At 46.7% G+C, this 232,636-nt stretch overlaps 5 protein-coding genes, 1 long non-coding RNA gene and 6 other non-coding genes across 18 annotated transcripts; 4 read left to right on the top strand and 8 right to left on the bottom strand.

The window, feature by feature from the left end:
• The first annotated feature begins 9,106 nt into the window (after window positions 1–9,106).
• MAP2K1 (mitogen-activated protein kinase kinase 1) lies at window positions 9,107–77,052 on the top strand. Its single transcript, XM_072962200.1, has 11 exons — window positions 9,107–9,611; window positions 42,837–43,047; window positions 44,301–44,447; window positions 50,738–50,815; window positions 51,370–51,421; window positions 67,919–68,043; window positions 70,705–70,906; window positions 72,175–72,239; window positions 74,889–74,950; window positions 75,348–75,393; window positions 76,026–77,052. Exons 1-11 carry the CDS (start codon window positions 9,532–9,534, stop codon window positions 76,137–76,139), a joined length of 1,182 nt encoding a protein of 393 aa, XP_072818301.1. The 5' UTR covers window positions 9,107–9,531; the 3' UTR covers window positions 76,140–77,052.
• SNAPC5 (small nuclear RNA activating complex polypeptide 5) lies at window positions 62,809–81,974 on the bottom strand. Of its 4 annotated transcripts, none has more exons than XM_072962201.1 (4): window positions 81,835–81,974; window positions 80,528–80,617; window positions 79,605–79,738; window positions 62,809–62,878 (listed from the first exon to the last, which is right to left on the bottom strand). In XM_072962201.1, the coding sequence occupies exons 1-3, from the start codon at window positions 81,922–81,924 to the stop codon at window positions 79,622–79,624; spliced, it is 297 nt and encodes a 98-aa protein (XP_072818302.1). In that variant the 5' UTR covers window positions 81,925–81,974; the 3' UTR covers window positions 62,809–62,878; window positions 79,605–79,621. The 4 variants fall into 4 exon arrangements, with proteins under 4 accessions (XP_072818302.1, XP_015099361.1, XP_015099360.1 ...); XM_015243875.3 differs by lacking the exon at window positions 62,809–62,878 and adding an exon at window positions 72,438–72,696; XM_015243874.3 differs by lacking the exon at window positions 62,809–62,878 and adding an exon at window positions 76,088–76,226.
• Window positions 81,975–83,118: 1,144 nt separating this feature from the next.
• RPL4 (ribosomal protein L4) lies at window positions 83,119–87,897 on the bottom strand. Its single transcript, XM_031679533.2, has 10 exons — window positions 87,821–87,897; window positions 86,265–86,436; window positions 85,963–86,069; window positions 85,556–85,694; window positions 85,011–85,135; window positions 84,631–84,760; window positions 84,194–84,350; window positions 83,854–83,937; window positions 83,623–83,743; window positions 83,119–83,529 (listed from the first exon to the last, which is right to left on the bottom strand). The coding sequence occupies exons 1-10, from the start codon at window positions 87,821–87,823 to the stop codon at window positions 83,209–83,211; spliced, it is 1,359 nt and encodes a 452-aa protein (XP_031535393.1). The 5' UTR covers window positions 87,824–87,897; the 3' UTR covers window positions 83,119–83,208.
• On the bottom strand, window positions 84,495–84,565 carry LOC116281240 (small nucleolar RNA SNORD18). The gene has a single exon (XR_004190661.1). It is a non-coding gene; the product is annotated as a small nucleolar RNA SNORD18 (small nucleolar RNA).
• LOC116281239 (small nucleolar RNA SNORD18) lies at window positions 85,226–85,297 on the bottom strand. Its single transcript, XR_004190660.1, has one exon. It is a non-coding gene; the product is annotated as a small nucleolar RNA SNORD18 (small nucleolar RNA).
• On the bottom strand, window positions 85,756–85,854 carry LOC116281242 (small nucleolar RNA SNORD16). The gene has a single exon (XR_004190663.1). It is a non-coding gene; the product is annotated as a small nucleolar RNA SNORD16 (small nucleolar RNA).
• Window positions 86,146–86,216, bottom strand: LOC116281241 (small nucleolar RNA SNORD18). The gene has a single exon (XR_004190662.1). It is a non-coding gene; the product is annotated as a small nucleolar RNA SNORD18 (small nucleolar RNA).
• A 243-nt stretch (window positions 87,898–88,140) lies between the features above and the next one.
• ZWILCH (zwilch kinetochore protein) lies at window positions 88,141–123,299 on the top strand. 2 transcript variants are annotated; one of them, XM_015243876.3, is made up of 19 exons: window positions 88,141–88,420; window positions 91,457–91,508; window positions 94,444–94,539; window positions 97,448–97,566; window positions 100,347–100,546; window positions 101,054–101,124; window positions 101,626–101,781; window positions 103,093–103,164; window positions 106,327–106,420; window positions 107,093–107,142; window positions 107,793–107,898; window positions 108,617–108,696; window positions 110,419–110,575; window positions 111,077–111,105; window positions 114,488–114,624; window positions 115,787–115,882; window positions 118,508–118,620; window positions 121,612–121,726; window positions 122,804–123,299. In XM_015243876.3, the coding sequence occupies exons 1-18, from the start codon at window positions 88,290–88,292 to the stop codon at window positions 121,698–121,700; spliced, it is 1,848 nt and encodes a 615-aa protein (XP_015099362.1). In that variant the 5' UTR covers window positions 88,141–88,289; the 3' UTR covers window positions 121,701–121,726; window positions 122,804–123,299. The 2 variants fall into 2 exon arrangements, with proteins under 2 accessions (XP_015099362.1, XP_072818300.1); XM_072962199.1 differs by lacking the exons at window positions 88,141–88,420; window positions 91,457–91,508; window positions 94,444–94,539 and having other exon boundaries at window positions 97,447–97,566; window positions 100,351–100,546.
• Window positions 92,056–92,127, bottom strand: TRNAT-AGU (transfer RNA threonine (anticodon AGU)). The gene has a single exon. It is a non-coding gene; the product is annotated as a tRNA-Thr (tRNA).
• LCTL (lactase like) lies at window positions 120,385–137,090 on the bottom strand. 3 transcript variants are annotated; one of them, XM_031679535.2, is made up of 13 exons: window positions 136,973–137,090; window positions 136,407–136,570; window positions 135,918–136,005; window positions 135,507–135,616; window positions 133,897–134,025; window positions 133,700–133,795; window positions 132,293–132,347; window positions 132,038–132,199; window positions 128,427–128,701; window positions 127,887–128,013; window positions 127,536–127,735; window positions 126,639–126,702; window positions 122,968–123,083 (listed from the first exon to the last, which is right to left on the bottom strand). In XM_031679535.2, exons 1-13 carry the CDS (start codon window positions 137,088–137,090, stop codon window positions 122,968–122,970), a joined length of 1,704 nt encoding a protein of 567 aa, XP_031535395.2. The 3 variants fall into 3 exon arrangements, 1 of the variants encoding a protein (XP_031535395.2); XR_012073237.1 differs by lacking the exons at window positions 135,918–136,005; window positions 136,407–136,570; window positions 136,973–137,090 and adding exons at window positions 120,385–121,018; window positions 121,864–121,932 and having other exon boundaries at window positions 122,869–123,083; window positions 135,507–135,760; XR_012073236.1 differs by lacking the exons at window positions 135,918–136,005; window positions 136,407–136,570; window positions 136,973–137,090 and adding exons at window positions 120,385–120,527; window positions 121,864–121,932 and having other exon boundaries at window positions 122,869–123,083; window positions 135,507–135,760.
• Window positions 135,886–141,520, top strand: LOC140696759 (uncharacterized). Its single transcript, XR_012073238.1, has 4 exons — window positions 135,886–136,576; window positions 136,870–137,139; window positions 140,615–140,769; window positions 141,129–141,520. It is a non-coding gene; the product is annotated as an uncharacterized lncRNA (long non-coding RNA).
• Window positions 141,521–156,812: 15,292 nt separating this feature from the next.
• Window positions 156,813–156,885, top strand: TRNAV-AAC (transfer RNA valine (anticodon AAC)). The gene has a single exon. It is a non-coding gene; the product is annotated as a tRNA-Val (tRNA).
• The last annotated feature ends 75,751 nt before the right edge of the window (window positions 156,886–232,636 follow it).

Below are 232,636 nucleotides of genomic sequence, written 5' to 3'. Positions count from 1 at the left end.
AAACCACAATGAGATGCCACTACGCTTCCACTAGAATGGCTAACATCTTAAAAGACTGATCATACCAGATAATGGCAAAGATGCAGAACACCAGAACTCTCCTGCACTGCTGACGGGGATATAAAATAGTTAAAACACTTTGGAAAATAGTTTGGAAGTTCCTTTAAAAGTTAAATATGCACCTACTATATGACCCAGCCATTTTACTCTTGGGTGTCCTGAGAGAAATGAAAACATACCCATCTAAACACTTGTACACAGACGTTTGTAGCAGCCTTATTTGTAATAGCCAAAAACAAACAAACAAACAAAAAACTAGAAATAACACAAATATTCATCAAAAGGTGAATAAATAAATTGCGGTATATCCATAAAATGGCACAGTGGTTAGCAGCAATCAATGGACTTTTGACACACACAGCAACACAGGTGAACCTCAGTAATTATGCTCAGTGAAAGAAGCCAGGCCCCTCCCCCCAAAAAAAGGACATTAAAGAGGACATACCATATAATTCCATTTATATAAAGTTCTAGAACAGGCAAACTGTAGTGGGGGCAATGGGCAGATGAGGGAGGAATTCTAAAGGAAACTTGGGGGATGTGTTTATTATCTTGATTGTGGTGATGGTTTCTCCATATATGATCAAAACCATTCAATTTTTATTCTTTCAATGTATGCCATCTGTCTTATGTGATTATGCCTCAATAGATCTGTTCAAAAAAGATTCAAAGTATGAGAGATGTTTTTAAAATACAGAAGAAAATTCCCCCAGTAGTATTTAAACTAATTTAAATATATTTATTGTGTTTCCAGTTCTCAGGGGTATTTAGCACTGAATTTGGGGCCTGTTCCCCTATAGAAGTTGAATAAATAGTCACTTTTTCTTCTTCTTTTTAATGTTTTTGTGTTAAAAACCAAACAAAACCAGACAAAAATCAAACAAATAAAAGAAGTACCACCATTATCAGAGGGGGAAGAAGAAGGGCCATGTGAATTAACTGATTATTTCATTTTATACTTATTCTCTCTGACAGTCTTAACCCTTTGAGGTGAGAGTGCTTCTTTTCTATGTTTACATTGCAAACTGGCTACATGGCTTGAAGTAAGACAAAATAATTTCATGTGAAAAGAAATCATATTTTTTTTATTGCCAATGAGGAAAGAAAAGTTACGACAAAAAAGTTTTAAGTAAAAGCCTAGGAACATTTCTTTTTCATAAGAAAGCATTGCGATGCCGTTACAGATGGAGGTTGTTAGAAACTAAGGAGCGGGGAGGCTCTAGCTCGGTGGTAGAATGCATGCTTATTACGCACAAGGTCCTGGGTTCAATCCCCAGTATCTCCATCAATAAGTAAATTAAACCTAATAACCAGCACGCTCAAAAAACCAACAAAACTTGCTAAGGATTTTTCCTTCTCTAAAATAGTACAATTCAATAAGTGTTTTTTACAGAAAGGATAGAAACACACATTAGAAGGATGGAACTTTCGTTTCAGTGAGCTCTCAGGCAGTGCCTGGGCGGGTGAGATGCTAGACCTGGGTTCTATCTGATATTTGCCACTGATTTACAGTGTAATCCAAACTTTTCTGGCTATCAATATCTTCTATAAAACAGAGATCAAATGAAAAAATATAGATAAGAAAAAAATAAATTAAAAAAAACCCCGAAAAACCAGATCACACTGGATCATGCTACTTGATTTACATGCCCTGAGACATTGTTTCCAGGAGCTGGTCAGAAAGAGAAGAGAGATTTATCCACTCAACTAATATTTATTTTCTATAAGCCAGGTATGGTTCTCAGAGCCAGCGATGCAATGGAGAGCAAGACAGATGACGTCCCTCTCTTCCAACAGGGAACCAGAAAATAAAAAAGTAAATAAATAAAGAAGATAGTTAAAGGAGAAAAGAAAATGGTCACATGACAGAGAGTGACTAGAGGGACAATGTAGTAAGGATGAGGAAGTGGCATCTAGGCAGATTCTACAGCAAGAAGCAGGCAGCCAAGCAAAGAGCCAAGGGAAGACTGCTCCCCACTGAGTAAACAAGAACAAGCAGGTGTGCTCAGAAGGAGGAAAGAAGGTCACGGTGGCCAGAGTTCAGCGACTAAGAGGGAAAGTAGGATGAGGTGAGTTCTGGTGGAGGCAGAGCTGGGAAGTTCTAAACATAGTTTTGGAGATGGATATACTGGTGGGCCTTAAGCAGGCGACTAACGTTGCTTTGTTTATTTTTTAAGATCCTCCAGCTGCTCTATGGAGAATGGACTATTAGGAGGCCAGAGGGAAAGCAGAGGGCCAGTTTGGGAGATAGAACTTAAAGGCAGGCTCACTCCTGATGTTTCCGGGGCCCCGAGAAGGGAATAAATGGAGGCCTAATACCAGCGCTTACATATGCAAAAGTTACCAGTTAAGCTGAGGTCCATGTAATAAAATATGTTCTATCTTCCTCTCTTGAAAAATACATTTTCATAACAGTGTGGAAGTCCAGGTTGGAATTTAGATTTCTCAGATTCCTTGGAATATCATAATGCAACATGGGTAGAGCTGGCCCCCAGACATTTTCCCTCTGTCTGCTCCCCCTTCTCTTCTCCCCTCCAACTCCTACCCACACCACAAGGGCCTTCACCAACACGTGCGTGGACATCTAGTCCATGAGCCAAGCTCTGTCCACACCTCCTTCAAATAGGTCCCTGGCCACCCCTCGAGCCTGGGGGAGCCCACACCTGAGTGCAGTGTGCCGTTATGTTCTTAGAAGGATGGACCAAGGAGAGAGGCCCCTGCAAGCCCTGGGAGCAAGCTCTGCACTGTTTGGCCAGGGAATTCTGGAGTCTTGGGTGACCAGATGGTGGTCTAGAAGCAGAGGCGCAGGTTCTGTGCCAGTGTGACCCTTTGGCCCTGCTGACTCCTCACAGTGTGGTGAGGGGTGTGGCCAGACAAGGGCCGGAGTGGAGCTCCTGAAGCCCAGGGCCAGAGCAGGGCTATTCAGTTTTCTCACAGTTTGGATCGGGGTGGTGTTAGAAAGAGAAGAATCAAGCTGGTTATAGTGGAATTCAGTGCTCCAGTTTAGCTGTTTTGAGTGTGAGATGCCCATTGAGACAACCAAGTAGAAATTCCAAAGAAGCAGTTGGCTGTGTGTCTGAAACTCAGGAGGGAGGGCTAGACCAGCAGTAACGACACTGGGAGCTCATCAACATATAGGCGATGGAGGTCACCTAAACAGAGAATGTAGACCAAAAAAGGACCGGATCTGAGGCACTATTAGCTAATAAATGCTCACCCACAAAACCTGGAAAATACTGAAAAGCACAAAATAAAAAATAAAATAGTCTCGCTCATACTTTCATCTCCTAGAAATAAACACTTAACATTTTGAGATTATTTCTTTTGTTTTCTCTCTCTCAGTCTCTCTCTCCCTCTCATATACATTTACACTGTGTTTTAATAATAAAATGGTGCTCCTATGTACATAATTTTTATGAGTACTTTTTTCACTTACTATTTTTGCGATACTTTCCCATGCCATTACATTACTCTTTTAAAGAGATATTTTTAAACTGATGCCTTGAATCTCATCAGGTAGATGTATCATAAAATCCTCTATTTTTGGACATTACTTTTTTAAGGTAATATAATTTATTACTTTTTTAGCATAGGGAAATTCAAAGAAGGAAACCAAAACTTGCTCATAATCTTCTCACCTAGGAAATATCAGTTGATGAAGAAAATAAAACAAAATAAAGCAGTACATTTATATGGATAGAAAAATCTAACAATACACAAAAACTTACAAAATGAAAAGTGAGAGCTTTTCTTCCCAGTCTTTCTTTCTAAGAGTTATTACTGTTAACAAGTTCTTGTAGTTTCTTCCAAGAAAAGAATAACAGTGAATTCAGTAAAAGCACAAAAGTTGAATATAAAAGAAAAATTAATTTGTCTACACCTTGTCATTATGAGTAATGCTGAAATACACATCTCTGTTGTATATACATCTCAATGCACATCTCTGATTATTTCCTCAAAATAAACCTGAACTGTATGCAGTATGGACATTACATGAAATTGCTTTCTTTCCCCAACAGTTTATAAACTAAATTTGAATGACATCTAGATTTGTCAGTTTCTAAGTTTGGCCCCAAATTCATAGAACTCAAAAGAAGTGTGGATTCTGATCTATTCAAATCTATGGGGCTTATGCCGAATATGGTTTGATAAGACTTGAAATTGAAGATAAGTATCAAAATTAGAGAAAGAGGTGATAGGTAAAGGAAAAACAATCACATTATTGTGATTTATGGCATGACCAAGCTTTTTAGTGTCATTATAATTGGAGATACTTGAAAATGCCACAGCCAGAACAACTTACCTGATGACCATCAAGCAAAACTAATTCTACCTACCTACTATTTGGCAAGGTACCAGGACTTTTTACAGGATCATTGGCCTGGGAATCAGGAGACATGTTCCTGTTCTACCCCGATCTAGCTGTGACCTCAAAGGATACCACTAAACTCTCTGAGGCTCAGTTTTGCTATTTATAAGACAGGGTGATGGGACCCCAATGACCTCTATGGTCTAGCTCTAAAATTCTAAAATGAACTCAGTGTCCTATTCTCTGTATGCAGAAGCCCCAGTCTAGGATCTAGTTATAAATATCTATCTATTCAGAGAAAGCACATGCAGGAGCAAGAATAAATAGCTGTATGGTTCAGTAGTAATTATAATGACACAGCAATGCTATCTTTATAATGACAGTATCAATTTATTTTATGAGGCTGTACAATTAAAATAATCTGGCACATCACACAAGAGATTCACTTGCTCCCTGGGAATATATAAAACTAAAAAACGTATTGATGTATCAGTAATAGTAATTGACAATATCTTGAAATATACATAAACCCAGGACTGCATGTCATGCATAGTTCGTTGTTGGAAATGAAACCCTTTTTAGGCAAATGCCAAACTCTCTGTGAGGTGACCTGGTCTCTGAGCAAGAGTGTGAATTATAAAAAGATTAATAGTCAGATGTTTGATGGCTCTGCCTGTGTAGACTGTATATGCTCTTATCACAGCTTCCAAATCTCTGTAGATTAAATGGTAACTCTCATATTAAATTTCCTGCTTGTAATCTTTGCAAAGCACTTGGCAGGAAAAGGATGATGCAGGGGTTTTCCACTGAGCAGAAGAAAGCATGGGGGCAAAAAAAAAAAAAAAAAAAAGACCATGACGACAAGCATTCAAATTAATGTCCTGGGAAAGATCTGTTTCATCTCCGACCAGATTAGAGATTAAGAACATCCAGGATCCTGGACTGTGACTGTAAAGGAAGTTAAGACTTCCTTCTCCACAGCTGCCCTCTAGGAAGCTGGTATGTCCCAAGTGTATCTTCTTTCACTGTGCTCCACAAGGGCGAAAAGCAAAATACCTCTCACGGATGCCAAGCCAGGGTGGGGTCCCTACCCCCACTCCCCTCCAGAAAAAGGTGCCAGATCTGACATCCTGTCTGGCTGAAGCCACATCCTTAGAGAGCAATTGAAATTGCATCCACCCTCACTTTGTTGAGGCACCTTTTCCTTTAAATGAAGGGCAAGCGACCATTAAAAGTGGCTCCCAAAATAACCCAGTGGTTTCAGTGCTTTCGGAATGTCTGACATCCAGAGCCAGGGAAGCGGATGTAGGTCCTCTGAAGAGAGAGGGGTAGTGTTACCCTTCACACTGTGACCCTTCACTCAGTTACTCAATGGGAACAGCTGCCAAACTCAGAGGAGCTTAAAAATCTAGACAATGGATTATACTCCTTAGCTATTTATTTAACCATTTAAAAAATCAGACCCACCCAGAACAGAATAAATTGTAGACAAAGGGAGATAATGATAGTAAAAGCCTTTAATAATGAGCGTTCTCTCATAACTTGAGAGTAGGAAAATGTGGTATTAAAATGAGGGTCAAATATAAGGTGGAATGTCTTTATGTGGATTAACTTCAGGTTGCAAGAACTTGACATTTTTTTTTTATTTTGAATTTCCCAACTGAATTTTCCATAGTAAGAGAATAAAATATCTTAATTTGTAAGAAGCAAATATGGACTTGCCTCTAAAATAAAATTCACACATTGATAATATAAAGTTCACTGATCCTGTGATATCAACTGCTTGACTATGGCTAAGGTGAACACAGGAATCCATGATGAAAACAGAAATTATCATTGAATAGTGTGTCATGAACGATTCTTATTATCTTTTTTATACTATTCTAGTCCCCCCCCCCGAGTAATAAGCTGGTATTAATTACACAATTTTTAAAAAATCCACAGGATGTGACATAAAAAACCCCAAAATACTCAGAGGACGTAACTGTTTTAATTGAAGAAGACAGATGTTATTCTTTCAACCTAAAAAATGAAACAGAACAAATAAAAATACATTTTGATTGGTCTGACCTATTTTCTGAGAAAAAGAAAAGTTTTCTCATGATTACTTATATCCTCCAGCTTTACTGAGCTATAATTGACATATAACATTGTGTAAGTTTAAGATGCATATGTTGATATGATACAGATATATATTATAAAATGATTACCACCATAGCATTAGTTAAGCCTCCCATATTGTCACATAATTGCCATTTCTGTTCTGTGGTGAGAACATTTAAGATCTACTCTTAGCAATGTTCAAGTATATAAGACAGGATTGTAGTCAGTCATCATGCTGTACCCTACATCTCTAGAACCTGTTAATCTTATAAATGGAGGTTTGTACCGTTTGACCAATATCTCCTTGTTTCCTCCACCACAGCCCCTGGTAACCTCCACTCTACTCTCTGTTTCTCTAAGTTTGGCTTTTTCAGATTCCACGTACAAGTGAGATCATATAGTATTTGTTTTTTTCTGTCTGACTTATCTCAGTTAGCATAAGGTCTATCTACGTTGTTGCAAATGGTAGGATTTCCTTCTGTCTCATGGCTGAGTAATATTCTATTGTATATATACACCAGGTCTTCTTTGTGTATTCATCTGTTGACAGACACTTAGGGCTGTTTGCATATCTTGGCTATTGTGAATAATGCCGCAATTAACATGGGAGAGCAGATATGTCTATGAGATCCTGATCTCAATTCCTTTGGATCTATACCCAGAAGTGGAACTGCTAGATCATTTAGTAGATCTATTTTTAATTTTTATGTTATTTTGAGGAACCTCCATACTTTTTTTCATAGTGGATGTATCAATTTGCGCTTCCATTAACAATGCACAAGGGTTCCCTTTTCTCCACACCCTGCCAACACTTATCTCTTGTGCTTTTGGTAATAGCCATTCTGATAGGTGTGAGGTGATCTCATTGTGGTTTTGATTTCCATTTCACTGATGATGAGTGATGTTGAGTAAATTTCTTTTTGTCTCTAGTAATTATTTTATGGAAGGGTAACATAGATCCAGAACATAGATTGTTTTATTAAAAGATAATATAAATTAAACTGAAACACATGTTTGTGTGATCTCCACCCAGATCAAGAAAGCAAACATTACCAGCACCCTAAAAGCCTCCTTCAACTCAGCTTCCTTTTGCTCTCCTCCTCAAGGATAACCACTACCCCAACTTCTACCACCATGGATTAGATTTTCCAGTTTTGAGCATATATATATATATATATATACACACACACGTAAACTTCTTGTGTCTAGCTTCTTCTCAACAGGATGTTAGTGAGATTCATATTGTTGCAAGTAGTGGCAGTCTATTTTCACAGTGCTGTAGAGCATTCCATTGCATGAATTTACCACAATGCATCCATTTACTGTTGATGGACACGGGTTGTTTCCCTAATAACTACTACAGATAGTGTTGTTATGAATATTCTTGTATATGTTTTCTGATGAATATATATGTTGATTTCTGTAGATATATGCCCAGGATCAGACTCTTTAGGTCATAGGATAGATGTAAGTTTAACCTTAGTATACACAACGAAACAATTTATCAAACTAATTGCACAAATTTATACCCCCACCATCAGTGTAAGAGAGTCCTAGTTGCTCCACATCTTACCAACATTTGATACTACTTATCCTCTTCAATTCAGCCAGGTTAGTGAGCATAGTATCATAGTATTTATTATTGTGGTAAAGTGTACCTAAAATTTTTACCATTTTGACCATTTTCAATACTTTAGTGGCATTAGGTACTCACACTGTGGTTTTAAGTTGCATTTTCTTGATAACTAAAGAAGTTCAGCATCTTTTCATGTTTTTCTTGTCAACGTGTAGAATTCTTTATACATTATGAATCTGAGTTACTTTTCCAATATGTGTCGCAAATGTCTTCTTTTTACCCTTTTTGAAGGTCAAAAGGAATTAACATTAATGTATTCCAGTTTATCATATTTTTCTTCAGGGTTTGTTTTTTTCGCATGTGTGTCTTGTTTAAGGAATCTTTGCCTACCCTAATGTCACGAAGATATTCCCTAACATTTTCTTCTAAAAATTTTTTTGTTATGTATGGTTTATGAAAGGTTTTTTAAAAAGGCTTTAAAAATATATTCCCAGCCTGCTCTCAAAACCGGTTCCCCCAATTTATAGTCTCATCAGCACTGAGTACCTATCTCCCTGTACCCTGGTCAGTAGATCAGTAGTGTGTATTACTGATTCATATGTATCTGTATCTCTGTTTGTCAGTTTGTTAGGCGCAAGGAGGCTCTTGACAAGTTGTCTATTCCCCGACGCTGCTTCTCTAAGTGAGAAGGGGTTCTTTTCTTTACTCATTTTATCACTTCGTCTCCTTCAACGGGAGTCGGTCCACGGGCCACAGTCACCGCAGTGAAGGAGACCGCGTGACAACCAGCGGGGTCAAGCTAACCTCCTCACTAGCTGTGGGAACCAGGACCTCCCTTCCCGGTGGGCTCACCTGGTTGCCTCTGGGCGGCAGAGGGCGCAGTGGAGCCAGAGTCGGCCCCCGCCCCCAGGGCAGCGGGCCGCGCCCCCGTGACGTATTTCCGCGTCATCTGCCGCCGAGGCGTGCTCCCATTGGCTGCCGGCGAAGCAATAGGGGCGGGGCCGAGTGGGTGTGTGGAAAACGCAGCCGCCTGGGGTGGGGGGGCGAGGCCTCCCCCGTCCCCGCCCCTCCCCCTCCCCCGTCTCTGTCTGGGACGGCTGCGCGGAGCCGCTTGGAACGCGACGGCGGCGGCGGCGGCGCACTTTCCCGGGCTGGAGCTGGAGCAGCGCTGTGGTGCGCGCGCGGCGGGGCCGGTCGAGCCCGAGGGACCGCTTGACTGAGGGGAAGCAGGAGGGGATCCCGGGCTGCGGAGCTGCGCCGGCGGGGAAGCCCTTTGGTTCCCGGTGCGCCGGGAGTGGGGCAGGGGTCCCTCGGAGCCCGCCACCGGCCCCCTCGGCCCTGAGCGGGGCGCGCCCCCCGAAGGCAGCCCCCGGGCCCGCGGCCCTGACGTGGCCCCGCGCAGCGGGCGCGGGGCAGCTCAGAGAGAGGAAACAAGAGGGGCCGCCCTCCCCTCGGAGTTGGAAGCGCCTTTCCCGGGTCCAAAATGCCCAAAAAGAAGCCGACGCCCATCCAGCTGAACCCGGCTCCCGACGGCTCCGCGGTTAACGGGACCAGCTCGGCAGAGTAAGTGTGGGGAGGGGGGCGAGCGCCGGGGCCGCGCTGGGGGGGCCCGCGCGGAGGCGCAGGAGCGGAGCCGGGTGTGCGCGGCTCGCGGGGCTCCGCTTGGGTCGTCACGTACGTCGCGGGCCGCCGGGCGCGAGGAACTCCCGGCCGCCGAGGTGTCGGTGACTAAGCACTGATTGTGTTCCTGACTCAAGACCAGTCGGTGGACCCAGCGAGTCTCGATCCCCCCACCCCCACCCATTTCCCGACCCTTTCAGTCACCCCCGACCTCTGCCACTTTCCTTCTTCTTAAAAAATAAAAAGTGGTTCATCGCCTGCCCCTCCCCAGCTGTTTCCCCTAGGTCCTCTGGGATTCTGGCCTGTAACAGGGAGAAGGGAGCACATGTTTTGGAAAAATTAAGATCACATCTGCGTTTTCGAGACCAGCTCAGGGTGTGAAGTTGGGGCCAGCGGGCGGTCCTCACCTTCGTACCTGTCACCTGTGGGCTGGGAGTGCCTCGTTGAGGCCGCTTCCTGGCCAGCGGGGGATGTGTACACCGACATCCCCGTGGCTTTTCCCTTGTCGACTTTGGGGGCTCCCATTCCTTGGCCTTCTTCCTGGAAACTATCTGACTCCAAGGGAGCGGCTTTTCTTCATCTGACTCTTCATTCATTCACTCAGTCAAGAAATCTTTTCTCATCAGTCTCTCCTGGGGTTCCTTAGGTGACCATAAGCCCTAAACTTATGACCTGAGATGTGAACACCAAGGCCTTGGAAATCACACACAAGGTCCTCCATCTCTGCAGCTTCCAGTGTTGCTCACAAACCAGCACTTTATGTCATTAAACAGTGATAAGGTTGTTTAATGAGTGTTTCTGAGTTCCCACAGCTCTTTTGTGTCCTGTGAGGGGGAGAGAGTCGGCTAGCTGGACAAATAACTGGCAAAGATTTAGTTCTTAATCTTTTTACCCTCACACTGGAGGCTTTAAGAAACTGGCTGTTGAAATGAATAGATTAGGCCCAGACCTTCTGCCCTTTGGTGACTTCTGTAACCTTCCTTTGCCTCTCTTGATTTTAATAGTTGGGGGTCCTGTTGACTTGGTGACTCTGTCCATCCCTATAATGATCACAAGGCCAGTGGTGGAGGGACCTGTGATGTGAGCTCAACCACATTCCATAGACGTGTTCTCAACAAACTCCCTTCAGTACTGTAGTGTCTGTTTTGCAGGGTGACTTGAACAGGTTAGTGGATTACTTTGCAAACATTCATTCAGTTTTTGTGTACAGAATTTTATCCCCTTAAAATAGTCTGAAAGTCCCTCCAGGGCAGGGCAGGGCAGGGCAGGATAGGACAGGTTTTGACCACAGTGGATTGTGGCTGAATGTTGCGGCCTGATCATCCTGCTCCCATTTGATTTGAGTGGAAGTGCCTGTAGCCCTTCTGTTGTTAATTTGACACCACAGCTGTGTTCTTGAAAAGGGGAGGAATTTCTTTAAAAGAAAACAATACAGGGAGGAAGAGAGGAAACAGCCTTGGAGTTGGTGGCAGAAACATTTGGGTAGGACTGGGAGATTTTAAACAGTGGTTAAGAGATTGGAGTTTGGAGTCAGGCTAAATTTGAAGCCTTGGCTCTGTTATCTGTGGTTTTGTGACCTGGGACGAGTCTCTCCATCTCTCTGAGGCTTAGGGTTTTTTCATCTGCGAAAATAGGTCTAATGATAGAACTTATTTAGAGTAGTTGTGAAGATTAAGTGAGCTGATAATAGTAAACCTTCCATGAATGTTAGCTGATGGTACTTTGCTGCTGGGAAAATATTGAGAAGGCTGAAGGAAACCAGAAGGTAATTTACAATCGTGATGGTAAATGTGTGTGTTAAGGTGCCTTAGCTTACGGATAGACAACTCTCCGTTGCTCAATTTTCTGTGCCATCTGCCATCTACCTCCCTGACTCATTGGTTGTTACAATAGGAGGCATCTTTGTGTAGACAGTCTCAGACAAACAGGGACTGTTCCCCTACATTTCCTGTCACTAAAGGGGAAAGCTGAACACATCTTCATCTTTCACCTTTCTCAAACAAGGCTGCTGTACTCAGGATTTCTGTGATTGGACCAGAGCATGATTTTGAACATTAGCATACAATGTAAATTAAAGAAGAAAAAAAAATGCATTGACATTAAAGAACTCTTGGTGCTAAATTGGCAAGGTTACTTCCCTGTAGCTCCTGGCCACTAACGTAGTACTTGGGACTGGCTTGTAACATAGCACTTCTTTCATTCAGACTGAGCTGAGCCATGTGGGACCTCAAGTCTATGCAAGTTTTGAGGGTCCATGAAAAATAATGCAGAAATAGTACTTTTGCAAGTTTTTGCGAAAATATATGGGCATATTGCAAGGGTGCTATGTGTTAGAATGAAATAAATTGGAAATAAGATCGTTATCAGTCCCCTGTTTAAAGTGTTTTCATGGTTTCATTGCAGTTAGAATAAAATCCAAACTCTTTATATTGGGCTGAGCCTGCTGTATCTCACCCGCACCCCTGCCCGCCAGCCCCCCTTAACCACATTTCCTGCCTCTCCTTTCTTCCGTTACACTGGTCCTCTTTCACTTCCTCCATAGGATGGTCCCTACTCCCTCCAGGTCCTTGCACATGCTGTTCCCTTTGCCTGGAATGAATCATCCCTTCCTCTTCCCAAGCTAGGAAGGAAGCAGTCTTCACCTTTCTCATAAATGTCATTTCCTCAAAGATGTTCCCAGACCACCTAATCTAAAGTAGGTCCCTCTTTCGCATGTCACCTGATTTTTTTTTTAATGACACTCATTCACTCCATAGTTTTTTATTAGGGTATTTTAAATGTTTCTCTCATCTGTACATCATAAACTATAAGCATAGGACTGCCTTTTTTGATTTGTTGCTCTGTAAGTAGTACCTAGAATAGTGCTTGTGCACGAATGTTTGTGGAGTGAATCAGTGAGTGAATGAAATTTCTGATATTTGCACAATGTGTTTAGCAAACCTTTTAATACCTTTTCATTTCTTCTTTAATTTTCCCCTTTACTCTCATTCCCCCCTCCCTATTTCCCTTTTTTTCACAGGCACCCTAGATATTTAATATATGGTGTTATAAGTCCACCCATTTGTTGGGGATGTGTGCCTTTGGGAGGTAGCTAGTATTGTTCTGTGTATTTCTGTGCTTAACGTGCTGAATGCTGTTGTGCTATTATTCAGCCTTAAAAGAGAAGGAAATCCTGCCATTTGTGACACCACGGATGGACCTGGAGGATGTTATGCTAAATAAGCCAGACACAGAAAGAAAAATACTGCATCATCTCACTTATTTTATATGTGGAATCTAAAAAAGTGGGATACATAGAAGCAGAGAGTAGATAACTGGTTACCAGGGGACAGGGGGTGGGGGAAATGGGAGGATGTTGGTCACAGGATACAAAGTTATAGTTACATAGGATGAAGTCTAGAGCTGTAATGCACAGCGTGATAACTGTAGTTAATATACTGTTTTGAATACTGGACATTTGCTAAAAGTCGATTTCAGGTACTCTTCTTACAGACAAAAAGTGATAACTTTCAGGAAATGTGTACATTAATTAGCATGATGATAGTAATCATTTCGCTATGTGTGTAGATTGTTATGTTGTACACCTTAAATATATTCAGTTTTTATTAAATGCTGTTTTGCTGTAAATCTGCATCACGTGGGGTACACTGGAACATCTCAATAGTTTAACAGTACTTGCGGGTCAGTGGGGGGCTCTGATTGGATTCCATTAGGGACCCAGACTGATGGAGGCACCATATCTGAAATATGCTTAATGAGAAGGGACTCCTGTGAACCACATTCTGGCTTGTAAAATTTCTGCCCAGAAGTGACAGATACCACTTTTGCTCTCATTTTTGCAAAGCCAGTCACGTCGCCATGCTGACCTTTGAAGGGGGCAGGGGCCTTCTTGGAAGGAGGAGAATTGGGAATATTTGAACAGAGCAACGACAATCCTAAACTTTTGTATTTCTTTTTTTTGTTTGTTTTAACCAAATACCATGTTTCTGAGTTCTGTTCATGATGTTATATGTATACCTTGTTCATTATTTATTTTGGCTGCAGAGCAGTCAGTCATGTGCATGGACTACATTTTATTTATTATTCCACTAGAATAACACATTTTTGCCATTTCCAACCCCTTGCTGCCTCAAACAGTGCGGCCATCACCATCGTATGTCTTTTGGACTCCTGTAAGAGTTCCCTGTGGAAAGTACTCAGAAATGGGATTGCTGGCTTTTAGGGTACCTTGTGTCTCCTTCCGTGATTAGGCACATCCTTAATCCCTTTGTGTTTTAAGGGACACTTTTAATCTCTTTGAGGAGAAATTTGAGCCCTGAGTAGAAATCACAGTAGCGATGCAGGGTACTTCCCAAGACCTCACTTTTTCTTTGACCTTAGTTAGGCAAGTCCTTTGTACTTTCCTTATCTATAGAGTGAGGATGAGAACGGTTCACAAAGTCTTTGCCTTAGTGGCCGACAGGGCCCTCCTTTCAGGTGCTTGGTTTTCCTCCACTGTCCCCTTCACTCGTGCACTCCAGCCACACTGCTCCCTGTGCTGCTCCTCGGCAGGTTGGGCACATTACCTTCACAGAGCTTTGGCTTTGGCCATTCCCTCTCCCTGGAATTCTCTTCTCTCACATACCCCTGTGACGTGCGCCTTACTTCCTTTAGACCTCTGCTCAAATACCTCTTCACAGAGGCCATCCTTGATCCCTCTGCTTACAGCAGTCCTTGTCATGCTCTGCTTCTTCATTTTGCCCTGTTTCTCTTTATAGCATCAACATTGCAGTGTCTATAAGTATTTGCCCCTCTGCCTGTACCCTCTAAAATGTATGCTTCATGAAGGTGGGGGCTTGGTTTGTTCCTTGCTCAGTGAATAGAGCATTATCAGGCCCATAGCAAGTAGATCTCTGTTGGTTAATGATTGAACGGTTCCTACCCTGAAGGAGTACCTTGAAGATGAAGCAAGATAACACATACAGAAATGCTTTGAAGGCCATAAGGTGCTGAATAAACAAGAAGGTGGCAATCACAGCTTTTGGATTTTGGGCTGTTTCAGTGTAACCCTGAAACCCTCAGACCTACTTAATTATTGCATTCAGAGTCCAGTTCATAGCATCAGCAGTTCTGCTAGGTTTGTAAGGGACACACATCTGTTAGAATGTGATGGTCCTTAAGGAAGGGGACAGAAAGGTTGAAAAAGGTTGATGTGCTTTTGAGGGCTCTCTTATGGCCTTGCCGTGATAACTAGAAGCTTCTGAAGTGGTTTTAACTGATTTTGTAGTTCTGAACTTGGATGCTTCTGCTCGTTTGTTGCTGCAATATCTACTGCTGGTGCCATCTTTTGAGAACAGCTTCAGGTGAAAAGCAGGGCTAATTGGAGCCTATGTCCTTGGGAACAATGTCTCTACTGTTGTTGCAGAAGATACAGAAATAGCAAAAAGATTCATAAAGATGACTTATGACTCCCATGGCAAGGAGATGTGTGGGGTTCTTGCTGGAACGTAAACACTTAAAACATTATGCTTTCACTCATTTATGCATCTTTGAAAGAAGGGGAGAGAATACTTGAGTAGGTGTTGCCCCTGCCTTACCCATCTAGTTTGATGTGTCTCTGGCCCGTTGCCCCAGCACACTGCTTACCTCTGTTTGGTCTTGCTCACGTGGTTTCCGTTGTCTGGAATGCCCTCCTCCACTTTCCTGTGTGATTTTATTTTTGTTCTGTATTTGCCACCACACTTTAGATGAGGAGAAGGATCCTGACTGTCTTGTGTACTGATATTTCCCCAGGGTCTACTACTTGGAATGAATGAATGTGCCCATCTTTCAAGACCTAGCATAAAGCTCATCTCTCACGTAGCCTTTTCTCAGTAACTCCATGCTATTCGAGAACCTGAGTTCAAGACTTAGTTATGCCTCTTAATTGTGACCTTTGGCATGTCATTTAATTTCAGTGAGCCTCAGTTTTCCTCATTAGTAACATAAGGGCGAAAACACAACATACCTGTAGGGGAAGGAGGGCAGGTGCGTGTCATCCCAAATAACATATATGAAAGCACTTTATGATTGTGGGAATGCCTTCCAAATGGGAAGTGTAGTTAGTGATGCCAGCTTTGATTTCTTCCCTCTCAGCTGACTGTTCTTTTATCCTTAACACCAAATTGCAAATGTGTTGATAAACCATGTTGACTTGGACACTTTACATGCTGCCTGTCCTTTAAAATTTAACCCAAACCTGCATCTAATCAAGCCTTGAGATCTGACTTCTTGTCTACAGCAAATGCAGGGACCAAGGAGCAAGATAAATGACACCAGGGGGAAACAATCAGACAAATTCAGGATGTGGAACATTCTCTAAGACAACTGACACAGTCTCTTTAAAAAGTCAGTGTCATAGGGGAAAAGAGGGGACTGGTGCTGTTCGAGAATGAGAGTAAGGAGACATGCCAACCAAGTGGAATGCGTGATCCTCGATTGGGTACCGAATGAAAAAATGAAACAGCTGTAAAATGAATTCTTGGGACAATTAGGGAAATTTGAATAGAGAATTATGGTTGATTTTTTAGGTGCAATAATCGTATGATTATGTAGGAGAATGTTATAGGTGATGCATGAAACTTTCAAATGGTTCGGAAAAAAATATGCACACAAAGTAGATAAAGCCTGTGGGGCAAAATTGTTCACAGTTGTTTGGTTTGTTAGTTTGTGGGTCTCACTGTTCTATTCTTTCCATATTTCTGTATGTTTGGAAAAATTTATAATAAATTTTTAAAAAGTACCCAGAGAATAAAATTCTTCCTAAGTCTTACACCCTTTTTAATGTTAACTCACATTTTCTCTTTTCCCTTTTGTACTCTGGTCTATGTTGTGTAATAAACATCATGTTAAATGCAGTATAATTTTAGAGTCGTATGCTTTCTTACTCACTAAATGTTCCTTATGTGTCTTTTTTTCATTAATTTGATTATTAGGGACCATGCGTTTTTGGACCCCTGGGCCTACAGCACTATTCTTTTAATACAGTAAATCATTATTGGTAGATTGGACAAAACTAAAATAATGTTTAAACAAACAAACTACTGCTAACAACCCAAAAAACCCTTCCTTGCTAGCTTCCCTCAGTATGCGTTGGTAGTTATTTCTACCACACCCGTAGGTCAAGTAATAGTGAATCTGTCTGACATGTTGAGAAAACCTGGAGAACCCACAGGCTGGAAAGAAGATGAGGTGAGCCCGAAAAGAAAGCTTAGGATCCCACTTTTGTTTCCCTTGTTCCCTTCTAGAAGCTGCCAATTTTGAAAAATCATCCTAGTCTTTTACTGTTACTTGATTGTGCTTTTCCCTCTCATCCTGTGTTTTAGTTCTGTTGCCTGAAAGCCCATGAGAGCTGTTTGGAGGCTGACAGACCTGTTTGCTAAGTTAACACTTTGCAAGATGAATTGTATTTTGTTTAAAAAAAAAAAAACCAAAAAAAACCAAAACAGATGTTCTCTGAATCCTGGTGCAGGGCTACTGCTAAAATTGCTGATCCTGCCTCTGATTTCTCGGTGAAGCTCCCAGGGGCATCCTGCTTTGATGTCAGCAAGGGTATCAGATTAAGAAGAGATTACAGAGTGTTGAAAAATCGGACAAAGGTAGAGTGACTTCCTTTCCCCCCAGCTCTTTTTTTGAACATTTTTCTGCTTAAGCCCAACTTAAAAAAAAATTTTTTTTTAATATATCAACATCCTTTAAAGAAAGAACTTCCAGATGTTAAATTTTCCAGTTTAACTTTTGGTTATTCCATTATATACATATATAAATAGTCGTGACCAGTTGATGGGTGTCCCCCTCCTCCCACCCTCCAATTTGTATGTATGGACAAGATTCTCATGCTTGTCATCTATTTTTGGCTGAAGAGTAGAATTTAATAGGATTAGGCTTCACAAATGACACTGTTGATTATTTAGGTGGCTTTCAGAATTTTATTGATACTCTTATGAATGTTTTGAACTAATTTGTTTTGTTCTTTTAGATTAATTCATACACTGAATCAGAGGCAACGAACCATGTTACTGCTGTAGTTAAATATTAACTGAATATGTTCCATAAAAAGACAGAACCAATTTACAGTGTATGTATGTTTCAGCTGATTCCTCAAGCTTCAGGAAGTTTTTGGGGTTTTTTTGGTAAGTTTAGTGAGTTTTGATCTTTTAATAGGACTCCTTTAAGGTCAGTATGTTTTACTTTGTTAGCTAGGCTGTATTTTTGAAATGGAATTTTCTGTATTTCATCGATTCAGTCTAAACTAATACTTAATGAATGCTAACTGAATGTAATTTGCTATGCTGGATGCTAAAGGTAGGTGAGTAAGATTGTCTTTGCCGCCAAGGATCTTAAAATCTCACAAAGGAGGGGAAGGGGAAGTTGCAGGCACACAGGAAGAAGGAAACAAATGGCTGCAGAGTAGGAAAAGGGCCCCAAGAGAAGAGGTACAAAGAAAGTACTGTCAGAGCTCATTGAGAGGAGGAAGAAGGCACGTCCATGGGGAGATTAGCAGAGCCTTCACAGAGGAGATGACATTTGAGCTGGGTCTTGAAGGATGGCTAGGATTTCCACAGGAATGGCGGGGAGGGGGCACGGCAGGAAGAGAGCTCAGGACTTCGCACATGTGGGAAAGCTTGGGATATGTGGAGGAGCCGGCAAGTGGTTTAGTGCACTGGGTGCATGGCTGCAGGTCGCAGGGGATGAAGCTGGAGCGGTAGGTGGGATGGTTTTGTGGTACCAGCTGAACATTTTTTAAAGTCTCATGCAAACTTTTCTTCTCCTCTGACCATTTTTTAATAGATACGTCTACTTAGCTTTTATGTACTTTGTATTTTATTCATTTTTTTGTGAGTTCATTTCTTTTATTAACAAGCACACAATTAACTTGTTTTCTGGTTTGTTGAAGCAGTAGGTCGCTGTGCTTTATATTTTTAAATTTTATAAAATGTATGGCTACTACATCATCTCGTTGGAATGTTTTCCTTTTATGTTGTATTACTTAAGAAAAAAACATTTATTTTCAAAAAAATCTTCCAAAGCATGTCTTTTGTGTGTGATAGCCTCCTTTTCTTTGTATTTAGACATCTGTCATCATTTCATCACTAGCAGGACTATATGGCTTCATTTTCTTTTAGCCTTTTTTCTCCCTTATGTGGTCCCATCTGGAATTAATTAATGTGTTTGATGTGAAGTGTGGGTCTAAGATAGTTTTTTTCCACAATGAATTCTAGTGTCTTAATGGAGTTTATTAAATATGATTTTTATCCATCTGTTGTATTTTCAGGTTTACTTTTATTTGGTCTTTGTGGTATTTTTACCTATTTCTGAAATTTCTTTTAAACTCATATGTGGTTTTGATAGTTTTATTTTCTTTTTTTAAATTGGGTAGGGTTAAAGAAAACTTTAAAAATTGTCATGGTGTACCTTACCTTTTCATTTATTAGTGTCTCCTCTTTTCCTGTTATGGTGTTATTTTTTCTTGGATAATACGGTGTTATTGTTTCTTCTGAATAGTTCTCTTGTGTCCTGAGTTCATATTTCAGAGACTTTAACATTTTGATGCTGTTGTGATTGAACATTTTTAAATTTGTGTTTTCCATCTGCACTGTGGTTTGATTTGTACAAATTATTTAAAAACCACTTTTTCTGTCTAGTAATTTTTTGTTTGAATATCAGTGTTTCTGGATTTACTAGTGTCATCTGCAAAACATGACTTAATTTCCCACCTCAACGCCGTTTCTGTTTCATCTCCATCTCAGCTGGCGTTGCTCTCAATAGCAGTTCTCATGTCCCAGGGGAACACTTAAAGTATAACCAGGCTTCCCAGGGACCTTCTGGACCAGGGACTTTTCTGCTTTTTCCAAGGAGTCATGAAAATAGGAAGCAGCTGCCCGGCTATAGAGAAGCAGAGCCTGTTAGGGCTGTGTGGGACCTTACAGATCCTCTAGCCCTGTGTCTCCTTTTGCAAGATGAGGAAACCAGATCCAGAGAGGGGGAGGAGCTTGCTGGGAGTTCGCACAGCTGGAGTGGAAGAAGGTGGCTGAACTTTTATCCCGACTCATATTTTCTTATGGTGTATATATTACATGTTTTCATTTGGAACACTTACTTGGTTTGAAAATTTTCCAGGTTTACCCAGCACTGAACTTTGGTAACTTTACCTAATATTCTTAATTTAGAGAAATTGTTTTCAAGTAATAATCTAAAACTCTGGTAAAGGGTACCCCTCTATATCTCCACTCCCCTAAGGTGTTTGAGGGATAAGGGAATGAGGAAATAGAGGGAAGAAAGGGTATTTTATTTTAGTCCAGGATCCTTAGTTGAAGGGTCTATTTTTAAGCTTCATAATGTCAGTTTTTTAAGCGGTGGTTTTCAAAATAGCCACAGACAAAAGTCCCTGCTAAATGAATGCCTTTCTGGAGTTGACCTATTTTGGGTTTAACTGTTACCAAGAATGGTTCAGAATTTGGAATGCTCTTAAGTGCATTTACTTTTCAGACAAAGTGCAACAATTGAGTTGAGTGAGTTATCCACTTGGTTTCCAGATTCAGATTAAATCTTGAAATTTGGGGAGTTATGAGGAGAAGACATGACTGGATTGTCATACAGGTTTGTCTGAATCCAGATTAATTATGTTTCTTTACTGAGTTATAACTTACATACTCAGGTTATTTTTTAAAAATTAAACTCACCAAGCGTGAGAGTTCAGAGTCGAAATTATTTTGCCCTATTTGATTTCATACCATCCTTCAATAAATAATCCTTCAAGAATGTCCTTGTTGGAGGAGAAGCCTCAGAAGTTAGCTGCAATTCCAAGCTAACTGTAAACCTTTTGTCTAATGGCTTACTCAAATCCAGATTGAAATCCTACCAAAATGTTAGCTTGTATTTCAGTTCCTCTCTGTCTCTCTCCCCCTCTCTCTCCAAGTCTGTAGAATGCTGGAGAAACAAGAAGAGGGTAGTTTAACATTCCAATAATTATTAACAGTGGAAAATACATCCTTCTTATCTTAGGCATCCATTTGTGTCCACTGATAAAACTTGGACATTGGAGCCTCAGAAAGATTCTATTCACTGAAGGAAGGACCAGCAGAACATTTGGACCTGGCTCATAACATATTATATTAATTTAAATAGACAGTGCAACACTTTTTTTATTTTACTGGAACACTCCTTTTAAAAGATAGTCTCCTTTGCCTTGTTTTATTTTGGTAACTAAACTAATGCTGGGTTAGCATTAAATGTAGCTTGCTGCATTTCTGTTTCTGAGTATTCTAAATCACTGAGCAATTATCAAAAAAAAAAGTCACAAAGCATTTCCAAATAAAAAAGAAGCAATAAAATATTTATTAGGGGAAGTCAAGGGGAGAGTTAGTGAGGAAAGTACCAGAAACCACCAACAGGTGTTTTGGTTGCACTGAACACAGTTTCAGCTTGGTCTGCAGTCACAGGGAAGAGTTTTGTGAATTCCTGAAATGTGAGGTGGAGGGGACACAGGGGAAGCGGAAATCAGCCGTTCCGGAGCCACACAGGTCTTGGGTTACTGGAGGCTCACCCACAGCTGAGGATCTGGAACATTCTGAGCAGGTTGCTTTCTTGAAAGATAAGAGCTGCATCTGTAGCACCCAGTTGTGGGGTAATAAAGTATGGGTCCTAGGTCAGGAAGTATAATAAAGTCAAAAGACGTTAAACTTTTATCCCTGGAGGACATCGTAACTGGAGAAATAGCTACCATTTATTGAGGGCCTGTCTGGTCTATTTTCATCCATTATCTTGAATGTGCACTAAAATTCTGCAAGAAAGGTCGTAATATTCTATTGCACAGATAAGGAAAATGAAGTTCAGAGAAGTTAAGTAATTTGCACAAGGTTGCACAACAGTGATGGAAAACTAGGTTTAGAACCCAAGTCTGTCGTGCTCTCACACCCATGCTTTTCCCACACAGCCCTTCAAAGATTGCTTAAAATGCTAGCAGTCCTCTTAGAGCTACACTCTCCAAAACTGTAGCCACTAGCCATATGTAGCTATTTAAATTTTAATGAATTAAAATTAAATAAAGCTAAAAATCAGTTCCTAATGTGCACTGGCCATACTTTAAGGACTCAGTGGCCCCATATGGCTAGTGGCTACTGTATTGATGGACAGCACAGATTATGGCATTCTCATCATTGCAGAGAATTCCATCCAATTTTACCATTTTTATTTTTGCCCCTTTATTTTTCGAAGGAGAAAATGAAGGACGAAGGAAGTAATTTGTTTAGTGTCATACATCTAATTGAGGCCTTTGGACTGGTTGCCTGGTGGCTTTTCTTATGTGCCACCCTCTTCCTTAAAACATATTAACAGAGATGTGTGAAAGGAGTGACTCCCACTCTCCCAGCTTTGCCTGGCCTTCAACCTAGATTCTTCCTCCCAAAGTACAGTCCTGAGTTTTCCCAAATTCAGAGGGCTTAATGTGAGTAGTTTGCCCCAGGGAAACGAAAGATGTTTGTTGGAAAGACATTCCATGCTCAGTGTATGAAATAGCACCTTGATTCACTCTGGTTCTTTCTCTGCCTTCCTACCAAGCACTTTGTGATTGAACTCGCAGCTGCCAACCATTTGTCTTCCAAACAAGGCTAACTTCAAAACAGTTCAAATAACAGAGGTATATATACTTTGAATGCCAGCAGCTGCTTGTGACTTGCTGTTTATTCCAGTGGCATTTGTCTTAGGGTCAAATAGATTTAGATTATGACCAGAATTACAGCAATAGATTTCTGACTTGGGTGTTTAGAAGATTAAGATGCGTTAACATTCATTTAAGTGATATTTAGTACATACCTGATACCAGGCACCGGGCTGAGAAATGGACAAGAAGGACTTCTGCTGAAAATTGAATAAGATGCCAATGTTATGACTGAGTTGAATGCATTTTAAAATCTCTGCATCTTATTGTCGGTATTCGCCATCCACATATCTACCTGTTTAGTCCTGAAATTTAATAAAAGCTCCAGTTTGGATCATAGCTTTGAAGTGAAGAATCACATGGAAATGTCCTTTTAGTAGATGGCATTAAAGACATTGAAATTATACACGCCAGTGTTTAAATGACATTCTTAAGTGTGTGTGTGCGTTTGGGGAATGGGCATGTGGGAACAAAAATGAGGCATTGTGCTGAGGTAATATTTTTAGGAAGCCTAAATGTGATGTTTGATTTCAGTCTAACAGACTCATGGTTTAGAAAATTGTCTTTCAGAAACTGAGAAATTGAAGTTTTAGCTTTTTTCCCTAAGGAAATGTTAAAGTCATGGGCATGAGTATGTTCAGAGAGACTAAAAACAAATTTGACTGATGGCACAGTGTGCAGGGAAGTGCCTGTCTTCCCTGAAAGCCACAAAGGCAGGGAGGGAGAGGACCTTAAAGACGGTGGGACAGCTGGAAGGGATCTCAGGGAGCTCTGACATCTGGTCTTCCTGACTGCCTGAGATCACGGGGGCTGGCGGGGGAGGCAGAATGTCCAGAGGACTTCCTATATTGTTTTTTAGAGTAGGGTCTGCTTTCTAGAAAGTTGAAGATACGATGATGAGAATTTTGGAGTCAGCAGGCCCACTGCATAATGGTCTCAGAAGGACGTACTGATCACCTCTGAATGTTACTTGTATTTTGGTGTCAGTGCCGTGAAGAGCCCAGCTCCCTGATCAGATTTTGACTTGATGTTTCTGCCCCACCCCACCTACAAGTGTTTCATTTGAATGCAGAGTCTCACTCCTCTTTCAAAGGGGTCCGAAAGTCTTCAGAATTTTCAGCCTGCAGTGCTTTTGAATAACACTACATTATGCAGAGCAAAAGTGTGAGATCTGAACTCCTTTTCTACTGTTAACTTGCCACATGGCCATTCTGTGCCTGCTTCTGTTCTGTGAAGGTGGGCATGATGGTAATGCCTCCCTGCCTTCCAGGGTTTATGTAATGAGCTCTGCAGGGCCGTGTAAATCCCCACTGAGTACACTTGCAAACTTTTAGTAGATATTAAGTAGATTACATTTTATTGTTGAAAGGGGTCTTGGAGATCTTTGTTGCAGTCCTATCTCAGGGCAGGTAGAGAACCTAGGACTGCAAAGAAACCTTAACAGAAGTTGACCTTGTTACACAGCAGATTCTATTTTGACCTGTGAGTGTGACTTTTGAGTAAGTGTAGCCTGGAGACAGTGAGACACAGTGGAAAGGCTACCAGCAGCCATAGGTTTGAATCCTGACCCTACCTCTTATTAATTTTTAGTGATCTGGTGCAAGTTTTTTCATATCCTTGGGTCTGTTTCCATGTCTGTAAAATGGAAACAACCCACTCAGCAGAAAGGGTTCATGGACACTTTGTATGTGTAAGCTGCTTTTGATGATACTAGAACTAGGTTCCCAGCCCAAGGTGCCTTATTTTCTGTCAGGTGAGAAGGAGAGAAAATTCTCGCTTCCCAAAGAACTTCCAGTGACGATGCTCTTCAGCTGTTCTTTATCCACACAGACTTAGAATAGAGACAACACCGGGCATACTTGCAATTTTTGGGGATATGCAGGAAGCAGAATTATTTTCAGTGAAACGGGAGGCTGCAAAAGGTGCTCGGAAACAACTGCCACAGTACAGCCTGATATAGACTCCTTCCGGCTTCTCGGCCTGCCATCTGCCGGACAGACACCGCCCGGGAAGCTTGGCTTACTTCTCCCAGAGTTCAAGGAGGATTTCCTAGGCTGTGTGTGTGTGTGTGTGTGTGTGTGTGTGTGTGTGTGTAGGAATAGGGAAGGGTAGCAAAAGGACATAAAGGGAAGGCAACACTCCCTTCCTGTGGCTCAGATCAGATGTTGAGGGTCAGTTCCAGGTAGATCTTGGGTTCAAATTCTCCTTCATCATTCTTCCAAACGTCTTCCCCAGTGGGCCCTGGCCTCTGCTCAGACTGTGTCTTCTACGGGGGCTTCCCTTCTCCACCTTCATATTGAGATCCTTGGCTTGTGCAAGTTCCATTGATAGGTCAGTTCTTCTGTAAATCCATCACAGACTTGTCCTCTACCCCACTCCAGGCAGTGGACATCTGTCCACCTTCCAGAGCACTCTGTGCATATGCCATCACACGTTAGTTGTTTGTGTAACGCTGTCCAGTTGGACTGGACTTGAGGAAGCCTGCGACTGGGTCTTACTCCTCATTATCTCCAGTGCATATCATGTTCCATCTGGTTTGGTAAAATTTTGTTGAATGACTTAAGCCTTGAGGTGGCAGTAAAGTCAGAGGGCAGGAGATGCTCCCCCTCCCACGGACAAGAGTGACAATCCCTGTGAGGTCTGACTTGACTTAATTAGTGGTTGATTATTTTTAGTTTATAGTATCTTGGCACAAGACGGCCACAGTTTGTGGTAATCGTAGCATTTGTTCTGCAAGCCTGTATACTCTTTGTGTTTACATCCATTTATTTCTTCATTCAACCGCAGGAAGCAGACAGGGTGTGTGTTATCTCTACCCGACAGATGAAGAAACTGATACTGGTTAAGGGCCATGTGTGTGTGTCACACAGGGAGACAGGGAGCTAAGTGCCTATAGGCCTTTGTACTGCTTTTTCAGCCAACAGTCCCTTCCTAGCCCAGTGGGGAAATTGGCAGTGACATTCCCTAGTGTTCCCTCAGCCCCCATGCCTGGCACAGAGGAATGCTCAGGGAACATTTGGGGCTTGACGGGCTGGCAAGCCTCTTTTGCATGCTGAGCTGAACACTTATCCCTTATCCTTGGGCTTGATGGATGTGTGACATCGGTGTCTGAATATACACGGCACCTGTGGCTTTTCACACTCTCCCCCTACGCCTCCCCAGGGACAGGGATAGGACAGATGGCCATAGACAGGATTCTCAGCTCTGCATCCTCTCTGCAAATCACATTTGGGGAAAAGTTAAGTTTGTGCAATAACACAATTTTGGTAACGTGGTTTCATACTGCTGGTAAGTTCTGTAACACTCTGGATAAATCACACTTCAGAACTCATTTGGGAGAAGAGTTTAATTTCACTGTGGGTGGCTGTGATTCTTTTCCACCAGCCCTCTTGCCCTCCCCTAATAAATCTAGGCTGATAAGGTGAATGCAGCACTAACTAGGCTATTTCTGGATCCAGGATAGCATTCTGTTATATTATTCATCCTGTTTACCACCAGCACCTTTCCTTCCTTCTCCCTGGAGTGTAGCCACTTGTCTGTCCTTAAATCTTAGAGGTGGAAAAGATTTTGATAGTTTAGTCTCCTGGATATGTTGTGAAAAGATTGAGGTCCAGAGAGGCTGGGCAGCTTACTTGGTGTTATATGGCTGGTGCAGACCTGAATTGAGATCCAGGGCCCCTGACTGCTCTTTAGAGCAGGGCTGTTTTCTGCCCTGTCCCAATGCCTGCCCTTCAACCTGTCTTACAAGTAGGGGAAAGTCTCTAAGTTCAGTTATAAATGAAGTAAGGTGACCAGTTGCTTGTTGTTGAAGGCCCCCCAGCACAGAGTGAGTTCATTTCCTGTCAACCCTCACAGCCTCTCTTGGCGTATCTTTGGTAACAGCCATTAAAGGCTTGATAGATTTCTGTAGAGTCAGCTGCAGCCTACAGGTAACCCTGTATGGTTTGACTGTTAGGATTGAACTTTTAGGGAAAAAAAGAAAAAGAGGGAAGAGTGATAACTGTATGTGAAGGGAGAGAAAAAACTATTGTTAATTTTTCCCTTCATGGTATATACCCTTTGGCTCTTTGACTCTAGAAATCATCAGATTTTGATGTTTTAAATATGGTGGATAGATACATAATCCAAAGTCAGGTGTTCGGATTGCTGAAGACTGGTAAAAGGTAACAATAGGTCCAAGTCTGGAGCTTGAAAAAAATGATACTTCTCAATTGTCATAGAAGCTCCGGTGTTTGGCATTCTCCTACTGGTGGACTTGGGGATATTTGGGAGTTCAGCAACAGGTGTGCCATCGACAGGTCTCTGGTCCTCCCTGGCAGAGGTGGGCCTGTTCCTTGTTTGGGAACTTTTGGGCGGGACACACATGCCTGGCCAGCCAGAGGGGCCAGTCGACCTGTACCGGCTGGTGTGTAGAGCAGGAAGCCCAGCTGTAACACATCAGAAGATGACAGTTCTCTCCATAGGATCCATAGGTAGCTAATGATGCCCTGCTCCTCTCCTAATACCATGACCATCCCCTTCCACACGTGCAGACTCTGCTCGTGCTTTGCATGGTGGGAGTGATCTGTGCAGGCAGGTGGCTGAGGTTGGCGTCCCGGCTCCACACCTAAACAGTTGTTTTGATCGGGTTTATTACTTAGCCTCTCTCATCCACATTTACTGCCAGTGTTTGGGAGCCTATCCCTCCTTGTAGGCTGGAGTCAGATATTATCTTGACCATGAAACTTCGTGTGGTCTCCCTTGGAAAAGCCCCAGCTGTCCTGTCCATGAACTACTCGAGACAACCCACTTGGGGAGGGTGTGTGTGTGTGTGGTGATCTTCACACATACCTGTTGTGTTTCCCACCTGCACTGTGAACATCTGGAGATCAAGAGTTCAGTTTCGATGCCCCATCGTTAGCCCAGGCCTGGCACGTGGTAGCTAGTCTGTAAACATGGAGTGAACGAATGTCCGTGTTAGCTTACTGAACTCCCGTGGGACAGGAGGTTGACTCCATTGGATTTTCACTGGTGTCAACTGCACTGTTACGTGCACTGAGATTCTTGATAACTGTGCTTGAATCATTTCTATTTTTTGTCCTTTTTTACTGATTAAGCAAAGCTGAGCTAGTTGGAGCCCCCCAATGGGACCAAGAGATGTGGCTCCAGCCTGACTCTGTTGTAGGTAAAGTGCTTAATTCTGAGCCTGGCATGGAGGAGGTTAGGAATATTAGCTGATCAAGTAGAGAGAGTCTAGTTACTAACTAGACTGCAAACGATGGTGATGGGCAGGGATGCCATAAATGTACTAGTGTCTAGGAGCCTGAAGGAGTTAAAGCTCCTCTCAAAATAGGCCAAGCAGCTCCCAGGAAGTAGCTTCCGAGGCAGGATGTGGCAAACCAGTGAGTAAATGAGAGCCGTACTCCTTTGGAAGAAAAGGAAGTGGGTGGGGAGAAGTGAAGAAGAAGGGCCTAGTGGACAGATCATTTTTATCTGCTGAAGCTTGAAGAGCATTGCTTCTCTTTTGAATGCCGAGCAGAGCCTGCAAAATTTTAACCCAAAGCGACCAAGGTCCAAAGAATGCTTAATAAGGCTGGTTTTGCAGTTGTCCTATTTTTCTCCACAGCTGGTAACTCAAGTTCAATGTGCAGTGGAGTATTGTCTTGGTAGATTTTGTTTTCTAATCTTGGTTTTTGGTGTACTCTTTGATGTTCTTTGCGGATTCACAATGTGAGGCATCATCCAGTCACTCTTTTTTTTAACCAAGAGTGAGTTAGAAGAAAGATATTTTTGTTTGCTTGTTTGTTTGGTTTAGAAAAGTGTCTCTTTAATGTGTTTAGCTTTTTGTTTCAGAACACATTCTCACCCATTCTCTGTCCAGGTGCTCGTAACAGTTTTTTGTAATACAGGACAAGAGTATGCTTCCATCTTACTGTAGATGAAGAGATCTCGTTCAAGGTTAGATGACCAATTACCAGCACAGTTGATGGAGGGCTCCAGACCTCCTGATTTCACGTTCAGGGTTATTTCCAGTCTTGTTATCTTTTGTTAAGAGCATGGTTATGTATTTGAGTGAGGCAAATTGACAGAGGGTGCAATTTTGCTGTAAAAATAGCCCTCAGGGATTCAGTAATGCATATATGAAATGAAATAGGTGAACTGAATTTAGTGAGCTTCAACATCACTGGAAGAGCAACTATCATTTATAAACGTGTTGCATAGATAGCAATAATGTAAATCAGTGTTGGGTTTAGGAATTGGCTCCAGGACTATGGTTTGATATGAGAGAAACACTTCTGTCCTAACAATGAGCTGGTATGCATGATGAACTGGATTTGACTCTACTGTCAAAGGCTTCTTTGAGCCAGTCTTTGGAACAGGTAGTGAGAGGTTCATTATCTAAAAAAGAAGTACCCAGTGGGCCTCCAAGGACCTGGAAAGCTAACTCAACAGTTTTTTGACGTCAGATTTCTACTTATGCTTTCTCTCAAGGAAGCCACTATCTCCTGAGTTATGCAGCCCTTCACTCTAATTCTATGAAGGTTTCAAACTAGAGATTTTTTAAAAATTGAAGTATAGTTGGTTTACAATATTGTGTTTTAGGTGCACAACATAGTGATTCAGTTTTTTTTTTTTGCTTTTATATTTCATTATAAGTTATTACAAGATACTGGGTATAATTCCCTGTGCTATACAGTAAACCCTTGTTACTTATCTATTTTATGTATAGTAGTTTGAATCTGTTAATCCCATACTCCTAATTTGTCCGCTCCCCCTTTTTGGCAATCATAAATTTGTTTTCTATGTTTGTGAATCTGCTTCTGTTTTGTGTATAGACTCATTTGTATTTTTTAAATTGCACATATAAGTGATATCATATAGTGTTTGTCTTTATCTGACTTATTTCACTAAGCATTATATTCTCTTGGTTCATTCATGTTACTGCAGATGGCAATATTATTTTTTATGGCTGAATAGTATTCCATTGTTTTATATACACATATTTACATACACACACACAAACAGCTTCTTTAATCATTCATCTGTTGATGGACACTTAAGTTGCACCCATATCTTAGCTATTGTAAATAGTGCTGCTATGAATATTGGGGGCATGTATCTTCTTGAATTAGAGTTTTCAGTTTTTTCCAGATATATACCCAGGAGTGGAATTGCTGGATCATATGGTAACTCTATTTTTAGTTTTTAAAGAAATCTGCATACTGTTTTCCATAGTGAATGCGCCAATTAACATTCCCACCAGCAATGCACAAGGGTCCACTTTTCTCCACATCCTCTCCAGCATTTATTTGTAGATTTGATGATAGCCATTCTGACGGGTGTGAGGTGACACCGAATTGTAGTTTTGATTTGCATTTCTCTAAAATTAGTGATGTTGAATGTCTTTTCATGTGCTCTTAGTCATGTGTATGTCTTACTTGGAAAAATGTCTGTTTAGGTCTTCTGCCCATTTTTTGATTGGGCACTTTTGTATGAGCTGTTTGTTTATTTTGAATATTAGCCCCTTGGCGGTCCCATCCCCAAACTAGAATTTTTGCACTTATCCAGAAGTCTGCTTTGCATGCATGAACACATTATTGGTATATATGACCCCAAAACTGCATACTTAAATTGCATTCTGGTCAAATTGTGATATTCTGCATATATTTTAGATGTTTAAATATTAAAACAGATATTCTTATGGCATGTTTTAGAAGCTGAGATGTCTGGCTGCTGTTATTTGCTGAACCCGAAACAGCATCCTGTGTCATTGTAGGCTGGCGAGCTAGGACCATTTTTTTTTTACTTATTTTTAATTGAGATGTAATTGACATATAATGTTGTGTACGTTTAAGGTATACAGTGTGCTGATTTGATACGTTTATGTATTGCAGTATGATTACCACTTTAGCATTAGCTAATGCCTCTATCGTGTTGCATAATGATCATTTTTTTTGTGTGTGATGAGAACCTTAAGATCTAGTCTCTTAGCAACTTTGAAGCATGTAACACAATATTGTTGACCATAATCACTATGGCTGTGCATTCTATCTGCAGAACTCATTCATCTTCTAACTGCAAGTTTAAACCCTGACCAACATCTCCCCATTTTCTCCCCAAACCTGATTCCTTAGCGTAGTGCGCTGTGCCCTTCATGATCCAGCCCCAGCTTACCCTCCAGCCTCATCTGGGTGCCCTCCTGGATGTACCCATTCTGTGGCTGTTTGGAACGACCTGTAACTTTCAGTGCCCTTTTGTTCATGTCCATGCCCAAGTCTGGGTGGAGAGCTTTTCCCTGTGTTGCAGAAATACCCTTCAGGACTAAACTTGGGCATTACGTTTTCTGACCTTCACTTTTGCTTCCTTGTCGTAGATGGAATTGTCTTTTTTCTGTTCCCATAGCTCCCTGTGCCTGCCTCACTTCCAGCATTGTGGTCGATCTTACCCTGTAGTCCTTGCTGTGCTTGTTGGTACCCTTTCCTGTGTTTGGCTTGCACCATGGCATCTCTCCCTGTGTCTGTCTCCCCCTGTCATCTCAATACCCCTGTCTCCCTGACTCTTACACACACACACACACACACACACACACACAGATTGCCAGGTGAGGGGGCAGGGACCTTGCCTTCCTCATCTGCACCTCCCTAGCCTCTAGCCTAGATAGTGCCTGTCACACAGTGGATGCTCCATAATGAATCTGCATTGCATCTTCACAGCTGTGGACATAAATGGGTGTAAGCTAGATGTCTGCTCCAGTTCCCTATGCCCTGCCCTCCTCTAGATTGGCCCAGTCCTGGGGGTTTACATTCTCATGGTCACTTTTGCTTCTTTGAGACTCACATTTCCCTTCCTGTGATTTCTTTCTTTTTGCTCTGTGTTGAACCAGCTTGGAATTTGGCCCCCTTTCCCTGGTTTCCATCAAACAGCAGTAAGAACAAAACATACACAAAGCTGTTTGTGTGAATGACAGACTGGGCTGAAGGTCTGGGGTAGGGAGTGTGTATTACAGCAAAAAGACAGCTTAGAATCCAGTGGTATTAGGTATCTTTGGTCCTAAATGACCTTTGCCACTCTGCCATGGTGCATCCTTTTCTTCCTCTCTTGCTACTTCACAGCCACTCCCAAAAGAAGTTTCTCCTGTTTTATTGTGCAACATATTTCAGCTCTCCAGCTCCACCTCTGCGTGTTGTTTTAGGACTGCTTCTGCCTATGCCAAGGCTCAGGAGCAGGCCTTTCTAAACTGTGGGCCAGCCTTCTGGTCCTCCATGTATTCTCCACTCTGGGGGAGTTTGTTAGCACAGTTATTTCCCCATTCTCTACCTTCTTTCAGAAGACAAGCACTATCAGTTTTGGTTTTAATTAAATTTCATTCGGTCTGGTCCATGATATTACTTATACTAACTAGGTTTTAACCCTACTGGGCCAGCTGCTCTTTTCTTATTTTAATTGAATTATAATTGGCTTGCAATGTTGTGTTAGTTTCTGGTGTACAGCAAACTGGTTTAGTTATATACATATATTTTTTCCTTTTTCAGATTCATTTCCATAATAGCTTATTGCAATGTATTGAATATAGTTTGCTGTGCTATACAGTAGGACCTTGTTGTTTATCTGTTTTATATACAGTAGTTTGTATCTGCTAATCCCAAACTCTTAATTTATCCCTTCCCCTCCCCTTTCTCTTTTGATAACCATAAGTTTGTTTTCTGTCTATAAGTCTATTTCTAGTTTGTAAATACATTCCTTTGTGTCATTTTTTAGATTCCACATATAAGTGAAATCATATGATATTTGTCCTTCTCTGACTTCACTTAATATGATAATTTTTTGGTCCATCCATGTTGCTGCAAATGGCATTATTTCATTCTTTTTTATGGCTGAGTGATATTCCATTGTATGTGTATACCATGTCTTCTTTATCCAACTGTCAGTGGACATGAGGGAGTGTTCTAACTTCATTGATTTACATGTGGCTGTTCAACTTTCCCAACACCACTTGCCAAAGAGACTGTCTTTTTTCCATTATATATTCTTGCCTGCTTTGTCGAAGATTAATTGACCATAGATGTGTAAGTTTATTTCTGGACTCTGTTCTGTTCCATTGATCCATATGTCTGTTTTTGTGCCAATACCATTCTGTCATGATTACTGTATCTTTGTAGTATTATCTGAAGTCTTGGGAGGGTTATGCCTCCTGCTTTGTTCTTTTTCCTCAGGATTGCTTTAGCAGTTTTGAGCCTTTTATTTATTTGTTTATTTGTTTTTGTTTTTTTGGGTGGAGGTAATTATGTTTATTTATTTTATCTATTTATTTTTTAATGAAGGTACTCGAAATTGAACCCAGGACCTTGTGCATGCTAGGCATGTACTCTACCACTGAGCTATACCCTCCCCCCATTTTTGAGTCTTTTATGGTTCCATATAAATTTTACGATTATTTGTTCTAGTTCTATTAAAAAAAAGTCATGGGTAATTTGGTAGGGATCACATTAAATCTGCAGATTGCTTTGGGTAGTATGACCAGGCCAACCGCTCTTAACTGGAGAGCCTGACTAGTAGCTTTTCACACCCTAGTCTAGGAGGTTGAATGCCTAAGTGAGCACTTGTATGGGCTGCTAGCCCTGATCCTGAGATAATGATTCCCTGAGAGTCGCTAGAGAGTTCTCCAGAGGTGAACTCAGAGGTGAGATTTCCTGACCCCTCTTGTGTGTACTTTGGGCAAGGAGAAGGGTCTAGCTGTCACAAACATGTTGTTTGTGTATTTAAGGGGGTAAACAGGTTTGTAGAACTGAAGATTTCTCTATGTGGATTAGAATTGGAGACGTGTTTTGAGTGTTGTGTTTCTTCTGACTGAGTCTTCCTGCTGTTGTGCTTCTGGGCACAGGCAGCTGATCTTCTTGCCCTGGGGACTCAGCTGTCCTCATGATTCTGGGTTATTAGGTCTTAGATTATGGTCACATTGGGTCCTTTCTTTGAAGAGCAACCTGCTCCTCTGATTCACAGAGCAGCAGACCATTATTACTCAGGGAGTTTCTTAAAGGTCTTTCTCTAGAACATGGAATGAGTGGGGTCAAATACATCATCTTAATAAGGCCTCAGTACACCAGCTTGTCCTTCCAGGAAGTCAGCCACTCCTCTTCTGTGGCCACCACCAGACCCAGGGCTAACTTTGTTTTTCTGATGATGACCGCACATTTATTGGGTTTTCTCTCTGGGTTGTCTTTGGTGCTTTCTTCCTTTCAACACTTCCTGCCCGCTTCTCTCCACCCTTCACTCCCTTAGTAGTGCCCTGGCTCTTTTATGGCCCCCAGAGTATTTATTGCTTCTACAGTGTGCTTCATGTGGGCAGTGTCCTATCCCTTCACTTCCCTCCCTAATTGAAATGTATCAGCCATGGATATTCCTCTGAAAGGAGTGTCTTTTTGGGTCGGTTTAATTTACTGTCCTCCCAGGGATTTTACCTTCCAGCAGAACATGATTCTTACCTCAAAGGAATAAGTCACTACGGGGTAAATGCCTGGTATTCAGGATGAGCTAGTGGGAAGTTTGTTTGAAGGACAGGAGCTCTTTGGCATGGTGTGGAGAAAAGATCAAGCTTTGGAATTCCAACCCTAACCTTGAGTAAGTTACTTAACTACTGGCCTCCCTTTCCATATCTGTAAAATGGGAACAACATACCTATTTTAAAATGTTGTGAGGATTAAATGAGGTAATGAGTGTACTATGGCTAGCAATTAGGAAGCTCGTATCTTAACTGCATCTAAATTTTCATTCTTTATCAGACTGTCATATCCCTCTTTTGTCCCTGTTAAGTAAAGATGATACATTCCTTTTTGTCCTCTGTTTTCTGATCTTTTTTTTTCTCTTCCTCCAAACTCCTTTACTTTTTTCTTTCTTTTTTGTACTTCTACAGAAGACTGATCCTTTAGGACTAATACGAAACAGATTTTGTCCACTGAGATAGGAGGAACCATAGGCTGTCAGTTCTTTCAAGCAACAATGTGACACCCCCTCTCTGATTCAGGATATTGTTCAATATTTAAGAAAAGTCTATGTGAGTGGGTGGTCCTACCACTCCAGAGGTTCCTCTGTGTGTGTGTGTGTTCTTCAGCGTGTCTGTCTGTAGAAACATGCTGTGGGAAGGTAATTTATATGATTTCAGAGGGCTCTTTGATACAAGGTGTGAGTTGGGGTTTTTTGGTTTTTGTTTTTTTAAAGGATAGGAGTATGTGATTCTTATTTGTCTCTTTAATTAAACCTATCCTCTTGACTTTTAAAAACATTTGTTTATTGGCTTGGAAGCTACTTGATTTAAAATGAAATTAAAGACAAACACTTGTTGCAATTCTCATTTACTAATTTTTTTTAACTTTTATGTTGTATTTCCCAATACTCTTTGCTTTTAATATTCTTAATCCCAGTTCTATAGCATTGTCCACAGAGTAGACCCTACTAGAATGCTCTTCCTCCTTTCTTGCTATCTAAATTTTATATATTGTTTTCTAGACCAATTCAGGTCTCAAAATCCTGCAGATCTTACTCTGATTGACTCCAGCATATCCTGAACTACAGAGCCATCTGCGTCCTAGGCCCCTTGTGAGAATTAGGGGACCTGTGATCTTTGCTTCAGTCTTTTTAGGAAGTAGGAGTGAAACCAATTAAAGGCAATAAAGGTAGTGTTTTACTTCACTGTGCATTTTTTCTAGATAACTTATTTATTGCATGAAAACATGAAAATGCAGGAATTTTCATCAGTAAAATGGGGCTAACCGTGGAAATTACATCATGGTGGTTTTAGGAGATTAAAGGAGCCCGTCTGTATTTAGCCAGAGTACCTGGTACACAGCAGGTATTCAGTGAATCAGTAGCAAGTACTGTCAAATTAAATGTTATTCTTACTGACCCATAATTATTCTACAACATAATAATATTAAATACTTGTTTATCACTTTTGGTGATTCCAACTTTTTTTTTCACATTGTGCTGTCATTTAATCTCCACAGTCATCTGTTATTTGCTTAAATTACATCACTGTCTTAAACTGCCCTTAGCTGTCTGTATTCCTTTCACTATTTCTCTAAGAGCCTTGTAAGTGTCAAAATGCATGGATTCTCAGAGAAGAGCTAGGAAGATGAAACGATTTAGTTCCAAAGGAAAAAGCAATGAGGATGAGATAACTGTCAGTGGGGTTTATATGTGGACAGGAAGTAATGACTAGGCTCTCTAGCCACGTAGCATGGGGAGCCAACCACGGTGCTTGCAGACATTTATGGCACTGGTACTTAGCTGCAGAGTTCTAGCCTTAGAATACTACAGGAAGAATCGGATATCAGAATCAGAGACTTTTAGCCCTGAAAAGTACTTCAAAGACCACTTAGCTTAACTCCTGTGTTTTATTTATGAGAAAATTTGATGGGAAGTTATTTGCACAAGTTCACAGACTGCGTAACAGAGTTGAACCCAGCGTTTCTGACTCCCAAAGCCTTCACACCTGTTGCTCAAGCACAGAGTATCTGGCAGCCACGTGCATGTTTTTCTTCTTTCTAGTAGTTGCATGTGGCGTTGTCAAAGACCAGTTCTTTGCTGACCCAGAAGCAGCAGATTTCCTGTGTATGTCTCTCATCCTGGAAGTGGGTCTGGGGGCTGCTTTCAAGAACAATAACTGAATTTCTTACCTACGCATCTGTCAGCAAGCAGAGACAAGATGTGAGCAGCCAGCATCAAGGAAAAGAAAAAAAATTCCTCTGCTAAATTCAGTGAAGCATATTGTGAACCACGTAAGAATGGCTGTACTGAAGCATGGCTTTCCATAGCTGCTTAAAAATTTAAGCCCAAAACTGGGCTCAATACCAGCAAGGAGAGGTCTACAGAGGTCTGCTGTTGCTGGAGGAGGTAGAGGAAACTCTTCTGCCCACGAACTGCCACAGATACGAGGTAGAGCTTGGCTGCCATGGAGAGGAGGGGAAGTACGTGCTCACAGGGCTGCTTAAGGCTGAGGCTGAGCAAGAGCTAGCTTCTTTACCCTCACCACAAGCCTGGCGCTAAATAGAAAACAATTGCAGTCTGCCCCTGGAGGGAGGGGCATGAGCATGGAGAAGGACTCCATTCTGTGGCCAGGCATTAAGGGATAGTTAAAAACTGGGGGAGGAGTAGGAACACTGAGAAGAAAACCTATGCAGCTCAAGCTTCACACTGAGCATGTGTTATGACCCTTTTCTGGAGAAATTTGTAGCCTGTGGCTTTAATATTAGCAAGAAAACCCAACTCAGCTCAACTTCTGACTAATAGCCTAATGCACACTAACGCTGTGACAGAAGAATGTGTCCATTGCCAAGCATACAGACAGTTTACCTCAGTCTCTTCTTCTGTCATAATGTCCAGCACTTTATCAAAAATTACAAGACACAAAAATCAAGAGAGAGAAAAAACAACCTGTTAGCAAGAGAGAAGATAATCAACAGAGCCAGACTTAAGATGACCCAGATGTTGGGATTATCAGACAGGGGCTTTAAATAACCATGATTTATGTCTTAAAGGTATGCAGCATACACAAACAAATGAGGAACTGCAGAGGAGATGGAAACTAAAAATAGGTTCAAGTAGAAATGTTGGCAGTTTCAAAGAATGTGACATCACAGGTCAGCAGGCTCATCAGACTGGACAGAACGGAGGAAAGAATCAGTGACCCTGAAGAGTAGGTTAGTAGAAATTATCCCAGCTGAAACTTAAAGGGAAAAAAAAGAATAAAAGGAAATCAGAAATACAACAATAAATAAATTTTAAAAATGCATTTAAAAAAAAAAAAGGAAATCAGAACCCAGCTTCCAAGATTGATTGATCAATTTGTCTGTTTGTCAAGAGATATTGAGACTGACGGAGAAAGAGGAGACAGACACCTACTGGGACTTTTTAAGGAACTGGCTTATGCGGTTGTGGAAGCCTGTTAAATTCATAATCTCCAGGGTATGCTGGCAGGCTGGAGACCCATGGAGGAGTTGCACTTTGAGTCCAAAGACAGTCTGCCAGAAGAATTCCTCCTTCTTTAGGGAAGTCAGCTTTGTTCTAGTAAGGCCTTCAGCTGATTAGGTAAGGCCCACTCATATCATGGAGAATAATCTGCTTTTCTCAAAGTCTGCCAATTTAAATGTTAATCTCATTCCCCCTCCCCTCAAAAAGAACATTTTCATAGAAACATCCAGAATAATGTTTGACCATATATCATGGCAGTGTGGCCCAGTCAAGTTGACATATAAAATTAACCATCATATGCCCCCTTTTAGTACCCTCCCCCACCAAAGGGTGATGATCACTTTTTAACAGCATAGGTTAGTTTTGAATTTTATATAAATGGAATGACACAGTATGTATTCTTTTGCATCTGGTCTCTTTCACAGAGCCTGTGTACAGAATCCTAGAATTTTATTGCCTAGTTAACCAGCCCTTCTCAGCCTATAGGATTCAGCTGTGGGAGGGTCTAAGCCCCTCTTCATCATGTTGTCTGAGTCTGGCCCTAGTTGGCACATCTAAACTCTTAACAGATGGGCTGGTCTAAGTTGGAGTCCGGAAGTTGGTAAACTGTGCCTTTGGCCCCTTGCCTTCCTCATTCAGGCCCATTCTCCTTTCCTCTCTTACTGCTCTTTGTCACCCCTCCCATCCCCTGCTGTCCATGGTTTGACCCCTGATGCTAGTTCTCTTTTTCCTCACACCCCTCCACCCCAGTTGAAGCTCCTCAGCCCCTCAACCTGAACACACCCTCAGCCTTACTCTGCACCTCCTCAGCTGGCCGGCACACTGACAAACTTCCTTACACATCTAGGCAACTCACCCCTGCCTCCTCCCTGTATACTTCTTTTGTAGTTGTGGAAACTGAGGACCAGGAGGGGAGGTAACTCCCAAGATCTCTCAGCTGGGGAATGGTATAGGGTGCAGATAGCAAGGGGTTGCGGCCTTAGTCTCTGGGTGCTGTTCCCTCTTAGCTTGCGTCTTTCCCTTTCCTTCTCTCTCCCTTCCCTGACCTACTTGCCAAATGCCACAAGGAAGGGAGAACTTCACAACGCCTCGGCTCTCTGGTGAGGACACCGACCTTCCAGCACAGTGATTGGTTATCATCCTCTGCTCATCCCTCTGTGCCTTCTCCTGGAGGAAGAGGGCCTGCCACCTACAGCAGCCTTGCTCAGGTTGGCAACGGACAGCTGGCTGATGTTTGACATGCATTTGTGTCCATTTCTATTTGGTGAATGGCAGTTTGAAGACCCCATTCCTTGGTCTGGACGTCACCTCCCTGACCCTTCAGTCATTCCTTTGGGTCAGCTTCCCATTGCAGTGACCACCCGGGTTGGAAGTGGCAACATGGGGCCTTGAAAGGAGCTCTGTTTCAGGAGTTGGGAGATCTGCCACCAGTAAGCTGTGTGACCTTGTCCTCTCTGGACCTCCGTTGCTTCACTTGTAAAATGGGTTGGGTCAGGTGGTCTTTGAGGTCCCGCCCTGTGCTACATGTTATACTGCTTCTTGACTTGAACCACTGAGCCACAAATGAAAGAGTCCAGCTGTGGGAGTGCAGTTAGGCTTAGCAGATGGCTGAGATGAGAGGGAAGGAGATGTTCTTGCCCACAGCATCATCCTTTCCCCACCCACTTCATTGTGCCTTCCTGGTGTTTTCAGAACACAAATGACAACCCTTGTTTTTCTCCAAGTTCCTTCTTTTTCCTCTCTGTTCCTATTTCAAGCCTATTATCTGCTTGTATCTGGATGAACTTGTGTTTACTGTGAGACAGCCCTGGTGCAGAATTCACGTTACAGTGTGTCGTTCCCTCTGTGCCGTGGGGAGTGTGGCGGGAGTCAGAGCCATCACAGCTGGTCCCTGGAGAGGGCCGTGTGTGTCAGAGATGTATTGTGCTGGGCTCTTTTCTTTTCTCTAGTTTCTTTTCTCAGTCCCTAGATCTGATTTTTCTGATTTCAGTTAAAACCAAAGAGTGTGAAGGAGGCCAGTTCTTGCCCTCTGAGTTTTGGAGATCAGTGGTGTGGTTGAGAGGAGGGGCCCCTCCTCTCTCCTGTGTGTGAAGCGTTTCGCCTTGGGAGGGTGGAAGTGAGCCTCGCTGGACACCACCCACTCCCTGTGCAGGAGGAAGCAGTACTGAATACTGATATGTTGATTGATTTTTTTTAATGAGTCATGAAAGTCGTTTTGATGCCATGATTTTCCTTTCACCTTCAGATAGAAATCTTTGCCTTTCATTTTCTGAAACAGTGTTTTGAAAACTGTTAGAGGCTTTTAATACTTATTAAATTACAGGAAAGACAGTAATTCCTGCATCCTGCTGTTGTTGCTCTGGCTCTTCCTTGTCCAGCCCGCTCCCACTCACCCTAATGTTTGTGTAGAAATGTGTTAAAATTCCAGTGTTTCTTCCCATAAATTTTCTGTTTGATCTTCTCCTGGTGAAGTAAGCATCTTGTTACTCAATTTTACCAAACAGAAAACTGGGATGCGTCAAGTGAAGTGACTTGTCCACGGCCCCACAGCTAGCTGACGACTAATTCGGTGGAAGAATCCTGGGTTCCTGATTACTAACAACTTGTCAATTTGGCAGCACTGTTTCACCCCCAGTCTTTTGGAAAGTGTCGCCACTGCAGCTTATAGTGCTTGCCATGTCTCTTCTCTCCCTGGCTCCACCTTCTGAAAGCACAAATCAGAAGCCGGTTCCTTAGCCAGTGGGGTAGGCGGTTAGACCACAGAGCATAGGATGGAAAGGTGGGAGGAAGGTGGCACAGAGCCCAGACTTGGTTTTCCTTCCTGAAGGTGGGAGAATTCCTTATTTCTGCAGGGAGTCAAAAAATGAGCAGAGTCAGCATCCCTCCCCCCTTCCCCCCCGCCCTCCGAGGGTGTGGTTTCCTGTGGCCAGTGTTACCTGCAAGGCAGTGTTCAGACTGATTGATACACAGGAGAGACAGGATCGCATCTGGGGCAGAAAACTTCATGTAGGTACACCATCTTCATGGCTGAGCCCTGGTGTGTTGCATGCCCCACACTTGGATCTTACCCATGTTTGCAAGTTGCCTCCCTTGAAAGTATTGAACTCTTTGAAGAGGTAATACAGCATTGTCATTAAGGTTAGACTTTCTCTCTGCCCAGGTTTGAATCCTTGCTCTACCACTATGTGATCTTAGACAAATTACTTCACCTGTCTGTGCTTGAAGTTGCTGTCTGTTGTATTTGTAAGGTTGTGAATTAAATGCATTAATATGTATAAAACACTGAAAAGAGTTCACAGTGTTGTGAGGAGAGTAATTGCCACTCCATCTAACCCCCTTCCCTCTCTTCCTCATACATGCTCAGTGTGTGTGTGGGGGGTGTGTGTGTGTGAGTGTGACAGGATCTTTCGGAGTCTCATTTCCAGCCAGACTGCTGAACCCTCCAGGCAACTGTAACCTCGTCCAAGTTTTAGCTGTGGGGTCTGTCTGCATTTGACATGTGTTTCTAAATGTTGTCATCATGGGCTCCTTTGTGGAGAGACTTCAGAGAAAGGAAACCAGCAGGTGTGCACTGTGCACTCACACCACACTTGTTCCGGTCCCCATGCTTGAGGGACTGGGGGCCGCAGGGAGATTGAGTCGAGCCTTTTAGCAGAATGAGAATGTTGACCAGCTGTCTTAGTCTGCTTGGGCTTCATAACAAAACACCAGGGACTGGGTGGTTTAAACAACTGAAATTAATTTGCTCCTCGTTCTGGGGGCTTCTGTTCTAAGCTGGGGGTGCCAGCGTGGTTGGGTTTGGGTGAGGCCTCTCCTCCTGGCTTGCAGCCAGCTACCTTCTTGCCGTGTCCTCACATGGAATGTGGGGAGGGAAGACCACCTCTCTCACAAGGCCAACAGTCCTGTCTGATTAGGACTCTACCCATATGACCTTACTTCACCTTAATTACCTCCTAAAAATCCTATCTCTAAGCATAGTCACAGTGGGGGTTACATTCATAGTTACATGTGAATTGGGGGAGGGGCACAGTTTAGTCCATGGCATCAGCCTTCTTCTCCCGAGCGCTCCCCAGGGAGGAGAGGTGGGGAAGTCAGCCTTGTGTCCTCTTAGCCCCACGTGCTGTGTCATTTGTAAGGCAGCACTGGATCTCCCCATGCGCGGGGGAGGCGTTAGGTCTCCATCTTCTTGCCTCCTTGGGGTTTGGGATAGAGTGTGAATGAAGAGTGGAAGGCCATGCTTGCTCCTGCCCTCCAGGCTCAGAATTGGTGTGTATGTTGAGGGGAGGGGGCACCACCACTCTGATGTGTAATGACGACCTGTCTTGTCACCTGTGTTGTTGTTTAGACTAGGGACAAAAATCAAATGAAACACAGTGGAAGCTCTCTTTGCCACCCTCCTCTTAACAAGCTCCCAGGAGCAATGAACACTTCATTTCTTTATGTAAAACACACTAGCAGGCCGCTCTCTGCCATACCCACTCAGTCCGGCGCCCACTGGTTGAATTATGTGCTTACCAAGAGCCGGTTCGTTCCCCAACCCATTTGTACAGTTGTAGCTAGTGTTGAAATGTAAGTAATGTACATCTTTAAATATCAGATACACCGACAAATACGACTGCAAATGAAGTGGTTTTCTCCTCCCCTCCCCCACGAACACTATGAACACTAGTTAAAAGCCTTGGAAAGACTCAAGACCAAGCCACTAAGAAATATTACTGTCAGATTAGATGAACATTAAAACTCGGGGAAATCATCAAACTCTTAAAATTTTATTCAGAGATTATTTTTTAAGTGTCTACGTTTTTACTACACTTTAGAGAATCAGGATTTAGAAATGATAGGAAACGATAGACATTGTATTATATTCTGGTTCATGTAATAAAAATGAGGTGAGGCTCTTATCAGTGGATCCTTACTCAAAGGCCTTGCCCTATTTTAGAAGGTGAGTGAATGAATGTATGTTTGTGTATATATTATTGCAAAAATAAAAATTTCAGGTGTACCTTGTTGCTCTGTTTCGATTGGCCTGATTCCTGACCTGATCACATTGGAGTGTTTCTATTGTTGATTCAGTTTAGAGCCTGGTGATTTTGGTGATTTGCTTTGGTTTCAGTTTAGTGGTTTTAAGAACCAGATTTTATTTTGTATATGGTGATGTTAAAACCAACACTAGTGGGACTTTTGAAACTGAAGTTTTAAAGTGGATTAAGGTGGCTCACTCTAGATTTTAGTAGATTCTTTGGTTCTTCTTGTAGACTCGGAGCACACTGAGGGAGAACTAATTCCCTTTTACAAATGAGGAGACCAGGCCTGGAGAGGTGCGGTGTGTCAGTGGTGCGTTGTGTGGGGTGGCAGGGACCAGGCCTGGAGAGTTGCGGTGTGGGTGGCGGGGTGCAGGGGCAAAGCCACGGCAGACGGAGCCTTCCCCTGAGCCTCCTCCATCAGCGCTCTCTGGCCCCAGAGCTGGAGCTCTCCACAGCAGCCGTGCTACTCGAGGTGGACTTCTCTGATGATAGTATTGACTTGTGCTCCCCGCTTTGGGACAGGACCAATCTGGAGGCCTTGCAGAAGAAGCTGGAGGAGCTGGAGCTGGATGAACAGCAGCGGAAGCGCCTCGAGGCCTTTCTTACCCAGAAGCAGAAGGTGGGGGAACTGAAGGATGACGACTTTGAGAAGATCAGTGAGCTGGGCGCCGGCAATGGTGGTGTGGTGTTCAAGGTCTCCCACAAGCCATCCGGCCTCGTCATGGCCAGAAAGGTGAGGCCACTTTAAAAAAAAAAAAAGACTGGATCAAGCTTGCCTTGGTAAATAAGTAATTGGATTATCTCCTAGAAGACCTGGGGGCCTAGGGAAAAGGATGGAACGAAGACTTACTTTTCATTCAATACCCTTTTGTGCTGTTTGGATTTTTTGAACTCAAGTTATCTGTCAGATTATAGATAAATATTCATGATGTGTTAGTGATATATTCCTCTCCCCAGACTGGAAAACACAGCAAATGACCCTTCATTAGCTGTGTGCTCTGGAAAGAAAGCTGGGATGCCATTCGTTTGCCATTTCTCAAGAGCAGGAGTAGCTGTTTTCTTTCACTTGGCCCCAGGGACACACAAAACATGGATTTCATGTTTCTCTGAGCTCCACCCCTGCCAGTGGTTCCCCTTCATCTCCCTGCAGTGTAGCAGCTCAGCTCCCCAACACAGCAGGCAGTCTTTGAGCTGAACATCCCTTCCTGGTGACCCTGGGTCCTTCCTGAACAGCGAGGCTGGGCTCTTCCATGTTTTGGAGCACTCCATGTTCATTCCTGTCCACATAGTTTTGCTCATGCAATGCCTTCCATCTTTTCAGTCAGTGCCCGTCTTCAAGGGCCACCTCCTGTCTAGCTTTCACTAGCCGTCCCAGCCCACACTGATAACCACTGCTTCCATGTTCTCTGACACTCATTGTCCATGGTTCTTTTTAGACACTCAGCCTTATTTGGTCATGATTTCATGTGTCTTTCACCTGTCTCCCCAGCTGAAACAAGGCACTGCATTGGGGGAAACGTAGGAGCCCTGAGGCTTGGCTAAATCAGGCTCCTGAGGTCAAGGAGAAATCTCCTAGGCAGCTTGGGTCTGCTGACCCAGTTCCTCAAACCCTTCTAGTCCCACAAACCTTAAGTATCAACTAAGTCTTCAAGGCCACTCTCCCCTAATCTCTCAGCTCCCAGGTCCTTTGTTTCTTGGGAAGGGTGAATGAACCCCTACTTCCTCAGTCTCAGCCCCCAGGAGCAGAGGGCCAGCTGGCCCTCCCCTGGTTACAGCTCTTCCAATGCCAACACCTGCCCTGGTATGTTGGCACTCAGTGCTCTGGTTGGGCAGAATCTTGTTTGTTAAAATTTGCCTGTTTCCTCTATTTCTACCTTTAAGAGCTTAAGCATTTAAGAAAGCTTCTACCCACCCACCCAGCAAACCATCCATCCATCCATCCAAATGTTTCTAAAGCTTCTCTTCCTCCCACCTTTCTTTCCCCAGCTAATTCACCTGGAGATCAAGCCTGCAATCCGGAACCAGATCATAAGGGAGCTTCAGGTTCTGCATGAGTGCAACTCCCCGTACATCGTGGGCTTTTATGGTGCGTTCTACAGCGACGGCGAGATCAGCATCTGCATGGAGCACATGGTATGTGGCCGCCTGGCAGCCTCAGGAGCCGCGGGCTGGTAGTTGGGTGGCTTTGGGCTAATCTTTGGCTTGGAATGTGACCAGCACTTCCTTGTTCCTCCCTGGATCCCCATCACTGTCCTGGGCATCTGTGAAGCCTCCATGTAGAACTTGGAATAGCCAAAAAGATGACCGGTTTCCTTCTTAGGTCCCTGCCTCTTCAAAGAGAGGTGGCAGCGGCCAAGTCTCCCTGGCTAGTGTGCTTAGAGCACATCTCCCAGTTTTCTTGATCCCAAGATTTTGATGGAGGTAAAATCTGGTTAGTATAGTTTAAATCCATTTATTACATGTGATATTGTGTGCTGGGTACACAGTTCTGGGGTTATGAAGGTGAGTGAGACAATTCCTGCCTTCAGAGAGTTTATAATCTGCTTTAAGAGCTGGGTTAGCAAAACTAGTAATGATAAACTAATATTTATCAAGTGTGTATCGTATTGAGCACTGCCCTAAGCAAATTAATATTCTATTGCATTTTTCCAGCAACCTTATTGAGTTGGATGCATTATCTGCATTTTATAAATAAGGAAACTGAGGCTCAGAGAAATGGAATAACTTACCCAAGGTCAAGGAGCTAGGAAGTGGAATTGGTAGAATTTAAACCAAGGCTGTCTGACCCCAGTGCACTTTGTGGAATCTACTAGATAGTGGTTGAGCCTTGTTTCCATCCTTGTTGGCCAGAATTTCAGAGAGAGGCTGGCTTCATGGTTGCTGTTTTTTCTGTCCCCAGTGGGCAGCGTGGCACAGGGACTTTGGAATCTGAGACGTTTACTCATATCTCTCTTCTCCACAAAAATCCAGGTGGACACTTTATCTTGTTTGCCACTCTGTCTCCAAAACCGTAGCAGGTGTTCAATGATTATTTGTTTACAGGTTGTCACCTTCTCATCATGACCTTGGACAAGTTTCTTTATCTTTCTGATTCTCAGTTTTCTCATCTGTAAAATAGCCGTTATAGTATCTGCTTCATTGTGGTAAGGATTAATTAAAATAAGAGATGTAGGTCTATCAGCACGCTGTCTGACTCAGCACACAACTGCAAACATTAGCTTTTGCTTTATTCTCACGGAGGCTGACTGTTCAGAGACAAGGGCTAACGTGATTGAGTCCACATACTTCGTGGTTTCTCCGCTTTCAGTCCAGCCTAGTGTCCCTCAACAACTTTCTCATTTCCTTCCTGCCTCTCTAGACCTACCCTCACCTCTGGAATGAGAGTCCCAGTGCCTGGTCTTAATGAACTCCAGGAGAGCCCTCTTAGGAGGTTCGTCCCTTGCTGGTGCCCCCAGTGTTTTGAACATCTCTTCTATTTTTTTTGAGGGTGGAGGTAATTAGGTTTATTCATCTATTTGTTTTTAGAGGAGGTACTGGGGATTGAACCCAGAACACCTCTGCATACTAAACATGCACTCTACCACTTGAGTTATACCCTCCCGCCTTCTTTCTTCATCCTGGATACATAGATACTGATCACAACCTTATGCGCCTTGCCCTTGTCCAGCCTTTCCCTCCTGGAGGAGGAGGTGAAACAGGAGGTGACAAGGGTTGGTTCCCATCCTCGTGGCCCATTTGTGGTACCTGCAGATCAGTTGTTTCCCCCCATGGATTTGGCTTTTTGAGGTCCTTCCCCATAAGCCCCAAAGCAGAAGATGCTTCTGGAATTACCCTAGGGAGCCTGAGCCTGCTGGAAAACTGGCTGTCAGAGGTTGGGAGGGTCAAATTATTTTGAGGGCCATGTACAGTGTCTGGCATCTATTAGGTGATATGCGTTGAATGACTGAATGAAGGAGACGAGGGTCAGGGAGGGCGGAGTCAGGCCTGGGACTCAAGAGAGATTTAGGGCCTTCTGTCCCTCGGTGCCCACAGGCCCAGAGGGCAACTGGGACTGTCTGCTAGTGCTAGTGGAGAGAGGAGAGGCTCGGGGCTGGTGAAGATGTGGCCCTGTAAGGAAACAGTTATGGCCTGAAGTCCAAGCAGCCTTGTCCAGAGCAGCTTTCTGCTCTGGGCCTGGGCACTCTCTGCTCTTCCTCGGTCCCTGAGCAGGTCCTCCTGTAGGAGCCCCCACACCTGCCTGTGACAGGAAGGCTCTGACCACTGGCTGCCACTTCTCTTTGGGGATTTCTGCTCTGCCTCAGCTTCCACATTTCAAAGGTGTTCTCATGTGGAGCTGTGCTTATTAGCCACATCCCAGCTTCTGAGGTTCTTGGGCCCTCTCTGTGTCACAGTCTTTGCATGATGTTCCTCGTCATTAACATTTTCCCCCAACACTTCATTATGGAAAATTTCAAAAGCACAAGGAGTTGAAGGACTTGTGTGATGTACACTCTAAACCCACCACCTGGATTCTGCAGTTGTCCCATATTTGCTTTACCACACGCTGTCCACCTGTCCATTGCTCAGATCATATTTTTGGATGCGTTTTAAAGTAAATTTGTCATCAGCGTGCATTGAGCCCCATCTTCTAAAGCGCTTGGTCAGGGGCTGACCTTTCCTAGAAGTAAGCTGTGTGTGCATTGCCCAGTCTGGATTTTGAGACCTAAGGGGTGAATGGATGCTGCCTGATCAGAACAGGAATGTTCTTGTCTTTGGAAGTAAGTTCCTGCTCAGGTGGCAGCTGAGCAACTGGAGAACAGGAGACTCAGGGTTGGTGTTTGTTATGCAGAAGTAAAAGTTTCTGAGCATTCTCTCTGATTTTTTTTTTCCATGAAGCATTTGTCTCTCCTATAGAAAACCTTCACAAAAGCACCACTGACTTAGTTAATAATTGGCTTCTAAAAATAAGCACATTTCCAGCAGCTTTAGTCAGTGAAGGCAGGTCCTTGGCAACAGTGAGGTAGACTTGAGGGGTTGTGAGGTGAGTCTCCAGCAGCGCTGGGCGAGCCTGGCTGCGGTTCATGCTTCTTAAAACCTGCTAATCTCGTTATTCACAGTGTAACTCTTCTTGTCGCTCAGGAGGAGGATAAAGGGGGACAGCCAGGGTTTCTTCGCGTTTAACAGAAGTGTTTACCGCAGCCCCCAGGGAAAGGGTAAACCAAGACAGTTGTCCTGGCCGGGGAACCTGAGAACCGCAGACTAGCTCTTCTACCTCGTTTGCGTCAGATTTTGATGGAGTTGCTCTGTTACTCAGTTTTAAATGTACAGTCCATCCTGGTAATCAGGCCAAGTCTTTCAAACAGAAAGTCTGAAACCTCATTCAGTTGGAAGCAAAATAGAAAGGGCCTGGGAGATGTGCGCTGGAGTGTCTGTTCCCACTAGGAAGGGAAACTGAGAGGTGTTGTGGCGTTCCTGGGGGCCTGCTGACTTGGGTGCGGTTCCTTGGGCTGTGGTGCTGTCCTGATTTGGCCACCAGGGGCCTGTGGCATTGTGAAGGCAACCAGGCTCAAAGGATGACGCAGCCCTAGGCCCGGGTCACAGACTGGGTAGGGCTTTTCCAAGGGCTCTTGGAAAATAAGTGTGTTCACAGGGGAGTTCTGTTGGGGTCTAGATTAATAATCCCACTCTCCTATCTGTGTGGAGTTAATGGCATATTTGAATTTTAGGTTGAATTTTGAAATCCTCCCCTGTGCTCCTTGGTTGCCCGACTCACCATTAGGTAGTCGTGTTAGGGAGTTTATCATGCTGGAAAGGCTAATGTATTCAGGGGTGTTAGTGTACGTTTGAGCACATACCTGAACTGCTTTCTTTTTCCATCAGCATCCACGATCCAAAGTTGATCAGGATAAAAAGGCATTGGTCCAAACTATGTTTTTATAAGCATAGAATTTTTAAGTTGATAATCTATCTTTAGCATTGTTTCAGGTAACATTTCCCAAAAGGTCTGCATCCCTGAATGAGTCTAACTTACTTTCTCACCTCCTTTAGAAAGAAAGCAGTGTTATATCTACCTAAATGTGCCTTTGCACAAAACAGGTGCTCACAGAGTATCTGTTAGTTGATTTATAGATTTAATTCTCCACTTTCATAAGTGAGTTCAGTAATTTATTTATTTGTGTATTTATTTTTAATGGAGGTAACTGGGGATTTAACCCAGGACCTCATGCATGCTAAACATGTGCTCTACCCCTGAGCTATACCCACCCTGCTGAGTTCAGTAATTTAAAAAGGTAAAAAACCTTTATTCATTGTAGAAAATTTATAAACCATAGAAAAGCACGAAGGAGAAACTATCATACAACAAAAAATCCCTGACAATCTTATTATCTAGGCTGGAAATAACCATTGGGAACATTTTTGATAGTCTGGTCTTCTGTGAGTATATACACACTTATAAATTTTTATAAAAATGGGATTATTCTCGGTTCTTCTTTTGTTTGTCATATTATTGCTCTATGACCTTGTATTCCATGGCTGCATCGTAGCGGCTGGGCAATTTTGGTGGCAGGATGTCTGTGGGAACAGCTTCCTGCTTATCCTACCCAGATCTCGCCCACCTCCAAGGCTCAGCTTCCATGTCATTCTTGCCGTGAGTCCTTCCCTTGGCCGCTGTGTCCAGGAATCACTTCCTCTCTGAGGACCTGTAGCAATGTCTGTCCTCTTCATTCAGCTGTTTGTTCCCTGCTTTGTTTCAGAGGAGGATTTAAGGTGCCTAGCCTCTATGAATATGTTCTCTCTCCTTAAGCAGAGTGTATTTTATTCTGTACTTACAGTTTTTTCCTTTCCTAGTTCCTCACATGTACTTGTGCCTTACACAGAGGTGATTAATAGATGATAGCTGATGACAGTAATTGCCCAGTGTACACAGGACACTTTAGAAACCCAGTCTGAGTTTGTAGGAATTCTCTCTGCTTCTAGGGTACTTTTATTTTGCAGCTGGTAGTTGGTTACACCCAAAGCCATAGAGGCGTGAACCTATTTCTGTCTCAGTGCATAAAGGTTCCTTGAGTGAGCATTTTTTCAAGATCTCAGGTTGAATTGTGGACTCCATGAGTGGGAAGGCCCTTAGATGTGAGCCCTGCGGAGGCTGGTTTCACACCACACGCATATCCTCTCCTGTGTGCTCCCTTCCCCACCTCTGCCCCAGGCGTGTCATCTCCCCTGATCAGCTCCTTGCTGATCTCCTTTCTCTCAGCTGCTCTGGTTTGGATACCTTTCCTTCTGCCTCTGTAAAGTCCAGTCTCAGTTCTTTGGTGGGGGTCCACGATCTGGCTGCAAATGGCCATTTCCAGCCTGACCCATCACTGCATTTCTTCAAACACCTGCAGTGAACAAAGCACATGTCATCCCAGGAGTACTAAACACTTGAATGCTTCTCTACTTTTGATCATATTGAAATACCCTGTTCTTTTCTCCCCTTCCTCCTCCCCTTTTCTGGGTGTAGAAATCATACTCATTCTTTGAGCAAGATTTCTGCTCAAATGCTATCTTCTAAGTGAAGTCAGAATTCTTCCTTCCTTGTTGTGTCTGTTGCACTTTTATTATACATTTATTTGATTTGTTATATTTTATAAAGAGTTGTATATTGCCTCTAGTAGTTTATAATAAAGTTATTAATGACAAGAACTAGGTCTTTTTTGGTATCTCTATCCCCCAAAGAACCTAACACTGTGCATGTCACTTTGTAGGGTTTATGGAATTAATTATTGCTTTTTTTTTTGACATTTCCTTTGGATTTTATGAAATATAATTTGTTAGGATAACACCCAATGCAAGTTGTGACTTATGTGATGGTGATAAAATGGCAAACACTTACTGAGCACTTACTATGGGCTAGACATTGTTCTAAGTGCTTTATATGTATCAGTTTAATGCTTATAGTAGTCCTATGATTATTGTAACAGCCTTATGAGTATCATCTCCGTCTTACAAGTTGAGTAATGTGGTCAAAGTCCACAAGATAGTGACAGAGTTGGGGTGGGGATTTAGACAGTTTGCTGCTAGAGTGTGCATTCCTGCCTGCTACACTGTTCTGTTATTTCAGGATAGTGAACCATTGAATTAGTCATTTGATCACTAAATTAGTCACTTTTGACCACTGAACTAGTAATTTGACCTCTGAATTAGTTATTTGACCACTGAACAAGTAATTTTTGACCACTGAATTTATAATTTGTTTCATGATTATTTGTGGAATTTAAGTTGTTAGTCATTTGGTAGCTCCCACAAGGTTTTGTATTCATATCTTATTTGATGTGCGGAACCAACCAAAGGGTTCCCTTCTCGGAGGATGCGTCATGTGTGAGATTCACTTTCCTGCTGAAGTTTAACCCTTGAGAGAATAGGAACATTGTCACTAAATGGGCTGGTATTCTTGTTCTTAGGATGGGGGTTCCTTGGATCAAGTCCTGAAGAAAGCTGGAAGAATTCCTGAACAAATTTTAGGAAAAGTTAGCATTGCTGTGAGTATATTGATAAGTTTTCTTCCAGGTCACTTCATTGACAAGTTTATGAGTCAGTAGGAAATGGACAAAGAGGAAGGTAGGAAGTCAGCAAAGTTTGTAAGAAAAGTGGGGTTCTCGCTAGAGTTTTCCCTATTTCTGGATACAGTATTCCCCCCTGCCTCTCACTCACTAGAACTAGAAAAGTATTAAAATCTGTGTCTAGAAAAACAGGACAGGGTATCCAAAAGAATTCTCAATTTGTAGCATCAGAAAGCCTCTTTTTCGATTGCCAGTTCAGAAAAAATTAATTCAAGCAAAGTATTTTTTTAAAGTTGTCTAAACTTGCAATAGTCAATTTTGCTTCAAAATAGTGTTTAAATACCACGTTAAAAAAAATGGTTTCTTGATAAGGTTAAAAAATCAAACAAAAGAAAGAATAAAAAGCAAGGGAAGAAGACAGATTTGTGATGTTAGATGAAGTATATTCTAGGTCATTTTAAAGTAGAAAAGTTGAGTATTTTCTAAACACCATTCTTTCAGTTTCCACCTTTTTTACCTCTCCTTTCCCCTAGGTAATAAAAGGCCTGACGTACCTGAGAGAGAAGCACAAGATTATGCACAGAGGTAAGACATTACTTGCTCATTATGTTTTGAATTTTAGCTGAAATCTAAAGATTGTTGCATTCTCTTTTGTGGTTTGTTTTGGTATAAAAGCCACTTAATAGTATTTTTAATTTTTACTGCAACTCTTTGACTTCTTAGTTTGATGTCTGGAGCATCAAGAACCACCCTCTCTTTGGTCTGTGGTACACCAGTTACCTGAGGCTGTGGCAGTCATAGTCACCCTGTAAGCACAGGCCAGATCCCCAGCTAGAACTTAGTTACCCAACCCCCAGTGTCACCGTCTGCCCACTGGACTAGACTGTGCACGGGGCCAAAGCCATGACTGGATCTGGGTTTGACTATAAAACTTTGGCTTCTTTTAATCAAGGTATATACACACTTACCTTACAACCACGCCACTATTAGCTGTTTATTCAAGATAAACAGAAACGTTTGTCCATTACAGACTCATCTACAAGTATTTAAAGCAGCTATATTCATAGTAGAAACAACTAAAATAGTCTTCAACAGGCAGAGAGACAAATTCCAGTATATCCATACAATAGGAAATTACTCAGCAATAAAAATGAACAGGCCGCTGACACATGTAATTTTGATGAATGTCAAAAATACTGATGTTGGATGAAAGAAGCCTGGACAAAGAATAGGACAGACTGTTTCCATGTATATAAAATGACAGAGAAAACAACACTGATCTGTAGTGACAGAAAGTAGAGCGTGGTTGCCTGAGGGTTTAGGGAGAGATTAACATCAAAGAAGCATGATGGAACTTTCTGCGGTGATGAAATGTTGTATCTTGATTGTGGTGGCAGATACATGGGTATATGCATTTATCAAAAGTCAAACTTTCCATTAAAGTGGTTGTATTTTACAGTTTATCTCAATAAAGTTGATTTTAAAAAAAGATGTGGGAAGAGGGTAATAGTTCAGTAGTAGAGTACTTAGCATGGACAAGGTCCTGTGTTCTATCCTCGGTATCTCCATTAAAAAAAACAAAACGATGAAGCCAGAGGAAAGACAAATGGAAAACAGTGCTCTCGGCCATGGCCCTTCAGCCGCGATGTGCTAATAGTAACAGGTCTAAGGAGGGAGGGCTGAGGAGGAGAGGAATTAACTGGTGAAATTGACTGGCCAGCTTATGAGCCACTACATATTAGGTGATACAGTCTAAATTTTAAAATAGATACTGTTCTTTTAATTTTAAAAAGTTCAAAAAATTATTTTGTTTTGTTTTGGGGGGAGGTAATTAGGTTACTTATTTATTATTATTATTTTTAACTTAACAGAGGTACTGGGGATTGAACCCATGACCGTGTGCATGCACTCTACCACTGAGCTACACCTTCCCCCCTCATTTTTTTTTAAATTGTAAAAAATATATAACATAAAATGTATCATTTTAACTATTTTTAAATGTGCAGTTCAGTGGCATTGAGTACATTCATATTGTTAGGCAACTGCTACCATGATCAGTGTTGTTAAGATGTTAGTTTTGCTTTAATTCCTCTGTAGATTTAAGGCAACCCACTGAAAATCCCAGTAGGCTTTGTAGAGTTGACAAATTGTGTCTGAAATTTATATGGAAATGCAAAGGACCTAGAATAGCCAAAACAACTTTAAAAAGGAAAAACAAAGTTGTGGGATTTAGACTACCTGATTTCAAGGTTTATTATAAAACCACAGTAATCAATAGAATGTTGTATTGGTGTGAAGCTAAGCATAATAGCGCAAATGGAACAGAATGATTAGTTCGGATATAGACGCATACATATATAGTCAACTTAAGTTTTGGCAAATATTCCAGGGTAGTTCGATAGGGAAAGAAGAATCTTTTCAATAAATGATGCTGGAACAATTGTGTATCCATATGCACAAAAGTGGACCTCTACCATTACCTCATACCATATAATAAATTAACTCACAGTGGATTATAGGTCTAATTGTATGAGTTAAAACTGTAAAACTTCTAAAAGAAACAAAGGAGACTATTTTAGTGACCTGTGTTTTAGCAAAGAGTTTTACTATGGGACACAAAAAGCACAAAGTATAAAGCAAAAATCAATAAGTTGAACCTCATCTAAATTAAGAACATTTGCTTTTCCAGAGACTCTGTGACAAAAATGAAAAGGCAAGCCACAGACTGAGAAAATATTGGCAAAACATATAAAGTCAAAGGACTTTATCTAGAATATATAAAGATCTCTTACAACTTAACTCACAATGCAGTTTAAAAAATGGGTAGGAGATTTGAACAGACACTAAAGAAGATGTGCCAGTGGCTTATAAATAAGCACATGAGGAGATATTTAACATCATTAGCCATTAGGGAAATGTAAGCTAAAGCCACAGTGAGATATGCTACATGTCCACCAGAGTGTCTGCAGAGACAGACCGTATGTTATTGAGGACACGGAGTGACTGGAACTCTCAGACGCTGCTGATAGGAATGTGAAATGGTATAGTCATGTTGCAAAACAGCTTATTGTTTCATGATTTGGTAAGCCTGTATCTACTATACATTCAACCATTTGACTCCTAGGAGTTTCCCAAAAGAAAAAAATGAAAGCATAGGTCCAGTCAGGCCCTTGTACCTGAATGTTTATAGTAGTTTTTTTTTTTTTTTTTGGTAATAGCGAAAAACTAGCCACAACCCAAATATCCATCAACAGTTGAATGCATAAGCAAATTGTGGTATATCCATTCAGTAGTATACTACTTAGCAATAATAAGAATAAACGATTGATAAAAGCAACAATATGGGTGAATCTGAAAAGAATGATGCTGACTAAAAGAGTCAGACAAAAAAGAGCACATACTGTGTGATTCTATTTATATAAATGTGGACATTGCAAACTAATCTGTAGTGACAGAATACAAATCAGTGGTTGCCTGGGGAATGAAGGAAGGGGAGGAAGGGAAGAGTTAAAAAGGAGTGTGAGGGAACTTTGGGGGGGTAATATGTTTGTAATCTGAATTGTGGGTATGGTCATATATATACTCATCAAATGATACACTGTAAGTATATGGAGTTTATTGTATGAAAATTATATACCAATAAAATATATAAAATCGAAAAAAAAAGTTGCTGAAAACTATTGACAAAGAGGGATTCTTAAAAGCATCCATGGAAAGAAACAATCACTTTGGAAAACAGTTTGGTAGTTTCTTTTAAAATGAAACCATACAACCCACCAACTCCGCTTCTCAGTATTGACCTAAGAAAAATGAAAACATTTGTTTGCACGAAGACTTGTGCACAAATGTTCCTAAGCATCTTTATTCATGATAGCCTCAAACTAGAAACAACCGAAGTTATTTGTCACCAGGTAAGTAAACAAATTTTTGATATGTTCAAACAATGGAATACAGCTCAACAATAAAAATAAATGGTTGATACATACAACTTGGATGAATCTCAGAAACATTATACTGAGGGAAAGAAGCCCTGCAGAAGAGTCCATACTGTACGATCCCATTAGAACAGACAGAATTAATCCACAGTAACACAGTAACACAGTAGATCAGCGGTTACCTGAAAGTCTGGGGGGCTGGAGTGAGTGTGAACTTCACAGGGGCATGATGGAACTTTCTGGAGTAACCGGAGTGTTAAATCTTGATTTTAGTGGTGGGTTCACAGGTTTATACGTTTTTCAAAATGCATCAAACTGTACACTTAAAATGCAAAACTCTAGAAAGCCTTCTGCTTTCTAACTGCACTGGCTACATTTTGTCCTCTTTCCACTGACAGTTAAAGTGTCAACAGGAGGTATGGTATGGCTTTCCAGTCCCCGCCCCACTCCCTCACACTCATACCTTTGCTAGACTAAGGAAGTCTGCTCATGTTTATTTTAAGTGCCACGGCACACAGACAGGGTATGTACACTGAGTTCTTTATTCATCTGTAAGACAAGGATAATTCATGCCCAAGAGCAATAATTACAAATTACATACTTATTTCATGTAAGTGTGAAAATTAGTTTTTCTCAAGTCAGTAAATGTTGGCCAGTAGTAACAGTGTTACTGTTTAGCTCAGACATCTCTTTCCAAGAAGCTGTTGGAGGAACCAACCCCTTTGCAAAATGGATTAACCTCTGTATTCCTTTGGCACAGCCTCCATCCCTTTCTTGTAATAAATAACGATCACTCGTTGAGGACCTGTTATGTGCCAAGTGCTGTATTATGAGCTTTATGCAACTTACCTCATTTATTGTTCCCCACAGCCTTATGAAACAGGTGTGTTTTTCCTGTTTTATAGAAACCAAAGCTCAGAGGTTTAGAGTTTATATGCCTCTCTCTTACCAGTCTGTGAATTTCTTCACATCAGGGAACATGTCTAATACAACTTTTTATCCCCGTCTCCAACGTAATAACAGACTAGCTTCTCCTAAGAAGTCTAAATGGGTGGAGGCGTGGTTAACTTGTGCCGAACACACAGGAATCAACAGTAAACCTGGGCCGAGAACCCATGTCTCCTGCTCACAGCAGTCATGAATCTAGTCCTGGTTTTTTTTCTTCCCCCAACCGTGTGCCTTCTATGTACCATGCTCTGTGTTGTCGAGGGAGAGTTCTAACTTTATTTCTGTTCCAAAGAGTGGAAGGTTTCGGCTCATTCCTGGAATAACCAGCTTACTCTCCCCTTCCTTCCAATGCTGCCCCCACTTACCCAGGAATTTCTTTTCTGTGCTCCACCATTTATTGCTCTTTGGCATAAAGAGCTGCTTTGTGAGCCAGACAGGCCCCTGGACAGAGTCTTGGTGAAGAGCTTGCTACTTGCCCAGCTGAGAAGGGGGGAGTCAGTGGAAGGACTTCTGCTCCATTGAGCAGTGTGTGTGTTGGCGGGCCTGGCCTGGCCGCTCAGCTGTTCAGATTCCTGCTGTTGGTGGGTCTTCTCCAGAAAGAATCCTGAAAGAATGCACCGTAAGGCCTGGCCTGGGGAGAGGTACTCTTGCACAACCTGATTCCTGAGCAAGAAGCACAATGAGTAGATGATTCCTGGAACCTGAATTAGGGTGAGGGTGGGAGAGTCTCCCTGCCTCTGTCCTTAGGCTTCCTCGCTGCCAGTAAGTTCTTCCTCTGCTCTAAATATACTCTTTCCTGATGAAACTTAAACTCCGTTTCTTCTCATTCTGTCCTTGAGAAAAAGTGTGGAAGAATAAAGAGGCTTTTCCTCTGCCTCACATTTAAAAAAATTTTCTCCTAGCTGATACTGATTTGTTGGCAACAGCTTAGTGATTATTTCAATTATCTTTCGCTGTGTAATAAACCACACCAACACTTTGTGGTTTTAAAACAATAGTTTATTGCTTTCTATGTTTTTATGGGTTGGCAGGGCCTCCCTCCCCATGTCTTCAGTCATCCTCTGGGAGGTAAACCCTTGGCTTCATCCCATGATGGTCTTAGGGTTCCATCAGCAAGAGGGGGTAACCCCAATATTCAGGCATCACTTAAGCCTCTGCTTTTTAAAAGTCCTATTGGCTAAAGCAAGTCGTGGTCAAGCCAAGATTCACAAAGTGGAGGGACACACTCTTTCTCTTGTTGGGAGGAGCTGCAAGATATGGCCAGTTTTCCCTGTGACATGTGATAAAAAGTTCAGCATTTGAATCCTGACTGTGCTACTCGCTGTGTAACCTCGGGCAAGTTAACTTCTACAAACCTCAGGAAAATGTAGAAAATAGAGCCTCCCTAAAGGTTGTGAGGACTGAGATCATGCCTAAAAAGCACTTAAAACAGTGCTTGACACACAGTAACCCTTAATGTTAGCCACTGCTTAGCAGGCGAATGAGCAGGTTTTTATGATTGCCAGCAGCGGAAGCCAGCCTGCCTTGGTTTAAGCTTCTCAGAAGGTATTCATTAGGAGGAGCCTGGGAAAGTATAGAGAAGCCTCTGAAAAGCTGAACCCACAAACTTCCGTGGGGCAGGGACCAGGGAGGGCTGCTCTGGTTGGGAGGCCGGAGCGCTCAGGCAGACGAGAAGCTGCCCGAGCCCACAGCTCCCACAAGGTTGCCACTGCTGGGCCAGCTGGCCCTTCTTAGCGTCACTGGGGGGTGGGCTGCAGGCTCGGTCACCTCCCAGAGGGGTCCACGGTCAGTGTTTCTGAAGTATACACTCCCATGACAGTCATGCAGGTATCAAGGGACACCATCCCTCCCGCTGCGTGTGGGGGGCGGGTTGGCACATCCGTATGCAGAGGTGACAGTGTTTTAAATTATTACGTTGAAAGTGATTTCTAGGTGTGCCCTGCTTTAAGTAAAAGTAGTGTACAAAACTAACTCTGCAAAAATTGCTCTGGGGGCACTTCTTTGCTTTTTCAAGACATTTGCTACGGGCTTTTTCAAATATAACTTCTCACAGAATCTTCAAAGAGGCAAGCGAATTACATCAATTTAATTCAGACTTTTTTTTTTTAAAGAAATATGCTGGGGATACAAATTTATGCATACCTGCATTTACAAGTTACTTTTTAAATGAGAGGAAGTACAGTAGTGGTATTTGTAGGGAGACCACTGTTTCCAGGTGCCATTTAGGTACTGTTTTTCCAGCTAGGGAGTGGCCTCTTGAACGTTTCTCAGTGTCCTTCCCTCGCCTGGGTGGGTGTGCCCTGGTCCCAGCGAGCTCCTCTGCTGTGGCTGCGCGTGTGGCCAGCTCTCCTGCATTTCCAGCATGTCCACGCTGACTGGGAGCCTAGAGGGGAGCAGGTCCTCACCCTCATTCCTGAAGCGATCGGTCTCTGCCCTTGAGGAGCAGGACTTCTCGGGTGAGACAAGTACAGCTGATATTCCCACTGTCTGAAGTTCTGGGAGCTGTTCTGGGTTTGATCCACAGTGAACTGACCCACTGGGATCTGTTCTTGGTGCTGTGCAGACGTTGCATTCTGTTTCCCCTGGGTGTCCAAAGGGGGTGGCAGTCGTGTGGCTCAGCCTGGTGTATGTGGGTGTGGGGCGTTGATTCAGGAGGTAGATGTTAGACCTGAGATCCCTCTGAAAGTGTAGGCTTTCTGTAAAGTCTCTGGGTGACATCCTGGTGGACGGTCATGGGTAGGGACATGCACATGTCCCTCGTGTTTCTTTTCCCTTCTCCTCATAGTCACTTCCCCCAACCAAGTAAAATAATTTAAATTGTAAAATACTCATTGTGTACCTACCAAGTTCAGGGTACTGGGTGAGTCAGCATGGAGGGGATAAAGATGGGTCATAAATGAAATGTGTCCTCCAGGAGCTCAGAGTCTTAACGAGGAAAGAGACATACCTGTGAGTGATTCTGTGCGTGGTGGAACACCACCAGTGTCATTGCTTTGTGCATGAATCGCCACCCTGCCAACTGTCAGATAGACTGATGTGATATATAACTAGTCAGGATTCTCTGGTTGCGTCAGAAACCTAACTTAGGATGTATTGGCTGTGTGACCAGGAGGTCTGAAGGCAGGAATGAGTGTGGGGTGAAATGATAGTCTCAGGACTCTGGTCTCCTCTTGGCTTTAATCCTTATGTGGGCTTCCTTTTCAGTCACGTGCTCTTCACTGGGGGCAGCAGGGACCTCAGTAGCCCGGCACTTCTGGTCCATAGTGCTCCCTGTCCCAGGGAAAGCTCCGCCCACTCTCCCCAGCATCTAGGTCAGGGCTTGGAGACCCACACAGTCCTGGACCAGTTGTTTGTCGAGAGGACAAGAGTGTAGTTGGCTGTCCTAGGTTACGTGTCTACCCCTGGGGCAGGATAGGTGAGGCCCCTTTATTGTTACCCTCACAGAAACATTTGCTGTTGTGGGGAGCAAATCGCAAATGAAAAAGAGAGATTCTGTTACTAGAAAAGATGGGAGGAGCAGATTCTGAAAACAAGCAAATAAGGGGGGGGGAAGTTGTTTCACTATAAATAATAGTACGCATTGGGTCAGAAAGACAGAAAGCTGTAACACAAGATCAAAACATTAATTGAGCATTTAAGGCCGGGGTGGGCAGATGGGCAGCCCACAGCCTGCTGCCTATTTTTGTATGGCCTGCAAGCAAAGAACCGTTTTCCAGAATTCTGTGACAATTCTATGATGACTGTGTGAAATTCAGATTTCAGTGTCCATGAGGAGGTTTTGTTGGAACACAGCCAGGCTTACTTGAGTGCTGTCTGTGGCTCCTTTCGTGCTGTAAGGGCAGAGCTGAATAGCTGCTAGGAGGAGAGATCGTGTGGCCCTCCGAGCCTTAGAATGCTCACTCTCTGACCCTTTACAGAAGAAAATGCTCACTCTCTGACCCCTGAGTTAAGGGGAAGAAGCAGCCCCCAACTGAGGGAGTTTTAGAATTTAAGCCCAGAAGTCGGCTTTAAGTTGAGCAGCTTAGGTTTTCCATGAAAACGTGGTGTATGAGGTAGGTAGGAGAGAGGGTGTGTCCCTGACCCCGGGGCTCTGAGAGGAATTGGCTACAAAGGTTTCTCCCTCGTGGCAGGAGGCCCCGGGTCCAGTTCATCCAAAGTTGACCCACGTGGTTAGGCTATGAGTTTAGGGCTATGTGGGGGCGAGATACCGCTCTGCTGCATGCCATTTAGAGCCGTGACCTGCATTGCCAGCCCACCGGCCTTCTTAGCCCCTCATCATCAAGAGCTTTTTTAAAGACCCTGATGAGGCATTATATGATTTAGATCAATACAGGGTTCATCCCTTTTAGCACGTAAATAATTTCTGCCTTGGAGTTGCTGGCCGATGAAGGTTAGTAAATGCTAAGAACAGTGTGAAATTATGCCTTAGCTGGTTTCTTTCCCTTCTGTCGGATGAAGCAGCGTGTAACCTGCCTGAGCTTTACTTCCCGTATTGCGGTGTACTGAGGAAGCCAGCCTAGATTTTTGAGGGGACCCTCAGCTGGGCTGTACCTGGGGCCTTCTGCTTGGAGCGCCGTCCAAAAGAGGGCCTTATGCCCAGGGTGAAGAGTTCTGTGAAACCAGGGAGCTCTCGGGTCAGAGTGAGGTTTGTCCTCTGCAGAGACGACAGGTGTGTGTGAATCCCAGTCCTGGGGACAGCTGGCGCCTCGAGGGGGCCCCAGCAACAGGGTCCTCACAGCAGTCAGGATTTCAGCCTCTGAAGTCCTCCTCTCGCTTGAAGTCAGACTTGCTGTTGGCACCGATAGGCAAGATCCGAAGTGGCCCAAGTTTGTTTTTGTTTTGTTGTTTTACAAGCTGTTGGTGGCAGACTCACATGTAATGAGTTTCTGAGTGGCTGCTTCTCTGACCCTTACAAGGCACTGTGCTGCCTGCCAGGGCTTCTCTGACGCCCTGCCAGCCTTCCCTGAGGAAAGTCAGGGTGGCCCCTGGGGCTGCGCACGGGCTCTGTCCTGAGCACAGCCCCTGTCTGTGTGTGGCGGGGTGTGCCATCTACGCCTCGACCTGTGGGTTGCCCCGTGGTGTCCAGGGGGCGGCCCTGCCTGTGTCTCTGCTTCCGTTGCCCACCAGCCTCATTCCGCGCCCATGTGGTGACAACCTCAATGGGGCAGTGAATTTAAAGGGAGAACCGATTCCTTTAGACTCTGTCTAGACTGCCCTACCTTACAGATGGAGAGAAACGGAGAGTGGCCGATCAGTAGCTGGAATCTGGTATGTAGCCTCTGGTTAGAAAGGTGCGTCACGTTCTCTAGAATTACCCTGGTGCTAGACCCACAGTGATGGATTGTGCCTCCAGACAAGTTTGTTTCTTAGCTTCTCAAGTGAGGCAGATGGGACGTTGGAGGAGGGAAAGTGCTTCCTCATATCCCTTTAGGGAAGCATCGTGGAAGAGGTGGTATTTGGGCTGAGCTTTGAAGCCGAGGGAGAAGTCATGCAGATGGCAGTGTCAGTGCGAGGAATTCCAGGTAGAGGGAAACACATGAATCATGTCTCAGAGGCAGGGAAACACTGATGTGTCCTTGCAGCGAATAGCAAGTCGTTCAGGATGTCTGAAACGAAGCATTCCTGATGGTGAGTGGTGGGAGTTACCTGAAGATTAGTTGAAACGAGTGAGCAGGGTCTTCACTGTGTGCGTGGGGACTAGATTTAACCTGGGCAGTGGGGAGCAGAGGAGCCCTCCTGAGCGGGGAAGGGAGGTGCGCTGCCCTGTGAGAAAGAGCCAAGGGGAGGGGGCGGGGAGGCCAGTTAGGAGGCTGTTGCTGTGGTCCTGGAAGTGAGAACTTGGGTCTGAGACAGGGCAGTCACCGAGCGAAGGGCCAGGAGGACAGGTTGGGAGACTGTATCCTGGGAAGCCCCTGAGAGCAGAGGCCAGGTGTGTGGACGGATGGGAAGGGCAAGGGAAGAGAGCAGAAGGTTTGCCCTGCGGCCCTCCCCCTGACAGCTGTGGAGGAAGGGGCCTGAGGCCCAGGGTACCTGCTTCCTTTAGGAAAGGCCCTGCCCCAGGCTGACAGGTGATCCTGGGAGAGCCGTGTCCTGTTCCTTCTCACATGAAGACATGGTGCAGGATGTAGGTGACCATTACTGTGGTGATGGTCCTAGAAATTCTCTCCCACTCTCCATTTAAAAATGAGCAGATCTCCGGCCTATCTCTATCTTTCCTTTTTCCGTTTTCTCCCCTCCAACACCCCATCCCTCCTGCTGAACAAAATTAGCTTTCAGGGGGCCAAAACAGGTTTTTAGCCAATTTCTCTTTCTTGACTTACAGATAATAAGCACCCAGGTTAGCGCCTTTGTTTTCCTGCCCCAGGTAGTTGATGGGCTCTGTGGTAGATGGCATGCCTCCTTGTCTTCTCAAGTCACCCAGATCGCCTGGGAGGGGAAATGCACTCACTGCTCCAAGGCAGGTTGTTTTAATGGAAAGGTTACTTTGCGGACTTTGGCAGGGGGCTTCTACTTGAGCCTCAATGTCCATATGTATAAAATGGTGCTGCTCTGCTGTATATTATTATGAGTCATTAGAAATGAGAGGTCAGGGAATCCAGGATCCATAAGCTCTGCCTTTCCTGCCTCCTTTTCCCTCTTTCTTTCTCTCCCCCTTCTCCCCCCACCTCTTTAGTGTTACCCCACACCTTTTGCTGTGGCTTTCAGTACAACCTGATTTAACATTCTGACCATTTCTTTGAATGATGTGTGCTGATAAAATGCAAATCCTGAACTCTTGCAACATCATCTTGTGTTTAATTGTCAGCATTTGTGTGCCTTTTGGGTCAGGACTGAACACTGCACTTGCAGAGAGGGGCACACAAAGGTAGAGAAGGAAAGCATTTCAAAACTAATGAATCTTGGAAGGGAAGAAGAAAATTAAAATGCAGTTTCTGGACTGGGTTGCAGAAATCTTGCAAGTGGAGAGATAAAAATAGCTGCTTGTTAGGACCTGGCCCGCGTGCTCCGAAGGCTCACTGTGTGAACTCACTTGTTAATCAGGAGGTGGGAAACAGCCTCTAGTTCCTGCTGTCATCACGAGACATCTCCTGCAGTTAAACTCGTCAAGGAGGGTAAGGAGCTGGCGCTGACAAGGAAGTGCTCACTCACCATCCTGGAGCTTTGAGATACAATTGACATATAACATTGTATTAGTTTCAGGTGCACAGCACAGTATGCACACTTGATACACGTGAATATTGTGACGTGATCACCGCAGTGAGTCCCGTTAACCCCCATCCCCTTACATAGTTTTCTTTCCTGTGAGGAGAACTTGTAGGATTTACTATGGTAGCAGCTTGCAAACACACAGTGCAGTGTCTGTTCCCAGTAGTGGGCCTGCTGTGCATTACATCCCCAGGACTCACTTCTCTCAGACCTGGAGGTTTGTGCCTTTGACCGCTTTCATCTACAACTTCATAGCTTTTTCTGAAACTTTGCAGGACAACTCTTTATGGTTTGCCATTTGTTGTCTTCTTTAGACCCAGATTAGCCAGGCTCTGGATAAACAATCGAGAATCTATGAGTTCTACCCTAGCCTCTGCCAGTAGCTCACTTTGTAACCTGGACAGGTAACTCCCAAACTCAGGTCCTCAGTGTTTCTGATCTGTACGCAGGGGTTTAGGACGCTCACCTCACACCATTGTTGTAAGGATTAGAGAAGGCAGTGTATTTAAAAGGCCTGGCATAGCAGGTGCTCAGTGAACCAGAGGAGGGGTGGTGTCTTCCTCGGTTGGCTGGCTTCTTGTTACTTGTTGGACTCTGTCTCCCCTGGTGGTGACAGCCTGAACAGGGACAAGGACTTGTCCTTTTCACTCATAGCTCGTGCAGGCTACATGTTTATAGAATAAACAGGTGACCCCACTGAATTCTGTAACATGTTGATTGCCCACTGTGGATCGGGTGCTCCGAGGAAACAACTATCACCCAGATTTGGGTGTTGTGGCGATCGATGTGTTAATCCAAACCCCTTGTTTAGAGGGGTAGACAATGTTTAGAAGTCAAGTTAAAATCATGTGCTCATGGGGGGAAAATCAGGAGGCTTTAAACAGTGGTTATTTCTGGGGCAGAAAATATCAGAGAACAAAATACTCCCTGCCACCTAATCTTTTCGTAAAACCTCCTTGTTCGTTTTTGAAGGGTTTACCCATCTTCATTGTTGCAGAGTCTGGGCAGGATCTGGGTATCAAACCTTAGCATCTTGTAGGTTTCTGTAGGAGGCTTGTCAGCCTGGGAGCCTGGGGCGGGGGTGGATGCTCCCTCTGGAATGCAGCATGGCCTACCACGTGCTGGGGCTCCTCTCAGCCTCTTCCTTCTGATGGTGGAGGGTCAGAAAGAGAACCCAAGGCCTGGGGAGGCCTCAGGAAGTAGAGAGAGCCTGGGCCCGCGGTGTGAACAGTGGTTGAGGTAGCTGCGAGGGAAGATGCTGGCGGAAAGCCTGATTAAACCTCTCAGGGCTCCAGAGTAGGGCAGTATTCCTCGTTGGAAGGGGGACTCAGAAGAACCAGGCACCTGATGTAGAGGTGAGAGGGAAAGGGCGATGTTTTAGATGCAGGGACCAGCACAAAACCAGCACTTAGAGAGGTAGGTGAGCCCGGGCCCGGGGGAGGTAAACATGGAGACGTGTCGTGGCAAGAAGTTGGAAAGGTAAGCAGAGCAGTGGAGGGCTTGGAAAGGCAGGCCATAGGGCCTGGACGGTACTCTGAGGCAGACGGGAGCCACTGCAGGCTCTGTACAGGGGTTGTCCCACTGGAGGAGTGCTGGTCAGTGTGCAGGATAGCGTGGAGGAGGAAGATGCTGGGGATTGGAGCAGAGGAAGGAGGGGCAGCGATTCTGGGAAGCAAGTGCGAATGCTGACAATTGGAGGAAACACTATCTCTGGCCTTATCTGACATGTACCTCATTTCTGCCCCCATAGAAGAGCCCCCCTTGGCTGGGGCTGCCAGGGACGAACATGTCCCTGCCTGGCGGCTCCAGCCACATACTCTGGAGTGGAGGGATTTAGCATGCCCAGGTCTCCAACTTCTTGTAAGGCCATCAGGGTCACCAGGAGGAGCCGTGTGCATGCATTTGGCTTCCAGGATGGATGTGGTCCAAGCAAGGAACCCCCCTGAGGGTTTCCCTCTGCTGCCCTCCCCCATGGATCTCTGTAGCCTACCGGGCAGTGTTGTTCCCTGGAGCGGGTGGAGGAAGCTGGAGCTGACTGCCAGGAAGGGAGGAAAGCGGTGTTATGTAAGTTCGCAAAAAAAAGGAGGCTGGCTTGCCATGTGAGTAGAAATCAGAACAGTCACAGAGGCAGTGCAGCCACTCCTGAGTGGCAGCTGTGGCCTGGAGAGATGTGTCTGAGCAGCAGGGAGAGTCCCCGGGCCCTGGGGAGGGCTGCTCTGTTGGGGACAGGGGGCGGGGAGGGGGTGATGCCTGGTGCTGTGAACTTGCCAATCTGGGAGGGCTACCCATGAAAGAATCCTTCTTTGTGTTCCTGTAACGTGCATGCATGCTATTTAAATGCCCACAGTTTGTTACGTTAGATTGATCCTGGTCTCCATTTGGTGAGGTTGTGAGAGCTGCAGTTTTTATCACCACTTTACTGATTTGCAGACTGCAGACCACAGACTGTAGAAGCGAGGCCGCACGTGGAGCAGGCGGCAGGGCCAGGATCTGGCAGGTCTCTTGTCTCTGTAAGCAGTGCCGCTCTTCTGCTGTATGGCAAGGCCTAGCAGGTCACTTCCCAGCAGGGCCTGGGAACATTTGGAGGGTAAGGAGCTCAGGGCTTCATGGTGCAGTCACGGGGATGAAAGGCTGTGATGCGGCTGGAGCGTGTCGGGGGCGGGGGTCGTGTCTGAGCGCCTCCGTGCTCCCCGCTGTTCCTGTGGGGAGAGTGCTGCCCAGCCCTTCCCGCTCTGTCCTGTCACTCAGCCTCGCTCTCCACATACTGAACCCGGCCACCGGGGTCAGGCTCTGTCTGGTGGAGAAGCGCCACAGAGCTGTGGAGGTGAGGACCAGGGGCTCCCTGGGGAAGTGTTTGTCAAGGCCTGTCCTAGTGCCAGGCTCGGGAAGAAACAAAACAAAAGGTAGCCCCTGAGCTCCCAAGGTTTGTCGTCTCCCATGTGTTTGAAATAGTTCTTCAAGAGGCCAGACGGCTTCTCCCTGAGTTCATGTGGGTCATTGCTCATCGCCCTGTCTCATTGGCACCCCTCACTGTCTGGGTTCTTACACGGTTTTGTTGTTTTTATTTCCTTCATGCACTTGAGACCACATGATGCTGCACGTTGGTTTGTCGGTTTATTTTGTCCGTCTCCTCGCACTGAAGTGTCAGCTCTGCGGAACGGGAACTTGAGTTTGCTGGCTGTCATCTCCCTGGTACCTGCATGGTGCTGCCATGTAGCAGGTGCTCGGGGACACTTGGGAATGAGTGAAGCAGTTGAGTTGAGGGCAGCAGGGTGAGTGGGGAGAGGACAGGTCTGGGCATCAGAAGGCCTGAGTTCTGGTTCCAGCTTTACCCAGTTTTTGCTGTGTGACCTCAGTCAAGTCCCTGGACCCCTTTGGGCCTTCGACTTTTCATCTCCACCATGAAGGGGAGGAGCCAGATTCCTTCTAAGGCTACTTCTGATGCCTGTGTTCTGAGAGTCTCTATAAGGGAGACACGAGTGGTTGCCAAAGGGCTTGGAAAGGCCTCATATCCTGTCCTGTCGTGTCCTGTGACATGTTGAGGGCTGGATCTTAGAGAGGCAGCACCCGTGGCTCTGAGGACGTGCGTGTGTACACGGTGAGTTTAGATCCATTCATTCGCAGACATTCCTGTGGGCCAGGTGCTGCCCTGGCTCTGAGGTTCCAGGGCTGAGGCAGACGGCCAGTGTCCCTGCCTGGTGGAGCCTGTGGTGGGTGGCGAGAGGCTAGAGGTGGCTGGGGCCCGTGGCTCTGGCCTGGCCCAGGCTGGGGATGCTGACGGGCTCGGCAGAGGTGGGCAGGGAAGGACTTGCTGGGATATGAGAGGGTGGGGTTTTATTTTCAGTTTTCCCTTGGAAAGATACTTAAATAGACCTGTTAGAATCTGTTTAAGAATAAATAAATGTACTCATATGAATATGAAGGGGAAAAAATAAAATGTGAATAGTGGCTCTGGTAGGTTGGAATTATGGGGATTCCATTTTTTCTTCCTCTGATTCTCCGGATACCCTGTGTAGTGTCTGTATTATTCCCATCAGAGATTCCCTGTCAGGGTTTATGATTTTGCTCCTGGGTTTGGCCTCCTTTTGAGTGGAACTCATTGTCTGCTGATGTCTGTCCACAAAGCCCTGGCCTGGGGACCTTTACCAAGAGAATTCTTGGCTCTGCTCTGCCCACTTCACAGGGAAGTTGTTTGAATCAGGAGAGGGTAGGAAAATAGAGATGGAGATTTACCTCTCTGCAAAGGGAAGGGTCACTGAACTCACACTGGTGTCGGGAGCCAGGGTGGGAAGTGGGGATGGTCCGAGTGCAGGTAAGGGGATGGGGCTGGTGCTGGGGCGCAGCCTTGACCTTGGGGAGCAGCTCTCAGGCCTGCCTGGTTCTCCGGCCCAGGCAGCAGGAGACTCTCCTTGACTGACAACTAGGTGCAGCTCTGCAGGCTCTCACGGAGGTGACTTCAGTGACAGAAAATCAAAAGCCAGCTCCCAACCCCTGCCACGTACTCATGAAACCCATGCTCTGTGCTTGGTGCTGACGTCAGAATAGGAGTTCCCGCCTCTATCCCATCCCCTTTAGTCTTTGGTCTGTAGCCTCAACAAGCATACAGGTCTTATTATTTCTTCCTTATGATCCAACGATGGATATTATGTCTTGCCAACAGGGTTGGTCAAAGCAACAGAGTGAAATCTGATTATTCTTGGTAGCTGAGTCCTTCCTGTGGGTCATCTGGCCAAGTCTGGATTCTCAAAGAGTAGAATCCACTGGCTTTCTGTCTTGCTGCTACAGCAGCCTGTCATTCCTTTGCTGACCATCCTTCCTCAAACCTTGAATGAAGGGGGAGCAAGGGCTTGTAAGCCAGGGGCTGGCTCTGCGATGGGGGTGGGAGTGTGTCGTGGGACTCGTGGTCAGGGCTGGTCTGTCCAGGGAGCGCTGAACCTCCCTCTGGAACCTGCCTGTGTCAATTCTCTACTTTTCTGTGTTCTTGTCCCTGCAGATGTCAAACCTTCCAACATCCTAGTGAACTCCCGTGGGGAGATCAAGCTCTGTGACTTTGGGGTCAGCGGGCAGCTCATCGACTCCATGGCCAACTCCTTCGTGGGCACGAGGTCCTACATGTCGGTATGAACACCGTGTTCCAGCTTCTTGTCTGATCAGGAATATAGGAGCCAAGTGGGTGCCTTCTCTGTGGAGCCAGAGCCTTGTGCTGGGTGATGGGTGGTGGGGGTGGAGGAGAAGGAAATGAGGGGTGAGGTATTGTGGTCCCTCCCTGAGGAAATCACAGTCTAATGGGGAGATGTCTTGGCCTTTCACAGGCCTTGGAGCATAGTCGGGGCACTGGCACAGACAGCAGGGTCCTGGCCTTAGCTACCTCCAGCGCTTGGCTGTTTCCCAGAGCTTGGCTTGCATTCTGGGGAGACTGAGCTCCAGCTACCCCCAGGACCTCAGCCTGATTGTCTTCTGACCTTCAAATTGACAAGGCCGGACATGCCCCCACCTCACATTGCACGACCTCTTCTTTTCCATTAGCAGCAAGTGACATCACTGCTCCCTTAGTTTCCAAGGCAGACTCCTGAGCATCAGCCTTTAACCTCCCTTCCCGGCTCCCCATCCTTTCAGCATCTGGTGGCCCCCTGCTCCCGTGAGCCTATTCAGAATTGTCTCTCCAGTGCAGCCTCTCTCCCGCTCCTCGCTGCACATCTCCCAGGACTGCCCATCTCTCACCACAGCACCCCTGCCTGGTCCCCTGGCTGGAGTCTCTGCTCTAGTCCGGCTGACCCCCCAGTCACTGGGGCCTTTCCTTCTGCTTCCAGCTCGGCCGGCTCCCACTGCCACCAGAGCTCTGTGTGCAGCTGCCCGCACGCCCATGGCAGCATCATCATGTTCTCTTGCTGCCCCCATACAGCGAGTTCCCTTAGGGGCAGAGATGGGGCCATAGGTGTCTCTGTTGTCCCCAGGGTCTGGCTTGGGGCCCGGCACATGGTAGGTGCTCAGGGAATGCTTGGTGAGCTGGCGAATGTTTGGTTGACAGAATGAAATGGCTAACAAAGAGGAAACGTAGCTCTGGGTGAGTGCTGATGTGGGGCAGACAGAGGGGCCTGGTTAGGGTGAGTGGGCCGTCCTCCTGGAGGGGGAAGGAAGAGCTGGAACGGATCGGAGGGGCCACACAGGGGACCAGGGCAACTTAGCCTGTAGGTTTTCATGTGCACTCTTTCAAGCACCTCCACATCCTGATTTGTATGGTTGTCCATGAAGTAAAGATTAATGTTCCCATTTTAGAGATGAGGAAATCTAGACTCAGGGAGGTGAAGTGACCTGCCCACTTCACCTTGCAGAGCTGGGGTTGAAAGCCATGTTCCGTCCCTGCCAGTCAGTCCCCCTTTGCATGCTGTCACTTGCCTCTTAGGTAAGACAGCTGCCCCGGCCTCCCTGTGTGGCAAGTTATGCTCACATCCTCATTTCTTCTTGCCTGTCCCTCTCTACACCGTGACTCAGCCACTGGCACCATGACTGACCCGGTGCTGACCCACATCCCCACCCCGTCCCCTCCAGTGACCTGCAGTCTTTAAGAGATCTGAAACTCACAGGCTCATTGGCTTCTTCCCTCAGTGTCTGAAAACTGAGTTGCTAGTACCCTGGGCTACTCAACTGCCAACCGTCACGCTCAAAATCAGTTAACAGGCCCTGGGACTTATTGATCCAGGGTTTAGTGGGTTTGGTTTTTGTGGTTACATGGTCAGTTCCAAAATAGTCCAGTGTTGGGAGTTAGTGAAAACTCCTATAGGAGAAGTTAATTTGATGTCTAAATAAATGTATGACGGTCAGAATAAAGTTTTTTTTTATAGGCTTCTTGAAATACATGTGCTATTTCAGTTAATGCTCAGTAAAAACAACGCTTTGTATAGCACTGTATACTTTTTTCTCTTTGACTCTTCCCACCAATAACAGCTCCTATTTGTACAGCATTTTGCAACGTCTGTTTCACATTCTCATTTGATTTGATCTTCTCAGTACCCTGGTCAGTAGAGCAGGTATTTTGTTATGTTGTTATGGAGCTATCATTAGTCCCATTTTATAGATGAGGAAACTGAGGCTCAGGATCACGTAGCTTTTAAGTCCCAGGCTTGGGACTTGAACCTCAGTCTCCTGACCCCAGATCCTCTGCCTTTTCTGCCATTCCATGTTGTTCAGGAACAGTGAGTCAGTGGCAGAGCTTGGTCTGAGAACTCAGCTTTCCTCATTCTCAAGGCCAGTGTTCTTTCTACCCACTGCATACCTCATTCACGACCCATGTTCCAGAAGCTTCATGTTTTGGACTCAGGTAACAAGATGAGCCTCTCAAGCTGGGCTTGGACAAGCTGTCCTGCACATGCAAGACAGTGATGACCAGGCCGGGGAAAGCTGGGCCACAGCTGAAGTGGCAGCCAGGGTCTGGCTGGGTTGGATGTTGCTAGTTCAGGGCAGGTTACAGGGAAGACAGCAGTTAGGAGGGGTCAGAGCCATAGGAGCCAGCTAGGATTGGGTAAACAATATTTAGGGACAGGTGGGAAGCCAAAAAGAGGTTAGTGGAGGTCCTGGAACAGGATGTGAGCTCCTGAGAGGAAGAGGCAGAGGAAGATAAAATGCATCAGCAGACGCAGGGCTGGGACCAGGCAGGACAGCCCACTCTCTCGCAGCGCCTCAAAGGGGCGGGAAGTGCAGGCATTCACGAGGACTTGCCTATCCCTCTTCTGTGTGGGCCCAGGCCGGCTCACAGGTGGTAACTCTCTGTTTCTCCTGCAGCCAGAAAGGCTCCAAGGGACTCATTACTCGGTGCAGTCGGACATCTGGAGCATGGGGCTCTCTCTGGTTGAGATGGCGGTCGGGAGGTATCCCATCCCTCCTCCAGATGCCAAGGAGCTGGAGCTGATGTTTGGATGCCAGGTGGAGGGAGATGCGGCTGAGACCCCACCCAGGCCACGGACCCCTGGGAGGCCCCTCAGCTGTAAGTGGCCTGTGTGACCCGGCGTGGACTGTGGGTGGTCCTCGACTGTCAGAGGTCTCTGGAGGGCTGACTCCCTGTCTCTGGATGCCAGGCTTGGACAAAGCGGGAAGCAGCGCAGGGGTCTCCACGTGTAGGAAATTACTGTTTAACCAACAACTATCTGCCCCTTGCTGAGTGTTGACTATGTTCCTGGCACTGCGCTTGGCACTTTATATATGTTATCTGATTTTTATAAGTCGTGACTTTTTATTGAGATAAAATTCACATAACACAAAATGCACATTTTAAAGTGTACAATTCGGTGGGTTTTAGTATATTGCTCCATGTTGTGCAACCATCACCCCTATGTAATTCAAGAACATTTCCATCACCCGCTCCCAAAGAAAACCATCTCCATTAGCAGTCACTCCCAGCTCCCCCCACCCTCAACCCCCTGGCAACCAACAATCTACTTTCTGTCTCCATGGATTTGCCTCGCATTATGTAATTTTAACAGCAGTCGGGTGTGAGCACTATTGTAATCTCCATTTTGGATATGAGGAAACTGAGGCACAGAGTGCTAGACTTGCCACATAGCCTGGTAAGCAGCCTCGTCTGACTCTGAGGTGGTGAGCACTGTGCGTGCAGGTCCGCCTGCCTCTCTGAACCGTAAAGTAAACATGGTACTTGGAGGAGCCTGGCCTACCCATCATCCTCTGATGTAATGTTATCCTGCCAGGACGTCCGTGTCCGAGCAGGGTGATCTGGTCTTTACCTCCGTTAGCCCCCATGGGAGGGGGTGAACATGAAAGGACAAACAGGGGCACGGACAGCCGATGGCGGGTCATTGGAGGGGCTGGTGGCTGTGGCCCCAGGCGGGCCTGTGACTCTGGGGTGTAAAACGAAGAGGCCAAGTTCAGGGAGAATTAAAACTAAGTCCTTGCTAGTTATTTAGTTATTATCTCATTTGCTCCTCTTTTAATGAGGGAGGAAGGGCGAACATAATTTTTACCCATCCCTATTTTACAAAACTCAAAACTAGGCAAAAACATTTGCCCACGGTCACAAACCTCAGCTGTGGCAGAGCCCGGCCTCATACCCAGGCCAGCTGACTGTGGCTTTCGCTGGTCCCGTTTTCAGGCCTGATCTGTGGCTCTTCTGTCTCTTTATTGTCCACGATTCTGTTCAGGTCCCTGGGATCCATGCCCAACCCCCAGCCTAATATTGGCCGATAACCTCCTGTGTGTTTCTGAGAAGCATTTTCTTTTTTCTTCTTATAACATTTGTAGCTTATGGAATGGACAGCCGGCCTCCTATGGCAATCTTCGAGTTGTTGGATTACATAGTCAATGAGGTAAGGTACTGCGTAGCTTCTTTGACCTTGGAATTTACTTGCTCCCCTGAAGGAAAAACTCACAGTTGATTTGTCTGGGAAACCTGTGTTGCTCCCACAATATGGGCAGCTTGGGCTCCAGGATCTGTGTGTCCTGCTTCGTGTATCACGCTCTGGGAACTGAGCGGCTGGTTTAGCGGCTGCAGAAGTCCTTTCCCCGGGACCATCTTTAGGTTGCTCTGAGTCCCTCTCTCCTCCCCTCAGATCCAGGAACCTCCCCCCGTCCATTTACATTCTCATTCCTCCATTCACCAAGCATTCTTGCGCACATACTATGTGCTGAGCACTGTCCGGTGGCAGTAGGAACGAGGTGGGGGATCCAAAAGTGGAAAAACAAAAGTCTCCAGTCTTGAAGACTTAAGATTTTGTGGGGGAGACAAAGCAAATGCATATACAACTGCAGTGCGCGGTCTTCTCCCTGTAAAGCGATGAACATACGCAGTAGCAGTGTAGAAACAGACGTGGGAAGTATTCACTGTAAATTGTTACCTGAAAGTAGTAGGTTACAAAGCAGTATGTATGCTCTGGTCAGTTCTTTAAAAAAAAAAATCTGTGCATGCAGCCATATGCATCTAAAGTCTGGAAAGAAATACGTACAGTGGTTATCTTGAAGCGGTGGGATTACAGGTGATTTAATCAGGGAGGGAAGACACTGACAAGTATTCATCAAGTGTGAGTTTAGGGGAGCGGGAAGCTATGAACTCAGAGGAGGGTGGGGCAGGGCTGGAGGCGCTGGAGGTCAGGAGGGATTTCAGATGGCAGGGCTGGCACCCCTGGCAGCAGGAGCAGCATGGGTGGAGGAAGAGAAGGGGCAAGCTCTGGCCTGTTTGGGAGGCAGCTGGCGGCCCCTCCTTGGCTGAGATGCATCGTAAGGGGCATCACCCTGTTCTCTTCTTCCTAGAGACAAGTCAAGTGGAATCACTTTTCATACTTCATTGCTCCCTAAAACCATACCCCCAAAGGCTCAAAAAGGTCCCCTTGTCCACTATAAACTCAACAGGGGAAACCCTGGTTCACCCCAGCAATTAAAAAGCCATGGTCACTGGTTGACAGTCTACTAGGGAGCTTAACTCAGCTCAGGTTACTGTCTGCACAGCTCTGCACTGAGCACCGTGGGACACGGAAAGGAAGTCCAGGGTCTGATCCAGGCTGCCTCAGGACTCCGGGCAGGCGGAGTGTTGCATTAGTGTCAGTCAGGAAAGCCGTCCTCTCTTGCTGGGACCTAAGCTGGGCGGTGCTGGGAGGGAGCCACATGAAGTAAGGGAAGGGACGGCTGAGGTTGGATAGCTGCCTGGCCCCTGGTGTGCACTGCTCCCTTCCCTATTTCCACGTTCACTGTCTGCGGAGTGATCCAGCACTGCTCCTGTGGGCCAGCCTGCCCTCATCATCCCCTTCATATAGGAAACTGAGGGGAAACTGAGGCTCCAAGCTGAAAAGCAGCTCAGGCCCTTCCCACAAAGTGCTCCTCCTTCCCACCAGCTCCTCCCAGTGCCTACCCACCCAGGCCCCCATCCCCTACCTCCCGGGACGCTGGGCTGCAGGACAGGTGCTTGCACCTCACTCTGCTGGCGCACAGCCCTCCCGTCCCCGGCCCCCTCCGGCTCAGGCGGCCTGGCCTGGCCTCTGGAGGTCAAGCTGGCTGGCCTGCTGCTGGCATGTCCCTCCAGTGTTCCCTTCATCCCCCTCAGCAGCAGGGACAGAGTCTGCACAGTGGGCCCCAAGAGCTGGGTTTTAGTCCCTGACCTCAGATCAGGCTGATTTATCTGCTGTTCTGATAAGGCACTCGGGGTCCTGTCAGTGTTTAACTTTGCCTCCAGTCACCTGTTAATTTGTGTTAACACATCAGAGCAGGGACATCTGGGCAGTGTCTGGGAGTCAGCTCACAAGGAAGCTGCACACAGCCCCAGCAGAGGTCACATGAAGGGTCGGGGACATTTCCTGGGGCTGTGTGGCCCATGAGCAGGGTGGCCCGGGGCCTGGTCCTGTGACTTCCACCGTGCAGCCTGGAAAGACGAGAGCCACTGCCAGTGTTCTCGCCCGATGCCTGCAAACCACCTCACTGCTGCAGTGAGCGTGCAGGGAACATTCTTCCTGACCCCGCCCTCTGCCAGTTAATGTTCCATTAACCTTCAGCGCTCAGGATGGGGTAAGCATTTTCTTACTTCGCCAGCTGTCTGTGACCTCCGCAGGGGTCGTCCGGGCTGGACTGTGTCTGGTTTGCACGTCCCCTGGCTGCTGCTGCTGTAACTGCTGGCTGTGTTTCCCTGCCACACTCCTAGGTTCACAGTGGGACAGCCTCAGAGCTACGAGTGGTCCCAGAGAGCGTTAAGCCCAACCTCCTTCATTTCATACAAGGGTCAACGGGCTCAGAGAGGGACAGTGATTTATTCAGTCACTAGACAAGGGAGCGGTCAGAACACTGACTTGGCCGCAGTTCTCACTGGTTTGTGGGACCGATGGTTTCCATGGGGTGACCTGGTAGCAGCCCTTGGCCTCTCACCCCTGCCTTTCCTTGGCTGGATGAGGGCAGCAGTGCCCAGGGCCAGGTAAGGAGGGGAGAGACGGGCAGGACAGGAAGCCAGGCAGTTATGTCTTCACATGTATTTGCAGCCTCCACCAAAACTGCCCAGTGGAGTATTCAGTCTGGAATTTCAAGATTTTGTGAATAAATGGTAAGTCACCTCCTTGGTCTCTGGAAGGGTACTTTGGTTTTATCAGGCTCCTCATGCCAGCTTTCCCTTCCCCCCGAGGACCCCTTAGCTGCTGCCCTCCTCCCAGAGCGCAAGGACCCAGGCGGCCTGAGCACAGCGGGGGGCAGACAGCGGCTGCGCGCCACATCTGCTGGGCAGGGGCCAGGGGCTGGCATACCGCCTCCTGGCCTTAGTTTAATTCAGCAAGCGTTTATTAACTTAAGGCGGGCGTGACTCCGTGCTAAGAACACGAAGGAAAGGTGCAGGCACTGTTCCTTGGAGCCTGTGGGGCGCGGGGCGGATGGGCAGGCACATATCAGGAATCTGAGCTAGACCCAGCGCCAGGCAGTAGCTCTCACGTTATCTTTCTTCCTTTAAGCTTAATAAAAAACCCCGCCGAGAGAGCAGATTTGAAGCAACTCATGGTACGTACATTTATTTCTGATTCTTACACTGCCACCTGCTTATTGATCTGTTCTCCATCTCTGCCAGTCACCCATCCAGTCCTTCCTGAGCCCATGCTGCTCTGCCAGCACTGTGGCCCAGCTGACCTGGGGGCCGCAGGATACCAAGTGTGTCTCCTGTCCTCCCATCAGTTCAGAGGAAAAGCTGGGATGACCCTGCAGAGGGAGGGAGTCCAGGGAAAGGAAGGGCCTTTTTCCAGCACTGACTGGCTTATCTTATATTCAGCCCCTCCCCCAGTAACTCCCTGTCTCCTAATTGGTGCAGGGGGAGGAGTGGGAAGTAACTGTGTGAACTCACATGCCATGTAGCCTGGTCAGTGGAGCATGCATGTTCAAGTCCATCAGTTTCTTTGTTCCTTCAGCAACCCTGTGAGGCACTGCGGGAAGGGCCACTGTCCCCAGCGCGGGAGAGCGGGCTCAGGGGAGGGTGAGGCCAGCAGAGCCGGGCACGGCGGGGTCTGTCTCAGGCCTGCAGCTGGCCCAGCCAAACTCTGGGAGCTCCTTCCAAAGGCAGCACAACCTCTAGGCCCAGGACTCCTGAATTTTCCTTCTTGGGTCTTCAACATGCTTTGTCTCCATTTCCTCGCACACAGGTTCACGCTTTCATCAAGAGATCTGATGCTGAGGAAGTGGATTTTGCAGGTTGGCTCTGCTCCACCATCGGCCTTAACCAGCCCAGCACGCCCACCCACGCAGCTGGCGTCTAAGCACCGGGAAGAGTCCCCGCGCGGGGCATGCCGTGTTGCGCTCGGGCCCCTTTCCCACGCCTGTCTCTGTTCAGACGTGCACTTCACCTATGACAAAGGATGAGGAAGAACACAGCATGTGCCAAAATTCTCTTCGTGTCATTTGAATATTATTGCCTTTATTCTCATCACGATTGTTACTCCCCTGAGTGGATTGGCTTTGTGCTTGGGGCTATTTTTGTGTATGTCGATGATCAAAACATGTGCAGTGTGGAGTTACAGTGAAACTCTGGTGGCTGTGGGTAGTCATTCTTACTGAAAACTGCACTGCTCTCCTGCACCGTGACTGGCTAGCCGCCCCCTATTTTCAGGATCCTTTGACACCTGGTGGTACTTCCTTCTTGCCAAGCGCACCTTCTTTCTGTCGGAGTAGGAAGGGGCCTTGTGAGATCCTTCACAGGCAGTGCATGTGAAGCATGCTTTGCTGCTATGAAAATGAGCATCAGAAAGTGTGTATCATGATATTTTATTATATTTTTGCTTTTGGTGTAGAGTTCAGCAATTTCCATCAAAATCTAGCCAGGGCCCTTCACTGCCATGATAGCTGGAGCTTCACCAGTCTGTCTGCTGTGGTGATTTGTAGACTTCTGGTTGTATTTCTATATTTATTTTTAAATATACCATGTTGAGATATTTAGTGATATGTCTGAGTTTGGATTCGTGTTTCTAAAATGGTGGAGTTACTTTGAATATTATAAATGGATCAAGGCATTAAAATGTATGAGATTTATCTTTCCCGAAACCCAAGTACTGATGCTATTGTAAACAAGTGTGTATAGTGCCTAAAAACTGTATGAAAATCCTTTTACCACTTTAATCCAGATGTTTAACAAATCTACTCTCTTATTCTAATAAATATACTATCAAATTCCAAGGATGAAAGATATTTCTACTTTTGTGGTAGGATTTTCAATGTCTCTAGTACATAAGAAATCAAATGATTTAGCCACGCATTATTGAGGGGAAAGGCAAAGACAGGCACGAGGCCGGAAGGTGGAAATACCACACCGAGGGCCAGTTCAGGGCTTTGGACTAATGGCACTTCCTGTAATTCTAATCTTTGGATTTCATCCAATTCTCACCAAACACACTTATCTGCGACTCTTCCAACCACCCTTTCTGTGGACCTGTGACTAGATCTCATCAATTCCCTCCATCTCATTATGGGACGGCGGTAGTTGGGGGTGGGCTCGGGGGGTGGCCAGCACGCTCACAGGAGGGCCTGAGTGCCGCTCGAGCTTCCGCCGGGGACTGTCCCATGCTGCTTTGCTCCACCGGGCAATGGCTTCCCCTCTTTACCAGTTACACCTGACACACCTTTCTGGAGAGGAGAGACGTGCCTGGCACCGGCTTTATCATGCTTGTGGGATGGAGTGAAGTCACAGAAAACAAAGCCATGTCCCAGATGGCCTCCCTTCTTTCTTTAAAAAAGACTTCTGAGATTTAGGTGTACGTGAGGCTGCCTGGTCAGCACCTCTCCCCTCGTTTTCTTCTTTGAGACACCAGGTGATAGAAAGCCAAAGTAAATATATATTTTTAAAATAAAAGGCCTATTTCACTTGCAAATTAAAACCAGAACTTGGGTAAATCTCCTGAGCAGGTAGCTCCATTCTGTATAGCAGAGCCTGGGATCCAGCCAGGATTTAACACCTAGTCAGTTCTATATATACAGCTGCCTCGGCCAGTCAGTGTTTTCTCGCTGTGAGGTGAGAACACTTGTCCTGTATCAACAGTCTAATGTAAGTTTTCAACATGCAAATGTTAAGAAGAGGTTTCAGACCCATACCCTCCTCACACCCAGGGTCTTTTACTAACAAGATGCCACCAGCTTTGAGAATGTCACATTAAAATGCTCAAACTGCATCTGAGGAGGAAGGAACGGTGTAACTTGGTGTCTACTAGGATCTGAACACTCATGCTCACTGTCTTGAGGGTTATTTTAAATTCTCCAATCACACACACAGACACACAAAGTCAAAAGATTTTTCCCTAGTAATTCTCACCAAGAATGATCTCGTTCTCAAGAATGATGTTCCCAGCCTCAGTCCTGCTGTGTTTTGAGTTCCCCAAGCCAAACTCCCTCCTCAGACTTCCTTCCTGAGACACCAGTAATAGCTGGATTTTTAAATGCTATGTCATGAGCACCTACCACCACCCTTTGAAACTGCTAGAGCAGATACCAAGACTCCGATTTTACAGCTGGGAAAGTGAGAGCTGCAAAGAGGCAAGTGGCCAGTAAGTAGTCGAGCTAGAACTCACACCCAACTTTTCCAGCTCTTAAAAACCCATGCCCGTATTTTAAATTAGACCCCAAACTGTATACTTTGATGCTTTTTGTCACAGAATAAATGTTCACATTGGTGTTTTCCAAGAAACACGCTCATTTAAACTTCTGGCTATTTCCTGTAAGTAGCTCAAAATAACATTAATGAAATGTTGACTGACGGGTATGTCCAAGCGCTCTTCTGGGGCAGTTAGGTAAAGAGTCCTGCTTGAGGAGTTTGTCTGTGTTTTGTTTGGCTTTTCTGTTGCTTGGCCAGGGCATATTTTACAAAACCAAGCAACTACTTAACTGTACACTTAGTGGGAAAGGGACAGTATGCAGAAATAAACCTTTTTCAAATACGATGTTTAACAACTCTTATTCTGTAACTGTCATCTCTTTATTATAAAAACCCAGTCTCCCAAGCCTAGTGTTCCTGCTTCAATGGCACATTTGCTGAGTCCAGCAGTAGGGTTTAAAGCATCCTGCTGTGCTGTTCACCCAGGGGAGGAACTAAGCCTCGTCTCTCTTGCTGTCTGGAAAGCAGCAAGCTGCAAGGTGGCTGTTTATCTAGGATTTATTTCTAAGCACGTTTTACCAGTGATGTCTCAACCTAGCTGTGATGATGGCCACACAAAGCATGTTAGCAGCCAGTGTTTTGCGATGTCACTGGGAGGTGGCAACAGCTTGTGCTCTCAAGTGGCTCTCTGTCCTCCTCTTTGTCCTCTTTCTCTCCCAGACTGTGGCCTTGCTCTGCTCACAAGGGTTCAATGGCAGGCAAACAGCCTTTAATTGGTTTTCTTAAAAGAGGCATTGTTGATGGGAAAGGACGGCCGTCTTTAAACTCTGCCCTTTTTGCAAATGCCAGACTTTCTCAGTAGCATTTCAGAGGAAATGTTTTGTTTTGAACACAGTTACTGAATCTGACCAGAACATAAACACAGCAGCACACATACTGCTCAATACTGAGACACTGCGTCTCTGCTTTTCTGCATGTCCCTAAGTTTTGTTAAAGCCTTCTGAAACTTGAATTACTGATGGAACCATTCTTACAAATCCACATCCTACTGAAGTTCCTGCTTCCGTTTAAAGCAGGCCACAGGGCCCATGGCAAAAACTAAGAGAAAGTTCCTGAGACTTAGAGCTTAATTTGTTTGACTAACCCCGGCTCTTCGCCCCTTCAGGAATCTGATTCCTCCTCCTCTTCCTCTTCTTCTTGCGGCACATGGCTCCTTGTGCTCAACTCCAGTGCAGTTTGGTTGATGGATGCTTCGTTGTCTACATGCACCAGCATCTGCTTTGGTCAAGGACACTATGTTTTAGTAGCAAGAACACTGGCCTCAAAACAAGTTCTTAATGTTTCAAAATAAAATCTCAATTGCATATTCATTGCCAATATTTACCACTAGCATGTGTGGCCACTCTTCCTATTTCTCCAAATTCTACTCTGACCCCCACTGCCAAAATGGGAGCAGAATAAATGCCAGAGATTTGATAGAATGTTACTTGACTTACAAACATGGTTCTTACATAAAAATTATGCTGGCTATGGTGTGCTGCTCTCAAATAGTTAAAAATGCTTAACACATCTGAGAGAACTAATCAAATGTGGTATATTTAGAGAGATGGTTTTACTGACTGACCTGGGGGCATCTGGTGAGGCAAGGACATGATGATGACAAGAACTCATTTTTTAGCACTGGGCTTTGGAGTTGAAGCTACACTCTATTTTCGAATCCTAAGCTTACTTATTCTCAGAGCAGCAAGAGTTCTGACATGTTCCTACAAAGATCTCCACACTCTCCCCAGGTTCACTGGAGTGACTGGAGAGAATAGATGACTAGGAAGGTGTTGGCAATATAACAGGAAAATCAGCCAAAGTGTAGCCCACTGGTAGGTAGGTGGGCTGTTCCCTGTTTAAAACAGTCATACAGACCAGCCAGTTTATTAAACTAGAAAGTTCTTATCAGCACTTCCCAGAGTCCTTTGGGCTTGACAATGTAATTTACAACTTTTGACCTCCAAGAAGTCTAAAGCAGAGCGGACTTTGCCATCTCCCTCGGGTCCCACCCTTGATTAAGCTTACATCATGTGACTGTTCAGGTGCAGCCTGAGAAGTCAGCATCTCATCCCCTCTTCTAGAACTAATCATTGACTGGAGGGCCAGTTCTTCAACCTAGAAAAGAAGAGTTGAGGACACCTTCCTTACTGTCACTAGGCTACTGATGGAGGTAAAATTCACAGAGCACGCTGTAAGAGGTCGGCAGCATGAGAGGAACTGAAAACAGTGTAATCTAATCTATGTAAAGCGCTAGAGGAAAGTGGGGAGGCTCCTTAAACTCCCCCTGCCTCTTAAGGAAAGAGCACAGAAAGCCTCCAGCCCTTTTCTTCCAGGGTGAACAGCTGTTTCAGCTGAGCCAAGGCTTTCACTCCACCAGAGCAAGCCACTCAGGGGAGACAGAAGCCTGCCCTAAAGCCAGGGGCCTTCTGATTCCACAGGCCCGAGCCTGTCTACCCAGTAATGAGCGAGTGAAGGTAGGAAGAATGGAAAATGGAAGTTTCCTGGAGCATAAAGGAATCTCGGCTTTGGCGGCGTTGTCATCAACACGCAGGCAGCTGTACACGTGCTGTGGTGACATAACATGAAGCACAAGCCGCAACATGCGTCCTGAGGGAGAGTGAACTATCTTGACATGTCGCAGTTGGACAATGCTTCTCAGTTTACGAAGGGCTTTCATAACCCTCATCTCACTTGAATTTAAAGATCCTGAAGGGTGAAGAGCAGGGATTCTCAGGAGCACCTCACTGGCGCTAAAGAGGGTGACTTCCTCACAGGTCTAAGAAATGGCCCTGGTGGGTTTTAATCTTGACTCCTTGTCAGGGCCGTGGAGTTGGTAACAGACCCGGGAAGAAAAGCTACCGCGAACTACTCCGTGACAGGTCTCTTCTCCCAGGGCCTCGCAGTCTGTCTTCGCACAGTAGGGGGACCCGCGAGTCAGCCGGCTGTGCGAGACCAGAGCCGCTTCCAGCGCCGGTACTAGCTAGTAAGAGAAGCTAGGAGATGCTGCAGGGGCTCGGGAGGCGAGGACGGCGGGCAGGAAAGGTCCAGGCGAGCCTTCGGGAGGTCGCCCTTCTCAGCGTGTGGTGCGGGCCGCCTGTGTTTACGGGGCTGTAGGGGTCCGGGGCCTGGGGTGGTGTACTCGCCAAACTCAGATTGCTGGGCCTTAGCCTAGACCTGCAGGATCAAGATTCTCTGAGGGGTGGACCCACAATCTCAAAACCAGCCCCCCAAGTGCTGTCGGCCACCATGTCGGGCCGACAGGACGAGGTGAGGAAGGGCTACCCGGCAGCAGGCGGACGGCGGAATGGAGGGGCGGGGGGCCGCGGGGTCACCTTGAGCCGGTTCAGCTGGTCGTGCAGAGCCGCCTTCAGGCGGAGCAGCGTCTCCTCCTCCTTGCGCAGTTCCTGAAGCCGGCTCAGCATCTCTCCTCCTCACGCGGGCCGCCGGCCGGGCGCTCGGCGATGACGCCACGGCCTCCGCGCCACCGGAAACGGAAGAGCGAGCAGGGCGGGCGCTTCCGGCTGGCGTCGGTGATCGTCGCTGCTCGCTGCAACGGGCAAACGGGGTGTTAAGCAAAAAGCTAAACTCGGTGAGGATTCCTAGAGCGAAGGGCGTTGGGGCTGTAAAAGGCCTGGAGAGAACAACGGCCAGCTAGCTGTTAAGTGTCAAGTGCTCGCCGTTCAACGCGTTTCTTCCAGTGGCGCTGCAGATTTGGCTATTTTAGCCCCACGAAAGCTGCAGACGCACTTGAAGGCCAGACTAACATCAGTGTCTGGTACAGCGGTCCAAGAGCCCTCCTGTGCCGTTATGCAGGCAGGGTTTCCCAGGAGGCTGCAGCGAATTAGAGCAGGAAGATTAAGGGAACGGTGCTTTATGCTAAGGAACTTTCTCTTGACCTGCAAATTTGAGGATAGATCACCCCAGCTGTGGATTTTAACGAGACTGCCAAATGGTAAACAAACCAGATGCAAGAACAAGACCCTGACACGAGACCAGAAGTAGGGAAGAACAGGTCACCTCTAAGGTAATAAAGCTTGATGGCAGATTTGGGTAAAAACGTTTGGATACATTGTCTGCACAAGCATGCTTGGCCAACATATTCAGCCCCTACTGAAACACAAATGATTGTGGAAAAACACGGCACTTTTCACACCAAGGTTCCAGGTATTAAAGGGGGTGGAGCAAGCATTTATTTCCTCCATCAATTGTATTCTATCACATAAGGTTGTAACATTTCTGAGAGAACTCTCTCTTACTGCTGTACTTAAAAAAACATGTATTTTGATTCTGCCCTTTGTGATTACTGAATGGAAAATGGATGAAATTCCATACAGATTTGACAATTTTTTTTTCCACTTTGGGGAGAGAAGGCTAAATCCTAAGAGCTTCTCTATTTCTTTAACAAGTCTTCTAACCATCCGTTTCTCAAGGAACATTTTGTTACTTACAAAATGGATTTTATAGCTCCCAATTTATGGAGCATCCCTCATTAAACTTCACGCACTTAGTATATATCCAGTGCTCCACTTTACACTAGACTATAAAATGTAACTAAAAGGCTTGAATTAAAATGCCAGTGAAAAAATTCTAACCAAGATTTACACAACACATCCAAGTCATGTTTCTCACTACCACTTTGATCAGAACTTTATTCAAACTTAGCTGTCCAAAATAATTTGACCTCCACGGAATAAACAAATTTAAGTTTATGCAACAGCCTTCTTTTCTTCTGTGGTGGGCTTCTTTTCTGTAGGCTTCTTATCAGCTGCTGGCTTCTTGTCAGCTGCAGGCTTCTTGTCAGCTGCTGGCTTTTTGTCAGCTGCTGGCTTTTTGTCAGCCGCAGGCTTCTTGTCAGCTGCTGGCTTCTTGGTCGCTGCAGCCTTTTTTCCCACCACAGGCTTCTTCTGCTTTTTAACACCAACAACCTTCTTTCCTTTCTTTCCCACCACAGGCTTCTTGCCTGGAACCCCCTTCTCGTCTGATTTGGCTTGTAGTGCTGCTGCTGCTTTATCCATTCGGATCTTGTGCTGCAACAGATTAGGAAGATGTAAGAGTCAAATCTTTCTTAAAAAAAAAAAAAAACAACTCAACATTACAGGAAAACCCAAATTATAGCTTACATTCTTAGCCTGGCGAAGAATGGTGTTCCGTCGCATGGTCTTTGCATATGGGTTTAGCTTCAACATGATTCTCAGGTTTTTCAGTGGATTCTTCTTCAGGACTCTGCGATGAATCTTCTTGCTGTACAAAGGTAGATATATTAACAGTTTATTTACAATTACCCACATTCGTGAAATAACCAAATAACATGAGGCTGTGGAAGAGAATTACTGTAGGTATCACAACTTTACCGTGGTGCTCGGAGGGCTCTTTGGATCTCTGGGCTTTTCAAGATTCTGCTAAGGTCTGTATTGAGCATCTTGTGCATGGGGAGGCTAAAAGAAAAAAAATGTTGACAACAGAGGCTCAATTTCTATTTCTCATTAACTGATTAAAGAACATGAACCTCAAAGATGAAGCCCTTCAGAATTCAGCCAGAATTCCCACTCTACTATCACTTCTCAGAGTCTCTCATCATTTAGGCACATTGCATCTGCACACAAGGGGGAAACGACAGTATTTAGAAAACATACAAGCCAACTGTGAACAGCATCCACAGCATAAACACTTGTGGTCATGATCTACACTCACTTGTAGTTACTCTTCAGGGAGGCAGCTTTACGCCACGTGCCATACAGCTCATCTAACTTGCGGAAGGCACTTTCAGTCCAAATGCAGAAACGCCCCACATGCCCACCAGGAGCAAGTTTCAAAATGTTCAGCTTGCTTACATTAAGCAGAGTAATTCCTTTTAAAGGGAAAAGGAGAATTAGGAAGGCTGTATTTCAACAGAAGAAACACAAATCATCTTTACGGCTTACGTGTTATACAAGGCACCTGAGAGGTATTTTAAGCATGAATTTCAACCATTAACGGTGCACTCATTCAGCCAAGAATCAGAAGTTCCACAAAAATCATGTGTTTCAGAAACACGGACCATAAAGTGGAATCTCATCATAGTAAGAGCTGAGTAAGCTTGCATAGATAGCATGGGTCATTAAGAAACATATAAGAGGTGCAAGAATTACCAGGGATGTTTCTGAAGGCCTTGATGATACCATTGTCCTCATTGTAGATGATGCAGGGTCCCCTGCGCTGGATACGGCGCCGGTTTCTCATTTTGCCTTTGCCCGCTCTCATTCGCTGAGAGGCATAGACCTGACAAAGTAAGGTTTGGTACCTTGATTGAGATATGATCTCTAAAATAGATCTTCATATTAAAAAAAAACTTCATTCTACAGACGATGAAATCTGGAGGCACAAATGACTTGCCTAACACTAACACACAGCGATGAACGGCAGTCAGGATTCAAACACAGGTAACATGGTCGAGTCCTTGCTCTCATATCCACCAAGGTTCAGTCACACTATCCCTCCAGTAATCTTTTGGAAGGACCACAAAACCCACCTTTTTGATATCATTCCATGCCTTAAGTTTCTTCAGAAGTAAAACAGCCTCCTTGGTCTTCTTGTAGCTTTCAACTTTATCTTCAACCACCAAGGGAAGTTCAGGAACTTCCTCAATACGATGACCTGACAAAGTCAATTAACACTGACCTGGTTACCCTGAACCCCTTAAAAAATTGAATCTAACCCACAAAAGCAAAACAGTACACAATTTAACAAATCAGAATTTCCACAAATATCATGCGTTTCAGAAACACGGACCAATTAAGTGGAATCTCATCATTTTGACTGTTAAAGAGTAGGCAATATGACAAAAAGGGAAGTTTTCTAATACACCAAATCACTATTTTGAATTAGTTCCCCAGTTCCACAGTATTCACTAATGACTTGTTAAACTGAAGTTGTCATAACTTAGCTGAGGGAAATCCAGCTAGGCACCCTGGGATGAAGAGATTTCACACAGGCTATTACCACCAACAAAAAAGTTCAGGTGAAGGGAAAAAAGGGGTATTTTATATGACTCCTAGAATATAAAATATCACAAACCTTTAGACATGACCAGCGCTGGTAAGGCCGAGGCAGCCAGTGCAGAGCAGATGGCATATCGCTTCTGCGTTGTGTTGACTCTCCGGTGCCAACGTCGCCAAGTCTTGGTTGGTGCAAACATGCGCCCCCCACGACACATCTATTTTCCCAGTCAAGAATCACATTTCTCAAATTTTAAGAATTAAAAACAGGTTATGTCTTGCTCAGTAAGAATGTTCGTCAGTCTTCTGAACCAGCTTACTGACAGCAGGCAACTGTCGCTGAGAACAGAGTAAGACGCAAATTACGACATCATTGCAAGCAAAACCTAATGTAGAAACTGTTGTATTTAATTTGACAGAAAAATCTTCCTGATTTCTAATCTGTCTGGAGCAGTATTTAACCTTAACACAGCATTCAAAGGATACATTTCCAAAAGCACCCTGGCCAGAGCGGTGAGTCCCACCACCTCGAACCCTGGGGATTCGAGCTACAGCTCTGCCAGTACCCCAAGACTCAGCACTGGTTTGATGACCTGAAATTGGCAAGAAACACACAAGCTTTAGCTACCCAATCATACTCTTCTACGACGATGATGCATGGTAGCAAACAGCATCAGAACATCCAGGAAAATCATGTGGTTCAGAAACACGGACCAATGGAGTGGAATTTCATCACCGCTGTGAAGCAGCTCTTAAAACATCAACCCATGAAAGATCTTAATCCATACCTGCTAATTCACTGACAGCATAGGGCTGTCTGTTGTTTTTGCGCAAGTTGGTGTGAACAAAGTTCACAATATCTGGTCGAATGGGAGCCTTGAACACGGCAGGCAAAGTGACATTTTTGCCAGATGACTCCCCCTTTTCAGAGTACACTGATATCAGTGGGCGAGCACACGCCTGGGTAAAAGGAAGAAATGTTTGTTTACAAGCAATGTAAAGGCATGCTTCTCATGCACCAACAAAAGCGTTAAACATTGTTACATAGTTTGGTGAAGTAGATAACACTTTCATGAAAGACAAAGGCTAAGTTACCAACACTTAATGACAATACTTGAAGGACACTTAAAATTCTCAAGTTCTGTCACATTAATTTTTATTAGTATCAAAGAGAATGCTTCATCATTAAACTTTCAAATCAAGTCTTACAAAGCAAAACGACCAAAACCATACTGTACAGTTTGAAAACGCCGTTCAATGCCACATTCCAAACTTTCATCCCAAATGTCAGCAAATCTTTATCTACCACTGCTCTACTCCTCCAAACATTCATCCTTGCCCTCTTCATCCCATTCCAAACACACCTTCCAAAACTAACTAGTAAAAACACCAGCCATGTTAGATTTTGCTCAATCTTCTCCAAAGACTTACCTGAAAGTAAACTAAGGCCCAGAGGATGACTACACCACCTGCTTAATCTCACCTCCCATACTTTCTTGCAGATATTCAGACATACACTCAGGGCCAGCCCCCTCCTACCCCTAAGGTAACAAGTCGTCTACCTGATACTCTTCCTCACCTCCTTCAGGCCACCTTAAGGTTTCTCTTGATTACTCTGTTCGAAGCCCAATTACTGCCTCCTCTCCAATTCCCTAAGTCGACAGCACTTAACCACCACTGAACAGTTCATCTGTTTTGTCCAACTAAGGTACCACCCAAGCATCATAAAGAGTGTTTTTTGCCTATTTTGTTCACTGAACTCCCCAGGGAACACGGCACACATACAGATGTTATGTGTGGAAATGCAGTACATATACAACAACTGGTTTTTAAGGCAAGAAAACTAGAATGTCTTCAGAAACAATTCTTAAACTGAACATACAGTAATTAGGAACAAAAAGAAAATACAATTTTTTTCTTTGATGATACCTATTTAAGGTGAAAATACTCCTTACTAAACAGGGCACGAAGACATAAGGCCCCAAATTGACTCTTTCACCCAGATTCAGTCTTAGCCCCGATAATTTCCAAGTCTTCAGTGGAACCCATGCCTTCTAAGATGCAAGAGAAACTAGAATTCCAAAGGTCTCTCTGCGCCCGAGAACGACCTGAGGGTCCTCCGGGGTGGCTTCCAGGCGCACCCAGCGCCGGCTCGCACACGTTGCGTCTAAGATGGCTGCCATAGAGCCGCACTACCCAGGCCCCAGCCACAAACAGACGCCTCGGGTCCCCATCTCGTTTTTCCCGCTTCCTCTCCTAAAGATCCTTTGCCCCGAACCCCGAAGCCCATTCCTGCCGAGCCCCGATAGCACAGGAAAGCCAAGCGGAAAAGACTTCCACTCACCATGGCGGGGAGAGGAGAGAGCCACGCTCCTCTCAACCCGGCGGCTCCCACAGGAAAAGGAAGTGCGTAGCACTCCCACTGTATATGTAACCTTCAACTCGTCTCCCACCCTGCTCCGCCTCCGAACCAATCCAGAGAGACACAATATCTCTCTACCTCTACACAAAAATAAAAAATAGCGTAGTATCTCCTTATATGCGTCAAACTACTGTATCTATTGAGTTTCAAAGCCATAAAGAGCTCTTAGAGACGAGGGACTCCTTTTCGCGGAGTAATCCATAAGGGGGCGTGGCCAACTCTCGCGAGACGAAGTTTCTGTCCCCTCAACCAGTACAATTTATTTTAACTTTTTCACACAGGAGTGGAAAACTATTGGGACAGGAAAGGCCGTTGTGTGCGCTAGAGCAAAAATTTAACTTTTTCGACAAACGAGGCCTTTTGGGGGTAAAAGTAGTCCTGGCGGGGGGTTATGACCCCGGACGTCAGCATCCGGCGCGCAGTTCAGTTTGGCGGTTTCGGGTCTACAGTTAAACTAACCAAGGGCGTGATGTGGCCGCGAATGAACCGAGCTGCTGAGGAGTTCTACGCTCGTCTCCTGCAGTGAGTTTTAGCCTCTGCTTTGGGCTTGGTGTTAGGACACCACTTCTCCCTTGGGGTATCTCAATCCCCGCCCCGAGCCTCTTGTTGCAGCCTTGGGGATTCGCATTTTGTCAGTTTCTAACAGCGCGTTCTGTTGTAGACTAAGTCAGTTTTCTTGGTGTCTGGGAGCTGGGGGTAGACTGGGTACCTGCTCCACGGTGGAACTGGCCCTGTGGGGCTTGCTTGTAATCCCGTTTAGGAGAAAACAGACGTACGCTGTCACTCGAGGTGAAAGGTGACAAGTTTTCCAAGGGGCGCGTTATTCACTCAGATAATACGCTCAACTTGTGATATGTTAGAGGCACCTCCCAGGATGGAGAAAACTAGATGTTGACATGCTTCACCTTTTGAAAGCCGTCCTGGTGTGATTCGTATTGTTACAGTCTATTCAAGATAGTTATCACATGAGCAACAGTTATGATGATAACGTGTTGGTGTGTTGGCTCTTTAAGCCACTTTTGTTTCATTTTATTTTGTTCCTATAGTGAAGTACTAGTACCAAAGGGGATTCCACCCAGTTCTGCATTCACCGTAAAAATCTAATCCAGTAGTTCTCAAATTTGAGCGTGCGTCAGAATCACCTGGCAGATTACCAAAACACAGATTGCAGGTCCCACTTCAGGGTTTCTTATTTAGTAGGTCTGGGTGGGGCCAGAGAATTTGCCTTTCTGACAAATTCCAGGTGAAACAAATGATGCTGGCCTGACAGCACAGCTTGATAACCATTGCTGTAATCTAACCCCTTATTTTCTAAATGCCATACTGTTTCATTGTTTATTTTTATTGCTTTCTTTTCCTGCTTACAAATGTGGTTATGCTTGTCAATTTTTTTTCCAACATTATAGAAAGAGCACAAGCTTTTTTAAACTAACAGTGTCTTGGACAGCTTTCAGTATGACAGCCTATAGATCTGTCATTGGTTTTAACTGCTATATAATATTTCATTGTATGGCTATTTTGTGTTTATTTAACCAGTCCCTTGTTGATACAACTTTATTTAGACCTTTTATATTTCCCAATTGTTTTATAGGTGTTAGTCTTTCTCTCCACTTGTAAGCACCAAAAGTCTCTTCTCTTGAATCCCTCACAATGCCTGTGTAGCCACCTGCCTATTGGGAATTTGCAAATAAGACCTCAAAGTCAGTATGTGGAAAACCGAATTCATCTTTTCCTTGAAGCCTGACATTTTCCTGAATTCTGCCTCTGAGTTAGTTTCAAGTCCAAGACTGTGACTTCTTTTTTCCATCGTCCCCACCCCCACCAGATCTAGCCAGTCCCCAGGTGCCCTTGTTCTCCCTCCCTCCCTCCCGTTTTGTTCACCACCATCACTTCTTTGAAGTGCTACAAGTTATTCACAGCTATCTTCCTGGCCTCTGAGTTTCTTGCCTCCACATCAGAAGGTCAGAGAGATCTTTCCCATTTAAAATCTTGTAGTGAGCTCCTCTTGGCTTATAGGATAAAGTTCAAATCCTATAGCAAAATCTCTTCCTTTGCGCCACCGCAGCACCTCCACTCGCCTCTGTTGGGGCATTCATCACTCGATTTTGTAACCATTGGATTGCTAGTTGGACTGAGTCAAGACTATGAACCAGGAACCATGCATTTGTTTCCTATCTTGGACATCTAGGAAGAACTGCCGACTGAAGAAAGAAATACACTGAAAAGTTGAGTTATATTATTTAGGGACCTTAGTGAGGACCAAAGCCTGGGAATTGGCCTCTCAGATAGCTGTGAGGAACTGTTCCAAAGAGGTAAAGGAGGAGCCAGGATATATATATAAGAGTTTTTGCTGAAAACAAACAAAAATTTGAAAAACCCACCAAAAACCTGTGTAGTTGAACATCAAAGGTGTACTGCTAATCACAAAAACAGACGTCTCAGGTTAATGATTTTAGTGCTTTTCTGTTGATGGGAAGATGTAAGAGTCTGGGCTCATTGAACTTACTTTTTTGATAAGCACCTGAACTGTCTAGGGCCAGTGTCCTGTTTTTCTTCCTCCTGAATTCCCCTCAGGGTGCACTGGGCGGCTGCAGTGGCTGATGGCTTGATGGCGGGCAACACTCCGTTGTTTACCAGAATGACAGGCACCATTTTTTTGTCCAGAGTGTCTGCCTATAGTATACATACCCGAGAAATGACTGTTGAATGATTGATTGAATAACATCCCTCAGTTATGCGTCTACAAAAGATAAACATCTATAAGAATAAATCATAATCTTGTCCAAAATGGCTAAAGTGAATCAGTCTCAGCCCTAGCTTTTATTTCAGTGAGTCATAGAGTAGATGAAATAATATATGGTTTCCTGAAACTGTTCCGTTGGGTTCCTTTAGGACTCTTAAGTTTTCTCCTTCAGAGATCAGGCTGATGTGCATTTTGGTATGTGAATAGTTTATAGTTTACATGCTTTGGGATCAGCTTTCTTGAATAAAATGATAATTATTGAGTATCTTAGAGTTTTGTGCTTACATTTGAGACAGGAAATTGTATAACATTATTAAATTTACTGATTTTTTTGGCAACAGCTTATGAAAACAGGATCAATGCTTCCATTTCAGCTGTGGAAATCTAAGGCCTGGGACCCTTAAAAAACCTCTCTGTGGTTACACACTGATTCGGTGGCAGATCAGAATCCAGTCATTTTTACTTCCAAAAAGTCATGTAGTGAATTACATTTCCATAGTAACTGGTAGTGTGTTTTAAAAGATACAGGAGGCAGGCAGCCAAATTTCCTGCTGTCTCTTAGAAGCAATTGTACCCAGTTTGGGGCAGCCGTCTATTAATCTCTACCACATCTATTTTTTCTCTTCCCTTGATAACCTAGTACTCTTTTGCTGCCTTTTTCTCTCTTCCCAAGTATACTTTAGGGCTGCCATGAATACTTAGCATTTTGCTCTTCTCTCTGGTGTCATGCAGAGAGAAAGTGATAACTAACTCCAGAGTTTAAATGACAGAATACTGTAGCTTTATTTATTACCTGTGGTTCTTCTGCATTTCAGGGAATTTAACGAAGAAAAGAAAGGAATCTGTAAAGACCCATTTATCTATGAGGTACGAACAGTTTATTTGATTTTTTAACAACTCAGTCATCTGAAAATTGTGAGTGTTTACCAGCTGAGTTTATTGAAGTTAATTTACATACAGTAAATTTCACCCTTTTTGAGTAAAGTTCTTTGAGTTTTTACAAATGTATTCAGTCATATAACCACCCCTGTAACCCAGAACATTTCTATCGCCTCCAAAAATCTGATGTCCCTTTATAGTCAACCCTTCTTCCCTGCTCCCAGCCCCTGGCAACCACTAATCTGTTTTCTGTCTTCTGTTTCGCCTTTTCCAGAATGTCATATAAGTGAATCTATATAGTTTGTAGCCTTTGGGGTTTGACTTCTGTCAATGAGTATAATGCATTTGAAATTCAGCTATGTAGTTGTGTGTATGAGTAGTGCATCCCTTTTTATTGCTGAATAGTATTCCATTGTATGGATGTACCGCAGTTTGGTTATCCATTCACCAGTTGATGGACACTTGGATTGTTTCCAATTTTTAAAAAAAATTTTTATTTTATTTTTCAGGGGATAGGTAATTAGGTTTATTTCAATGAAGGTACTGGGGCTTGAACCCAGGACCTCGTGCATACTAAGCATGAGCTCTGCCACTGAGCCATACCCTCCCCCCTGGGTTGTTTCCAATTTTTGATAGTTATGAATAAAGCTGCTATAAACATTCATGGATTTATTAAGCATCTGATATATGCCAAGTGTTCTGTAGGTAAGATCCCCATAGAACTTAATCCCTTAAAACAATTAGCACGCTAAAATAATTATATTCTAAAAGACAAGCTGAGGAGAAATGGTCTTATATGATAAGGGCTAATATCCATAAAAATAAAATATATAAAAAGCTGTTAAAAATCAATGAAGAAGAAAGACAGTCATAACAGAATAGGCAAAGGATACAAACAAGTAATCGCGAAAGAAAAATACAAATATTGCTGATCCTTGAATAATGTGGGGGTTAGGGGTGCTGACCCTCCACAGTCAAAAATCTGCACATAACTTACAGTTGGTTCTCCCTTGTGTGCTTCCTTCGTACCCAAGGTTCTACAGCCGTGGATTCAACCAACTGTGGATTGTGTAGTACTATAGTGTTTACTGCTGAAAAGAGTTTGCGTGTAAGTGGACCCACACAGTTCACACCCTTGTTCAAGGGCCAACTGTAGAGTTATGTCTATCTGAATTCTCACTAGCCAAACTCAGGAATCAGATGTCTCCAGGGAAAGTATTAGCCCCACCCTGCCTGAATTAGTACAGCTTGATGCCTTTACTAGTCTCCTAGGGCTGCTATCACAAAACACCACGAATTGGTTTTCCTAAAACATCGGAAATATATTCTCTCACCGTTCTGGAGACAAGGAGTCTGAGATCAAGGTGGCAGCAGGGCCATGCTCCCGCTGAAACTCTAAGAAAGGATCCTTCCTTTTCTCCTCCTTGCTTCTATTGATTTCCAGCAGTCTTTGCTATTTCCTGGCTTCCAGAAACACCTGCCTCTGTCAGCACAGGGCATTCTTCCTGGGTGTCTATGTGTCTAAACCTCTTACTCCTTAGAAGTGCACCACTCACTGGGTTTAGCACCCGCTTCCCCGATCCAAGTTAATCCTCAACTTACTACGCGTACAAAGACCTTGTTTCCAAATACAGTCACATTCAGGGGAACCAGGGGTTAGGACTTCAGCTTATCATTTGGGGGGACATAATGCAACCCACAGTGGTACTAAGATTAGATTAACAGCCTTCTTTGCTCTCTGAACTTGGTATCTAAATGCTTGAAGTGGGGAGAAAAATAGGTCAATGGTAGAGGGCATGTTTAGCATGCACGAGGTCCTGGGTTTAATCCCTAATACCTCTGTTAAAAAAATACTTCAATACCCAAACTGAGAAGTTAAAGAGATTCAAATAATGAGAGAGATTTGTCAATAATAAGCATATTAGGGACTGTTCACCCTCATTAGTGATCAAATAAAAGAAAATTAAAACAATAACAAGATACTATCTTTTGTTGAGATGGTAAAAATAAGCAGTGAAGATAGTGTGTTGATATGAGTGATGGGGATGCAAATATGTGGTTATGACATATTTGAAAGGCAACTTGACAATGTCAATGTGATGTTTAGATATTCATCTTAAATAATTCAAGGATGTCCATTATCGATTGTTTATTACAGCACATAACTTGAAACTATGCAAGTGTTGAATAATATGGAATTAATTATACAATGATAGAGCCAGGATACTAGACAGCTTAAGAACATTTAATGGCATGGAAAGAAGTCATGATATGAAATTATTAGAACATTGTATTTTTTATTAAAGAAAATCCTATCGAGTTATCGAAATAATAGATACATTTCTATTTAAATAGATTTATTTGTATGTCTGGAAAAAGATCAGCCAAAACATACACCAAAAAGTCTTAATAGCAGTAGTGACTGCTCTGGCTAGTAGAATTATAGATGTGTTTCTAAAAATCTCTTTTAGCTGTTTTCAAACTTTTCTGCAGCAAATGTGTTTTGCAATCAGAATGAAGAAATATGCAGTTCCTATAAACTGATCAAGTTCTAAATTCCGTGGTACAGTCAGAAAAAGGGATAATATTTAGTGAAGTGCTAATTTTGTGGTACCCAACAGTAAATCCAATATGATTAGGAGAAGAGGATGTCAGTGAGATCTTAATCAAAAGAAGGGCTGACAAGACAGAGTGCACCGTAGGTGGGCCTTGAGGCATGTAGATAAGATACAAGAGCTAGCTTTTTCTCAACATGAAAAACATGGGCAGAGAATAAATGAAAATCTTACTTGCAAAACATGATGTCTTGTTCAGGTTCTCTTTTCCAGTTACTTGCATAGAACTGATCTTTATATATTTAACTATTTATACATACCTATGTGTTTTTCTATAACATTGCTTGACTTTAATCTGCTTTTGATAGGTTGATGTCCAAGTGCAGTTGATCAGCAAAGGGCAACCAAACCCTTTGAAAGATATTCTAAATGAAAATGACAGAGTGTTCATCGTGGAAAAAGTGGTAAGTAGTGCTTGGTTGGGCTTTGTGGTTAATTCTTAATTGTGATTTCTTTTAAATTGATGTTTAGTCAGTTTGCAATGCTGTGTCAATTTCTGCTGTACAGCATAATAGTTCAGTCATATATATACGTACATATATTCATTTTCATGTTCTTTTTCATTTCAGTTTACCACAAGATGTTGAATATAGTGCCCTGTGCTATATACAGTGGTAGTGGTTAATTCTTAATAGCCACATTTTGTTTCTTGGGGATAATCTCAAGTGTACACGTTTTCTGATCAATGCATTAGTAATAGTATGTTCTGATTCCTTTAGTAATAAGTACAGTGCCATCCAATAGAGATATAATGTGAACCATATATAAAAACCATGATTAAAATTTTCCTAGTAGCCTCATTAAAAAAAAAAAGAAATGTAATTAATTTTCATACAATAAAATTGACTTCTTACTTTTGCTGTACATTTCTATGAATTTTAACACATATGTAGAATCTGGTAATCACCACCATAATCAGGACACAAAAAGGTCCCATCACCCCAAAAAACTCCCTGTCCTATCCCTTTAAAGTCAGGCCCTCTTCTCCCCAACTGTAGTTTTGTCTTTTTAAGAATGTCATGAACGGAATCATACAAAAGTGTAACCTTTTGAGTCTGGTTTCTTCCACTCAGTGTAATAATGCCTTTGAGATTCACTCAGGTTGTATGTGTTTTAGTGGTTCATTTCTTTTCATTGCTGAGTAGCGTTCTGTGATATGGGTGTACCAGCGTTTATTTACCCTTTCATCCTTTGTAGGACATTTGGGTTGTTTTCAGTCTTCAGTGGTCATGAATAGAGCTGCTGTAATCATTTCTGTGCAGAAATTTTTATGAGCACAAGTTTTCTTAACAGTAAATACCTAAGAGTGTGATTGTTGGGTCTGAAATTATGTTTAATAGTGCTTTTTATTTAATCTAAGATATATAGTGTTATCATTTCCCTACTTAATTAGTATAAAAATCATTAATGAGATATTTTAAGTTCTTTTTTTCATACTACATCTTCAAAATCTGTGTGTGTATTTTGCACACAGATCTCAATTTGATCTGGCCACATTTCAGGTGCTCAGAAGCCACATGTGTCTGGTGGGTGGGTGAAAAACTCAGTTTACTGTGTTGAACAGCCCAGCATGAACAGCTATGACTCATGAATTTCTACTTTAATTTTTGCTTGTGAAATGTAACAGGAGGGACCGTCTTATTTTTTACATCACTTTATATTTATAACCCTCAACCTTTGTGTTTTAAATATGGGAACTGTTTTAGCAGAGCAGTAACTGATTTTTACTGAGTGCTGATAATGCTGTCATATTACACAGTTGCTTGGGGCCAAGACTCATTCTTTGGGTACATTGGTTCCCCAAGTAGTTAGGAACAGGATTTAATAGGGGAGGGTAGATATTCCTTTAGAAGGAACACCTCTGTCTGCTTTAGGACCTGCATTCTGTATGGACAAGCATTGTGATGAATGAACAGGGAGTTCTTTGTTTCAAATACACATGGAAATGCCTGTCTGAGGAGGGGACCGACTTTATTTGTCTTTTATATTAATGATGCTTATCTATGCTGGACAGATGCTTGGAAAATAATTATAGGCAAATTATGTGGTAGAATTTAGACTTCTGTTATGGGGAGAAGAGAAAGTGTAGAGCAAAAGCTGAAGAAATTAAGATGATCAGGTGAAGATGAGTTATCTAGGTGAGGGTAAAGATGAGCAGAGGGGATTGGTGGAAATCGGGATACTAGTGAGAATGCAGCTTGGAGTCGTGAGGAGTTACCAGGACTCACTGAGGCCCTGGCATTTTGTTTTTAATTTTTTTGTTGTTGAGGGGGGAGGTAATTAGGTTTATTTGTTTATTTTTAGAGGAGGTCCTGGGGATTGAACCCGGGACCTCGTGCATGCTGAGCATGCGCTCTACCACTTGAGCTATACCCTCCCCCGCCCCCCAAGGCCCTGGCATCTTGGGATGGGGAACAATTAAAATGGCCTTTATTTCGCAAAGATCAGTAGAGCTTAAAGCGTGAGTTTCAGGTAGATGGATATTGAAAAGTAGACTGGAAGGAAAAATGACATTTCTTGGATACTTCAGTTCTAGGAACTATTTGGAAATCCAGGCCTGGAAGAAGGAATTCAAACTTGAAGAAACATCTGGGGCTGATTCCTATTATGTGTTTACTACTCGAAGAGCTTAATGGATAGGGACTTGAGTTTTGAAGTCAGACTTCCTAGATTCAAATGTTGGCTTTGCCACTAAGCAGCTGTATTATTCTAGTTACTTAACCATCCACTAGCTCGGTTTTCCCATCTGTAAATAATAATAATATCTATCTCAGGGTTTCTATGAAGAAGAAAAAGAAAGCTTAGAACAGTAGCTGGTAAACAGTAATGCTCAGGAAATGTTAATTTGTGTAATTGTTGTTATTGGCAGAGCGCAGCTGTTTAACTGCTTGAACACATGACTGTTGAAACAAAAATGAGAGCTGATAGCCCTAAGAGCAGTAGACTTAAGGAGTCAGGGCTGTGGACCTTCCAGTTTTGGGGAGTGACAAAATCAGGGAGTCTCCCGTGGGTTTCCCTTGGTGTTTTGTCTTCAGCTCATCGTTTTGTACGTGATGGAGCTTTTTCTTTTCTAATGGCATCAGGTGCTTCCTTTATCAGTAGCAACTTAGATCAATATCTTTTCATAGGACAGTGGAAATGCTTCTGATGGCAAGATCTGTTGGTACCAAACTGGTTTGTAGCTGTGATTCTTGCCGTAACCCAGTCATTTGTGCTCATGGGTTTAGAAATTGGTATGTTATGTTCTAGCGTAGTAAAGAGTTGACTGTTAAGTGTCCTTTTACCTCATTAAATAATTAAACATGTTTAAAGCCTTTAGAAAAGGAAGAAGCAAGTCATGCTGAAGAACTACAGTCTGAAGAAACTGCTATTTCTGATTTCTCTACTGGTGAAAATGTAGGACCACTTGCTTTACCAGTTGGGAGAGCCAGGTAAGTTTTTTCTTAGTGTAGGGGTGGAAGGTAGTGTTTAAATTGAAGTGTTCTTCTTACAAATGTTGGGAAAGAAATACATGTCTGGCCCAGGTCCCTCCCTCCCTTCTTTCCCCTCCTTGTAGATGTGTACCCGTTGCTGTAAGGATAGCTCTATGTGGATGTCTGATAGGTGTCCAGCATGACTAAGATGACAGGTCTTCCCTCTCTCCATCCCCCTATGCTGTTTCCTGTTGTTGCTTTGTAATTGTCCTCTTTATTTCTAATCTGGTTCCTCCCCAGCCTTTTTTCCTCACTGCTGCCAGAGTGATCATAATAAAATGAAAACCTGATTGTGTTGCTTTTCTGCTTAAAAATCCTTCAGTGGTTCTTTTGCCTCATGATAAAAATCCACATTCCTCACGAGTGACGTCTTATGAGGAACCTTCAACATCGAGTCCGGTGGTCCTCTATCAGGGGTGCCATACCCAGTGGGCATTTGGAAATATACAAGGGTACTTTTTGATTGTCACAGTGACTGAGGGGAGCTATTGGCCTAGGGGCCATGGATGGTAAGGGTCCTGCAGTGCGTGGGGCTCTCCTGTCCAACGAGGAGTTACCCAACCCAGATGCTGGCAGCCCCCCCCCCCCCGTGAGAAGCCCTTCTGTTTCTGTGTGCTTTGCCAGCTTCACTTCCTGCCCCGCCCCCGGCCCAGCCGTGTGACTTTCCCTCTGCCCAGACCCCTCAACTCCAAAACCAAAAAAATCTTTGCCATCAAGGAATTCCGGAGGATCTGGTCATGTATACAGTAACATTAGAGAATAATGACTATAATAACAGTGTTCAGAAAGTGACTTCCTTCATGGTGGATTTTTTATTGTTTTGCTGAGTAGAAATGCTTTGTAATTAATCAGTCTTTTCTCTCAAGTCTTCTTGATTTTAAGTCATGTTTGGCGTCCCCTGCACCCCCCCTTTTTTTTTCTTTTCTTGCCCACAACTCGAACATTATTTATTTGTATTGTTTTTCTCCAGCCTGTGTTTGGATTTATCCATCGGCTTATCATTTCTTTGCTCTCCATTTCTTCTTGCATTTCAGACCTTCCTTCTGGGATTATTGTGTTTCTTTTTTGAAGTTCAGTCCCTTAGAAATGCCTTTCCTGAACATCTGTTGGTAATAAATTTAGTTTTCATCTCTTTGGGGAAAAAAAATTTGAAGCCATTTTTTGGGGTAACTTTTAATTTTGATACACTTTCAAATTCACAGGAAAGTTAATAGTACAGGAACTTCTGTGGACCCTCAACCAGAGTCAACAGTTACTTACATTTTGCTGTCTTTGCCATGTCATTCTCTCTCTTATTTCTCCTCCTGTCCCTCTCCCACCCCATCTGTGTACATACCCATACCTCACACGCACATATTTTAAATGAAATATTGACAATAGGTTGGAACATCATGCTCCTTCACCCCTAAGTGTGTATTTCACTGTGTATTTCCTAAGGACAAGTACGTTCTCCTACATAACAGAACAGACACCAAGATAGGAAATTTAATAGTGTGACAATACTACTATCTAATTCATAGGTTGTTTTCAAATTTCCATCTTATCATATGCTTACTGGCTTCCACTTTCTCCCACCCCCCAGCTTTACTGAGATATAATTGACATATGCTACTTAACTGTTTTTCCTTAATCTCTCAGCCTACATCCACTCCCACTGACCCTCTGTCCCTGCCATATTGAACTCCCTGCTTGGTGTGGTTACAGTCCTGTCACACTCTGTCTTTCTTGATCTGCCTGGTGCACCTTTCTCCCACTTCTCCACTGGGTGAGATATTTATGGTTTTTGCCACTGAATTTCCATATTTTTGTTTCTGGGATACTGTGATATTGTGGTTTATAATAAGAAACGTAGTTTGGTTTTCGTCCTGGCACCTAGTTCCTAAAACGTTTGGATTTTCCTAAGTTTTGAGAACAATAGAGGTGTCTTTTGTTATGTTAATGAGGTAACTTTTGGACTGCCCCCAGGTAACCTAAAATTGGGGGCTGGTTGCCAGGGGAACCAACCATGTGACTAGAGGGTTAGAACTTTCAGTCTCACCCCACCATCTAGGGACCAAAGAGGGCCTGGAGGTTGAGCCCAGTCACCAAAGGCAGATGATTTAATCAGTCGTGACTGTAATGAAATCTCCATGAAAACCCAAAAGAAGAGGGTTTGGAGAGCTTCTGAGTGGTGAACACAGGGAGATGCAGGGAGAGTGGCTTGCTAGGAGAGGGCGTGGAAACTCTGTGCCCTGTCCCCATACCTTGCCCTGTGCATGCCTTCCACCTGTCTGTTCCTAAGTGATGTCCTTCTGTAATAAACTGGTAATCTATCAAAATGCTTCTGAGTTCTGTGAGCCACTCTAGCAAATTAATTGAACCGAAGGAGGGGTTGTTGGAACCTTTCATCGATAGCTGGTCAGTCAGTAGCACAGGTGACAGTCTGGACTCAGAACTGGCATGTGAAGTGGGAGGATGGGGGTCAGCCTTGTAGGAGTGAGTGTCTAACCTGGAGGAGTTGATGTCTGCTTTGGGTAAACAGTTCAGAATTGAGCTGAACTGTAGGATACCCAGCTGGTGTCAGAGAATTGCTTGGTGTACGGAAAAACCCTACACTTTGGAACAGGGTGTAGAATCTTAGTTGGCGATCAGAAGTAGGATCAAAGTCAGAATCGAAGGTAACTCTTCATGGAAAAGAAAACTCTTGACTGGTCGACAATCTCTGCTTACGATTTATTCTTCCTACTCTTGTTCCCAAGACAGTTAATTGGACTTTATACCATGGCGCACAATCCTAATATGACCCATTTGAAGATGAATCCGCCAGTCACTGCCCTTCCTCCCCTTTGGATAAGATGTGACAGTTCAGATCCTGAAGGTACCTGTTGGCTGGGAGCTGAGCTTCTCACAACCAATAACAGCGTTACAGGAGTTGTCTTGTATGTGGTCAGCTGTAAAGGTGAGAGCTCACTCTTTTATGAGTGTGTGTATTTATTTATTTGTGATTTTTACTGAAACTCGTTATTAAGAGAGAAGTGCACAACAGAATTTACGTTAGCCACCATGAATCTACTCTAGTGTGTAACTTGCAGCATGTAGGAGATATTCCAGAAACAGATCTCCAAACGTCAGAACAGGAGTTTATGGCTGTTTTGTTTGGGTTTCATCTCATCTATGTGTGGATATTTTTGGGGAATTTTCACTGAAGGATAAAAAAGTTGAATATAATGGCTATATAATCCTAATCTCATTGTAAACATTTAATTGCACTTTTGGTAGTAGCATTGGCCTTTGTTCCACTTTCGTTCTTTTAAAAACATTTCCTTCATCTGTGATTTAAAATTTGATTTCAACAATTATTAGTGTTGTGGTACCCTCAGAATTTGAGGGATCATAATTTTTTAGCTCTAATGATGTGATTTTGAATTGTACCTCTAAAGTTTTTTCTTTCATTCATGTCCTGTAGCTGATAAAAATTATTCTGTCAATCTTGAAGACCTAAAAAATTCACACAAGAAAAGACATCACTTGTCTACTGTAAGTGTTTCTCTTCTATTCTTGTTTTCATCAAACTATTATCAATCTACCTTCCCAGTTCAAAGGTTTTTCACTCTTAGTATGACTAGAGTTTTCCTGTAGTATCAAAATGTATTTATTGTTATATCAACTAATGACTAAAAATATATCCCTCACCTTTTAGCTTATCTTTGTGATGAAAAAGAATTGTCTTATTTTTCCATTTGAGATAAAAGCATGGCACTTTTTCTTCTTGTGGGAAAAGAATCAAAGTAGCCTTTTTAACAAAATACCGTTTATTTTATTTTTTCTTAATTTCATTTTTTTCAGGGGGAGGTAGTTAGGTTTCCTTATTCATTTATTTTTAGAGGAGGTACTGGGGACTGAACCCAGGACCTCGTGCATGCTAAGCATGTGCCCTGCCGCTTGAGCCATACCCTGCGCCCCTCAAAGTAGTTTTGATAATGCGCCTCTGGCCCTGGGGGGGCATAGCTGATGGTCTCCTGGATGTCCTCTTTGCAGGTGACAGCCAGGGGCTTTGCACAGTATGAGCTCTTCAAGTCCACTGCCTTGGATGACACAGTTGCCACATCCCAAACTACCATCACGTTGGACATTTCCTGGAGTCCTGTGGACGAGATTCTCCAGATTCCTCCACTTTCTTCAACGGCAGCTCTGGTAGGACGAACCCTATTTTCTGTTGCGTTTACTCAGGCTGGGTTGACTTTTAACTTGCCTGTTGCTGGTGCCATACGCTCCCAGCCCCGCCCCCGTCCCCTCCCCGTCCCCGCCCCCACTGGACAGCCCCGAAACACTCAGCTTGCCCCTAGTCTCACCAGCGCAGCCAGCGGAGGTTTTGCCAGCGTGATCTGATCTATCAGCTCTCCACCGTACTACAATTATGTCACAAGAGTTTTCCAGTGATTAATAAAGTCTTTCGAGTGGGGTCTCAAATGGACTCATCAGAGTGACTTAGAGTCTTCTGCTGTTGAGTGCAAATATGGGAAACACATCAGGGATCGTTACCCTTTTAAGCCCTTTCACCCTATATTTACATTTCTAGGATCTGCCTTAAGAAATTAATCAGAATTAGTAACAAAAATAAATGTACAAAGATATTCAATGCAGTGATAGGGCTGTGTTTCCAAAATATTAAAAAACAAAACAAAACTGAATGTCGAATAGGGAAATGATTAAAATAAATTTCCATGATGAATAGTATATATTTTAAAAAAACATGATTTAAAGTATCTTTAATAAATACAGAAATAAATAAAGCATCTTTAATAATGAGAAGAAATGCTTATTATGCAAAAAAAAAAAAAAAACCTCCAAAAGTACAAAATTGTATGTTCAGTAGGATCTCAACTATGGTTTTTAAAAATGTGTACACAAAGGCCTGGATAGTGTTAGAAGTGGTTCCCTCAGGCCTTATGGATAATAATATTCTTAGTACTTTTCTTTTCCTGCAGTAGGAATTTGCATACAACAACATTTCCTATTTTCTTTTCTTTCATTCCCCTACCCGCCCCTCCCCCCCTTTTTTTAAGGTTTTAGGTTTGTAAAACTTTGACCCCTGGCTAAGACGGCTCACCGTTGCCTTAGTTAGAAGTCTATGAGCCAGTATTTTGGGGGGCGGGTATTTGTGGTGTGGAGTAATGCCAAGTTTGTCACTGGGTCTTGAGACGTATTTATTTGTATTTCTACTCCTTGTCCTCTTGGAAATTCAGTGGGGCAGAGCAGGAGGGCGTGTGTTCCATGTAGTTACAGCTGTGGTATAGAGAGTGGGGTGTGGTGGCCTGAATTTGGGATACTGTATTGGGATGGGCAGGGTCTGTGGCATCTCTGGGTAAAGTGTTCTACTTTTTCAATTCAGAGCTTTATGAAATATATTTTTAAATATATGGGTAGTTTGAGATGCAAGTAACTGTGACCCTTATGCAGAGAAGGTGGGATTACCAGTGAAAACTGACTTTGGGAACTTTTTAGAACATCAAGGTGGAATCTGGAGAGCCCAGAGGTCCTCTGAATCATCTTCACAGAGAACTGAAATTCCTCCTTGTGAGTATCCTTCCGGAATCTGTTACGTGCATTAAATTCCATGTTTTCATGAAACTGTGGGCTAGTATCATTGTTATTTAGTTTTGTGTTCTTCAAAATTTGTTCCAGATGTTATGTTCTTGACAATTTGTGCAGTTTGATTTTATTTACTATGTGGTAGCTGTCCTTGCAATTAAAGGGAGCATTCGTTAGCTAGTTAGTAGTTAATAGTTAACAGTTCTTTCGCCTTTTGTACTGAAGCATTTGGGTTTTATTCAAATGATGGAGTCCCCTCTTTCCAGGTGAGTCAGCTGCCAATTTATCCCAAATACGTATATAATCAGCTTGTTAATAAATGGGATTTTGACTGATGCTAAAGATTAATGAGCATGGGTTTCAAGAATTTTATATTTCAGTCATGTTAGCTCTACTCTACAAATAGAATCTCATAGTGAGTAGGGGAGCCCGTTTTAATGCAGTAGAAATTCCAGATGTCTTAGGTTGACGTACAAAGCCAGTTATAGCCAGTCCCTACCCTGCTTCGTTCTTTTTTTTTTCTTTAAATAGCTCTATTGAAATATAAAGTACATCCCATAAAATTCACTTATTTTAAGTGTACAGGTCAGTGGTTTTTAGTGTACTTACAAAGTTGTACAACCATGATCATATTTAATTTTAGAGCATTTTCATCACCCCAAAAAGAAACCCCATTAGCAGTTACCTCCCGCCCCTGACAGCCCCTGGCAGCACTAATCTACCCTCTGTGATACTTTGTTCCTTTTTATTAGCGAATAACATTCCAGGGTATTGATATGATGCATTTTGGTTATCCATTCACCAGTTGATGGACATTTCAGTTGTTTCTAGTTTTTGGCTTTTTACGAACAATGCTGCCATGCATAGTCACGTAATAAGTTTTTATGTGATATGTTTACATATCTCTTGGGTGGAGTTGCTGGGTCATATGGTAACTCAACGTTTAACCTGTAGAGGAACTGCCAAGCAGTACCTTTTCCAAAGTGGCTGCAACATTTTACGTTCCCACCAGCCGCCTACGAGGGCTCCAGTTTCTCCATATCCTTGCCGATCCTTGGTACTGTCTTTTCTGTTGTTCTTATGGCCATCCTAGTGGGGATGATGTGGTACCTCATTACGGTTTTGATGTGCATTTTCCTGATGGTTCATGACATTGCCCATCTTTTCATATTCTTATCAGCTCCTACTTATCTTACTTATTATTTATTTCTTTGCACTTAATCTCGCGCCCTGCTTTGCCATGTTGTGCTCTCTGCTTGTGTAGCTCCAGTCCCTCACACTGTCACCTTCTGATGTGTGTGTGTGTGCCTTGATCTGCCTAGTGTGCCCTTCTGCTGTCTCTTTGCTGGGTTGGCATCTGTGACATCTTCTCCGCTTCCATCAAATTATTTCCCACTTGAGTAGAGAACTCTTCCCTCAAATTCAGTGTGTCCAAAATGAAACTTGAAATCCTCTCCAGACTAAATCCCTTTAAAAAGACCCCCATTTCTTTCTGTGATTTCACCATTCCTTCAATTTCCCAGGCTAGAAACCTTCTATTTTACTTCAGTAAGGACAGCCTCTGCCACCACCACTAACTACCCCAGCTAGGAGCTGCCACTCTGCTGTGCGCCCAGCATGTGGTGCTAGACAGTTCGGTGCTTTTGCCTAAGCTATCAGCAGTGGGTAAGTGGAAGAGCTGGTTTCAAACTCATTCACATACATGTCTGTCTGTCTGACTTGAAAGTCCATGCTTTGCTATAACCTCCCTTATATAAAGTCATACTCTTAGCTGTGCACGTGGCCATAGTCTCTCCAAGTTCAATCCCCTGCATTTTTTTAAATGGGTAGGATGTTTCCTTTTGTCTTATTCCTCATATATTTCTGTCTGTCTGTCTCTATTTCTCTTTCTCTCTCTGCTTCTCAAATACACTGTTTTTGTTTTTTCTTTTGAGGTTTTCCTACCTGTGCCCGTCTTAGTTAACACCCTTACCAACTCCCTCCTGGACCACACTAATGATCCTTCATTATTTCTCAACAGGGACTCACATTCAGCATCTTGGGCAGAATCATCCCTTGTGCTTTGAGACCATTGTACGCACTGCAAGATGTTTAGCATCCTTAGCTCCCACCCATCTAAATGCCTGAAGTGCGCCTGTACACACAGTCCTTGTGGCACCAAAAATTATCTTCACATTTTCCCAAAGACCCCCCTGTGGAGAGGAGGATGATCTCACTTCTTTTGAGAAATGTTGTACTTTCTCTTTTCCTTAGAATCTATCCGGGTATTTCTGACAGAGGAATTCTTAGCTGCTTGATCATGTCATTTTCCTGCCAAAAACCAACAATGGCTGTTGTCTTCCATGTGAAATAACAAAATCTTTTTAAGTTTTAAGATCACTTAATCTTAGGGGTTCCTGTCCAACCCCTATTCCTTGTAATCTTATTTATTTATTTTTTTGTAAGTTGGATCCGTGTCGTCCCGTTTCCCACTGTTGCCTGCATGTCTTCCTCAGCCTGTTGGAATCATCCCACCCTCTTCATCTTACTCCCTACTCTTTCTCTGCTCTGTAGCCAGTGGTCCCCACATTTGAGTTGAGCTGGTGAGCTGACGTTTCACATTGTTCCTCTGGCTCTTTCGGCCTGTCTTGACCTCTTTCCTTACTTCAGTTTAGATATTATACATATAGGCATACACATACATGTTACTTTCACATTAACTTCCATTCAGTCTGACATTTGTCATTGCCCAGGTATTTCATCTGTATTATCAGTCCTTAACCAAAATTAGGAGCATCTTCAAGGCAGGCTCATTGCTCTTGTATCCTCGGTAGCACCTGTGCGCACGTAATGAGAGTTCCCAACACCATCCTTGGCATCAGACTGCTGGGTATGTGTCCTGGCACAGTTACTGTGTGACCTTCAGCAAGTTAATTAACCTCTCTTAGGCTCAGTAAAATGAGAGTAATAGTAGTATCTGCCTCATAGGGGTTTTGTGGGGATTAAATAACATACTGCATTGTGAAACACTTAGAACAGTTCCCAGCATCTGATTAAACATGCAAGATATATATCGACTAATATTATTGAATATGTCTTACTGATTAAGCTATATCTTCTGCTAACAAGTTTTGGGTTTTTCATTTTTTTTTTTTTAATCTCTTACAGGTTTTGGCTGATGGTTTAAGGACTGGTGTAACTGAATGGCCTGAGCCCCTGGAAACAAAATCTGCTGTTGAACTTGTGCAGGAATTTCTGAATGGTGTTTGTTTTCCTAACTCACACTTTTTTTTTTTTTGGTTTATTTTTCTTAATTGATGATTTATACTTGCTGTTTAAATATAAGTTGTCCCTTCAGGCTTGGTATGCTTTTCGGTTGGGATAGAGATAAAGCTATGAGGTCTGTCATGGTGAGAGGGACAGCTTTTGTTCTAAATTGCTAACGATAAAGTAATTTTAAGAATTAATAATATGTTTTTAGTGGAGAGGGTATAGCTCAAGTGGTAGAGCGCATGCTTAGCATGCATGGGGTCCTGGGTTCAGTCCCCAGTACTTCCTCTAAAAAATAGATAAGTAAACTTAATTCCCCCCAAAAATAAATAAATTAATTAAGGCTTTAAAAGTTTTAAATTTATATATCATGTACTGCAGTCATATTTGAGATTGTAGGAGAAAAGGGATGGAATGGTTCCTCTGAGCTCCCACCATGTGCCTGACGTTTTGTGCCAGGGGCTTTCATTGCACCTCAGTGCATCCTCACTGCCCTACCTAGTGGGGATCTGTTATAGCCTTGTTGGAGAGTTAAGCAATTTGCTAAAATCCCCAGTTATATTTCTACTATGCTTATTTGCCATTTGAAAATAGGATTAGGCTAGAAATAAGTTGGAAAGCAGAAAAATAAATTCAGAGTTAATAAGCTTTTGCCACTTTCTAGACCTAAATAAGCTGGATGAACTTGGTGATTCTACAAAAAAAGACACAGAGGTAAGTGATTGTTATTAGAAAAATACACTGAAATAGCTTTTAAAGTCTAGTTGCACTCTTGTCTTTTATGTCCTACTGTCTCAAATGGATCTGGTCCAGGCAAGACGATGTTTTGAGGGTAGCTTTTGCTTGGTCTTTAAAGTCAGCACTGGTGATTGTTCTGCCTGAGAACTGATGAATATTTTTAAAGAGAACTAATATGCATTGATTATTAATTGCTTAACTGCAGTGAAGTAGAAATGGATATGTTAACATACTATGAGGTGATATTACTGTAGTATGTGAAAAATGCTCTGAGATGTTTCGTTAATATGCCACAGGTGGTATTAAATTGAGCTAAATATGTTACCATTTGACAACTAGGAGAATGGAGACAAAGGTGTTTTAATTAAATATTTTCACATGGAAGGAAAGTTGAATGCTTGATTGAGGCATCACCCTTTAAGAACAATTTTAGGGGTCCAGTTTCTCACTGTCTGTGGATTTGTAGCTCCTTATTAGTGAATGAGGTTACAGAAGATGCATTCATGTCTCTGTATGTGCTCGTGATTCCGCATTTTCTCAGAGCGGCATTTGAAAACTTATTGGCATTCAACTGTTTCACTTTTGAAAAAATAAACGAGTATTTCTGACGCTGACTTCTCTTCCAGACAGTGAAGCACGACTCCGCAGCGGTTGATCGGTCCATGGAGTGTCTTCTCACAGTGCGGGGTGACCTGGATTTTGCTGAGCAGCTGTGGTGTAAAATGAGCAGTAGTAAGTGTCCATCAGGACTGGGAAATAAAATGTTTCCTGTTATCCTTAGGTTTACTTTTAAGTCTTTTGGAAATAATACAGTGTGCACTGCTAGTCTTGTGTGGACATCTGGTTCCCATTTTATGAAATTCATGTCTAATAATACATTGGCACATTCTGCTCAAGAATTGTCCTAAGACAAGGCAACTCGTAGAATCTCTTCTCTTCTCCTGCCTGAAGTATAAGACTTAGATGGGGTCTTTTTGTTTTGTTTTGTTTTAATTTTTAATTTTTTTAAAATTAAAAAAAAATTTTTTTTTTTTTGGAAGCAGGAGGTAATTAGGTTTATTTATTTATTTATTTTTAATGGAGGTGCTGGGATTTGAACCCAGAACCTTGTGACTGCTAGGAGCTATACCCTCCCACCAAGACTTAGGTGGTTTTTATGCTATATTTATATGAAACAAAATATACCTTAGTGAAATTACAATTATTAGAAAGAGGAAAAGATATTTCATAATATTTTTCTAGGTATGTTATTTTATGGAAATGAGTTTAATTTCTCTCTTGAAAAATACATAAATTTTTTTTTTTTTTGGTTTTGGTTGCTTTCCTTGTCTCACATCCATAAAATTCAGATACTTATCTTCCACTTCATTTGTGTATCCTTAAGATTAATGACATATTTGATCTGCAGAAGTAGCCATGAAAATAATGTTAGACTGACCTGTTTTCCAAGGTGTGGTTTCATATCAAGACCTGGTGAAGTGTTTCACATTGATCATCCAGAGCCTCCAGCGCGGTGACATACAGCCATGGGTAGGTTTAGTAGTGTGTGTTAAACATATTCTCAGCAGCACAGCACAGTGGGTAAGGACTCAGGTTCTGGAGCAGACGGCCTGAGTTCGAATTCCAGCTCTGCTCCTTTCTAGCCGTATAAACTCTGGCAGATTCTTTGGCTTCTCTGAGCCCCAGTTTCCTCATCTGTCAAGTTGAAGTAGGGAATGATAACTACCTCATAGTGTTGTTTTCGGATTAAATAATTTAATTCATGTGAAACACTTAGCACCGAGCTAGCTCATAGTTAAGTGCTCAGTGTTTGTAAGCTACTAATATTGTCATTACTTGAGATGAATGATCATTCTCATAGCTATTGATGAGAGTACAAATTGGAACAAAAGCAGTTTTGTTCCAGTTTCTCTTTAAAAAGCAATTCTGATAATGTCTTGAGATCTTCAAAATGTATCATGCCCTATGAATCTTTAGGATCCATCCTAAAGCCATTATAGAAATACGTATCAAGATTTTATGTATCGGAATCATCATTACAGCCTCATTTATGATAGCAAAAATTATAAATGACCTAAATTTTCACCATCAATGGAATACCTAAGTAAATAATGACATAGCCACATAATGGCACATGTAATAGTTGCTATAAATGGTGCTGACAGATGATGTGGAGAAATGCGTATAATACTTAGTAAAAAGGAAAGGATTGTACACTATTGTATTAAAAATACAAATTTTGGAGAGAAAAGCCTGGAAACAAAAATGCTAAAATGTGATAGCAGTCACCTCTGGAGACAGGATGAAATGAGAATCAAATGAGGTTCTCCAACTGTATTATGTATTTCTGTACTTTACGGATGTTCCGTAATGATTTTGTGCTTTTATAATCAAGAAAAACCAGAGTTACAAGCTAGAAACAAAAAGATTCCTCATTTAATAGGAATTATTTTAAATAACGCAGCTGCCAATTCATGACTACAAAACTTAGAAACTTTCATAGGTGTGAATAGAGAGATGCTTTGGAGCAGAGGCATGCAAACCCTCCCCCTATTTGGCTGTTAGTCATTCTAGGCGTTTTAGTCTTGGCCGTTGAATTTTTCTCTTGAGAGTTTCAGTGTTTCTGAGATACTTACACGTGTGCCCCTACCAAATACAAAAGATTGTGGTGGAAATTGGAGATAACAAAAAAGACAGTAGCAAGAAAGTGTCAGATATTTTGGTTTGGTTTAAAATTGTTTAACATTTGTAACCCATGTTAGATCTGTAAGTTCACAGCCCTCGTTAGTTCTCAAAGGACCAAGTTAATATGTGGGATATTATAGCCCATAAGGAGGTCCTTCTGACACAGACGTGGACCACTGCGGGAGCAGCAGCAGTTCTGTAGTGTAGTTGAAGATGCTCAGTTTTGGAAAAGATGCCCAACAGCACTTAATGGGTCAGGAAGAGAGAATTCTTAGTTGTAAAGCTTCAAAGGACCACCTCTGCCTTCTCTTTGGGAGAATTGTGTCTTGGATGCGTTTAAACCCTTCTTAATTGCTTTGGACTTAAGCAAATGAGGTAGGAATGGCACTTTAGAAACTGATGGGTTTGTGACTTGGAGGTTTTATTCAAACAATTTGTAGCGTCAGGAGATGAAAAATGTAAGCTTATAATTTTTAGCTTTTAGCTAATACAGTTTGCTTCTCTTTTGCTCACTGGACTTCTTTTTTGTTTTTATTTGTGGTTTTATAAACTTTTCTCGATGCCTAGCTTCATAGTGGGAGTAACAGCTTGCTAAGTAAGCTCATTCATCAGTCTTACCATGGGCCCATGGACGTGGTTCCTCTCAGTGGGACTGTTCCAGTTCAGATGGTTTTGGAAATTGGTTTGGATAAACTGAAGAAAGACTACATCAGTTTTTTCATAGGTAAGTCCCTTTCCCAGCTCAAAAAATTGAAAGCTGCCTCACAGCTGTCAGCCATAGGAATTCTCAGATTTTATCTACATTTTCCGTTGTTGTTTGGAGTGCTGGCTTTGCCCCTGGTTCACCGTGAGGCTTCCATTTTCTGAGCTTTGGTTTCCCCCCTGAATAAAGATATTAAAGATAACTATAGTTTTTGTTTGTCTTTAGATCAAACATTTTGAGATTCTATGAGGTTAGTGTAGTAAATAAAAAACTTTTATGAGATGCAATTTTAATACATATCACTTGGCTGATTTGATTAGGGGCAAACTGTGATCACTTTTAGAATAAATATTAGCATATGTATATGGTGTAATGTAGCAGAAAATTTGGCCTTTTGTGCTAAATTGTTTAGCTTGATGATTCCTTTCATGTATGAACTCTGAAATTGTTTTCTTAGATGGCTTAACAGGTAATAGATAATGCCTAAAGCTTATGTGCATATATGTGGTTTTTTCTTGATAGGTCAGGAACTTGCATCTTTGAATCATTTGGTGAGTTTATTTTTTCATTCTGAAGTTGATTTTTTATTCAGTCATTCTGCATAACATTATTAAGTGCCCACTCTGTGCCAGTCTCTGTCCTAGGTCCTAGGAAACAGATAAATAAGACAATCAATTAATTATACTGTCTGGTAAGGCAGACCAAAAAAGTAGCCTATACAGTGTCATTTCTTGTTCTCTGTAAATTGATGATACTGACATAAAGTTGTATCCTGCTCAAGCCATTGCACCCCCACCCCCCCCCCCAACTCTCATCTGTCTGAAATGGCAGGGAATGCCTTTCTTTGACAGGCCCTCTAAAGGAATATTTGCTTTATATTCACTTGACCCATTTCTGTTACACATTAAGGATTACTTTCCAAAGAATTCGCTATGCTCTTTAACATATTGATTCAAAAGATACTTGAGGGTTTCAGGGCCATGATCGTGCGCTTTTGTGTTTTCTTCGTGTATTGATTTAGAAAGTTAAGGAGATTGAAGGGCATCTGTACTGACCCTTGACATTTGTTGGAGGATTTTTTTAGAAAATGAATCTTCAAATGACATCTGGCTTCTTATAAAAATACAAGATAGGAAACCTCTAGCTTTATCTGTTATGCAAAGGAAGATACAACTGGATTCTTTTGACACTGGTTTTTGCTATTCAGCTTTTAAACATTTTATTAAGAGTATATATTTTTAGTACAAATTTTTGGTATACATTTTTTAAATAACATTTTTGCAAATATACTCTTGATCTCATCACTCAAATGTGAGTACTTTTTTATGAATTCCCCTCAAGTCATTTCATATGCCTATTTTTAAAAATTCGGTTTGACTTCAGACTTGACACGGTAGTCCTTAAACTTTGGCGGTTTCCTAGAAGGCTTATTAAAATGCTAATTCCTGGGCCCCAGTGACTCAGTAGGTCTGGGGCTCCAGAATACGTCTTTTATTGGAGGGTGAGGGGGTGGACGAACCCTTTGTGGCTTTATCAGATTCTCAGTCAGTTGCTTTTGGCTAGAACTAGGATATGCAGGGAAGAATACATCTTTTTAAACAAACTGTCTCCATCTCCGGGTGATTTGGATGCAGGGGATTTGCAGGTACGTTAGTTTTGTATTGCTGCCATAACAAATTATGACACACTTAGTGTCTTAAAACAACACAAATGTATTACTTTATAGTTCTGTAGTTCAGAAGGCCAGGCTGGGTCTCACTAGGCTCAGATCAGGGCGTTGGCAGGCTGTGTCCTTGTCTGGAGCTCGTAGGGGAGAGTCCATTTCCTACTCCTTTGAGTTACTGGCAGAATTCAGTTCCCCGTGCTTGTAGGACTGAGGTCCCTTTTTCGTGCCGGCTGTAATCTGAGGGGTGTTCTCAGCTTACAAAGACCAGCCCATACCTTGGCTCCTGGCTCCCTTCCTCCATCTCTAAAGCCAGCTACATAGAGGGTCGAGTCCTTCTCATGCTGTATCCCTGCCTCCCTTGTCCGATTTTAAGAGCGCGTGTGATTGGGCTCACCTGCATAATCCAGGACACTTTCCCTATTTCAAGGTCAAATGACCTTATACGTCTGCAACCTTAATTCCTTTTTGCCATGAATGTAACATACCTGCAGGTTCCGGGGTTAGGACATGGATGTCTTCTGGGGGTGGTTGTCTGTGTAGCATGGCAGACCACGCCTTGAGAAACCCTCATGAGGCTACACTGTCTCCAGGTAATCAGGCTGTGTCACCTAGGTCAACCCAGGTGGACCAGCCTGGGTTGTAGCAAGAGCAGAGAGAATCAGAGGGGAAAGGCACTCTGGGTCTGTTCCTTTGTGAGAAAGACCTGGGGCTGTCCACTTCCAGGGGACCGCTGGGAATACGGGTGGCAGGTGCGAGGAACACTGTAGTCTGTAGCCAGTGGTGAGCGGGGCTGTGTTGGGCTGCTGCCTTCCTGGGCCCTTGCCTCTTCCCCTACTTGTGTTATTTTCACACTTTAGAATAACCTGTGTAAGACAAGAAATATGTCCCTGTATTTTGGATTTCATTATAGATGAATTTGCATTCAATTTGTCACATTTTGCCAAGCTTCTTTTAAACTATAATTTAGGTTTATCCATGGATCTCTCCTACCTCCTAGCCACTACCCCCAATTAATTAAGAGATGGCTATGGCTTTTCCCTCACTGTGGTAGTTTTCTGTCGCTGCCTAACAAAATCTAAATGCTTAAGTGAACACAGCTTATCTCACAGTTTTTGGGAGTTGGGCGCCTTTTAGCTGAGTCCTCTGCTCAGGGTGTCACAAGGCTGAGATCAAGGTGTCATCTGGAGGCTTGACTAGGGAAAGACCCACTTTCAAGTTCCCTCACTTGTTGCTGGTGGAATTAATTTGCCTGTGGCCCTTTGATGAAGGTCCCCGTTTTCTTGTTAGCTGTTGGCCCAGGACCAGTCTCAGGTCCTAGAGGTTGCTTGTGGGTTCTGGCCCTGTGGCCCTCTCCACAGCATGGCAGTTTGTTTCTTTAAAGCCAGCAGGAGAGCATCTCTCATGCTTCACCTCCTTAAAGAGCTCATTCACTAGGTCATACTAACGACCAATTCATTAATTCAAAGTCAATTAGTAGTAGGGGAGGGTATAGCTCAGTGATGGAGCACTTGCTTAGCATGCACACGGTCCTGGGTTCAATCAAAAAAAAAAAAAGGAAAGGAAAAAACCCAAAGTCCATCAGTAACCTTATCATGGAGGTAACATTCCATCACATTTACAGGTCTGGCCTCGCTCAAGGGGAAGGGAGTATACAAGATACGTATTCCAGTGAGGGGCGAGTTGTGGAAGAATTCCACTGACCGTATCTATCATGGAATGTTTCCTTAGGACGGGTTCTCAGAAACAGATCTCGGCGTTTTATGATGCTTGGCGTAAGGCTGCCAAGTTTCTTTTTCAAAGAGTCATACCAGTAATACATGCTAGTGGAAGCTTGCTGATATACTTGCTTAATTTATTGGTGCTTCAAGTTTACTATGTATTTTTAGGGGTGGGTACTCCCATCAACCTAGCAAGTGTGTTGAAGTTAAGAATGATCTTGTGGGTTTTGCCCCTCCTTCCATCTGGAGAGTTTGGTGGGTGGATCCTAGTTACCTCCTTGGGCCTCCTTGGTGAAGCAGTTCTGTGATTTCCCTTGGCCAGAGGATATGTGCTTGGCTCAGAACATTCTCAGTGAGGACTTAGAGTTTAGTTTGAGGAGTGGCATTGAAAGGAGGAAAGCTGTCTGGCTGCCTGCTGTCTTCCCCCGACCCCACCCCAGGCCTGTTAATCAGTCGTGCACATGTAGGTCAAGCGGGCAAGTTACAGTCTTTCCAAAGATCCCACTTGTTCATTAATTCCCCGTTTTCCTTTCCCTTTTTTCATTTCAGGAATATTTCATTTCTCCATCAGTAGATATACAAGAACAAGTTTATCGCGTCCAAAAACTCCACCACATTCTTGCAATAGTAGTCAGTTGCAGGCTTTTCATCAAACCTCAACACGAGCTCCTCTTTTCCTTAACGCAGTAAGTGTCTCTCTCTTGTTGACTTGCATTAAAATGTATTCTCTTCTGAAATAGTTGCAGCCAGATAAGCGCCTTTTTTAAAATTATCAGTGAGGATGGAATCTGTGCTCCCCGTCCTCACAGTAGCAGGATGGTTCTAAGTCCCTGCGGTGGGAGGACAGGCTTAGGATTCGGGAGGAATCAGGTTGGACACTTGGAGCTGGTCCATCCTGACTTTCTGAGGAAGTTGCTTTTCCCTGCAGCTTGTTTCATCTATAAAAAGGTTGAAATATATATAAAGTGCCTGACACTTAATAGATGCTTGATAAATAGTTCCTTCTTTTTTTTTTTTCAAGTATTTTTTAGATGTGGGAGGAAGGTAATTAGGTTTATTTATTTATTTGTTTTTAACGGAGGTACTGGGGATTGAACCCAGGACCATGTGCATGCTGAGCACCGACTCTACCGCTGCGCTACACCCTCCTCACCTTCTCTTAACATCCTTGTAGAATTTGGGTCAAACTAATGGCCAGCCATCTGTATGGTAACTGAATGGAAGCAAATTTTATTACCAGACCTCTGTCAATAGTAATTGCTGAAATTTTAGCAATCCTATCGATTGGTTGGACTAAAAACAGGTGGGAATAATCCTTGCACATGGATTGCTGGTGTCTTACGTGTATTTTTTTTAGACTTCAAACTGGAAGTGAACCGTTGAGTGGAAGGAATAGGTTTCTTTTTCCCTGTAGAAGGAGATACACCATTGCCTTTTCCAAAATGAGAGTTGCCTCATTTGTGAAGGGAAAGTTTGAAATTGTTACTGGGTTTTTTTCCCGCATTAAAGATCAGTAGTATATGTGAGTTAACTCTTTAATTCCCTGTATTTGGAAAACAGTGGAGGCTGGATCTTTTGCCTCTTTGTTTTCTTTCTGGTACCTCTTTCTCCCACTTAAATCCTGACTTGAACTCAACTTAAATATATTTTCCATTTATGAGAACTATGTCCACTATTAATTTTTTAAAAGGAAATGAAATTTCCTTTGTAAGAAAAAAAAAAAACCTAAGTATTGTTGATAACGGGGAGTTTCATGTTTCCCTTATGAGCTTTAGGCAACCAGAAAGCCTTTCTCTCTAAGTGGCATCTTTTTCCAGTGATTCTTTTTTTTTTTTTTTTTTTTTTAAGATCCTGCATAAAATATTATAAACAAAATCCTCTTGATGAGCAACACGTTTTTCAGCTGCCAGTCAGACCAACTGCTGTAAAAAACTTATATCAAAGGTATGCAATTTAATAACTAAATATGCTTCAAGTCCAGCCATGATTTCTAGGCATTTTCGGTGTCAGCTCCTCATGACCTCATGACCTGGACCTACTTGACCTCTGAAACCATAATCCTCTGATTCCCTTTCTCTGAACATAGTCTGATAGAGTCCTGCCTCTTCCTCCTCCCAGAACTTTTGTTTGTTCTCTTTAGACTAGTGGTCTTCTACTCTTTGATTTTGCTCTTAATTTGTAATTCCTTTACGGAAGAGGGCAGAAAGTTTAGCCAGAAGGGAAGTGACAGATTAGGAGGAAAGTGATTGGGGTAATGACAACAAAGTCAAGGGTATGGCTGTGGGAGGGAGAGAGAGGAGGATGTGGGGAGGGGTGGAACTGAGGCTTAGATGGTAGATGAGCCATCCACCCAGACGGTGCAGTCGCCTCAAATCACGGTCTCTCCTGACTCTTCTCCTTAGCATATGACAGACTTGAAATTTTTCTCGTACTCGATTTGGACCCTCCCTCTGTTTAGATCCCGCTTAGCCAAACCCCATCACCCCCCTGAAATTATTTGACAAAAGTTGCCGGTCATTGCCAAATCCAGAGGACACTTTCCAGAAGAGTGTGTTTTGGCCCCTTGTGTAATTAGCTGGCCCACCAGTTCTCTCCTGTTCACTAAGTACTTGTAAGGCTCTTTGGCATTCACACTACTGCTCTCTTGAACCTAGCCCCTTCCTTTGTTTTCATGAATAATATTCTATCTTAATTTTAACTCTACCTCTCTGGCCCACCTCCAAGACTGAGAATAGTTCCCATTTCAAGTTCTCCTTCCTCTGCCTCCTTCATCTGAGTTCTCACCAGACCTCCACCCTCTCTGTCTTCTTTTCTTCCTTTCTGTCTTCCCTAGGTGATTGCGTTCACACCCAAGGCTTCAGTTCCTCTGGGCCAATGATAATTCATAACCCGTACCTCCTGCTTCCTCTGCGCTTCACACCCGTGTTTCTAAACGTCTGTTAGACGTGAATCCTCAACTTCAACATCCTGTAGGTCGTTCAGACTCTAAATCCGATCTCCTCACTTTCTTCCTAACATTTTTCCTACTCCCGTATTTCCTCTCCCAAGCGGTCATCATTAATCTCCATCTGATGCCCAAAACACTTACCTTCTCCTTGCTCTTGTCACTTCCTCTCTCTTTAAATGGTTACCAGGGGTCTTAGAAGCTCTTGAATCCGTTCCTTTCTCTACATCCTCACGTCATCATTGCCTCATTTCGTATGTAGGCTCTGTATGCTAAATCCTTTCTCCTAGCTGCTCTGTCCACCTCCATCATCCTCCTTCTCTGTGTCACTGCCGAAGTGATCTACCTAAAATTCAGATCCATCACCTGACTTCCTTCTGTTTAAGTGACTCCCTTACCTTCAGGACACTGTTCCAGCACTCAGTGTGGTCTGTGAGGCCTCTGCGCCATTCTGGCCCATGTGCCACCACGTCTTCCCAATCTCCTCTTGAGTCACTGACTGTGTTTCCTCAGGCGCGCCCCACACTGAGCCCTTAGTGCCCACACCCATGTCCTTCCTTCATCCTGGACCTTGTCTATTTAACTAATTCTGCTTACAATTTCCTTTAAAGCTTACCTCAAAGGCCACAATCTCTGAGGACTCTTTTTCCAACTCTACATTCCCAATCTAAGTTAATTTACCGCTCTTTTATTGTCCCCTCCCACATCCGGTATTTCTCAATTATAGCATTTTTCAAAATTGACTAATTATTTACTTACTAACTTATTTATTTTTATTGAAGTTTAATTGATTTACAATGTTGTATTAGTTTCTGGTGCACAGCAAAATGATTCAGTTATACATATTTTTTTCAGATTCTTTTTTATTATAGGTTATTACAAGATATTGAATATAGTTCCCTGTGCTACACAGTAAATCCTTGTTGCTTATCTATTTTGTATATAGTAATGTGTATCTGCTAATCCCATACTCCTGATTTATCTGTTCCTTCCCCCTTTTCCCCTTTGGTAACCACAAGTTTGTTTTCTGTGTCTGTGAGTCTGTTTTTGTTTTGTAAATAAATTCATTTGTATCAGTTTTTTAGATTCCACACATAAGTGATATCATGTAATATTTGTCTTTCTCATCTGACTTACTTCACTCAGTATGATCATCTCTAGGTTCATCCACGATGCTGCAAATGGCATTATTTCATTCTTTTTTATGGCTGAGTAATATTCCATTGTACATATACCACGTCTTCCTTATCCAGTCATCTGTTGATGGACATTTAGGGTGCTTCCGTGTCTTGGCTATTGTGAATAGTGCTGCTATGAACATTAGGGTGCATGTATCTTTTCAAATTAATGTTTTCATCTTTTCTGGACATATGCCCAGGAGTGGGATTGCTGGATCACATGGTAACTCTAGTTTTAGTTTGTTTTTTTAAGGCGCCTCCGTATTGTTTTCCGTAGCGGCTGCACTGAATTGTTGTCACTTACAACCTTGTTTCTCTCCCTCTCTTTGCTGTGCTTCTTCAGGTGGGAACTGTGACCTCTCCACCTCTTCCTCACTGCTTGTCACATCAGGACTTCACTGACTATAGAAGGAACTGGGTTTTTTCTTTGATTTTTTTTTTCCTTAGTGAGAAGCCACAGAAATGGAGAGTGGAGATAAATAGCGGTCAGAAGAAGGTGAAAACCGTTTGGCAACTGAGTGACAGCCCACCTGTAGACCATCTCAGTTTTCACAAACCTGGTGAGGATGGTTTGTAGTCTCTCCACATTAATTATTCCAATAGAAAATAAACTAAGTTTACTAGCAGATATTTTTATTAGAGCTCTTGGGCCTAGTTTTAAATAATTTCCCTCAACTCTAGGTAAAAACCTATTTATTCTGGGGGAAAAAAATCATGAGAGAGTGCTTTTTCTCACTGTCCTGGCTAAAGGAACTTATTAATAGAGGTCAAGCCATAGGGACATAGGTGTAAGAACAAGGTTATAAAATGGAAATGCCAGCTCATACTTTTTACTTTGGTGTGCTGTTTAAAACAGTGATGGTATTTCTGCCCTGATGCCCTCTGTGTGGTGGAGAAAGGGTTAGTTTGTAGTATTCTGTCAGACATGGTCCATGTCAGTCAAAGACTGTCTTTTAGCCCCTGGTATAATTAGCTGACCCACCAAGTCTTCCTCCTTCCGTAAGTACATGGACCACATGGTGCTGACATCTCTTATTCTCTATTTGTATAAGTCTTAAATGGCTAGTTCAAATATTGCAAGGATTGTCCAGAATAAAATCTGATATTATTTAAACAGAATTCAAGAAGATCTGAAAGGCTGGGAATACGAATAGTCCTATTATAGTGATTAATAGCTTGCAAAATTATTTCCAAAAAATGTTTATACTTGCCCCCCTTCCCAAATATATTTTGATTCAGGCATAATGGAAGTTTCTCTCAACTAGAATGGAAACTCCTGTCTTCATACGGCTGAACTGTTAAAGTCCTAGAGAAACCAAATTTTCCTGAGAACCATCAGTTAAAATCATGCTATCTTTTCTAAGTGTGATATAAAACCTGGAGGCTATAAAAAACTGAAAATCAACTATATAAAAATAGAAATATTTTTGCCTGGCAAAAAATACCAGAGGCAAAGCAACGGACAAATGATAAACTGGGAAAAGAAATTTGCAGCTCATGTTCGGAAAAGGGGCTACCTTCCCTAGTATACAAGGAACTTTCGAATCACTGAGACAAATATAAGTAACTCAATAGAAAAATGGGCAAGTAACATGAACAGTTTACCAAAAAGGAAATTCAGATGTCATCTTAAAAATAAAAGGTGCTCAACCCCACCTATAATAAGAGGAATGCAAATTTATATTATGTAAATATCATCTTTCATCTGTCAAATTAGCAAAGGCCAAAAAGTTTGGTGTCACAGTGCTGGCCAGGATTTGGGAGAAACCACACACTGCCGGGTGGAGTGTGAAGGGGTGTGGCTTCTGTAGAGGGTGCTATTCACCAGATTTTTGAAGAATACATTCTTTGGCCCAGCAGTTCCATTATTAAGAATTTATTCCACGTATATAACTAGACCTGTGCAAAAAGGCCTACAGACCAGATTATTAATGGTGGTATTGTTTGCAGGAGCAAAAATAGGGGCCTGGACCATAGAAAAAGGTCTGAAAGGAGACAATTAAAGCTTAACCTTGAGGTGTGGAATGGTGAGGGCAGAGGGTGGTGCTCAGTTTTAATCGAACATTAGAATCATCTGGGGAGCTTTTAAAGTTCTAATACCCAGACCAAGTAAGTCAGAATCACTGGAGGCAGAGCCAGGACATCGTAATTTTTAAAGTTCTCCAGGTGACTCCACTGTGCAACTAAGATTAAAAACCCACCAATTCATACATTTTACTTTATCTCCATTTGTTGTTTCAGGTTTTTTTTTTTTTAAAGAAATGTATTTTATGATTTAAAAGAAGTTTTGAAGACATGAATAAATGTGATACATTTTTGGAAAATGCCATTTAAAAATAAACTTTATTACATAAAGATTAAACCTCTGAGATGAGGAGATTCACACAAGATTAAATGCCTTTTTCCAATGATGCTGAAATAGTGCAGTATGCTGAACATGTCTTCTAGAGTCTTTCTGATGAGGTTGCTTCAAAAAAAGAATGAAAGCTATTTTGAATGTTAAGAGTTAAAACACTGTGCTCATCTATTGGTCCAGAGACTCCTTTTAGGAAAATAAGGAATTTTTATGAAATCATATATTTGCCTGCTTGGAAACAAACTCAAACTCCATTTTGACTTGAACTTTATAACCTCTTCTACCCATCACATATTCTTGATGTGTTTGTCTAGAAATTATCCAGTGACCTTTGGCCCAAAGCAAGGCCCACTGTTGAAGGAGGATCTCATTCGTAAAAGTCATGGGTTATTCAAACAAAGCCTCAGTTATAAATATTAAGGCCCAATAATTTTTTTTTTGGCCAGATCATAAGCATTTACAAAACTAGACTGTGTCATTGGACTGAGCACTTAGGTCAAATACTAGCTTTGTAAGATGTCTAATGGAATGATGCTCTTGAGTAAAATAGTTGACATCCAAAGCAGGAAGGCTGAAGAGAGAAGAGGGTACTTTTAGCTGCCCTGGGAAGAAAGAATAATGATTTGGAGTTAATGAGGGAGAAAAACCGTGTCCAGTAGAGTGCTGCTCACCCCAGTGGGCGCTCGGCAAATGTCGTTGGTAATGGTGGGTATATGGAAGCCAAAATGTTGACCCCCAAGGAAGTGGACGCTATCTCATCTAAATGTTAATTATACCATTTATTTTTGAAAAACAGTCATCTTCAGGAGAAAAAAAAAAGGCTATGTATCAAGACTATAAATCCTAAGTAGAAAATGTTTTCTGAACTCTATATTACGAGGGGGAAAAAGACAGTTGTTTAACTGTAGGATGAAGCACAAAAAATAAAGCAGTAGATGCCCAAATTAACAAGAGAGAGTTTTTAAAAAAAATCTGCTTGCTTTTTTAGTTTGTTTAGTCATGTTTTCGACACATCAGGAGGGTTTACTGTTTAAAGGAATCGCCTTTGCTGATTTTTGTCTGATAAATTCTCTGAAAGTAGAACACACACGTCATTCAGGCTGCTGCTTAATCACTGTTAAATTCAGCAGGATGTATAGTAGAAAAGCCAGCAGGGTGGTAAACGATTCTGATCTCTCTGTCTCTCTGGTTATAGATTTTTCTGAGTTAACATTGAACAGTAGCCTGGAAGAAAGAATATTCTTTACTAACATGGTCACCTGCAGCCAGGTGCATTTCAAGTGATATGTGCTGCTGGGGTCCACTCTAAGGTAGTATGTTCATTTTTTGTTCTCTCCCAATACTGTGTAATATATTAAGTACCTTATGTTTTTGTTCTTTCTACAACATAAATGCTGATTTAATACATTTGGAATATGGATTATTAGTAATCACATAAAAGGCTTACCAGGTGTTACTGAGCAGTGCAAGTCTTTAATTTCCTTTCTACCTTCTGTAGTCACCTGACAGTTTAATCCTAAAACCGGAGAAATGAAAAAAAACTTTTTTAAGTGGTAATGTCTTTGCATTTGAAATCTGTATCTATAGTAGAAAGAGAGTTTGGTTTCAGTACCATTGTTGGAAGAAAAAAACCCTAAGTAGGCATGCTGATTTGACATTGAAAGCGAAGTTTTGTTAAAAACAAGTGTAACCCAGCCTAGCTGTAGGACTGAGCCCCAGTTGTAAACACCCTTTTTAAACTGTTTAATCTGAGGTAGTATTAACCAAAAGAATTAATGGAATAGCATTTTCTACTATCTTACTGTTTTTGTGTTTCAGAAACAGCATTAAATAGAGTCAGATCATGAATAAAATGCCTAACATCATTCTTTCTTAAACTGTGTTTTGTACCCAAATAAGTGGTTATTAATTTTAGCATTTTAGCATAGTTAAGAATAAAATGGACCTTTAAAAAAATCTAGTTACAGAGAAGATTTATAAATTATATGTATAATATTTCTTTGAGGTATTTCATTGAGTAAAGGAAATTAATTTAGCATTAGAAAATTTCTCTTAGAAAAGCGAATGTGCTCATTTGCTTGGTGCCCACCTAATGCTTTTTCCTGGTTGCCTAATAGGAAAGGATTGTTATCTATGATTGACTGTCTCTCATTTGTAGGGCAGTGCTGATGTGGCAATCATTTCTACTTTAAAATAGTATTTGGGGAGATTTTAAAATGAAACATCCGAATCACACAGCAGTTTGTACGCTATGATCCCCTTTTGCAAAAGGAAAATAGGTGCATAACATACAGCAAAATATTAACATTGACTTTGAGAGGGCTGAGATTACAGGTGGTTTTTATTTCATTTGTGCTTATTTTTATTTTCTCATTCTTAAATCCCAGCACAAGCCCTCCTCCCCCGCCAAAAAAAAAAAAAGAGGAAAAAAAAAAGGTAATTATCACAGAACCTGAAAACAGAGATGCATGTAAAGCTTCAGAGCAGAGAAAGGAGCAAGAGCCTGAAGGTGCCCTGTGAAGGATGCAGCCGCCGGACGGGAGAGCCTGTCTCAGCTCAGGCTCCGCAGCAGGAGCATCAGGAGAACCGCAGCGATCAGAATGCAGAGGGTGCAGACCGTGGGGACCACGATCTCCGTCACGATCTGCATGTAACTCAGCAGGGGCTCTGCGGAGGGGAGAGAACGGCATGGCGGATGAGAACGCGGCCAGCATGGCTTCCTCCTGAAAGCTTCCCCTGTCTGGGAAAGCTCGGAAAGGGGCATCGTCATATTTTCTAATTATTCTTATTTGCCATCAGAGAACCTGGTGAATTAAGTGGATAAAGGATACTTAAATTGGATTCCTCCATAGGTACAGAAATTAAAGTCTGCATGTGTGTTAATGCTTGTGCTTACTCAGAATATTAGCATCCATGTTCCACAGTTCCTGTAACTCTCACTGCGGGGACTGATGAAAGAAAATTCCTTGGGAAACACCTGCAGCCTTTCAAAGATGTTAGTGAGCATCTTAAGAGGTACAGGGATTTCTATGTTGACATTTTTTATGGTAAGTCTTAACATAGCTAAATAATCTTTAAGAGTTATAAGCATATTTTGTGGACATTTATGTAATACCTGCTTTTATTTTATTTTTTAAATACTACGTAAATTTTAATCATGCACATACAATGCAAAAATATTTCCCTTTAATAAGCATTGTGAATATCTTACTTAACGGGAAGTAACGAAAATGTTTAACAGCGCAGCAGATAAATTTTTCGCATTTATTTTTTAGATCATATACTTCTTCAAAACCTTCACATATTCTTGACGTGCTTTCAAAACCAGATCTTGACTTAGACTTGACTCGTCCGTAGATCCAAGAGAAAGTCTGTAGGACTCAGAGTGGAGTTCAGTAGTAGCTTCTTTTACATCTCAGCTATATTATTTTCCAGCTTCTGCATCCTGAACAAGTAGTCGCCCGTGCTAGCTGAAGGGTCGGAGAAAATCCTTTTGGGCTCTAAGCTATTATTAAAATTTTCAGCGGAAGGTGGCCCGTCAACAGGCCTTGTAGGAACAGTGCTGATGGGAAAGAACTCTTGTGCTGTTTCTCCATCTGAAGTTCAGTGTTCATCTCTGCCAGCCTCTTGTTAGCCGAGTTTTGCTGACTTGCCAATTGCGTTCTGTTTTCTAGCTCTTCCAGGTGCAGTTGTCTGTATTTTTCTAATTCTTTTTTGTTAGAATTGAACTGCAGAGGTTTACTTCTGGGGAGTTCAGATTCCAGATATTTAATTTTGTGTTCCATTTGACTTCCTGTTGAAGCATTTTTATTCTCTCTCAAGTTTTCTTGAGATGGTGCTTGTACCTGTAAAAACTGGCTGATTCCTTTCCATTTTTCTACTACGTCCTGTCTTGCTCGCTCTTCAGTCTCCCGTTTGTTCTGCTGCACTTGACTGCGTTCCACGGTATTCATTTCTAGGTGACATTTGAGGTTCACTACTTCTTCCAACTTCTTTTTCTCCTCCTCTAGTTTTTCACATTTGTTTTGCATCTCTTGCATAGACAATAACTCCTTTAGAAGAAGTTGAGTTTCTGCATTCAGATGGAAAAATACTGAAGATGTAGATTCCAGTTTTGCTATAAGATCAGCATTTTCATTTGCAGTTTGATGTAATTTCCTCTCTAAATCCTGTGTCTCATTTTCTAAAGGAGTCTGATGATGCGCTGTCACCTCCAGGGAGGCCTTCGACATGGGCTGTTTCTTTCGGGTGTCAGTCAGTCCTTGCTGAAGCTGTCTCACACAGGCCTGGCTCGGTTTATGCCTTAAGCTCTTCAGTTCGAATTCTAGTGCTCGGACTTGCTGTTTCAGGTGAACTTGTTCATTGTATTGTTTGTCTTTTCTTTTTAAGTCATCCTTTTTTTTCATAGACTATATCAGCAATTTTTTTTCTTTCCTGTTTCTTGTTTTAATGTGAATCTCACACTGCAGAGCTCTCGTACCCACTCCACATTTTGACATTCTGTGAATTCATTTCCCTTGTTTCCAACAGCTCTTTTTGTAGCCTGTTAACTTTATTTTCCATTTTTAAAATTTTTTCTTCTAAGTAGTTCACAGTTGATTTCTTTAGGTTCTGTTAATCTTCTGAATAAATGAACTGCATCCTTAATTTTCAATAAGTTAACAGTCTTTACACTCCAGGCCAAGTTGTTTGATTAGCAACAGGATATTCTTATACTTCGAGTAAAGCGACTCGCAATCCTCGGAAGCTGTTTCCGGTGACAGAGTTAAGTCATCAGGGTCATCCACAGAACTAATCTGCTCTTTGACCTTGTCCTTTTTAGTAGATGTTTTCTTTTGAAGACCTGCCACGACCTTGATCTCCTTCACTTAAACTGCTGTTGTCATTCATGTGTAGGAGACCACCAGCCAGTGAGGCAGTCTTCGCAAATACACGTGAAGTCACAGATGCTTTTAATGTCCGTTTTCCACTTTCCTTCTTTACTTCCTTCATATGCAAGCTATCAGAATCTCCTTTCTGCAGAGCAGGAAACTGATGGTCATTAGTTTTTCCCCTCTTCGTCTGGTGAGTTAATCCTTTATCATAACTGCATCACACATGGTTTCTGATCCTTTCAGTTCACTACTTTTGTTCCTGTTCTCTTCTACTTCAACCAGATTTTTGGTGTCTTTGTCTTCCAAAGAGGGTGATGTTCTTTCTGTCGGAGTTGGGCAGGTGCTCTGGTTGGCTGAGTGGGTCCGTAGATGTGAGTTTTGGTGTATTTGTGGGAGAGGGTGAGCTACGAGTGTCCTTCTACTTCGCCATCTTGCTTCCTTATCGTCTGTAATACCTGCTTTTAGGTTTTGTGCCAGACACCCCTCGGTTACCGACACAGGTAAGGCCCAGGTCTCACTCTCATGGAGCTCTTGGGCTCAACAGTAAATTCTACATCATGTCTTTCCATTAAACTTAGTTTAGTTTAATGGAACATATATCTTTAATATTGCTTGATTTTTTAGGTTGGCGAGGGAACAGTGGTGTAATGGCCTATAAAAACAGATGCATTGGTAGGACTGGCATTTTCCGCCTCTGATATCACATTAAAGATGAATTTGTTAAAACAGGAAGTGTATTTCTCTGATTGGCCTTATATAGCGAGAAAGACAAAATCCAAAGAAACAAATGATGTGCATTGGCATTTCTTGATGCATGATTACAGCCTGGTCATTCTATACCTCTGATCTTTTTAGATCCTGTTGCATGAGAAATGCCTTCTGTGAGAGCAGGGACCTTGTTTTGTTTATTGCTGTGTCCCCAGGGCTTAAAACACCCCTGAGCTAAACAGTGACTGCTTAATAATTACTTGTGGGATGAATGAATGTAATATATGGCGGGTTCTTTGATTTTCCTTTGTTCCATTTGGTATAATGGTTGAATTTCCCCCTCCTTCCAACAAAGCCCACTTTGTATAACACAGGAGTAGATTTATAAAGTTACAGTATGATTCAGAAAGGATCAAACTAAAATAGATAAAATACTTCTTTTTCATAGTAAATTTTTAAAAAATATTTTAAATGCTGATAGCCATTTGACATTGCTTGAAAGTAAAGGTGAAAAAAAAATCCATTTCTAAGCATGTGGTTTTGGAAGATTGACTTAAGATAGGTCGACATTTTGAGGTTTTGATAATGCCATTATATATGATTACACAGTTTAATTATCAAAGGGAAGAATCAAACTCACCTGCCGCCAGCATCTGGTTGTTGATAGAGCAGATTTCCAAGGCTTTGAGGTACCAACTTTCCACCTAATTAAAAACCCACTTGATAAGTAAAGTTGTCCTAGACTAGTGTTTCAACTGTTTAAAATCTTTTTGGGAAGAATGTGGGGTAAGACACATTTTTTAATCTACTTGTAGTTTAAATGAGTTACTATTTATTGAACACCTGTGTGCATCATTGTGAGGGAGCCCAAGAGCACTCTTTATTCTTGAGCTTGTAACCTAGTGATTTCCTAGTCATGCAGAACTACTCAATGCCTGACAGCTATCAGTCACTGCTACTTACAGTCCCACTAGGCTCACCCCGAAAATATGCTGATAAACAAGCGAGGGTTTTTTAAAATTTTTTTTTAAAGACACTCTAAATTACAACTTATAGTCCCTGCCTAATACAAGGCACCTGCTGTTAGGTGCAACAACAGAAAATAGAGAATAGACAGCTGGGAGAAAAAACCTGTAGGTTATTAAAAATGGGAGGTTTATTTTTAATCTCATTTTGGAACCAGTGCATCTGTATGGCTGTGCCATTTGGTGGGGAAGGAAGTGAAAATTATGTTGTACATTTGATTTACTTTTCCTGTATGTTGGAGGATAGGGAGCATTTGTTTGCATTAAGACACCACATTTAGGATAACATTTAACTACCCCTAGACTGCCCTTCGTGCTCTGCGTGCTAGAATTGCATTTTAAGGTGTCTGTACCCCACTCTAAGCAATAAGCAGAGAGGTGGTGAGAGCTGGGGGAGAGTCAAAGGGCCTCTGCTCCCACACACCCCCGTGGGGTGCTTGCCAAACTTGGCACACCCCAGCTGCCTGGCTCTTCTAAAATCCAGGATGAGTAACATCAATAACCATTCCTACCTCTCTCGGATTGGGAAAGCCATTGGCAGCGATCAACTTCTTGTAATATTCAACCGAAGCCTTTGGATAGCGTGGCTTATTTCTTTTGTTGAAATCCACATAGTAGAATCCGTATCTGTCCGAGTATCCTCTCTCCCATTCAAACTTGTCCAACAGAGACCAGGAAGTATACCCTTTTATGTTAGCACCGTCTTTGATAGCTGTAAAGACATTGAATTCCATTTTTAAGATATTTTACTTACTTGGAAAAATAATATTGTGAAGGTAATTTTTCATTTATGTCTTCATCTATGAGTTTCAGTCAGTCCAAGTTAAATAGATACGTGAAGACCATCTTGGTCTGTGTCTCACCTTTTAGCATTTCATTTATGTATCCTTTGAGGTACTGAATTCTCCACTCATCACATAACTGGGTGCAGTGTAATTTCTGAGACGCTCCGTTTTCTGTCACGTAGATGGGAGGATTGCCGTACTGAGTCTGAAAGGAATCACGGGGACACATACTGAAAGCCTGCTGTGTTCTCATTGGGTGTGTTTACATTTAGTAGATGCCAGTTAACCTGTTTATTTAGAGATGAATGTAGGAAGGAGGCAAGTTTGGATGAAAGGCTATATTTCTTGACAAAGTATCATTTTAGAAGAAATAAACTTCAAGTCTGTTCTTTCCCACACATTCCATTACAGGTGAGAAGGGCAGCGAAATAACCGAATATGAGATTAGAATTGTAGCTGAAGTTACTAGGCATTACTAGTCTTTCTTTAAGACTTATCTCTGGTAGCTTCTGAGGTATGAGTAACTGGGTTTTTTATTTAAAATGTAAGCATCTGAGCTTAAGCTGTAAAACCATCAATTCAGGTCAAAAATGTCCTTTAGCTTAATGTGATAATCACCTGAGCAAAGTTGAGGAGCCTCCTAAATCCCCACGGCACTGAAAATAGCCACTTAGAGCCCAGATCGGGCCAGTTTGGGTCAACCAGCTCCACTAAGTCGCGATCGGTCTGGTAGCTGGGCCCCTGACGGGAGGGGTAGTTCCTTTCTGTGATGTACCGAGTCGTGAAATGACCTAGTCCCAGGAAGTCAGATGTGCCTTTAATGTAGCTCTTTTCCTGGAGGGAGAACACCGGTAACCTCGGCGTATCCAGGCCTTGCTCCGCACTCTTTCTTCCTAATGAGAGAGGAAAACAGAGTTTAACCAAGTTCGATCTTCTCGCAGTCATTCTGCTGTCGTGTACCATGATGGTACTGGTACGTTGACAGAAAAGCTGTGACCCACGTCCTGGACGTTGGGATTCATCCAAGTGGAAAGTACAGCCTTGGCCTTTCAAACTAGAATTTTGACAACAATGAATACTGTCCAAAAAGTTTTAAGTTTATATTGCTTAAAAGTAATATTTACTAACTCTTTTAAAAAAAATTTTTTTAACCATTTTGGCTTTTTTCCTTACTTCTTTTCTTTTTCCATTTTGGTTTCTCTTTTTCTTTTTATTCTTTTTTACATTTTGATTTCTTTTATTTTATTTTTTTCATTTTGGTTTCTCTTTCTTTCTTTTTTATTTTTTTTTTTCATTTTGGTACAGAGATTACTCAGTAAGTTGTGTATGGACAGTTGTGTAGCTATCTGGGAAAAAAAAAGTGTAGAGTTGGATTTCTAGGTTGTTCCTTATATCAAAAAGTGGTCATCTTGCTTGCGTCCGGGAAGGGAACTGGGGAGAGACACGGTCACGTTCACGTCTTGTAGCCTAAGCTGGTACAACCTCTGTGTTGGGCAATGTTGTCCTATCTTTCAAAATTGTAAAAATGTATGTCCTTTCACTGACCAGCTCTTAATCTGCTTATCCTACACTGTACCCTCTCATGTAAATGGATATATATACTAGGATCTTCGTTAAGGGTCAGTAGCAAAAGATGGAGAACATAAGGTCTGTCAGGAGAGGCTGATTACTTAAATGATGGAGTATCCATCCATAGTACACTGCAGCCGTTAGAGCGAAGGAGGCAGTGCTTCACACAGCAGCATGGAAAAGTGCCAAGAGAGATGTTCAAGTGAAACAAGGATGCAGAGCATCTTGGATATATGTCCAAGTACATGCACGCACGTGTGCGCACACACACACACACACGCACAAGCCGCCTCTGGAAGTGGCTTCCTTGTGGGGAGGACAGGAGCAGTGGGGGGGGGAGCGTGACTGTTCACTCATTTTGTGCTTTAAAAAATCTGAAACACATCCTTGTATAATCTATGCAAAAAAGCTTAAAATAAATGTATAAAGTACCATTTTATGAGTTGATCTAAAATACAGCCATAAAACGTTTCCAAAGAGACTGTTGGTTTAGATTAAATGAGTGAAAAGATTGTACTGTTAAATCCCTTGAAAAAATTAGCACGTTATTACTTTCAGTTACATTTAAACTCGAGAAAAACCACAGGAATTGTCACTGGAGAGTCTAACACAATAGTCACTCACCACATGTGGCTATTGGAATATGGTTAGTGTGAATGCATCTTTAACTCAGTCACACTGATGGATTGAGTATTTTAATTCTGTCTAATTTGGATTTAAATAGACACAAATGGCTACGGGCTATCACACTGAACAGCACAGATACAGAACACTTCCATTATCACCAAAAGTTTCTGTTGGAGAGCGCTGGTCTAGAATTACCTCTCTTCGTACATCTATTGTGAATGAAAGGATGCTTCTGAGATGCCTGGAAGTAATTTGTGAATGAGCTTTCAGGCAGAATGTTTTCATTACTAAAGAAAATATTAACTGTTTCATTTGTCAATTATACTCAATAAACCTGAAGGGGGGAAAGAAAAAACAAAACTACTTATAGGATCTTTCTTTCCACATTGTACAGGGGGAAAACTGAGCCCTGTTCCCACTTGAATTATTGCGGAGTTGGAGTCAGTGGGGTCTGGAATTACTGGCTTTAAGCCCAAGAACTGTTCTGTGATAAATAATCAGTTTGGCTTTTTAGTACAATGCTGGTGTGGTGCCTGCAATAGGGATCCCACGAGAGTAAATGTACCCTGTGAAGGATGAGGTGTGTCTACAGGAACATTCTCAAGATTTTGAATTTGAAGGCTTTGAAGAGGAAATCATTCTCCAGGTTTTGAGTGTGTCTTTGTTTATGTACAGATGTGTCACACAACTGGTTATTGTCAACAGATTTTTTAGAGATTATTTTGTCTAATCCCTTCCTCTCAGGTGATAAGACAGGCTCAAAGAGGTGAAGCACTTTGCCCAGAATCACTCACCGGTTAGCGGCAGAGTTGGAATTAGAACTTTCTGCCTCCTATCCCAGATAAGTTTGATCAATTGTGCTTGAGAAACGGAAATTTTTGAAATGTTGATTCAAACATTCTGTCTTAGTCTAATCTAATCTAAAATGGCCTTGATGTGCGAGATTATAACCTATTTCAATGTCATCCTTGTCTCTTTTTGTTAAGGGGTTGTGGGCTGATATCTCAAAGTCACACAATTATTTGTGTGGATTCCTGTGACCAGACACTGCTGGTCTACCCAGTAGTCCCATGCCTGTCTTCTTCCATGCCCTCTTCCTCACCCTCTTCCAAAGGGCCACATCCTTTATGGGAGTCTTGGCCCCTCCCCAGCCTCTGAGGCCCTAGTCCTGGTGGCCTAGGGCACCTTAGAGCATGTGACAATTCCATCCCTTGAAGTACAAAGGGAAGTCAGCTGGGAGTAGAAGCTGTTTCCTGGGAATATTTTCCTTTTTCTTAAAAACGGGGTACAGTGCTATTCCCTTGTTTCTGCCTCAGGGTGTTGATGTGTAAAAATGTGATGCCTGGAGCAGCTGCAGCCATCTTGTGGCCACGGGGAGTGGCTGATAGGCTAGCTAAAGGTGGTAGAGTGGAAAGATGGAATAAATCTGGGTTCTCAAAGACATCCCTGAGGGCTGGATTAACTAGCCCTGGACCACCCTTTCCTGGATTTCAAGTGAGATGATAAATCCCCTACTTTTCAAGTCATTTTATTTGGAGTTTTCTGTTATGTGGCAGTTAAAAGCATCCAAATTAATACAGCCTTGTGAGCTCTGTCTTTATTCTCTTCTCTGACACTGTGGAAACCAGAGCTTGGAAAGTATTTCTCAGGTGATGGAAAGAACCAGCAATAGAAGTGACCTCACCCATGACCGTCTTTGACTTCTCACTTCTAATTCACTGCAGTTGGATGGAGTGGAGTGGAGGGTTAGGGCGAGGAGGAGACAGGACAATGGAATACAAGAGAGAGCAGCCCAGGGAAATGCTAATTCTTTCCCCTCCCCTGGTTTCTGAAATTCTCAGTTTCCAGGTCTAGGAATGTGTTTGGGTATCCCCTGCCCTCCCAATTCGAATAACCAGTTCTCAGTTCTTTAGGGGCTGGGTTGTTCCTTGACTGCTTCGCCCAAACCAGCCTAGTGTGTTCTTCCAACCCCTTGCCTTTTGGTCATTTCGTTTGCGCTCATACTGTTGCTGCGGTATCTGGACGTGGCTCACCGATACGGTCCTTCATGACTTGGGGGTAGTCACCGGCATAAATGGGGTTGGCAAACCAGCCCAGGCAGAACTGTAGGTACCGCTCGGCAGCCTCTATGTCCTTGGGGTTGCTCATGTCCACAGGTTCGCCCCAGTCGCAGTTTAATGAAATCCCCACCAGACCTGATAAGAGAAAGGAAAAGGGGTGGCAGGCAGGAGTGACCTCGCTCCTCCGGTCGCTCGCCCGTCCCCAGCGCACGCGGCGGCAGAGCTCACCTTGCTGCCTGCTGCGCCATGTGCTGTTGTAGGCGTGCCAGGCTTGGGCGTGGGCCTGGAAGAGGAAGGAGCCATGCGAGGTGCCTGCCTCGTCCACTTCTCTCCCCCCGTGCAACCCGAGCTGACCTGTCTCTCCTTCCGAACTCTATAGAGACCCAGTTTAAGTCCTATCCTTTTCGTGAATCCAGCCTTGATTAACCTGATCCATAGTCTCCCTTCCTCTGACCTCCCTTTTCTTTGTACCGTGGAGGAAGCATGGTCTAAATCTGGCATAAACACATGCACCACGGCTTTGTGTTATTTATCGTTTCTGAGGTTTTTGCGAACGTGTCTTGTTTTGTCCCTGGTTGTCCTCGGTGGCAGCCAGGTAGTGCACTCACCATAGGTGCTTGCGAAGTTAGGAAAAGACCGAGCACCTGGAACAGTCTTGAGAAACGGACTGTCTTCTCTCCATATTCTTGCCCAGTCACCCACTGACGTCCACGGTTTACAAAATCCCAAGCCAAACAGTCAAGAAATGAGAACGTTCTCTTGCTGACATGAATTTGAAGGTCTGGTATGTCCCCGGTGGCCCCCTGCCTGCCCGCTTGATCAGATCGTTCACCTTCTGTTGAGAGTCCAGGGGGGCCAGCCGATCATGCCTCGCCTCCCTGTTCCCTAGTCGTCATCACCCGGACCCTTACGTGTGTCCTGGAGGCTGACCCAATTCCCTCACCCGCTTCTCCAGCCTTTCTGGTGGGCTTGGAGCTCAGCTTTGGCATCTTCTCTCCATGTCGTCCTCACTCTCCTGCCCTCACTGAGCCTGGCTGCCCCTACAGACCACCTCCACTGCAGCTCTTTCCACCAGATGCCACTTTTCCCCGCACATCCCACATACCTCAGGGCAGCGTCTGCCTTGCTCTTTGTCGTACTTTCAAACGATTTCTCCTTCCTTCAAAACCCGCAGGTCCTTTGAAGCCCATGCTATCAGACAAGCGCTCCCAATCTCTCCCTGCTGCTGTCTCTCACCAACCTCCCGTCACTTTCGCTCACTCCTTGGAGATTGGAACCCCGAGCTCACTGTCATCCCTCCCGCTTCCTCCAGTCCCCATTCCTCACAGGACAATTTGGACCTGGAGGTGACAGGTTTCCACATGCGTGTGCTCCAGCCCCTTGGCTAGATTGCAAGCTCTAGGGAGCAGTCACTGTGTCACCCGGGCCACAGTGTGCAGGAGAGCCCGGACGACAGGACACACCCCATCAGTCCTCACGGAAGGGAAGGGGATGCTGTAAGATGCTGTGAAGGTGCTGAGGTGTGAGGTGGCGGAGGACTGGGCTCAGGCTCAGGCTCAGGCTCAGGCTGAGCTGCCACGGGGGCTCGCCCTCCACCTGGAGCCCAGCCTTCACTCCCGGAAGGGCCCACCTCACCTTAATGATGTGGTGTGCCGCCTTGTAGAGGCCAGTGCCACGGAGCTTCAGGCCTGGCGCGTGGTGGCCCGTCTCGTAGCCTTTCTCTGCCACTGTCTGCAGAGATGGCAAGTGGGGGACCACAGGACCCGTGAGAAGTGACCAGGTAGCCTCCTGGCCGGAAAGTGGGTTTCCCACCTGGAGGGGGCCCTGCTTACCCGGGGATCACTGAAAGTGACCCAGTGCTTCACCCGGTCCCCAAAGGCCTCAAAGCACAGGTTGGCGTAGTCACTGAAGTAGGTGGCCATGCTCACGTTCTGCCACCCACCGTACCTGACCTGGAGCAGCTGCAAGCAGGAGGAGAGAGAGAAGCAGGTGCCCTGAGGGCCCATCTCCAGAAAAGACTTTGGGAGCTGACTGGCCAAGTTTAGGGGAGAAGCATGGGGGATTACAGCTGCAGAGGATGTTTAGGGGAAAGAGGGGCAAAGATGCGGGGTCTTGGGCATTAAGACTCGATGGTGGCGGCGATGAACCGTGAGACAACGTAACTGCGGAGATGTGCCTTATACAAACAAGAGGGAGGGAGCAGAGGAAGCCTGAAATTCTCATGCTTAAAAGGAATTTGATGGAGTGAATATTTAAGAAAAGTTTCCAGGGGAAAGAGGTCTGAACATGGGAAAAGAATCTTGAATATATAAGTTCGGAAGAAATCACATATGACACTGGGCGTGGAAACTCTGATTAGGATTGTGAGGGTCGCGCAGGGGTCAGGACCTCCCAGCAGCCTGTCGTGAGAGTGGGTTCTGCTTCCTTCAGCGCAGGGCTCTCTCCCATCTGCTTACCAGGGAGGGGTTTTCCCAAGATTCTTTGGTCCATTGAGGTTACCTGCTGAGCCCTCCCTGCTGGGTTTGAGGGGAGGCAAAGGGGCAGGTCAGTGAGGGCGATTCACCAGGGAAGAAGCTGGAAGGTGGTGTTCAGATCATCTCCCTGAAGCCTGCTCCACGCCCCCAGCCCCAGCTTCGTGGCCTGTGGAGAATCTCCTTCTATCCCTGTCTACCCTCGTAACTATCTCTCCAACCGCTATCCTTCCCGTGCCAGCCTGCTTCCCAAACTAACCGAATCACTGCCCAGCCCCTCCCCGCCTCCTTGCCAGGCTCTCTCAAGCCAGAGCACCCCTTCCCCCAACCTCATGCCCCAACCCTCCAAAGCCCTGATCGGACTCCATCTTCTGCCCAATACCTCCCTGAAGCCAGTATCTCATCCTCTGACCTCCCACCGCCCTGTGTCACAGAGAGTTACATAAATGGCCCCTTGGCTGGCTGGGTCATTATCTCCATGTAGCCTTGTTGAAGGAAAGAATTGCTTGGAAAAAAAAATTTGCTCGAATAGTGATGTCTAACAGTGATGTTCTTAAGCATGTTGCGACTTTATGGAAATTGCTTGGAAGGGAGCTCATATATGAGCGTGTCCCATGCTAGCTCAAACAAACTGGGGGAAAAAAGGCTAAACAACTTGTTAATTATTCCATCAACTCTTAGTCAAAAGATGCTTCTTTCTTTATAGTTTGATTTGTTGTTTCTAGGCCAAATGTTTTGAAAACCATTGAAATCTGCACTTACCATTTATTACAAACATCAGTTAAACCTGTGTGAACTTCCTGCCGTGGATGAGTTGAGAGATTTCTTCTCCACGCCCTCCTACCTTCCCATCCTGAGGCAGAGCCCAGACCCCAGCCTTTGCCCCAACCTCGGCCACCCCAGGGGCCCCGATCAAGCTCCCCACTGCTGAACTGAGCTCTCCTGGGGCCTCTGAGCCGGCACGGCCTCACCTGCGGGAGATCCCAGTGGTGCAAAGTCACAATGGGAGTAATGTTGCTCTTCAGAAGGGCGTCGATGAAGTCGCTGTAGAATTGGATTCCCTTCTTGTTCACCTGGTCAGCTGAAGGTGAAATAAAAGGGGAATTGACAAAAAAGGACCTTGGCTCTGACCTTCTGAAGCTCAGGATTTCTGGACCCTGGGGATTTTTCACAGGCCTGAAGGCACCCTCAGCACCATCAGATCTCAGATGGTGTGACAGTTACTCCAGGGGGCCCCACTACGTGCGGAACGCATGAGAGCCGTTGCCCGGGAAACCGCGGGGGGGGGGATGCTCTCCCCGCCCCGGACGGCGGTGTCCCTGCAAAGCCAACACAGCCAAAAGGGGCCAGGCCCGGGCTGGAGGAGGGTGGCCCCAGCTCACCTCGGACACCCGTGGGCAGGAGCCGGGGCCAGGACAGGGAGAACCGGTAGTGGCTCACGTGCAGCTCCCTCAGCAGAGCGACGTCCTCCTGTACAGACAGGGGTGGGACGGGGCAGGTCACCCGCGCCAGCCCAGGCTTCCTCCTGTCCTTACTCCTCATCTACGCAGTAGACACTACCTGCCCCCCGCTTCCTCCTAGGGATATGCCAAGAGTCGAGGAAAATGCAGGATCCACCTACCCATCACTTGACTAAGGAAAGGTTCCGGGGGCCCTGCTTCCCTTCCTCCCACACCCGCCTTCCCACACCCTGGCACCCCCACCCCCGCCCTGAAGCCCCATCACCACGGCCCCTCCCCTCGGGGTTGCACTGGGGCAGGGGGTGTTTAACAGAGCGCTTGGTTGACACTGTCCCCTGGGCTTCTTCAACATGTCACTGCCCAACTCTCACTAGGGGATGCTCAACGCACACATGCGCATCCCTCACTCACCTGGACCTTGTAGTAGCCATTACAGGCCACATCTGCTGTCTCGTCCCCAAGCACGTTTCCCTTCCCGCTGTGCGTGAAGGCGTCCCAGATGCTGGGGCCTTTCCCATCCTGGTCCCAGGCACCCTCGGTCTGGAAGGCGGAACTGCCCACGCCCCAGGAGAAGCCTGCAAGTATGGAGCCCACGCTGGGCCCTGAGCCCCCTCCCACGCTCCACCCAGTACTGGGACCCTGGGCGGTGCCCCCCGGGCCACTGGGCAGGCCCACTGCCCAGCAGCCTGCCCCGCCTCCCTAGGAGTGGGAGTATATGGGGCAGGGGTGGGAGAAGACATAACACATTAAAAGCACTTATCTGCACTATTTTAGCTTTGATGAGCATTTACTATCTATGTAGTAATTTAAAAAAATCTGTTAGGAGTGTCTTTTATTTCAGAACAACGTCATGGAGTCATTTTTCCCATCCTAGCTGTAAGGAAGCTTAAACACCAAACTACTTGGCAAGCCAGCCAAGGTGGGCCAGCAGACAGGCAGATGGACAGACGGACAGACCAACAGAGGGCTGGACATACCAAGCGGGAAGGTTCCATAGTAGAAGGAGGCCTCTTCTGGGGATCCCTTCCCGGTGGCCCCCAGCCCGGACACCAGCAGCAGCACCCACCAGAGAGTGACAGCCCGCACTGGCTTCATGGCGCCCGGCCCTCCCCCATACCTGAAAAAGGACACCTGACAGGTGTAGGTGCGTGCAGCCAGGGCTGGGGGGACCAGATCCCTGCGTGGGGGCAAGGGCAGGAGGGGGAGGCAGCAGGATGAGGTGGGGGCGCTTTGTCTAGAGAAGCGTTGGCTCTCCGGGGGCAGCTGGTCCGTGGCTCTGCTGAGACCCATCAGCACAGGGTGGTTGAGGCTGGGCACCAGATACGATGCCCCAGTTAATCACTGAGGAGGACAAGGACTGGGCTTTGGGAGGGCCGAGTCTGATGGGCAAAGCTTTAACCCATCCCTGGTCCCTGTCTGATGGGGGAGACCCAGCCTATACCCTGCGAAGGCCCCAGTCTAACGGGGAAACCACTCTGCCTGAGGGAAGCTCCAGTCTGATGAGGAGGCATGGCAACTCACAGAGCCCCTGCGACACCTTCACCTGCACACTGTGGCCTGTGCAGAGAGAGAGACCCCTCTCCAGGCTGGGGGTCATGGGCAGGGTTGCCATCCCAGGGTCTTCGGTCCTAAGGGTCAGGGCGATTCCCTTCCACTCGGCTCCCCTCTCTGATGCCAGCCTCACCAGCTTACCCAGGATTGTCCTCGGTCCCAGACACCCCCAGAGCAGCAGCTGGTGGTCAGAGCACTCTCAGACTCACCCCTGGGGGCCTGCATTGCCCCCTGAGAGCAGAGCCCTCAGCACAGCGAAGGCTCTGGTTGGGGGCGTGACCAGTGGCCTAACCCCCCTACAAAGAGCTTCAATAGCCCCAATTCAGTGGGGAGGGCAGGAATGCTGAGCTGGCCAGCGGAGCCTGAGTCAGCAGCCGGGCAGCTTGGCCCTGGGCCTGGGGATCCAGTCAGCCCCCTCCCAGGGTAGAGGGGCAGCGACCCAGTTCCTTGGTCCCCTCTGGGCCTGATGTGCCACCTTCAGCACACCTTAGCATGCGAAGCTCGAGGTGGGGGTGGCTGGCCTACTTTAGACCCTTCATTCATTCCTTTACTCACTCATTCAACCAAGACTGCCTGCTGAAACACCCCCTCCCTGGAGGCTCGGCACCTCCTGCTCCCCACAATGCCCCGCCCCATCTTCTCAGGTCCCCCACTGTGCTTCCTTCACTGCAGTGCACCCCCTCCCACTCCCTCCTCGCCTCCCTTCTCCCCCTTGCAGCCCCCTTCATCTCACTCAGCCTCCAGCCTCCCTGCTTTTAGCTAAGCCCTCACTGTGTCCCCTTAACTGGGCGGGTCTTACCCCTTCGTGGTTGATGAATTTCTTCCTGCCAGAGTGAAAGGGGACTTGGTCTGAGCCCTCCAGGGGCTTGAAGTCTGGTGGGGGAGGGAGGCACGAGGGAGAGGGGAAGCAAGGTGATTTTAAACACTATGCTAGTGATCAGGGCTCTGATGGAAAGATGGACAGAGACCCTGTAGGGGCTCAAGGAGGTAGGGCTGCCTTCACAGGGAGGGGACTTTGGACAAGATACTTGAGTGTGGAGGCATCTGTGAGATGGCATGGAGCAGGGAGGGCATGTGCAAAGGCCCTGAGGTGTGTCTGGGGACCTGGCAGCTTGGTATCTTCTCTTCTCTTGCATCTGCCCTGCAGTGACCAGGCTGGGCTGTGTCCTCAGGGTGAGCGGACCACTGCACAGCCACCCCGATGGCCGTCTCTTCTGTGGGTGGACTGCTGTGGGTGTCCAGGGCCAGTGGTGTGCTGTTTGCAGGGATGCTGCTGCCTGCCTCACCAGGCCTGGGGACTCTGCTCTCCGGGCTGAGGGCTGAGGTTGGCAAGAAACATAAAACTTTAAGAGCTGATGTCACCTCTGAAAAATGCCCCCTTCCCTCAGAGCCAGGGGCCGAGTGTTTGCGTTGGGGGAGGGGGTGCCGGTCAGCCTGGCACGCCAGGGCTGCTGCTTGGGGTCTGTGTGCAGACCGTCTCCACCATCTGATCCTCGTTCTCCCTCACAGGCTCCAAACTGGAAGGACATGGGCCTCACAGCTGGGTGACCCCCACCCCCGACTTCTCCCTACCCCATCCCACTCCAGGGCTGCTTGGAGCAACCAGGGTAGAACTCTTCTCTTGGAGGGCGCGGTCCGAAGTCCCTGGGGCAGCATGTTGAGGATGGTCAGGCCTCTGTAGCTTCCTCCTGGTCCCTCCTTGCAAGGGGCTGCAGGGGTGGGGGCCCCTCTGCCAACGGCTTCTGCAGGTCCCAGGCCGGAGCCCAAGCTCTGTGAATTTTAGGAAGGGACTTGGGAAAAGCAAAAGGTCTGGTCTTCCATCCTGGGGAGCAATGATGGGTCCCAGGCCGGGGGTGCAGTGGGTGTGGGTATGGGAGAGGCCCGGCTCAGCCCGCGCAGGATCCTATAGGGGGAAGCGAGGGGCAGGCGTGGGAAGGATACCAGAGATTCAGGAAAACAGATTCCTGCCTCCTCCGTGTTGCCAGGAGCCGGCTGTGGGATCCAGTGATAGGACTGCCTCTCTCTGGGACTGAGGCTCCCTATCTAGAACAAGAGCTACGATTTCAGGTGCTCCCAGCTGACACTGCAGCGCCCAGCCCTTCTCTTCCCTGGCCCGAGGAGCTAATCTTTCTCTCTCTGGGGTGGGGGTTGGGTCTCTAGGCCCCATCCACCCTACACCCCCCAGCTCTGCAGCCCAACTCAGCCCTGTTCAGCCCTGAGCTAAGGGACAAGTCCCAGGAGACCAGGTTTAGTGTTGTATGTCATTGGGCCAGCCATGACCCTCTCTGGGCCTTTGTTGCCTCTTCTGTGAAAACAAAGGAGGCTGGCTAGCAGCCATCTGAAGTCTTCCTTAGCTCTGGGGTTCTATTAAAGAGGTGACAGGCTGTTTTCAAGTTGTCTCTGCAGGAGCTGGGCTGGGATGGAGGTGGGGGATTTGAAGGGATGAGAATGGGGCTGGTTCAGCCCATCAAGGGGTTGGGTGTGTGTGTGTGTGGGTGTGTCTCCAGGGAGTGTTTGGGAAAAGAGCCCATCCCGGGGTGCAAAGCTGTCCTGGGGAGCAGGAGTACAGGGGCAGGAGTGGGGTGTTTGGTTTATAAGGATCACTCAGGGGGAGAGGGCATAGCTCAAGTGATAGAGTGTATGCTTAGCATGCATGAGGTCCTGGGTTCAATCTCCAGTACTTCCTCTAAAAATAAATAAATGTAATTACCCCCCCACCAAGATAAAAAATGATAATTAAATATTATAATAATAAATTTAAAGAAATTTTTTAAAAAGGATCACTCTGGGCCCAAGTCAGACTTTCTCCTGAGGAGGGGGCAGACAAGTCAACCATGACAGGCCATCACGGGAGAAGATGGGGAAGGAGGGAGACGGGGGGATGGGGAGGGTGGCCTGTGGAGCAGCAGAGGGCAGTGGTCACGATCCAAGACCCTGGAGTCAAAATACCTCTGAATCCCAGGTCAGTGTCTGCCAGCTGAGTGTCACACACAAGTTACTCAATTTCTCTGAACCGTTTTTCATGCATAAATAGGGATGACAATAATACCTGCTTACCTGCTTCATAGGGTCACTTACGCATTAAATGACATGATGTAAATGCATAACGCGGTGCCCGGCACAGAGAAAAGCCCCAGTGAACCACTTCCGTCATCAACACCATCGTGAATTTCAGCTCTGCCTCTCACAGGGGCTCTCTGTGCGAGGCACAGGGTCTCAGAGGGTAAGTGCTCCCTGACGGCCTGACAAGGGGTTTCCATGATCTGAGAGCTTGGTCTGGGAGATGCCAAAATCCCTCCACACTGTAGGGTCTGCAAGAGCCAGTCCTTTCTGTCCCCTGAGACCAGCGCTCTGCACCCCAAAACCCTGGTCACTGCCTGAGGGCAAGATGCTTGGGGGGGTCAGCGGATTCTGAGGGCTGCTGCTAGCTCTGGCTCTGTGAACAAAACTGAGGGCCTGTTACCTGAGTGTTGATGGTGACTTCCAAGTTCCCCTTCATTTCTCAGAGCCCCTACCTTTCCTTATAAAAATGTGCAAACACATGCATATCATCAATTACATTCCGGTTCTTTTCTTTTCGAGGTGAAACTTGCTTGCAGTGAAATGCACAAATCTTCAATACAAAATTTAATCTTAATCTTTAATCTCCGTTGCAAAACTGTGAGTTTCGACACATGCAGTCATGTGTAACCAAACCACTCTTCAGACACGGAGCATGAATTTGTTTCTTTCTAACTCTGAGTCACACCTCATCTTTCGGAGGACTTTTGGGGGAAATTCCCACAGGTCTCCAGAGGAGGAATCCATGTCATCTTCTCTCCGTCTCAGCTCTGGCTGCTTGGAAATTCTGAGATACGTTTGTGGCCTGCCTCCAGCACGCGCACAGGACGTGAGTTATGCATTTCTGTGTCACCTTACTCTCCTTTCTCCCTGAATTTTTTTTTTTTCGTCTGTTATTTTTAAACCCTGCTGAAGTATATCAACCAACACTAAAGCTGGTTCTCAAATCCTTTTTTTGGAACAAGACTGAAGGAGTTCTGCATAAATAATCATAGTGGAATTTTCAAGCTATTTCAATGGTTTGTGGTGGCCAAAAATGTGAAATTGAGGCTGTGCCAGTAAATCTGGAATGAATTGACACCCTGTCCACAGAGTATGAACCTGTGAGTAGAGTACGCGTGTACACCCACACCCACACACGCGTACGGCACAGAGGAAGAATTCTTTTCTTGGTCCAGATACCGGCATTGGCAGTGAAACCATCAATTCCAAACCGAAATAGCGCACTCAGTGGTGGTCTTGCTGCCCAGGACCCCTGCAGGGCAGAGGTGGGGAGGGGATGGTGCCGTGAAGGGTGGCCTTCGATGGCTGGCCTTGGATGGCTGGAAGCTGGTGTCTGCGAACTAGCAAGGATGATGGTGACAGGTGTGGAGCCAGGCTGCCCAGCCAGCGCTTCCCGACCGAAGTGCTTTGGTCTCAGCTCACCCGCTGATGATTTCCCAGGCCCTGCCTCACATTTTCTCCCCTCATCTTCACTCATGGGGAGCCCTGGACCAGCTGCTACAGACCCACAGACAAGCCCTCAGGTTCCAGGTCACAGAGGGGGGCGAGGGTGAGGATGGGGGTGCGGAGAGCGGAAGAGTCTCGGTGCAAAGGAGGGAGGCTTCTGTGTCCTCAGCACCCTCTCTGGGGCTGCCTTCCAGAGCATCCACTGCAAACCCCACTTCACTTTTACTTAGAAGACTGACTCTGCCTCTTTACTAGACTTAACCTTGTCTTTATCCACCGTTGAATACTATTTGTTTAAGAAATAAATGAATAAAGGTGGGTTCCCCCCCATCCAGAGGGTGTGAGAACAAGCTCCAGGGCTCGTCCCTGGGCAGGGAGCAGGCCTGCGTGGAGGCTGGGGTCCTGGTGTGACAGGCCTCAGAGCTACACAGAGCACCTCAGCCGGGGCGAGGCGCTGTCTGGGAAGAGGGGAGCCTGGGTCCTTCTACAGGGAGGGTGTCGAGGCTGCTGACTCCCTGCTAAGGAAGAAGTACTCACAGGGCCCAGTGATGTCTCAGAAGTCAGCCAGGGATCCAATATTCCAGAGACAGTGAAAGAGTCTAAGGCTTGTATATATTATATATATATGTAATATAAATTTGTATATATATTTAAAAAATCTAACACGTGAATATATTCACATGACAAAGAAATGGCAACCATCCCTGAAGTATATGAAGCTAAAAAGGGTAAACCCCTTCTCCTTGCCCCCCTCCCCCACCTTCCCTCCCCCAGGGGACCACTTATGACCACTGGCCAGTGGCCCGCCCTACATTTCTTCCGTGTTTTCATGCACCTTGGGTACATACAGGTATCAGCCGTTTTGTTTGATTTTCTACGTTAGTGATAATATTGTTTGGCCACATGCTTTTCTTTTTTCATTTTATAATATATGTTGGAGATCTTTCTGGATCGGCGCACCCAGCGCTGCCTCATTCATTTTAATGCCTTCACAGCATTCCATTGTCTGGATGCTCCATAATTGATCTAACCGGTCCCCTGCGGGTGGACATTTTTTCTCCTTTACAATGCTTTGCTCTCGCAAAGAATGCCGCGATGACATGCCTGTTGATGTAATTTCATACCCGTGTGTGCACATCTCTTCCTAAAAGTGGAGTTGCCTTGTCAACTGCGCTTTCTATGGTTATTCCCAAATCGTCTTTCTTTAGCGGTAACCTCATTCTTTTTAACTGAAGCAAAGTCACCACCAACATAACCCGTTAGAGATGAGAAGGGAACGGTGGCTCAGGATGTGGGAGCCACCGTTTCCTTCTGCCCGTGGTCGGGGAAGGACTTGACTCCCGTCGGATGCTCAGTGACGCGAGGTGGGTCTATTTGCTCTAGTTAATCCCTGAGGAGATCATCACTGGTCCAGAGCTTTACAGTTCACAGGGTATATTTCTCTGCATAATCAATCTCTCTTAACTCTACTGAACAAGGAAGGGCAATATTGCTTATTTCCATCCCACTCTATGGATGAGGAGACTGAGGCTTGAAAGAGTCACACTAAGTGACTGACTCGAGCAGGGTCTGAAACTCCAACTTTCCAGTGTTTTCCCGCTGTGTCAACAACTTTCCCCTTTTCCTCTGGGTCACTTCCTGTCTCTCCACTCCTTGCCACCCCCTTTACACCAGATCCTCCCCAAACAATGCTGCCTCAGCATCACCCCAAAGTCAACTCCTCCGGCTCCAATCAACCCAGGAATATGCAATGAGATTAAAGATTCAGATTTGCCTGGAATACATCCCTGAGGCTCTCCCAGCAGATATTCATAGCTTGTTGCTCAGACAAGCTCAAGGACAGATGGTGAGTCCTGGACTCCTTCCTCCTCAGCTCCTTGGCCCCCCAAGGGCCAGAAAATTAATTACTTAAGTTTAGAGGATAAATAGATGGGAAAAGATGCATAAATGAATTCATATGCAGAAAAGAAGACCCAGTTTATAGAGGTGCTTAATCGTGCAGACCCCATTTGGTTTTTAGGGGTGTGTAGGAGCTTTTAACCAACTTCTTCCCATCTTCTTCCCAAATTGTCTTACTCAGATGTGATCACCCCGTGTGGGCTGTTTCGAATCTTGTCTTCATTTCACTTAAGATCATAAACATTTCACATCCACTGTATGGCGGGCAGCTTCCAAGATGGCCCCAGTGATCTTGCTGGGGTTCAGGACTCACTACCCCAATATGGCCCCTTGGAATGTTGGATATTTTAAGCTGAAGGAGTCTGATAAAACAGCAGAAGCACGAAGGTCATTGGGACCTTCCCCCTGCCCTTCTCCTCTGAAATAGGTCATAAACCCCTCATATGAGAGGTGTCCCACCTGTGCCGGAAGAAAGGACCACCCTTATCTCTGAAGACAAAGGGACACCAGAAAGAATCTGAGCACACAGGACTGTTTCTTAAAGTCTTTTTTTTTCCCATTTTTTAAAACATAGACTTTATTCTTTTAGAGCAGTTTCAGGTTCACAAAAGAATTGAGCAGAAAATACAGAAAGTTCACACATAGCCCTTCCCACCCACACATATACACTCCCCTACCCGCAACATCCCTCATCAGTGTGGCATATTTGGCTCAATCGATGAACCAACATGGACACATTAATATCAACCAAAGTCCACAGTTTACATTAGGGTTCACTCTTGACGCGGTACATTCTATGGGTTTTGACAAATGCATAATGACATGTAGCCACCACTATAGCATCATACAGAATAATTTCATTGCCCTAAAAATCCTCTGTGCTCCTTCTATTCATTCCTCCCACCCTCCCTCTCCCCAAACCCTGGAAACCATGATCTTTTTATTGTTTCCTTTTAATTTTTTTAAATGGAGGTACTGGGGATTGAACCCAGGACCTCATGCATGCTAAGCACGCGCTGTACCACTGAGCTACACTCTCCCCCTCTTCAGGTCTTCGCCTCCTTGTGCAGATTCCTGTGTCGTGTAAAACTGATATTAAATAAATTTGCACACTTTTCTCCCATTAATCCGTTTTTGTCCATTTAATTTTCAGACCCACTCAGGGACCCTCAGAGGATCAGGGGAAATTTTCCCTCTCCTTACAGTTCCCACCTCCTTGTATCCACACATTTGTGTAATCTTTTTCCCCTGAACCTGGGCCAGACCTAGTGACTCACTCCGAAGGCACAGAATACTGCAGAAATGAGGGGCATCAGGTTATGGAAGGTCTGAGTGCCTTCCAGGTGACGCACTTGCCCTGGGAAAGCCAACTGCCCTGTTGTGAGCTGGGCCATGGAGATGGGGGTGCCCACAAGTTGAGCAATTGGTGTCTCCCCTCAAGAGCTGGCAAGGACCTAAGACTGCCAACAGCCATGTGAGTGAACTTGGAAGTGGACCTTCTCCCAGCCAAGCTTTGGGATGACTGCAATTCCAGCCCACATCTAGATTGTCGCCTCCTGAGAGGCCCTGGCCAGAGGCACCCAGCCAAGCTATGCCTGGACTCCTGAGCCCCAGAAACTCTGAGATAATACATTCTTGTTTGTTAAGCCATTAAATTTGAGGGTCATTTGTTACACAGCTGATACACATTCTGTGGTCTCCAGTTCCCTATTGCTGGATGCGTGGGCTGTGTTTAACTTCTCATTAATACAAAATCCACTTTCGTGAACATCTTCCTGTCCAACAAGCCTTTTTTGAATTTAGGATCAATTCCTGAGGGTGATCCTAGCAGGGACATGATCGAGGCCAAGATTCAAACCTGTATGATTTTTCATAAACATCTCCAAGCTGCTGTCCTCTAAGGAAGGGAGTGATCAGGTTGGGCCACCAGGAGCATCCGAGTCCCGACTCCCACACACCCTTGGCCACACCTTTCTTGGTCTCCCCGGTCATCAGCGTCTCCAATAGCCGTCAGGTAATGGTGGTACTTGCCCGGCCTCCCCCTCCGGTTACTGTCCGACTTGAAATCAAAATAAATGAAGTCCCCTGGAGTCAGCACAGTGCTCTGAAGCCTGAGAGAGGTTAGGACTTTTCTTAGAATCCCAGGACTTCTCAGAGCTCAGTCCCTCCCCATTTCGTAGAAGAGAAAGCAGCAGATGGCCAGGGCTGTGTACAGGGTCACATGGTAATTCACGGCAGGGCAGGGACAAGATGACCCAGGTTCTTTGCCTTCCTGTGAAGGGCTCCCTCTTCTGTCTCCTCCATTCGGTCTCCCAGCTTGCCTGCACCAAACATCCAGGCAGACCTGTCTTTCCTTCAACCCCCGAGGACTCAGAAAATCCTCACATTTCAAGAAAAGCTAGCCGCCAATCCTCCCTCCCTTTGCTGACCTGGCCACTCAGCCAACCACCTCATCTCCACCCACCCAGGCCTTACACCCCCTCATGGCGCTGCCTGGCTCACTCCTCCCGCATCTCGGGGCGGGGGGCCCTCTCCTCTCTCCAGGACCCCTCTCTCAGGCCGTGAACCCCGGCTTGGGCTGTTCCCACTCCCTTGTCATTGTGGCCAAGAAAACAGGAAGTGTCTGAGTCACCCGCTGTCCTCTGAGCTTTGGCTGTCTGGGCCCGAGTTCTGGAGTCAGGGGAGGACAAGGAGGGAGCACGCTGGCCTCGCTGAAGCTACTTCTGCATGCGGAGCCCACATGTCCAGCATCGCCTTTTGGCTTGTAGGACCCCAAGGAGCAAGTGGTCCAGGGACCTCCCCACTTCTTGGGATGAAAGAGTGCTGTCTTATGATTTGGAATTCTTGAGTTGGCCCAGCTTCTCACCAGCTGTGGGCTGTGGGCTCATCTCATGCTTCCCCAGGTTGGTCTTAGAATCTTAGAATCATCTGGGGAGCTTTAAAACATACTGACACCTGGGCTCCACCCCCACCCAATGATTCAGATTTAATTTTTAAAAGCTCCCCAGGTGATTCCAAAGAGCATCCAGACTTGATAAGCACTGGGCTAGCCATTTACCTCCCTAAGCCTCAGTCTCCCTCCGCTGAATGGGGCTAATGGTGCCTACTTTCCCCAGTCGCTGGGACACAGCTGCGATCCTGGATGTGTTCAGTCACATTGAGTATGTAAACACTAGTGCAACACGTCTTCACATGTCCCCCCATGCAAGGGCTTGGGCTGAAGTGGGGTACCTGCTGGTTCCTTTGGCCTTTGGGAACTGATGGATGTGCTAGAACCTTAGCAAGTCCATCTCCTGCCTGCTATGGTCATGCTTCAAAGTGCCCAGCACTGAGCAGAGGAGATGCGAGATAAAAACAACACTCACCCCAGCCCAGCCCCCAAAGAGCTCTTGGTCCAGTGGGGAGAAAGGCAGGAACATCACGGCCCAAAATACAAGGCAAGGGGACAAACGGCTTCCAAGACAGGAAGATAAAAGGGGAGTGAGAGATGTGTTCTGGCTGGTGGGAGAAGAAAAGCCTTCCTGTAGGAAAGGGCACACAGGCATCCATCCATCCAGCGAGCTCCAGTCGGGTCTGGGAACCCCAGATGGAGGGAACTGCAGGAACAAAGGCGTAAAGGTAGGGAGGAAATTGCACTCAAGACTTGCCAGGTCCCCTGGGGTGTGAGCTGTGAATGGAGGGGATGGGACAGGCAGGAGGCCAGTGTGCAGAGGCCAGCAGTCTTCCAGCCCTTCCCCTTGTGAACATACAAGTACACCCTGTATGATTCCATTTATGAAGAACAGCAAGCACATTTGTTTTACAGTGTGACCTGATCATACCGTGTCTCATGGATCTGTTTTCAGTACCTACCATTTCATCTGGTGTTTGGTTGTGTTGTCTTGTCTCTTTGTCTGTCTGGTTATCTTTGACGGTAGGATGGACGTTTGAAATATTACCTTCAGAGGTCACTTAAGGCTCAGAATGATGTCATTGTCCTTCTGCTAGGATGTTAGTTAGCTTCTGCCAGGCATTCGGGGCACTAGGAATCCAGGGTCACCTTAGTTCAGTTTCAAGGCTGAAGACTTTATGGCTTACCTGGATAATCAAAGCCAGACTGTAGAACTTGAGAAGGCCAGTTCGTTTCTGGTTCACCTTTATTCTTTTTCGTTTTTAATTGAAGTATAGTTGATTTACAGTATTGTGTTAGTTTCTGGTGTACAGCATAGTGATTCAGTCACACATATACATACATATTCTTTTTCAATTTCTCTTTCATCATAGGTTGTTATAAGATATTGAATATAATTCCCTGTGCTATACAGTATAAACTTGTTATCTATTATATATATAGCAGTTAGTATCTGCAAATCTTGAACTCCCAATTTCTCTCTCCCCACCCCTTTTCCCCCCTGGTAACCATAAGTTTGTTTTCTATGTCTGTGAGTCTGTTTCTGGTTTGTAAAGAAGTTCATTGGTCTCATTTTTTAGATTCCACATTTAAGTGATAGCATGTGATATTTGTCTTTCTCTGACTTATTTCACTTGACATGATAATCTCTAGGTTCATCTATGTTGCTGCAAATGGCATTGTTTTATTCTTTTTTATGGCTGAGTAGTATTCCATTATATGGATATACCACATCTTTATCCAGTCTTCTGTCAATGGACATTAGGTTGCTTCGCCTTTACTCTTAAATTGTGGTCATTTGGATTTCCCAGTCCCGAGTAGGGATGGTTCCCAGTTATCTGCTCTAAATTCTGTTCCTTGACCCCCGTCAAGGCTCTCAGAATCTCCACCCAGCTTCTCAGCTGCTTCTCCCTGATCGGCCAACTCCACCATGACCAGAGGGCCTCCCGATGTCGGGCTTGCTAGCTGGGCAGTTTCTTCATCTAGTGTTAGCTTGTTGACGCTTTTAAGATTACTTGAAATATTGTGGCCAGTTTTTTTAAGTTACCTTCATTAGCAAGGTGGGTCTCAGTCACCTAAGTCTGCCTTTACGGGAAGGAGAGGTCCTTGCCAATTTGATTCTGATATGATAGAATTCCTACCAAATTTTTGGATTCTATATCTGTACCCTTTGTTCTTTTAAATGGAAAAATGTGGTACCTAAAAAAATACTTATTTGCTTTTTCTGACAATCCCTTCCCCAAAGTTCAAACCAACAGACAACAAAACAACAGCAACAGCAAAAAACATCAAAAAAATGCAGCAAGGGCCATCCACCCAGTGTCACCTGAGATGACCTGGCCCGATCTGGGCAGTTCTTCGGGACCTCGCTCTTGTCTGTCCTCAGGCTGTGGTGGATTCCCCGGCACATGTCTCCCCTCCAGCCTAAAGCTACCAGGGCAAGTGAAACCGAGGGTTCCCTTCTAGACTTTAAATTCAGCTTGCAAATCTTATTTTCCTCCTTATGTGCAGCAAATGTTAACAACTTCCTTTGAGAGATCTTGGAATAATGTTTGGTATTTCTAAACTTAATCCAATATCTTAAAGTATTTTCAACTTTATTTAAAAATGAGATTTCCTATTTCTAATTTAACCAACAAGAGCTTCCTTTCTGATTATTAAGCCTTATAAAACCAATTAAGTTAAACATATAAAAAATGAAAATCTAAATTAAATAATAGTAAGAATTGAAATTTGGTGAATTTAAAGTTCTCTTATGTTCTAGTATTGGATATAAACTCGGTAAGAATTCAACTTAAATTATTCAGTTATACAGTTTCAATTACTAGTTAAAAGGCTGTCACTCTAAAAGACCAAGTTATCTTATATGTTACAAGCATTATAAGTACCAAACATGTATACAGATTACCTCTTAACACAAAAATATCAATGTCACGGTCAAGTAACCCACATCCTTGGTGCCACATTTTACACACAATTTCCGGTTCTGGTGCAGCTCCCCTCTCAGGTTGATAACCTGATTGCATTTTGGCTCTTAAACTAGGCGTGGTAGGCAGAATGATACCACCCCCAAAAGTTGTCCCTAGCCTGATCCTCAGAACCTGTGACTATGTAACTTACGTGACAAAAAGGACTCTGCAGGTGTGATTCAGTGAGGGATCTTGAGATGGAGAGAGTCGCCCACATTATCCAGGTGACTCCAATGTAATCACAGGTCCTTATAAGAGAAAGTGGGAGGCAGAAGAGTCAGAGAGGGAGATGTGATCACAGAAGTAGAGGTTGGCGTGATGTGGTCGCTGGCTGTAAGGGAGTGATGAGCCAAGGATGAGAGCGGCTTCTAGAAGCCAGAGGAGGTCAGAAAGCAGATTCTTCCTTACAGCCTCTGTCAACACCTTGAATTTAGCCCTGTGAAACCCATTTGGAACTTGTTTCCAGCATATAAGGTAATAAATTGGTGGTGTTTTAAGCCACTAAGTTTGTAGTAATTTGTTACGGAAACAATAGGGAAGTAATAACAGTGTATAAATATAATTTCTCACTGAACCCTAAGACCTCTGAATTCTATGTGACCCTAAGATGTTCAAATATCCATTCCGCTGAACTTTCAAGACTTCTGAATGACCAACAATGTTATTACTGGCTAAGTGGGGGCTCGAGGTTGTCTGCACCGTTGTGTTTGCCCAGCGTGTTCCGGGGAAGACCTGGGGTTCTGCCCCCCCAACGCCTCGTCCTGTGCGGCTGTGTAGGCACGTGCTGGCCTGTGATTGTTCGGGCTTGTTTGTCATCAGACAGGGTTCACATTGCACAGCTGGGAGCTCCTGGGTTTGCAAGGTGGTGCCTGCAGCTCCTGGGTTTCTTGGTGATATTCAGGCACCTGAGGACAGTTGGAGAAGTCGGTTCTAGTGGCCACTTGATGAGACTGGTCCCCTCATTCATTCTTCAGACACTCCTGGGATACTGTGCTGAGGGGCATAGCGGTGAGTGGGGCCACATCTGGCCCCTCCAATTGCTCAGCTGCAGTGGGAGGCACAGACAATAAGCGTGATGTGATGTGGTCAGAGCAGGGATGGCCAGTTGTGCAGAACACAGCACAGAGGAAACATTAGGGAAATTGAAACATGTGGGCTGAGAAGGGACAGCACAGCATCGAGCCAGGCCAGGCTGGGAAACACAGAACGAGTGGTGGTCATGTCCTTGGGGGTGGGGGGTGGGGGTGAGGAGGCCTGGGCTGGGGCTGGTGGCCATCACACTGAAGCCTGGTCCTCCATCAGCTTGGACTCAGGTTGGCTGGGTTCCAGTCCTGACCCTGTCTTGTGACCTCAGTGTCTCCATCAGAACAGTGTCCCTCATACCAGAACCTTCCTCACCACTGGGAGGGCAGCACATGGCCTTTTTCCAGGAGGCTGGACTGCTGACCTTAGAAGGTAACCTGGGCCCTGGCCAGGGCAGCCACTGGGTGTCCGAGCCCTCTCACCTTCGAGGAAGTCCCCTGCCTGCTTCCCACTCCTCAAGGCCCAGATCCAGGCCTCAATGGGCACTGATGATAAAGCTGGCAATGCAGTGAAATGAGTGTGAGAAACAGGGCCCAGGCTCCAGCCTCGGCTGAATGAGCCAGAATCTGGGTGTGTGTGTGTGTGTGGGTGTGTGTGTGTGGGGGGGGGAGTACTTCTGGGAATCTGAACCCTAGGGGACACTGGAGCCCCACTGGGGCTGAGAATCCCCTGGGGTTACAGGCCCAGGATTCGGGGCTGGGTCCACACAGGGTGTCCACCCCCTTTGACTGACAGGCCCACACCACCGGCCTGGCCATCACCGTGGTGTCATTCTCCCGGTCCGCCTTCCCACGGTGACTGCGGGGTTTGTGTGCAGCCCCTGCACACACGCAGTGTCCCCACACTCACTCAGTCACACTGACAATGTTGGGTCACACACATACATGTGGGCTTGGTCTCCAAGGAGGGTTGTCGGAATTAGCCAATAAAAATGCAGAACACCCAGTTAAATTTCAATTTCAGATGAGCAACTTTTATTTTTTTAGTATCAGTATGTTCCAAGGATTGCATGGGACCTATTTACACTAAAAACATTATTTATCGTTTATCTGAACTCGAAATGAACTGGGCATCCTGTATGTTACCTGGTAACCCTCTTCCTTTGTCCTGTGGCATCTTCCCGGTTGTTCAGACACACTCGTGCCCCCGCAGACACACGCTAATGTTGAAAGCTCGGTGAGGTCCGCTCGGCTTACTGCCTGTGCCCTGGGAGAGGCCCAGCCTGGGTCCAGCACCCTGGCTGTAGCACCCACGGAGGCCTTGCAAGAGACAATGGCCTCGAAACAGCCTCAGAGAGTAAGTGGAAAAAAGAGTGAGTCTGGAAGTTGTGCCCATCAAAGGGGGAGGCTGGGGGAGGCCTGCCTCTGGCCTCCAATCCCCTTTAGGTGCCCACGAAAGGCGGAGGGGCCAGCTCCACCTCTCCCCTCCCCCATCACCCCTCTGCCCTTCCACACAGATCCCCAGAGGGCAGGAGGGCTCAGGACCCGGATGGTGATGCTGGAGGGAGTTCTGGAAACAGACACGGCGAGAGAACGCGCCCTCCTCCGGATGACTCTGTCCCAGGTTGAATCATCAAATCCAGGGCTGACAGCCTGCAGAGGGCACCCTTCCTCCACAGGTCCCAGAGCCCACCTCCCCAGGGGTGTGGTGGTGGTGGGTGATGGGTGATGGGGTGTGTTTGGGAGACAGGTCTGCCCCAAGAGGAGGGCACTCCCCCAGGTCAGTGGTTCTCAACCTGTCAGACCCTTCACCCTCCTTCTAATATAAAATATTGCGGACGCCCATCCTACCATCCTAAACAAATTCACAGATATTACCATCAATCCAGATAGAATTAAAAAACAAATATACTCCCTAATAGAATATAAATGGAAAATGAAAAGAAAGCCTTTGAAAATAAAATCAAATATATTTCAGTCTGTTACATTTAAGCCTCACTGTGTTAGGAAGACTTTGTCATGTTGAGTTACTCCTGGCTTTTAGTTATAAATAGAAGCCTAGAATATGTGACCGGTGAAATGCAGGTGGCTAGAAGTGTTGTTCTGTTGAGTCAAATACTTGACATGATTTTCTGAAAGAGGAATATTTCTTGATAAAATTCCAAACTAAACAAAGTACACATCTTCCCTTGATTTACGTGGCAAGGCAACCACTCCTAGAAAATTCAGTGTGTGCTCTTAAAGCTGTTTTGTTATATACAAAACCCTTTGTGTTTATGTGTGAAACAGAGTCAGGGTCTCAACTTGCAGATTTAGAAACAGGTGTTTCATTACTTTGGGACCCGGGACAGTTCTCTGTTGCAGGACCATCGCCCTGCCCGCTCATGGTGCCCCATGCCCTGTCGCTGTGACAACCAACCCGCAAACCCTCAGCTCTATAAAGCGTGTCCTGGGGGCAGTATCTGCTCTCGGAGGGTCAGCATCTGGAGGCCACACGGGGAACCCAGAGCCCCTGCTCTGACTCAGCCCCCTGCGTCGCAGCCTGGGCTCACCCCACCCCCAGCTCACAGACACCGTCTGAACTCAGCTAGCCCTGGGGTCTGTGCCTGGGGTGGTGGCCTTGCGGGTTGCTTGGGTTGGAAGAAGGGAGGCCAAGGATACAGGGTTGACTCGGCCTCTAGGTTCCCTTCCCTCTACGGACTCTCTGCCTGGAGCAGGTGGAGGACGTGACAGCCACTTGTCACACCGTGGTGGACAGGGAGATACAGTGCCCAGATCCCCCTTCTAGGAAGGACTTGCTGCCCCAGCTGTTGGGAGTGGTGGCAGGCCCCCGGGATGGCCCCAGCTGCCCAGAGCTCCTTCAGTGAGGTTACACCCCTTCCCCAGGTGGCCACATCCCCTGACTTAACCAACTATAAAGGCCTGGCCATCTCATCCCCTCTCAGGACACCTCTGAAGGGTACAGCACCCAGAGGTTGGACCTGCAGCACAGCTCCGCTTCTCCCTCTGTCCACTCCTCCTTCGTCTTCTCCTTTCCAAGGGGCTGATCCCAAGGGCCCCCTTAATAAACACCCTGCACCTTAAACTCCATCTTAGAGTCTTCTCGGAGAGCCCAACCTGGGGCGCCTGGTAATGAGTGGTGTTGCTGAATTGTGTGGCCAAAGTCCTAGAAGGTGAGCATGGGGACGGAGGGGTCACGCCTACTGGGAGCGTCTGCGAGGGCCCTGTATGAGTCAGGGTCCTCCGGAGAGACAGAAGCAATAGGATACACACGTAGGTGTAGAGAAAGATGTATTATGAGGGGTTGGCTCATGTAATTAAGCAGCCTGTGAGATCCCACAGTCCGCTGCCAGCAAACCGAAGGCCCAGGAAATGTAGTGGTGAAGTTTCAGTCCAAATCCCGAGGCCTGAGAACCAGGGGAGCCAATGGTGCAAGCGCCAGTCTGAGTCCAGGAGCAGGAGGAGATGGATGTCCCAGCTGGAGCAGAGAGCAACTTCACCTTCCTCTGCATCGCTGTTCTGCTCTGACCCTCGGTGGATCGGATGACGCCTACTGTGTGGGTGAGGGCGTCTTCTCCACCCAGAAGCAGCAGAAGCAGGGATAACTGCATCACATAAGGATGCTATGGGGATTGAATGTATTCATACACTTCACAGACATTTGTTGAGCACGTACTCTGTGCCAGGTGCAGTTCTGGGCACTGGAGATTCGGCTGCAAACATGGCAAGCAGAGATGACCCATGCAGGTGGGGCCCCAGCAGCACACCTGACATCCCGCCTGTGCTCGGGCAGTGGTCACAGAGTCGCTGGCTTCACGCTGACATTTAAGGCCCTCATGCTGAGGCCATTTCTCTCCCCTGGTCTCTCCATGCCTTCACCATCCCTCTTCCTCCTGCCACCTGGCACAGATGTCACCCTGCGCCTTCTCCCAGGCCCAGGAACGGACATCCCCTTGTTGCTGGGAGGACAGAGTTGTCACCCCTGAGCTCAGGTATGCAAAGTTGTGGCAGTGTCTCCACCATCAGCTCCAGCCAGGGATTCAGAAAATTCATCCACAGATGTCTCCTGGGACATTTAAAGCAATTAAGAAAAATATTTATTGACTGACTATACTATGGGCAGGGTCTACTTCCTCCAGGCAGCCTTCCCAGACTGCCTGCAGCAGGGCATGGTCCCTCTGGGCAACCATGGTCTGACCTGCCCCTCTCTGGCAGCATTTTATCCCTCTGCCTCACCCCACTGTTGGGCCATATTTCATCACCATCCTGTTCCTTGGCTGGGGGGGTGGTGCTGCTAGGGAAAGTTGCCTGGGGAGACCACTGATCAAAGCCCTTCAAATTCCAGCCTTGGCCCCTGGAGGCCAAGGTAGAAGCTTCTACTTTGGAGTCATGGTTCTAAGCACATAAGCTCTTCCCTCTCTCTCCCCGCTACTCCAACTTAAATGTCTCCTTAATCCACATTGACCTCCCTCCCTCAGATCCCTTTTTCTCCCGAATCTTCAATCCCAGTCCTATTTCGCTGCTGCGATCACACAAACTCGAGGACCTTCTTAATTTGCTCAGTCCTAAAAAATTGCTGTCTCAATCCCGCCTTACAGATGTCTGATGGAGTAATTGATGGTGGCAGATAAGGACCGTGGGGAGAGGGCCGGCTTGAATCCAGCTTTGGCGCTGCCTGGCTATGTGACTGTGGGGGAGTCACCTAGTTGCTCTGAACCTGTTTCCTCATGGACAAAATGGGGAAGGTTATGTTCAGTGTTGTGTGGGCTCTAAAGTGAGTTGGTGCAGCCGTGAGATGCAGATGTGCTGGGGAGCAGAGCTGCGGAGGGGGCCCTGGGACCCACCTGCATAAGGGTCAGAGAAGGATCCTGGACAGGAGTCAGGCTGAGGGACAGAGTCCAGGACAAAGCTTGGTTTTCAGAGGGGAAGGGGCACCAGGGCACAATGAGAGTCCTTGGGTTGTCACTGAGTCAGGGGACTTTCTAATTCTGGCCACTGGAGGCCATGGAAGAAGTGTACCCTTCACAAAGGATAGAAAACACTTTTGAAAAAGAAGGTCTGGGGTAGATGTCTAGTAGCCACTTTAGGAAATGAACAAAGCCCTGCCCCAGATGCTTCCACCCTTTCTCTGCTACAAAACAAAAGCTGCTTAGGGAAGCAAGGGCCGTGTTCGGGGCACAGAAGAAGATCTAGTGCAACTGAGGGAAGGGAACAGAAAAAGACTCCTGTATCCATGGGGCAAAGACAGATAAAGGAGTGGGTCCAGATCTTTACAGATTCCTTACTGCTGAGGGAGAGACAGGATCACTGAGAATAAAAAACGTGAGCCCCTTCACCCATCACCAAGCTAACAAGCAACGAATAACCAAGGGCATCGGTGAACAGCTGAAGGAGAGACGTTCTGCGATGAAGCATCAAGGGAAGGCCTAAAACAAGGATGTCCATTCTTACTGTTCTCTTCAGCATTGTAGTAGAGGTTTCAGGCAATGCAATAAAGCAGGATAAAAAAAAAAAGGCTCACCGATTGGAAAGGGAGAGATTCACGTATAATAAGATTGTCTACGTCGAAATTTCTCCCCAAATCTACAAAAAACTACTAATACTAATACGTTAGGAAAGATCACAGGGCACAGGGTCACCACACAAAAAATTTACCCTAATGCTGTATACTAGCAATTAACAATTGGAAATTGAAGTAAAAATTTTAAAAAGCATCATCCCCAACAGCACCAAAACCCATAAAATAGTAGATGCCAGGTATGTGTGCTGAAAACTACAAAATGATGAAAGAAATCAAAGAAAACCTAAGCACGTGGAGAGAGAGACTATGTTCATGGATTGGAGAACTCAAGGTTGGTAAGATGTCAGATTGTCCCAAACTGATCTATAGATTGAGCACAATTCCAGTTAAAGTTCTAGCAGGATATTTTTTGATGAAAATTAACAAGCTGATTCTAAAATTTATACAGAACGGGGGGGAGGGTATAGCTCAGTGGTAGAGTGTGTGCCTAACATGCACGAGGTCCTGGGTTCGATCCCCAGTACCGCCATTAAATAAATAAATAAACCTAATTACTACCCTCCCCAAATATTTCAAAAGATAAAGTTTATACAGAAAAGAAAGAACTACAACAACTTTGAAAAAGAACAAAGTTGAAAGATTTATATTACCTGTTTTCAAAATTACTATAAAGCTACAGTATGAAAGGAAAAGGAGGAGGCAGGTAGACAATGAATATTTATTAACTTTTCTTTCCCATGGGATCATATGAGATAGGCTTTGGGAACCTGTGACATAGGAGAACTTGCCAAGGGATTGGACAGGTGGCCCTGGCAGGCGGGGACCACAGCCTGTGAAGCATGGATGGTTTATAGACAGATCTGAGCTCTGAGTGACATGATGACACCAATGGTGGCCTCCTCTCCTGAGAGCAGAAGCCACTGCTTCTTTCTGTTCATGAGTCCTGTGAGACCCAGCTGAGTGCCCAGCCCATAGTGGGCATCCTTAGTTATAGACAAAGAGGATGTGCGTCCATGCTTACTATGTGTGTGTGCTGAGCATCTTTTGGGGGACCGTCTTTACCACTTTTCCTCTGGCCCAGATAGCAGAGAGCTGGCCCAGTAGATGGATCATGGAGTGTGGGTAGGTCCTCTGTGACTGGCCAGAGCAAGAGGCTGCTGACTTCAGGGAGGAGGAATGCAGGCTGTCTGAAAAGCGCGTGATGATGGACGGAGGGGAAAAGGCTGCATTCTTTCCTAGCAGAGAGCTGCCAGGCATGAGCACACACACGTGTGTGTGTGTGTATAGAGAGGGAACCCAGGAGAATGACGATTCAATGGCTGAGCTCCAAGTCAACTCCCAAGAAATTCTTAAATTCAAAGACACTGAGTCTTGCTTCCTGCCGTATCCCCGCTGGCTGGCTGGCTGGCTGGCTCTCAGGTGTGAAGGAGGGTGGGCAGTGTCACCAGGGCTCCTGTCTGGAGTGTCCCTATCAGGTCTCCTGCCCTTTGCCCAGAGGCCTCCTGAGTCTCCTCCTAGTTTGTGGCTCTGCCATTCTCCAAGTCCAGCCTCCAACTCAAGGTCTAAGTTCATCATGTCCCAGCAGCGGGAAGGGTAGAGCGGGGTAGAGGGTGTGCCCTTCCCCTTTCAGGGCAGATGGAAGCCACGCCCATCACAAGTGCTGACTCCGCCCACCTGTGAAGCCCTAGCTCAGTCACATGGTCCCACCTGGCTCCAGGGCAGGCTGGGAAAGGCACCCAGCCAAGATGTAGAGGTTAAGAATGGATATTGGAAGAACAGCTAGCAGTTTGGTCCACAAGGCAAAAGATGTGGAGAGGCCTGAGCATGGAGGCAGGGAGACCAGGTAAAGAGGCCACTGTGATAATCCAAGGGAGAGATTATGGTGGCTTGGACTAGGAGGGAGCAGCTGGGATGAGACAAATGGAAGGATTCAAGAAATATTTAGGAGGGGGAACCAACAGGATTTGGTATTAGTTCAATCTTGAGGGGGAAGGAGAAGGTGAAATCAGGGACAATGTCTATGTATCTGGCATGACAATTGGGCACATTTATTCAGCAGACATTTATTGAGTTGACCCCACGGGGCAGGTAGCATGCCTGCAGATGGATGGCAGCATTTCTTTCCTCGCAGGGACATTAGAGGGGAAAGAGTAACCTCCAGGAGATAAGGAGAGAGCTGTTAGATGCTTGGGAACAAGGTAGGACCCACAGTGGGGGGACAGGATTGTAGGGGAAGCAGATCACCTTCATGCATGGGGGCACTGGGGAGGGCTGAGCTCTCCAAGAGCAGGAGGTAGGCACTGCAGGTGATCTAAGACTTGGAAGTGGCCTAAGTTATCAGGAAAAACTTTCTCACGATGGTAGTCATGGTCACGGCACAGCAGAACCGTTGGAGCCAGATGGACCTGAATTCGGATCTAGACTCTGTGCTCAACATGTTACCGGTGGAATTGTAAATTGGATCCATCTCCGTTGTAGACTACCTGGCATTATCTTTCAAAACTACAAGCACATATGCCCCTTAACCCAGTGATTCTGCTTGTAGAAATTTATCCTATGGCTAAACTCGTGGGTGAAGCAACAAATATACAAGGCTGTTCATGGCAGCATTATTTTTGTAATTGCTGAAGCCTGGAAACAACCCAAATGTCCATCAATATAGGATTGGGTAAATAAATTATGATATATTTATGAAATGGGATACTGTGTGGAAAAAAATGAAGTTACTATCTATTAATGTGGAAAGATTTCTAAACAATTTTGTAATCGATAAAAGCAAGATGCAGATCAATGTATATAGTTTATGACTATTTGGGTAAAGAACAAAAATGGGGAAGGAAGGATATCTATCTTTGGCTATCTATTTAAATAAATGTGTGTATTTTTTTTCATGTTTGCTTAAATATGCATAGGGTGTCTTTGGAAGGACACACAAGGCCAGTTGTTTTCAGGACGGAGAACTAGATGGCTGGGACTCAGGGTTGGAAGTTTGCCTTTATACTGCACTCATTTACACATTTGGAATTTCAAATTAGGTGAAATGTATTAGATATATTTCAGTCCTGCCATTTTGTAGCTATGTGACTTTGGGCAAGTCACTTGGCTTCTCTGAGCCTTAGTTTCCTCTTCTGCAAAATGATGATAGTATAATTGACCTCAAAAGGATCATCGGGGTATAGCTCAGTGGGAGAGTGTGTGTTAGCATGCACAAGGTCCTAGGTTCAATCCCCAGTACCTCCATTAAAAATAAACAAGCAGACCTAATTACCTCCTCTCTCAAAATTTTTAATAAAATTTAATAAAAAATTATTAATGAGATATTTTATATTCGTTTTTATCTACCAAGTCTTTCAGATCTCATACGCATTTTACACTAATAGTGCCTCTCAGCTCAGAATGGCGACATTTCCGGTTCTCTGTAGGCACACATGGCAGGTGGCCCCCATTTTGGACAGCCCAGGCCTAACCTAACCCTGACCCCCAACCCTTAACCCTGAAGAAAAGGTAAGTATAATAGAAGGCCCTGTTGAAGAGTAAACCTGGGGCTGTTTCTTCCTTTTTTTTTTTTTTTGCATCAATTTCTCAGAGAAGAAGTGGCACCTTTGCCAAGGAGGATTGTGCCATTTTGGAAGCTTCACGCGCATCTCAGTTCTGGGGCCGGAAGAGACAACCAAGTCTCATCCAGCAAGTGGGAGGTGGGCAGCACTCTGTGTGAGAGGGTCAAAAAGGAGACGCTGCAAGGTGGGGCCCCAGAAGAGAACCAGGTGGCTGCACTGGGGGAGGGGGTTGCTGTGGGCTGTTCATGACCCAGGAGGACAGGGCTGTGGGCTCTTGGCAGAACCAAGCCCTGAACTGTTACCCAAGGCAAGTTCCTGTGCCCGACGCACCATAAGGCCAAACAAACTGAAATTCTGGAGTTTGGAGCAGAGGAAGGTTTACTGCAGGGCCGAGCAAGGGGGACAGGGAGGCTCATGCCCGAGAAAACCTTGAACTTCCCCGAAGGGTTTCAGCAAAGCATGTTAAGGGAGGGGGCTCAAAGAGTAAGCGATCAGCTGGTGCGCTGTTCTCGGATTGGCTGATGCTGAGGTAACAGGGCAGTCAGCTCTACCAACCCCAGGGTGCAGGAAGGTCGGGGGCCACGTGCTCTGGATCATCCAGTAGTCAATTTCTTCCCTATGGTGATGATTTTTTGCATCTGAAGAACTCAGAAAATATACACTAGATACTATGATCTGGGTAGTTAGTTCAGAGAGGAGCTACGGCAGAGGATATGGGGGAGAGGTCTGACCCTGGAAGGCCCCACACAGAACCAAGCTCCGCATCCCTGTGGAGTCCCGGTTGGGGGCAGCCCCCTCCCGTGATGGGCAGCAGGGAATGTTTCTAGAAGAGGGGGGTCAGAGCTGGGTCTCTTCCCTTCTCCTGTCAGCACCTCTGTCCAACCTTTTCTTTCTCACGTCCCCTCCCAGAGCTAAGGTGAGTGCCCCACTGAAAACGCCTGTTGCTCCCCTAATGCCCAGGCTCTGGTTGGCTCTGCAGGAGCAGCCCTGAGAAGTGTCAAATGATGGCAGAGGCTGGATTCCCTCCACCTGGAGGCCTGACCTTACCTGCAGGCAGCCCCTCCCCATTCTGCGCCTTGTGACCCGTACATGCAGCCAGGCCACCTGTCTGTGGCTTTCAAACACTAGCCCCTTCCACTCAGAAGTCAGAGTCACTCACAAAATGTGTGTGAGTGTGCGAAGGGGGTACTCCCAGACTGAGGGTGGCACTGAGGGCTGTCTGGGGTGCAGAGTTGATGGCTGGAGTCTCTAGGACGAGCCTGGTATAAAGGGTCATTCATTCCTGACAGGTGCGTGGTGGACGTGGGGCCTGGCCGGGACTGGCCGGGGCCAGCCAGAGCTTTCTGCAGGATTTAATCAGGGCTGAGTGGGCTGGAGTTGGGCCCTATCCCAGGTCGCAGTTTCACGAGCCCCGTGTGGGTACCAAAAGCCAGCCCGAGCCAGCTGACCGCAGAGCCAGGAGGTCACGTGGGTGGCCACACGATGCTGCCTGCTTAGGTGCAGAGGGGCAAAGCGAGGGTGGGAGGAGGAAATGCATTTGGATTCAGGGTCCCTATCCTTCCTTCAGAGCTTTGTTTGATGGAGTCTGGGGACCGGGAGGGAGGACTTCAGGGAGTGAGCTGGGCAATGTGGCTGGAGTAAGTCTCAGGCCAGCAATTCAGTGTGCAAGACAAAGAAATATGTTTTTCTGTCATTCCACTTAAGTAGTGGTTGTAAGCCCCCCTCAGGGAGGGGAAGCCAGAGAGGGAAGTGGGACTTCCCTTCTTCCCAACGGGTGGCCTCAGTGCCACCAGGCAGCTCTCTCCTGATGTTTCTGCCTTGGTGGTCGGGGGCCTGAGAATCATTCTGCCCATTCTGAGGTCTTGCTGGGATACAGCAAGGTGAGGGGTGCTCATGGCCCTGTCCAGATGTGCTCCCCAGAAATTCCCTGGCTGGGAGGGTCCTCTGGACCCACAGACGTACCTTGGGCTTAGCAGCTTCCCAGGACATCTTAGATTTCATAATTGGTTTCTGTCGTCTCTGTTCCCTGTGGCCCAGGGTCCGGGGGCTGGATGGGCAGTGAGGGAGGTTGTCCTCTGGACTCCTGAGGACACCACCAGTGTGGCTCACTCCACTGAGGGGGTAAGGCTGCCATGTTCCAAGGGTCAAGGTGACCTTCCACTCTCTTGGGGATCAGGTCACATATTGCTGTGATATCATTAGTCAACTGTGTGTCCCCAGGGCCATGGGGGACCATGACCTAGCTGGATTCTGGAAGCCCTCTGGGCTCCAGTTTCCCTGATCAGGCCCAGGGAGGAGGAGATGGCTGGCTTCCCTGAAGGAGAGTGGGGAGTCCTGGTTTGCTCAGACTGGAAAGGGGGTGATTCCTGAGATGAAGGACTTTCAGTTCCCAAGCTGGGACCATCCTGGGTAAACCAAGATGAGCTGTCACTCTATCTTTTCCCCTCCCTGCCTCCCTCCCTTCTGGTATAACAGGCCTGGGGAGGGGAGGATGGAGTCAAAGGCCCTCCATTTCTGTGCTCTATGCTTGGGACAGGGTGCTAGGGAGACCTGCCCTTGGAAGTTGATTTGAAAGGACAAGACTCCTGGGTGAGAACAGCTCCAGCCCTCCCCACTGTCCCCACCCCCAGTAAAGGAGTAAGATTTTTTTGGTGCCCCTATCCCCATGCTGGAGGGCTGCCCTGCCTGGCCTCTGTTGAAGGTGGGCCTGGGGGCTTATGGATCGATAGGCCCAGGAGGCAGAGCCCATCCTGTCTCACTCTGTGACCTTGGGCAGGTTACTTCCCTTCCCTCTCGCCCCAGTCTCCTTGCTGTGAAATGGAGGGTCAGGTTTAGAGGGTCTGTTGAGCCCCGCACAGCTCTCAAAACTGTCGTTTGTGTCCACATGGGTGAGAACCCTGACTGCTCTCCCTGTGAGCCCTGGGAAGTCCGGAGGCGCCAAAGTCTTGAGCTACTAGACTTTGGGAAGGACACTGCCTGTGGGTCTGGACAAAGGAAATATGTTAGTCCTGTACCGAGAGGGCGGCAGTTGGTGCCAAGGCCTCCGAGGACTTGGACTCCTCCAGCGAGTCCAACCCTCCTGACTGCCAGAAGCAAACTGAGGCCCAGAGAGGGCAAGTGGGCTGCCCAAGGTAACACAGCAAGTGGTGACGGAGTGGGCATTAGACGCCTGATCTCCCGGCTCCTCCCCAGGGTGTCTCGCCCCTTCTCAGGCTCACTCCGGTTACCAAGTGCTCATCACGTGGAGTGGCTCCTCCTCCCCAACCCTCAGCTTCCTGAACCAGGGGCACTTAGCCCCTCAGATCTGGCAGGAACCCCACAAACAGGGGGCTATCATAGGCTGCGGCTCACCTCTGAGCTGCTGGAGGAGGGGTGTGTGTGCTCTGGTGCCCCCCTAGAGCTGGGGGAGCTGGGAGGTGGGGAGTGGCTGGGGGGCTGGGCGGGGGTGTGTGGAGCCTGGGTTCCTGATGGGTGTGGAGCTTCGATCTGGGTCCTTCTGTTTAGTGGGGGCCTTGGCCCTGGTGGAGGTTTTTGGACTTTAACCCCTAAGACCTTCAATAATAATAACAGTGACAGTAGTCATAGTAATGACAGATTGCGTTTGTTGAGAGCTTACTGTGCTCTGGGCTCTGTTCTGGGCGCTTTGCATGTGTTTAACCCTCACAATAGCCTTGCGGGGGAGGAAGTCTCATTATGACCATTTTACAGCTGAGAAAACCTGGCAGAGAGACAGAAATACTACGTGGTCATCCCTCTGAAGTCAGGGCAAGACGAGCTTCTACTCTCAGGAGACTAAAGTAGCTTGAAAGGTTTCTTTTTTTTTTTTTAATTGAAATATGGTCAATGACACAATGTTGTGTCAGCTTGAAAGGTTTTGTCCTATAATTTAGAGCAGAGTAAAAGCCCTTTTAGAGCATTGTACCCACCATCTTTGACAACTGAAATTTAAAAACAGTATTTTAAATGACAAATTTTCTCTGCCTAATCTTGGCATCTGATTAAATGCCTGGGGAGGGAATGGCTTCGCATTTCCTGGGACACTTGGATGAGCTGCCCCCAGGGGGCACTCATGCGCCGTCTGGGTAGCACGGTCTGGCCAGACATACCTCCCAGGATGGTCTGCAGTGGTGCCCTGGGGGACATTGAGTTTTAAACTCCATAGTGTGATAACTCCCCCATTTAAGGGAGACTCCTCGGGAGGGCCTACTGCTGCCCAGCGTGGTGAAGGTTGAGCCTCAAGGAATTTGTGCGCAAAATGTTACGATGGGGACACACAGAATGCTCCTAGGGAGAGGGTCCATGGTTTCCATTAAGTGTCACAGAAAAGGCTGCTACCCCCTCATGATTAGGAACTCTGCCCTGGGTACCAGAGTCCCAGGACCGGAGTGCTACCTCCTGAACCACGGCTGGTCACTTTGGCATCCCCCGGGGCGGGGCAGGCAATGCGAACTTCTCTGAGCCCCTGAGGAAAAGCCAGCAGAGTTCCTACTCTCCTCTCCGAAAGTGGGAACCTTGCAGAAGATGCCCCGTTGCCCCGCCCGGCCCGCCCCTGCCTGAGCGGTGTCCAGGACCCTGGTCTGAGGGCAGGAGAAAGCCCGGTTCTGCCGCTCACTTGCCTGGCATCTTCACCTTCTGGGCCTCAGCTTCCTCACCTGTAAAATGGGGATATGAGTATCTGCTTCGGAGAGTGGTTCAGAGAATTAGAGGAGAGGATTCTCAGGGGTGGAGGGCTGTTACCCCTGCGGAGCTGGGCACCGGGGAGCCCCTTGGGCCATTCCAGACTCATGTTCCTTTTCCTCCAGGGCCGAGGCCCTCTGGCCTGCAGAGCATGGACATGGACAGAGCACTGTGTGCTGACCAGGCCTTCAGGGCTGCAGCAGGACAGACAGTATGTGTGTCCCCTTCAAATGGAACAGGTAGGTGATGTGGTTAAGCAAGAATGTCATCTCCACGGGAGAAGGAGTTCTCTTTCGTCCACTGTTGCGTCCTCAGAGCCTAGAACGTTATCTGGCCAATAGCAGGTGCTCAGTAAATATTTGTTGAATAACGGATGGGACCACGGAGAAGGGGGAGCCAGACATAATCCAGAAAAGTGTGGGGAGGGGCTGTGACATTTTATCGCACGTCAAAGGTCCAGTTTCAGCTCTGCCACCAACTTTCTGGGTGACCCTGGGCAAATCCCTTCTCCTCTCTGGACCTGCCTTCCCATCTATAAAGAAAGGGAATTGGCCCAGGGTGTCTCCAGGCTCCATCCAGCTCCAACGCCTTGTGCATCAGTGGAAAGCAAGACCAACTCTTGAGGGCAGGATTTGATAGAGAGAAGAGAAATGGGCATGAGAAGCCTGGGGTGGGGGGCGGGTAGGCTGCAAGGGACCTGGAGGGGCGGCCATGTCATGGAGGCACGGCAGGGGGCGCTCATCCTATGGGGAGACCAGACCAGGGCTCGGCAACTGGGGACTATGGGCAACATTCTGCTGCCTCTCACAGGAGTTCCCTCTCCTGTTCCAGCCCTTCCTTTTAGAGGAGGGACTGGGGATTGAATCCAGGACCTCATGCACGCTAAGCATGTGTTCTACCGCTGAGCCACACCCTCCCCCCTCCGCCACTTCATCTTTCTCTCCTTGAATTTCTTCTAGAACTGAGCTGACCATTACTTTCTGCCTATAGCCTGATATCAAGGCATATCTAGGAATATAATTAGATGTGTTTTATTGTCTCATTTAAACAATAGATTTCATCAGTAATAGAGCATGTGTTTTTGTTGTACTGGTGACCAAAGACTATTAATGTGAGATTTCCCTGTGTCCTTCTGAGAAGTTCTAATGTGTTGTCCTTCCCCCAACCCCGACCAGGACTGCCCTGTCTCCAGCAACCAACGAAATCATCCTGAGCACAACTCAACAGCATTAACAATTACTTACAACAAAAGTAGTATGTGCTTTAGGATGAACATTGCAGAATTATATGAGATTTTTTTTCAAAAGTGAACTCTATCCCCCTCCATGTCATTATCTCATACTAACAGTTTAGTGCATCACTCCCGACATTTCTGTGCATACATGAACTATGCACACAAACGTTTGTACAATGTTTTTGTACAAATAAAATTATAATCTATGTACTGTTCTGCAACACATAGACCCTTCCAAGTGGGAACATGTGAGTGTTTGTCATTGTTTGCATGACCGTAATGGACCTTTGGATCATTTCCAGTTTTCCATTATTGCAAATAGTACTGATACAATACGTTGTACCTAATCTGTGCGCTTGTATGTGTTTATCTGCAAGGTAACTTTCTAGGATTGGAATGACTGAGTCAAAGAATATACAGATTTAAAACATTTGTAGACTTCATAGACCAAGCTGACTTCCAAAACCAAATTTTTGTACACTTACATGTTCACACACTGTGTGTGCAATTGCCTATTTCCCCACGTCGCAGCCAGGCCATCTTTCCCATCTTTATTTATCTGATAGGTGAATGTTGTATCTCAGGGTTTAAAATTTGTGTTTCTTTAACTGCAAGTGAAGTTGAACACCTCCTCTTATATTTTTGAGCCTTGTATACTTTTCCTGATATCCATATCTGTTTCTTATTGATTGTAAAAAGTACTTTACATATGAAGGATATCATCAAATTAATCTTTGGTTTGCCACAATTACTAGTGAATATTTTTTCTTAATTTGTTTCTGTTTTATTGATTTAGATTTCATTTCCAAAGTTTATATGTAGTAACAGTTATCAGTATTCCCTTCTTGGAGTCCTGGATTCTTGCCTTTTTAATAGTATAACCTCAGTGACTGGGAAGATCCTTAATCACATACTGAGAATTAGGGGAGAGAGGGTTTTGCCATTTGTGGCTGAAGAGTGAGCGATGCAGAGGGCCTGTCCTTTGCTAGGTCTGGAATCTGATATCTGATGTGAGGAGAGAGGTCCTAGACCTTGGTGCCCCTCTCAGCTGTCAGCTCCCTGCCTCCGTTTTTCTAAACACAAAATGAAGGGGTTGAACTGGCTGAACTCCAAGGTCACTTCCTGTTTTAATGTTTGATGAGTTTGTTCATACATGGTGTTGCCCTCAGACAAGTTGCTGTCCCTCTTGGGAACTATTTCTCGTCCTCCATAAAAGGCAGGGGTAGAACAGAGTGATGAGTCCGGTCCTTTCCAGCACTGAGGACTCACGCCCTGTAGAGCTCCAGCTTTCACCGAGCCTCAGAGGCACCTGCGAGCCGTCAAGAACTTGGATGCCAATTAAATGAGAAGATCAGAGCCCCTCGAGGTGGGCTCTCAATAGCTTTTAATGCTCCTGGCTGACCGATGCTCCATGTCTGGGGTGGACCTGAGATTCTGCATTTCCAGTGAGCTCCAGGTGACGCAGAGGTTGTGGGTCCAGGACCACACTTGCCATAGGAGGCTGGCAGCACTGGCCTCCCCAGGCAGCTGCTTAGAAATGCAGAGTCTCCCATTGATTTCCTCAGTCTGGCTTCCCCAGGTCCTTCTGTGCCACTTAGAACATCCTTATTTTCAAAAGCCAGGCTTTAGAAGTTACACTGTTGTATTTGCTTTTTGATAATTCGTCGAGCTATACACTTATGATCTTGCCAAGGAGAAGGGGACAGGACCAGGTCATTCTAGACGCCGAAAAGGATCAGAAGCCCTAATGCAGCCGCGCTTGGCAGGACAAGCCACACATAGGGGTGTTATTTGGGAGTCAAGAGGACAATGCTGTTGGATGCTTTTGCTCCCCTTCTTTTTTTTTTTAATTGAAGTTTAGTTGATGTACAATATTATATAAGTTACAAGTGTACCATATTGTGAGTCACAGTAATTTTTAAAGGTTATGCTCCATTTATAGTTATTATAAAATTTTGGCTATACTCCGCGTGTAGCACGGTATGTCTTTGTAGCTTATTTGATGCATAATAGTTTGTACCTCTTAGACCCCTCGCCCGTAGTGCAATCCCCCTCCCCTTTTGCAATCTTTCTAACACAGAAGGAAGAAGAGGGTGAAGGGGCCCTGCTCGGCTCCTAAAGACTTCCCTGGGCCTGTGGCTCTTTGAATTGGCTCACTCGCGATGCCTCCTTCTCTGTTATTCACTTTTGAGGTCAAAAGGCATTCAAGCAAAGCAGCTGGCCTGGCACATAGTAGGTGCTCAAGTCAGTCCAGTCCAGCCCTCGGTGGGGGCTCACCGTGAAACACATCGCGGCCAGATCTTGGTGCTGGAGTCAGGTGTCGTGCTTCGTGGGGTCAGACAGACCTGGTTTGCCCCCTGCTCGTAGTAGGACCTTACGCGAGTCATTTCCTCTCCCGGCACCTCAGTTTGCTTGTCCGTCAGTGCAGACAGTCAAACCGCTTTGGCAGGGTTGTCATGAGGATGAGATGAGGCCACGCATGTGAAGCGTGGAGGCCTGGACCAGGCCCGGAGCCAGCCTGAGTTCAGGCTGTGGGTAGCTGCCTCCCTCCCGCCCCAGGGGAGCCCTGGCTTCAGAGAACAGGGTCCCCTTTGACTCTGCCGGCCACCATGGTCACTGTACCACAATCACTGAGGGCTGCAGAGCAAATATCCCATCAGGCCCAGGCTTTGGCGGCTGCCGCTCCGGCTAGCCAGGCTGGAAGACAGGGGTGTGGGGACCCCGGCCTGCCTTGGTTGCCCCGAGCTGGCTCCTTTTCTTTGTCCCGGAGCCTGGCAGAGCCCTGCTGCCTGGGGCCAGTGGAGGGAGGCGACTTGGCAGCAACACATCCCCACACCCCTATGCCATGGGCATGACTGCTATCCCCATTTTATAGATGGGGAAACTGAGGGAATTTCTCCCCAGCTCTGGTGACCACTGGGGGCCGTGGGTGGCCAGAAGTGCCTCCTGATTGGCTGTAGGTCTGAAGGGCCAACCCATCCCCTGAGAGGGGCTTGGTCTCCAGAAGACCCTGGTTTAAATGGGCACTTCGGGCCTGGCACACGTTTACTGGGCATAGGATTTGTGCCTGGCCCTGCGGCCGGCCAAGGGAGCAGGGACTGCGTCAGATACAGCCCCTCACGGGCACAGGTTCAAATCCCAGCTCTGCCAGCTCCAGGGACGGCCCCTCTGGGACAGCCCCTCAATTTCCTCATCTGTAAAATGTGATGAAGGGAAAATTAAAGTATTGTGTGTGAAAGTGATTTTGAAAACTGTGCTGTTTATGCAAGTGAGGGTCTATCAACACTCCTGAGCCGAAGCCCCAGTCTCTGTCACTGGGAAAAGCCCAGGAGACAACGGGTGAGGGGTTTTGGTGGGTCGCACAAGACAGGAGGTACTTCTAGTCAGAAGGCTGGACGGGGCAGAAGGCTGCTCATTTTTCAGAGAAAAAAGAGGAGAAAGAGGCCCAGAGGAGGACTTTGCCCAAAGACTGGAGAAGCAGGAGTTGATCCCAGCTCTTGGCAGGAGTCCCCAGTCTGGACTGCTGTGCAACCCTGGGAAACTGCTGTAACCTCTCTGGGCCTCAGTTTGCCCCTCTGTTGGTCAACTGGAGGGGCTGCTGGGAGTGTTTTTTTTTCTGAAGCATGGGTACATCATTTGGTCCCTCTAACTCTGCTGTGGACAAGGTGGAGCTGGGTCTGGAGGAGGGGAGGTGGGAGGTGAGGATCCCAGCTGACCCACAGGCATTCCAGCCCGAGGTGGGACCTGAGGCCAGGAGAGCAGCTCAGGGAGCAGGCATGCGGGCTGAGGTGGGGAGGAGGAGGAAGAGGAGGAGGCAGAGGACCGCTGCCAGCCAGGAAATGTCTGCTGGCTGGCATCAGGCATGCTTGAGTTAGCGTGCTTCCTGTAAGCAGTGCACATGAGCCCAGTGACCTCACCCCTCAGACATTCCAGGACAGCCCCCCATTCCAAAGAGGCCGCCCCATTGTCCCCTGGAATAGCACACGGGCGGCAGCGCCGACCTCTCGGCATCCAGACAACATCCATTCATTCAGCACTGTTTACCGAGCACCCACTTCAGGCGGGCACCCTGCCAGACACCGGCACACAGAGAGAGACTGGAGCCCAGTGGCCAATGGGTCCACATCTTCCAGCCAGGCCCCCGGTACCTGGAGCTGGTGACAATCTCCCTGCATCTCTTGGTTGGGACCCTGAGGTCATCACCCGGGGAAGACTCGAGAGTGCGTAAGCCTTGGGGGCAGCGGGGGCTGACCACAAACATTGATTTGGCCCCGTTCATGACAAGCACTGCACTGAAAGGGTCTGCATCTGTTGTCTCATTTAAGTTTCCCAACAAGGATTAGGTGTCATCATCCTCATTTACAGAGACATAGTCCCAGGTGAGTGAACTTGCCCCAGTTTACACAGGTTAGGGAAGTCTGCGCCAGGATTCCGAGCCAGGTCTTTCCTGAGCACCAAGTCCTCACAACCTAGTCCCCCGAGCCCCTGGCCTCGATTTGGATGCTCGGTTTGAAATCACCCTCTAACCTCGTGACTTTGGGCAAGTTGATTGGCCTCTCTGAGCCTTGGTTTTCTCATCTGCCAATGGGGCTCATGGGGTCTAATTCATAGGACTGCTGTGACGTTTAAGCGGGACAATGGATGTCAAAGAACCCTGCTCACTGGCTGAGGCAAGAGGCTTCAGGAGACCTCACTCGGGAGGTCTCAGCTCCCAGAATTCTCCGGGCACACAGGACCTGGAAACTCTCAAGCCCCTCCCGTGGCCTCCAGGTCTAATCACTCTGGGTCACCCGCCAGAACTGACAGAGTGCACCCCATTTTGCTAAGTGCCGTGGGCAGGGACAGATGGGGAGCAACGAGAGGAGAGGAAGGTGCAGATGAAAAACAGGACAGAGAGGTCCTGTCCCCTTCCCCATCCTCTCCCTCCTCGGTATTTGAGGATCTTGGGGGTGAGGAAGGACCGTTCTGCATGAAATAATGAGACCGGCACAAGCCACTGTAAGTGACCATTGCTGCTCACATTTCCTTTTATGAAGATAACTCACGTCTTAAATCATTGCATCCCAAAGACAGCTCTGTGATGTGCTAACATTATCCCCATTTTGCAGATGAGCAGTGGAGGAAACTGACCCTTGGACAGATTCCCCCGAGGCTCCTGAACTAGTCGGTGAGTGGGATTTCAGCCTCTGCTGGTACCCCTGACCCTTTTGCGGAAGCTTCCAGAGCCAGGTAGTGGAGGGTGAAGGTTCTCATTAGAGAAAAGGAGAAGGCTTTGCTATCTACAGCTGTGCAGACCTCTTACAAAAGCCTTGAGGCGGGTAAAATAGAAGCCACTGGAATAAAACACCCTTGAGATGTTTGCCCCTCTCTCACACCCTCTGTTAGAAGAAAGCCCGCCATCCCGTCTACCCAGAAACCCTTTGTCTGCAGTTCCCACAGCCTAGCCTGGGCTGGCAGCCTAGCTCTTCTGTGGAACTACACCAACCCGGCATGTCTAGATAGTGCCGGGGGCCTGGTAAGGGTTCCGGCTGCCACCATTAGCTCGATGACCTTGAGCCCATCACAACTTCTCCAAGCCTCAATTTTGCCATCTGTTAAATGGGGATATTGATAAATGTTGTGATGGGAGGATTGTACTGGGCACAGCCTGGAGCATTTGACTTTCTTTCTTCCCTCCCTCTGGGGAGACGTAGCTTTCCCCCTTTCTCTCCTGCTGAGAGGTGGCATCAGATAAAGACGAGATAGTTTAACTCTGGGCATCCACTGCAGATAGCTGAGCTCAAAACTCCTCTCTCCCTTGCACCAGCCCTGATCAAGTGTGTCACTTCTCTGAGCTGCAGTTTCCTCATCTGTAAAATGGGAATAAAATGCCAACCACCCAGAGTGAACTCCCTTCGTTCACCTGGAGGTGCTACCCACCAGACAGGAGGTTCACAATCAGATGGATGACCCTGTGGAGAGAGCAATGCTTAACCCAGAGGAACGCCTCAAAGTGGGCGACATCTCGGAGGAGTGGGCAAGACGTTTCAGGGTGAGGTTTGTGGAAGTTTCTAGCACCTCCTGAAATCAAATCTCCTACGTTATTTGTTACTCAGATAGAAAAACTTGGTTCAGATATTCATAAAGGGAAAACCATGTTGCTCCAAGAAGGAATATGGCTCCCAGGTCACAGAATGCCAAGGCAGGTTGGGGACAGAGGCTCTGAAGGGGGAGTGAGCTGGACCCTGGGCTCCTTCTGGTTTTTCTGCCCTCGTTTAATCCAGATCAATGCAACAGAGACTTTTTGAGCTTCTGCTATGTGCAGGTACCATGCAAGGCACTGTGTAGGATCGGGTGACTCATTAGCTCTGTCTGCCCCTAAGAATCTCATAATTGAGTCAAAAGAATTAATAATGATACAAATAAGATACCTCTAGGCACCTCTGTCTCACAGGCACCTTGTACGGAACCCGGTACAGAGTAGGTGCTGAGTGCATGTTAATTGAATGTAACTAAACTATAGACTACAATGTGGGGTGGTTTCCCAGAGGAGGGGTCATTTATACTGGGCTTTGACGGCTGCCTAAGAGTCCTCCACTCCTCCGTGTGTCCATGGATCCTCCATCAAGGCTGATGAAGACCATGCAGAGCAAAACCCAGCTTCTCCTCATTCCTGCCCACCAGCCCTCATCTGAACTCTGAGGAGTCTCCGGATGTGAGCAGGAAGTGGCCGGGCTGCGGAAGGCAGGCTCATTTCCAGTGCGGGGCCGGGCCGCCAGCCCCAGGTCCTGTTTACACAGCAAGGCGGACAGGCCGACAGGACTTGGCGGCAAATGCGCTTCTGCCTCTGAGAACAGAAGGGGCTGGCAGAGCCTGGCCAGGCCAGGCGCGGGGTGGCCTGTGCCAAGGGGAAAGTCAAATGTAAAGAGTGTTTCCTCCCGGCCAGGCGGCCCCAGACTTTTGTCTCCAGTCTGCAGGCAGTTCCTCCAGTGATTCATAATCAGCGGGAACTTATAAATAAACCCCACCTCGGCCTCGCACCACAGCCTTGCTGGGACCTGGGCGGGAGTGAAGTCGGGGAAGGTGGGGGGGGCACCGGGAAACAGCGATGCTAACGAGGCTTGGGGGACCAGGGTGACACCAGCTGCTGGGCAGGGGCACCTCTGGCCTCGTGCAGAGGGACTGCAGGGCTGTTGCCAGCAGCCATGCACCCCCTGAGAACTGGGGCGTGGGGCCACCGTCTGGAGCAAAGAATGCTGAGAGGGCAGGGATCGCCATCTGCTCCCCAGGAGTGTGGGAGATGAAACTAGGTAGAATTTTGAAGTAGCTGGGCTTTGAAACATTTTCTTCTGATATAATTTCAAATTATGGAAAAGTTGCAGAAACAGAACAGAGAACGCCTGTGTAACCTGCAGCCTGATTCATCAGTTGTTTATATTCTGTCCCATTTTGCTTCATCATTCTCTTTTTCTCATATTTTCTTTTTTTTGGGGGGGAACCATCTAAAAGCAGGTTTCCAACTGTGGAAAACAGTATGGAGGTTTCTCAAAAAACTAAAATAACTAAAATGACCGTATGACCCAGCAATTTCACTACTTGGGTATATATCTGAAAACAAACAAACACACTATTTTGAAAAGATAAGTGCACCCCAGGGTTCATAGCAGCATTATTTACATTTGCCAAGATATGGAAGCCACCTAAGTGGCCATCGAGAGATGACTGGATAAAGAAGATGTGGATATATATGTATGGTGGAATACTACTCAGCCATAAAAAAGAACAAAAGTTTGCCATTTGCAGCAACATGGATGGACTCGGAGGGCAGTATACTAAGTGAAGTGAGTCAGACAGAGACAAATACTGCATGATATCACTTAACATTTGGAATCTAAAAAAATACAGTAAACTAGTGAATATAACAAAAAAGAAGCAGATTCACAGATATAGAGAACAAACTAGTGGCTACCAATGAGGGGGAGAGAGGCAAGTAGGGGTGAGGGAGTTGGACTATTGGGTGTAAGGCTATAAGGATGTATTTTACAGTATGAGAAAGACAGCCAATATTTTGTAATAACTGTAAATGGAGTGTAGCCTTTAAACATTGTATTAAATTTAAAAAATAATTAAAGTAGACTTTCAGCATCCCACCTCTGTGCCCTTTATCCCTTCCGTGTGCGTTTGCTGAAACAGCCAGTGCTTGGATTTCTGACTGGTCACTAAGTGCATTCCAGGGCAACCTGTTCAAGTCCCGTGTCCCTCTCTGTGAATGGGGCTGTGTGGACCCCTCACCATGGAGAGGATGAAGAGTAGTAATGGTGGAAACATCTGCCAGAATATATAATGACGATTGCAGCTCATTATCACGTGCAAAGCATCTTGCACACATTATGTCATTTGATCCATGTGGAAGAAACAGGCTCAGAGACGGTGTATAATTTGTCCCAGGTCACACAGCAAGCTAGGCTTCGATGTGCACGGTCAACATGGAATTAATCCTGAGGCCTGTCTTCTTGCCTATTTGCTATGTGACTGCAGTGAAGGGCTGAATTTCCCTGGCTTCGGTCTCCCCTTGTTCTATGGGCACAGGGATCTCTGGGGCAGGGGCTGAGGAGGGGATGCAAGATGCTTCTGCAGCAGCCCAGCTCCCCAGATTCCTGGAATAAGCACCTCCTATGTCAGGGCCAGAGTGGAAGCTGCTCCAGCAGACCAACCAGCTTCTGTGAATTCTTCAGGTTGCCTCATGATCCAAGCTCAAAACTCTTCTTGCAGACTGTCTCTGGAAACTGGGAAAACTGACCAGGACACCCTGAGCGTCCCTGGCCTCTGGAACTCCTGCAATGATGAGTCCTGGCCACCAGGTGGCTCCACACAGGCCTCTGTGCTATCAGGGAAGAGGAGGTGGGTCTCCGGCCAGTGGCTACTCCCCTCCCAGCCAGCAAGTCCATCCACCCGTTAGCCCCGGGTCGCGGGGAGACAGCCCAGGAAGGGCAGCACCTCACCACAGGCACTCGGCCTGCACTTTGTGTTTCCCAGGGCTTGTTACCCTGGTTGAGCCAGGCCCCAGGACTGTGACAAGAGTTGCTAGATTTCTCAAGACCTCAGTTTCCACATTTGCAGAAAGATGCAAGTTCCTTCTGCCTGGTTTTCTTCACGGGGTCTGCATGGCAGGTCAAACACAGAGCCTCAGTTTCCACATCTGTGAAATTGGTATAACAGTAGAGGCTGTTCTGTGTTATGAAGATGAGGAGCTGCCCACAGCTGAAATGATCTGAGGATTAAGCCTGCAGGCACCTACAGGTCTGCCTTCAGCTCCCAGAACAGCCTCGTTTATAAACTGCAGTGCAGGACTTCAGAGTGGGAGGAGACCTCAAGCCTCATGTCACTTGTGCCTTCCATTCCTCAGAGGAAGGAAAGGCCAGAGAGGGCCAGTGACTTGCCCAAGGTCTGAGGGACAGCCAGCACCTCTCCCCTACCAAGGTCTTCAGTGGAAAAGCCCCTCAGGGCTCACCTGCCCAGACCAGGAGGTGGGGGTGGGGGTGGGGAGGGATATTTTTAAAAGTTTAAACACTCTCCTGGGAACACGCTGCATTTCTATTCCTACAGTGTATCTATGCTTTTATTTATGAAACAAGGCTTCTGTTCTCTGTTAATTAGTGGGCTCATATAAACCCTCTCCCCCAGCTCAGGATGTGGAGGGCAGGGGGGGAATCCAATAAAAATATAAAAATATGGAACTCCAGATGCACTGGGCAGGACTGGCCCTCTTGCCTGGGGAAAGGGAGGGACATATTACCCCAAATTAGTAGCTGTCCAGAATCCTAGGCTGATAAGATGCTTATTTTGAAACTAACAGGCTATTAATGACCTCATTCATACTCAACTGTAAGGGGCTGATAGAGTGGCTTTTCCTTCAGCAAGTCTGAATGGGGGAGGAGAGAGGGGACCTGAGAGCCCAGGGTGGAGTGAGGAGGAACAGGGCAGAGGGTCAGGGCTGTGCACAGAGCATGGAAGCTGAGGGCCCCAGAGGATGACAGTATTGCCCCAGTACCAGAAGAAAATGAAATGTTGACTTTCAGGAGAGGCCCATCTGGGTGGCAGAGGATACAGATAACTCAGTTTCCATGAGTCAGTGCTTTCCCCTTGGGGGAAAAAGGGGCATACTGTAACTTGGAGTTTGCCCTGGAGGAGGGGCTGGCCTCCAGGCACAGCTTCATGTCCATCCCTTTGCAGAGCCCCACAACTGCCCTGGGAAGCAGGAATTGGCATCTCCACTTTAATCCCAGTAGACTGAGACCCAGGCAAAGAGAGGGACTTGTCCAAACGCTGAGTTAGTGACAAAATGCCTAGAAGAACCAAGGTCTCTTAGTCATTTTTTACTTATGTTCAGCCCCCTCCCAAAGATTCCTCCTCGCCAAGATGCCCTAGGGTGGTCCCCTCCCCTAGATGCCCCTTTCAGAGCTGCTTGAGTCTGGAGTTAGGCCAAACCAGTTCCTGGCTCTGTGACCCTGGACCTCCCCAAGCTCAGTTTTCCTTATCTGTAAAATGGGAATGATATCTCTTATCTCCTGGGGTTGTTGACAGGATTAGATTCTGTATGTAAGAGCCTGGCACACAGTGGGCATGCAATCAATGGTGGCTGTGTTACAGAGGAGTCAAGTCTTACTTGGGGCATGGTTCTTAAGGCTGCTTAATGCAAACGAAACAGAACAAAAAATAAAAACCAAACCCTTGAAAATCCTTTAGTAAGCGCCGTGAAGAGTTAAATCCTTATTGGGGGTGAGAGGGGGAGAAAGAGGACGGCTGTAGGATTGCCAAGGAGCCAAAAGGGCGAGTGAGACATTGCAACAGGCAAACTGTATACAACAGAAGGGGTGCTCTGGAGGCCGGGCTGGTGCAGGAGAGTCAGTGCCTGATGGGCAGGGCCTTGAATGCCAGGCAGAGACGTCAGGACCAACTTGCTGTTGTCAGGAGATGTTTAATTTTGGCAGTGGCGTGATGAAAGGGAGGTTCCCTGTGTGTGTGTGTGTGTGAATTTCCACCCACCCCCAAAGCTGTCTCTCCGCTGGAGAGCTGGGGCCAGTTTATGGCTCCTGGCTGCCCCAGTTCGGCCTCTCCCAGCCCTCCTCCTCCCTGGCTGTCTGGCAGCCAACTGAACTTTATGTGGGGAATCTGAGGAATTTGAAAAGGCAGAATGCAAATGCCACTGTTGGAGATTTCCTTGTCAACCTCTAAGGGGGAGGAAGCCCCTGTTGGTGGGGTAAGGCAGTGTGGTGCTCTGGGTCCTGGACCCGGTTCGGATCTCAACGGCCAGGTGTCCAGGGCCAGTTCCTTCACCCCCATCTGTGAAAAGCAGGCCGTGTCACTAGCCTTCTCGTCTAGAGCCCAGCTCGGTAACAGCGCGCGGCCCCTGTACACGGCGAGGAGCCTGTCACACCCCCTGTGTTGAGAGGTTATTAACGACTCCTCAGTGCCCTCGTCTTAAGAGGCGGGCACCGAGGTCCAAGGGAGGACTTTGGCCTGGGGTCACCGGGGCAGCCCTGGGCCGGGGCCAGGATCCCAGCGCTGATGGTGCGCGCGGAGGTCGCGCGGCGGCCCCGGACCTGGCGCGTCCCGAGACCCTCGGGGCCGTGGGCGCGCCCGCCGCCCCGCCAACCCGCCGCCCCCGGACCTGCCCGCTGCGGGCGCCGGGAGCCGCCCGCGCCCGGGCGCCTCTATCTCCCGCGGCCGCGGCGTCTGCGAGTCTCGGCGGCCCGAGCGCCGGGCGTTATCTGCTCTCTCCCGGCCGGGCCCCTTCCCGCCTTCCTGCCGAGCCGGGGCCGCCGTGGCGACGGGCCGCTCCCGCCTTATCGGCCACCCCCGCCCCTCCCCGCGCAGCCCCCTCCCGGCACGCCTCCTCCCCCGGACGCCCCCTCCCAGGGCGGCCCCCTCCCCAACATGCCTCCTCCCCCGGACGCCCCCTCCCAGGGCGGCCCCCTCCCCAACGTGCTTTCTCCCCAGGACGCCCCCTCCCAGGGCGGCCCCCTCCCCAACATGCCTCCTCCCCCGGACGCCCCCTCCCAGGGCGGCCCCCTCCCCAACATGCTTTCTCCCCAGGACGCCCCCTCCCAGGGCGGCCCCCTCCCCAACATGCCTCCTCCCCCGGACGCCCCCTCCCAGGGCGGCCCCCTCCCCAACATGCTTTCTCCCCAGGACGCCCCCTCCCAGGGCGGCCCCCTCCCCAACATGCCTCCTCCCCCGGACGCCCCCTCCCAGGGCGGCCCCCTCCCCAGATGCCCCTTTCAGAGTAGCCCTTCCGGCTCCAAGCTGCAGGGAGCACTTTCCCCAAGGGGCACTGCATCAGAAAAGGGTTTTTGTCAGATTTGTCCTTTTCTTAAAAGACAAACCTAACTATGCTTAATCCCATTTTAGTCACGTTTTAAAGGATTTCCTAAGAGAGGCAAAGTTATGCAAAACAAAACAAAAAACAACAGCACCCAACCCCTAAACCCACTATACTCTGGGTGTGGGTGGGGGAGATGGAGGGGTTCGGGGGTGAAAACAGTGTTTATCCACCAGATCGCTCTAAAATGCTCCTGCCCAGGGCTTACTGTGTTGAGTGAAACCGCCTTTGAAAGCTAAGTTTCCCTACCTGAGTATTTGAATCTGTAAGCTCCCCAAAGTGCTGGTGGCAGAAAATGTGGGTGCAGCCCTTGGTAATAACAATTTGGCAGTGTAGACGGAAAGCCGTAAAAATATTCACACCCTTTGACGCAGTAATCTCACTCTGGGAATGTGTCCCAAGGAAATAGTTCAACAGCAGCAAAAGAAAAAGACAAAAACAAAAAACCGCCGGGTTCATCAACATATTTGTAAAGCTAATGAGCTTATCTTTCCGAGTGAAAAGTTGGAATACGTGAGTCGCATAGAACTGGATTTGAACCCCCCACGGTCACTGACGAACCTTGAGTGAGTGTCCTAATCTCTCTGAATTTTCCATTTTCATGTCTGAGAAGCGGATAACCCCACCACTCAGAGGATTTCTGTAAGCATTTCAGGAGATGGCTTGTGAAAGCCTCTAGGACAGGGTTTTGGGGGAGGAGGAAGTACATAAGAAATGTTTATTTCCCCCTTTCTTCATCCTTACAGAATTAAAATAAGGGGTATTTCAAGTCACATTTGTAAGAACTAGAGAAAGTGCATGTGGTGGTTAAGAGCTTGGGATTTTTGAGTCCTTCAGCATTGGACTAGATCAGAATCCTGGCTTCACCACTTATTTCCTAGCTGTGTGATCTTGACGAGATACATGTTTCCTCATTTATTAAAAAAAGGCAAATAGACTTTACCCATAACTGTTGTGAGGGTTAAATGAGATAGTATGTGGAGTGTGTTTAGGTCTGTGCCTGGCATGTAATAGGCACTGGATAATTGGTAGTTATTATTAGTAGTAAATAGTATTTAAAACAAGAAGTAACTTTGATACCCCCCAAATAGTCCAAGTGAAATAAGTTGGTGTATCTTTCATGGAACACGATGCAGCATTTTAAAAGAGTAAGATAATCAATATAAACTAATGAGGAAGTATGTACGTGATTAAGTGAAAAAAGACGGTTGCGTCCATCTGGATAAGTGACCTAAATATGAAAAATAAGAAGTAAAAGAATAAGATGTAAAAATATAAGTTGAGGAAAAGTCTTGAATAATCTTGAGGGTAAGGAGGATCTTCTCAAGCACCCCAGGAACCCAGAAGCATGAAGGAAAAGACAGATTAGACCATATCAGATTTTTAAATGTCTACATGGTAAAAGACTCTGGAAACAAGTCTAGAGACAATAGACAGTAGATGGAGAGAAGTATTTGTTATGTATAAATATTTTTTATGTTTTATTTTATTTTTAAATTTTTTTTGGTAGAGAGGTAATCAGGTTTACTTATTTATTTTATTTTTAGGGAGGTACTGGGAATTGAACCCAAGACCTTGGGTATACTAAGCGTGCGCTCTACCACTTGAGCTATCCCCTCCCCACCACTATGTGCAAGTAGATAAAAGCTTTGTGTCCCTCATATCCCGCATGACCCGTCATACGGAATTCCTATAAATCAATTGGAAAAAGTCAAAGAATAGAAAAATGGGCAAAACCATTTCACAGAAGAGAAAATGCAGTCCTGAGAAAGGATACCACTTCCCCATTTGTTGGGGAAATGCAAATAAAACCATAAACAAGATACCATTCTCCACCAAGCACTAACTATTAAAATAGAAACGGGCCTGCCCTTCCCCACCGATTGCCCACTTTCAGTGCTAGCCATAAAAAAATACAGATTTTTTTTACTGTAGTGTTCTTCATAGAGGCAATCCCAGCGTCCACCTCCAGGGCATGGGGGGCGGGGAATGAATTTGGTTGCACCCTTGCTGGTGGATGCTGCGGACCACTGAGAAGGCACTGGTTGAATCTGTATGCGGTGACTTGCGGGGTTGTCTGTGATGTTCTGTCAGGCAGAAAAGGGCAATTGTGCAGTAGTGTGTGAAGTATGATTGCATTTTGTGCTTTAAAAAAGTGATGTGTGTGTGTGTGAGACAGAGACAGAGACAGAAGTAAGCCTCCAAGCTTTCTCCAGGATAAATAACTTGGTTAATGTTCGCATGAACCTAAAGAAAAGTGGGTGTGATATTAAAAGAAAGTAGCCAGTGGTTTTGCCCATTTTTCTTTTTTTCGTTTTATCAAAATGTAATTGACATATAACATTGTTTACATTTAAGGGATAACACATAATTATATATGCATGCTATATATTTATATATGTATACATACACGTACATATAGACATATGATTGCCACAATAAATTTAATCAACATTCATCACCTCACATAATTACCTCTTTTTTTCTTATGATGACAACTCTTAAGATCTGCTCTCTTAGCACTTTCAAATACGCAGTAGAGCATCGTTAACTCTAGTTGCCATGTGGTACCTTCCCAGAACTCAAGCGTCCTGTACCTGGAAGTCTGGACCTTTGCACCACCTTCCCCTATTCCCCTCACCCTCTGCCTCTGGCAACCGCCAACCTGTTTGCCCATTTTTCTATAGTTTGACATTTTCCATTTCACGTGTAGGAATTCTGAATATGAGGGATATGAACCTTTCCTTCCCTGCACGTGAGCCCGCGGAGAGGCTCCTGCCAGCCTGTTTTGGATTTCCTGGTGGTGGGAGAAGAGAGGGGGTGGCACTCTCTCGGGGTCCCCATCTCTCTGTGACCTTTAGTTTGCCACTGCAGCATGTGTTGTTGTTGTAGTTTGGAAGAACTGCAGTTCAATCGATTTGATCTCGCACAGCAAAAGAAGAGAGTTTGCAAGGCGGTATGTACTCTGTGGGTTCAGTTTTTGGGAGAAGGAATAGCCTGTGTTTGCAACTATGTAGAAGGGGCGGGAGGGGATGTGGGGGACTGTTGGAGGTCACTTCTGAGCAATGCGGTTGCTGCAGGGGGTTTTATTTTTGCACGTCTCCTGTTTGTATTTTTGACAATAAGCATTATTGCTTTTGCAAGGATAAAACAATGGAGTATTTTTTTCCCCTGAAGCATACAGTGGTATTTGTATGCTGTGATTACAAGGAGGAAATTTCTGGACAAGCACCAGAAATTGGGTTAGAATGGGGGGATCTCCCTGCCAGTATTTTTTTTTTGATTAAGATTTGTGCCTTTTATTTATTTATGTTTTCATTTTTCAGTTTTATCAGGTAGAATTGTTATAATTTGCACATACACAATATATTTCATATAAATACATATACATATAATATACTGCACATTTAAAAAAATTTACATGTATGTACTGTTCCTTGTTTCGAAGAACAGTTTAGAGCTTTAGCTTTTTCAACTTACATGGTTATCAAAGGCATAAAGCCAACCACAAAATAAGAATCAACAGAATACAGTAATCCAATCATAAAGGACAGTCAGATGTGCTGACACATATTCAAGAAATCAATCATCTAAGTTATAAATAATAAGTCGTTCATCTGTCTCTGTCCCCTTTTTTTAGATTCCACATATAAGTGACATCATATGGTATTTTTCTTTCTCTTTCTGGCTTACTTCACTTAGTATGACGATCTCCAGCTCCACCCATGTTGCTGTGAATGGTGTTATTTTATTCTTTTTTATATCTGAGTAGAGTGGCTTTTATTTTTTTTATTGTGGTGAGAAACACATAACATAAAGCTTAGCGTCTTAACCATTTTTGAGTGTGCAGTGCAGTAGTGTTAACTGTACGCCTGTTGCTATACAAGAGATCTCTGGAACTTTTTCATCTCATATAACCGAGGCTCTAAACCAGCTGAACATCTCATCTCCCCCTCCCCTCAGCCCCTGGAAACCACAATCCACTTTCTGTTTCTACTGGTTTGACTACTTTAGAGTCCTCATGTAAGTGGAATCATGCGATATTTGTCTTTTTGTGACTGACATTGCACTTAGTTAATGTCCTCAGGGTTCATCCATGTTGTAACGTGTGACAGAATTTCCTTCTTTTTCTAGGGCTAAATAACATGCTGTTGTGTACCTATATTCTATGTTTTATTTTGTCCTTCAAAGGAAATTTAGGCTGCTTCCACCTCTTCGCTACTGTGAATAATGCTATAATCAACATGGATGTGCAAATATCTCCCCCAGATCCTGTCTTCAATTCTTTTGGATATACACTGCTATGGACCAAATGCTTGTGCCCTTCCACATTCACATGTTGAAACCCTAATCCTAATGCGATGGTGTTTGGAGATGGGGCCTTTGGGTGGTAATTAGGCCATGAGGGTGCATCCCTCATGATAGAATTAGTGCCCTTTTAAGAAGAAACCAAAGTGCTAGCTCACTCCTTGCTCTCTGTCCTGTGAGGACACAATGAGGAATCAGCAGTCTGCGACCCAGAGGAGGGCTCTCACCGGAAGCTGACCTTGATCTTGGAAGCCCTAGCCTCCAAAACTGTGAGAAATAGTTTTCTGTGGTTTATAAGCCACCCAGTCAATGATATTTTGTTACAGCAGCCTGAAAGGACTAAGACATATAGCAAGAAATGGAATTGCTGGATCATATGGTAATTCTACTAAATTGGGTTATTTATTTATTTATGTGCTATTGATTTGCTATAGATTTTAACCCCTTATCAGATACATGGTTTGTGAATATTTCCTCCCATTCTGTATGTTGCCTTTTCACTTTGTTGATTGTTTCCTCTGCTCTGTGGAGGTTTGTAAGTTCGGTGCCATCTCATGTGTCTATTTTTGCCTTTATTTCCTGTGCTTTTGGTGTCATATCCAAGAAAGTGTTGCCAAAGCTGACACTATAAGGCTTCTCCCCTGTTTCCTACTGGTAGTTTTACAGCTTCAGCTCTTCCATTTAGGTCTTTCATCCGTTTTGAGTTGACTTTTGTATATAGTGTAAGATAAGGATCTCACTTCATTCTTTTGCATGTGGAGATCCAGTTTTCCCAGCACCAATTGTTGAAGAGACTATTCTTCCCCCTTTTGTAGTCTTGGCATCTTTGTTGAAAGATCCTTTGACCATATACATGAGTAGGTTTATTTCTGGGCTCTCTGTTCTGTTCCACTGGTCTATATGTCTCTCTGTACGCCAGCATCACATTGTCTTATTTTATTTTATTTTATTGAAGTATTGTCTGTTTACAATGTTGGGTTTAATTTCTGGTATACAGCATAGTGATTCAGTTATATATATATATATATATATATATTATATATATATATATATATATATATTCCTTTTTCATATTTCTTTTCATCATTGTCCCAGCTTCGTGCTGAGCGCGTCGCTCTAAAGCACCATGTGAGCTGGGTTTACTGGGTGCATTTGCTCCCCTGTAGATTTCTAGATGAGGAAACTGGCGTTTAGCCAGCTAGTACCAGCCTGAGGCTTCACAGCTGTAGTTTCTTGAGCCTTCGAGTGGATCACCCCAGCGTGTCTTCCTCACAGCGCTGTGAGGACAGTGCTTGCTTCCCCCATCTTCCAGACGAGGAGCAGGCGGCCCTGAGCCCAGCCTCACACAGGTAACTCACAAAGGAACTGCGATCCAAACCCAGACGTCAGACCCTTGACCCCCACGCTCCTCGTCACCACCGACTGCTCCAGACTCCACGCAGGCGCGCCCGCACGCCCAGCCTCCTGACAGAAGCCACTCAGCCAGATCTCCACAACCGTTGTCATTGTGTTTCCAACGGTTTATTGTAACTGATTAGGTTAAGGGTTGATTGTGTTCTCGGTGTCCTGTCACTGCGAATGATGGATGAGGCTACACCTTTAAGGTGCAGAGTGTCCCCTGATCTCAGACACACAGAGGCGGCCTTGAGTCACAGGGGTGGGAAGGCCTTGCAGAGAATTTCATGGAGCTGTGGGGAAGGGCTTTCTAGGAAGATGGAATGACATAAACATGAAATAACACCGTCAGAGCCTACCCGGCCTTCACTCTGTGTCACAACTATTCTAAACACTTTGTATTTATTAATTCATTTAATCCACAAGCAATTCTACTTTACAAAACAGGAGAGAGGCTCAGAGAGGCTTAGGAACCTGCCCATGGATACTCAGCTAGAGTGGGAAGGACCCTGAGTCAGGGCTGAGGCCCCAGGACTCCACGTTGGAGAGGAGGCTTTCTGTGTAGGAAAGGCTTCCCCAGCCCTTTTTCTTTTTTAAAGCAAAAGGGGGTCCCTTGTTGAAGAGGCAGCTATACAGAGCTCTCAGGCCTTCAGAAAACAGGTCATTAACCCTCTGTAAGCACCCTTGTAAAATAGGGTCTATGATTATTGCTCCCCTAATTTTCCTTACCAAGCCTCCCCCTCTTCCAATCGCAGAGAGAATTCCCATATTGGCAGCAAAGCCCTGGGGCATCGGGATGCTGTTCCCAGGAGGACCCCCCACTCCAGCAACACGGGCCTAACGTGAGGTCTCTCCCGCAAGCTCTGGCCAGCCCTGTGTTCCCGGCAGGGCTGCCCACCGCAGGGCTGCGGGAACCCCGGCGGGGGTTCTTCCTGTCCAGCCCTCTCTGTAAGAGCCTGTGCAGGTCTGGCCAGGAGACCCAGAAACAGCCGTGTACCCAGGATGGCCAAGGGTAAAGACCCTTGAACCCCTGGCTCCACCCCCACCCTCGCCCTGTGACCTTGGGCAAGTGTCTTAACCTTGCTAGAGCCCCTGTCTGCTTCATTGGATTGTTGTGAAGATTAAATACATTTATACGTGTAAGGTGCTCAGAATAGTACCTGGCACAGAGTAATTGCTACATAAGTGGGCTGTTATTTTTATAATGCAGCAAATACTTATGGAATTTCTGGGTACCCGGGTTGAGGTGGGGGACTGGGATGGATAAGGCAGATCTCGTCCTGGCCCTCAAGGAGCTCAGCGTCTACCAGGGTGGCCAGCTGTCCGCTTTGCCTGGGCCTGAGGGCTTTCCTGGGACATGGGCTTATCAGTGCCCAAACTGGGAAAGTCCGCGGTGAGCTGGACAGGTCGGCCACCCTACTGTCCAGTGGGGACACAGATTATTAACAAGCCATCCCAGGTCGGCCTGGCCGAGAAGTTCGGGTGTCCTGGAAGCACTGAGCAGGGATGGACTGAAGCCTGGGATCAGGGAGGACTTCCGGAGGGAGCATGTTTAGGCTGTGACCTGGAGGATGAGAAAGAATGAGCTGATGGAAGAAGGAAAGGAGGGGCTTGGGAAGGGGCTGGAGAGGGAAGCAGAGAGGAGTGTGCCGGGCAGAGGGACACAGGCGGGCAGAGCTGGAGGCCAGTGAGAATGTGGCCCATGGGGACCAAGATGTACCCAGAGACACGGGCAAAGGCCCTCAGGACACCCCCATGCAGGCACTGGGAAGTATTCAGGGTGGGGGTGGGGGGCATAGCGGGGATACACAGGTGTGTATTTGCTCCTAGACCCTGGTTGCCTCTAGGGAGACCCCTGGGGGAGGGGGCACCGGGGATGAGCGTTAGAAAGCCCATGGAGCTTTTTAAAACTGAGAGAATGTAATACCTACACTAAAAGAGAAAACAGCTTAAAACAACAGCCACGGTTGCCTCTGCCCATCCCTACCCCCATGCCCAGCTCATTCCAGCAAGGGGCCCGCAGACAGTGGCTGCAGGACCCCCTGGCAAGGGCTGAACCAGTCCCAGGGGCACCAAGCCGGCCCAGGAAGGGGAAGAGGCCACAGCCATGCTGTCTGCCGCCTGGACCTCCCCCAAGGCCTGCCGCAGACAGAACTAAACAGGCCGGCTTATCAGCTGTCGCCACTGCGTCCCACCCGACTGAGTTGGCCTCACTGCTGGGAAAGTGGCCCCTAGCCCTTTGCCAGGGACAGCACTAGGCCGGGGTGGGGAGCCGGCGGGGCTGTTTTCCCAGGGGTCAGCCTGCGGTGGGGGTGTCTGGTGAGTGTGGAGAGCCAGGACTGGGGCCCAGGGCTTATCCTACTGCAGACTCGCTTTGGGGTTTTAAAGAATTAATTTTTGATATTTTCTTAAAATTATACAAGTCATCCAAAAAATGTATTTTTCTTATAGAATCATCAGGCAGTTCTTCAGTATGTGAGGTCTAAGTTCCTCCTCTCTGGAAATGGACCTGTCGGGTACCAGATCTGGGCTGTGTTTGTAACATACACGCCCTTGTGGAGTCCTCATGGCCCCTGGGGGGGTGGGCACCGCCATGCTCATTATACAGGTGAGCAAACTGAGGCCCAGCTGGTGAAGGTTGGTCCTCGACCCCAGGGTAGGGGAGCAGCAGGGCAGGATCCAAGGCTCCATCCCACTCTCTTCCAGGAGCCCTGAAGCACTGCCTCTGTAAGAGGTGGGAACATTGAAGCCAGAGGGGAGCATGATCAGAGAAGCAGCATCTGGCTTCCCTGGGCCTCAGTGTCCTCATCTCAGCAATGGGGCCAGACATGCTGGCCCTGCTTCCCCTTCAGGGTAAATGTGAGGATGGGCCAGGGACTCCGTGTGTCTGTGAGCCCAGGGAGGAAGGGGTACGGGCTGGTCCTGTGTTCACCTCTCTTCCCTGTATCCCAGAGGCCCAACCAGGGGCGATGGGGTTGCCACTCAGATCACTGCCTAAGTCCCCCAAGGCCTGTTAACTCCTACTGGGTTTGGTCCCCAGACAGCGCATCCCCTGGCTTCTTGCCCAGAAAGACCAAACTGCAGCCTGGCTGGCCTCACTGGGCCAAACCAAGGCTGGGGTTGGGGGTAGTTCTGGGAGGGGAAGGGGGGAAGGAGGAGGGGCCTTTGAAGCCCCCCTAGTCATGGGGTAGCTGGGACAGGAAGTGCTGGAGGCTGGAGATGGGGGATACAGTTGGGGCAGAGGGGAGGCCTGGGACTGGCCCCCACCACTCGCAGGTTCCTGTAGGCTCTCCCACGAGGCTGGTCTGACCACATACTCATCATCTCTCCTCAGACCTGCCCCACCTCTTGTAGAGGGGTGCACCAACCACCTGGACCCAGGCTAGAATCTGTCCTGCTGGCCCTTCACTCCCCAGGGACAGTCACCAAATTCTGTGACTCCTGCCTCCCACTATCTCCCCAGCCTGGCTCTGCTCTCCATCCCCTCAAGGGCTCAGGCCTCCTTTCATCCTATCAGGACCCTGAGGCCGGTTCCCTAACAGGACTCCCCTGCTCCCAGCCTTGCCTATCCCCTGCACAACACACACACACACACACACACACACACACACACACACACACACACACAGATTCCTACTTCTCTTCTCCAGAATTCCCAAAGTTCCATCTCCAAAATGCAATATGAGCCTTCACACCCCTGTTAAAAACCCTGTAATGGCTCCCTACTGCCGAGAGAGGGACTGTCTGAACACCTTAGCATGGCCTTTGAAGCACCCCTGCCTCCCCAGCCCCATCTACTTCATCAACCCCCCAACGCGAATTGCTTCAGTCTCACTGCCACTCTCTAATCTGGGTGGGGTGTCTTTCAGGCCCCCATGCCTTTGCCTCTGTTGTCCCCTCCCCTGGAGCTCCTCCTTCCCCACCCTTGCCTCCTTCCCAGGCACTGGTCGCTCCCCTGTGGCTCCCACGTGGCTCTGGGTCCCCATAATTGCAAGGCCGTGTAGAAAGGGCTCTGATTTACAAGTGTGTCTGTCTCCTTTGTGGGACTGGGTGTTCCTGGAGGGCAGAGCCTTCATTGCACATGCCCAGTGCCCCGGCGTGTGACCGCACGATGGCCAAGAGCTTGAGAAATGTTTGTTGAGTGGGTGAACAGACCCAGTGCTGAGGATAGGAAAGGTGGGGGTGTGGGGCTTCCCTCTTTAGGGAGCTCCCTGTGTGGTCTGGGTTTGATGGCATCCCATTCTGGTGGAGAAGTCAGGGACATGGTCCTGGAGTGGCCTGGGCAGACCCCAGCCCAGAGCATCTCTTAGGGCACAGTCAGCCTGGTGGGACCTTCTCTTAATAGGGAGGGCACCCTGGCCTGCTGGTCTGTACTAGGGCATTGTCATCTTCCTGCAGATATTCCCAGACACCTCCACAGGGTCCATCCCCGGCACTGCCTGCAGCAAGAAATCCACTCCCTGGTCCCCATCCAAGGCTCTGACCACCAACATGCTGAAAAAGACCGGCTGTTCCCCAGGTATACCCTGCTCGTTCTCAGCCTTGTTTTGTGTTCTAAGTTCTGCCTGAAGTTCCCCCCACCTCTTCCCCTGGTCCAAAGCCTCTCCCGCCCTCCCAGCCCATCTGAAATACAGAGGCTTGCTGAACGTGGCTCCTAGCTTCCTCTGCCTGGCATTGGAGTTATTTTTTTCTGATGTTTTGTCCCCGTGAGCCTAGAAGGGAGCTCTTTGAGCCCCAATCCGTTCTCTGCTCTTTCTGTAGACTAGGACAACAGCCCCCCTCTGCCCAGGGGTTAGCCCTAACACAGCCGCACAGAGACCTGCTGTCCCCTCCCAGGAAAGGTAGCTTAGCTTCAGAGTCAGCCAGCTCTGAGTTTGAATCCAGACTCCCCACTCCTGGCTGTGAGGCCTTGGACAACAAACTGAGACTCTCTGAGTCTCAGTTTTCCCTTCTGTAGAATGGAGATAGCAGTTGAATCTACCTGCAGTAATGCCAAGGTCTGACACTTCCCCTGGACAAGTCCTTCTCAGGGAGTGAGAAGCCCCAAGGGCCAGAGGATGTGCCTGCCCAGAGCCCACATCCCTCCCCTCCCAGCCCTACTGCAGCCCCAGGAACTTGAGAATTCCCTCCCAGGTGGCCCTGCGCCCTCTCCAGGGGCCCGTCCTCCTGAGGGCAGAGGTGGATGCCAGTGTGCGGACCCCTCGGCTGGAGGTTGCCTTAGGGGCCTTTGTTCGTAGGAGGTATGGGGCTGATGGTGGAAAGAGAAGTGAAAGGCTGGGGTGGGGGCCACCAGTCCCAGAGAGGAGCTCTGAGGCATTCAAGATACCTAAATGTGACCTTTTCCTTCCCAGTCATTTTGAAGGCCCATCTGCTACTTTATCAAAGCAGGAGGATGGGACATTTCACGTGGTTGATTTGATTTATCACTTCAAAATACTTAGACCTAGGGTAAGTGGGCCCTGGGCCCTGCAAGGGTTAGAGGGGTGCTGGGCATCTCAGAGGGGAGTTGTGAGGGTTGAATAAAATGGTTCCTGGGAAGTGGTTAGACTAGCACGTTGCCAGGAGCATAGCAAGCACAGGTCACGCTAGTTACCATCACTGAGGACACGAAAGGCTGTGAACAGGAGTTGGGGCGAGATTGCAGCCTCCCTTGGAGGAGTCTGGGGGCCGGAGCCGGAGCAGCGCTGTCACCGCCGTCCCGAGCACCCTGGCTGAACTCCCTGTCCCATTGGGACGCACACCGGTGCAGGATTACTCTGCTGCTGCCAGGCCGTGGCCTCCTCTCTCCCCTCTCTGTGAGCTCTCAGCACCCCCAGGTCATCAGGGAGGGCCTCACTGAGGAGGTGGCATTGGCACCAGCCCAGGAGCAGTCTCACCGTGTCACAGGGAGGCTGTCCATGTAAAGAAAGAAAGCCTTTATGCCCTAGAGTAAGAATCAGAACTAATACTGCCATTAATTTTATAACTTTGAAAACTTATTGCTCTATTATTATTATTATTATTAATTTATTTTCTTCTTTTTTTTCAATCATACAGCAACATATAGTCAGGTCATTGTCAAGATGCTGCATACAGAGATAAGCCAAAAAAAAAAAAAAAAGCCACCAGCAGTCCCTCCCCTGGAACAAAGCCATCATGAACTTTTGCCTGGAGATTTCTTATAGCCAAAATATTGAACCTCTAATTCTCCTCTGAGAAAGCTCTCTCTCTGCCTTGCAATGAAAGTGTTTGATTCTGGCAAAATGTCTCCCTTGGCTTGCTGTCTCTCTGTCCATCCAGGATCTCCCTCCCTGCCTCACCTCCCCCTTTGCCTGAGTCACCTGGCTTAGTCCAGCCTTCAAACCTTTGCTCTGGAAGTGAGAACAGGGACAGGCAACTGGCCAGGCTGAGCGCTCATCTGAACTGCCCGCCTTGATTTACTTGAGGGGGTGTGTCTTGCCTAAGGATACACAGCACTTTGGTGGCGCCACTGGGACAAGGGCTGAAACCTTCTGACTCCTTGTCCAGTGCCCTTTCCCTGTGACCACCATTTGGAAGAATCCCCTGCTTGCTGTGTGTCTTGTCTAGTTCCTCCCCATCCATCAGTCCTCCTGCCTTCTCTAGGGAGCCTTCCTGACTGCCTCACCTTCTCTCTCTCCTGCAGCTCCCTGATAATAACTCACCTACGGAGCATTAAGGTGTGCTGGGCACAATTCTAAAAGCCGCAGATTAACCCTCTGGTCCCCATTTTACAAAGAGCCTGAGGCTTTGAGATGTGACGTAAATTGCCCAGAGTAACCAATAGTTGGCAGTCTGGACCCCTGGCTTTAGAGCCCATGCCCTTGGCCCTTTCCTGGAGGGATCAGTCTTGACCGTGAGTCCTTCTAGGCAGCAGGGCACAGCAGAAGGAGCGCTGGACTTAAAGTCCAATGATTGGCTTCAAGTTTCAGCTCTGGTGCCACTGCCCATTTACTCAATTTCACATACACGGAGCCAAGTGATGGATGCTGTTTGCATGGTGTGTGATGGCAACCGCCTCATTCAGCCTCACAAAGCCTCCCGTAGAGGGATAAAGAGGAGACAGAGGCACCGCGGCATCATGGGGCCGTTGTGGGGGGTAACAAGGGGACACTGGTCTTGTATTCCTAATGTGTCCCCCTCTCTGTTGTGTCCCAATCAGGCCCAGAAAGTGCTTCCTGTGCACAGGGAGAGGAGCAGCAGGAAGGCTGGCCCGCTGGGGCAGGGATCGAGGGTCTCCTGGGCGCCAGTGCAGCACAGTGGTTAAAGGGTTAATACTGGCACCAGGCTGCCTGGGTTCAAATCCCAGCTCTGCCCTTGCTGGCTGCCTCACCTTGGGCATGTTCCTTGGCCTCCCTGCGCCTCAGTTTCCTCATTTGCAAGCCAGGGGATGAAAATAGAACCTCCCTCCTAGGGCTGTCTGACGTTTAAATGAGTGAATCCTAATAAAGCACTTACCATTCCTGGCACAAGGTGAGTGATTCATAGTGTGGGTTGTTATAAATGCCACTATTATTATCCTGTGGCCACACTGCTCAGTGTGTGGAGCCAGAGGGCAGCTCCCGCGCCCCGGGGGCCACATTGGCCTGGGGCCAGCTGCGCTCTGCTCCCATATGGCCCTGCCCCTCCCTCCTTGAAACGTGCCCTCTGGGGATCTCATTCACCAAAAGCACCCAACCTTTAGCAAGGTTTTCGGAGACAGCAGTCACAGTGGGTATCTGGGCCCACGTAAGCCCACTGTTGATCTTGGCTACCTCCGCCTTTCCATCCCCCAGGCCAGGAGCCGAGCCAGAGAAACTGTGGTTCCTGTAGTGGTTGTTTTATACAAACTGGCCATTTGGGGCCCTCTGAATGACCTCCCATTTCACAAAGAGGAAACCCGAGGCCCAGAGAAGTACAGTATTGTTGCTGGCTGTTCCGTGGCGAGCGAGCTCTTTCCCGGGCCCTGGGCAGTCATCTACCCGGACTCGTCTCTGGGTCCACAGTGCAGCCACAGAGCTGCCCGAACTTAGCCCGAGTCTCTGTCGGGGCAGCTCTGTGCTCAGCTAATGCTCGTCCTGCAGGACCGGACAGGCGCGGCGCTCATCCTCCTGTGTCACGGAGGAGGCAGCCGCCGCCCAGAGAGGGGCACTGGCTGGCTGCTCTGGGCTGCACAGTGAGCCCCTCCCGCACCTCCAGGAAGGATCCAGGGCCCTGTAGGGAAATGGGGCGCCCTGTGGGCACCAAGAAGAATAGGGGGGAGAATGGCAAAGGACAGAGAACAGGACGTGGCTCAGACCCAGACCATATTCCTGTGGTGGTGCGGGGGGTCCCTCCATCCACTGTAAGATGGAGGGGTAGAGAGGGAGAAAGCCAGGCTTGTGCTTCTGCAGTTGGGGAAACTGAGGCAGAGAGTTTAAGAGCAAGATAGTGATTCATTGGGTCCAGAAGAGTCCGTGCCAGTGCCTTCTGCTCTCAGCCCTCTGATGTCCAAAGCCCTGGCCCAGGCACCCCAAGTCCCTGAGGGAACCCCCCAAGTCCAGAGGGATCTAGAAGCAGGGGGTCAAGCCCCCTCTGCTTCTCACTTGCAGGATGACTTTGGAACAAGTCCCAGCTCTTCTTTGGGCCTCAGTTTCCTCATCTGCATAATGCATTAGTGCTCACGGCCCTCATTCACCCACTGAGGACCGACATAATGGATGAGATTTTTCTTTGAAAATTATGAAGTGAAGGGCACGTGTGAAGTTCATGATGAGGACTCAAAAAAGACTAGAGGGGGTTACAATCGTCCAAAGAGAGAGGTTATCATGGGAAGTGTCCAAGCTCTGTATATACGTATTTGACATTACTCTATTGTGTATATTTACTTATAAAATTAATTTTTATTGGTCTCAAAACAGACCTTACCACAAGTATAAGGAAACAGAAGCAAAAAAAAAAAAAAAAAAGAAAAAAGAGAGGAAATCCATTGTTAACATTTTGGTGAAGCTTCTTTTTTCTATGCACGTGTATTAAAATATCTACGTGTATATGTGTGTTGAAGACTATGGAATATTTCACATATTGTTTTATACAATTTTATACAATTTTCTCTTTTTTTTACTTGCCAATATCTCAGTAACGCGTCTCCTCGTCACCAAAGCTTTCCGTGCGGCTCCCGTTTCCCTCTCACGGCTGTGGGGACTCTCTAGGGCGGGGATACTGTGGTTTGGTGAGGCAGCCACCATAGGTCGGAGCCATTTAAGTGACAGACACCGTCCCACCCCGAGGCTCCTACCTCCAGGCCTCCGCCCTGGGTGGGGAGCTGGGAGTGGAGTGAGAGACTGCGGAGGCCTTCTGGAGGTGAGGTCTGTCCCCTGATAATGCCGGCTGGTGGCGGGGACTAGGGGTGGTGCCTGGGGAGGGAAGGGCCAGCTGTACCCAGGACCAGCTCACAGGCCTCCTGCTGTGTGATCTAGGCATGGTTTTCCCCCAAAGAAGACTTTACCACTTTGCTGAGCCAGCAGATGGCGGCCCCTCCTGCCAGGGCCACCCCAGCGTGGCCGGTGGAGGATGCACAGAGGTGGCGGTGGCTGCAACTGGCCTCGTTCCCTGCTCTGCCTCTAGACCCCGGGTCTCTGAGATGCAACTGCTCCATGGCAGCAAGGACCAAGATTGCTCTTCTGGACCCAAGGAAGGCCTCCAAGGGGCCGGGAAGAGGGAAGGGGCTCGTCTGCCTTGGACTCAAGGCATCTGATCTTATCTGTCCTCTGACAGGTGTGGACACTGAGGCCTAAGGCCTCCCCGGCAAGTGACAGAAATGCAGGTCGGATGACCAGCTGAGGGATCATCCCATGCCACCTCCCTTGCGGTAAAACACTGCCACTGAGACGGGAGTCCCTGGAGCCAGGCTGCCTGCGATGGAGTCCCGGCACTGCCACACACACTCACAGGGGCGTGGCAACGGGCTAGTCACGTCACTCCGCCGGTCCTCAGTTTCCCCTTCCTGAAAATGTTTATAAGACTCATCACATACTCCTTAGGGTTGCTGTAAGGCCTCTACAAGCTGATCCACGTGAAGCACTTTGAGCTGTGGCCACGCACAGGAAGAACACACAAACTCATTCTGGCACTCCCGGTAAGGTGCAGGCTGACGTATGTCCCCCTCCCTGCCCTCACCTGAGCCTTCCAGCCCACAGTCTTCTGAGCTGGCAGAACACCGCGATGCGATGGTGTCACCTGTGGGTGCTCTCAGCTGAAGGACAGGAGACTGTCCTCTTCGATCATTGTCTCTTGGGATGTGCCCTCCTCCAGGAGCTTGGCTTTGATGGATGTTTTTGTTTTGTTCTGGGATAATCACTTACCGTCTCTGGGAAAACAGGAGTTGGACTCGAGGATGGTTATAGCTCCTTCCGATGCCAGAATGGAGGATTCCGGGATGCAGCCTGGAACGGGGAGGCTTGGCAGAGGGGCACGTGGTTGGGGTTTGGGCTGAATTGTGCACCCCCCGGCCCCGCTCTGCCCCAGTTCATGCCTTGAAGTCCTAACCCCTGGTGCCTCAGAAAATGACTGTGTTTGGAGATAGGTTCTCTAAAGAGATAATGAGATTAAAAGGAGGTAATTAGGGTGGGTCCTCATCCAAAATGAGTGGAGTCCTTAAGAGAAGAGGAGATTGGGCAGGACAGACAGAGAGAGAGAGAGAGAGAGGACCACGTGAAGACAGAGGGAGATGCCAAGGAGCGAGGCCTCAGAAGAAACCAACCCTGTTGACACTTTGATCTTACACTTCTAACCTCCAGAATGGTGAGAAAATACATTTCTGTTAAGTCATCCCACCTGCGGTTCTTTATTATGATTGTCCCAGCAGACGAATAGGTTAGAGGTTGTCTGTCTGGTCCCATAAGGACTATCTTTGACTCATCAGGCTGCCAGGGCCTGCAGAGGGTGAGGACCTGGGAGCCCCCGTTGCTTCCTAAAGAGGAGAGAGTCCTCCGTTGTTGGGCCAGTGGGCTGTGGGAATCTCTGGGTTGATAAAATTAGCCCTACTGTGTGCCCATCCCTGGTCATTCCTGTATTCCTTAGCCTGTACTTCCAAGGATGGCATTTTTAGTCACATTCTCCAAAAGGGGAAACAGAGGCTCAGGAAGCCAGCTGCCCAAGGATTCCAGCCTTGGTCTGCCTGCCCGCCCCTACCCCCAAGCCGTGTTCTTTCGTGCACACCCAAGTGCTTCTCCAAGGAGGCCTCCCACGGTCCCCCGGGTGGGCTGTGCCCCGTCACCGTGTGGCAGCTGGGATCCCAGCACCCCTGCACCCTGGTGACGAGGGAGAGCTGGGAAGGGCCCAGACTCCAGGCAGGAATACCCTCCCCCGGCTTTCCTCCGTCTTTTTCTGTTGTTTCTTTGCTCAGCCGGGCCCTGTTATCTTCCTCTGAGTCTGACGCCTAGTTCTTCCTGTTTAAAATTCAGACTCTGGACTTTTCCTCCGGGGGCGGTTATGTGTTTGTTTTGTGTTTTGGATTCTCCCCCAGCTCCTATCTCTGGCACTTTAGATCACCCAGGCTCAGTACCAACACTGTTTTCAATACCCCAGCGCCCCGGTGAGTGTGTGGGGGGGTCCTCTGCCCCATGACCTGGCGGGGGACATCTGGGTAGCAGGGGCAGAAGGGGGAGCCTGTCGCTTTTTCCCTGGCTGTAATATGCAGGGTCCATTAGCCCTGCCCTGCTGCCCCCTTCTCACCCACGGCCCCTCCTGCACCCCAGCGCGAGCTGAGGGTCTCCCAGTTCCCTGCAACATTCTGCTTTGAGCCCAGCACACCCCAGGAAGGAGATTCAGCCATAGAACAAGAAAAAAAAAGTATGAACCTGAGTCACCTTGATAGCTCTACTCCTGAGAGTGGAGACGGGGCCCTGGGGAACCTGGCTGGCGCTACCTGTGTGGGAGGGAGCACTGAACCGGGAGTCAGGAGACCTGGGTTCCCTCCCTTGGCTTTCCACCTCGTGCTCTGTGAGCTTGGGCACATCTCGTTCCTCTCTGGGCCTCAGCTTTGTCACAGGAAGGTGGCAGAGGACTTGAGCCAGCCAGCCAGCCCCAAGTCCCTTCCAGCCTGATGAGCTGTGATTTTAGGCCTTCATGAGATGCTCCTGGGGACTCCAAGTGGCGTGATTGTGGGAAGACACAGGGCACGGAGAGCAGTCAGGGGCTGAGGTGCGCATGGCCTCCAAGGTACAGACCCAGCACCACCTCATCCAGGCAGCCTCCCTTCTCTAAGACTCTCCAGTACTTCCCGTCCCCACCCAGAAACACTGGGAAGGCTTCAGGCTTGGAGTGAGACTTTGGGACCGTCCTTAACCCCCCTGAGCCTCAGTGTGCTGCTCCGCCAAATGGAGATGCTCTTTGTCTTAAAGGGCTCCTGATGGTACCCTGCACGCAGGAGGTGCTGTGTGAATGGTGGGTCTGCTTGTCATTGTCTCCTGGTGGGACGGTCTACGTGAGGAGCTGTGAGTTCCCGGAGGACAGGCGTCGGGTCTGACCCATCCTTGGGTACCCCTGGCCCGGGGACCTCTGACTGAGAAGGGGATGCCTCAGGGGACAGGGTGTCAGGTACCACTTGAGCCCCACCTCACATCCCCTCCACTTACCTGGGTATTTATACCAGCTTCTACCAGGGCAGCTGGCTCTGAACAGGTGTAAAGTGATGGCCCCTTGCCTTGCAGCTCACTTATCACTCTCTTTTGGCCCCAGGTGCTAGGAACAAGGGGATAATATTCCCCTTCCTGTCTGAGCTGCGTTCTGCCCTCTGAGGGTCCCAGCAGGATGAAGCCCAGTTGCCCACAGCGGTGACTCGCTTGTTAACATCCCTGAGGTTTGCTCTCCTTCCTTCCTCCACTGTTTCACTCATCCCAGTGCCTCATTTCTGACTTTTCAGGGAGAGGCTAGAGTCTTTGAGGAAGGTCCGCAGGGATCACAGTCAGTGTATAAAAGCTGAGACCGGCGTACCTTGAAAACCTCGGGCTGAACCCAGCTGTCCGGGATGAAGCCTCAAGATGGGGCCCAGCCCTGCCGAGCAAGAGAGCCCCTGGCCAGATTCTCTCTGCTCCTCCTCTCACCAGCCCGGCCAGCTAGGGCTGCATTGCTCTGTCCTGAGTAAGGCAAGTGGCTGAGCGGGATGCTGTGCCTCCCCCTGCAGATTCCCAGTGCGCCCAGGTGTCGTTCATCCCACTGGGTCCCCGGGGAGGCGCCGGGCTTCACTCTTTCTGCTTCTGTCGGCAGGTTTTAGGATATCTTTTCTGGTTACTGATTTCAGGGGAAAAAAAAAGTCTAGTTATTCTTCCCCATCTCTCAGCCCTTCCCCTTCGAGCCCCGAGGGAAGGCTGCCTAGTTCAGGGCCCGGGTCTAGGCGGCGTCCTGCCCCCAGCCTGGGAGCCCGGAGCACGCAGACAAGGGGAGAGCTGGCTCCCTACAGGGGCAGAGACCCATCCGCAAGGAGCATGGGCTTGGACTCCAGTCACGGTTCCCCGGGACATGTCACTTAACCTCCCTACGTTTCAGTGTCCTCATTGGTAAAGGAGGAATGATAACCCAGCCAACCTCAAGGGGCCCTGCGGAGGTTAAGTCAGATAACGTAGAAATTGTCCGGTACATCGTGAGCTGGGTCTATTTGACTTCTGTGTTCTGGGTGGACAAGAGAATCAGGTTTTGGCAGGCTTGAGTGAGGAACGAGGTGGGAGAGAGCCTGGAGTTTCGAGCCAAAGAACCAGATCCCAGCCTGGCTCTCTGCTGACTGGCTGTGGGACTTTGGCCCCATCAGTGGCTCCAAGATACTATTTGTACGTGGGGACAATCGTGAGGAGGCTCCAGTGAGACGGTAGGGCCAGTGAGCAGAGGTCTATCCCCGCTGGCCTGGCCCCAGTCCCCACCCCAGTCAGCTTGGGCACCAGGACAGGCGGGCACAGTGATCCCTGGGCAGCCGGCTCCCAGCATCCTGCCGCCAGCTCCCCAGGCCTCCCGTCTGCACGTCCTGCCCTACCCAGCCCGCCAGGGTGGCTGAGGGCTTGGAGCCGATGGAATCAGTGTGCCCTTCCCTCCTTTGTCTGCTGGTGCTTCCTTCCCTTCACAGCGTGCTTTCTTTTTTTCTGGTTTATCAGGCCCTGGGGAAAGCCGGGGCCAGTCAGGCTCCCAGCCGAGCACCCCTGGGAAGCCGCCAGCCCGGAGCACAGCAGACGTCTGGGTCTCTGGGCCCGGCAGCTCAGCCATCCCCTCCCTCCACCTGACCCCAGCAGCTCCTGCCTCGGGGGAGGCCACCCAGTGTCCCTGGCTTCCAAAGCCTCCCTTTCCGAGGCTCAGGCTCGAAGCCTGAGGGGTGCTCATGATACCTGACTTAGGAGGGAGGAAACTGAGGCCCAGAAGCAGGAAGTGGCTGGAGGGCCTGACTCCCAGCTGAGGGCTCCTTCCCAGAGGCACGCAGCTGCCTGTCCTCTCCTTCAAGGCAGCAGGCAAGTCAAAGGATCTGTGTCCTGAAACTCCTGGCTGTGCATCCCAGCCCCGCCCCTCACAACTAACACCTGTGCCTCAGTTTACAAGTCTGTACAATGGGGATAGTGGTGCCGGCCCCACAGACTCTTTTGAAGGCTAAAGGCCACAGTACAAATGATTGTCCCCCCCAGAGCAGGCATTTCCTGGTCCCCAGGAGGCAAAAACTGGTCCCTGTAAAATCATGGTTATGCATGCGGTACTTAAAGAGACATACGGTGTATCTGGGATATTAGAATTTTATAGTGGGAAGGGATTAGGAGAAACTGTCTATAAAGGCTTCTGAGGGGCAGAGGGTGATAATGAACAGAAGGTTGAGAAGCATTACCCTTGAGTTAGAGTTCAGTTAGTTTGTTCCTCAGCACAGCCTTGTCCTCTCTTCTCTGGCTGGTTCCATCCGGCACACGCTTTACCATAAAATCGGGAATCAGGTTATGCTCATCTTCTCAAAAACTCCCGGGAATGAGCAATGAGATGAGCCAAGTTTTGACATGGAAAACACTCATTTGTCCATTCATTCATTTGACATTGGCCCGAGGTCACAAAGCTACACCTCAGAGCAGGGTACCAGCTGGCAATGACCCGGGTTCTGGCTCTCAACAGTCAAGGCAAATGGCAGGGCAGTGTGTTGGCCTGGACTGGAGGGAGACCAAAGCCCTGTGGGCAGGCTGGGTGCAGTGGGAAGCTTGTCCAACTCAGAGCAGGGGGCCTTCTGGGGTGGGCTTTGATGGGTGGATAGGAGTTTCTCAAGTGGAAAAGAGCAGAAGGAAGGGCCAGGTAGAGAGAACGACCTGAACAAATATACGAAAGTGTGCCTGAGTGCTGTGACTGGAACAGGAGCCATGGCGAAGAGGTGGCAGGGGCTGGAGGGCCACCATACCTAGGGTGGCTTCACGGGGCAACCTTATTCATAATTCCTCTTTGGTTCTCCTTCTCCCCTGTAATAGCCTTTCTATATGCACGTGACGTGTTCTTTGTAGAAAGGTGAGAAAGCCTTGAAGAGTGAACAGAGGCCCCAGCCTTCCACTTTGAAGGGAAGTTTTGCAGGCATTTCTTCTTTCTTTACGTCTCCAGCCCTTCAGGAGGGAGGGAAGGGCACACGCAGGGATCCTCTGCCTCTGTGCCCAGTGCTTTCCATGCATCAATTTCCTGCCATGCCCTGTGGGGCAGGTGCTCTTATCCTCTTTTTCATAATGGGAGACTGAAGCCCAGAGCTGTCACGTGACTCAAGGTCACACAGCTGGTGAGTGGTGGGGACCGTGTTGGAACTCAGTCCTCCTGAACCTCCTCCCTCCACACTGGGGTCCACAGACAGGCTTCAGGATCTGCTGAACCAGCAGGTAAAATCTGGACAGGTGGAATTTTCTGGGACAGGGTCGACAGTCTTCATTAGACTCCCAAACAGGTCCATGTCCTAGATCTGGACCCCTGTGGGCTCCAGGAGAGCCCCCCGAATTTCGGGCCCTTCTCATGATTGACAAGGCCACACGGCTCCCTTGAGGGTAGCAGGGCAGCCACCGTGGTGGGACTGGAGAGGGAGCTCAGAGAGATGAGATGATTGGGTCCCGTGGGGCTTCTTCTCTGGCCTGAGTTCCTTTGCTCAACTTGGTCCACTCTCAGAAAGTTCTTCCTCACGTCTGCCTTAAAGCCCTCAAGCATATTTTTTCCTGCCCTCTCTACTACCTAAAAGTAGAAAAGAGCTCCAGGTCCCTGGGTGCTTATTATATTGGTAAAGATAAGTAACTAACCAAATAAAGGCAGGTGTGAAAAACAAGCACACACTGTCTCTTTGTAGGTCTTTTGGGAAGAGACAGGCTTGGCCTCAGGTTCCTGTCTCCAGTTGCCCCTGAACCTCGAGGCTTTGGACCGCTAAGTCTGGTAACTCACATCATTTGCAGCAAAGTTTTCAGGTCCCTCCCCCTGCAAAGCAATGTCAGCTGCCCTTGGGCTCGTCCCAGGCCTTTGTTTCCCCACCTGTAGCATGAAGGAACGGGACAAGTTGATCTCTCATCTTTTTCCAGTGCTCACTCTGTCACTGTGATTTCAACGATCAACTCATCGACACAGCTTTTGTTCGCGCTGTACGCTCTGCCGGGGCAGTCCTACCTCTCTTTTTAGATCTGACCTGCTCCCACCCACCCTTCAAGGCCTGCTTCAAAGGCCCCTGCTTCTGGGACGTCTTCCCTGATCTCACAAGCTAGGAGGACTCATGCCTTGTTCCCGGATCACAGCTCGCAAGTGCTGGTGTCTCAACAGCACCTCTTGGAATTATGTCCTTGCCGGCCCAGGGGCGAGCTGAAAGCAGGCGCTGTTTTGCTCGGTCTGAATCCCCGGCACCAGCACAATTCCTGACTTTGAGACAATGGGCTGGGAGTTTGCTGAATGAATGCACCAGTGAGTGAGCGAATGAGTCAATAACTGGATAAATCTCTATGGCCCTTCTTCCCCAGCCCCTAAGAGTCAGTGGACTGGAAAGCCTCCTCCGATGTCTGTCTCAGCATCTTGGTGTAATCGGCCTACAGTTGTTATTTGATGTGGCTTAGCTGGGAGGGTTGGGTGCACCCGTTTATTTGGCTTGGCTGGCCTGCCACGGTGCACAATACTGCCTTAGTCTAAAAAAGCTCACGACGGCCTTGGGAAAGTGGGATGGGAAAGGCCTGCCATGGTCTAGAGATTCTCACTGCACTCAGCTGCCCGGGTCACCAACAGCCTGGGCCAGCCTCCTGGCCATCTCCAGGGGCCAGGACACAGAGATGGTCCAGCTGGTGTTGGAGGCCACCAGACCTGGCCTGCAGACAGATATGACTCTAAGAGCAACTGCTCCAGCCCTGAGGTGAGAATCCAGACAGAGAAACTGAGGCCTGGAGGCAAGAAGGCCCCTGCGCCAGAACCCAACATCCATATACTGGAATCCAACAGTTGCATACTAGAATCCTAGAAGCCGAGTGGCACAGGAACTCGAAGGTTTCTTGGCCCAGTTCTGTGAATTCTTTTTCTCAACAGTTCGTCCTAAAAAATGCGGGTGGTGTCTGGAAGGCCACACACCCAGAGAGGATCACCATAGCTGCCTTTTGTCTTGTGATTGTTACATGTCAAGCATGAGGCTAAGTGCTCAGCTTCTAGAACAGAGTCCATTTTATAAGTGAGGAAACTATCGCTCAGAGAAGTTAAGCAACCTGCTGAAAGTCACACAGCTGCCAAGAGTGAACTCAGATCGAAGCAGACACCTGTGCTTGCATCCCTGGCTGCTTGACAGTACTGCCTCTTGGTTGCTCAAGGTGGACTTGGGGCTGAATTACATTGCTTGATTTTTGTTTATTTGTATTGTCTAATTTGTCTTCAGTGACTATGGAAGATTTGTATAATAAAATCAGCTGAACAAAAACACCGGATGTGTATGTGTGTGTGCTAGCGATTTTAAATGAATCACAGGGACATTTTCTGCAGCTCTGGGTGTCTCTAGGCATCTCTGTCCACCCTCCTCCAGGTCAGCCGTATCATTCTTTAAGCAGCAGACCCCTATCCCAAAGTTATTAAAGAGAGGCCCTTCAGTCTTCCTTCCCTGCAACCTAACCAAATATAAAGTCACTGGTGCCTTTTGAAGACACAGCTCCACTGAATTCTGAAAGTTTCCAGGCCTAGGTAACACTGGCTGGGGATCCTGAGGTCTGTCCTGCTCTGCAGCCATGAGCAAGCCCTTGCCCTACTCTGGGCCTCAGCTTCTCCATCTGTCAAAGAGAAGTTGTACCAGGTGAGCTCTGAGGGCCCTTTGTGCCCTCACGGTACTGTTTGAAGAGTGTTCTCTCAACCCCAGAGCTGAGGCAGAGATGAAGGCCCCTTGGGTTATCCGAGTCTCTATAACAGAAGGAATTTCAAATAACGTTATCCACCAAGCTATCTGCAGAGCAAAGCTGGCCACCCGCTCCGGTAATGGCCCGCCAGGCAATCCCTCCAACGTGTGTTTGTGAATGCAGGGTTCACCAGGGCCCTGCTTTGTGTACATAGAGGGTTGAAACATAAATATTCTCCTACAATACAGCCCTAGACGGCTCACCAGCTTATCAGGTTTGGATGCTACATGTTGGAGGTTGATCCCTAAGAGTGATCTAGCAAGAAGTGTCTGTTCAACGTGTCTGTCCCTTCTCGGAGGGTATGCAGTTGATCAGGGAAGACAGGAGGACAATGCTTATCCGAAAGGAGTGGAGATCTCAGGGGATTTTCAGGTTGAGAGACGGACAGTGTTGGAGGTCTTCCTGAGGCCTCCCACAGCACCTCCATGTAAGCCAGTCCAGTGGGCATGAAGGGCTCCGGGCCAGTGGGGATGTCCCCAGCTTTAAACAGGCTCCCACTGCAATCAGCCTGCTGGTCTAGCCTAGGGCTGTGCTGGTAACCCTCCATCTGTCTCTGATGTCACATCTTTCTGTGGCTATGACTTGTCCTCTTCCTCATGGTAGTCTTGACCATATAGGAAGGGCAAAGTTCTGTCTTTCCCGCCCATCACCAACACCACATTGGTGAAATACAGGGAACAGAGCCAGGAATCAGGGGAGGCCTCCCGGAGGAGGCGTATCTGCGTAGAGTTTGCAGATCACCAGGCAGAAGAAAGAGCCTGTGCAAGTGTGTCTAGAGAATGGCAGGGTGAGAGGTGGGGAGAGCTGGTGGGAGACGAGACTGTCAATCCTGGAATTCTGAGGCCATGGAAGTTGTGCCAGGAAACCTGGGCTGACGGAGAACCAGAGAACCAGCATGGAGAGGAGACAACAGGTCAGATCTGTGTTTCAGAAAAGCTGTTGCTCTGGGGAGAAAGAAGAGTGGGTGAGTTTGAGACAGGAGGGGTGCTGGGGGGGAGGTGTCGGGTGTGTGTGCAGTTTGGCCACATGCAGGTCACCTATGAACCTGTCAGAGCAGTTCAGTGGAGGGAAGAGGCAGAGGCCAGATGGACCAACTGAGAAAACTCCTGGCATCTCTTGTGTGGTCACCTGCCGCTGCCTCCTGTCTGGTCCCCCCACTCCATCCTCGGCCCTCCAAACCAGTCACCATACAGTGGCTGGAGGGCTCTTAAAAACAGCCCCAGCTCATAGCACTCCCAGGTTTCTAATGTTCTCTGCCACCCCACCTGCATCCTTACCATGGACCACCAGTCTCTGGTGACTTTTGGCCTCATCCCCCTCCTCATTCATATTTGGGGCTCCTGCTCTGGAAAAGGGGCCTGTTTCAAGCTTCTCTGACTATTGAGGACCCCCACCCTGGCTTTAGCACCTCCATACGGGAGACCCCCATGATCCACACCCTCACCCTCTTCTCCTGGGTCTGCCCAGCCATCGGACCTCTGGACAAACTATCTCCTAAAGGAAGTACCCCTGAACTCCTCACCCACCCCCAAATAGAGCAATTCTCTTGTTCTATTCACACTGTATCCTGCTGCAAAATACTCCTCAAAGCTGTAAATAAGTTGTTAATTATGCTCTTTCTCTGTCTTTCTCTTTAGAACGCGAAGGACTGTGATGGCAGAGGCCAGTTCTGCTGTGTCCTCCATAAATTGCAACATCAGGGTCGGAGCCTGGCACAGAGTAAGGGCCTAGTCAATTTGAATGAATGTGTATTAATGAATGAACACCCGATACAAAGGGATTAAAGGAAAACATGGATACAACAGGATTAAAGGAAGTATATGGAGCAAGGACAAGCTATAGACTGAGAAGTTGTCAAAGGATGGCGTGTGATGCTTAGAGGGGACAGAGGCCTTACTCAAGCCATGCCAGTCTCTCCATTTCAAAGGATAATAATGATAATTGTTGGGCACATGAGTGGTCAGTCAATGCTGGTAACTGCACCTTTGCCCACCTCTGGAGTCTTAAAGAGCAGCCCCTGGCGGGCTAGGGGCAAGGTCGCATGTAGCATCATTTCAGGATGGGGAGTCACCTAAAATGGGAAAAGCCAATTCCAGTCCTGCACCCCAATCGGACTGCTCCCTCCAGGCCAGCCCCCCTCCCCTAGCTCAGGACAGCCTGCCGGCAGTGGGGTGGGAGGGCCTGCTGGCTTCAGACTCCTCATCCAAAGTTCTTAGCTCGCCCCAGTTCCCAGGCCCCACTGCCCCCAAGGGTGAGACCCTCGTCCCCGGCCTGTCTGAGTCGGATGCTGCAGGGTGGAACCCCCAGGCCCCCACGTCCAGGCTCCGGGAGGCGGGGGCAGGGTCCTAACAGAGTGAGACCACGGAGGGAGTCCCGCGCACCCCACCCGCCCCAGCGTCCGGCCCTGCCCGGGCCCCCACCGCATCCCACCCCCGCCGGATGCTGGAGTTAGGTTCCCGAGACCCGGCGGGGCTGGGGAGGGGCCGCCCGCGGAGCCGCCGCCTTATCGCGCCCCGTCTCCTCGCTGTCTCCCGCCGCCGGCCCCGGGCTGGCCGGCCTCTCCCCCCCCCCCCGACCCGCTGCGGCTCCGCGCTGGCGGGCTGGTCCCTCTGGGCTCCCCGAGGGCAAAGCTGGGGTGGGGATGTCCCGCGCTGCAAAGCAGCGGGCCCCCAGCCCCTTGGGCCAAGGGAGGGTATGGGAGGTGGGGCTGCTGGGGGGGGGTAGTGCAGGGGCCTCCGAGGGGGCAGGGAGGCCCTGATCACCCCTTTGGCAGCCGATGTGGGAGGAACTGGCCAACTTGGAGGCGGAAGGGCCTTTTTTGGAGATTGCCCCATCCCCATTTTATAGAAGAGATACTGGGGGCCTAGAGAGGATGAGACTGGCAAAGCCGCTCCGCCAATCCCCATCAAGATCCTCCCCATCCCGGGTCTAGAAGGGCATTCCTTTCCCAGTGCCTGGGTGCCAGGGGCAAAGAGGCAGCAGGGCCAGCTGAGCCCCAGCATGCGGCCCTCCTGTGACAGCTGGGTTCCTCCAGCAGTGGGGATGGAGTCCCCTCTCCTAGCTGGGTCTCTGTTCTCAGCTCAGCCGCCTCCTTGCTCTGGTTGCTCCCTCTGCTTGGAATGCCCTCTCCATCTTTGCTTACAGGAATACTTCCTCTCTCTAAGGCGCCCCCCAAATACCACCTTTGGCCCCTAGGTGATGGGGGGACTAGAATCTTATACACAGGAAAGGACCAGAAAGCCCCTCTCCGCCCCCTCCCTGCTGCAGGTGCCTGAACTAACTCAGGAGGTTGTAGGTGCAGACACTTGGGGGGAGGTGGTATAACCTGCCCTCTGGGGCTGTGAGGGAGGTCAGCCCTGCCCGGGATACCTGAAGGTAAGTCTGAGTCCAGAATTCATGCAGCCAACAGCAGACCCCCTGCCCACCGCGGTGCCAGGTGGCACCTAGGGGCATGCAGGGCTGAGGGGCAGTGGTGAAGGGCTTGCGCAGGGATGGAGCGGGACTTGTGGCGTCCTAGGGGAGGAGGGAAGCCAGGGAGCACTCAGGAGGGATGTGTGAGCCGGTCTGGGGTGGTCGAAAAGACGAAGGTCAGAGGAGAAAGGCAGAAAGCCCAGGACAGGCAAAGGCCAGGAGGCCCAGTGGTGACAGGATGCACAGGGTCGGGGTACGTGGAGATGAAAAGGTAACCCCGGGCCAGGTTGCCCTGCCCTCCTCCCACCCTGTTTTTATGGACAAGGACACCCAGGTCCAAGAGAGGCCAGGCTTGGCCGCACTGTCCTTCTTTCTAATTTGACACCCCTGATATCCTCCTGTGTTCCCAAGCCAGGAGCTGGTTAATAACCCAGATTTTCATCCCCCTGTCCAGCATCCTACCCTCCCACTTCGTGAGTCCTGGGCAGGGCCTGGGAATCTGTATTTTGGGCAAGCATTTTGGTGGTTGTGGGTCTGCCAATTGCCCTCAGGCATTTGGGGTCCATAAATGTTTCCCTCAAGCCTTTCACTCAGCCCCTTCTCAGCTGGCTTCCTCCCTTCCTCTTCAGCTTGTCCCTCACTCCCAACTTGTGTGCACCCCAGGCCCTTCCTCTTCAGGCGCCCCCTCTCTCAGAAAAGTGAAAACACATGGTTTCCTAGGCAACCGCATCCCTCCTCCCAGCTTGCCCTCAGACCTCCCAGCGTCTCTCAACTGTTCAGAAGAATATTTCAAATACCAGCCTCACCAGGCAGGGCTGACAAAGCCTGAGTTCCCCTCCAAGCCTGCTCTCTGAAGGCCAGTAGCTCTGCCTTCTTCGAACCTGGAGGCCCAGGGTCTCAGGGGCAAGTTCCAGGCCATCGCCTTGGTTACCACCTAGGCCGAGCAGCTCGTTGCTGTTTGGCCTTAGAGTTCCCTTCAAATGGAGAGTCCAGAGCCGAGAGAGGGAAGGGACTCACCCAGATCACACAGCAAAACTGCGACCTGAATGAGGGACTGAAGGAAAAGGAAGTTGGTTGGGTTGATTACCTGCTAGCTGCCAGGCACAGTGCTAGATGCTCCAGAGACATTAACTTGTTGTCCCTTCCCACAACCCTGTGAGGTCAGTTTTATTCCCATTTTATAGTTGAGAAAACTGAGACTCAAACTCAGATGAATTACCTAGCTCTAGGTCACCCAGCAAAGGAATGGCAGAGCCAAGTTTCAGGAAGCCTGATCTGTCTTCCCTAGTAAGGCTGGGCAGGGGTTGAGTTAATTATGGGGCGGTGTGGATTCCCTCCTGATTATTTTTTTACATTTTCTCATTAGAAGATTTGGCTGAAGCTCTCTGGGGGCTCGTCTCCAGGTGAATTTTTCTCTCTTGCTTTCCCTCAGCCTTGGAGCCCCTAGTCGATATTTCTCATCCCAAGACATCTTTCACTGGGTGGATAAGAGAGAGGGGCGCCCTTTGTGCGATTCATGCTGTCTCTCCAGGCCTCAGTTTCCCCACCGGTCATGTGAGGGGAGGTTGGAAATGAAAGCTTTGAAGTTCCGTTCTAGCTCAGATGTCCTTGGATGCTGACATCAAGTACATGTGCGTGATTGTGTGTGCGACTGTAGGCAACTAGGGGTGTGCATGACTCTGTGAGTGACTGCTTGTGGTTAGGTGTGTGATTGTGTTGGAGATGGTGAGTATGTGGCGATGACTGCACGTGTGAGAGGAGGGATATGTGTGGGTGACTGTAGATGCATGAGTGTAGTGTGTGTGTGTCTTTGTGAATGTGTTTATGTGTGCTTGGGGGTGAGTGGATGTGTGTAGTTGTGTGTGTGCATGTATGTGGGTTGTGATATGTGTGTCTCAGTGCCATTTGGACTGTCTGTGAGTACGTGTGTATGTGGACGTGTGTGTGGGGGTGTTTTGGAGTGACTGTGTGTATGTGTGTCATCGTGTGTGTTGGGGTGCCATGAAGCCTCTTCTAAGCCTGGTTGATCAGCACCTGGGGTGGGCACGACCCCTCCTCCGTGACCGCCCATGGGTGCGGCCCGGCCAGGCAGAGGAGGGGACCCCATGGGCGCCCATGATGCCAGCAGGGCGGCGGAGCGTATCCGTCTTGTAATCAGCTCCAGACGCGGCTGCGTAGCCTCCCTGTGATGGGAGGGCGCTGGAAACCCGTTCTGGCCCCAGCAGGTCTCTTTAGGGGAAAAAATTAAAGGAGGAGGAAAAAAAAAATCCCTGAAAGGCAGATCTTTATTGAAGCATTTCGTGACACGCACACCAACTAATTGATTTCCTTATTAGTAGCAGATTTTTCTCCCAGCCTCTTCCCCTGCCCGAACTTATAAAAATGAAGGGTGGAGAGCCAGCTCTGTGCAGACCCAGGGCCAAGCTCTCCTTGTGTCCTCCCCTGGCCTGGAGGCAGCAAGGGCTTGACGTTTGTTTGCTTTTCCAGGTGGAACTACAGGTAGAGGGGGCGTGGTCACCTGTGGGGTTGAGTTTCAAAAGCCTGGGAAAGCCGGCTCGCCATCCCTCCATTTCCTCCCCGACCTGGTTGACCTGAAATCCCACCATTATGAATCATTCCATCTGCCTTTGGCTTACCTTCAGGTCAAAATGCAAATGTGCGTGCAGGATCCCTGAGCACCCTTAGTCATCAGCCTGTAGTTCATGCTTGGAACCTCAGTTTTCTCATCTGTACAATGGGAGGCTCCTGTGATTGATGTTACAGGGTGCTTGTGAGGGTTAATTAGGAATAGGTGTGTGACTCTCAAAGCCCTCTGTAAATGTCAGTTGCTCCTATATAATGACAGTAACCCTTTCATGTGTCAATGGCCCAATTCAAGGCCTGGGAGTTCACAAGCAGGGCAGGGGGTGGGTCTTGCATTTGGCAGAGGGAGGAGGGGTGGAGCAGCAGTCAAGTTCGGGTGAGGTCTCTCGGGAGACCTCCAACCAGGAAGCCAAAGCTACCCCTGTGTCTGGGCCTGTGTCTGGTCCTGTGACAGGCGGTCACTTAAGATTCACCTAAGGGTTAGCGAAAAGAGAAGGACAGACACTTTGCCCAAATGATTCCAACCAACATTTTAGGCAGCCACTGTTAACCCCATTTGTCAGAGGAGGAAACTGAGGCACAAGGTGGTTTACAAGCGCCAAAGAGCCCATAAGCATGAGAGGGGCGGTGGGGATGTAGACCCAGCCCTGACTGGTTCAGAACTGATTTAATGCATTTTATTCATTTAACATAAAAATGCAGCCCTTTTCCTAGAGATAAAGATGGGAAAGAGAGCCTGAGGCCCTCTCCTCTGAGTATCTCAAGGGACAGACAGATAAGGGAATAGGTGTTGGGAGTCATGACATGACAAGTGCTGTAACAGGGGTCAAACAGCCACTGGAAAGGGCCCCCAGTGCTGGCTGGTGGGGTCAGGGAGGGCTTCCTGGAAGGGGTGGCACCTGAGTAGGCAGAGGGGGCTGAACCTGCAGGGCTGACCTTCAGTGGGCATGCGTGGGCACAGCCATCCCACCGACCGTGGTTAAAACCTTGATGCACTTATATACGTGTTGCAAATAACTTATACTGACCGATGCTCCCCTTCCCTCTCCAGTGCTCAGGTTGCCTGGCTCCTCCCTCAGGCCCTGGACCTCCCTAGATCCAGAAACCTTAACGACATGTCCAGGACCCTGCTAGAACGGTGGGTGACATTGTGACAATAAAGGCACAGAGGGAGGGCCCGAGGCCAGGCTGGTGTCCCTTGTTCTGATCTTGTTACCGCCCTCAGACGTGGGGCGGGAGGGAGGGGAGGCAGTGGCTGGAAGCTGGAGGCCAGGCTGGGCAGAGCCGCCTGCCGCTGGACACGTCCTCTCACATTCCACATGGACTTCCTGGGAATGACCAGGGGCCTCTAAGCGGTTCCTGTTCCCAGCGGCTCACAGTCGCCAGGCCCAGGGAGACAAAGTGTCCCTGAATGTGGTGGGGCAAGGAACAATATGGGGGGGGGCGGAGGAGAGTCACAGGAAGCATGGGAGGGGACAGCCGGGGAGCTGGCCACGGGGCTGGGGGTGACTCAGGGACTTGTGATTTGATAAGGTAAGATGACTCTAAAGGGAAACAGCAGAGTCCAGGAGGCTGCCGATACAGCTGAAAGGTCAAGATTTCTGGTACTATTCAGGCATCAGTTCTTGAGTCCTCATGTGTCTTCACACGCAAAGGACCCTGAATACCATCCACCCAGACGTGTCATAGTCATCGACCCTGAGAGGTAGATGTCCCAACTTCACTGAAAAAGAAACTGAGGGTCAGAGAGGTGAGATGACGTGCCCACAGTCACACAGGAATGACACTGGAGCCAGGACGTGCAGCAGACATCTCTGACCTCAGAGCTTGTGTGCCAAGCCAGGCTTCGCGGGAGCACTGCCCCCCACCCCCCGACTACCCCTAGGAGCCAGGCGCGCCCGCCCGTATTCCAGCCCAGGGCCTCTTCCTGGTTCTCCTCCTCACTCACAAAGCCAGTATCCCCATCACACCCCTTGAAAAGGTCCCCCAACAAATAGGGCCTCTTTGGCCTTAGAGCTTAGGACAATGTTAGAAACTGGGGAAAAGAACACATCTTGGCTCCTAGATGCAACAAAAACACTGCAAATGAAATGAATCATCACAGGAAAAATCATATTCGCTACAAGATCCATAGGTTTCATATGCCTTATATGGAGTGTGTGTGTGTGTGTGTGTGTGTGTGTGTGTGTATGTGTGTGTTCAGGGGGCATCTCAAAAATAAGAGTGCTTGGGGATGAGAAAAGACTTCACCACTGGTCCTCCAGCCCCTGAGTGAGCCTCCCCCCCACCCCGGGGGCGTGCTGTGGCTGGGGGCGCTGTCAGCTCTCATCCTTGGAGCGGTTGTCACTTCACCTTTCTCAGCCTCCGTCCCCACTCCCCACCCCACCCCGTTTTCTTTATCAGTAAAATGGGACCTCCATCACTAGCTCACACTGGGGTGATGGGAGGGTTAAAGAAGATAAAGTGTGCAGGGGGCCCTCCTATTGTTCTTCCCTCCTCAGGCTGCCCTGCCCAATTTCAGGAAGTCTTTTTTGGCCGGGGAGTTCTTAGGATGAAAGAATGTTGGAGGGAGAAGGCACTGGAGATAAGGCAGAGCCAGTCTCTCACGTGGGAGGCTGACCGCAGGGTCTTCAGCTCTGTTCTTGCCCTTGCTCCGCGCTTACACCCCGCCCTTCCAGCCTCAGGCTTTGATTAGGTTACAATGCGCAGCCCTCCTCCTCGTCCCCGTCCCTGCAAGGGTGCTGGAAGCAGAGTCCAGGGCAGAGTTACCTCTTTGTTTCTTTCTTTCGTGGTTTAAAAACAGCTCTGTTGAGATGCGGTCGACATACAAGAAATTGAACGTCCTTACAGTGTACAACGTGATAGGGTTTGACATATGTTTACACTCATGAAACCATCACCATAATCAAGAAAATGAACACGTCCATCAGGGCCAAAACTCTCCTCTTGCCACTTTGTAATCCTTTCCTCTCTCCCTCTCTCTCCACCCCTCACCTGAGTCCCCCAGAAACCACCGATCTGCATTAGGTCCTTAAACATTAGTTCACATTTTCAAGAATTGCATGTAAACAGAGTCAGACAGTACGCATTCTTGTGTGTAAAGCCTTCTTTCACTCAGCACGGTTATTTTGAGACTCATTTATATTATGCACGTATCAATCGGTCATTCCTTTTTTTGTTGACTATCCCACTGAATGGATGTCCCCGAATTTGTTTATCCATCTTCTGATGGGCCTTTGGGATGTTTCCAGGTTTTTTTACTCTTAAAAATAAAGCTGTTATGAACATTCGTGTACAAGTCTTTGTAGGAACATAAACTTTCACTGGTAAATACCCAGGGAATGGAAGATTCTGTCATATAGTAGATGTATGTTTAACTTTTTAAAAAAACTGTTGAACTGTTTCCCAGTGAGGTTGTACTGTTCTCATTTCAGCCAGCAGTGTGAGAAAATAAGAACTATTGTTCCATATCCTTGTCACACTTGGAGGGTGGCAATGTGTGTGTGCGCGCGCGTACATACGTGTGCAAAAGTGTTTTGTTGGTGCACGGAGCACCTTGCTTCTCTGAAATGCCTCTCACGATTGTGGGGGCAGAAAAGTGAATGCCAAGTTCGGCAGACTTGACCCATGGCAACGCCCTATCCTTACCGAGTTTCTTAGGTCTATCTTTTTCTTAAAAATTCAAATAGCTTTTGCTTAATTTTCTTGATTTAATTTGGTTTAACGATGTTACTTAATATTTGTGCTATTTAAATAAAGGTGATGTGTTTCAGGTAACTTATGCTCAACAAAGAGTGACAGTGGGGGAGAAGGGTCATATTTATTTGATTTCCAGGCCCATGGCCACCAGGATGAGGCGAATACCCCACTGTGAGAAGCAAGGTTGGGTTGAATGAACACACGATTCAGAGCATGTGTGAGATGCTGGGTTGTGACCTCACTCCTCAATCTCACCTTCCTGCCCTTTAAAATGGGGATGCGAGTCTCTTCCCACGGGCCTCCCACTGGGGATTAGTGAGCTATTGATAACAGGTGAAACCTGCTCTGAGGGGCCACTCTCTTCTGCTCAAGCAATTGGCTGCAAGTCTTCAGCTGACCCCCATGTGTTCTCTCTGTGGGTTGTGAGGGGCTTCTCTGAGGGGGGCCTGTGTACCTCCGCCACTCCCGCCTCCAGCACTAGGGATTTTGAGGGAACAGAGGCCCAGACTGTCCCACCGTGCAGGTTTTGGGGGGCTGCTTCAATGATCTTACAGATACTGAGGAATGAGGAGGTTTGAGGAACAATCTGAGGCAGAATAATGCTCCCCTCCCCCACCAAGCATCCACATCCTGATTCCCAGACCCTGTGACTTTGTTAGGTTACAAGAAATGGGGCATTGAGGTTGCAGATGGAACTAAGGTTACTCTCAGGGAAACTAAAGTTGGGAAGATTATTCTCAATGATCTCGAAGGGCCAAAAGAGTCCTTACAAGGGGAGCGGTGGGGGAGGAGGGAGCAGAAGAGAGTCAGAGAAAAGAGACATGGTGAAGAAAGCAGAGTCAGAGAGGAGGGGGACTTGATCTGCTGTTGCTGGCTTTGAAGATGGAGCAAGAGGCCACTAGCCAAGGAATACAGGAGGCCTCTAGAAGCTAGGAAAGGTAGTGGGGAGGGTATAGCTCAAGTGGTAGAGCACATGCTTAGCATACACAAGGTCCTGGGTTCAATCCCCAGTGCCCCCTCTTAAAAAATTTAAAAAGGAAACCTAATTACCTCCTCCCCACAAAAAATTAATAAATAAATAAAGAGGCAGCTAGGAAAGGTAAGGAAGTGAGTTCCTAGTGTGCCTAGAAGGGATAGAGCCTTGCTGATACTTTGATTTTAGAGGCCCATGTCAGACTTCTGGTCTACAGAACTATAACATAATACAGTTTATGTCATTTAAAGCCAAGTTTGCAACAATTCGTTACAGCAGCAATAAGAAACGAATACATCCCAGGGGCTCTGGCCCTGCCAGCTCTCTCCCCTATACTGGACACACCAGCATGTTCAGAGCCATAGGCTCCAAGTTGGGCTTCGTGTCCACCAATGCTCCGTGTGTTGACTTTGCTGTGTGCTGACCCTGAGGCCCTGCAGGCCTGTGGGTAATTGGGAAGACATGCTGGCCAGCCCATGAGGAGGCCAGAGTTCCACCCAGGGCCCCGGTGGTAAGCAGCCCCTCCAGGTGCTGCATGGGAATAAGAGCGTTAGCTTTGCAGTCTGGAGGGCCTGAATCCAAAGCCTGGATTTGCCCTTTACTAAGGGTGTGACCGTCAGCGAGACAGTGAACCTCTCGCTGCCTCAGTTTCCTTATTGGTAAAATGGGGAGAGTGGTACATACCTCATAAGATTGTTAGAAAGATTAAATGAAGTTCACACAGGTAAACCACTTAGAACAGTGCCTGATGCGTAATAAAGACTCAAAAAATGTGAGTTATTATTTGTATTAAGATGACCATGACATTTTTGCTGTCTTTAGGTGAATGATCCAGTGGGAAGGCACACTTTTGTGAGCCCACAAGTGTAAGGGCGAGATGCAGAACACAAAGCAGGAGGCAGGGATTCTTTCTCTTGGGGATGGGGATTCAGGAAAGGAGAGGTCCAGCGAAGCTTTGAGTTTCCCCATCTCACATCCACATTCCTATTCCTTTAGTCATTCAACAAACTTTGACTGAGTTCATACTATGTCCCAGGCGTGGTGTTGGGAGTAAGGGTTGCAGCTGTGAATGAAACAACGTCCTGCCTGAGCTCACGGAGCGGAACTCACAATCTGAAGGACAACTCAGATAACAGAGATCAAGAAAGACATGCACAATGTCAGGGGGACACAAATGCTGTGATGACAACCACAGAGGGTAATCAGTGGTGGGAGGTGTGCCTGGAGAGGCTTTTTATACTGGATGGTGAAGGGACGGGCAAACCATTCAAATAGGCTAAGTGTTGAATCCCAGTTTCACATCCAAGCTCTGCCACTACTGTGAGGCCTCAAACAAGCCACGTCTCTCTATGCCTCAGTTTGCTCACCTGCACAATGGGGGTAAGAATAGTTATCTGCCTATAGGGTTGTGGAGAGGATTAAATGACTTAATATATGTGAAGCCTCAGTGCCTGGCACATGAGTAAGGGCTACAAGTGTTTCCTTCTCCTACTTTTCTAGCAAAGGGAACAGCAAGGGTAAAGGCCGTGAGGTGAGAAAGGGCTTGTAATGTTTCCAAGAAGAGCAAGAAGGTCAGGAATAACCACAGGCAGCGGAGCCAGGGATGGAGTCAGGGAGGCAGGGGTCTGGGTGGGCTGAGGCAGCTTCCTGTCGCCGCTCCATGGCTAGTCACCGTCCAGGTTCAGGTCTGTCGATCCCCTCACTGCTCAGAAGCCTGCATGGCTCCCCACTTGGGCCCCGGTTCCCATGGCAGCCAGCGCTCTGCGCTTAAAGGTTCCTTGGGTTACCTCCTCCCGGTCCACCTGACCTGGGCCCTTGCGAGGGCACAGCCATTTGGGGTTGGAAAACGGGCCCCAAATACCGGGGTCTCTCAGACTGAGCAAAGGACCGCCAAGCCCTGCAGACAGACCCAGTACGCGCGGCGTCGGCCCCGCCCTCGTAGCCACGCCCACGGCAGGGCCTGCCCCCATCGAGCCCCGCCCTCCGCTGGCCCCGCCTCCCCGCAGCCTAGTCTGGCGAGTGCGGCCGCCTACCTGGCTCCGCTGGTCTGGCTGAGTCAGGCTCCAGGTGCCGGCAGAGTGACTAGGCATGGCTGGGACTGGAGACAGTGAGAAGGAACGGGAGAAGGAGGAAAGGGTGTGGCCAAGTCGGGGAGGGATCGCTGGACCAGAAGGCGGACCAGCCGGGCTCCTCATGGCGGCATAATCTTGAAGGGTTGGGCTGTGTGACCCAAGGAGCTTGCTGAACCTCTCTGGGCTGCCTTCTTTCCACGAAGGTTTACTGTAGACGTGGAGTGTGCCGGGTGCTGGAGATGTGGTAGTGAACAGGAGCCACGTGGCAATACAAGCTTTGGTTAACAGTGTGATCCCTGAATCTCTGCTTTCCATCCTACTGACTGGGCGACTTGGGGCAAGACACTCCGCTTCTCTATAATTTGGGAGTACAACACCCACCTCACAGGGTTGCGAGGATTAAGTGACTGTAACTTGTAAAGCCCTAGGAATTCCTATTAAGTGCGTAACAAGCTTCATTATTAACTATTGTTATCTTCACCCTCTTGGAACTTATATTCACTGACTTCGTCATTTTTATTTAAAATTTCCTTTTCATTATGAACTATTTCAGACATATAAAAAAAAAAAGAATAGAAACAGTGTCCCCATCACCCTATTTAAGAAATAGAGCGTTATAAATATATTCTCTCTGTTCAACGTTAGTCAGACCCTCATATCCTGTGTCCTGGAAACCTCTAGAATTTCCTTCCCCGACCCCATCCTCTTACACTATGAGTCTGTGAAAGATCCAAATAATAGACAATTTAGATCCTGCCATAATTCTGCTTGAAAACCTCCGTTTACAAACTCAAATAGATCCCCTTGACGTCCAGGCCCTTTGCTTCTGACCCACAACTGACCCTTCCCGTTTGGTCTCTGCCACCGGAGCCCAAACTTCCCCTTAGTATTTCTTAAGTGTCCCTGCTCTTTGCATATGCCAGCCCCTCTGCTGGGGGCCCTGTGTATTCCTTTTTCTCTCTCCTTCACTCAGTCCAGGAGAAGCAGCATCCTTTGGTCCCCCAAGGCTCCCTGAACACTGTCCCATGGAGATATATGTGTGTGAGACCTCCCCTAGGCCATAAGCTCCTGGGAGCAGGTCCATGGCTAACTCATTTTCATCTGCTCCTAGTAAAGGAAAGGCATGCACTATACTCCACAGTTGTGGTTGAGTGTATTTGGGGTGCCGAGCCGGGGTGCAGTAGGGGTGGTCATCCAGTGACTCCAGCTCCATGCTTTTCATGGGGTCCATCAGCTTTGATACTCTGGGGAAGAATACAGAGGTCATTAAATAGCCTCATTTTAAAGAAACTCAAGCATAGTGTGATTTCTTGCAGTGCTCACCTTCCCCCTCCCAAGCCACTTCCTACTCCTCCCCTCTTCTCCCTCATTCCCTGTTTCCTCTCTCGTGAGGATGAAGGGTTCCTCACAATGAGTGGATCATCCCCAGGAACTAAGATATGGGATATGCAGTGACCATGTCATCGATCCAAGAGGTTTGTGGGTTTGGGGACACCAAGTGGATGCCAAGCCTGGCTCCAGACAGCCTCGGTTCTAGGAGCAAAGAGGAGACGCTTCCAGAGTCGGGGGTCCTGGCCTGTGTTCATACTCTCAGACATATTTGCAAAGCAGGTTGTCTTCACAGAGAGAGAGGAGTCTAAGTCTGCATTGGAAGTCAACTGGTAAGTGCACTGATTCCAGGGAGGAGGCTGGGTGCCTAGCTGGGGGGTGGGAGGAATTTTGTACTGGGGAGAAGAGGGTTGCTTGCCTCTATGGACATTCTGAATTTAGTACCATATTCACATCTGACCTATTTTTGAAAAATGAAAACATACATTGGATGGTAATCAGAAGAGCTGGGTTCCCGTATTGTAAATACCAATTACCAGCCTGGTCACCTGGGTCTCTCTGAGCCTCACTTTAATGACCACCCAGTTCTCAAGCTCAAAGAGTAGGCACAAGGGAGACCTTTGTACACTAGACGGGGCTGGGTGCACTTAATTATTATTTACTCTTCACTCAGTTCATTTCAATAGACAATAACCGAGGCCTTCTCTATTGGCCATAATGTGTGGGTCTCTGTATACAAGTTTGGGTGTGTATGTCTGGGCGTGAGGGTGTGGGTCTGGGTGTCTGTGTGTCTGGACATGTCAGGGTGGGGTATGAGGTGCCTATGAAGTTGACCATCACAGGGTCCCTGCCCCAAGGAGCTCCTGGGGCAGCAGGACAAGTGGCCAAACAAACAACTTCCTTTGGCACTCCTGAACTCTGCTAAGGGCCAAATAAAGGGATGAAAAACGTGGCTGCACAGAAAAGGGCACGTGAGTTCAAGCAGTGGGCTTGGCCCTGGCCGTGCTGTCTGCTTGGAATGCTGTTCCCGAGGGTCCTCAAAGCCCACCCGCCTTCAACTCTTTGAGCAAATGTCACCACCTCAAGCGAGCCTCCTTGACCTCCTTATTTAAATAGCAGCTCCACCCTGCACTCCCCAAACGCACCCCTGCTTTATTTGTAGCCAAAACCCTTACTTTCAATGATAGTAAAGTTACCTGTAATAAAACGAACAAAATGCTCTGTATTTCACTCACTTGTTTTGTTTAATTGCCTGTTTCCCTCGCTTCCTTCATTAGAATGAAAGCTCCCTGAGGGAAGGGTCCTTGTCTGTTCACTGCTGTGTCCTCCCCCTGCCCCCCACAGTGCTTAGAGCAGTAGCTGAAACAGAGAAGTCACTTTTATATATATGTATTTTTAATTTATTTAAAAAATTATCATTATTATTATTTTAATAGACTTTATTCTTTTAGAGCAGTTTCAGGTTCACAGCAGAATTGAGCAGAAAATACAGAGTTCCCACATAGCCCCCCCCACCCACACATATACACTCCCCTACCCTCAACATCCCTCATCAGTGTGGCATTTTTGGTACAGGAATCGATGAATCAACATGGGCACATTATTATCAACCAAAGTCCACAGTTTACATTAGGGTTCACTCTGATGCTGTACATTCTGTGGGTTTTGACAAATGTGTAATGACATGTAGCCACCACTACGGTATCATACAGAATAATTTCATTGCCCTAAAAATCCCTTGTACTCCATCTATTCATTCCTCCCTCCCTCCCTCTCCCCAAACCCCTGGAAACCATGATCTTTTTATTGTTTCTGTAGCTGTGCCTTTTCCACAATGTCATTTGGTTGGAATCGAAAACCTGAGACATTTTGGGGGCCATTCTGTATATCCCAGATTCAAGCTCAGCACCCATCCTTTCCCTCCACCACCCTGAGACTCAGAGCCTGCTGATGTGGGGGAGGTGAGATGTGAGGGCCCTGCTGGTTGGTTGGGGGAGGTGATGGTGGACCCATTCATGAGAAACAAAGGCCATCAGGAGGTCCCCTGGCTAGGAGAGGGTACCTGTGGGGGTGTGGGGGGTGCATTCAGAGGGAGGAGGCAGCAGAAGTCCCTGCGATGGTGATGGCGGTGGCTCAGTAGTAGAGTCAGGGAGAGCAGAGATCTTTCTGTGAGTGTTGGGGAACAGAGAGCAAGGTTCTGACAGAGAGCACTTTTGGGACCAGGGGCCAGAGAAGAGCCTGAGCAGACACTGGGGCCTAGTTGGGAAGGGCCTCGAAAGCCAGGCCAAGGAGTCAGGATAGAATCCTTCGAGCTGCAGGGACACGAGGATCTGGAGCTGAGAGTAGGTGGTGGCAGAGGGAGGAAGCTATATTCGAGAAGACTTGCCACTCAGGGGTCTTAATCAGTGTGAGTGGTCCAAAGGAGAGGAGGAGCCATGAGCCTTGTAGACAGAAGAGGAGGACAGAGTGGCCATTTCACTTCGGTATTCCATTTGTTTATTTATATTTTATTAAGCACTTAATGTGTGCTGGACTCTATGCTAGGACCTGGGCATGCCACAAAAATCAGTCCTGAACTTTGACCTCATGCAAAGGAGAGGGTACCCCAAGAGAGATGTGTTAGGTCCAAGGAGCCTATGGTTGTACCCAGCTGGGAGACCAGAGAGGACTTCCGGGAAGAGGAGGCATCTGAACTGGGCACTGAAGGATGGTCAGGGGTTTGAAAGTCAGTTGATCAGGAGGAGAAGACATTTGAGTCAGGAGCTCCCAACCAGGGGATTTTAATGTATGCTATTTCATTTAGTTCACCCAGCAACTCTGGGAGGAGGAAGCCCAGGCAGAGAAGGTGACTTACCTTATAGATAAGGTAAAAAAGATCTTGGAATTAAGCCCAGGGAGTGTAAGTGCCCAGCCCCAGGTCAACAGCCTGAAAGCAGCGGAGTTGGGACTGGTACCCAGGGCTGTTGGGCTCCCGGCCAAGTGCTCATTCTGTGGGTCCATTGCTGCCCCAAACTGGGTGTTTCAGAGATAGTCTACCGACTCACTGCTGCTTTCCAGTGCTGTGGGAGCTGGAGAGGACCTGCCAGCCAGTCCCTCGCCCCTAGGATCTTGATCTGCCTTTGCCTGATCCTAGAAAGAATGCAAGACATGGACCAGCAACCCAATCCAGGCTCATCCATGGTTGGCCGAGGGCAGGTAGTGGCCAGCATGGAAAAGGATTCATCAGATTTGGAGTCTGAGGGCCTGGGGCTGGTCCCAGCTGTGCTATGTCTTGGCTGTGCAGGGTGAGCAAAGCACATCACCTCTCTGGGCCCTTCAGTTTCCTCCTCTGTCAAATGGGGATGCTGTTCACTCCAGTATCTGCCACCTCCAATCAGTGGAGAAATTGAGGACATAATAGGTGTGACCGTCCCAGATAAAAGCTATCATTATTTTAAGGGACCAGGGGTCGCCTGCACCACTAGAATGACAACAAGAATGGTACCACACTGGGCCTGTGCAAGGTAACTTTTTCTGAGTCCTTACCAGGTCCAGTGCTAAGTACTTTGCATGCATTAGTACATTGAATGGACTGTGGATTGCAGAACACTAGATGGGAAACTATCATCAATGTGTATGGTCTGTAAAGACAATGAGGAGGAGGAGGAGGAAGATAAAGACATCTTGCAAAGCCATGGAATTAATGGATTCAGAAGTCTTTGAGAGTCCTCGAGGCTTTGCAGACTGGGTGCCCTGGCCCCTTGGCACAACTCTGGGCCTTTGTTTCCTTCGTCTGAGTGGCTAACATCCTCCGAGCACGGGCAGCCAGCCCCCCACCCTCAGCCCCCCAGCCCCTGGATGAGGTGTGTAGGTCCCAAGATTCCTGTTCTGGGGCAGCTCGGCTGCAGCCCCAGGAGGGCAGCCAACAAGGGGCCCAGCGGCTTATCGCTCCGCAGCGACTCTCCAGCGGGCAGACTGTCTCCGCTGCCGCTGAGCCAAGCTGATAAAGAGGACAGACCCTTGTGTTTACAGTGGCTGGGAGAGTGGGGCCTCCTGGGGGCGGCCCCATCTCCTCTGGGAACAGACTGTCTGTTTGCTGAGATACCATCGCATTCCTGCAGCCCAGGATGGATGGGGGCGGGAGGGGTGTGGAGATGGGAGGGGAGGAGGAAATGTGACAGCTGCCAGCCCTCTGTTCCCCTGGGACCCGCACTGAGAAGGCGGACACTGGGTCTTCAAGTGGGTCTATGGTTTCCCAGCCTGATTGTTAAGCACCTTATAGAGGTCAGTATTAGCCAGTGTGGGCACTGCACTCTACAGTTTATAAAGTGTCTTCTCAACATTTATCTTTCTTGCTCTTCCAGATAACCTTCCATTTAGGTAGGTTGTGATGTTTCACAGAAGATGCCTAACAAGGCTGGAGCAGAGGACAACGACATGGCCCGACACTGGGCCAGGGGCCCCGTGTGACCCTCAGCTGACCAGGCTCCCCACAATAATAGCTACCACTTACAGACCGCCTGCCGTTTGGCATTGACCGTCAGAAGCACTCGAGCTATATTAACTCATTCAGTCCTCACAAGGGCCTTTATGAGGGAGATGCTGTCATTTTATATTTTATAGCTGAGGAAACTGAGGCAGACGCAGGTTAAGTGACTTGCATAAGCCACATGGCCAGAAGGTGGGAGGGCTGGGATTTGAACCCAGCAGGATGACTCCAGAATCTCCTATTTAACCACCGGGCTACACTGCCTGCTTAAAGCCAGCCAGACATATGTACGTCTCTGCCCTGCTTACAAAGGCCGTGGGTGTTTGCTGCTGCAGAGGCAGGAACTGGCTTTGGAATTAGGCCTGTGTTCAACTCCCAGCACTGGTACTAATGACCCCTGAGGCTGACCCTCACCTCTCTGAGCCTCAGTTTCTTCCTCTGGGAAGTAGAAACAGGATCTGCCTTAGCCGTGGGTGTCAGAGATGTTGTACATGAAAGGTCTGGCACACGGTAGACTTTCATTAAATAATTACTTATTACTTTGACAGCTGAGTTGGGGAGGTGGCCTGCCTAAAACTGACGCTTCAGAGGATTAGAGGAGTATTGTTTAAAAAGAGAGGCCCAGTCAGTCAGCTATGGGAGCACAGAGAAGGGGTGACATCTATTGGAAGGAGCTGAGTGGCTTCAGAGGAGGCAGCATGAGCAAGTGGTTGGGACTCTTGGCTTCAGAGTTGGACAGACTTGCGGGGAGGGCATAGCTCAGTGGTAGAGTCGGTGCTTAGCATGCATGAGGTCCTGAGTTCAATCCCCAGTACCTCCATTAACAAATAAATAAGTAAATAAACCTCATTACCACCCCCACCCCACCCCCCCACAAAAAAAGCAAAAAACTAACAGAGTTGGATTCAAATTCCAATATCCAGCAGTTTCTCACAGGATGGACTTGGGAAATTTCTTAACTTTTTTGAGTCTCTAAAATGAGAATGCTAATAGAACCTTCCTCGCAGGGCTGTGAAGAATGGATGAGATGGTTCAGGGAAAGAAGTGCTGGGCACATTGGCAGGTACATGGTATGTGCTCAATAAATACTGCTCGTGGGGGTGGTAGACAGAATAATGCTGCGCCACCAAAGACATCCATGTCCTAGTTCCTGGAACCTGTGACTGTGTTAGGTTCCATGGCAAAGGGGCATTAAGGCTGCTGGTGGAATTCCGGTGTCTCATCAGCTGGCTGAGATGGGGAGATTATCCTGGATTATCCGAGTGGGCCCAATGTCATCACAAGGGTCCTTATAAGTGAGAAAAGGAGGGAGAGAAGGTCAATGTCAGAGTGATGTGAGTGAGAAAGACTCCACCAGCCATTCCTGGCTTTGAAGGTGGGTGAGGGGGCCATGAACCAAGGAATGTGGGCTGCCTCTGGATGATGGAAAAGGCAAGAAAATGGATTCTCCTCTATAGCTTCTAGAAAGGTTTGCAGTCCTGCCAGCGCTCTGATTTTAGCCCACTGACTCCCATTTTTGTTCAGACATCCTGAACTATAAGGTAATAACATTTGACTTAAGCTGCTAAGTTTGTGGTAATTTGTTATAGCCGCAAAAGGAAACTAATACAGGATGTGTGTTGGTCCTTGAAGACTGGCAGGATGGAAAAGGGCAGAGGTGGGACTAGGACACACAGAAAGAGGAAACTGTACACCCAGTGGCCTTTAGGTTGGAAAGCACAGGACATTTTGGGGTTCAGTGTGTGGTTCTTTGCAAAAGCAGACACAATTCTCCATCTTTGTCTGTTTTCCCTTTGCAGTGTAACTAGGCAGCTCCCCCAGTGTTGGCTGGACCTCATGCCTCGCTTGTAATGAATAGAATACAGCAAAAGAGATGGGCTGGCCCTCTGATATTAGGTTGTGAAAAGACTGTGTGACTTCCATCTTGCTCTCCCTTTCTTGCTTTCTTGCTGGCTTGTTCTGAGGGGATCCAGCTGCCATGCTGTGAGGGCCCTGTGGAGGAGCCTAGATGGCATGGAAATGATGTCTCTGGTCAACGACCAGTGAGGACCTGGGGCCAGCAAAAGCCACGTGAGTGAACTTAGAAGCAGATCCTCCCCCACTGGAGCCTTGAGATGACTGAAATCCTAGTTGATACCTTGCTTGCAGCCTTGTAAGATGCCTGGGGCCAAAGATACACAGCAAAGTGGTGCTTGGATTTCTGATCCTCAGAAGCTGAGAAGCTATAAGTTTGTTGGTTTTAGCTGTGTAATTTGTTACGCAGCAACAGGTAACTTAACACCACCAGGCTAGCCTGCTGGGTATGAGTGACATTTGGCTCAGTCACTTCCTTTCATCCAGCCAGCAGACACGAGGGAGGCTGTCCTAGACCAGCTAGCCCCCAGCCAACCTGTTCGCTGCTTGCAAATGTGTGAGTGAGCCAAGCTAAGATCAGCTTGGCCTGGCCCAGATCAGCAGAACTTCTGCTGACCTTAGCCTCATTAGCAATAATATACATAGTTGTTTTAAGCTACTGGGTCTTGGGGTGACTTTATACCCAGCAATAGCTGACTGATATATAACCTGAATAGCCAGAGGGTTATGGATATGGTAGCAACTAAGGCTAGGAAGCTGGGTAGGGGCATGAATATGGAGGGATTTTGATGCTAGATTAAGGTGTCTGAAGTTTAATTTGCAGGCAGGAGCAGGTTTTTGAGTAAGAGACTATGATCATGATTGGAGCTATGGTTAAAGATGTTTCCTATGGCAGCAAGGAATGGCATGAATCAGAGCAAGGGATCATTTAGGAGGCTGCTGTCAGGAGGCAGATGAGCAGCAATGGAGGCCTAAAGTTGGATAGGAGTGAGGAAGAGGAGAGAGACAGCAGAGGTGGAATCAGTGGAACCTGTTCTGGATTGGGTGGGTTGAGGGCAGTGCAATGGGAGAGTGGAAATCAACACCTAGGTTTCGATCCTGGGAGACTGAATGGTTGGTGGTGCTTTTGACAGAGAGGGGGATATTAGCAGGTGGGGTAAGGAGATGCATGCTGTTTGGAATGGATAAAGGATCAAGTGCTAAAGAGAGCTTCTGGTAAGAGGCCCAAGGGACAGTGATCCAACACTGCAAAGGGAGCTTTATCCCACCCCAGTGTATCCTCAGCTCTAGGGAAGAGTAGAGAATAGCACATTCAGGCTGGGCAACTGAGAGAGATGGATAAAAGACTATTTACAAAGGTTCATGAAGGGTTTGGCATTGCTAGCAGGGTGTTGAAGTACCTGGGGCTAGTGATGGTGGGGAGCTATTATCACCCCCTAGAACGAGAAGGCCGCAAGGGAGGGAGCAGGAACCAGATGAGAGGGTGTGGTATGGAGAAGGCTGCATTACAGGAGCTGTGGCCTTTGGTGGAAGATGCAGATGGCCCATGGCAACCCAGCATGGGGGACATGGGGATTGAATACCCTGACTGCTCCCTCTTCCTGTTATGGGAGCACTTTCTTGTGTCCCTTATTGGCTGAGTCCAAAATGAAGTCAGAGAGTAAAGTTGCCTATTGATGCAGCCCAGACACATTAGGACACAGAGAGGGTGGAGAAGGATAGAGATGAATGGAAGATATTTAGCCACCTAACAAATGAAATTTCTTTCTTTAAAAAAAAAAAATTTGTTGGGGGAGGGTATAGCTCAAGTGGTAGAGCACAAGATTAGCATGCAGAAGGACCTGGGTTTAATCCCCAGTACCTCCTCCAAAAATAAATAAACCTAATTACCTCCCCCATCCGCCAAAATGAAATAATTAAATAATACAATAATAAATTAATAAAAATATTTCAAAAAATTTTGTCAAAGTATAGCAAATGACATTTCTCTGGCTTAAGTCAATCAGTGACCCTGTTCTGCCAAATGAAATTTGAGGGAAATCTGCTAGGGAGTTTCTGGAGAAAGATTCTTTCCTTTTAGAAAGGAGTTATCAGGAGAGCTGTTACTCATTGTACCTGATGTGATGTCTGGAACCACAGCAGCTATCTTGTGACTGTGAGGGATGCCAGCCTAAGGTAAAACTGACCCACTGAGAATGGAAACGCAAAGAGATAGAAAGAACTAGGTCCTTGATGACCTTGTGAGACTGCTCTGAGAACCAGTTCTCTTTCTAGGGTTCTTTTATTTCATGAAATAATTAAGGCTTTCATTGTCTGAACCACTCTGAGTTGACTTTCCAGTTACTTGCAGCCCAAAACTTTCTAATGGGCATAGCTGCCATCTGCCATCTCCAAGCCCATGTGCAAGCATTCTTGGCTCCCGTAGACTGTAGTCAAGTCCTCCTGTTTTCCTCTGCTGACCTCAGGCTGTACTAGGTGAATCAGATTCGGTGCAGTTTCAAATGCTTTTCAGTCTATGATGCAAGAGTCAGAAGTAGGGGATCAGCTCTTATCTGCTATGCTGCCCTGTAGTTACGGATGGCTCTGGTAGTAGCAATGATGACAGTAAAGAGACTTCCATGGGGGCAGGTAGTATAGGGTAGTTGTGGGGGCATAGGCCTTGCAGGTTATCAGAACTGGCTTCAAGTTTAAGTCTGCTGCTTTCTAACTGTGTGACTTTGAGCAAGTTAATTAACCTCTCTGAGCCTTGATTTTCTCATTGGATGCGGTAAAGGTTAAATTAGTGTTTTTCTGTTTTTCTTTTATCTAACAGAAATCCTAGACCTGAGAAGCTGCCCTCAAAGGCCTTCATCTCTCACTCGTCCTATCTCTTTCCGCCTCTAGGTTGGATGTGAGGGAGTTTGGAAAGGGTCCAAAAGGATGCTGGCAAGAGAAGCAATCCAGTCTAAGGAAGGATGTGAGCTCCCAGATAGCCATGACTTGACTTGCCACATAGAAGTCTCCCCCTTCCCTGGGTATTTGAAATATAAATGTATTGAATGAATGAATGAATGAGTGAAAGAAAAAAAAAGAAAGAGTGAGTAAGAGGGATAAAAAGATGAAGAAATTTTACCCACAGAGGAAAAGGCTGAAGGAGGGCTTTATAAATTTCCAATGATCAATATCCTGGGTGCAGACGGCCTATCAGTCAGGATAAGCTAGATAATGCTGTGGTAACAAACATCCCCCAAATCCCAGTGGCTTTACAACAGCCATGTTTACATACTGCAGGGTGGGTTATCAGGGTGCTGTGTTCTTCCAGATCACTCAAAGATCCAGCTGTAGGGAGCTCCAGGTTGCTATACTTCCATAACAACAGCTGCCAGGAGAATATGGCAAATCGCACACTGGCTCTTAAATCACCTGCCCAGAAGTGTTTCACATCACTTCTGCTTATATTTCATTAGCAAAGCAAGTCACATAGACACATTGGAGTTCAGTTGGGTAGGGAAACACAATCCTACTATGTTCCCAGAAAAGAGAGGACTGGCTGGAGGCAGGCTTGGGCTGAATGCAGCTCAGACATGATTTGTTTGGTTTGTTCAATTTTAAAAGTAGTTTTATAAGGTTTCCAGCATGTATGACATCAGCTATGTCATATACATATCTGTATAATCTGGCTTAATTTGAAAAACTGGACTAGCTGGTGATAGAGAGTCCAGGTGTATTAGTTAGGATTAAGTTGGGCAGATTATAACAGAAAAGCTCAAAATAACAGTAGCTTAAATAAGATACATGTTTTTTTCTCATATAAAAGGAGCCAGGAGATAAACAGGCAGCCCAGGCCCGGGGAGGTAGATTCAAAAAGCCATCAGGGGCTTAGACCTCTCTCTCTGTTTTGATGTCTACAGTGTATAGCTCCCCATGCAAAGGTTGCCTCATGGTCCATGACGGCTTCCAGAGCTCCAGCCATCACATTCACATTCTAGGCCAAAGAGGGAAAAGTTGAAGGCAAAAAGGGGAACTCCAGCTGAGCCAGCTCTCTTGATTCAGCCTTCCCAGAATTCCTACACAAACTTCTATTTACAGCTTATTGTCCAGTTAGTCACATGGCTATACCAACTGCAAGGGAGGTTTGACTATGTTCAAACCAAAGTAGTCTTTTTCCCCCAAGATGAAATTTGCTCAACTAAAAGTAAATTGTCCTTCTGCTTTTCATAGAAAGGGGAAGAATTGAGGTTGCCCTTTAATAGTCTCTGCCAGGGGCCTGCAGTCCCGATTGTCTGGAGTGGAGTAGCAGATGCCTCATTCACACTGGGCCTGAACTTACCAGTTTCCCACAGACCTCACCACTCCCTGATGCCTCTCTAGCACTCAGTGTCAATTACTATTTTTTTCTTTTAATTTTGTTTTTTATTGAAATGTAGTTGACTTACAATGTTAGTTTCAGGTGGTCAATTGCTATTTATTATTAAGCTTGTGTTGGCTTTTGTTTTGCTTAGTGGAATCAAGAGGAAAAAGAAATGTTTCCTACACTATGTCTCTATTAAAAATTAAAAGAGCAGAAGCTATACTAAGACAGTCAAGTGTTTCAAGAAAAATGGGACTGGAGGCCATATTTCTCTGGGGAAGAGACATATTTTTAGCTGTATATCATGCAAACAAGGTATGTTGAAAAAACACAACTTAACACACTATTATGAAACAGCTGACTTACCACTCTGGCCTGGTAGGTGTTTTACTGGTTGTGCAGCTCAGTGGGCTGCAGACAGCGGGCCTGAGGTCCCCCTGGTTCTGTGTAGCTCACCACTCTTCCTGGGAGGAGAACAGCCCTATTTTGTCCAACCCCTCTTATCCCCCTCGGATCCCGCCCTTCTTTGTATTCAGTACTTATTTCCAGCAAGTTCAAAACCGTCTTGCAAAGTTCAGGATCATTACGGCAGGCAAAAATGCAGTGAAATAGCACACCACTGTCAGTTAATTACTAAAAATCCTTTAATGGCTGACATTATTATAAATGATATACCCATTATGACAGGGACAATTGGGCTCTCTGTTTCTCTCGCCCTGCATTGGAACCCTCAAACAATGCCGTCTTGTTGGGGAGAATGACCTGGATGTACTCGGAGGCAAGTTGGGAGTTTTCATGGGCTACCTATGCTGACCCCAGCAGCCGGTGGGCCTCTGAGGAGACCCTGTTGCTAGGTGGGGATGAGGCAGCTGCCTGACAAGAGCCAACCTTTCTCCATTGCTACCTGCTTCCCCCACGGCTATGGCTACAAGTCTCTTCCCCATGGGCCTCTCAACTGCATCTGCCCTGTTGCCTGTTTCTCCCCCTTGTCTAGACTGAGCTCAAAGAGCCCCTCTTCCAGGTAGCCTCCCCTGATTCTCCTTCCTAAAGCTCCAGGCACCTGATAGGTTGGTTCTCCTTTGTTTTTGTTTTTGAGTCGGGTGCATAAAGTACACATGTTAAGTGTGAACCTTGATGATTTTTTTCATATGTGTACACTGTGTAACCCCCTCCCATGTCAAGATACAGAATATGGGTCTTCTCTTGACTCAAAAATATTTCTGTGCATGAGAATCCCCTCTGAAGCATGTGAAAAATGCAGCCAGCCTCTGGCCTAAGCTGGAGATGCTGACTCAGGGGGTCTAGGGTGGCCCAGGAGGGCAGATTAACAGCATCCAGGTCTTCAAGTGGACGGGGCCTGCAGCCCACCCTTGGAGAAGCCCACTCAGCGCTTGCTGGGGTCAGTCCCCTGTCTTCTTCGTTATTCCCTGGCCAGGTAGGAGCATGTTCTGGCCCCTTCATCTCAAGGCCCAGCAAGGTTCTGGTCGGAGAGCGGCACCCACTGGGGTGGATCCAAGCTGGGTGCAGCCTGAAGCCGTGCAATTAAGAAGCTGTCCCAGAGAAAAAGAACGTGTTGGATGCGGGGCCTCAGAAGGGCCTCCTGCAAGTGACATCGACCCCACTTTCAGTCTGCCTCTGGCAGCCACTAAGAGTTCATGGTCTTAGAGATTGTTAGGGTGAAAGTCATCTGCTGGACAAGACAGATCACTCCCCAGCTCACTCTTTCCATCCATAGGAACGGCCGGGGCACTGCTCAGCCCTGCCCCAGATTAGAATCCCTTAGGGGAGCTTTAAAAACACACACCCAGGCCCCACATCAGATATTCTGATTCGCTTGGTCTGCGGTAGGGATTGAATTTTTAGTATTTTTTAAAGCTCCCAGGTGATTCTAATACACAGTCAAGGTCAAGAAGCCCTGAGGAGAAGAAGCCTGGCTCTGAATTTTCATCTTTCTTTTTTGGCTCCAGACTTGTAGCAGGAGAAGGTCAGGTGGCTGCGCCTCCTCCCACCACCCTCCTTCCGCCTCTCCTTCTGAGGGAGCCAGACTCCTGGACGTCATCGATGCCAGTCACGTCTCTAGCGCACCTCCAGAGCACCCGCTCCGTCTAATATCTGGCATTTACACACACACATATATATATATGTTGTTTCTAATCCTCATTGCGACATTGCATCTCAGCAGGAAGGAAAGTGAACTCAGGGGACCTTAGTGACGGCCTTCAGAGCCTCCGTGGGTAACTGTTGGAGCTGGGATCACATCCAGGCTTTAGGCATCCGAAGCCCACGTGCATTTCCCTGGCCAGGTTGCTCCCGGAAGCAGTGCCCGTTTATTGAACCCCGGCCGTGCCCAGGACACAGGCCTGGGGCCCACTTATCCACCAGGCACGGCAGACACAGAGCCTAGGGCCTACGGGGTGTTTGCTTTTTCATTTTGTTTGAAGTCAGAAGGAAAACAAAAATCATAATGATGAATATCTAACAACAAATCCAGCCTGGATTGCATCTGTCTTGGTGCCAGTACACTTGTAAAATATACTTTTTAATACACGTTTTTTAAAATAGTGTCTAAGGACCATGGCAGTTGTGGTGCAGCCCGGCACACAGTCCTGGGCCCTGGAAGACGCTGACCGCTGTGTCCCCCGGCCCCTTCCCAGAGCGTGGCCAGTGCTAGTGGGGACTGAGGCAAGAAATGCTTACAACATACCTTCTGTATGCCGAGCTCTGGGAAGTAAACAAGAACACAAAGTATGTCCCGGGCTGGCGAGGAATTGACAACGTGCACACAGGAAACCAAGAGCAGGACAAGACAGGACGCCCTCTTCCACTGCCATCAGTTCTTGCTTCTGCCTCTTCTTGTTTTTGTCACTTCGTTTGTCACTTAATGTCCTGCTTTGCGGGTTGTTGAACTGTTTCACGTATTTAATTCCTCAAACTATTCTTCTGTTGATTTTTTCCTTCAACAAAACTGGACTATTTTAATAATAGTTATTTTTAAATATTGGATTTAATTGTTTTTGAGTGAGTAATTCAGCCCACAGTGCAAAAATTCAGATGGTTCTGAAGAAGGCTGAAGGCAGGGGAGAGAGACACGGAGGGACGGAGGCTTCTTTTGCACCGAACCTTTGGTCCTGTTTAGATTTTGGACCATGTGCAAGCATCACCTACTTAATAGAATGGATGAAAACAAGCGAGCAAACAAAAACCAAACAGCTCTGGGTTGAAAAGTGAATCTCCCTCTCACCCGGCTTCCAGCATCCTCATCGCCCCTACTCCCCAGTGACAACCGTCTTTACCAGCTTATCGTGTGTCTTTCCAAAGACATTTTATGCAGATAAGCTTTTAAAAATTTTTACCCAAATTGTAGCACACAGTACACATTATCGTTAGTCAATATCATTTTCCTTTATAGGTTATTATAAGGTGTTCAACCTGGTCCCCTGTGCTATACAGTAGATCCTTGTTGCTTATCTATTTTATGTATAGCAGCGTGCATCTGTTAATCCCATACTCCTAATTTATCCCTGCCCCCTTCCCTTTCCTCTTTGGTAACCATGTTTGTTTTCTATGTCTATGAGTCTGTTTCTGTTTTGTATATAGACTCATTTGCATTATTTTTTAGGTTCCACATAAAAGTGACATCATATTTGTCTTTCTCTGTCTGACTTATTTCACTTAGTATGATAATCTCTAGGTCCATCCATATTGCTGTAAATGGCAATGTTTCATTATTTTTTATGGCTGAGTAGTATTCCACATATATACTACATCTTCTTAAGCCAATTACCTATTGATGAGCACTTGGGTTGTTTCTGTATCTTGAATATTGTAAATAGTACTGCTATGAACATGGGGGTGCATGTGTCTTTTTGAATTAGAGTTTTCATCTTTTCCTGATATATGCTCCAGAGTAAGATTGCTGGATCATAGGGTAACTCCATTTTCAGTTTTTTAAGGCACCTCCATACTGTTCTCCATAGTGGCTGCACCAATTTGCATTCTCACCAATAATATAGGGGGGGTTCCCTTTTCCTCCACACCCTCACCAGCATATTATTTGTAGACTTTCTGATGATGGCCATTCTGACTGGTGTGAGGTGATACCTCATTGTGGTTTTGATTTGCATTTCTCTAAATTAATTAGCGATGCTGAGCATCTTTTCATGTGCCTATTGGCTATCTATATGTCTTCTTTGGACAAATGTCTGTTTAGGTCTTCTGCCCATTTTTTTCATCAGGTTGTTTGTTTTTAGTCACTTAATATCTTGATCTTTTCATAGCGAGGGCTGCCTTATTCTTGTTCAACAGCTGGATGATATTCCATAATTGATTTAACTAGGTCCTCTATTGATAAGGTTATTTCCAACCTCTTTCTTTTTATTATAAAGTAATCTTATGGAGCATAACTCCTCGCTCTTTCACTTGTGCATTAAGTAATTGGATTTATATGTAATTTCCCTCATGTGCAAGCACGCATGCGTGGTGTATGCATAAAGTCAACAGGTGTGAGCATGGCTGCAGGGAGGGGAAGTTGGGACAACTTCTATGGGAAGGCCAATTTGGCCAGATTTATCTGAATGAAATCCCTCCTCCCCAGACAATTTCTGGAGCACCTAATGGGTTCTGGGCTCGCAGTACAGAGGAACACTCAGGCTTTGCTTTTGGGGTGGGTGGTGGGGGCTCTCAGATAGGGAGGATTCATTCGCAGCCCCGGGAAGGAGGGCTGTACAAATGCCGGGACAGTGCAGAGAAGACAGCCACGGACCTGTCACTCATGAAAGAGAGGGAAAATGTTTGCTCAGAGGGAAAAAGGAAGGTCATGGCGGGCAGGTGAACCAGCACATGCAAAGGCTGGGTGTCAGGATGCAGTTCACCTCTGGGGTGTTCCAGGGAGCAGACCTTCTCCTGTTCAGGGTCCTTGTGGTGGGAGGGGAGATGAGATGGGCCTTGCACCTGTCAGGGCTGGGAAGCAACTCTTTGACCTGTTGGTTACAGGCTCCATTGAAGGGTTCTCAGTCTGGGAGCCCTGTGGTGACAGGGAAATGCTAGAAGCTTCTCTCTGGCCCTGGTGTGGAGGGATGATTGAATGCTGACATTTCTTCTAGTAAAATCCTAGTCCCTGAAGGGCAGGCTCCCTGCACTAAAGGCCTTTGGCCCATAGCAAGTGCCCAGTAGAAACAAGCGGTTGAATTATAGCCAAAGATGAAAATGAGCCATATTCCCAGGCACTGTGTCTGAAATGGGAGCTCCTGTATTACCCTAAAGGCTGAGGGTAGTGACGTTCCTCCAGGATGCCTAGGGTCAGGTCTGGGGTCATGGTCCGATGCTGCTCACAGTGATTGTAACATTCTTCAGAAGTCTCTTATCTCCGTTCAACCCCCGACCTGAGTTTTACATTCTAGTCCCTAATACATCTAGGTTAGCTTTCCTTTTAAAATGGGATATATTGGGGGGAGGGTTAAATAGCTCAGTGATAGAGCATGTGCTTAGTATGCACAAAGTCCTGGGTTCAATCCCCAGTACCTCTATGAAAAAAATTAATTAAATGGGATGTATTACCAATATAATATAAAAGTAATTTCCCAACATCTTTGAGTCAAATTAGCCCTCCAAAAAACCCTTGACTCTGAGGGCCCCCTGCTCACCCAGTTTGAGAAGGAGGGGTGCAGGCAATTTGCTTTCACTGCAGCAATGCCA

The sequence above is a fragment of the Vicugna pacos genome, chromosome 6, assembly GCF_048564905.1.
Source record: "Vicugna pacos chromosome 6, VicPac4, whole genome shotgun sequence".
NCBI lineage: Eukaryota > Metazoa > Chordata > Mammalia > Artiodactyla > Camelidae > Vicugna > Vicugna pacos.
Note: the sequence above shows the minus strand (reverse complement) of the source record. Positions and strands in the feature narration are given on the sequence as shown.

Bases quoted from the DNA above. Each gene is read 5' to 3' on its own strand.
- MAP2K1 (XM_072962200.1), top strand. From the start codon at position 9,532: ATGCCCAAAAAGAAGCCGACGCCCATCCAGCTGAACCCGGCTCCCGAC. The intron at 68,044-70,704 runs GTATGAACACCG...TTTCTCCTGCAG, and splicing joins GCACGAGGTCCTACATGTCG to CCAGAAAGGCTCCAAGGGAC. The intron at 70,907-72,174 runs GTAAGTGGCCTG...TAACATTTGTAG, and splicing joins CCCTGGGAGGCCCCTCAGCT to CTTATGGAATGGACAGCCGG.
- SNAPC5 (XM_072962201.1), bottom strand. From the start codon at position 81,924: ATGCTGAGCCGGCTTCAGGAACTGCGCAAGGAGGAGGAGACGCTGCTC. The intron at 80,618-81,834 runs GTGACCCCGCGG...CTTCTTTTCTAG, and splicing joins ACCAGCTGAACCGGCTCAAG to GTTGAAGAACTGGCCCTCCA. The intron at 79,739-80,527 runs GTAAGCTTAATC...CCTTGACCAAAG, and splicing joins CACCTGAACAGTCACATGAT to CAGATGCTGGTGCATGTAGA.
- RPL4 (XM_031679533.2), bottom strand. The intron at 85,695-85,962 runs GTATCCTTTGAA...CTGGGAAAATAG, and splicing joins GCCAGGGTGCTTTTGGAAAT to ATGTGTCGTGGGGGGCGCAT. The intron at 83,530-83,622 runs GTAAGCTATAAT...AATCTGTTGCAG, and splicing joins TTCTTCGCCAGGCTAAGAAT to CACAAGATCCGAATGGATAA.
- ZWILCH (XM_015243876.3), top strand. From the start codon at position 88,290: ATGACCCCGGACGTCAGCATCCGGCGCGCAGTTCAGTTTGGCGGTTTC. The intron at 101,782-103,092 runs GTAGGACGAACC...GGAACTTTTTAG, and splicing joins TTTCTTCAACGGCAGCTCTG to AACATCAAGGTGGAATCTGG. The intron at 111,106-114,487 runs GTGAGTTTATTT...TTTTCATTTCAG, and splicing joins TTGCATCTTTGAATCATTTG to GAATATTTCATTTCTCCATC.
- LCTL (XM_031679535.2), bottom strand. From the start codon at position 137,090: ATGAAGCCAGTGCGGGCTGTCACTCTCTGGTGGGTGCTGCTGCTGGTG. The intron at 135,617-135,917 runs GTGAGCTGGGGC...TTTCACCTTCAG, and splicing joins CCTGCCCACGGGTGTCCGAG to CTGACCAGGTGAACAAGAAG. The intron at 132,348-133,699 runs GTGAGGTGGGCC...TTCCTCTTCCAG, and splicing joins CGGCACACCACATCATTAAG to GCCCACGCCCAAGCCTGGCA.